Source organism: Chaetodon auriga, chromosome 6, assembly GCF_051107435.1.
Source record: "Chaetodon auriga isolate fChaAug3 chromosome 6, fChaAug3.hap1, whole genome shotgun sequence".
NCBI classification, from domain to species: Eukaryota; Metazoa; Chordata; class Actinopteri; order Chaetodontiformes; family Chaetodontidae; genus Chaetodon; species Chaetodon auriga.
Genome location: NC_135079.1, coordinates 7540556 through 7828489, shown reverse-complemented (window position 1 = coordinate 7828489; position 287934 = coordinate 7540556). Strand labels below are relative to the sequence as shown.

Sequence of the window (287934 nt, the reverse complement as noted above, 5' to 3'; positions counted from 1 at the left end):
GAGTTCAAGCCTCCAGAGTTCAAGCCTGACTTCTGAAATGGGAAGCTGTTCACATTCAGAACCTCATTATCTGCACAAGTTATTTATGTTTGATCCAGTGGTGGAATTGGATAAGCAAATATTCCCAGACGTTAGACTGGGACAGTACTACAAAAACCGAATCCACGACTTTTCTTCTTACAGTAGGGACAACCGCAAAGCAAACTATTATTGGATGGCCTCATTTTTTTTTTCCTTTTTAAGAATGTGTGACCCAAAAACCCGTATGAATAGATGAAGGGGGTCAGAGTGAAAGGTGTTCTATTTTCATCATTAACCCAAATACAATGAATTTAATTAACTGATGAGGGCAAAAGGTTGAGGACACAACGCAGCGCTAAAAGAGTACATTTCACTTTGACTCAGTTTGAAAGAATCTGTTCGAACCTCACGGCCTGCTGAAAGCAGGCAGCCGGCCTGACCAAAGCAGCACTACCAACGAGAAGGGGACAGTTCTGGGCACTGAAATTAGCCAATGTTTCCACACAGCCTCAGCCTTAAATTAACTTGATGGATGTTAAAGTGATACTCCACCCAAAATCTATTTTATACACATTTAAAAGTCATTCCCTCCAGGCTTGAAAGGTGGCTGTAAAAATCTTGCAGCATTGTCCCTCACAGAGCACAGCAGTTTTGGTCAGGGTGTCGGTTGCAATAAATTCCAATAGTGACCAGTTTTCTCAGTGGAAACGAGCATAAAAACATCCATGGAGAGTTTTTAAACCACCTCTGCAGAATAATCCGCTTTGCCACTGTCCATTCATATGCTCATGATGCTCCAAATATCACATTTCTTCCAAAATGTTGTTAAAAGCTCAACTTTTATTTAATTCCGTCAGGCTCATTAGCGCGCATACACACTGCTTTGTGCACATCGGAGCGCCCTCCTCCTGCTCGTCTTCAGGTCAGGAGAACTGGCTGTCTTAAGTCTACAAGTCTACAATGGGACCAACAAACGAGCCTGATTCAGGTTTATCAGGCCAGCTGGTGATTGATCCAGGGTGGCACAGTTCTTATGTAAGAGCAAGCTGCACGTGTTACAAAGTGTGCAAATGTGCACGCTTACTCATGAGCCATGTGTGAGGACTGAGATGAAACCTGCATATTTAGCCATATTTTATCAAAGACATAATGATTTACACATACTGAGCATACTGTAGACGTGCAGCAGAGTCAGCCAGCCGTACACTGACTGTTTTCATACTCAGAAGAAAAGGACCTGTGTTCGCACTGGGATCCTCTGGAGCGTACAGCAGGTAAACTCAGTTATTCTGGGAATGAGCTCTGAGTGGTTGATTGACAGCTGGTCCCAGTCTAGGAAACTGCAATACTGGCAAATCCCAATCAAGACTGGGGCAGCCAATTACGTGATAGACAGCTTTGCACCCTAATGAGATGACGCATGCCAACACTAGCAGGTAAGTCGTGGCTCACCTGTACATTGCTGGAAACAGAGCAAATATAAAAACAAATCCTCGGGGCAGTTATGTGACGAAAGTGTTGATATTACATCTTAAACGAATAGTATTGGTTTTTTGGACCGAGCACACCTGCTGGTAATTACTAAGAAAGTAGACTGTAACAACCTCTGGAGAAAAGCAATTTTTTTGTCATTAGGAAACTGACAGAGTCAAACAAACAGCAGCAGTAGACAACATGAAGCAGAGAACACAGTTCATGTCTGGCTCAGGGAAGAAACAAGAGTGTCTGTTTTTAGGACTTGGAAAGTCAATTGATTGTCGAGGGAGAACATTGCTTCTGCTGGGTTAATTTGATCCACATTTTGCAAAGAGGAGTGGGTGGTTGGCTGGAAGCGCTGCAGTCTTTCGGGGCTTTGGTACTGATGAGTAGGACAGCACCCCCAGCTCGTGCTGGCCAGACACACGCTGCAGGCCTTGGAAGAAGACAACATCAAATACTTCTACAGTATGGCGCAGAGCAGGATTTAGGTTTCCTCAATCACACATTGAAACTGTTATCCCAAGACTGAAATTGGCCTTTGTAAGCTTGTCTGGACTATAAAAGCAGCCTTTAAGCCTTCTATTTATAAATTCCTCCAACATCAATATTCATTTTTGTCATTCTGACAGTGAAGTACAGAAAATTACATCAATCATTGTCCAAAGTCACTGTTTATTTTGGGAAGTTTGCTCAAAAAAGCAAGATAATTATCCTTGGAACAAGGACAGGTCTCTTTTTGTTTTAATGCAAATTCCAGTTGCCTCAGTCAAAGGCAAGCAAGAACAAAGCTTCAGATGCAAACCACAAGCAGAGGACAACAGTAATAATGCAATTATGCAACAATTTACATGCTTGTGGTAATTAATTGTGAGTTGTATGCAAAGGCCGATACAGACAGTGTTGGAGAGAAAAAAACAAAGAAATCCCTCTGAAATTTCAGCGGCTGCAGCCCTGACACTGATACGATCTGAGTTTCAAAGAGATTTTTTTTATGTCTTCAGAACAATTTCTGGTTCACTTTTTGACCTTTAAATAAAGTCCAGCTGCTAGACCCTCTGAACTATTCCCTCTCTTACCCTCCTCCCTCCATCTGTAGAAGGTGAGCCTGTTTGCCCCTGGAGGTGGGGGTTTATTGATGGAGACAGCATACCCTGCTACACATTCAAAATGCCAAACAACCCCAGACCCCTCCCCAAATACCCCATCCGGTCCTTTTGCGTGACCCCGACTCTATGCCTTGCAGATATGGAAGTCTGCATAAAGTTGGAGGATATAAGCTATTCTCTACTTTCAGCATGCAGCACTGACTAGAAAAGAGGCCCCTCTCCTCGCAGCCCCCTCGAGCTGCAACAGATAAAAGCCATCACACACAGAGGGATTTGGGACATGAAAGCCGAAGAATTTACATGCGCTTCAAATCAGTTTACGACTCCCTTTGTCTCCCGAAAAATGGCTTCATATGAAGAAAGTAGGGGGATATTCTGCAAATTGAGCACAAACTGGCAGAGGATTTGGTGAGGGTAATGCTGCCTTGGCGCGTCTGGCTGCTGTTGCAGGCAGGATGTTCCACAGTGAAGGTTTAGGGTGGCTGTTGTAAACCGAGCTGCCCGTTCATTGCAGGAAAAATAAACAGAGGGCCGGGCCTGAAGAAAGTCCTGAGTACAGTGGAGCGTGTGTTCCCTCGGTTAGCTGACACATTGTTTTAGAAATAACAGTCTGAGAGGTTGCTTTCCATGCTTTTGCACATGCACACACAAATGCATGTGCACATTTTGATCAGTCCTCTTTCGTTCTTCCTCACTCTCGCTCAGAAAGCACTCTCACAGGTTCCTAACTCATATCCCTGCAGGACTCCTTTTCCTCTGCGCCGCTGTGATAACATTGTGACTGGATATGGAATGGAATAAACCACCCTCCTTTCCTGCTCAGCTTCCACTCCTCTATCATTCATCCTCCATCCAACGGGCCCCCTCCACACACCCAGCTCTCCATCCCTCTCCTGTCCAGATGACTATTTTTAGCGGCAGCACTGCTATTCTGGAATTTGTTGCTGACTGGCTGCTGCTGGGTGTCTGGGCGGCGATCTCTTCTGGAATGTCTGGCCCACTCTCAAACCACTCCAGAGTCCCAGTGCAGGGCGGACGGCTCGGGGCTCTGATTACAACTTTCAGGCCGCTGTAGCTGCAGCTCACTCTTCTTCCAGCAGAAACACAAAGCCGGAGAGGGAGAGAACGTTCCTCTGTTCTATTCCGCCGAGGCACTGCTGTTGGTCTGTGTTTATCTATACATGTCCGTTTGTATTCCTCTCCTTTGGTCCCCACAAGCTAAATTATAAATTTTAGGGTTAACACTTGGTTTTTGGTTAAAGCAATCATTCTACAAATTGGGAAAATACACTTGCTCGCTTTCTGTGAGTGACACGAGAAAGTCAATACCATTCTCACATCTAAGACTACTAGCAGTGAGTTAGCTTAGCTTACCATAAAGACTGGAAACAGGGGGAAACACCCAGCCTTGCTCAGTCCAAAGATGACAAGATCCACCTACAAGCACCTCCAAAGATCTCTAATTAACATATTATTTCTCATTTGTACAAAAACCAAGGTGTAAAAACTGTTGGCAGGGAACTCCAGGAAGTTATTACTCCCAGCCAAGAAAAGCCCAGCATGTTTCACCCTGTAAAATGCAAAATTGTCTTTTCTTTTTCTTTTTTTTTTTTTTTTGCTTACCTTTGGACTGAGACAGGCTAGCTGTTTACCCCCTTTAAGCTAACAGGCTGCTGATGTAAGGAAGGTAGTGCATATCCAAAAATGTTGGGCTGTTCCTGTAAGATAAGGGTGGGGGTGAGTCATGTCATGGTTATGGTTAAAGTTTGGTTAAGTCTCCAGGAAATGAATGAAAGTCAAAGCAATGCAGCCTTGGTTACATGTTTTGGTGCGTGTGTGTGTGTGTGTGTGTGTGTGTGTGTGTGTGTGTGTGTCTGCATGCGTGCGTGTGTGTGTGTGTGTGTGTGTGTGTGTGTGTGTACTTGTGTGTGTGGTCCATGAAAAGAAAATAAGCAGCACTAATGGGAAGTTTTTCCTGTCTTGGATCAGGCTTTAGGGGTTTCAAAGCAAAATTGTTTGCAGTGTAGGGAACGCCGTCCAAGCCCACCTGTTGCTCATGATTGCAGAGATCCGCTTGAGCTGGGCCTTGTCGAGAGACATACTGCAGTATGCCACTCAGTAACATCAATGGACCAAGCAGGCCCATTCATTCCACGAGATTATCCAAGCAGAGATGATGCACTACAATGCAATAAGTATGTTATAAGCATTCCTGAACTGCTAAGCGATGGGAGTGCTGCTCACATTTATTTATCTATCACCCAAACATTCAGACATGACAGAGCTATTTAACACAATACTGCTGCTTGTCATTCCAGTAAATTATGACTGTGGATGTTTTCCCCCAGGCCACAATCTGACTCCACAGGGTGTATTCTGCATATGTCTCCATCATATTTAATGGGATAAAACCTGCCTTTCCAAATGGCAATGGGAGTTCATCCGGTGAGGGAGTGGTCTCCCCCCAGGCCAAGTGATTAGGGCATGAGCGGGAGGGTGTAAAAAGAACACGATGGGACACAGCCAAGTCTTTTAAAACACATAATCATGCAACCGTTGCCTCTTCAGAAGCCAAGAGGAGGAAATGCTTCAATGTCATGTAACCCTTTCACTGTAAATCAGTGAACTCTGCATCCTGCTAATCCTTGAGCTACTGATAAGAATTCCCATCACAAAACATCTTGTTTTTGTTAGCATTAGGATGTACACAGGCGAGTATGAAAAGTGAACAGTCAGCAGTGTGAGCATGGATGCAGCTAATTGGCCTTGGCTCGCAATAAGGGGATGTGGGTTTAGCTACAGTATGGTGGGGCCGAGTCTGGGCCATGGAGAGGGAGGACTGGAGACTGGGAGGAAGCCCGTCAGACGCCGTGGCCGAGCCGTCCGGCTAACTGGCCGGTCAGGTAATTAAACAGCCTTCAGCGCTCTGTATGAGAGCTGTCCCTCTCCAGAGTGTGAAAGGGCTGGGAAGCAAAGTCGTTCTTGGCTAAAGCTCAGAGATGTGCGGCCTGGCTGCTCCGGGACCCGATCCCATGGCCGCAGGGTTTTAGCACTGCTGGTTTTAGCTCATCCTTCAATTTGGTTTTGTTTCGGAGGCTTTTTCTTTTACCCCTCACCCCCCCACACCCCACCCGCCAACCCCCACCCCAATCCAATTCACCCATAGCTTTAAGTAGAAATACAGCAGAAAGAGCTGGATGGATGGATGTATCCCACAGCTGGATAACATTCCTCTGGTTTCCACTTGTGTCTGCTTCTCCTTTTTTATGGGTCAGTGTTTCGGTGATTAAAGTTTCTTTTCCTTTTTCCCCTCCCTCTGCTTTTCCACTCTCTTTCCATTCATAGCTATTTTCCTCTGTGTCTTTTTTTGCCTCCTCCGTTATACATGTGAATTTAAATAGTCCCAAAAATTGACCAGGGAAACTCCAGACCAGTTTTGTCCTACAGCCACTTCACCGCCAGGGTTAAAAATAAAAAGAAACTTCCTTTGTTTCATCCTGTCCATGCATTAATTTCCACTGCATTTGTAGATTTGTAAACACTGTGTTGTCTCTGCTCAGCCTGCAGACAGGTTGCATCCACACAACATGCTGTAACATCACTACCACACTTTCTCACGTTCTGCCACCCTTTAACAATATCTCTTCACATTGCCTTATTATCAGTGCCAACTGACTGGCCATCGTCAAACTGACATCACAGTGATTGATATGAGCATGGGTGTGGACTCCCTGTCCTGCTTCCTCTTCCTCTGCTGCTCTCCAGAAGTGGCTGTTTCACACGGAGGGGGGTTGATGAGACTCCAAGTGTGAGATGAATGATTTTGCCATTTCAAAGCTGTGACAAAACAGAATATCCCACATCATATTCAAGTGCAGCACGAGCATTTGCATGTTAATAAATCTGGTTCCAGACAAGTAACCCAACCGCAGCATTGCATCCAGAAGCTGGATCTATGTATGACCAGAACAGCCAAACACACATTTATTCTAGATTCCAACCTAAAATGAGATTTCAGCTCATCATTACACAATTAGATTGTTCGTTTTTTCCACATCCAGTCAATTTATCCTGTTAGACGGTAATCAAATTCGCCCGGTCTCATGTTTCAGCAGCTTGTTTGGAAAAGTACGCTCAGTCCATTGCAGTAATCTGCTCAGTACAACAATAACGAAGAGCGCATATCACCAGGAATGATTTTTTTTTTTAATCTGACCTCTCTGAACCTTCGTCACATTCAGATAACGTGGTAGTGAAACTCCTGTCTACATTAATCCCTGTCAGGGTGGTCCATCCACCAGTGTCTTGCTTTGAAAGAAAGAGGAAAAAAAACTTCCCAGGAGTATGTGGGGCCTGACATTCGCTATCCCATTACAGCCCACCTAAGACACTGCCGTGCACATAAAACAACGTGAGGCACAAGGTAATGAAGTGCTAACCACTGAGGTAATCACTCTCGGAGCAGCGACCCTTTCCCCTTCCCCTCTCGTCCTTCCAACTTTGCTTCTTCTTTCCCATCCTTCCATCCTCATGTGCTTTTACAATAGTATGTCACTGACAAGAGATTCCACCAGATAAATGAAAATGTGTTTCTGTCCCAAGCATGCTTGTGGGAATGGAGACAACTATGAGGAGGTTTTGCGGTTGTTCTCATGATGAGGGGATTAAAAGCAGCCTCGGGGATGAATACACGCTTCTTGGATTGATTTAAGAAAAGAGGAACATCCTAGACAGATATCAAGGTCTGGTTTGCCTGCCAAGACGAAGGGTGGGGAAATTCTTTTGGGAACGGTTGAGTTTCAAATTAAAGCAAGCGCTCTGTGACTACAGGTGAGTCCCGTTTGATGCTCACTTAGGGTGACATGTGGATGGGAGTCTTGTGCTTTTCTTCCCAGGCATAGATACAAATCTCCCTTTGGCAGCTGCGGTTTGCTGGGGTGGGGGTTGGCTGTTGGGATGTCTTGTCTTAACATGGTAGATAGACTGGTGTGTCGTTCCTGAAAGATTTCCTTTATGAGTGATGGCCATCTGGTCCTTTTCTCAGTATGTATGTGTGAGCATGTGTATGGCTTTCCATTTTTCTTTGTTTCTCTTCTCTTTTTTCTTCCTCCTAAATAGCAGTGAGATGTTGAAGGAAAACAAATGAAAAGATAGCGCTTTGAAAATGGATCTGTCCCAGCAGCCCTCCACCACCACCTCCCTCCTCCTCCTCAATTCTGACCCCCTCCTCCCTCCACTTGTGCAGGCTTGACGAAAGAGTATACCTCTCCTCGTCGCACGCAAGGGTGGGGGGGCGGGGCGGGAGGGTTGGGGTAAAATTAAAAGAAAAAATATGCGAGGGAGGAGGATGGGACGGTGGAGACAAGAGAGGAGGAGAGAGTGATGGCTAGAGGAAGATCCATGTGAGGAGGCTGATGATAATAAATGGAGAGTAGCTGGAGAGCAGATATCAAGAATAAAGTGAGAGAATCAATGGAAGAGAAGCTGTACATAAAGGAGAGGAGAGGAGAAAGGAGAAGGTTCTTTGCTCTGAACAGCTGAAGAATATCTGGAGATTCAAAATGGCTGAAGAACTGCACAGGGGGTGGAGGAGCATTTGAAAGGCATTAATTGGTTTTTGGCAAAATGCAGGAAGAAGAAAATGCAAAAAAAATGACATCTGACATATTATCACCTTATACAGTAGTTATGGTGAACATAGCAGACAACTGTGGACACATCCTGCAGAAGCAGGGCAACATTATCTCCACCAAGCATAAGAATTTGGTTACGTATATGTGTGTCTGTCCGCAACTATTCTCATATATTACTGGACCATCAGGCAGGTTAATATTTTTTTGTGCACATTTATGACTCTATACTGAAGGACATCTTGTGGTTGCAGTGGTGCACGATTTTTGAAAAGCACTTGACACACAGCCTGCCCTGCATTCCCTGTCCCCCACTCCCCTGGTGGAGATCTGCCCTCTACTGAGTTCACTCTTCTACTTTGAAGTGTTTCCTAATGAAAGCTAAAGGAAATACGCTCATTTGCTTTCTTGCCGATGTCTGTACGGTTATGAATCCACAAGGTTCCTGCACCCAACTTAGAAATAGCCCAGCACATAAGTCATGTTAATCTTATCTTATGTTACTTATTTTCAAGCAGAGCTAGGTTAGTGGTTTCCAGTCTTCATGCTAAGCTAAGCTAACCAGCCGCCTGATGGATGAAACTATGAGCTGTCATCAGAGGGATGATTTGCATTATTTGAAAACAGAAAACAATGGCATCATTTTCATGCAAGATAATTTTCTCATGCTTTTTTGTTTTTACTCAGCACTTTGTTCAGAATCCAACTCTTACCATCGCTTACATTATGCTGTGATTAGCGGGGAGCTGCAATAACCACTGACACATTTCCGCCAAGACGTTCAGTACCTGACAACATCAAAGACAGTAACAGACACACACACCTCCCACACGTCTCCATCTCAAAACACAAATCTTTCATACACTAATGACATGCTGTAGTGGTGAGCTATGCACTGAGGAGGGTGGGAAAGATTAGCGAGCTGACAGACATTCCTAGCAGCTGATGTCAACGTTAAATCACAAAATATGCTCAATATGATGTTACAAACCAAAATATGAACCCTTTAGACAATGTGAGAGCTGATACATTTGGACGAGGGTGGTCCCCAACTGGCTGACCCGGAGGTCAAAATCATAACTCCTGAGGTAGAAATTCTTCAGGCCTGGTCCAAAGAGAACCCCACAAAGGTGAGAGGTGGACCAGGATGCCTTTGTTACCAGACTCTGGAAGCAATACAAGCCGAATGACTGGTCCACCGGCCCACTGACCACAAGGGCACATTCCAGACATTCTGCCCTCCGACAGTGACGTCCTGGTGAGTTTACAGAGGACAGATGTCCTCCTCACAACCTGTGTGGCAGATGGGGGGTGTCAGAGAGCGAACAGGGGATCTTTTGATATCATTGTTCTTTCCCACTTCCAGACTTGCTGTGGTTTGAACTCTGGTGAATCACTCTGTATGAGTCCCTGTGAAGCTCATCCATCTAAAAGCCGCCAGAAGTTTATTTAGACTCTGATGTTGGAACAGGAAAAATAACATTAGACCCTGCAGGCTTTGCAGCCTGTAGTTTCAATGTCAGGTCAGCAGAATTTGTGAGCTCAAGCCCACAATGTCAGACAAACAACGATCCTGTTGTAGTGTCCTTGAGCAACAAGAATCGCACCAAAGTATCTAATTACTGGTATGCAGCCATGCAGACAGTTTGGTTTTATCTGCCAAAGTTTTCAAAGATCATTCTGTGAGATTTTTGTCTCCACCCAAAACCAAGTGAATTGAAATTCATTTGTGATGGTTTCAACAGCCATTCCACAGAATTGTCTTTCCAGAAAAGTATTTAGGATGATCCAAAAACCTCACACTCAACAGTTTTCCATTGAAACTCCTTTTTTTTCTCTTCTTTTTACTAAAAATCCTCCCAGAGAAATCTGTTGCCAGTGTGTTCTGTAGAGTATTCAGAGAAATATGAACATTGTTCCTGGAAAGATAAGTTGTTGTTGAAGAAATTAAAGCTGCAATAATCAATATTTTCAGATGAACAATGGCTTAAATGACTATGCATAATCTTAAAGTAACAAACCCACAGAGAATAATCACCCCACTATGCTGTTCATTTCACTTGTAAAGAGCATTTCAGCATCTTTCAGGTCATTGTTTTGGTTTCACTGCCCACAACTTTGAACTGTTCTGGTTCACTCAGCACTCTCGTCAACCTCATTTCCAGCAGCTGTTTTTTTTTTTTTTTTTTTTTGTTAGAGAGAAAATGCTCTGACATTTGGTGTTGTTAGATAGGATACTGTAACAATGCCAAATGACAGACAAAGTTAGCATCAAGCTGGTGAACTCGCTGGAGCGTTTAGCAGGCAAAGAGTCAAAATTTCCACAGGAGATGGTGGAGACCAAAAGAAAGAGAGAACACAGGAATTACAAACATCAGGGAGAAACATGTCTCTAAATGAATGCCGTGTCTCCTAGTTGTGTAAATAGGAAACTTCTCCGCTTGTTCTGTTGACCCACTGTGACCAAAAAAAGCACTTGCTGCTTCAAGTGCCAATTTGTAATGCAATACCAATAATAAAGTCCTACTGAAACATGCCTGGTGTTGCCCAACATTGTTTTTGATATAAAAAACACATATAAGCCATTGTGGGTTAAAAGATAAACGTGCTCACAGATTAGCTTGTCAGCAGTAATGCTAACTGGCTACCACCATTGCTCATGTAACCTTACCTTGCAGGTCTGCAGTCAAAGAGACGCCCCGGTAAAATAAACTATCTGCATGGCTGAACACCACAGAAAGAAGAGTAAGAAAACATATTATTTTGTGATTCCAACCTTTTAATAGGGATGAAAATAAGCCTTATAAGTGATGATAGTAGTGGAGAAAATACAGTAGTAGCGGTGAAATTAGCAACAGTACTGGGTTGGTTGTAAAATCTCAGCTTTTATCTTCTCATTATGAAGCAATCAGCGTGCATCACTGCAAATCTGCCAAGTCAATTACCTGCCCATCTCTTCAATCTTAAATTTGTCCCAAAGGGTGAGCACTCACAGAGCTTTGATTGAGCTCCACCAGGTGCACTTACAGTATTTAGACATGGTATTTTCCTTCATCTAGTTCACATCCTGAAATGGTCTGTTTTATCTGGAATTTTCTCTGAATAAAGCAGCTGCATAAACAGGACAAGCAATTTGTGTGCATGCGATGCTAAGCACCAAGGCTTCCTCCACCACATTTGGCTCTCAGCGAAATGTCAGCGACAGTTTAGAGTTCCATTCCTGATCCAGTTTCCCTCCTGCAGAGAGAAGAGTTTCATTATGGGGCTTGCTATAGTAAGACGATCTCACTCCAATTAACCTCTGCCTTCTGTGGACGGAGATAGAAGCTTTGTGCAGCACGTGTGACGAAAAGCAAGCCTCGTATCCCCAGTGTAAACACGCCAATTATTGGAGAGCTTTTTGCACAGAGCCACGGGGACTACAAAGGGTTTTGTCTCCCCGGTGGTGTGTTTGACTTCCTTTCCCGCACACATGATTTGTCTTTCAGTCAGGCACAACCATGGGTGGAGCGGCTACTTCCTGTGCAAAGGCAGAAAAGGCTGAAGGGGTTAAAAGGGAGCCCACTGACCCACATAAACAAGCACTCTCATTCATGGCCTCTGTTACTCCCTCATTGCTAAAGTCTGACTCACAAACGTTCAAACACCACTGAAGTGCCCCCCACCCTTCCTCCCTCCCAACCCCATCACCACCATCAAACTCCGCTCCTTCTCCCACACAATTCACCCACTCTAGAGAAGCTCTCTCTTCTATCCTCCCCTCCATTTAAAAATCAGCATCCCCACCCTATCTACACCATACAAACAGAATCAAACTGCACACACAGCATAGACACATACTGTATACACACACACACAGGCGTACAGCCACACACTCAGTCTTTCCTTCGCATACACAAACACCCCGGGAGAGGGAGAGGAGGTCAACATAACTCTTCTCTCAAGAATGCAGAAGAAGTTTATGTTGCCATTGGAAAGGGAGAGAGGCATCTTGTGTGAGCTCAGATGAGCAATTATCCTTTTCAGCACACAGACAAAAAAAAGGGCCCTTTTTCTGGGAACGTGCCTCCCACCAATATTTCTCCCAGCAGCCGCAGGAGTACAGCAACATTTGCACTAAATGGGCAAACGTCGATCTGTCACTCGGTAGGAATGTGTTATTTTTACCGTGACTATTTTTACCTCCACTTATTTCCATGGCGCCAAGTAATAACATTTTGTTTGGACACATAAAAGTGCAACCAGAAATGGCTCTTGAGGTATTGGTTTTCATATGGTATTGTGCTTTGCATGCAAGTTATTTAGCCTTCTATAGATGGTGAATTATGAGCATTGGTGCTCATTTTGTTTACGATCCCAGCTTACTAAGATGTGGTGACATAACATAAAGTAATGACATTATAAACACAGTGTAAATGAGATGTTATAGGCCATCCAGATAGAAAAAAACACAACTAATAGAGGCATCTGTCTACGTTGATTAATGATAGTAACCTATCTCTGTTTGAAGAGCTTCACGCAGCTTTATGGCTGTTGGTTTTGGGGTTGTGTTAAACAACTTCAGCACTGTAACCAATTACGCTCATATAGAGTAGAGTAGAAATAAACATTCAGGGCTCTAATCTTAAATAGGACCAACCCTCCACACCCATATATACACACCCAAATACATGTATGTGCATGGATGCCACTCGCACAAGCTTGTAATCATATGTACACACACAGTCTGGCAGCACCAAGCAATCATTCCTCCTTCTCCTTCCGCTGATAGACAGTGTTTACAACTGGATTCCCACAGTTGATCAGTGATACGCCAACATTTTAGCAGCCATTCTGTTTATGTGGTCTTCGTCTGCGGCAGGGTGGCTACCATGGCACGTTTTCCATCACGATCCGTGTTTACTTCCCCTAATATATCTCTTCTCTCTCTCTTTCGCCCTGTGTCTACGTGTGTGTGTTTATCCTGTCCTCTGCACAGTCTTCCTGCCCTCTGCCAAAGATTAATTGAATTGTTTTCTGGCATTTCCACTCACAATGTAAATAAATGAGAGACATGCGAGTGTTTACGGTTCATTTCTCCAGCTGGCAACTGAAACGGATCCACAATCCCTAAGAAAGAAAATAGCAGGGATGGAGGTCTAGAAGCTACGGAGAGGCTTCTTTGTGAGGGTTAAGCTTCTTAGGGAAAGAAAGGCCTAACACTTCAGAGGAGATTCTGTCGGCTGGTTGCATTGGAAGCTGTTGCGTGAGTTGTCAGTGCCACAAGAAAAATGTGTGAAAATTTACAATGATTTCCCTCAAGAGTAGAAGCCAATATGAGGATACTGAAATGAAAATAAGCATGAAGAATGAAGAGGAACTTTGCATCAAGTCATTTTAGTGTGCTGAGATTTATCCATCAAAATTCTTTGCTCCGAATTTGGTGCCAAATGCAAACCGGTTCACTGTTTTGTTGTAATATCTTTTTCAAACTACAACCTGCTTTCATAAACGAGGCCCGTGATGACGAACACTGGTTTCGGTTTGTTGAAGATGCATCGCCTTTTTGTCTCCTGCCTTTTCTCAGCTTCCTTTTCCTTCCCTCTGGTCAACGTTGTAAGGATGGCTGGCAGACAGAGCTCAGCGTAGAAAGAGACAAAATCCTCTAGACAGGATGGGAGCCCTTATTTACTTTGCAGATAAGGATTGTGGGTAGTGGAGGGAGCGAGGTGTGTTGGCACGTTGGCTTGTTTTCGGGAAGCTTCTGGGTTGTCTATGATAAGAACACAATGTGGGAGGGGATGCTGTTTCCAAACAATTAAAGACATTTAAGTATTTTATAGCAGTGGTTGTTACACTTTGTGTCTGACATAAGCCCTCAGACTTGTCAGATGTATTTAAGGACGTTAGCCTTCCACTGACCCTTCATTTGCCAAGTATTATTTAACAATATAAAACAACAATGCTTAGGTCAGTTTGGCCAGATTTGCACTTGTACTATTGAGTTGCAGCTGCACATTTCAGAAACTTGCATTAGCTATACGTTACAATTCAAGCCCATTTCAATAATTGTTTCACTATTTCATCATTTGCCCATTCATCCCCTTTTAGCTTTGTACAGCTTCCAACCAGTTTTATACGTGTTTCAATCATTTATCCATTTTTTTAGCTATGTAAACTTTGTTCATTTAGCTCACTGTTTCAATCATTTGTCCATTGCTTTTAGCAAGTTATTTCAGCCATATTACTTTTAGCTTGAACTGTACAGACTTTTAGCAAACTATTTGAAGTACTTAAGCTAACTTTAAGCTAATTATTTCAACAGTTTCACATTTTGCCAACTATTTGAAGCGTTCAAGCTAACTAGCTATACTTTAGGCTAACCATTTCAACTGGTTCACTTTTAGCTGACTATTAACTGTTTATTATTTTTAACTATAAACTATTTTACCATTAATTAGGTACTTTTAGCTCAACAATTAATTTCACTAAATGTTTCATTCATTTTCCCATTTGGGCAAACTATAGCTATACATTCAACCATATTCAACTGTTTATACATATCTGTTTGCTTGTTCTGTGGATATGTGGGAACATTGTTATTTAGTTTTTTATTTTCAGCTACAAACTTTTCTTTCCCCCCTCGTAGGCTTAACTGCAAATGTACCTCCTGAGATGAAAGCATCCCTTGTAGGGGATCACTGTTCTATAGTATCAAAACTTTGTATTCTGTAGGTGAACTCTAAGTATGACTATGTACTGTACTGTACAAGCAAACTGTATGCTGATAAAAACAGACACGGACACGTCAGCTTCAGGGTAGTGGAGCCTCCACATAAATCGGCCCTTTAATCTGTTCAGCAAGGGGAGCAGGAATGCATATTTATTGGCGTGGCGTGTCTATGCCAGCCGAGCTAGACCGAGCTGAAGTGTTAAGTGTGTCGAGTGAGAATTACAGCCATGTATGATCATTGTAATTATAAAGTTCAGGGTAGCCTGCTCTCTATTCATCATCACTTGGGGGTATAGCTCATATCTTGCACTGACTGATTTGACTGATGAGTGAGTTAGGAGGGTGGGTGTGGATACAGTAGGTCTTAAGTGTGTTTCGTTTGTGAAAGTTATTCTCAGAGTTGAATACTCTACCTCACTGTCTCTTTTTTTATGTGTGCAATGAGTATGTGTGTTTACCCAAGAGTGTGTGTGATGTGAGGGGTGTGAGCAAAAGAACAGATCCAAATCACAGCCCTTGAACGCTGTCAAAGCAACTGAGCTGTGAATCACGAGTGTGAGTTAACCCCCCTTTTATTTCTAAAACTCATGCTCACATGTGGTGAGCACTGGAGCACGCAGGTGTTTGAGGTTCTCAAATGAGCCATCTCCCAATCCAATCTCCAAATATCCGATATCTGCTCCTCGCAGATCCATAACACCACTGACTTGTACGGTGTTTTTCCAGTTGCTGTCTCCACCCCTTCCCATCATTCCCACTATTCCCGCTTCAATTGCTGCTGGCATCCATTATTGGCATATCCATCATCAAAATGCATGCAAGGCCTAGATACCTTGCTGGAAGTGAGATGAAAACAAGGCCTTCCAGCATTTCCAAACATCCTGCTCAGGTCCAATGGATGCTCATTCCTGCAATCGGTGATTCATCTGCTTGTTGACAGACAAGATGAGCGAAGGAGATGAAGACACCTGCGAAGGAGGAGCTGTAGAAATTCATGGCGTGACTATCTTCGCCGCAAGCTGGTTATCACAACTGGAAACGTGGTGCATTTCCACTTTCTCTGAAATTCTGAAGACGCATTCCTGCTCTAGATTAAGTAAATATAGGTAGAGAGTGAGAGGTTTGTCTCTCCTTGTGCTCACTTTCATCCTGAAAAAAATTACTGTTTCCATTTCATAATAGGGCCGTTGTGCCCTTGTTCAGGGTAAAGAACCCGGTTGGCCAGCAGTATTTCATTAACATCAAAGAAAGGAGTCAGGTGCACTGCAGTTTCAACTTGTGTTGTACAACAAATCAGCAATTAGCTCATTCTTGTGCTTTGGCATCATCATCATCCTCTCTGGTTTAATTTAAGTTACGTAAGAGTGTCCCCTTACTGCAGCATGCCTGCTTTGTTTGGATGTTTTAGCAATGATTATGTGGGTGAAACTGACCTTGTGAATGTTTATACCCTGTAGTGTTTACATGTTTACGAGTGTGTGTTTACAAGATGGCAGCTGTGATCACTCACTGGATTAAAGATAGATGAAGGCGGTAGTTTTTTTTTTTTGTGTGTGTGTGTGGGGGGGGTCATTCGCATTGGTGATATGCAGGGTAACTTTCTGGGCAATGTTTAATTGGCAACTATCTTAATTGAGCTATTTTGGCATTTTATAGTGTAATCAGTAATATTTTACTGGCTCTTTGCACAGCATAACCACAAATATATCAGCAGGGGTTTGCAAATGTTGCTGATCAATACCAGTTGCTACTTCATTACTTCAGTGGTTTTCTGAACTGTATCTGCTGGAGAGTTTCTATCATCCAAGGCCTCTTAGACTAAAATGTGTTCAGTCTCTCCAAAATCTGATTAAATATTAAAGCGAGTTTTGGACGATGGGGCAAGGTTCGGGAACTAATAATCTTAATAATCATACTCCTTACTCACAGCAAACATTTTGACATTTTGACATCCTCGTTGCAGGTTAAGCACAGGTGTAACCAATAACATTAATGATTGCTGCATTCCATTTAGCTGTGTCAGCAAGCAATGCCAGTGAGGTGTAACATGCGCAGAATCAGGGCCCTGGCACTGGAATACCTGAATGGAATGTAGCCATGATTATTGTGATTAGTTACACCTGTGCCCACTGTAAGAAACACTTGTCAGCTTCATATTGCTGGACAGGTGAGCTAATCTAGTTAGCATTAGCAAATGTCAGTCAGAGCATCACAGCACAATCACATTTGGCAAGCATGCAGCAGTCCACTCACGGTACCCAGCTTGTTTTGCTAACTTTTAGCTAACTGTGCTCCTGTGGCCCCACATCAGTCACTTACATTGGGGAGAAGGTGTAAAGTTGAGTATATACACAAAATATTACAAGATGAAGCCTCAGCTTATTTCCAGTACTGTGTCAGTTACCTAATGGATGTTGAGCTTGTAAAATTTGGAGTTGTGGAGGAAAGCTTTTGCCAGCGATGCCGTCAGTAGAGTTGTGAAATGAGAAGAGCTATTTTGGGCGCCTCTGTTTCAGCAACTAAAAGTCCCATTCACTTTTCCCATAGACAATCGCACTGACTCACAGTTGGAGCCCTTCTATGGCTTTGATCAGCAGGAAACTCTTCTGGTTGAATCATCTGTCCAAATGATTAACAACTGCGATAAAAAATATCAGCTTCTTTGATAAAAATGTTGAAGATAAAATTTTGGGGGAGAGATTATCTGGCAAGAATCATCCAGTCAGTGAGCCTGAAATTGTGTCACATGAACTTCTAACGTTGGTGCAGGTTTTATGCTGTTGAGAAAACTGAGCTTACAATGTGCAGCTTAAATTGGTTTGCTTTTAATTTCTGGGTCACTCTGATAGAATTACTATGGCTCCACATTTAGTCAACGATTGCAATGACAAATGAATTCCATGCCGTTCCTATTCACACCTCTGATTGGCTTAATCTCCTTGATGTCCCAGGCTCATGGGTAAAAAACATGATTTCACAGAATCAGAGCTGAAATGATTGAAACTGGTGGTCGTTATATAAACCTACGCCTACATGATACCTAGATTACCTGGACTCAGGCTACTGTGTGGTAGGCATCCATCTTGTTGAGGTGTATCCCTGTTTGTGACTTTGTGCAGTCTAATAACTTCAGCTCCCCACTGGTGGACTGTTATTACAATATGTTCCCTTCAAGTCTCTCTTTCTATTTTCAATGTGAAAAAGTAACTGACCCTAACTGACCTAGACAGCCAACATCATGCCAATGATTAAGAGAAATAGAAAAGCTGAACCCTACATGAAGCAGGTAGGTGGGCCATGTGCAAAATGTTTCTCAATTACGTCTCACCATTACTGAACCACAGAATTCTAACAGTGCTGTGAGCTAGTTTCAAATGCTGCCTTTCTAACATGGGCAGGAAATTGGAAACAGCCAAAAAATAATATTTTTCCGGTATTAAGGGTGATGGATTAGAATATATCTCAAACAAAGGGGTCTCTTAATTTTTTATCCTATGAAAACTGGTTTAAATATACCCTTTAATCGATGTGATGAAAGATTAACAACCTTGCATGAGTTCATGCTGTTGAGTTTGGTCTCTACAATTATCATGTGTTCAAATGAAGTCAGTTCATTATCGAAGGCAGATGTTCATTTAGCTGACGCTGCTAATTGCCGGTCTCCTCCTGTGTATGTATTTGTGTGTGTGTGAGTAAATTAATGTGTGCACGTGTGTATGTGCACATACTCAAAACACACATCAGGCAAAAATCCCAAAGAAAGCCAGAAGTGATCCAATCTGACTCCAGGCCATCTGTCTCTGCCAGAAGAAATGATAGAGGGAGGAGTGATAAATTATTTCTCTGCTTGTGATCTTCAGGGCAGCATTCTTCCCTTTCCACAAGCATATGTGACCCCTGTCTTCCTTTTTTTAATATACTGCCTTCCTCTAGATGCGTTTCATCTTGTTCCAAATGTACCAGTTCCTCACCCTTGTTCCTCTGTGGTTGGGTCTGCGTGTTGTGTCGTGTGGCCATCTTTCAGATGTCTCCCCAAGCCTCCATAAGCAGCAGATGGGTATGTGGGGTCTGTGAGCATTTTGAGCTCCATAACCAAGATCATGTGATGATGTGACACCCAAGGGACAACATAAGGAGAGACTGATCTCATCCCTTTTCCATACAAGTCACCTCCCTTGTTTAGGCTGTGTAAGTCTGGAAAAAAACAGATGCTGAAGCAATTTGATGTGGAGTTTGTGAAGAATTAGGCATGGGAATTCTCTGTGGTGGCTGCACCCTTGAGCCAGACCCACACTATCTTCACATGGCCAGACCTGCCTCAACACTGCAGTTGCACTGTGCCAGTGAAGGAGAAATGGTTGGCAGAACCCGCTGGCAGTGGTATTGTAAGTGGCAATAAGATGGATGTTCTTACAGTTAATTTGCATAACCGGTTGTAACTCTTATACTAAGATTATTACAATTTTCTTACAGAGATGAGATTATTTTCCACTGAATCAAACAAGACCAGTGCTACAACAGACACAGTTCAGCGCCAATACCAGATGTCACCACCTTCACTACAACCCTGCAATTTTATTTGATACCAATTCTTTAGGTAGTGGAATATAATTTATGTTTCTGCACTTGCCACAGCAACTAGGTTTCCATAATTATAACACAGGCTCACAGCTAAACCTTGAACACTAACAATTGAAGCCAACTCCAGCCAGCAACCTCAGTCCAGTTCAGTCACTCTTGTAGTCTCAGATGGAGAAAGAGAGACAGATACCTTTGGGTGTTTGGACCTTGCATTGATGGCTTTACATAATTACTTCAATATTATGTGTTTGACAGAAGTCAAGAACAATGGAGATGACATTGGGTATGTTTACATGTACATTTCTTTATCCCAGTTTTGAGTCTTCTGCTGGTATTGATGATATCTGGAAACATGACACTTGACATGGAACACAGAGAAACCTTGTTATTCATATGTACACAATCAAAACAGTATCAGTTCTACTGGTCACCTGTGCAGGTGTGTGCTGACTTCTCAAAATCTTAGCTCCTCATTTCTGGACCACAACAGTGTTCACAAACCTGGTGTTTGCATGCCTCACTATCCCAGTTTCTATAGTACTCAAGCCAACATATCCAGGTTTCTGAAAACTGGAATACAGGCTTCATATTAAAACATTGCAAGTTATCAAAATCAGTTCAATGTTAAATCATAATTGTTAAGGAGTTCATTATGCAGCATCAGCAAATAAAGGTCATACATAACTGGCACATTGATGACGGCTCCCTCAGCATATGGTCGCTCTTTCATTTCCCACTTTGGACTCCTCCACTTCCACCCCTCTGTGTCCTTGACGCCTTGGCTGATGCTCTCCTCCTTGATTTGGCTACCACCCGTGTACCCACATGAGGTCATTCAATCTTTGATGTGAAGCTGTTTGACATTGCCACTCATGAATAGCAGCCATCTACACAGCCTTTGATCATGGTTTTGATGTAACTGATGGAGCAGGTTTTATGCGGTAGCTGTCTGCTACCATCCTCTTCTAACTCCCTCACAGCTGGTCCTCCGTTTCCCCCGTGGCTTCCTCCTTAACTCTGACACCTGTGTTTGGCTCCCCTGACAGGTAAATCACAGCAACAACCTTGCACAGCTTGCACTGCTCAGTCTACTATATGCCGCCTTCGCCCACATACCCTTGGTCTATGTCTTTCGCCACCATCCTATGGTGGCCAGACACAACGATCATACCAGTGATGAAATGGTCTGTCTCCGCATACAAGCAGCCTGACGGCAAAAATTAATTAGGTCGGAGACGATGGGGGTGCAAGAAGGGGAACGTTAGGCGTGACTTTCGTCTATACAGGCAGCCAGAAAAGCCATGTTTACACAGGGGCAACAGAAAAACATACATGAGCAATGACAAGTGGAACTTTCGTGTGCTGTAATGTTGTGTTAATGAGTAAAACAAGCCTCTCCACGTGTGAAAAAGCTGCTTGTCACTAAGTGAGGCGGCTTCGGCAGCTGTGAATTTAAACATAAATCCACACATATGCTACACTTGTACATAAACACAGAGACATACACAAACCACATGTCAGCTCAAGAAACAAGTGACAGAGCTCTACACGGTGCTGCAGGCGAGTAGGTGAGTCACACACACAGCTCACATGTTGACACATACTCTGGTTATAGGGTCAGGGCTTTACAGGCAGAAAAGGTCACCTGCACACCTGTGCACACCATGGCACCAGCTCTTTCTACTTTATCTTCTCCCCTGGTCAGCTCATGCCATTAGCATTTGACTGAATGGCTGTTAGACGCACACAAGGAGAATTTCTATGGCGACGAACACACTAAGGAGGTGAAGAAGTCTGTGTTCGCCGCTGAAGATGGGAAGTGAGAGGCTCTATGCGTGCAAAGCTCCCATTCATCATTGTCAGTAGCCTTGTGTTGTCTGGCCAACCCCCAAAAAGCTCGGGGATGAACCATTGACTCCTGTAAAAGGGGTTTCCACTTAGCCATGGCTCAATAAAAAGGGCCAGTGCACTTAGTGTGCTGTTAATTACCCCACTTCAAGTGAAGCAAAACCCCTGTTAACTTAACATAATGGACTCTGTCACCACTTGTTCTGGGTAAATGATGGGGTTGTTGTCAATGCAAGAGATACATATCTTAGGATTACTTGGTGATATACGTCTTAAAACAGTGCCAAGACAAATGCAGATTGGTTTTTAATTATCTTTTTTTCAACATCAAGTTTGTATTTGTTGCATTTTGCCATTGATGGTACTTTTGATGTCGATATCTTTCTGTTTGTTAACTATTTATTTCCATTTGGCAAAAAAGTGCTCTGCTGATATACTGCTGAGATATGGATGGCACACAGAAATATTATTTCTGCACTTATGGCACTGGAGAAACTGGAGAACCACTTTAAACACAGTGGACACCCTCACAGGTGTTTTTCCTTATTCTGTCTGATCCACTTCTTGCAACACATCCACAGACTGTAGCTACTTAGGCACAGTGGTACTTTGAGCTAAAATGCTAATATCAGCATGCTAACATGCTCATAATGACTATGTTAACATGCTGATATTTAGCAGGTAATGCAGCTATACCATGTTCACCCATTTATGCCGAGTGCTGCTTATTAACCGCACAGCAGGTATTTGGTCATAAACCAACCAGAAGTGGAAAAGCTAAAAGTTAAAGTTAACATTTGGACCTGATGACGGCCCAGAAAAAGTTACCACCAAAGTTCATATAATTCATCCTGTCATGGAGTCAGTGTTGTCAAGATATTTCCAAAGGATCCAAAAATGGTATGGCACTAGATGAAAAGTCAGGGGATCACCAACTTTGAGGATTCGTTGTCTAGGAAGATGAATGTCTGTACGGAGTTTGTGCCCATTAATCTTGTAGATCTAGGTCTTGTCAAGATATTTCAGTTGGGGCCAAAATGTTGGGCCAACCAACCGACATAGAGCCCCACCACTAGTGTGGCTAAAAAAAGCATTACCCCCTTTTGCATATTAAGGACTGACCCATCTCTGTCTTTTAGAGGTCATGTAAGAACACAAACAAAAACTAGTGGCCAGAGGAGTGGACGTGTGCGTGAGGCTGAGAATATCTGGCCTAGTTCTGAACTAGTCCTGTAAATGGGTACACTTCTCTCAAGGGCAGCTGGCCTCAATGTTTATTGGGCTTTTTAGAGACAAATGTGTTTGTGCGTGTGTGTGTTTGCACCCTTGTGGTTTTCCACATGGCTTTGGAAGAGACATTATGGGTCTAGCGAGGTAGCAAGCGGATGAAGACTTTGCTTCTTCTCAGTTTGAAGTGAGTGATGTAGCAGCTAGCGAGCCAGAGCTGGAGAAAAATGCTACAGTCAAATTCAATTACCTTAAGTGGACCGGACTCGAAATGAGTGGGTCTGTTTCAAATTGGGCCTGTTTTCAACTCACAAAACACCCATTTTACCTCACTAAATGTAATATGAGCTCAGAGGCAGAGCTACTGAGATTAAGACTTTTACAGACAAAAGGGGCTATCAGCAGTTAATGTCTATAACTCAACAAAGCAGTGTCACTGTAGATGGCAGATTATCAGCGACTGTCAATGCCCTACTTTCTGGGGGTCAGGATTTCTTGGGATCGCTCTCTTATTGGATCGTCGCTGGGGTAACATTTCACTTTGAACTCAAGAACAATTGTGGTGCAGTGACAGAAGCTTGTGGAAATTTTCCTTTTCAGCTTCAGCCAGATCTCCCAATAGCTATTACAGTAAAGGATTACCTGTAGGAGGCCAAAGAAGCCAAGAGAGCCATGTGTCCAACAGCCCAGCCCAAGGTTCATCCGGCTGCTTCAACAGAGAGGCTGATCTGACACAAGAAACCTCTCCCACATGCAAACACATACTGTCTCTCATGTGAGTCTAATTTCATTCGTCTAATCGTTCACTGAATCACTTGCACGTTTTGTCAGTGAAGATCTTACCTTCACGCAGAATGAGCGAGAGAGAGAGGTAAATTACATAATGAGATCAAGGGCCAGAGTGTTTGTGTGACCCAGTTTGACGAGCAGTAAGCAGACACGATCTGAGAACCATTATGCACTCTGACAGGTCCAAATGAATGGGCCGTTCCTCTAATGTGGAACAGGGATGGGGGGCCTCGGATACTTCAAATGTTTCAAATTCAGCAAAACAGTGACCTCCCTCCAGAGAGCTGCGAAAATAAATCCCCAGTCACACACACACGACCACAGGAAAAGAGAAAAATGGGCCCTGTCTACACGGCCTAGTCGCTCACTTTCTCACCAGCACGTGAGACAAAGTGGAAAAGTATGTGGTGCTCTGCTCGCATTATGTTGCATGTTTTCATGCTTGTTTCATGTTTTTTGTGTGGGTGTTTAAAATATACTGGGTGTCCCTATTTTCAGTGCATGTACTGTATGCAAGTCTTGTCAGTCTGGTATGTGTTTGCGTTAAAGAAATTATACATATGTGTGTTTTTGTGTGAGTGTTGATCCAGTGAAAGACCACTTGTAACACTCAGTGTGTGTATGTGCATGTGCATGTGTCAATTGTGCAGAATCTGTTTTCTCCATTTTCCATTCCCGTCTCTCCTCTTGTTCTCTGTATCGTCTCCCACTGTCAGTCTGCCCACTAGGCCAGCGTCTCTGGACCTCAGCCATGAAGAGGCCACTTTCTGGCTCCAGTGGTGTGTGCTGAAAAATCCCTACTTGAACTCAACGGACCCTCCAGCTTCATGAGAATCCAGCTCCTAAAGGGTCGCACGTTTAAATCCCAACGCTGGCTGCTAGAGGTGCAACAACATATATTGCAGAACATAAAAGGAGTCGTCATGGAACGCAGTAGATGACAATGTCAGTAAATCTGATCAGTTCTGACTCCAAAAGGTGCACGTTTTTGTTTGCAAACATTATCAATTGGCAGCCATTATAACAGCAACTGTCAGAAGTCTCAGCTGCTCCCCGAAAAATGTATAAAAATAAGTTTATTGTCCTAAAATACGTCCTCATCCTACTCCAGACATCTAAAATCAGTTTTGGCAAAGATGTTTAAATTGGGGTTTGTGGCAATTTGAGGCATTTTGAGAATTTGAATTTGTTACCAAGTTTGGACATTTGCTCTTGAGGAGAACATTCAAGCCATTTTTTACTCTCCAGTTTAGTTTTATGCAGACAAATGCTGGTAAGGTAAAAAAAATGCTGCTTTGTTGTTTGTTTTTTGGATTTGGCGTACATTATTTGGTCCCTGTGTGTGTATGTGTGTATATCTTTGTGTAAGTGTAACTAAAAGGAATGGGGAACTGAAAAACAGAGATTGCTGTGTTCACATTTTGCACCAAACCCATGAGAAAACCTATTGTAAGGAGACAGAAAGGTGAAACTCTGAACTGTTTTGCACACTTTACACTCAAGGAGAAAAGTCATTTTACAGTCAAACTTTTACTTAATGCCAACCTTAATATTCATGTGAACGACTGTATCCAGTCAAACCATGAATGAACATGGAGCTACAACCACAAAACGGTGGCTGTAGCTCCACATTTCTTACAGTACCTGCAGTAAGTGCACACAATACAACACAGTAAAGGTTACGAAAAGTTCACAGTACAATATAAAGTTCAATCCCATAACTCTCTTTGTCTTCCAAACTTCTGCTCGCAGGTCATGCTTCTTAGCCCATGTCACTCAGTCTGCGAGCGTGCCTGCAGAGACAAGGAAACCATAAAACCATGAAGTGCTTCTTTTCCTTCCCACCGACACATTTCTCTTTCGGCAGGGCGTTTTTAGCACACTGAGCAGGAGGCAGCAGCGGCAGCAGGAGGAGGCTGATGGAGAGGGCCACCTGAACAAACCCAGCGTGGAACCGAGCAGCCAGGACAGCCAGGCCCGGCCAGATTTATGACTCTCCACCCTTCTTTTCCCACACAGAGGCCCCTCTCTGGAGCTTCTGGATGTATTGGACCCTGTCTCTTACTTTTTGTCACCTCTGTCTACCTTTCCTTCCTCTCCCTTTTCCGGTCCCACTTTCCCATTCCTCTTTTTTTATGTCCATCTATCTTCCCCCTTCCTCCGTTTCTCTATCTTGGTATCTCTTTCTCTCTTTCTCCCCCTCCCCTTCTCCCAGACATCCTGGCCAGCTGTTCAGACAGGGTGTCTACAGCTGTCTGTGCGAAGCTGAGTTGCAGCTCCAGAGGTAGGTTTTGTAGCCTGCGGCGTGGAGCTCTTTCCCAACACCTCTGTCTCCTCTCAAAGCAGCATCCATGACCGGAGCATGACCTTGACACCGCAACTACATGTTTTCTGCGAAGCCACCCACACACATTGCACAGAGGTAGTCTAGAGGAGGTAACACTGCAGAAGACGTACTGGATGAACACCAACAAAATGTATTGAATCATACAGAAGCACAACGTACACTAAATCAAGTATTCTGCACACAAAAACTCTATAAAATTAAGCATAGCTTTGAGGGTGTAGCATTTACAGTACAGTAAACACACATGAAATGGAAAAAAAATGCTCCCAGTCTTTCTCCCTCTTTCTTTTTTTCTTCTGTTCTCCACCCAGCAACAGCGAAGCCTTGGCAGAGGCTTCACATTGCCCCGAGTAAAAATCAAACCACTGACTACAGACATTCAGTAAATGGGTAAAAAATTTCCCTAGACAAGGATAAACTCCGTTACAACACCCCACGAGACAAGCGGTAGTAAAACCAAATGAAGTGTGCAGCAAATTAGCCCTGCTTTGCTGCAGATATTGCAATAATTAATCCAGCCCTTGCACGCGTTTCTCCTGTGGCATTCTGCTCCGTTGGCCAAGTCAATCTCAGATGAGGGACTCGAGGAACTCTCAATGCACCTCTTTTTCCAGAGGAGGAAAATGTTAAACTATACCTGTATGCATTTTTGCCTTGAGAAGGTTATTTGTCATTATTTTTCAAGAAAAATGTCTCATGAAAAGTTTACATAGCTGCGTTCCTGTTATTTTTTCGAGTTCCAGAGTAATTGTAGAGATAGATCGAAAACAACATTCCTGTCTGCCTCCACAAATGAATAGTTCGATTAATTGGAGGCAGCAGCTTAAAACACTAAAACAGCAACATCATGCTAAACCGCAAGTGGACCCAAACTTACAATGTACTGTAGTTTCTGTCATGACACACAGTGCTGACCAAATGTTATGAATCTTGCAAGCCTATGTAAGCATGGCCTCTTACTTATCGGGGGCCTCCACTGTGTCTCGGCTGGTACGTGCCGTAAACTGTGCTGCCATCTGCGCTGTATGGCAGAGACCTGAGACCTCGGAGATGGACGTGTTTACTCTGCAGTTAATCACCATGTCTGATGCGGCCTCTCTGGACGTGTGAGGGGGGAAATGCCGGATAAATGCAGTCACCACGACCTAATGAGGTGGTTTAGCTGCAGCAGCGCGCCTTAAGACGTACTCTGTAATTCAGACACACCGACTCAACAGTTCCCTTGGCCAGTCTGCGTCACAAGTGCGTTCGTCCATATTCGCCATGTTGCCCACAACCCTGTGAAACATGTTCAACGGCTGCTGTAGGAGTCTGGGGTCCAATGGGCCGTCAATCACTGTGGAGTGTGTGGTTTGAAAATGGGGAGAACGAGGAGGGCAAGAATAGTTAGGGAGAAAAAGGAATTACGGTTTGACCAATTTTCGTGGGGCAAGCGTCAAACTTCCCATACGAAAGCAAAATGAGTGTAAACCCTGTTGCACGCACGTATACTGTATATCTCTGCCACATACAGAAGGCGCTACAACAGGCCTTCTTCCTCCTCTCTGTCCTCGTGGCACAGCAGTGCTGTTCTTGGCAGCGCCCGGTGCTGTAGCTCCACTCTTTGCTAATGGTTAAACAGCATGCCCATGCCATGCTCGCTAATGACAGGCTAGGCTTTCTCCACTGAAGTGACGCTTTTCAGAGTCAACGGTGCACAGAGAGCATATCGAGCGCCTCCCGAAGCAGCTGAGGTGCTGTGAGGACACTGTCTACACGCACAAGAATGCACGCATGTATTAACAAACACTCAGATGTGCTCAGAAGAAGCTGCGCAACAGAGAAAGTGTCTGCTTACACAGATTTTCATGGTGACTGATGGATGTGGACTGAAACACACACAAAAGCTCACACATTTGTTTACAGTATTTATCTTTCAACAATTCCTCAAAGATTGCTCTTTCTGATAATTTCTCAAGAAGTATCAACTTCCAGGTTTTTGATCATCATCATGTATCATCTCTAATCCTTGTGTTCATTTCTCATTATGAGAGCCTTGATCTACTTTGCTTGAGTTTAAACCATTAAAATTACCCAGAGCCGACCTCTACATCCCGATTGTCTTGTTGTTTATGGTAAGTCATAGTGTCCCAGAATGAACTCTCTCGCACATCCTGTATAATTTACTGAGAAATTGGCTACATGTTCTCAGAATCGAAAGTAAACCTATCCCAGATTCATAAGCTAGAACTCCTTGCACTGAGTTTCACACCTACTTCACTCTCCCTTCACGGAACAATCAACAGATGAGGGCAAGCGTATGTCATCTGTTTGTCTTTCACAACAGGAGGAGGGCCAGTGCACCTTCTTTGACATTTGTTTAGCCGTATTATTAGGACAGTAAACTTCCGAGCTGAGTCGGTATGTGCACCAGATGCTGGGCCTCCTTTCTTTTTTTTACGTTCCCCATGAGACAGCTAAAATGTAAGAGGACCTCCACATATTCCCGCAAGAGGTGATGTAGGGGAGGTAAAGGTCTGCAAAGTGTAGGAGAATTTCATGCACATCATCCATCATTTCCATCAAGCAAAGCATGAATATGTGTGCTTGTGTGCATGGGAAGAAATTAACATGTGTGTGTGTGTGTGTGTGTGTGTGTGTGTGTGTGTGTGTGTGTGTGTGTGTGTGCATGTGAATGTATGCATCTATCTGACTCTCAGATCCTAACACACTTTGCCAGCATCCACTGGCTGGATCTGTTTCTGCCCTTCGGCGGGCCCACATCCACACTTCCTCGGCAGAAAAGGTGGGAGTTACAGGAGAAGAATGTGTCTTTTCATCAAGACTGCCGCTGCACGAATATTTCAAACAGGCAACATGATTCCTTAGTGCCACCCGACACAAAGGAGAGGCCTCTGGGTGAGCTCGCGGACGGGGCGAGCAGGGGTGAAATCTCAGACTGGAACTTGACTTCCAGGCACCACCTGCTCGCAGTCACAGACAGGCAGACAAAGCTCTGGAGATGGTGCCCTGACATACTTTTGGTTAAGCCCAATCAGACCATGTCTGCATGTATCAGTGCCAGGCCTGCCACTGGATCTCACTTTGCTGTGGAAAACCATAAGTACAAGCCCAGGCATGTGCTTGCATTGTTGATTGTGTGTGTGGATGGAGAGGATGGGCGAGCCTGTGGACATACCAGGCATTCCAAGTCAGCAATAAAGCCAAATTGAAGGTGGGGGATAAAGCTGGGATGTGTTGAGTGATAGCTGGGCAGCTGGGACTGAGAGGTTTAGGATGGTTGGGAGGTGCTGACACTGCTGTAGGTGATAAGTGGGGAAAGATTAAGCTGGAGTGAGGACTTTGCCCCATTTTGTGGTCAGACCAACATTAACTAGGTTGTGCTCCAGTTTTGACTCAGAAATAGACAATTATGCCCTCAAAAGTTCAGGCTATTACACATTCTGCAAAGACATGAATTTGCCCCAGTTGTTCACCCTCCCACAAGCAGCCGAAGTGGTTTAATAAGACTTGAGTGGCTTTGCTCAATCTTTCACTGACTGAATGTGTATCAAACATTTCTGTCAAATGGTGCCGATTCCTGTACTGTATTACTGCCAACACACTGTCATATTGTTATTGTACATGTTCATGGTGGTGACCTTGGATGTCACGTTGGTATGATATCTCCACGATTGTTTGGGTTTAAGAACCTTTCCAGTGTGCTGGTTATGGCATTGGCCAAACACAGACTGTACAGATCCGGAGCAGATAGCAGATACACAGTTAAACATACTTTTGAAATGCAGGGATCAAAACATTCTTTCAAACATGCTGCAAAGAGCGAAATGTTCATATGTCGACAGCAACTGTCCACAACGCTGGTTCACCTTTTGGTCAAAGTCTGCTCGTGACTCCTGTCCCAGGCTGGATACGTCTTGAGCTTTGAGCAGTTCAAAGAAATAGTCTCCTCAGGTTGTTTATTTTGAATAATTTCTGAATTCTGAAGAGGAAAAGCTATTCAGTATTTTATGAGAAAGCAAGAATTATAGTGTTTTGTTGCACTTGGGCACAGGGTTGCTTTGAGTTAAACATTGACGTCAGCATGCCAACACGCTCACTATGATAATGCTGACATGCTGATGTTAAGCAGGTAATGTCTTCCTCTTTCCTATCCCGTTCATCATCTTCAGCCCTTCAGACTGGTCGTATGACCCCTTTATTTGATCCTGACACCCAGGTTGAAGACTTCTGCAGCATGTAACACAGTTTAATCCAAATTGACGAGATTTCTTAATGGACAAGCTGCTCTTTTTTCTTATTTGTAGCCATAAAATCAAGAGCTGGGTATTGTGCAAGAGCTGGGCAATAACTCCAATGGCTGTAATGAATGCTATCTTATTTGCTAATGTGCTTAATATATCAGGCAAATGCAGATAAAACTATTGCCAGTCAATGCTGAACATGACTTCATCTGTTAAGTAACAAACATTTAACACCTCTGGTGCATAAATCGCTGCACAGCTTGAGCTCTGGCATGTCCAGTTTTCTGGACAGCACATTTTGAAATGGGCATGTGTTTGATACAGTTCCAGATCTCTCTATTTGTGAGCGCAGAGCGCGCCTGAAATCACGGCTCATTAAGCCACAACACTGAAACAATTAAAGCCAATTAAAAGCCTGTTAGGAAACCCAATTGGCTCCCTGCTGAGACAGATCCTGTAACATGACACTGGAGAAGAATGTAGAAGACAGGAGGTCCGGGCCAAGGACACAATGTGGTCATCAGGGCTCACAGGGAGACAATGGTACATAGTGTCCAAAGGGAGTTCCACTGACATGAATGGAAACCTCTTACGGATTTGGCAGATTTCAGCCTCTCTGTCTACATCACTAAACTGTTTCACCTGTTGTTCACCTTTCATTTTCCTTCATTAGTGGTCTTTGAATTTGCACGGTTGAAAAAGCAGCCTACATTGTTCTTCTGATGTACTCTGCAGTCCCTCACTCACACGCACACTCTGCTCTGTTGTGGCAAAGACGCGGAGTTCTGTTGAAGCCCAGAATAAGCCTGCAGCTTTAATAACGGAGCAATTTCCAAAGCTGTGTAATAATAGCTCAATGCCCACAGTCGATGGCAGCTTCTCGGACTTGAGTCTTCTGACATCTGGATGCTCTTCCGTTAGTCTCCCTAACATGGTCAATTCAAAATGAGGCCGCATTTCAAAAGACAACAGAAGGGGTTTTGTCTTGTAGTCTGACAGACTTCCAGACAACATGTGGACAGGGCAGCCATTTTAAGGTATGTCCGTCTGCAATTCGGGGCTCTTTCTACCCCTGGACAGCCTAATGCAAGCCAGATTGTTGGTGCTTTGGGGAAAATATAGATCTCATGATTACCAACAATTGACCAATTCATTTGAGACCTCCTTTGACATGGCGTATGTGCAGCTGCATTCGGGATTGTGGTTATTGTGCGCTGTGAGTGTGTGTGTTTAGGCTCGATCACTCCCACAATAATAAATCAAAAGAGGCTGGTAGCCTTTATATCATGTTGGGCCCCACGTTTTGAAGAGTGGATTGGCACTCAGTGTGAGCACTGATTGAGCCACTGAGAGGGTGTTTGGATTAGAATGAGCCTATACATTACACAGATGGGGCTCAGCCTATGTGTGTGTATGTGTGTGTGACAGCCAGAATATTCTTATAAATGCAGTTTTGGAGATACTCACTGCACAGCGACATTAAATCCGGTCACACAGCGTGGAGCAGGCAGCATGTGTAAGCAGTGGCATTAAAAGCCACAAAGGTCATATGAGGAACAGTTTAAAGGCTCAACTGAGATCACCAGCCTGAAGCTGGAAGTTTTTAGCCCACGTACCTTCAGATGGGCTGCCATAAAATCTGTTTGGAAAGGCAAAAGGAGGCAATAGTGTAACTTTACTGGCTTGAGATGAAGTGCTTGTGTACAAAGGGATTCCAGAAATGCCAGGGGAGAGGGAGACTGCCCACGGGCCAGGTAGCTCTCTAAAACATCCTTCCCCCTTATCACGGAGAGGTTCACAGCTGGCAGACAGCTGATTCTTTGCTCCACTCTGTCTGAAACCACTGGCACCAGTACTTACACACAGTCTAATATGAAATGCATGAGCACCGCAGATAACAGCAGAAATAAATCTGCGACTTCTCTTTGCCTTTTATCTTAAATGCATTTTATCACCCACTGCTGCCGACTGCCATATCCTCAGACAGCCTAAAAGAGGCAACCACAATGTTTGCAGTAAATCAATGAAAAGACAGTTTTTCTAACAATACAGCCACTTTTACTTTTTATTGGTCTGTAAATGGGTGTATTTTTAGAAGCCATATGCTTGGAAGGTGAGCACTGTGTATGCCCACGCACATAAGAATGTTTTTCTTATGTGAGCATGACTCAGTTTGATGCTTATAATGATCAAATCAAGCACAAGTCTTCATTGCATCACCTTGTTCAGTGCACTATTCCAGTTTGGAAATCCTCTGGCCAAAGCATATCTGGGTAACTGTTTTAAAGTTATAGTGATTGCCAGCCTCATGTTGCACTTACACTTTGGCTTACTTTACAGTGTACACTGTATGTTAAAGGTATTCTATGCAGGAATTGTCAGTTACTGTTTGTAAACACAACATTGAAACTTGGCCCCTCCAGGCCCCTGCCCCTGACTGCAGATGCCAGAAAAACACACAGCACAGTGTACAAAATGCAGCCATCACCTGCAAGAGGTCTTCACAGGTCTAGCTGAACCCAAGGACCCGAGACCCAACCCGGGACCCATAGGGGTTCCAATCCATACTTTATACAGTCAGTTGGGTCCAGGTCGGATCTCATTCTATTACCACGGGTGCCGGGTCTGTTTAACATTATGTGTAATACCCGAGTGAATCCGAGCAGACCCGGCCTGTCGAGTTACAGTCAGCAGTCAACAAGCCAACAGCAACATTAGCTAACCGTCTTTCTGTCCAGACGGGAGAATTTAGTGGAGCTTCTTGAGTTTCACATACAGTTGACACAGATCACAGAGTCAGCCTTGTCACTAACTTTTTTAAAGTCCTGACCTCACCTGTGTGCTGTTATTGGCTGGGGGCTACACACCCACTGCCCAAAGGTTGCAGCCCAGAAACGTGCTGTAACAACCGTCAGTTTATCTGCTGCCCAGTATTTTTGTGCATCTCCGACTGTACAGCTGGCTCACTATGACAACAGGATTCCAGCTGTTGTTCCACAGTGTGTTGTTTACATTTCTGTTTGCGTACGGATTAAACAAACTCCATACAACATGTGAATTAGTGAGCAGTAGAGATGCAGGTAGGTGTAATTTTGCACTGAGAGAGTGAAATTTACGTTCTCATCCCACTCTTGGAGAGAAGGCGGATAAGCCTAAAATGTTTAACTATTACTTGAGCTATTCTGTTTCTCTGTTGGTTCATTGTTGCTTTGACTTTCCCATGCACAGGTATTCAATTTTGGGAGAATTTTGGATGAGCAGAAAACAGCAATGAGATGGAAAACTTTTTCTTTTCTTTTTTTAACTACAGAGTTAATTCTAATTGTTGTTTATTAGTTAAACCTTCATGTGAGGTTGCACAGAGGGTCAAAATTTACAGGATGAAGGAAATATTAAATTATAAGAAGCTTTTAAGTGACACAACACGACAAATCCTGACAGCAAATCGTATATTGCGTCCACTTTTTTGTTTTCATTTTCTTTTCCTAATAATTAACAAACATGAGTGAGCTGTGGTTCTTTGAGTCTTTGAGTTTGGACATTGATAACAGAAGGCTCTCATCATTGAAGGGACTCCACCTTGTCATAAGAAAACAACATTCCACAGGCATCAAAAATGCTTCCTACCATTTTAACTCTTACACGATCGCCCGGTGTTCCACTGCCTGTTAGCGTGCGATTCCTTGATCCTTCTGTAACATGAAGCCTGAGCGGCGAGCCGGACCACATGGGGAGTGCGATGTTGTGAGGTGAGGTATTTTTCGACTGGGAGACGGATATATAATGCATTCCAGACGCTCGGGCCGCACACGGCTTTCTCCCCTGCTACCTATAGGCATCAATCCTCTCCCCTTTCGCCAGAACAATAAACCCACTGCCACTAAGGAAGAACTCATTTCAGACCCAAAAACACAACTACCTCTTCTGTCGCTTCCTGGGGCCTGTGGAGAGGGATCCCTGCGTGGTCTCCTGACTGGGAATCGGCCTCTAAACACCTTCTCTGACCCATAAACATCCACCCTTGACCCAAAATTTAAGACCTTGTACCCACGTCCACACCTTCAAGAGCCATAACTTTTTGCTATTGACCTTCAGCTCACCCACAGTGCCGACCAGGACACTCAATCTCCCACCCATCCCTAACAAAAGTTGCCAGTGACTCTCTGATACATGGCCCCTTGGTTGATCACCTTGTATAAAGATATTTCGGGTGATTCTCCTACACGGAGGTCTAAGACAGTTAAACTGAATTGCATAACTGGGATGATACTCAGGTTTCTCTGTTCAATGAGGCCCAGATGGAAGATGATGTGTGTTTTTAAAAACAAAGCCCAATGGGACCTGCCTTCCTCCCCTCTTCCTTCCCTCCCTCGCTTCCCTCTCCCCTCCATCTTTTCCTCAGCTCCTCCACACCGCATTAAGGAACACCAATCAGGTTTAAGACTAAAACAGCAATGATGGTCTCTCTTTTCACCTTGTCAACGCTCAGGAGGGGATGCAAAGATATGTGAAACAAAGTGCTGAAATAATACTCATAATGAATGTCCAGGGGTTGCAAAAGAATCACCATTGTTAGTTTTATTGTCAACTCGCGTGCCCTCTCCTCCCACGTTTGAGTGAAATTTTCAGTGATGTTCATTTTCAAGCAGCCTTCCCCTGTGTCACTGCATTTTTCTCCCCCTCTTTCTCTCTTTATTAAATCAGTTTCATTGAATATTATTATGTAAGAGCTGACTCACCAAACAGAGCCAGTATATCATGTATTTTTCATTTTAGTAAAATAAAAAAATGTCTACTTGTGCACCTTTATACTGCTGTCAAAGATCAACGAATTGACAGCTCTCCCTCTGTGAGGCGAACACTCCTGTTTGGCCTTCATTTAGCAGGAATGCATGGATGGAAGCATATGTGTGTGTCAGCTTCCCCATGTCCTTCCAATGTTCTTCCCTCTTTCATCCCTCCACTTTCTTTTTTAATTCCTCTCTTCTGAGGCATCTGATCCTGTGGACCTTCAGACATGTGAGAGCTGATGGTGCATTCTTCCCGTCCAGGCTGGAGAGCTTTGAACTGAGCTGCATGAGACAGAGCCAGCAAAGCCAAACTGAGTTCCACTCGGCTGGAGTGTACCTGCATGATACTTGTGCATTGAAGTGTCTCTAACTGGTACTCTGCCGTAACAATATATCAAATGACAATGTGAAAGAATGTGACAATGTGAATTATCATCCAAAGTTGCAATGTCCCTCAGCTTTATGTGAAATTTTAGCTCATTTTCTCTTTTGGTTAACTCCCATTGCTGTCAGTGTTGTTTTTAGCCTCACAAGGCAGTGGAAGAGCTCTCAAAATCTACTGTACACTACCTGCTCAGCACCAAGGAACAGACAGACACAGTTAGCAATTAGCTGGTGAACACAGCGGAGAATTTAGTAGCTAAAGAGCAAGATATTTTTCTCAGAAACCAAAACAAACTGCCAAAAGAGAGTGAATGTCAGACGTACATTCATCAGGTGGCCAAAAAGATGGCTTCAAATGAATGATAATGCTCCTCCTTTACTGCTGAATGTGTAAATAACCAACTGTTTTCTAGCAAGTTTGTCAAATCATCTTTAGAGGTGATGATATGCCACTGCTGTCTTCACAAGTTGTTTCCTACCAAGTGTCCAGAAATCAGTTATTGCAGGTTAAAGGAATCTGTGTAAGCTCTGCAGAGGCTTTACCTGTTGGCTGTAGTAGATTCACTCACAGCTCTCACAGCCAAGGGCAGTTCCAAATATTGGACACAATATCACATTACTGTATCCCTGAAGCAATTGTTTGCATTGCACATTCACTTTATCATGCAGAACAGCAACAATGCACTGAATTGGCTTTGCTAAATAGGAAACAGCAGGGAGATTAGTAGCTTTTCTTTGACTTGCAAACCAACACTTCAAGCACCAGAAACAGGTGAAGTGTGTGTAAGCTGTGCTGTTAGTCATGCACATACCTTACAAAGCCATACATCTTTGAGTCTGACTGAAAGTAAACACAGAAGGTAGTCCCCTGGAAATCATGATAGCGGTTGTAGTGAAGTGCATAGCACAGTGGATCCACTTCCTTGTCACATCACTGGGTGACTTGCTTTATTTCTGTGCACGTCAGTTTCTGCATGTGAGTGTGAGGCTGTGACTTTGTGTGTGTGTGCATGCTAGAAAAGTGGCAGCAAATGTGAAAAGATGTCTCTGCAAGCGCCTGAATTGCAAAACAAACTGTCCGATAAACTGAAACTTCCTTTGTGGATTTCTCTACAGCTGTTATGCTGTTCCACTGGAGTTTCACAGAAAAAAAAAGCAAGTTTTGGAACCGAGGTCCAGCAGGAAAGTATGTTTCCTTCTTCCTTCATGCAGAGGATGGTCTGAAAATGTTTATGCCACACTCGGCTAGGACATGCTCACTGGCCCATTACACAACCAACTACCTCTGAGACTTTGTCCTCTTTTAGTATCTGAGAACTGCAGTCCAAACTCTCTTTTATTGACCTACTTTCGAGGTGGTGCACAGATGATATATGGAGCAGGCCTTTTCGGAGAACAGGGCTAGCCAAGTGGTGGGGGCTGTGGGGGGCTGTAGCATTGCATACCTCTGTGTATGTACACGGAGTAGCCTTTCACCTCTCAAGCTCTGTGTTGCCTTTGTATTTGCAGAGGAGGATATTAATCACCAGAAGTCCAGCTCAGGAATCAACAGTCACCAAAAAAAAAACCAACCCTTTAAATGAATAAAAAAAGAGGAGGGGTGGGGTGAGTAGAGTGGTAGAAGTTCTGCGGAAAGATTTTGTTCAGTTTGCTAAATCCAGAAATTCATTCTGAAAGTGAGTGCCAATTCACAATCTCCTCTTCCATCCCCATGTGTATGTGAGTGCAGAGGCAGGATTTATTTTGAATCTACAACATGTTCAACTCACAAGTCTGGCAGGCAGCTATAGGAGACAGGCAAGGATGAGACAAAGACAAAGCAAGAGAGAGAAGAAGAAAACGATCCAGTTTCTTTCTCAGGCTTAACCCTGATCAGCTCTGAAGAGGGAAAACACAGACTGGAGTCATCAGAAAAAGAATGTGTGAAAGTCCAGCCTTTCAAAGAAAAGCCTCCGGCATCATCTACTGTTTTGTCACACAAAGGTGCAGACTTAATGGGTTTTCTCTTATGGTCTTGACCTTTAACCCTTTTCGCCAGTATGTCAAAAACAACTGACATGCACTTCTTTAAATTGTCAACAGAAGACAGGAGCGTGCTTGTGCAGACTGACTTATGTTAGCTGATACTGTCTTCAGGCTTTAAAAGTTAGAAAAGAGATTTACTTAAGTCCCAGGATGAACATTCGCTAAAACAATTTGTTCCCATTCCTTTCTAAAGGATCTTTGGTATGCTCTCATAAATCGGTATACTTTCTACTTTTGTTTCAGTATCACGGTGCCTCCTAAAATGTTTTCATTGTCTTTTTTTCTATCAATCAATTAATTAATCAAAATTTATTTTTATAGCACCTTTCATTCAGTGCTTTGCAGGAGTAGTAAATATTAAAACAATGGGACACACTAAAATATATATATATATAGATTAATGAGAATGAAACGCACGTTCAAATGATACAAGTGAAAGTGAAAACAGTAAAATAAACATGAGACAATAATAGAGAAAAATACAAAAAAAAAAAAAAAAAAAAAAAGGTTCGTTGTTGCTCATAGGTGATTTCACCGGATGGCATAGGTAGGCGATTGCCTGGGGCGTCATGAATTTGTGTTTGTTTTCTTTATTTAATTAATAAAACATTTTTCCTTTGTTTTCACCTGAAACAAATTAGAATTTACAGTTAATACACGCAAATAAATCTGTCTCTATGTAAATGTGAACCGATACAATTAAAAATATATATTTGTCAATATTTAGTATCACCCACATTTCACATTTAATGGACTATTCCACCGTGACCTTCAACCTTTGCAAGCTGCGCCAAATTTAAAGATGGTCGTCACCAACACGGAACGCTACGTTTTTTCAGAGTGGATTTGAGAAAAGAAAGAGGACAGAAGATGTCCCGTAAAGGGAAGCCTTTGCCTTAAATGACATTTTAAAAAATAGATAAATAAAACTACCATAGACGCTGCAACGGAGTCTAACTGCTTTAGTTGAAGAAGCTAAGCTAGCTAGTTAGCAGCCCTGTTGCCTCAGCTTGTTGACCTCCTACGTACATAGCTAGGTGCTTGCTGCGTTTGGCTAAATGTTAAAATGCTCACGGTGGATCCTCCAGCGGTGACTTCGGCATTGGCTGCCCTGTTGAGGAACTTCTTACGTTACTTCAGTGGGGTGTCTGAGGCCTTTCTGCTGTTTTTTTTGACTATTTCTGTCATAGTTTGCACTGCGGAACGTCTTTCACCTGGAAATGTTTGAAATCTTCAAGGAGCGCAGAAGGACAGAGCACGGGGACAGAGATTTTATTATGAACTGACAATGAACGGTCAATTAAAGAAGCTGGACCAAGAGCAGACTGTTGAGGACTTCACGGTGCACACGGCTCACAGAATGACGTTCAGACAGGTGAGTACCAACAACTGCATTGCCTAGCAACGTATTATTGCGTGCGCGTGCCAGCTGGTGTGTAAAAATGGCGCAGCTCTTTGTTATGCGTGTTTGTGGCTGCTGCTGTGGAGTTTCTATTGTTTATACATCTCTGAGACTGCTGTTAAAGTGGCGGTTATTTCATTTCTATTGCCTAATATTGCTTGTTGTCGCTTCTGGTGCGGTGTCCATACCTCTTTTTATTTATTGTTGTTCATTTGTGTTTTGTCTGGGTTTTGCCTCTTCCGGTTAATTATAGTGAGGCACACACAGAAAAAACGGGCAACATCTGCTCGCTGGCTGTGGATGAATAAGCAGATTAGACATGAATGAATCACCGGCAGTCAGTCTGGTGCTGATTGATGTCCACCTGGAGCTGACCGTTCATGACTGAGGGTCATTTGAAGTTTTTCACTTTCAATAAAATTCTTGTTTGGGTCTGTCTCATAGTTTTGTGGTTTTGTTAACCGAAATGAGCTGCCTCAACATGTTTTTTCTTCCCTAGCTATGAGTGCGTTAAGCAAAATGGAGAAAGGCTCATATTGGTCTTTGCCTGGGGCCTCCAAATCACTAAAACCACTCTTGGCTATGCTGAGATCCTCAGGCTGCTTGTGCCAGCAGCAGTTAGTTTACTTAATGTTTCAACCCTCATTTGCCATGAAAATACTGCAAATTAACTTGCAGGGGTTTTACATGAAGTTGAGCCATTTCACTACTTTCAGTGTGATACCCTGCGCAGCTTTGCAATGAAACATTGAACACTAACATTCCCGGTACAGCAACCCTCTGACCTATTGGCTCTCTTAAAACAACAATTTTAACAATAACAATTACATTTAGAGTCTGACTTGTGTGAGACTGACTACATCAATACCACTACACACAGACATTTTATGTGATTATATCATATGTCAAATTATTCAGATGGAAATGGTTTTGTAAAAAAATGAGACAATCCCAGTAACAAGACTATATACCGGTCATGCTAGCAGTTCTGTGAGCATGCAAAATAGGCACAGATATACATTGGCATGCAAACATGCTTACAATAAAAATACTAGCATGTTGACGTTGGCAGTTATGATGTTCACCATCTAAATATAGCATGCTAACATCTGCCAATTAGCACAAACAAAGTACAGCTTAGGCTCATGGAAATGTCATTATTTTTCAGGTGTTTGGTCATGAAGCAAAATATTGGACAAACTAAAACTTTGACATGCCAGTGGTGCTGACTTCACAAGACAGGGGATAACCAAATTTAATAGAATTCATCCAGCTTTAAATAATACTTTTTGTGGATTTTGTTCTTAACTCATCTTTTTTACATATCACTGCACACTGATTTGTGCTCAGTTTTAAATGTGCGTCCTGTAGGTTATATGTGTATAGTGTATCATAGAAAGGTGGCCATGTCATGTACACCCTGTTATCATTAGAGCATGTAATCGCCCATCTTCAACCACAGCCATCACTTTCAGAGCTGTGGATTAGATGTGATGATGGTTATCAGCCATTACACATGCACACACACACACAAAGAGAAACACACACTGAAACCTACAGCAACATGTCCAGACAGGTGTAGATCCTGTACACCGGGAGGCATTACATGCTGTCACTGTGCCATTACATAAGAGTTTTCAGAAGAGGGTAAAGCATTCTTACAAGCTGATTCACAAGTGTAAAAACATTATAAAACATGGAAATAAGTAGTCTCCTGAGCACGACCTGGACAAGGGAGCAAATCTGGAGCCTGTAAATCAATTTAAGACCTGAGCAGGGCTGGGACAGGTGTGAGTAGCTTCCCAGGTGCACCTCCACAGGCCATGTAGCACCAGTAATCAGCAGTCAAGGGTGGTAATGACAGGGTGCTGTTGTCAGAGAGCTGTACACACTCACACGCACACTCACACAGAAGCACAAACAGTTATAACACAGAGGCACAATTGCACGCACAGTCAAACTTAGCCCGTTTTATCACAACAGGCATTTTGCTTTGTCACACATCCCTCTGCCTGTCTCTCCCCTTCAACCACTCAGACATTTTCACACCTCTTCCAGTTACTATCTCACAGGTCAGCACATACGCAATAAATTCAAACAGCAGCTGTGTGGTTATATAAGCAGCTCCCAACCTGTCTGCAAAACGGTTGACCTCTAGCCATAATGGGTCAGATCAAAGGTCAACCAACACTTGAAAACAAAGAAGGAATGCAAGCTATACTGTTTTTGTCAGTAAGCTTCAAGCCTGTGCGTGGGCATTGCCCAGGGCAGCAGTTATCTGACATCTGAGGGTTGGCGTTGCTAGGCGGCATGTTTTCAACTGCAGTGGTGCGTTAACGACTGCAGCACGTCATTGCCAACAAGCCCACATAACCTTGGTTATAGAGAGCCAAAGCGTAACCAGAACTTCTGGATTTTGTTCTATAAGTTAAAAATAAAAACATCATTCAAAATCACATTGAGATTTTTGTAATAATGCAAATAATAAAAATCCAGCCTTGGAACGTAGCCTGACTCAAGGTTAGTGTTATTCACCATGCTCATGTCAAAAGGCCACAGCTAGTTTAGATGTGAATAACATGAGGACAGAGGCATTACAGCTGAGTTTGAAAAAAGACTTTGGAAGTGAGTGTTAGTAAATTTTACGGACAAGGATGAAGCAGGATGCAGGAACATTTACCTTTACAAAATTCAACATGGTTGAACCATGGGAGTATAATTAGAGCTTAATAAAACAGGGTTACGTTTGTTTCTGTGGAAGGTGTGTATGTTTGCGTTCTATCTAAGAGGAGATTGATGTCACAGATTTGTGAAAGAATCAAAAGCAGCCTAAAATCAGCTTCAGGCCTATTGACAGATGAAATGAACATTTGCCACCTGTATGCTCTTATCTTGAGCTGCTGTTAATCTGAGAGGGGGAAGAACCCCTCTGTCACAGACTACAGGTATGTTGGGACATGCAGCTGTTGTCTTTCAACTGTTTTCCCTCAGCAGGGTGCGGTAACAGAGCTGGCACATTATGTCCTCAGATCAGAAAAAGAATGCAAATGGTGCGTTCAAAAACCACCTCTCGACGAGTGGTGCACTTTTTTTCCGCTTAAAATTTCCTTCATGGCGATGTCATAAGTGTAGTGAAGCGAACAGTGAGTGGCTCGGCCCCTCGTCTAGCCAGGATGTCATTATGAGATACCAGCGTCACCACATGCTATTTTTAACTCTGTCCTTTCCCAATTAGACCACAGTCACAGCCAGCAAGCCTGGTTTCATGCGTGTGTTTGTGTATGTCTGCGTGACCCTGAAGTCTAGTTGGTTACGTATCAGGGGGTAAACTGTCTAGCAGCTTGTCTCAAACACATCTCATATATGCCTGCTGATTACAGGCCCTGTCAGAGTTTATTCAATAGTGCTATGGTGGAAAGCTCTCATCCCTGAGATGCTGTAAGTGTATGGAGCTCTCATTGTGGAGGTACAACCACAGAGACCATCATCTGTGACCCTGCTGACTGTAAACACACACCAGGCCTAATCTTCTGGGCCTCTATAAGCTGCAGAGCAAACAGGACCCCTGACATAAGAGCTGTGCTGAGGACATACTGACTAAGTATGAATAGAAAATACCTGTGTTACATAAGTTTATCAGTGGTTTTGCCAATTTACTAGAAATCACATATACTTCACGCTACCATTAACCATTTGTTTTTTAGAAAGGGGTGTTTTTTCTGGGGTGTCCAGCACTGGTTTCCACTCATTTTCATGCAACAGGAAAATCTTTGCAAATTCTTAGTTCTTGACTTTTGTAATCCATCACAGTTTTCATTCACTTTTGGCAAAGTTACATCATGATAAAATGTCATCACCACCCGCTGCGGAGGACTATGAGATGTGCTTGAAAGCCATGCACCGTTAGTTAAGATTTCTATAAAGTCACTTTAAAGCAATGAACTGTTATTCAAATGAGGGAAAGTTCTATGAGTAACATAAAAGTAATTTGGCTAAGTTTTTATCAATTCCAATAAATATGATTCCACTCAAAGTTGACAGTAGACAATAATATAACCCAATATATGGTCCCAAAAGTAACAGAGATTAATATGAAGGTTAGTTGACCCATCAGGACATTAAGTCATGACATTTATACAGAAAATGTAATATTCAAGTCATGCTAAAAATGAATCAGAGCATGTATGTAGCAGAGATATCTGGGCCCGTGGCCTGCCCTCCATGCTGACAGGTCCTCAGCACCCCTCAGTACCACAGCTAACACTCAAGCCAGATTGGCACCTTTAATCTTACATAACCTCCTTAAATTCTCCAGCCACCGCCTCCGCTGCAGAGCTCAGTGCAGGGAAAAAAAAGCTTTTGTCTCTGAACAAAGCCAAAACACCACATCTGTCAGCAACGCTCATTTGTTTTGAATTCCTCTCTTTATCCTTTTACATCGATACCAAGCACGACCTGGCCAGGCTTAATGACCTACAGCACAGAGAAGAAAAGTCAGTTGCCAGGCAGTTGTGTTTGTATAGACTGCGGGTTCTGCTCAAGGAAAGCTATGGGTGGCAAGAGGAGGAGGAGAGAGGTGAGAGGATGTGGGGAGGACAGCAGTGGCTTGGCACAAGCCGCTGTGTGTGAGCGTCAGCCTTCTTCGGTTGGCTGATGGAGAACATCATGCTATATAGTCCTGCATTGTAGGGCTTTTATAGAGTGAGAGTGAAAGAGAGCAAGAGAGAGAGAGAGTGATCATTATGGCTCCTGGAATAGCATAATTAGAGAGAAAGGCCCTGCTGTCTCAGTGCATGTGTGTAGGAGTGTTGTTTTTCTCTTCCCCTGGGGATAAAACAGTATAACATCCCAGGTACATTTATGTAACACTGCTTTGCTGATACCTTTTCTGACTCTTCACAAAAAGTACATTTTCAATAGATGCATACCCATTTCAAAACTCATGTGAGACAGTTCTGTTAGTTCATCTACATGAATATGTCCATTAAAACTGAGGGACCTGCCACCTGATGAATATATGTCTGGTGATAACTGGCCTTTTCCAGAAGCTTGATTTTGGATTCCTGAGGAAAATTCCTGAGGAAATAGAAGCCTCTTTAGCTGCTAATTGCTCACCAGCTAGTTGCTATCTTAGCCTGTCTGTTGTGGGCGACTGTGGTCCACAACAGACAGGCTAATCAGTGGTTCGGGCCCCGGCTCCTTCAGTCTGCATGCTCCATCTTGGGCGAGATACTGAACCAAAAATTGCTCTTGATGGGTGTTTCATTGGTGTGTGTGAATGGTTGAATGTGGCATGTACTGTAAAGTGCTTTGAATAGTCAGTAGACTAAAGCACCATATAGATGCAGTCCATTTACCGTTTGCGATGGCCACTTGACATGCAGTTGATTTCTACAGCCTTTTTTCTCAAAAAGCTTCTGCAGCCTAATGAATATATGTATTTTTTTTTTTTATTTTTTTTTTTTTGGAACTATTTTCTATCCAAGAGGTATTTTCTGTTGAAGATACAGTCTGTCTGGAGTTAGGCTGTAGGATAACACATAATGCATATATACATAATAAGTCTAAAAAGTCTCAAATGTCATAATGATTAATCTTTAGGTTGCTCATATTAGTGTTTCTGTCTGAAAACACAGGAAACATTTTATCAACAACTCAACCCAAAAATTTGGTGGGCCTTGATTGAAATTAGACCATTAAGTAAACACCAGGCAGATGAAGTAACTTAATGATCACATCTCATCAAGAGAATGTGGATGTGATAGTGGTTAAACACACATCAAGGCCGCATTCAGGAAATAGGAAGTGAACACTTAGTGCAGCCGTGAATGGCAAATTGATTTTCTCCTCTTAACAAAAGCATAATCATACCGTTTCCAAATATAGTGCTCCACCATTTCCGTTAAACAAGAGCAGATTAAACACTTACAACTTCTCATACGCTCACTTGCTAGTGTGCAGGCACGCTTTAACACACATTTTGAGCTAATTGCATACATGCATGTGTGTGTTCAAACACCGCCGTTCTCTACCATCAGCTTGACTTGATTAGCTGTTGCGGTGTGTGCAACCACTCTGCTGATGAAAGACAAGAAGCTGGATCTGTCACTGCTGCACGGGCATTACAAGCACAGCAGTTTACACAACAGTGGAGCACTAACGTTGGCCTTCATTAGAGGGATTAGAAGCCTAATCTAAAACACTGTTCAAGTCTCTCATCCCAAACCCTAAACAGCCTCTCTAGGGGGGCCCTTCCCTCCTACACCAACCATAACATCTCAGACTTCAAACAGTCCATCTGTAACCCCAACCTCTGGGTGCTATCCCCTCTCTCATCGACCCCTATCTCAGAGCGAGAGGTTGCAGAGGGTGGTGGACCCCATGTGATGGTGCAGCTGTGGAATGATTTATTGCTGGGTTAATTGTTGGGTGAACGGGAATTGTACCCATAGGCTGCTGGCTCTGGTTTGATTACGGGTTCACCTGCTATCAGATTGTTGCATACAGTTCATTAGCTTCTTAATGGGACTCATACCCCCCTCTTTGGACCACTGAGGGGCCATGGGGGGAAAGATAGAGTCCAGGGAATAGAGTGTGTGCTGCTCTATTGCTGTAATTAAGGGTCATTTGTTTTGAACTTCCTGTGCTGACCAGCTGCATGGTGTCTGTCCAGCATAAAGCTGCAAGGATCAAGAAGCCTTGAACAGCCTTCTGCTGACTGTGACCCTCAAAGCTGTCCCTCTCTCTCTCATGTGGTTTAAAGAGTCGGTTCACCCACATTTACACAAAACATATTTTCTTATTTACTCCTGTTGTTATCTAGTCGTGCAAACAGTTTTGGTTTTATGTGCTTGAGGTTTTGAGGTATTCGTCATTACTGCTGCAATCCCAAAAGAATGAGGTGATTGGAATTTTGTTTGTGCATCTAAAAGCATTACAAAAATTACAGCTGAATCTCTCAACAACAATGTGTTTTCTCATTGGGATATCAATTGCACATTTTTATTATTATAGCACTCCAAAACAGAGTGCCAACAAACGACAAACTAAGCTGTAAAATAATTGGGTTATGAATAAATCAATCACTGAGAAGATGCTTATAAAATGTGGGTTTTTAAAGTGATTAAAAAGAAGAAACAGAGTTTGCAAGTCCAAATGGGTTAAATCATCCATTATAGGTGGGAACCATTTGCATACTCTCCTCCAGAGAAAGAGTCTGGGGATTTTTAAATTTGATGCAACAGTATTTCTTCAGACCTCAGACATTAACATTTATTTCAAGACAGAAAAATCTGTTTTTCATTTGAGTTAATAAGTTTAACTTTATTCCCTTGCGTTTCTGTCATTCTTTCATTTTCAGTTTTGATTAATTTCTTTCTGAATGACATGAATTATCTCCCACCTGTTGTTCCAATTATCCAATCAGCACACATCCTTAAATGAATACATAAAAAGGTCAGGCTTGGACATTATCTCCCTTGGATCCCTGATGAAGACTTATCAAGGTCAAAACCACACAATTGTTTCATTAGCAAGCCATGCTAATGAAAAAAGGCATATAATCAAAACTGTACTTGACAAATAAGTGCCTGAAATTTGCTCTTTTGCACGTTTGAGGAAACAGAGTTTAGTGCAATGTTCTCCATCAGCAAATTATTCCAAAGTCCAGGAGCCCAAACTGCGAAGGTTCTATTGCATCTGTGCTTAAAAATCCAGAGAGTTAAGCAACAATAAAAATTCACAGATTTCTCTATGCTAAGTTTTTCCGAGGAACTTCTTTCTGCAGAAGAAGTAGCTCCTGTGAAAACAGCGTGTTCTGTGGATTATCCAGTGTAACAGTGACACTGCCTGTAAAGAGATGTTACTGTTGGATTTTGAAACCTAGCACACACACCGCTCCTTACCAAATATCTTTAAACCTCAGCACATAAAACCAAAACTATCCACATGGTTAGATTCCACTTCAGGCAAGTGGAGAAAATATGTTTTTGTAATTTGCATCAAGTAACTGTTAAACAGAAAGTAAGTAGGACAGAATATGACAGAATCTGTGTACCCCCAATTTGAGACAGAGGGAAAGAGAGCAGTGACAGGCCAGCATAGACTGAGGGCTGCAGAATAACAGTTGGTATAATCACACCTGGGACATAAACCTAATGCACCAATATCTTCTGTTTCCTGATATTAACTATAATCAGTAATCAACCTGCGCTACAGTTCCCAACTGTGTACAAACACATTTCAGAATAGAAACGATATCACAGTCACTATTTTTTAACCTTTTACCAATCTTGAAATTGATTTAAGATAAACTGCCAGATTTTGGGGCACACAAAAAGCAAAGAATCTGCATTCCCTCCTGCTTGTTGGCCTAAAATGGACTGAAGAAGTAATTAATGTCCACTTTAATTTTTGTTTTTACTATGTGAAAATCTTAACCAGACCATGGAATCGAAGATTGTGAGGTGGAGGTGATTGTTCATATGGTGGAAAATCAGCTGCCACATTTTTAAGAGTGTGATTGGATTGTTTTTGGAATGGCTCTCCTCGCCCCACCCTGGAATCTATACCTTTTTATTATTTCCCATAATGTGGGTACTGGCGGAAACACACAGAAAAAGGTATCCGTCTCAAATAGTGTGAGCTGTGAAGTAATCACCCAAATACGTCCTTGTTAGCCCTCAGTCCAGTTGACACTCACTGGGCTTTTGCCCAAGCTAAAAATATGTCTCCCTTTCTTTCATCTCTCCTTCCTTTCATTCTGCATGTGAGAGCTTTACTGGGTGCTGCTGGTCCGTGGCCTAACTGAGGCCTAAAGCCCCCCTCCTGTAAAGTAGTGGGATGCCAAACATCCTCTGATTTACAGCTTGGAGCACACGCTATGCCTTTGCTCCTATGGGCTATAAAAGGCAAATGAGAGCGTGATGTCCAGATCCCGCTTGCTATATTAACCTACATTCTTTCCAATAGAGTAGAGTGGCTGCATGGACTGACTATAACCACATGGTGGAAAGAGGCAAACCTTCCAGGCCCCAACAGAGCGCTCACGTGAAGGGCAGATGGAGGGTTCGGATAGCGTACTGATAACATCAGCTGCTTACCTGATCTCGCATATAGAGCAGTCAATAACATTCCTTTTCTGCTACACAACACTGGCTCCACAGTCTTGTCTGGCCTCAGATCACACTAGATATTTCCTCAGGTGTTTAAGGCAGGAACCTGGGGACCTGAGTGACAAGAATTGCCAGTGGGATCCATGTTCAGGAGCAAATCTGAACAAGACTAAGAGCCATGCGCGCAGCTCTGTGAGGCTGTTCTTAGTCACAGTGGTGCTTTAAGTTAAATTCTAACATGCTCACAATGACAGTGCTAATGTACTGATGTTTAGAAGGTATGTTCACCATGTTTACTATCTTAGTATGTGTGTTAGCATGCTATTAGCGCTAAAGACGAAGTTAAGTTCGTGGGAATGTCATTAGTTTTGCAGGTAGATCTTATCTCTTCATGTGTGCCTGCACCAAATTTCACTGAAAACCACAAATTTCAACCTGCTTAGGAAAGCACATTGTCTGTGAACTACAAATGTCTCAACAAAATCCAGCTAGTAGATTTGAGATATGTCTCTACATAAGTGAAAACTTGGACCTGCTAGGTGAACAGTCAGGGAATCACCCAAGTCACTTGGATCCTATGGGCATCATGAATGTCTGTGCAAAGGTCATGGAAATCCATCTGATATTGACATATTTCGGTCTGGACCAAACTGATGGACTGACTGACAGACGTTGCCTTCCTTAGAAGCACATTATTAGCATGGCAAAGAAATCAGGGGACTGGGGGAACCTAGACTTTGTGTTTTTAATATTTTAGAAATCTAAAATAATGCATAAGGAGAAATGAAGAGGGATGTTTCTATCAGGTAATAATGCTTTGAAGCACAGCACATCTACGGATGTGAGCAGACCCCTGCTGAAGATGTGGCCAGCCTCAACTACTTTTCTACCCCACCCGTTCCTCTTAGGATTAGCTTTGCTATGATTTAGCGCTGTTTCTCACTGGCCTCTGGAATGCGACGGATGACGGATCTATTTTCCTACATTGTTTCACCTGCTCTAAATGGAACCACATGCTGCACAGGACCGCCTCTCCTTTGTCTGTAATTGGAAGCACATGCAGAGTGAAGCCAAGAGTAAAGCAGAGCCGCAGCACCCGACAAGGTCCTCCACCACACACCTCCCCTCCCCTTCCCCAGGGTCTGGGGTGCCACATTTTGGTCGGGGCCAAGTGGCAGGTCACATTGCAGAGCCTGAGAGCAGTTATTGAACTAAGTGACCTGGCATTACATGTCAAATTCAGTTCAATGGGACGACTGTATCGTGTGTCCTGCAAGTCTTTCAAGCCCCTCGGACTGAAATTTGAGTGGCAGTTGAGAGTCTGCTGAGGAAGGAGGCCTTGACATTGAGTCTGACATGCTTCGAGAACACAAGCAGTACTGTACTGTTCATTCGCCATGGTCTGCAATGTCTGGACGGGACCAGCCATGGATGCAGGGCAGAAGTATCATCAACTCTTACATCACCGCTTCTTGTACCAGAGCAGGATTGCATAAGAGCAGAATGTATGATAGTTATTAAGCTCATCAGTCACGTTAATCTAACATGTCTGTCTATGATGTATGGGAGGAATCAGTGATATCCGGGGGGGAGAGAAACCGAACTCTCCTTATTCAATGAAATCTATGAGGCTTGTTAGCCAAGATTTTAGAAATACAGAGGACCATGAGTTCGAGGGGTTTTTTTTGTTTGTTTGTTTGGTTTTTTTACATTTTGTCTGTTATGGTAACTGTCCAATCATAGTTTTCTTTTCAAAGTTTTATTTCCCCAACATGAAGGTCTACTGGCTTTCTGCGCATTTGTTGACCTAAAAATTGTCCAATTTTATTGATTGTTGTTCATTTCCTCTTATTGACAGTCATTGTGCAGAATGATTTATGTGCCCAGTCTGACACTAGGAAGATGCTCTAACATTCATCTGCGCAAGGGCGAAGGCATCCTCTGTGCTCACCTACAATCTTAAAAAAAAAGATGTGTACGTGCAAGCAAGGAAGTCAGTCATGGTCCAAATGCAACTTACATGAGTGTGTTGTAGAAACTACAAACTAGAGGTCAGCCGATTAATTGGTTTAGCCTTTTATTTGGCAAATTAAACTATTGTTATAGGTGGAATAATGGCTGATGACTGTGCAGCCTCCATCGTCATACATCACCATTTTTGCATGGAATTCACTATCGGTTGGCCTCTGCTAGAAACCATACTCAGCCAATTTGGAACATTACATGAGAACATAAGGCATGCAGATTTGAAATACCAATTAATGAAGTCAGGCCTTGCTATTTCTGTAAATATTTTTGTATATTCACTTGGCAGCAAAGCCCTTCCTTTCCCCCTTTTTCTCAGTAAGGTTTAAAGGCCAGATAAGTCATTACTGGGAGTATTGGGCAGGCAAAACGCCCATTTTCAGTTTTCAGCCTCATTATTGTGAAAACCATAAAGCCATGTCCTTGATTGAGCCTGACATCAGCTATAAACTCATCAGAGTAAGTTCACGGGTGCCTCAAAGTGGCCTGATTGCCACGGAAAAGCTGGCACGGTTTTTTTCCACCAAAACAGTGATTAGCACCCTGTTACAGTTATTGGGCTAGATTAGCAACTCTGGCGCCAAAGATTAGTGCAACCCTTTGGCTTCACAAGTCATTTGGAGGAGATTGTGAGAGCTGCTAGCTGACTTTAAACACTTTATCACAATGTATACCTTATAGCAGTTGCAGACGCCTCAAGGGCAGAACAAGGACATTCTTCTCACTTTTCATGGGTAACAGAGAGAGGACGTAGATATCAACCAAATGTGATGTTTGGCTGTCTTGGATCTCTCTAGCGGGCTTCAGGGTTGAACCTTGGGCTGTGTTGCAGCTACATCTACTGGTGATAAGTGGAGTTACCACTTGGTCTTCTGTACATGCTGCATAGGTCAAACGCTTTCTCTACTAAAATTTGGACACAGTGCACAAATAATGCAGGACTGTCTTCTATCACATTCTTCATGCCTCTTGTCCAGTGGTGGCAGGATTGCACATATTTAAATGAATGAAGAAACAAACTAGTAAATAAGTGTGTCCAATCACAGTTTATTTCCCAACATGAAGGTCTGAATGTTTCTGCAGATTTGTCCCCAACCAGTCAAAAATGTGTCTTGATTAATAGTAATTTCACTTTAATTGTCTGACACTAGAAAGATGTTTTAACATTCACCTGCTAAAGGGTGAAGGCTTTCTCTAGATTTCTTTCCTCTGCTCTTGGGTGTAGAATTTATTTGAAATTTTGGACATGAGCTACATGAAATTACATAAATGTATATGTAATATTATGGCTTATTTTTTGCCTTTGCGTATGTGTTATTGGAAGTAATCCTATGTGAGATGGGCCAGATGTTTGGTGCGACATGGAAACTGACCTGAACCACCACATGTCTGGTCTAGTGGAGCCGCTTGGTGGCCAAAAGTGCAAAAGAATTTTTAAGTATGCAGTGTGTTTACACTGGATAAGTGGCAAAAATAAGGTATACAAAGCCAGTATCCATACTAAAAAATACACTTTTTTCAGTGTGCAATTGATGCTGCTGTTCGTCATTACCCCCCACTATAGACAAATAAAGTAGAGGTGCTGTTTCAGCGCAAATAAATTTGAAATAAATGTGGACGTGCTTAAATAGGTCCATGAACAAATCAGATAACTATGAAATCTTTGGTAAGACATTCGACTGTCTTTAAAGTTTTGTTGTCACAGGTATATCAAAGTTGCAGTTTTATTGACAGGCGCCAGTCTTGGATTATTTCCTGTTAGAACAAAACTGTAAAGTACATTGATTTCTAGAAGCATGAACTAGAAGTAAAGCAGACAGCAAGAGTAGAGAGCAGATTTTGGGAAACGCCTATGTTGACTGAAAATTTCTGCTGGAGAAAGAGCAGCTGTGATGTTGCGGTGGGCCAGATGCACAGATGATCTGATTAAGGACGTGTTCTCCGTCACGTAGCACTCACAGTTCACACACACAGATTTTTATCTCACTCACATCACCTCACTGGAGAATGGAGTGCTATGTTATGGAAACTTTATTCTGTTTTTAGATGACAGACAGCAAGTCAGTGGCTTAGTTTGCATTGACTTGACATGCTGTTATGGGGGGATATCACACTCAATACTCTCTGCAATACCTGGTATAACATGTTGTGTTCTTTCAGTGACTTTACAAAGAGTTCCTGTGTGTCTCTGTATGTGTCTCACTGTAAAGAAGGCTCTGCCTCCACACAAATAAGATTTACAGAGCTGGATCACTGTTAGAGTAAAGATTTCAAACCCTGTTTATCAGGATGTGAGCCAGCGGTTCTTCCAAGTCCAGGAACTTGGATCAGAGCTCTGTTTTTTACTGTTTCTTAATGTCTGCATACATAAAATAAATGCCATCAATACAAGAACAGAGGCAACGCACTGACTTTAAGGGCCCCCACACGTCATGTCACTGCATTAAAATGTAGCCTACACTAACTCTACAACATATTATTCAGGCCTGAGGTCATTTTACTAAGGCTGGTCGGAAATAAAATACAAAAAGAAAACCTATGACTTCGTCTTCCATCCCAAAGTCCCACTGTGTACAGTCTGCACTGCCAACACCTGGTGGAGCAACGGCCATTCACCTCGCCACCCTGGGCATCCCTGTGATGCTGAAACTGGATTTCCATCCCAAATCACTGGAGTAGTGGCAGAATTTTGTTTTGTAGTTCAACAGCAAGATGTCTATTTCTTTATGTTAGTTATCTAAAATAACTGTACTGCAGTGGCAAACCTCACCAGACAAGTGCGTCACTTTGGACAATTCTGCAATTCTGTATTATATGCAATGACAACTTTTTATTGTAATACATCCAATGACAGTGTTATCAAAACCACATGCGGTATCTGCATATAGCAACTGTGATAAAGTTAAGATTAGGGAAAGGTCATTTTCATGACAAATAAATTATGGCTGAGGTGTGGAGTGGATTAGGCAGCTAAACACTTTGTTATGATTAGGAAAAAGGTCGTTTGCAGTCAATATAAAATGTGAAAGTTGGCCATCCAGTTTTGTTATGACACTGTATGTGCATATATGGTATGGTATGGTTGTGGTAATGTGAGTCCAGTCTCTCCAGCTCTTTGTCCCTTGGTGACTTATTAGTGAAGCTCTGTTTCATCCTGCTCAGTGTGACATGAGCAGCTTATACTTTTCAGTCCTTAGCTATTGCACCTACAGCACAATATGATGTGGGATCACTGGGGGGGCTCAAACTGCCACTGTGCAATGAGAGACGGGACAGAGTTACTGTCTTCTCACCACCTCCTGCTCCTCCTTCCCTCTCCTCTATGCACTCCCAATGCAGTCAATTACAGAGATGGAGCTGTGATTGATCATGTTGCAGGCGGAAGGCACAAAGGCCCTCAGTTCAATAATGACAAATGTTCTCTTCAGCAGTCCTCACTTGATTTTGTCAGGCAGTCTGTCACACACATGTAATCTTTGAAGTCTCAGGCTTATTGATTACAGAAGGAAGATACATTTCAACAAGGACCACAATCAATAACCACAGCTGTGCGCGACGATATAAAAGTCTTTAATCAGAAATAATTGAATCGGATGATCATGGATGAGTTTCACAGAGTTGTTTTTTTTTTTTCCTCATGTCAGCATCATTGATGAAGGTGATTTGACTGTGTCTGGGAAAGAGTGCATGGACGCTTAGGATGAGTGGGTAATTTGTGTGTGAAAGATGAAGAGTATGTGTGAATGAAAGACAGGCAGAACATGAGAGTGAGAAAATAGTCTTTAAAATATGATTTTCAGAGTGAGTCATCATTGAACAACCTGATCACTGTAGTCATTACGTCTTTAATCATACTAGGCGGTCAACAGCTTAAAGAGACACTGGTGTGTTTATTGACCACTCCAGGGCTTTACCAGTGTGTGAATGTAGCATGTAAGAAATTAAAACAATTCACAGCTGCTTTGAACTCAAGTGGTCAACAACCTGAAGGATCTTATATTTCCAAACAGTAAAGGAATAGTTTGACATTTTGGAGAAATGTGCCTATTTGCTTTTGTACCCCGAGTTAGATTTATACCAGTCTCATGTCTGTTTGCTAAATACAAACGTATAGCCAGCTGGTTATCTTAGCTCAGCATAAAGACCCCCTGAAACTATGTGTCATTTTCATACTTTGTTGCTGGTAAATGGGTTTTGTTACCTTTGGACAAAACCAGGCCACCTGTTTTTCCAGTCCTTGTGCTAAGCTAAGCAATTGATGGCTAGCTTCATATTTAGTGTACATGAAAGTGGTATCAGTCTTGTCATAATTCTGCATAAAGCAAATAAATGTATTCCCCCAAATGTCAAACACCTCCTTTACAACATACATTACTTCTCTAAGCACACCCCACCTCTGCTACATTCAAACTACATGCTGTATTGTACAGCTTTTTACAGCTATCCCACAATGTGCCACAGCGACATTTTAATGTAGAGGGCTTCACTTCAGACCGTGTTATTCACCCACATTCTGCCCTCTTGTTCCTGTTAGACTAAATGAATAGGGCAAAGGCAATGACATTCATCATATACAGGAGGAACAACCATAAAGGGCAAAGAGGGGCTGATAAAAGAGGGAGAGACAGGCGGCACAACACGCTGTCAAAGCCAAAGGCCTCCGGTAGGGACTCACGCAGAGAAGCTGAGGCAGCAGCAGGCAGGGAATGTAGACATCAAGGAAAAGGGACACCAAAAATATAATGTCTCAGGTGGGTTTCTGATCAAATCTGTCCTGTGGTGCCGTAGGCACACTGCATCTCTTTTTTTGTTTTGTTATTTATTTATTTTTTTTAGAATATGCTTTCAACTACACAGTACATAAAGCAGCTCTTTGTATATGCAGTATATTCTGCCTCTACCACAGGTGAACAGTGTAAACATGGCAACGTTGTGAACTGACAAATGGCTTGCAATTAAAAGACACTACATGAAATCCCTTGGTATCAATGTGACTGCTAACCAGCAACACAGCTTTGCGGCTAGTGGGCGTCACTCTGAAGAAAACTCACAAGCGGTAAACAGCAAGCTTGTGTTCAGGCGCGGTGAAATAAGTCCCTATTTTATGTGACTGGTCAGTCGAGGCTACACACTCAGGCATATACAGCATTTTGTGTAGTGCGGAAAGAACATCTCTTGAATCTCAAGTGTTTAAAGTTGGCCTATTTCCAGCCTCCTCTAGGGTCCTGGTGAGTGGAGGATGTTGTACATTCATTAGAAAAAGAACTGTCAAGAGCCTGGCTGACAAATGACGTTGGCCCCTAATGACTGCCCAGCTGTAATGTTTTTGTTTTTTTTTCTCCTGGGGACGCTGTGGTGATTTTTTTTTTATTTTTTTATTTTTATTTTTTTTTGTTAAAAGATAAGGCTGGTGGTGTTTCATTTTTTCTTTTTGTGAAACAAATCTCATGAAAAAACCAATGATTCATTGATGCTACAAAAAATATATGGACATAATATAACCAAAACCTGATGTGTCTTATTTCTCTGTACCATAGACCTCCATTGTTGTTTAAAACTTATTAAGAACATACCAGTGAGCCACACTGTTGTACTGGGTGATGGGTTCCTTCATTATGGTGAACATGGGCACTGTAGACCTAGCAAATGCGCTATTCAAACCTGTTTGTGTAACATTTGCTAAAAACCACGGTTCTCCACTGTTTTAGGAAATCAATGAACCTTTTTTTTTTAAATGAAATTATATGTTTGTGGCCTGTTTTCATATAGATTTACATCTTCAGTAGGAACAAATGGGCTTTGGGCTGAGCACCACAGATGCGGTAGAGAAGTCAGAAAGTATTGAGAGATGAGAGCAGTTTGATTAAAATATGTATGAGCCAAAAAAAAAAAAAAAAAATTAATTACATGGTATTATGTGTCCTTAATCTCCATGACAGCTGAAGCAATGCATCAGCTATGGAAGGCCACAAGATATGGCTGAAAGCTTGAGTAGTTCCAAATGAGTGACCTTGTGATGAGAAACTTGTTGGTTTTAGTCTTTTCATGGGATTTGTTGACAATAAGAAAAATCCACAATAGCACCAGCTATCCTTCGAAGATCACATACAGAAGAACGACATTCACAATAAAGTGTGATACATAATGGATAAATTAAATTGTAATAAAACCGGTGCAGGTGTTACACAGCAACGTGAATACACTGTCAGAAAAACAAGTGAGGAGAAAACAAAAATCACCACCTCGGTCTGTTAGTGTGTTTCCTTTGTTCACAATTTTTCGCAACTGAATATAATTTAATAACATGTTTTTATTTTTCGCGGTTACGCATTAGACTGCATTTATATTGCAAGATATTAACAAACTGTGCAACAATTCTGAGAAAGAGCTGTATGAATTACCCAGAATTACTAGAGTCAGAGCTCTTCAGGGGGGAAAAACATGCTGCAGAGAGAGCATGAGTGAGAGAGACAGAGATCCTCTATGTATCATGAGTCATATGCTGATGTTACATAATCAGTCTGGGGCACAAGTTGGGTGACAACACCAGGTACGACCTGGTTGACGCACCCAGGACATTTTGGGACATAGACTAAAACACTCGACTCATCTCACAGTTGTTATTAGCATTTAGACCCATGGTTTAAGTCGGTGTCATTTTCACACTCTTCTGTTGCTGCAGCAGCTCCCTGATTGAAAGCGATGCTATTTTTGATAACACTGAGATGTTCTGTGACGAATTAACAGGAATGTGTTTGCTGCCTTCTGTGAAACTCAGATTTCTCTGTCTCCCTAACTCTGCCACCCAATGAATCATTGATGGTGTCTCGGAGAAATAACTGAGCAGTGATTATTATTGCAGAGGGCTATTGGGAATGTGTGTGAGTCCCAGGCAGTCAGTGAGTGAGTTGGCTTGGTCCCCCGTCTCCTCCTGAGAAAGAAAGAGAACGCTCCAGTGCCGTGACCGAGGAGCCAAGATGGCTGTCACAATGCCCGCTGCTGCTGCCCACCGCTGCCATTCCCAGGGTGGGTGCATGTCTGCTTTGATGCCAATCTTTTTTCTTTTTTTTTCCTGCAAAGTGAAAGGTGATGATGGATGTCTTATGCAGACCTCCACTGTGCATCCCTGTATCACTGTGCCACCCATGGCTCCACAAGGTAGTGTCCTCTGAGCCCCGGCAAGCTGTCCACATCCCCGCTCAATGAGAGTGTTAAAGCCTGAGTCTTTATTCAGTGTGTGGTGAGCCAGAATTGGAGCACTTATATGCCGTCTGCTTGTAATGTGAGTGTCTCTAGGTGAATGAGTATGCAGGCCCCTGTTGAGACAAAGAACATTTACAGTTATTGGCGTTTTTGTACCAGCTTCTGTTCACTTTAAGAGAAAAAATACAGAAGAGCAAGTTAAGAGATGAAGAAACAGCCTTGTTTCGAGCACCTGTGTTGTGTTCCCTTCAGTAGCTGCTAGTCTGCAAAATGAGGGAAAACAGAATCAATAAAATTTATAAGATAATTTTTTAATAATTTATTAGTTCGTGTGTCTCTCAATGTCAGTGCTTCTCAAAAAAACACCCACACTCTCTACTTGACAGTTTGAACTGAGACACCTCCATGTTAAAAAGAGGCAATATTTGTTGAGACAGAGGACACAAAAATGAATCAGTTGATTATTACATTTAACTTCGATGAGCACAAGGACAAACATGACGAGAAGATAGCTTTCAGGACTGCAAAATACAACATAAAGGTAGAAGTTTGTTTACTGCAACTTAATCTTCATACTGGTCACAGTATGTGTCGCAGTTTATATCAGCAGTGCTCAGTTAAATCACTGCCATTATACACTGTATTAGAAGGAGAGAATGACCTGGAAATCATGAACATGCAACACAGAGGAATAACCTTTTATAGGATTAGTTATGTAGAATAGGGAAATACAAATTAATGTGAATATTGTCCAAATTTGCCAAAATTTGTCCAGATAAATGATTCGTATTTATCTTCATATCTATGAGTAGTCAAGCTGTGATAACAAAGGGAATGCTTCTTATTAAAATTCAGTCAAAATAAAGGTCAAATAAAACCTGAAATGCTGTAGGCAGGCATATGGTCTCATGGGGTGGTGGCTCAGCCACAAGGGATAATTTCCCTCCACGCCCTGAGCCGCTTCACCACGAGATGCTCATCAGTGTCAGAGGTACCACCTTAATATAACCTACAGCTGAACACATCAACAGTGTCCTTAATTTTCTATGGAGAGATGGTCGTTTTCCAGAAGACAGGACGGACAGTACAGTGTTGTAGATGTTTACCTTTACGTGTGGACTTGGACTGACTAGCAGCCACAGTGGTCAGGTCTGCAGGTAGACCTACATATACGCCACCATAGTTCCTGAGAGGAGAGGAGAACAATGTAGGAGGCAAAAAATGATGGTAATTTAGAATAATATCTCAAATATTTATGGGGAAATTTAGACTTTAGGTCACATACTACTGGTGTTACTAATAGCGTTAACAATGAGCCAGCTAAATGGAATTCAGCCATTGTTAATTTTATTATCTCCACCTGTGCTTTTCCTATTGTGACGTGTTAAAATGTCTTCAATGCAAAAGACTTATTTATATTGTCGCCCCGTAATGTATATGCCGCAAAGCAAAGACTGGTACTTTAAAATTCCACACTACAAATGTGTATTGATTAGATAACATCCAACAGCACCAGAAAAATAGAATTTAAATGATTTTGAGACAATTAGCGAAATACCTTCTTTTCTCATCTTCTGCCAAAGGATCTTCTGTCCTGATTGAGAGAAGAAGCACAGGTCAGGTCAGCTCTTATGAGCACAGAGGACATAAGAGCTTACACACTAGTGAGAAGCAGCCAACATTGGACTGTGGGGGAGCAACCATGTAGCTGCAGAGGGATTATTATTGATTCCCTTTTGGAAGTTCTGAGAAACTTTTTGTTTGTTTGGAATGATGCTTGTGAACAACCATCTTCCAGTGACCTCAGTTCTCTTTATCTTTGCCTCTTGGTATGACTTTGGCTGCTTTCAGGGACATTTTTCTGACTTAAGATCAGACCAGGAAAACAGCTGACTTTGGGTCAGTGGTTGTGGTTAGTGTTAGGTCATCAGGAAATTAATGTAAGTCCATGTTATTTCCCCAAACGTGGCCTAAGTAAGTGCGTGTGTGTAGGTTTGTGCGTGTGTGATATTTTGCTGTGTGGTGCAGTCCTTGGAAGCTGTGATTAGCTTTGGTGAGTCAGTAGTGTGCTGCTGTCAGCTCTCACGGGTCCTGTGCTGGAGGCTCAGATGGTTATCAAGGAGCACACATGCACACACACACACACACACACACACACACACACACACACACACACACACACACACAAAGACATATATGTGCAGAACATAAACACGTACACACACCCACTGCTTCCAGGAAATGCATTGGAAATGCTGCCCCTCACTAAGCTGTAGATGTCAAAGGACAACCTGTCCTCCCTGTAAACATGACAGTTTTTCTAAAGCCAATAGAAACACATTATTTGCAAAAGGAGAGGTCAAACAAAAGCCAATGGGTGCCTGGTTTCATGGTCAAAAACTATATCTATTCATTTCTTTTATTGTAAATCTCTTTTGTTGGTGTCTTTCAGTATTGATGGTGGATATTGTTGAGGGGGAACCAGACAGCCCAGTGTTTCCTCTACATTCATTTAGGAGTGGCGGGCCGCCATTCCTAAATCCTAGCTGCCGCTCCTTCAAATTTCTTTTTTTTAATTGTCGTAAATACACCACCGCCGCATGTCTCCACCTTCACAGCAGAGTCCGACGTTAATTACTCGTGAGAGCGCGGCCTTGAAAGTGACATCACGTCAAGCACTCAGGCACCAGGTCAGAGAGTCAGAGTAGGGCAGCGACTTACCAGAGAAAAGGTAGATTTATTAGCTTAAGATGACTCATAATAGATTTTACAAGTTAAATAGACATTCGCAAACTATTGCTGGCCAGCTAACGTTACATGACATATCAGTAGCTTAAGTTAATTGGGCCCAGTGCCAACTCATTGTCGCTAACATGAGTAAACTAATTGATAGCATTAAGCTAATATCTACACGCCATGATGTAACTGCTGACTGCATTTTCAGATGAGCTTCTTCAAATATTTCTCTAAGAAGAGAAAGACAGCTGATGAAGATGACGCTAGTCAGGTATCATTAGCCTTTTGCTGACTCATAAATGATGATGGTTAGGTAAAAAATTGTGTCCACACTTGTAATCAGATGCGATGTGAGTGTAAATTATCTAACGTTAATGTTTTATGTAATCGTTTAAGACAAGTAGCATTAGACAGGGAGGAGCAGTGGAACAAAGTGAAGGAGAGCAGAGTACAGCAGGGGGAGAGCCGAGTGAAGGAGCAGGACAGCGAAGTGATGGTGCATCCTCTGAGCCTTACAGCTCTTCTATAAAAAAACCCAGAAAAATTAATTGTTCTGAGCCTGGGTGCAAACTTTGCCACTGATTCTACAGCCCCATCAAGAAATTATTATTTATCGTTTGTATTTTTATTTATTTAATTTTATTGTTTTATTTATTTTTTTAAATTTTCGATTATTACATTCAGCCTTAAAAAGCAATTTTTAACTGGCCATTCAATAAATAGGTTGTGAAAGTAGAATCTGCAGTCAAGTGTCATTTGTTTGCGCCGCCACGGCCCCCCTGGAGAGCCTGTCCCCACTGCTGAAAAAAATCCTAGAGGAAACACTGCAGCCCTACACTAAATATAATTTTTGCTGCATTTGCCAAACTATGCACTACTGGAATACTTGTTAATCAGTGATGACAATTTTTTTTTCAACATCAGTGCAGTTTCCAGTGTGGAAATAATTGCCACAACACAGACAAATACTTGATGAATACTGCATGGGTAGATATAAAGCTCTTTTGTTACAGTGTACTGTGTAATCTGGATGTGAAGCCTGCAGGCCACAGATGATTAGCTTCATAAATGCTTTGAACGGTTAGAAAATGACTGGTGTACTTACACATCTTTGGACACTTCTGCTGGCCCTGAAAACAGATGAAAAGACAAATTTTAATTCATCTTCATTGTGAAAGGTATTTAAGGATTAATCCCCCTGTGTTTACTGTCCAGACAATAGTTTCTTTCAAAGGCCCATCATTCAACAGCCATGGGATTCAACCACCACTCATAACACATCGCACTTTAACACACCACTTATCTGACTTACCTAACAGCTCCCTGCTCACTATTTCAGAACATGTCTCATAAATCAATTAGTTTAATGCCTAACACTTCAGATGACACTGGTAACACTCCTTAAATTGGAATTTGAACTGGATTGACTTGAGATTCAGACAGCATGGGTAGACTTAAATGTGGGAAGAAAATACATTTACACAGGTATTCAAGTCTGCTTTATTTGTCCTCCACTGCATTTCAGAAGGAAATATTTTGTATGTTACTCTACAAAATTTCTATGATTTTTGTAGCTTTTAGTTATATTGATGAGATAAATTACAGCACATGATTCCAGTTTAAACTACCCATCAGTCAGATAATGACATTGTACCCAGCAATTTTCAACCACAAATGGTCTTCCTTGGGTAAAATATTTACCTGTTTTTACATGAGGAAGACCATTTGTGGTCCAAATATGTCAAGTTTGTAGAATAAAAGACAAATTGGAAATTAAATTTCCAATTCCAATGCATTTTTCACCTCTTTGTGCAGATTATGGTTACACACCACTTGCAAAACAAAAATTCCACGGATGTACGCATGCCTTCTGATGACTGCCCAAGGACAATAGTTCCATTTTTTGAATTTATTATTTGATGTTTATCTTTTATGGGCATAACATTAGCCAATTCCACATACCACAGCACGTCTAAGCAATGTTTGCAACGCTCGTCCCTAGACCAACCTTCAAAATGCACAAAACTCATCAAGGAAATACATACAAAGGACACCAAACACAAACAGTGACATAATAGAATTACCAGTAAGATTCTCATTTAAGTTTTTAACACATTTTATACTTCAGTGTAATATTTTATCTCTTACCAAGTCCATTTGAGTGCTTAATTTGCTGTGTATCCACAATAATGGTTTTCATTATATAGGCTACTCACCACCTCTTAACAGTTGGATTTTTACAGAGGTCATGTTGTAAACTGACATACAGTGTAAAGTGCCTCAATTCTAAATGACACCCGTGACGCTCATCCCAGTGCTGCTTGACTCTTTTATGGTCTGACAACAGCTCATTCTTTGCTGAACCACAGGCAGTCCACAGGACTTGATTTGAATTGAAATGAGATCATAATGCATTCAGGGGGAGGATAATCTAACTTCCTGCTTGAACGTACAGTATTATATTGACAACACCGGGGGAACAAAAACCTCGATTCAATCCTTCTTTCTTGCTACTACTTGCTTCTTCACTCCATTTTTTGGCTGTAAAAATGTGCCTTGAAAAGGTTGCTCCAGGAATAAGATTTAATAGTAGAAAACTGGAGAAATTACATTACACAGAAAACCACTGAATTGTATCCTTGTAAAAGGAATCAAGGGTTTTTCCACAGTAAATGTTTGAGTCTGCTGACATGACACAGGGGTCTATTCAGTAGCCTGACAAAAGCTCATTCATATCCAAGGGTGCACATGGGTGCATAAGACCAGGGATGAGCAATGTGATATACAGAGTGCACGGACGTGGTCAATCTGAGTTTGGTACGAACAGAGCTTGAAATTGGTGCCCACAGGAGGAGTTAAAAAGTTTGACAAATATCAGAAATGATAAGCAAGTGAGGTAAACATTATTGTTACCAAATCAACACTTCAAATAATTAAACTACAAATGTGTAGTGACACAGTTATACATCTCCAGTGAAAAGAATGATATGAAGTAGGAGGTGCTGTGATCTAAATTCTACAGAAGAGAACAGTGTGGGAACACTTAAACTGCATATTCAGCATTTATAAGCAATAGACAAGCATTTAATACATGGTTTATAACACCCTATAATGTAGTTGTGCATAGATACAAGGGCATAAGTGTTTATTAATATACAGTATTTGTAAGTATACCTTTTCATCTGAAGACATACAGTATTTTATGTTATTACAATTTGTTACTTCGAACACATTACACTTACATCTGATGTCATCTTGATGACAGCTTTGCACACTATTGATATTATTGCAACCAGCTTCATGAGGTCATCATCTGGAATGGTTTTCAGTCAACAGGCGGGCCCTGTTAAAAGTTAATAAGTGGAATTTCCTGTCGTCTCAATGCATTTGAGACAAGCAATTGTGCTGTGCAGAGAGATTGTTGGTATATAGTAAATACTAAGATTGTGGCAATTATGGCAAGAACCACTCAACTAAATCAAGAGAAATGACAGTCCATCATTAGACAGTCACAAAAATCAGATGCTTTGATGAAACGGACTCTCGTGAGGTTCGCCAAGGAAAGAAGACCAAGAGTTACCTCTGCTGAGTTCGTTACAGGTGTCAGTGCCAGAAATCACCAAAGAAGCACCTCAGATTAGAGCGCACATAAACGCTTCAGAGTTCAAGTAGCAGAAACATGTGAACATCAGCTGTTCGGATGAGACTGTGTGAATCAGGCTTTCATGGTTGAATTACTGTAAAATCAGGAATCAGTTGATATTTTATAAAAACCGTTAATGGACTCCTGTATCCTAGACCTCTGACTTCCTGTTTAACAGCATGCCCCTTCCTCTCAGATATGCTCCCTCCTCTGACCCTTTTAAATCCAGGCTCAAACTTACTTTTTTTATCGCGAATGTTTGAATCCTGATGTGCCTGATTTTTGTCTTGTTCCTATGCCTATGTGTTGTTTATGTGTGCCTATGAGCTGTGTGCTTTGATGTGTATGTCAGGGTTTCTCATATTTGTGATTGTAATTACCTGCTTTGGTCTGTCTTTCACTATGGTCAGTGTAGGTGGTTTTTAAGTGTGCTTTATAAGTAAATTTGACTTGACTTGAAGGACTGGACATTAGACCAAAGGAGATCTGTCCTTTGGTCTGATGTGTCCAAAGTTGACATTTTAGGTCTCAGCTGCTGCATCTTTGTGAGATGTAGAGAAGGTGTCTGCATGTGTGGTTCACGCCCTGAAGTATGCAGGAGGAGGTGTGATGGTGGGGGTGCGTTGCTTGTGACAATCCTGGCATTTTATTCTAAATTCAATGCACACTTGACCATCAGGCTGACCACAGCATTCTGCAGCGACATGTCATCCCATCTGGTCTGTGCTTCCTGGGACCATCATTGGTTTTTCAACAGGACAGTGACCCAAAACACACCTCCAGGCTGTGAAAGGGCTATTTTACAAAGAAGGCTAGTGATGGAGTGTAGTACCAGATGACCTGATCTCCACAATAACCTGACCTGAATCCAACCGGGATGGTTTGGGATGAGTGAGACTCCTGAGTGAAGGAAAAGCAGCCAACAAGTGCTCAGAATATATATATAATACAGAACTCCTTCAAGCCTGTTGGAAAAGCATTCTCGGTGTCTACCTCCTGAAGCTGGTAGAGACCAATAGTGTGTAAAGCTGTCATCAAAGCAAAAGGTGGTTTTTGCTTAATCTACAATTCAGTATCTGTTATCTGATAGTTTTGATGTCTTCGGTATTAATCTACAAAGTAGACAGTCATAAAAAAAAAAAGAAAAGACATTGAATGAGAAGGTATGTCCAGAGTTTTGACTGGTACTATACATTACTGTATAATGTTAAAAACACTTAATTTTATATACGGCTGTATATGTATGTTGTGACCAAGACAGCACTTAAACATTAAACACAAATGTGTAGTGGCACAATTATACATCCTAGATTAAAATGATATAAAATAGAAGCAGGAGGAGCTTCTGTCATAAGAAAATAACAGGAAACAGTGTCCTTTGACTCTGGCCCAGTGTCAGCTGGCACGGACAAATAAGCCATGAGTCCACATTTGTCAAAGTGACAGGATGTCACACGTCCTTGACATTGTGCTGAACGCTGACCTCTAAGAAGAAGAAAAATGAATAAGAGCTGCTGCACAGAAATGAACGCAGCTTTCCTTCATAGACAAGCGAGCGGCATTTACAACAAACTCAGACACTACGTAGATGTTGTTTGCCGGCAGTTTAGTTTAACCTTGAAGCAGATCATATTTAAAGCAAACCATAACACCAGGTCGCGTTTCCCAGTAGCTGTCTGTGGCTCTGTTAACATGCCTGGCCAGCACTGATTAGGCACCTGCAAGCACACACACACACGTACACAAGCACAAACCATACTGCTTTAATGGGCACTGGTGGTGAGGTAATCCTGCAGATACTTCAATCTAATTATTACCTCAATTTGACTGTGGTGCCCAGAGATTTGCTCAGTATAATTTAAAACCGGTACTGAATCAGCCTAAATCAACTGAAAGAGATGAGTTATTTGAGAACAAGCCACAATAAAGCAGGATTTCTGGACGACCATCAGTAAAACCATTCAAATGAGTCCTTCAGGCTTTATGAATGAAACCTGGCCATTGATGGAGTATTTCAAAGCTGCCTGTTTACAGGCACTACCAGCATCAGTCAAGTGGGGAGACAAAGACGTGTAAATGTCACTGAAACTGCTTGCCTTTCATCCATGAAATCCATGGAAACCAGCACAAACACACCAAGAGAAAGGAAACACGTTAAAAAAACACAGATGACCTATGAAGAATACGCTTTTATGTCAGTGTAGACAGTAACGCTGTAATTACAGTATCAGTGTCATCATTTTCAAAGCAGTACATCCCTGAGGCTAGTACCTCGCTGTCTTATACTAGAATATGGGAGACCCTTCATGATCGACCCACCACCCAGAGCTTTAGGAAACCACTGCACACATACACATGCATGTTCACACACATATACACACACTAGAAAGCGGGAGCCAGTACGCCGCAAAATGATGAACATAGTGGGGGGATTTTTACAGATATTTTAAGACAGAGACATATATTACAATATACAGCTGTTTATTTATGTGTGAATGAAATCAAGACACTGAGACCACCTACACCAGCACACGCAGATAATGCCCCCACACACATCTGAGGACAAACACTGAATGCAAGGGTAACCCTGCCACACTTCATTTACATTCAAAACACCCTCTCCCCTTGGTGCTGATACAGTGACAACTCTCTCCCTCACACACTCACCCATTATTTCTCACACACACACACACACACACACAGATGCACACACATTTTTCTTAAAAACACTCACCCCCTCCTGAGGTGCTGGTGGCTGAGGAATTGCCACAACCCATTTTGCATCGATGCAGCCACCGTCCAAGCAGAGCGGACACGCTTAAGGAGAAGGAGGAGGAGGAGGAAAGGAGGGAACCCCAAAACACATTGGCAGAGTGGGAGAAAGTGAGGAAGAGACGAAGAGTGAAGGTCAAAGAAATGTCTCCCACTGTAACACGGGGATCTCCTTCAGTCGTGCCCCTCGTCTGCCCTGCTCCTCTCTGCGATGCAATGGTGAGCTGAGAGTGAAGTGAAAGCATGGAGAGAGAGGCTTTTATACACACACACACACACACACACACACACACACACACACACACACACACACATACACACCAGGAGAGAGAAGGGAGAGAGATGCTATGCCCTCACATGATTTGCTCTTTTCCTCCACCCTAACATGGTTGCCCGGGAAACCAGGGGAAAGTAGGCGGAGGGTGGGGTGAGACTCAACCAATAGGGAGCTCCCTTTTCATATAAAGATGGAAAAAAAAATGAAATGCATTTAAGGGACATCAATATATCAGTCTGTGGATGTGACATCCTGTAAAATCATCAAATTGTCTTTGTGTGCTGAAACATAAAGGACCTTTATTCAGGCTCTTTCTGTCGGTGGGACACAAACACACATCCCACTTGTTTGAGCTGATGACGAGTAACGAGAGCAAGATGCTTAAAAAGCCTTGAACAGTCTTTTCATGAAACCCTGAGGGGCATTAGGTAATATGCTTATTTGCTTTCTCACAGAGAGTCAGATGGGGAGATCAATAACAGTCTCATATCCATCAGTTATATGACAGATACGTTAGCTTGTTCTAAGGTAAGCTAACTAGCAGCCAGTTAGCTTAGCTTAGCACAAAGACTGGAAACGGGAAACAGCTGTCCGAAGGTAACACAATCCACCTACCTGCTCCTCTGTGCCTCACTAATCAACACGTTCTGCCTCAGTTGTTTGGTTTAAAAATGACAATTCGCCATTTTATGGAGGTTATGTGCCGGACTTTTTATTGGCTGGGTGCAGTGACTTCCTGGAGTATCTGCTGGTTGGCTGGTAACTGCTGAGAGCCAAGAAACAGCGTGGCACGTAATCAACCATAAAACAGTGAACTGATGTTTTCACACTTTTGTACAGATTAACGAACTTTACGTGTATCATTCATTTTAAATGTTAATGTAGCTCATCACACAACAGAGCTGGTGTCATTAAACTGGATTTATGTTGATTTTGTACAGACAGCGTCACGATAATAAGGATTTTTATCACTGCAGTGCAGCAGCTTGGGAATGTCTGCTGGTTAACATTTAGAGTTTACAGGCTGCAATTAAAGAACTATTTCAAACTTGCTCTGTTGTATGACAGCGGGAACAGACAAAGATATCAATGAGAAGCTCTATACTGTGAATTTAGCTGCATTAAAACACAGCAGAAGTGACTGCAGAGAGCAGGAGACTGAATGGAGGTGTGACAGGCTGTCACTCAGCAGAGTAACCAGCTGTTTGTAGCCTAGTAACAGCAGAGGCTGTATGGCACCAAAGTTAAGAAGGCTGCTGCCCGTCATCTCCAACTTATTCTCTACTCACGCATTTTAAACGCCATTACGTCCAGGCGTTTCTCTGTAAACTCTCAAAAATGACTGAAATGTAGTCCCTTAATTTTTCATCTCGCGGTATCATCAGGTCAAAATTTGAATTAGTTTTTTCTTTGGTTAATGACTAAATCCCTGCAAAGCTAATGACACTGCCATCATCATGCTTGTGTGCAGTGCTACTTGACATGTGTTTGCATGTTAGCATGCTAAATTAAGATGGCGAACATTGTAACCATTATAACTGCTGAACACAAACATGCTTGCTTTATCTTTGTGGGCATTTTAGCATGCCTATATACAGTAATAGCATTTAGCTCAAAGCACAGCTGTGACTAATTAGAACCTCACAGAGCTGCTAGCTTTGAAGGTACTTTTTTCCCACATAGGGTACTTCTGCATTTTACAAAGGGTAATTGACTTGTAAGAAAGGGTACTTTCATGTGCTTGAATAACGTCCTGTTCCAGTCAAAGGCTCTGCCACTCAAACTCTTGTTCACTTTCTCCTGAGAGTTTGCTTCCTCGGTCAGCTGAATCACTGCTTTGTTAAATCCAGGTTAGTTCCACTGACATCAAGCATCTCCTTTTATAGCCCAGACTTAGCCGAGTCAGCAATCTTAATTAATTATCAAAGTCAATAGTGAAATGCCATGTCTAATTCAGACGCGCAACTTAGCCAATTAAACAACACAAGTCCACTGGGGAGGAAACAATGTGCTCCTGCTTGATGAGGACGTGCTGCTTGTCACGGCTTGCCTACATTATCAAGACACAACAAGACTTGACCTCTTCTTAGCAAGTCAATTAGACTATTATTGAGACCTAAAATGTCTTGGATCGAGTAAAATTACAGAGACAATTTCGATGCCACATCTTGCATTGAATCTGCTTTCGAGGGTTTCTTTATCATGAGTTTAGAAAGTTATCTCCCTAACAACAAGGTGTAATTCTGTTCTCAAAATAGATGTGGCAACAACATCCCGCTTCCCTCCGGTGTGTTGGCTAGTGCTTCACAATATGTTATCACTGTTAACACTTTTAATTCCTAGGACATGAGTTCCCTGTATTATTCTTGTTTTGCCTGACTTGTGCATTTATTTTTCAAATTACCAGATCAAAAGTCATGAATTTATACATCCATAAACACGAGTCAGCCCTCAAAAATGTCACTCTTTTCCAAGGAAAATACACCCTGAAGCATACTTATTCGAACACGCCATAAACTATTTTTAATCCATTCACGAAGGTAGCTAATTTCCAAATATTGAAGGTAACTTTACAGTAATCTGATATCAACAGACTATTTTGCTTTACAAGCTTTTACACCAAAGCCTATATATATATTTCAGTATATAAATGAAGTCACTAGAAATTGCCAGTCAGTGCTATAAAGGTCACCTATTTATAGTAAATTGGATCAGTCCAAATAAAACAGTCAAATTTGTGTTCTGTTGTAGATTGGAAGTACACTCAAATCAAGATTGAGCTTCCCATCTTTACACTGTAATTTAATTATTACACAGGAGGACATGCAGTGCTGGACTTTAATGGTACATATTTTGTTTTTTTTGTAAAAGCGGAGGCCTGACTGATGTAACCGTGTGTTTTCACAGGGCGCGCTGTCTCCTCTACATTAAAGTAAAACAGAAAGTGTAACATTAGAGAACGTAGCTGATTAGGGTATCTGACATTTGGAGAGCACAACAGCACAGTGACTCACTTTCCGGGATGGAATCAGTCAAGGAAGGGGTTTTTTTCCCCGGATGTGTGCAGCCTCTGCAGGAAGTGTGAAGTAATTAGAGAGCCAGTATCACCAACAGTATTCAGGACGTCACGTGCTCTGTCCGTAATTTGGCAATTATGACCGAGACAAAACAAGATGGTGATGATGGCTTGCTGATTACTTGTAGGACTTAGTGAGAAGATATGATTTTAAAAGTCATAAGGTGCTTCTCAGCTACTGTGCATCCATTTATTTTGCTGAAAACAATTTCCAGATGGTTGCCTTATGACAGACATGTTAATGATCATATCTACAGAGGAACCCAGAGCTCGACAGGCCCTGTTGGTAGCTCTATGCCTCTAAATGCCTCAAATATCTGTATGCCTCATGCTTGATGTCCCACACGTAGAGAAATTCAGAAAACCAACAAAAATGTATGTAGTGCTGAAACAATCAAGTCCATTAATTGATTTATTGTTAAATTAAAATGAATCGTGTATGTCATTTATTGAGAAAAAAAATCTCAGTTCTCAAATATGAGTATTTGCTGCTTTCCAGTTTTATATCATAAGAAATTGATTTTGGACTGAAACTACATAACAAATAATTTGATTTTTCGCATTTGGCTCTGGAAAATTTAGCATAAAACTCTGTTTAATCAATGTTTAAAGTGGCTGCAGTTACACTCCTATTAGTCTACATAAAATTACATGGCCGTAATTATAAATCTACTTTGTGTGTACTCCACTGCATTTCAGAGGGAAATATTTTTATATGTACTCAGATGTTTTACGTAAGTAAAAGTAGTGAAAACCACCATGCAGAAATACTCTCTTACAAGTAAAAGTCATGCATTTAAAATGTTGCTATAGTAAAAGTACAAATGTATTAGAATGAAAATAAAGTAGCAAAAGTAAAAGTACTCATTGTGCAGATTAGCCCATTTCATTTGGATAGCTTGTGAATTTCTTATTGATATGTCAATAATATGATAACGTAGTCTACTTTTCGATTCTGTTTTGTCACTATTAACTATAATGAAATTAGCAAATCGTTTTACTGAAGTACAGTATTTCCCCCTGACATGTACTTGACTACAGGCTATATAGTCACAGAAAATGAAAATACTCAAGTAAAGTACAGTAGCTCAAAATTGTACTGTTTTTAGCTCAGTTACTTTCCACCTGTGAGTATTGTTATTTGCTTCAGTGATAGATCGGAACGTTGGCTCCACTGCTATTCTTCGTGTGTCCACATGGGGTCACTGTTGGTGGTAAAATGGCAAAACGATAGACATAGTCATAGTCTGCTCCTTCTAGTCAACCGCTAACTGCCAATTGATACTGTGCTATATAACAAGTAAAACAGAAACAAATTCAAAACACAAGTAAATTCCTTAAAAAAAACACAAATAACTACTTTAGAGTTAAAGTGCAGCTGTTTTTCTTGGTCACTAGTTGCCGTCAACGGCTGTGGATGAGATCAGTCTTGGGCCCGCCTCCAACTCCTACGTGTTCCTCTCCCCCGCGCAAAGACCTCTGGGAAACAGAGTCTAATTCTAAATAATTCAAGCTCTCTTTCTCTCACCGCTAACAAGATGCCGGCCGTACATCACAAACTGCTCCTGGAGGAGGCTTTGCAGGACAGTCCTCAGGTAGGCCTGTGTGGCTTATGTCACGTTTAAAGACAGCTGTCATATAAAAGGGCGTTAGGAGCGATGAAGTTAGCTTACTAGCCGAGACATTATCTTGCTCCCGCTGTAGGCTGTTTGCACTGGTCGATGACAGCTCCCAGTTGCCACATTGTTATAGGAATGAAATACTCTGTCATTAGTGGCTATGCCCTCCTGCTGTAAGTTATGTCGTACTTCACACAGCTAGTCAATTATCGGCATTTGTGTGCTTCTGGTGTATATACAAAGCTAACGCTCGTAACAGGGCTCCTCTCTGTCAGAGGTGATATTGTGATATACATCCAGACTCATACCACTGTGGAAAATGTCACGACCAAACCTTAACCAGAATCACTGACCTGCAATCTCACTATTTTCCAATGTCGTGTGAAGTTGGATTTTGGGGCTCGACCCCATTCTAGAGCCGAACTGGGCCCGATTCACAGGATGTGGGAGGGGTTTCCATTATCGGACTCCCTTGGAATTAGTCAATAGTCTGCAACAGGGCAGCCGTGGTAGCTGTCACATGAGAATACCATTCGTTGTTTGGTGCTTATAGGTCTAAAATCAGTGTGAAAGTTTGTCATCAAGCCCTTAGTCTCATGTGAGGATATCAGTCATGATGGGCTGAAATATAGGACAGGTTATGTACTTCTAATGAAGCCTGTATTTTCTGTTGCATCACCCTTTCCCAGCACACAGCTGACCTCTTTAATGGTTCTGCTTAAGTGCAACCCATGCTGGAGGGTCATTTCTCTCTTTACCGCCTTCAAAATGCAGTTTCTCCTATCAAGAATTGGGGCTGGTCCTTTCTGGTCCTTTCTACAGTAAACTGTAAACACAGCCAAAGTTGACAGTATTCCAGATGATTTCTTTTTGGTGTGAAATGGCTCTCAGTCCATCTGTGGTGAAAGTCAACTGGAGTGAACTGTAAACAGACTTTAGTCCATGGGTGTGTTCCTTTCTGCCTTGCTGCACCTGTTTATGGGGAAAAAAAACTACACCCAGACAGGATTCTCTGAGTTTGCATAGTCACTGTAGTAAAATCATTATGTCTTTGCTTCCACTTCACAGCAGCTCTTCAGTCTGCCTCTGCTCACTGCAGCTATCCTCATTTCTTTCTCAGTGTCTCTCCACTTACAGCTATGTTCTTATATATGTCTTTTATGAGTTAGACGTTCCTACCAAACCTGATTCAAGTTATTTTCATTTGCTCTCAACTTAATTACTCTATAGGGACAGTGTTGTGTTGTAGTGCTGTCCAAAACACTGGATAAGGAACATTTTACACAGCAGTTGCAAAAAGCCCAACTCCTGATGTGAGAAACACATCCAGTTGATTTAGAAATGATGAAATAATTCACATTTTTTCTAGTCTTAAACCTTACAATAGTAAGGTGTAAACAATAGTTACACGCCCATATGAACACTGAATGGGATTTTGTTTGCTGCTGTTCATACATGTCATTAAAGATCCCCTCGTTTGTACACTTCCAACGTCAGTGATAATGAACAAAAAGATCCACAGTCGCCATGAACCTATCCTTTAATTGTTAACTGCCTGCTGATTGTTTAATAGAAAATGTGTCTCAGCTCTGTTTCCGATTATCTAGCAGTCATCTCGCCTGTTCATCCCTTTGTCATATTCATCAAAAGAGTGTCATTTTTTTGTTCCACAGACTCGCTCCCTGCTCAGCGTGTTTGAGGAAGATGCCGGGATGCTTACGAACTACACCAACCAGCTGCTACAGTCGTTGCAGCGGGTGTTTGGAGCCCAGGTACTAAACATACGTAGACTCTGTTCCGTTACGTGCTCTGTGAAACGACACGCCAGAAATGTTCAAACACAAGAAAATGAGGAATCAGCTGTGTTTTAATGTGATTTGCTGATTGTCTGATTGAAGATGGTTAGGGGTTAAACATTTGCATAATTAATCTACAATAAAGCATCGTCTGGATTCGCACTGAAGAGAGGATGCTGCAGGAGTGTTTTCGACAAATACCAAGCCAGAACATGAAACACGTATTTTCTGTGTGTGATTCGCAGTGAGTGGTGTGAAATCCTCTTCGTGCTGTCAGGCTGTAGCTGGTTTCGCTCTTTGCTTTGTTCTCTGTAGAGGACGACGGCGCCTCATTGAACGACATGCTCAGATGTTGCATTATAACAGCTTCATTTTTCTCCTGAAAACACACACGACTGTAACACGACGCCAGACGTTTTCTGAACCAGTAATATTTCATTGGTAGACGTGGCATTTACATGACCCCATCACCTCGTGCTTTTTCAAAGGAACTTTCATTTGAACTCTGATTCACCTGCTGTCCGTTCGCTTCCTTTTATCTTTCAACGGCTGATGACAAATGTAGACGCTACAGACAAATCCCTGCTAACAGTTTGCTTTTCGTTTCCATCTGTCCTCCACAGAGTGAGATGGGATTGGCCACAGAGCAGCTCTCGCAGCAGCTTCTGGAATATGAGAAGAAAGTGAGTATGGGCACAATCAAGGTCATAATTTCCTCTGGGGGTAGGGGCCACATGTCCCCTTCACTTTTATTGTTTCATGTTTATTTTCTTACTGCAGTCAGAGAGCAGTCTGAACACTGTTAGTCCAGATAAAATAAGAGAATAGTTGCCAAATGGTTGATATCCTTGTCAGACAATGAGCTAACAGCACATCAGCTAGTGGTGAATCAAATGTGCTGCAGCTGTTTTTCTTTCTTTTTTTTTTTGCTTGCCCGGACTTCAGGCTACATACAGGATGCCCTACCTTTATTGGTAAGGGTGTTGCAGCCTGAAAAGTATACCAGCAGACACTTCTCAGGGCTGAGAAAATACACTTCCAATGTTGTTTTTTGAGTAATGTTTTTATCTACAGTTGGAAAAAAAAGTAGTATCAGTACATTATCTACGTAACATCATACTACCATAAATATTGAAAGCACAATATTTTTACAATACTCCTGAAACCAAACCTAGAGCCTTGACTGAATCTTGTGACTCAGGCATGTATTCTCATAGCTAGTGTAGGTGAAATGATTTGAGTAACTCTGCCGATGAGCTACAGCGCTTATATGTATGGTTGCATCAGAAAAAAAGAAAGTAAGTCAAACATATATTCAGAGCACAGTCTGGATGGGTTGTCGAGACACACCCAGCAGCATTATCACTTTTATCTGACCTTTCTTTTTCTTTCCATGCACGAGTTTGCATGTGATTGCAAAGTGGGTGTTGGAGAGAAAAAAAGAGTCTTCAATGCACTTTTTAACTCCTTTAAACAAGGCTTAAAGCTCAACATCTTAACATGAGGTATTAGCATCTTTGGCCTACTTCCATGAAAGTGATGTGCCAGAAATCCTTCTTAGCCCTCAGTGTAGCCTCTGCTACATCTATACATTATGCAGTTCATGGTTTCAACTTGCCACCTCCCCCCTTCCTCTTCTTCTGTCTAGAATTTTGCCCTTGGAAAAGGTGATGAAGAGGTAATCACCACGCTGCAGAACTTCGCCAAAACTGTAGGAGAGGTGAGGCCTGTGCTTGCAGTTTTGTTGTTTCATGTGTGTATATTTATGTGTGTATGTGTGTGTGTGTGTGTGTACGTGCAGAGGAGAGGGCTGATGGACTGCTGCACGGTCACTCTGTGGTAGGTTCTGTATCATGTTACAAAGGATATTGCACCTGTGCTCCCCTAGTACGCTGGTGAAAATGACCTCAATGAAAAGACCTGAGGATTATCCTCCCAGTAAGACCGGAACTGCAGCTACAAGGGGAACGGTGAGGTGGATATGATGCATATTGTGCCGGTTGGGTGGGTGGTTGAATGGACGGATGAAGGATGGGCGTGTAGGCTCAGGTGTATAGACAAAACAGATGGGCCTTTCACTGTCAGCCACGGGGGTCCGCAAGCCTGCCCAGTCAGCACTCAGAAGGATTCACAACATACATCCACATGCACACGTATATGCTCAGAGGACGAAGGTCGATTGTTTGCTTGACCTTTACCTCATCCTTTGCAGAGGAGAACTTATTTCACAGCGAGAATTAGACCCACTACTGCACCTAATCCTGCGAACTTTAGCACCTGCTAAATCATTCAGCTTAAACTGGATGTCGGCTTGTTAGATGTTGGAGTGTAGCTTGCTGATAAGCATAGAGAATTATAGCAGGAGTTGCTTGTTTGTGCGATATATGGCTGTGTTTCCAATGTCGTGGAGTAAACAGCAGGTTTCATTATTCCCTTCACAGAATGTACTGTTCCACAACATGGGCTTTTTGTGATGTAGCAGAGGCATTGTCTGCAGTTTGCACCCATTTCATCGAAAATGTTACTTTCCAGATTGCTGCAGGAATAACTGGCAGCAAATGTCACCGCGCACAGTGAAATGAACTGAAATCCCTCAAGATGTTTGGCGAGGGTACATTTTCTGTTTGTGTTCTTGTGCAGTGCCTGATATTTTTGTATAATCTGTTTTGTGTGGTCCAGCTGAACTCACTCCACACTGAGCTAGCCAACCAGATGGCTGACAGCATGGTTTTCCCATTGATCCAGTTCCGAGAGAAAGACCTCACAGGTAGGACCACACACATATGCAAGTACATATCATAAAGTATTTTGATTTTGAAAGCATATTTGGGATGTTGTCTGCCTTTGTTACCAAGTTGACAGTAGAGGGATGACAGAAAATGACTGCAACAGCCAGCAGTTCATGATCAGACTCCTCGGTCACCAGTTGATACAGTGCATTTTATTTTCCACTGTAATAACATTTAGAATATTAAAGCTGAGATCTTCTTCTAAATATCAAAAAGCAAGAGCAAAATACGCATTTCAACACAAAGCATGTCATGTTCATTAATAACTCTGAAACATAAGGCCTTGAGATTGTACGACCAGCTATTTCAAGCCAAAATGCAGTTTTTAAAGACGTGGATTTTAGGTATTCTAACAAAACTAACTATAAATTGAATGTTTCAGAGATAAGCACACTGAAGGAAATATTTGGCATCGCCACTGATGGTACGTACAAATCCCCACCTATTTCAGAAAATCATTTCATCCTGCAGTTACTGTCTGATCCTCATGTCCTTTCCCTCCTCTCCCGCAGAGCATGAGGCAGCTATGGTCAAATACAGCCGACTGCCCAAGAAGAAGGAGAATGAGAAGGTAGAGTGATTCAGGAAGTGCTTTCTCAGCTTCACTGATGGAGCTTTTCCCCCCACTGATCACAAGCTGTAAAAGGCCTTTCAGTGCAGTAAAGCCCTGGTAATGCAGTGGGAGTGATTTATAATTACTTGAAATACAAATAGATGCAGTTAAATATTCCTCTCCTGCCAGGCCCTGCTGCTGTACTTAGACTGTAACGGCGCCATGCACTGTAATGGCTGCAGAGATAAGATTCCTCTGCTATTTGCTTCTGTTGAATGTTTCCTCTTGTCTTCTTGCAAGGTACAAGATAGTGCGCCTGTGTTGCTTATTTGTATGTGTATGAGGGAAAGACAAGTGTTTGCATATTCATGAGCGTGTGTGCAGACCTTGATAGCGAGTTTATGCTGGACACGTGTGTGTAAATATATTTACATGTTTAACCCTCTCTTGTCTGGGCAGCTGAAGTCGGACTTGGTGAAGGAGGTGGCCTACACCAGAAGGAAGCAGCACCAGGCATCACTGCAGTATTACTGCGCCCTCAACGCCCTGCAGTATCGGAAGAGAATAGCTATGCTCGAACCCATGCTAGGCTACACACAGGCACAGGTACTGAGCAGCTGTGGGCCCACAAGCTATCATATCAGTATTCAAAGTCAGTATTTAAAAATGACAAGCGATTTCATCGCTGGAAGTGATTATATGACAGTTGTTGGTGTGAAATTTGCCTGTGTGATAACAACTACTGGGGAAATAAGAACACTTTATAACCAAAGGCAGAAGCCTATAAGCATGTTGGGACGCTGTGTAAAGCATAAATCAAACAGAAAGTGATCATGTGCTAATCCTTTTTGACATGTGTTCAATTAAAAACAGCACAAACACAGTATTCTTAATGTTTTACTTCATCAGCTTCATTGATTTTTTTTCAGGATAAGCAGATATTTAACTTTAGCATCCCACCTTTTTTGGAGTTTGAGTTGTACTTTAATGCATCACTTTTGGGCTGTGGAGAATTAAAAGTATTTTTCACTCTTTTCTGATATTTTAAACACAAAAGGGTTAATTGAGAAAATAAAGGGCAAATTAATTGATGATGAAAATAATCATTAGTTGCAGCTACGTGACCACACGTGGCTAAATGATTATTATCTGAGGTAAAACTGTGACTGTAAGAAGAAACAACATCGAAACTTATTTGCTCGTCATTATTTCTAATCTCTCAGATCAGCTTCTTCAAGAAAGGCATCGAGCTGGTTTCAAAGAAGATGGACATGTTTCTCTCCTCTGTGTCCAACATGACGCAAAAGTAAAGACTCATCTCATCAGTATTCATTGTCACGTAAACAGTAGTTTATTTAAGTATATTTATGTGCACATTGTAAAGCTCTGTGACTTGTTGTCTATGATTTTACACAAATCATTTTGCTGTGACTCTGCAAATGCTACATATCTTTCTTCAGCCTTTTCAGGCAAAGTAACTCTGGCTATACACACGAGAATAATCTTAAGCATCCATGACATTTCTTTTTGTAGAAACACTTCTGAAAGTCAGTTCAGCTGCATCTTGCCTGTATTAAAACTTTGTCCCTGTCTAGTATCCAGGCCCAGCTGGATGCGGAGGCGGAGATCATGCGTGGGTCTCAGAGGGAGCTTCTGTCCGTGGAGGACGCCGTCTACATGCCAGATAAGGAAACTGAGCCCGTCAATCGCACGCTCATCCAGAAGGCTGGCTACCTCAACATTAGGAAGTAAGATTAATTACACTCATTATGGCCCTGTCTTAAACCCAAGGACGCTTCCTATTCATGTGGCGTCCCGTGCTACTCAAAAAAAAAGGGAACAGCTGAGGAACAAGCTTTTACTCTGTCCTCATTTTACATACAAATGTGACATTTCAATATTTAATGAGAGGATGAAGTCTGGTGCGATCCATATACAGCAGCTACATTAGGTGACTGTCTAAACAACAACAGAGAACAGATTTTGGCTTCTCTTGCTGAAGCTGCTCGAAATCCGCATGAACACAGTGAAATGAATAAGTCTGTCACAGCAGACGGCGGGTCAGGTAACATGTTGGCAGCGTGCACTGTCAGCTTATTGCAGAGTGAATGTATGAGAAGGGAAACTTCCTTAATGGCTTCGGGGGGTAGAACTGTAGCGTCGCCCGCAATGTGATTTAGTGAAATGTCAGAGCTGTCAAACTCTGTCTCTCCCTCATATACATCCAAAGTCTTTGACAAATGTCTGTGACACCAGAGAAAAGGTTTCCACAGAATGCCATTCTGTTTAATGACACACACCGCCAGCAGCCTCAAACGCTTGTCAAAGAGTCCAGAGAGCGTTCGCTTTTCGGTTTCTCGGTATCAGGGGTCTGAGTCACCCACGGCAGCACAGGCCACACACTTCCATATTAATCAAAGGAAATTTATTTGGGAATATTTTTTGAACAGAATGTGCAAGAGGAAGGCTCACAGATGAGCAGTCCGCATGAGTCACGCACACGTCGCTGTGAGTCAGAGCTGAATTACATTGTCGTTTATTTTTTTGTATTATTTCTATGCACAGAGAAAACAGCTGAGCACTGAAAATCCAGTGACTAATAAAAAAAAGGGATTGAGGACAACTCAAGCATTTACGTGGGAATCACTTAAGTTTATGTTTAAAATAATGTGGGAAATAAGAATTATTCCCATAAACCACTACAGTATAGTAAGCTGTTAAAAGACTTTTCTACAAACTGACTGAATGTGACATTTCCAGTTCACCTTTTCGTGAATGAGGAACGTTGTTTTGTGCACCAGATAAATTTCATAATGATCGGTTATTCCTGACAAGCTCTATTATCACTGATGAGTCATGACAGGATTGTGTGTAACAAAACTGATATAAATCACAAAGAACAGTCGTCGGAGAATCGCCCGTCTGGGTTTATCATTTATGAACAGAAGCATATTGATCAAGATCAGGAATGTGTCTGTAATCAGTGGTGTTTTAATGTTACAGCTAATAAGCTAATCTTGCTCAGGTTAGCACTGACTTGGACTGTGCTTTTGGTTCATGTTATTTCAACGCCCTCTGAGTCAAAGCAGCTGCTGGACAGTGAATGTTGTCTTCATCCAACATTTATACAGAAAAATAAAACTTGAATTTCTATTTTTGTAATCAAATAAATACACAAGTAAATACAGTGTTCAGTGTAGTTCAGTGTATCAATGACTCCTTAAAGACAGATGAGAGTATCATTTAAGTTCTGTGCTGAACATCAGCTTAATAACTTCACAAGAAACTTATTTTTTTTACTATTCTAATTAAATGTAAGTCTGTTTATATCTGTTTTAATATCCTTTACTAAATGTGTAAGAGGGGGAAGGACTTAACAGATACTTCTTGCATATCTGTATTTTTCCTGCCATGGTTTGTGAACCAGATGTGAGCTCGGAATTTCCGTCACATCCAGCCTTAAATCTTCGACCTTCTCACTCGTCACTCATTCAGCTTTCTGTTTGAACTCCGGTCAAACTCTCATCCTTTAGTGCTGACCTTTATCCGCTCTTTCTGCCCCTTCTTTTCTGCGCTCCAGTAAAACGGGCCTCGTGACCACGGCCTGGGACCGACTGTACTTCTTCACCCAGGGAGGGAACCTCATGTGTCAGCCGCGCGGGGCGGTGGCGGGGGGCATGGTGCTGGACCTGGACAACAGCTCCGTCATGGCCGTGGAGTGCGAGGACAGACGCTACTGTTTTCAGATAACCTCCCCGTCGGGCAAAACGTATGCACACTTTTCTACATGAGAATGACACAAACACATGTGAGAAATTGGACGTATTTTCATTAAACTGTCTCCTCTGTCGTTGACGCCTCCAGGTCAATGATTCTACAGGCTGAGAGCAAAAGGGAATATGAAGAAGTAAGTGTGAGAGAAGCCGTTCAAACAGCCGTGCTTGATCTTCCTTATTGAGTTACATCTTCATCCCAAAGATATCTGCAGGAACAAGTCTCAGTCATAGAACAATGGAGGAGCTGTCGAGACTCATTTGTGGGCTTCTCATATTTGCTTTTGTGCTTGGACACATCTGACTGGCCTGTCACAGCTGGTATCAGTCAAGCCGTTTCAGGCGGCTCGTGTCTGAGCCGGAGGAAGTCCTAATGTGGACCTCTGTGTTTCTTTCTCAGTGGATTTGCACTGTGAACAACATATCCAGACAGATCTACCTGACTGACAACCCAGAGGTAACGCACACTCCCACACACACATACTGCACATTAGAAAACACACCAACCATATCAAATATCTAAGAATCCTAACTAAATTGATTGTGGTCCATAGAACATCATCCATGTTATTTGATCAGGCAGTGATTTGTTGTTCCACCACTTTAATTAGTAACACATGATATGAGGGACTTACTCTGTTTAAGACACATAAAATGTAATGGAGCCGTTCCAGTGCTGTCGCACAGACCCCCTCTCTCCCTCCTCTGAAGCGTCTCACAGCTGTTGTTGTCTTTACTGCTTTTCAGTCCCAGGATCTTGCATGTTTGCAGGAGGGTTGGCTCCAGGAAAATGTTTATTTTTCAGATTCTTCAGAGGCAAACAGACAATATCTGTGTCTGAAATCACTCTTTCACTCCTGTGTTTTCCCCACATGATTATCACTTGGTACGAGCCGATTCCAAAGAAGTTTGGACGCTGTGCGCTTCACGACTTTCTCAGTCTTTAGTTGCTCCTGTTTGAAACATGTCGCTGCATCAAATTCAGAATAAGCATATTCACAGGCATAGAATTCAGACACATGAAACGCTGGGCAGTAAGTTCAGTCTGTCATGTGCACTTCTGAAATATTTTATATCTGTTTTCACACTGTTCTGGGTTTTATAATTGATTTACCTGCTGATACAGAAATGCTGCGTTTTCCTGTTTCGTGCTTTTAGGCTGTGGCTATAAAACTGAACCAAACCGCCATCCAGGCAGTCACCCCCATCACCAGCTTTGAGAAAAGACCAGAAGGCTCGCCCAACCCTGACAGGTCGGACATGCTGCTTGTGTAAACTTTATTCATAAGACGACATACTGCGTCCTCTCCTGAAGTTTGGTTCAGGAGGGAAGGAGAAACAAAATGTCAGCCTGTGATTACTGAGGATGTTTGGATCATTGAACTGATAGGACAGTCTGATTTTTTTCTTTTCAGCTAATCTGGCCTTTCGCTAAACCCCTCCCCCGAACAGTGATTGTCCAATTATATCCATATCTTTCTGAGTATGTTGAGGCATTGAAGCGCCTCTATTAACAGCAATACTCAGTATACACTTACAACCAGAGTTTAAGTGGTGGTCTCAGCTTTTCTAGTCAAGGAGGACAAAATATTCAGACTTGTTTATTTGAAGTTTATGTTATAGATTGTGATGTGAGCTAATTAAACTGTGAAATGTATTTTTTCTCCTTCAAAACTTGTGTATGTGCTACAGCACACATTAGCATGTGCGGCTAACTATTTTATTACCAACACAAAGCAGTAACTTAACCCAAGGTTTGTGAACATTTCATACCATATTATTAGCACATCAGCTGTGCAGTGTTTGCTGAGCGTGTGTTAGCTTTAGCCTCAGTCTGTCATTGCGATATCAAGTGTGTTGCTCAAGTGCATACGGAGCCAGCTAGCCGTGAAGACTCTGTGGATGGAAGCGTATCTGTGTTCCCTGGTTCAGTATTCTATCAACACACTTTGGAGTTTATTTAGTTTACTTCTTTGTAATTCATCTTCATTCTGTCTTTCTCGTTTCTGCAGAGCAAAGCCAGGAGGTGTACATACTGCCAGTGGCGGTTCCCAGAAGACGGGGGCTGCTTCAGAATCAGAGGACCTGATCGCCCCTGGCACACCCATTCAGTTTGACATCATGCTTCCGGCCTCTGAGTTTCAGGACCAGAACAGGGCTGGGGGGAGGTGAGTGGACAGCAGGGGCAGGAGGTGCATGTCTGAGAGACGCGACAGAGGTACTGGTGGATGACGACATTCATTTGCTGAAAGTTGGCCTTGTAGTGCTTATTATGATTTTCAGGAAGCTGAATGCTTCGTACTGACTCAGTACAGGGGTTTAATTATTTTCTTTTTGTGTGCTCACTTCCTGACAGACGCACGAATCCATTTGGAGAAACGGACGATGACTGTTCAACAGAAAGTGACGGTAACCATTTTCCTCTTCTAAATGCAACTTAATGGTCCATTTTCTCTCTGCCGAGCACTGCTGGAGTTCAGCCTAACCTCACTGTGTGCGTGTTTGTGTTGCTGTGTCTCTTGTTTACTGTCTGTGGATGTTTATGATGCCGTCGTGTTTCCACAGACTCCCTCCTGCAGCAAGTGTTCGCCGTGCGCTTCCTGGGCTCAATGGCGGTGCGCTGTGGCAACAGTCAGGAGGTCATCTATGAGGCCATGAGGCAGGTGCTGGCTGCCCGAGCCATCCACAACATCTTCAGGACCACCGAGTCCCACCTCATGGTCACCAGCAGTAACCTCAGGTAGGATTTATATCTGCAGTCTGCAGTACTAGTAGCTGCATGATTGTACGTGTCTCAGGTTGTGTGGTGTTAGGACCATAGACAGTAATAAGTGGACAGAGCCTCCTGGTCTGAGAAGCCAACGCCTCAAGTGTCTTAAACCTGCCTTCTTTCTAACAGCCAGCAGGGGGCAACTCCACTGGCTGCAAGAAGAAGTCTGATTGTATGTAAGCTTATGAGAAAATGACTCACCTCTAACTTGATTTAGTGCCTCGGTGAATATTTTCCTAATGAACTCATGGTCTCAATCACTACTCGAAGTCTTCTTCAGTACAGCACGGTGTTCATCTTGTAAATTATGGTCCCTTTTAGAGTAAAATAGACGATAAAGCAGCATAAGCTTTAGGGCGTGACTACCTCGTGATTGACAAGTGGCTACCACGGCGTGTCCTTGAATTCTCAGACAGATCCAGTCAGATCGCAGGCGTAGCTCCACCCTCTCGTTCAAATACACTCACTTCTGGCTCCCAAAAACCAAGCTGGCGACTGCCGTGAAGCCACACTCGAGGCTTCAAAACGGCTGGTGCAACATGAAAAATGAGAGTTTTATTTCAAATGCATTTCACACGGAAAGATTTTGGCTGGAATTGGAGAGGAGGGAGGCCTCAGGAGTTGAGGGAAGTCGGCCGTTTAGACTGCAGGCTTGAAGGTTAGAGCCAGTCAGGTCCTGGCAACAAACCTGCACACCCACACTTTGATTCAGTCAGTCAGTCAGTCAGCCAGCCAAGCTCACCTGCAGCCCTTTAAAGGGAATGAAAGATGTCACAGTGCTTCATTTAATTCACCCAAAACACACCTATGATTAATTAAGAGACCAAAAACAGCCCCTGTGCTCCTTCTTTCTTACTTTGTGCCCAGATTATGCACCGTTGAACAAGCACAAGCAGCGTCGGACTCGCTCTGAATGCACCGTAGACCATACACTATAGACTGTTTAAGCAGAGCAGTAAGAAGAAGAAGATGACAGAGAGAAAAGACCCTGAAGAAAGAACCTGAGGAGCATAAATATCTGCCTCAAACACCTCTTTTGTCCCAACACGTGATGTCGAGCAGTCGCACCAGCTGTGATTGAGTCTTCACATTTGTAAAAACTGTGATGTTGTGGAAGCATTATATAGAGACGAGACGAGGTGCCTCACAGAAACAGTCAGTGTTAAAGTCTCTGTTTTGTCTCCACAATAGGTTGATTGACCCTCAGACTCAAGTTACAAGAATAAGCGTAAGTTTTGACAAAAGATGGAGTCAGTTTTTACCGAAGAACGTCTTCTCTTTTGAAGTTACAGGTTAAGACGTTCAGTCGTTCATTGTAATGTAACTCCTTCACTTTTTTTTTTTCTTTTTTTGCTTTCTTCTCCCCGTCGCCTCTGTCAACGCTCCTCGTTTCTCAGTTCCAGCTCGGAGAGGTGTGCCAGTTTGCGGCTCACCAAGAGAACGGGAGGCTGATGGGATTCGTGGTTGAGGGCAGAGACTGGAGCGACGGCGATGAGGAGGGGGAGCCTTCGTTCAGCGCCTTCGTCTTTGAGAGCAACACGGAGGGCGAAAAGGTTGATGCCCCAAACTTTTTATCTTCAAGGAGGAGAAACGTCTTAACTGATGCACACATGCATGTTGATGTTCTTTCTGTCTCTGCTCACAGATATGTTACACCATAAGTTTGGCGAAGGACATCACAGAAGCTAAGAAGGTATCGTCATCGTGGTTATTTCATCTAAAGTCCAACCTCATGACTGGGTTCATTTTAAAGGAATTAACAGGAGGACAAAGTATAACACACTGACATAGTGTTAGTGACAAGGGAAGGTGACAGTCAGCCTGCATCTGACAGCACCTGGAAAGGCGCTTTAGAAATAAAGGTTTCTTACTCTCATGTTAATGTTAAGAGAGAAACTGATTGCATTTTCTGTTAGACATCACGTCACTGACGCCACTTTATTTCAGTCAAACCTTCATCTTTGTTAACATAAAGAGCTGTTGACGTAAAGCATTAGATATATTGTCTCTGTACTGTTTTCAGACTTTCTAGTTTCACGACACTGAATCACAGAAAAAGATTCCAAGTAAAAGTGAAAACAAAGATCTCTGCAAGTTGAAGAGAAATAGAAACATAACCACTAGAGGGAGGTGGTCAGCATTTTACCAACAGTTTTAAGGTGTCAGAGTCGTTAAATTCAAAATGTGTTGTCACACCATGAGGAGTTAAAACACACAAAAAAAAATCACTTTTTTACCTTTTTTTTTTTTTTTTAACCAAGGACCCGGAGGCCCTGGCCCAGCTGATGAAGAACATGCCTCTAACCAACGATGGAAAGTTCCTGCTGCTGGAGCATGAGACGGGCGACACGACCAACGGAGCAGGACAAGAAGACCTGGAGTCTGAGGCCTAGTCCCAGCTAGTCCCCCCCTCTGCCCCCCCCCCCCCCAAAAAGAAAGCAACCAAGACCAGGGCCAGGGTCCGTCTTCTGCCCAGGAGAGAAGCCTTTCCCTGGCTGAAGGTGTCATCTTGACCCCCCACCCTAACTCTGGTACTGTAACACCCATGTTAGAGACCGTAGTTGACGTCCATTTACTCTGTGTTACTAGACCTCCGGTTTTTTGTTCTAATGAAGGCAGAAGATGTTAGCAGGGGGTTGCCTGGACCAAAAAGCACATCTCATGGGCGCTCCATCAGATCTGCTTTTCTCCGGTCAGACTGTAGCATAGGTCTTTGGATTTAAATTGTTTTTTACACCACTGCTGGTGGTACTTACATGAAAAGGGACACTATATAGGTACTGATTGTGTTTCATTGTCTTCTAATATCCCCAGACATCTCGCTGAAGGTGCTGGACGATCTGCTTCAGTTTAGGTTTACATAGTTTGGAGAGTTTGCTCCTTCATGTTGTTTTACACATTAACTTGTACAGAAGGCTCTTATGCAACGACGCTGACGTTTATTTCTCGTTTATTCATGTACAAAAAAAGTGATTGCACTCCAGAGGTTGATATCTGTTTAATGACCTCGGTGGCTACAAAATGCACTAATTGGAAGGATGTTAGACTTTTAAAGGACTTTAAAAAGTAGGTTGAAATCATGTCACTTCCTTTTATCTGCAGAGTGGTGACTGCTGCTTTGCTTTTCATCATCATTACTGAGTGTGAGCCTTTGAGTCCTGAAGCAGTGGACTCAACTGGCGACGTCGTTTTTCTTTCCGCACTCTTGCCACAGACCTGGCAACCTGACTACTTTAAGCATTCCCGCTAAACTGAATGAATTTTAGATTATTCTCCGCTCCCTGTTCAAAGCAAGCCGTAAGATGATCTGTCCTGTACGTCCCTGAGCAGCCCAAATACTCTTTAAAAGTACGTTGTTGCACTCAGTTTCTTGGAAGTCTTTGTAAATATGAACTGTCTGATGTCTGTATGATGCATAATCAAAGTTGGCTGCATTAAAAGCTTTCAGATTCAATATGCTAGGACCGATGTGGTGCATGATTAAATAACGTTCTCTCGCAGTCCCTTCGCAGAAGATTAAAACCTCCACACTGAGTGAGCACTAAGCTGTAATACAAAAAACCAAAAATCACTGAGCTGTTGCAGTAACGCATGTCGGCAGACCACAGTGGGGTATTGTGTACTCACTGAAAAGCTGTTCGCTCTTTGCTCATACATATGAATTCTAATCAGATCAGAAAAACCGAAGGGAAGCGATTGATCCGTGAAATTCTGCCTTCCCTCTGGATCCCAGTGTTCCATGTCAGCCCATCTGAGCTGTAAAGCTAATCTCAGCGGACGTCGGGAGCCCACGGTGCGCCGTGCGAATGTGGCGTCTTGCTCTGTGCAACACAGACGAGGTCGGAACCGTTGACTTGGCGCTGATCGTGAAAGCTGCACTGTGTTGACGCGTGCGTTCGCTTGTCTGCTTGCTTTTTCTACCACACGTCAGAGTGAAACAAGGAAGAAGTGTGGATGTGTCATTCAGGACCGCCTGCTCTGCTGGTGAAATAATTAGTTCTGATCACGTTTGATGGCCCATGACACTGCTCATTGTAATCAAAGGAATAGTTTGACATTTGGGGAAATGAGCTTAAGCGCCGTCTGGAGGAGAGTTGCCTCAGATGACGCCTGTCCGTTAAATATGAAGCTACAGTCAGCAGCTCAGCGCAGAGCGTGCAAACAGGAGCTCTGCTGAGTCTTCCAGCTGCACCTCTAAATATCACTAATTAACATTTTATCTGCACAAAAACCCAAGTGTAAGAACAACAATTTAACATTTCACAGATCTCCTCTTGTTGCCTGGGAACTGCTCAGGGCTGAGAAACAGTCCGACACTTAACCCTCCGCCCGTAAACAGTCCTTTCAGTGTGTTTGTCGGTGGATTTTGTGAGGACAGGACCAGGCTTTTTGCTAAGCTAACAGTCCGCTGGCTGTGGACTTACATTTAATGAACAAATATCAGCGTGGAGTCGATCTTCTCGTCTAACTCTTGGCCGCAAAGCAAACAAGCGTATTTCCCTGATTGTCAAAGTTTTGCTTTAAAGGTGTAATATGTAACATTTCCACATTAAAATGTCTAGAAATGACGAGACCTATGTTATAAAGTTTGTCAAGTTTTGTACATACACTATCCCAAATGTTTCCAACGATGTTCAAACCCAGCCACATCTGTAACTTTATTCAAGGTAATGGTGCGTTTCATTTAGTCACCTCTTAATGGCGCTGTTTAGCCTTTACCTCCTCTAGCTGCTATAAGAAATACTAGATGATGCATCGAGTGTCGGCGAGCGTTACAGGAATAAAAACTTTAATATATTACCTCGTCTGTGAACATGATTTCTGAGTCGCGTCACATCGTTTAAACTATTAACACAACAACTCCCATGATCCCACGCTACTTCACACTGTCATCAAACTCCACCTTTTCTTATTCTTTTGATTGACAGCTCTCAGCAGCAGCCATGACTGCGTTTAAGTCGTGAGGATGAACCGTTTCTCTTCCTGTTGCCTGATGTAAATGCGTGAGCAGGTCCGTTCTGTCCATCTAAAAGTCTTGTAATCTGCTTCCTCGGGTGCTGGTTGAGACACTTCAGTCACACCATTAATAAAACTACAGCGGTGTACACAAACGTGCTTCGTACATCCGTTTTTCCTCTGATTGATGGCTCACTCTCCATCTTTACCATCCAGTCAAGAAACCAAATCCTCTTACTGTGCGTGGCCTGCTGGAGCTCATAACTCTTACAGTGCTGCTGCATAGTCTGGACAGATTTGTGCGTCTTTAGTAATGCGTCGTCAGGAAAAAATCTGGGTATTCATGGTGTAGTTTCAGTAATAAAGCAGCAGCTGCATTTTCTCCCCTCCCCCCTCTGTGTTTGTGTGAACAGCTGAAGTTGACAGAATCCACTGCCCATAAGGTTTTGCACTTAATTTGTCCTAGTTTTCTAAAACCAATGTTAACATGCATTCTTTAATAAATATGTGATTTCTTTCTTACTCAAGTAACTGTTTTTTTTTTTTTCTTGACATCGCAAAAAAAAAAGGGTCAACTCTAGAGAATACATCATTTATTAAACAAAGTATTATGCTTTTGTATTTACATAAAATTGACATTTAATTTATGGGCACTTAAAATCTACACAGCTGGAGGCACACCTGAGCATGGGAGGCCTTACAGCAGGCGCTGGCTTTATCTCAGTTACACACTGGCAGCATCACGATTTAGAGGTAAAGCCATTCATCAAGCACACAAACGTGGGGTTCTGCACACTGAATGTCAAATCCATGCCCTTATATGAAGGACAGGTGGGTTTTAAATGCATTTTGGAACTTAATTTATTACATACGTCTGATTATCTGTCTTCTTAGCACATAGAGGAGGATCTGTGATCACTGTGGCTCATCAGCTAAGTACCGAACAAACTGCTTGTATCACGTCAAGTACTCACACTTTGTTCGTGTACAGCACACACGGCGTGACTCAAGAGTCTTTGTAGTAGTTGTTGAAGTTGATGCGAAGGAGGAAATCCTCTAGATGAGGCTGGTAGCCTCTGTTCACCAGCTTGGTCACCACTGAGAGGAGACAAAAGAAACAAAGCACTCTGTAATTTTCCGCCTGCAGAGACTGCTAAAGGACCACTTAAAAGGACAGGTTCACATTTTTCCACGTCAGTCTTAAGACAGCACCCACATGTATATGAAAACATTTTTAACCTGCTCAAAGCACCATGAAGAGACCCCTTACTGACATGTTTCCAGTGTGAGTGACGGCGCACAAAACTCAGGGCTTTTAAGGGTCAGCTGAAGCTGATACGAGCAGCGTGAGTTAGAAGAATGTAAAGTCTTTAGTATGAAATTGTGTCTTTGTGTGACCGTCCCTCTGCTGTGGCTCAGTCAGAAAACTATCTGTCCAAACATAAAGAGGGGTTTTGTCTCATGTCGCCCACACCGAATCGCTTTAGGAGGGATCTCTTAATAACGAGGAGGAGGAACAATTAGAGCCAGAAAAAACTTTCAATGTGCGACATGAGCGTGTTGATGTAAGACAGGCCTGAAAAAACGGGAACTTTTAAATCTCAGTTAAATAAACAAGACAAATAAATAAAAACTGTACTGATTTAACCAAAACACTCGTTATCCAATAATCATCACATCGAGAGGGAAAGGCTTTAACACACACACGCAAGTTCAAACCAGATCAAAAACGTAATTCAGTCATCTTAATCAATGATGGACCTGACTGCAGCTCAGAAACGTCTTAATCACTGTGCAGCAAAAAGGGGAATACTCACATGTGGCAAGTGCACAGAAAACCATTAAAATGTCACTGGATGACTTAATTAATCCCCTTCATTCAGTGAAGATTTGATTCACTTTAAAAAACAAACTCAGTTTGATTGAATTTGGCGAACTTTAATTAAGAACCTTGCAGCAGCAGCAGCGTCACACAAACAACTGACGTGCTTTTACCCCATTTTTTCCTCCTCAGATTACTACTGTTCCTATTTTTCACTTCCTGAATATCAAGTGGATGTTACGGCACACCTTCTGGCTTTATAATTACTACGCTGAGCGACAACTGAGTGATTGTTTTGCAAACTACTCAATAAAACATGTTTGAGAATAACAAAAACAAGGCAGGATTAGAACGGCTTCACATTTTCACAATCCTGCTCCCAGAATTTAAATAAACACGGATCGAGTTTCATTAAATCAAACAATATTGCGTCCTTACCTTTGAAAAGGAAGTGAGAGTAATACTTGAAGGTGTTGTACGACTGCTGCATGGCGATGAAGCTGGGGTGCACTGCCTCCCCCTGCTGGCTGTCCCACGGCTGTGCGATCAGCTGGGCCCGAAACTTGAGGATCAGGCTGAAGATGCTGTGGATGATGTTCATGACCGGAGCCGCTTTCTCTGTCAGCAAACCCCTGGAGAGACGGGGGAGGCGAGGGAGGAGAGGGAGGCGAGGGTGCAAAGTTTAAGAAACACGACAAGGAACTCTGGAGTGACTTTTCAGACGGGCTGAAGTTCTACACAGAAAAGTGTGATACCGACAACCTCTCCTAATGAGATTAAATCATTCATCGGGTTCAGGAGTTAGCCACAGATCCAGCTGGAATTTTAATTAACTTGCAACGAGGAGGTTGAATGAATTTTCTATGAATTTATGGGTGCAGAGTCTTCTGCTTCAGCTTGCTGTGCCTGTGAGGAGCCTGAAGAATTCGCTTCACTGCCCTGAATTTATCCACATTTTCAGATGTTATGGCCTAAAATCCTGATGGTTTAAATTATGTTTTTTCCATCTCTATTAAAGTTTTTGAACTCTGCAGAACATGCGATGTTGAATCTTGTATGTGAAGGGTCAGGACTCCCGGGAAGCTCCCAGTAGAGCTGCACCCGATGATCGAGGAATCGACTGAACTGGATGATTGAGGGCTTTGACGGACGTAAACATGTGGGAGCCTCTGATTTTCACTTCATAGTTAATTTAATATCTTTGGGTTTTGGTCAAAATAAGAGGATGGAAGCACTCTGAACTCCAGGAAAGTGTGATGGACATTTTTCATTATTTTCTGCTGTTCTATAAACCAAATCATTCATCAACACAGTCAAAAACCCAAAGACATTCAATTATAGAAGACTGAGAACCAGCAAACATTCACCTTTGATGAGCTACACACAGATCATTTTTGGTGTTTAACTCTAAAACTTGATGGATTAAAACAATGAGTCAGTTATTTGTTGGCCATCAATTTACTGCTGATCAGCTGATTGATTAATCAGCTCTGTTTCAGCTCTAGCTCCATGACTCATTCAGGTTATTAAAAGTCTTGTTTTGTTGAACCAACAGTTCAAACCACAAAAATTCTCACATTTGAGAACCTAAAACCATTTGGTATCTTTGCTTGAAAAGTTACCTAAGCAAGCGATCAATTATTAAAATAGTTGCAGATTAATTTCATTTGAATCAAATACTTGATTAATTAACTAACCAATCTTTGCCGCTCTACCCTGGAATCATTTTAAATAAGGTAACATGAGGCCACCGTGATCAATACATGTAACCGATAGCAGTCCCAAGTCCCCACGTCCCAAAGTGAAGAAACTGCATTTAATGCGATTCGGTTATTTCATGGCCGACAGACCGCTTCATGAAGTTTTTGAGGGACTCTTTAGCGAGTGTTAGATCATTCATTCAAGAAGTTCTTACACATTTTAACATTATGTGTTACTGCAAAACATGTTAGCTCAAAACACTTGAATCGGTTTTTGGATACTGATATAAAAGCATTGTGGTGTAGAGAGCTGCCTTCTAACTGAGGCATGTGCACGTTAAAATCCTCTCTGCGGGCTCAGGTGAGGAATCTTGATGTTTTCGGGTGTGTTAGGTTAACTGCGCCTGCTCTCTCATGAGGTGAAAAGCTGATTAACAATGAATATTTGGAGCTGTAATCACAAACAGTCCTGAAAGGTTTAAAATTAACTGCATTCAAGGGGAGACAAGGTCACGTGGGCTTGCTCTGAAATGTCACAGAATGCAATAAGTTGGAGAAAAATATCACATATCTCATGCCTATAACAGGTAACACCAAGCATTACACTGCAACAGAAACTATAAAGTGCACATATGCAGTTCCAGCCCTCACCTGAAGATGGCTCTGTTGAGGTAGTCTGCGTGTGTGCGGTGGATGGCGTCCAGGTCGCTGGCGGTGGCCAGCTTGGCTGTGAACTCGCTCCAGGACACTTGCAGGATCTGGTTGGCGATGTATCCCTGTATCACCTTGACGAAATGCTGCATCTCATGTCTGTACAGCTGCAGCTGACGGAACTGCACCGAGCGGCCGGCGCCTTTCACCAGCGCTGAGGGAGACAGAGCGAGCCATGATCAGGGCTGCAGGGACTGGAACATCTGCTGGTTACAGACTTTCAGGTGTGAGGATCTGCTGCTTTTCTGTATCATCGCTGTTAAATCAACACCTTTGGGCTCTTCTTCACTGTTGGTCAGCAATCTGAGCTCACTGAGGGAACCTGACGGGGATTCATCTGGATCTGACTTCCACAGACAAACCTTCGCTAATTATAATTATTTTATTTTATTTTAGTCCTGCTTAAGGTCAAAAAATACATTCTGAGCCCCAGATTAAGTGATAAGTAATACTAATGTTATAATCACTGAAGTTTACATCCCTCTAATACCACAATACTTTGTTTTTTCCCCTACAGGATCCATTTATGTAGTCTGTACGCAGACTTTCACTGATCAATACCGTCTAACCCAGTGAAGCACACTTTTACAACAATCCCACTGGTACGAGATGTGCTTCCCATAAATAAAACATAAAGGAATCGCAGCATTCCCCTCGATGAATATTTTATAAACAGCTGAAGCACAACAGGAAGAATCTTAACTCTTCCGTCTCAGAGGTAACGTGGAGTCTGAGCTCGGCCCGGATCAAACGCTCCCACCCTCTCACCTGTCCTCTTGAGGTGGAACCAGACCTCGCGGAGGCTCCACACCATGTGTTTGAGCTGCAACAGGAACGAGAACAGACGGTTGTACTTGTTCATGCAGCTGTCCGTGATGATGATGTTCAACGGCCAGTCCACCTGGGAGATGACACAAAGGAAAAGAGAGAAAGACACACCGAGGGGGGGGGGGGCAAAGGTGTGAGAGCGAGTGAATGTGAAAGAAAGCAAAGGGGAACAGGAGTTGGGAAAAACAGGTAACGGGAGAGTGACAGGGGAGGGGAGGGGAGGAGAGGGGAGGAGAAAGGTGTGAGTGCAGACACATTGATAAAGGAGGTGAGAGGATGGTGAAGGGAAGACAGAGTGTGAGAGATGGGGGGTAGAAGCGGGAGAGGAATGGGAGAAAATGAACATGTAGGGAGAGAAAGAGTGAAGCCAGACAAAGATAGGGAGGGAGATTCAGCAGGAGGAACAAGCGTGAGAGCGATAGCAGGGTGAGGAACAAAGACCGAGAGCAGAGGACAAAGAGAGCGGCATTAGTCACCCTGCATGTCATCCAAAAGACCCGGCGCCAATCAATCTACGAGGTTCAGCCATTTAAGTGTGTGATAAGCTAATTTTCCACACCCAGAGCAGTTTGTCAAAACGTGACGGGTCGACACATTCAAGCTGCCACTCGCGCTGAGACGGACCAACCCGTGCACGCGTACGCCACTCGCTCGCGCTGCCTCACCTTGTAGCGCAGCTCCAGACAGTTGAGAGAGTCGGGGGCGTGTGGGTGGAAGGTCTCCGGGAGGAAGCGCAGGGCGAAGGTGAAGTTGCCCGCTAAGGGGGTGTCCCCGTGTAAGCTGTACTGCAGGGCCTTGCTGAGGATGGAGTTCAGCACCAGAGGGGTCAGCAGCTCGCCGGGAGTCTGGCCGCTGCCCAGCTGGGTGGGGGAGACATCAGGCAGATAAACCCACAAAAGGTCAAACAGGGATGATGACCCGTACCTGCACACCTGTTTGCTATTCATTCCAAACAAACACTCTGAGCATCTGATTACGATGATTAGCTCGCTTTCCGGTTGAAGGTGTGCTAATCAGTGGAATCAGCTGGCGGAGTGTTTGGCTGGGACAAAAACCTTCTGTCTCATGGGCCCCATGGGACAGATGTACATGAATGTTTCTGCAGAACAGCACCAAGGTGTTAGCACAGGCTGTGCTTGTTATTTCATGCCAGGAAGCTTGGGCTTGACATAAGTCATCGTGTGACGCAGAACAGGCCCAGAGAGACATCAGATAGGAAATACTTTTTTAAAGAGCCTAGAATCATTATTCTTATAAAACCAGTGCAGCAAATTAAATTGTGCACACAATGTGACGATGAACCAGCAGCTCCGCTCGGCTTTGCGGAGCTTCAGCGCGAGTTTCAGCTCATCGTTCAGCTGCCTGACTCTGACCTTCACTGATCTGGTTCACTCTCTGCCCTCAGAGCGCCGTCATCGCCGAAGCAGCGAGCTGTTCCTCCAGAAGCCAGCTGTGCACTGCCTGCTCAGCACCCTACAGCAGACAGACACTTAGCGACTAGCTGGTGAACACAGCGGAGCATTTAGCAGCTACAGAGCCAGATGTTTCCCTCAGGGGTTGGTGGAGACCAAAGACAGAGGTGAAAGTGAGTCAATGTTGGATTTACATTCACCAGATGGTCAAAGATACGACTCTAAATGAGTGATGACGTTGCTCTGAAACTGCTGAATGTGTAAATGAGCAACTGTTTGTGTCACATCAACTTCATTGATGATGATATATTGATGTTCACAACTTGTTTCTGTTGCCACCAAGCTGCCAAAAAATCAAGCAGTGTGTGTTTGTGTCCACATGACAAAAGTCCAATATTCACTCTCTAGCTCCATCTTCTCCACCAACTCCTGAGGGAAATATCAGGCTCCTGAGCTGCTAAATGCTCCACTCTGTTCACCAGTTAGTCATTAACTTTGTGTGTGTCTGGCAGGTCGACTAAAGCTGCTTTTTAGGACTTCTGCTGAAACAGCTGCCTGCCGCCGCTGCTGAAGATGATGCTGCTGAGAGCAGGGAGGGTGAGCCAGAGCAGTTCAGCTGGGGGTCCGTAAACCAAAACACTGAGATGGAGATGAAGAGAAGCTCCATCAGGTTGAGGGGAGCTGCAGCGCTGGGTGATAACCCTCTGTGGGACGAGCGACCCTTTGACATTACACATAGGCATTTAATCTATTATTAATATGAAACATATTGATTAGAGCAGCTCTCACTGTGCTCTGTTTTGCTAGTCCACAGCAGCAACAGACAGGCTGTAGGATACTGAATTACATTTTGCAGGAGAAAATATGAACCCTCACACAAGAGTCGCGTATCGTCCTTCAGACGACTGCTGTCTGACTGTAGTGCATACATTTCTAAAAAAATGACCAACTGTGTCCTCAGGTTTTGGTGTACATGTGGGTATTACTCAGCATGTACTTGATTATGGAAACACTGGCTGAGTATAAAAGCAGATAAAACTAAATGCATGCAGAGCTGATGAGTGTTTAAAATAAAAAATATTAAAATATATTGCAGTGAGACCAGGACATCTGGTCTTCTTCTAAGATGTCCTCTCATGTGTCCTGTCCTAGAATCCAGTAAGCTACAGAAATGCACCACATATGACAGTTTTGAATGGGCACAGAGATGGCGTCAACACTTCTTAAAGAGCCTCACCTTTTCAAAGAGCAGGTCGCTGAGGGACTGCGCGAACTCGCCGTCCTCCATCAGCAGGAAGTGGCGCAGCGCCTCAAAGTGTCTTTCCACCCCCAACTCCACAAAGAAGTAGTCCACCACTGCCTTGTTCACCAAAGACACACTGGGGATGGAGGGTGGAGGAGAGAATGACCAAGATAAGACGAGAAACGTCCTGACACCAGAATCAGGACAGGAAATGTTGCTGACTTGCAAATTTTGGTTCAGGTTTTGAAGACGATGAACGTCAGCTCTGGAGAAAGCTCAGGGAATACACTGGTGTTATTTTTCACTCTCTGGACGACTTCCTCAGTCCCATTACTTTAAATTACTCCTAAGGAACTCACATTAATATAACAGTGGGACTTAGGGAAGGCTCTCTTTAACTGACAAGTCAGCAGAGAAGAGATAAAAATAGAGTTGAAAATCTCAAACTCCATTGCGTCGTCTAAGCACGGGATAAAAAAGTGTTAATAAAAACTGAGTGCTGTGAATTCCAGCACTAAATATACTGCACTGCCCGTGTGTGTGTGTGTGTGTGTGTGTGTGTGTGTGTGTGTGCAGAAAGAGATGAGAAAGCCATTTCTTTACACACAAAGGCCAAAATGCACCGTATGCAGAAACATTGCAGGTGATGACTGACAAGCTTGTCTGGAGTTCTGATGGAATTTCAAATGGAAAAAAGGATCATACAAAATGAAATTTAATTTTTTCCTCCAGTGCAGTCAAAAAAAATGGCAGGAGATCAGTGAAAACCTCACACCTGCATCTCTCTTGAACACAGCATTTGGCTTTATGGGTAAAATAATCATGTCTTTTTCAGACTCTTGTATCCAATAACCAGCAACGTGCTCACAAACGTGATGTTTCGTAACACAAAGCGGACCCTTTCCTCCTGCAGCTTGCTTTCAGTCAGACACTCACTGTGTGATGAGCGGGGTGGTGACAGAGTGTTTTATCAGAACTGGCAGGGAAACCATCTCGCTGAGTTGGACAGCAGTGGTGTCTGTGGCTCTGCGGAGCGTGGGGTCCATAGGGAGGCCCCAGGGGCCCCGAGTTACCTGCTTCAGCAGCTGACACTCGGGGGACGAAGCTGTGTGAGAGGGAGATGAAAGCCATGTTGCTGAATAAATAACTTTCACAACAGCAGAAAAATGTGTTGTTTTTAGTGTTCAGAGTCCAGTGAAAAAGAAACTGAAGTCAAATAATTATCCAAAACATTTGTGCCGGAATGGATGGTGCAAAATAAATGTTTGAAACATTCATTTAATTAAAGCTGAAACAATTAGTGGATCCACATAAAATAAACTTTTTTTGTAAAGATTCATCATTTATCATCTGAATATGTGAACTTTAACATAATTCTAATGATTAATTGAGAAAATAACCAATTATTTGATAATGAAAGCAGTTTTAGCCCTAAAACTAAGCTCCTAAAGGTGTTTGGTTTGTCCATTCTGGGTTACTGTAGAAACATGGCGGACTTGATTCTTATTGTCATGTGGTCGTGCACAAATGAAAACATAATTAGGAATGTTATATTCCATTTCTGCCATATTCTGCCAATAGATCCCTCTAAATCTTACACACGGGTCCTTTGGAATGACCTCAGAGATGAATCAAAACCTCTCGGAGACAATCAACAAAAACAAAACTTAAAGGCTTCACAATGGGGAGCGTTCACTGCAGTGTGATTTCATGACATAGCACTATACTGTGAGTTGTTAGTTATTTTGGCCACTCTCTATGTTAATGGTAACGCTCCCTAAATAATTAGCGCTCCTGACTTTGATCAGCAGTGTGGAAAATGTATTCGGCTGACTAGATTCTGATTGATTTCATGCAGACCCTGGAAGCCTGCATGAATAATGGCAGCATGACTGCACAACACACGCAGAGGGAAAAAGACAAGATATTACTTCAACGAGCCATGATGCATCCCACCCGAACACAAACCAGACTTAATACCCTTATGAAATATCGCTGCTTTTTATGCACCTGCGCCTGCTGATGGAGTAAATATTTAACAGCCTCTGGAAATGAGTCACTCCTGAGCATGTATTAATTTACATGGAGTAAGCTCCACCGCTGTAAGGTGTGTAATTTTCATTTCTCTGCAATCTGACATGACGTTCTGGTGTATTTCAAAAGATGTTTCATTTTTCATTAAGTTACTTGAGAGATATAAGGGAGTAAACCGGCTGCAAAAAAAAAATTCAGACTGAAGTCAGATTTGTAGTGAAGGCTACAACACTTTTTGTTGATAAAGGACTGTGTTCAGCTTTGGGGTTTTCTGTCTCACGTGTCCTCTTAGCAGAATTATTGTCTTCGATCGCCTGCGTCTTTTGTCATTTGTTAAATACTGACGGATAAAGCAGAAGCGAAGGCATCAGTTTTAGAGACAAAATTATGTCATTTTATTCAATTGCATTTGCTTCAGTTGTGCTATGAAATAAACCCACCAGGACTGTTGAAATGAAGCTTTAAATAAAGTTTGGGCTTCTGCTACTAAGGTGGCGTTATTGAGGGTAACCAACAACATTATACCAAACATGTTTAGTTCATGATACTATTGACCATAAATGTCTAAAAGTGTCCTGTCCTACACTTTAAAGTGTTCCTCGAGACTCTGGTTTGGATCCCCTTTTTTGATGCAAATGCTCCGTTTTGGCAACTATATAACGTTCCATTGTCTCTATTCAGTGCTGTGCTAATGACAGCCAGATATAAATACTTGTAGATACCTGTGATCACAAAGGTGAACGTTCACACTTACAGATACAACTAATTAAAATTTGAATGTCAAGCACGAAGGTTCACTTCTATTTTTATCAGTTGAGAACTACACTACACTCAGTTGGCAGTTTATTATTGTCATTAAATCGTCATGGTCCAATAGAAACAGTCCTGTAATAAATCCTGCCGTCATGGCGGTTACAGTGTTCAGTTTTTGTGTCTTAGAGAGGTGTTAATTCAACTGTATGATTATTCTGGAGGCTGCAGTCTGGGCTGCTGCTGAATTCTGCTGAGAAATACAAAGAAGTGTTTCTAATATTTAGTTTATCCTCATTCAAAAGATGTGTGACCTCACAGATTCCCTGCAGTATGTACAATAATGCCATGACCACATTTCCCACATTAGCTATGGCCAAAGATTAATGGTTCCATTGGCACACTCATACGTTTTCAACTAACCCATTAGGTTGTAGCAGTCTTCATAGTGCTCCACTTGGTACTGAGCAGACAAAGCCAAGAGGTATTCCTGCTCAGACTTTTCTCCAGGGGACAAACCGAAGGCCGCTGCCCAGGACCCCATGCTCTCAACCAGCTGCTCACCAGGGCAGTCCGACTTAGAGCCTGCAGAGAAAGGTGAAACAATTACTTTAACATGCACAGGGCCCAATTTTCAGTGGCATCTTCATCTGTCTGACACACTTTTTAACAACAGTTTGGAAAAATACTCAACGGTACAACAAAACAGTTATTAGCGTATATGCAAATGTCACACTGAGCCTTGTATGAAAATACTATTGAAGACAGGGTAAAAAGGGTGTTATATTGATGCTCTAAGGCATGAAGCCCCTGACAATAGTTTGGATATCAAAGAAAAATTGCCATTTGATATGAATATTAGACTAGTAGTTGAAATTTTGGTGGAAACATTTGAAAACAAACTAGACATAAAAGCCCAGCATGGGCTGAATGGAACTGAAAATGAGGCATAAAACTCCTCATTTTAAGTCAAAATGTAAGATTCATCTTACGGTAGAGCAGTTGTGGCTTGAAGATTTTTATGGAGGTATTTTGGGACTGCCCAAAAACTGACAGCACTACACTATTTATTCTTTGCATCGTAACTGAGAACATACCAGGCAATAATCCAAGCTATCTGCCAAGGATTTTGTTTTTTAATGGAAAAAGAAGAAGGACAAAAGCCTCTCGGTCAAAGTCACAAGTGGAGAGAAATAATTAATTTGGTTTCTGTCAAGAAAAAGATTACACAAAAGCTGCAACTGAAAATAGAAATATTACACATAACTATGGACTTAGCAGATCTGTCTTGATTTTCAAGTGTTCTTCAATAGAATCATTTAATTTTATTCTTTATTTTCACTTGACAAGATCATCTCCTCTATAGTTGAGTTTTTGTGTTGTGTCTTGATTTCATGCAATAAAAACACAGCAAAAAATATATATATATGAGAGATTTTATATATATAAAGATTCTTGTCTTGGATTACATTTTCATCATAATATACTATCTTGAGTTTACTAAGTGCCTCTTGAGCGTGCCTGCAGAATGTGCATCACTTGTTATTCATTACCTTTACAATCTCCGTTGTCTTCCGTCTTCTGCTGATTTCCACCCTCTTTGCCCTTCACCACACACCCGACTCCAAGTGAAGAGTCTGATGAGTGGCCATAAGCGCTGCCTGGTAGAACAGAGGCTTGCGGCTCTGTCCCCAACACCACACAACCCACCGCCAGCGTCGAATCAGAGGAGTGTCCGTAGACGTTGCTTGGTAGTGGTGATGGAAGCGGTTCAGTTTTGGACACAACACACCCAATGCTTAAATTTGAGTCTGAAGAATGACCATAGGTACTGCCAGGAAGAGGAGAACGTTTGGGTTCGTCTCCTGAAACTACACATCCAACACCCAGCGTCGAGTCTGAGGAGTGACCGTAAGAGCTTCCAGGGAGGGCGGACAGGGCAGGTTCAAGTCCAGATACCACACAGCCTGTTTGAAGGATGCAGTCTGAGGCATGCCCATGTTTACTCCATCGCAGTCTCTCTTCAGGTATGTTAGACACAAACTCACCCACTTTTATATTAGCATCAGAGGAGTGACCGTGGATGCTGGGAGAAGGAAGTGCTGCAACAACATCTGAGACGTTCTCCCCAACTTTGATGTGGGCATCTGAACTGTGACCATGAACGTTTGGCAAGGGCAGAGGAGCTACTACATCTGAGACATGCCCACCGACTTTGATGTGGGCATCTGAGGCATGACCGTGGATATTTGGAGTAAGAAGAGGAGGTACAAATTCAGAAACGTTTTCCCCAACTTTAATGTGAGCATCGGAGGAGTGACCGTGAGCACCGGAGGAAGGTAGAGGAGCATCAACGTCCGAAACATGTGATCCAATCTTGATGTGTGAATCTGAAGTGTGACCGTGGACGTTGGGGGATGGAAGAGGAGCAGTTACCTCTGGTACAAAATGTCCGACCTTTATGTGAGCGTCAGAGGAATGAGCGTGGATGCTGGGTGAAGGCTGCGGGGCAACGGCATCTGAAAGCAGTTCTCCAGTGTTTAGGTTTTCACTGGAGACATGAATGTTTGGCAAAGAAATATTTTCACCAGCTTTATCTTGAGCATCTTTGGGGCTTGCAGGAGGTTCTTCAATCCCAGCACAGTCAGAAAGACCTGTCAGGACTTTGTGATGACCATTATCCTTGCCATCTTGCTTTACCACATCATTATCTTTGGTACTCTCAGCAGATTTACTACTGTCTTCATTTGCCTCTGCTTTACTTCCCAAATTCCCCATTTCAGTCCTCTGTTCCATCATGGATCCAGCTTCTACTTGCTTTTTGTCCGTCAGTGAGCTACTCCCATCTTCTAGCTGCACTGAGGCTTGAGAGGGATGTCCATAATGGCTTGCTTTAGATGTGATTTGGGGCTCCTCGGGGGTGTACTGGCCAAGTGGAAAGCTGGATTTAGAGGCTTGACCAAAGGGGCTGGCTTTAGGGAGACCCTCTTGGACTTGAGACATGTTCTCTCCTATGGCAATGTGAGAAAAAGAGGGGTGGTTCTGGATCAAGTCAGGCTGGACTGCAGGTCCCCAGCGAGGCCGGGGCTGGGCTGGCGCTTGGCCAGTGATACCCTCAAGTGGACTAAAGGGGGCACTGAAGTCATAGTCTACGAGTTGTGCTGTAGGACACACTTCAGGTAGGTCAGAGCCGATCTCCTGCAGGGCCGTGTCCACCTGCTGGCTGTCAGGATTTGGTGACTTGGGGAGAAAGTCATTGATGTCAATGTCCTCAGAGATGAGGGCCGGGTCCACTCTAAGGGGATTGAGGGTGGGTGAAGAAGGTGGTGGTGGTGATGCAGCATCAGGTTCTTGAGTCTCCACTTGCTGCTGTTCAGATGGATCTTGAGTGGGAGATTCCTGTTAAGAGAAGATACTATGGAGACATGTACAGCACACACTATGGAAGAGCATGATTCAGTCGAAAGGAATGGAATTAATGCAAGAAACCAGTGTGTTGTCATACCAGTGTTGGTTGTGGCACAGTCTGTTGTGTTGAGGGAACAGATGGCAGTTCTTCCATGGGAGGTCTCTGCTGGCCTAAAGGGTATTTCTCGAGTATTGCCTGAAAATGACATGAGAGCTTTGGATAAAATTACTTCCCTACCTGCCATGATAACAAGCTCTTGAGTCATATTTCCCTTGCCCTCTGTGTTTTCTATGGTAATTTACTACAAACCTGAATCTGCTGCCTGTCATGCATGAAGAACTGAGCCCGGGCTTCGTCAAGTCTCATTCGCTGCACCCGCCACATGGCCCGCCTCTCTCTGCGAGCTGCTTCCTCTGACAGACGGCTGTACTGAGCAATCAACTCCTTCCTGCAATTTGAGTGCAGCAACACGCGAGCAGCAAGTAAATCATTTAGCTGACAGATTTTTCTAGAGCAACTTGCAGTAAATGCTGGTCTCAAAGAGCTGCATCTGATTATTTTCATTATGGGTTGATCTTCCAATAATTGTCATGATTAATCAATGACAATAGTGAAAAATGCCAATCTCAATCTCCAAGAGTCACAAAGGGACATCTCCACATGCCTTTAAGATATCTGAATATTGTTGAAATATTCAGTTTACACTCGCAGAAGAATGTTAACATTTTGGGGGTTTTTTGCTTTAAAAATGACTCAAAACAATGAATTAATTATCACACAATAGTGGCTCGTCATTGCAGCCAGTCTCTAATTTATGGGATAGTCCTTTTTTCCACCAGGTCATTCAGTCACCAGGCAGCAATGAAATATTAATATTCACGGCCTGAACACACATTGGCTGGTAAACTCTGACCTCTAACACCTCACTGAGCTCAGCAACAACTTCGAGCCATCTTAGAGAAATCCACTCGTGCCGTGCTCACATTACAGGCTCTGATCACATCTGTTCACGCTGCGGTGTCACGCAGTTATCCCACTTGCATAGAAATTCGGCACAACTCCAGCCGCTGAAATATCCCACACAGATGGAATTCATGTCCCATCATGTTTGCACATAGTCAGTTAATATATCCTAGATCAAATAAAATCTGAGCTGAGATTAATCAATCATCAGTAAAACACTGACATCTCCAGCAGCAGCTGTAAAAACAGTCAGACCTGGCTCTCTGCTCCAGTTGCTCCTCCAGGGCTTGTAGTCTCTTCTCTCTGTCCCTAACCTCTCTGGCAAAGCTGAAGTCATCCTCCTCCAGCTTCTTCTTGGCTGCGCTTCGCCACTGGTGCCAAACACACACAAACACACACAAACACAAACACATATCTTTGCTTTCGGCTTCGAAAATGGACATGAAATCCGTGGGCGAAGTGTACGAATCAAAATTTCCGTTTACACTCATTTCTCCCTGTCGGTGATTTCCGATCTGACAGATTTTCTCAATTCAATTCAGTTTTATTTATACTCTAAATCACAACAGAAGTTCTCTCAGGACACACAGCAGGTCAGGACTATACTCTTTAATCTACAGAGACCCAACAAATTCCCCCATGAGGCAGCACTTGGCCACAGTGGTGAGAAAAACCTTCCTTTTAACAGGCAGAAACCTCGAGCAGCAGAACCAGGCTCTGGGTGGGCGGCCATCTGCCTCCACCGGTTGGTCATAGACGTACTGACACATTTTAAAGTGGCTACAATCAGTATATTCATAATCTATCAAATGACGATGTGAGAGGCGTCGCTTGTAATGATGAAAAGAATAATCTGCTAAACCTGCAACTCCTCTCCACTTTGCTGTGTTTAAACTCTCTTAAGCTTTCCAGCTACAACTTTGGTTGTGGTTCATTTTCACTGCTTTCACAGCTTCACGGTTACCCACAGCAGGCAGCTGTTCTCAGCAAAAAGCTCTAAAAACACACTGTACACTTCCTGCTCAGCACCAAATGCCAGACGGACACATTTAACGACTTGCTGGTGAACACAGTGGAGCCTTTAGCAGCTAAAGAGCCAGATATTCCCTCGGGAGTTGGTTGAGACACAACAACTCTTTTTATATCAACTTAAAAGTTGATTCTGTATTCACAACCGGTTTCTGCTGCCTCAAAGTGGCCAAAAAATCAGGTTTAACATTTGAGTACTATAAAAATGCAAGAAATAACTCTCGTTTTGCTCTCTTTAACACATCATATTTTCTTCCTTTTTGCAGACACATGCTTACTATTGTGCTTTCTCACATATTTCTGTGTCAACACATGCAAGCAAAAGCACAATTCTTAATCCCCATTCACACACACAATACATATTTTAGCCTCTCTCACACACATTCTACCTCTTGCTCCTGCTCCAGGTGCTGTTTCAGCTCCTCAAAACGCTCCCTCTTCTTTGCTTCCTCGGCCAGACGCTGTGACACCTGGCGCCCTACAGGAGTCATGAGAGATAACAGTGGGCTGCTTACCTCCCCCTCGCACAGAAAAGTACATAATATCTCCGTCTTTCTCACCTGTACACACACACACACACACACACACACACACACACACACACACAAAACATCACCATCTGCCTCGCACACACAAATAATCCTGATGCCAAGACTCCGTCCAGACTCTGCACTGCCCTCCTAAACTTTGCCACATCTTTTGAAGTAATAAATGATGCGAGGAGGTTTCTAAACTGTGGGAGCAATGATTGGATTTCACAGCCCATAATATTGCAAGCCGTACAAGGTATTCCTCACTGCTGAGTGTCTCTGCTGCTCTCCGGAGAGGAATGAATGGAGCTGAAAGAAACTCTCATAGTCAAGAGTCAGCAAGCGAGTGTGGGTTATACTCAGAGCCGAGCCATTTGTTAAAAGTATACTCAGCAGGTCGGGGGTGTGCATATACATCAAGAGCTATATAAAATTATACTCGCAGTGTGTGTGTGTGTGTGTGTGTGTGTGTGTGTGTGTGTGTGTAAATGTAACACTAACCGCGGATGCTCTCCAGGGTTTTGGCTGCCGACTCTCTGACCTGATTGATCAGCTCCTGACGTGCCTGCTCTGCTCGCTGGGCCTTACAATAGACAGACGAGAAATCATCATTAGCAAAGATCTATCTGGCTGCCCTGTGGCTCACCTCTGCCAGTCAGCACATCCAGCAGCACACATGTCACAGCCCATACGAAACAGGTTGTTACACTAAATCAAGCAGCGTGCCAGCCCCAGACTTCGGCTGCATCATTTTAATGACTCGCTGCTGAAATTCTCAGCACCTTAGTGGCAGTGTCACCATCATGGATCACGCTTTCTATCTGTCTGTAGCGATCTATCTTAATACATATAAATAAAAGAAACTCCCCTCTCTGCCTTTAGAGACAATACCAACGTAATGACTCGTCTTAGTATAGGTTTGCCTTCCCTCCCTGATGTTTTAAATTCCCTTGATGCTCAAAAGCTAGCAGACATAACTTGTCGATATTAAGGTAATACGCCATGCTGTCTGCCATGTCCACCGACATTCACTGCATATGAAACATTTTTCTTTATGCTCATTTGACTAAAGCTCCTGTCAGACATAACTGGGAAGAAGCAGTATCAACAAAAGCTCATAATACGCATCACAGGTAAGACAGTGGTGCATGGAGATGACATGCACGTGTCTCCGTACTTGCTCCTCCCTGCTGATGGCGCTGTTCTTAGCAATCCTCTCCAGTCGTCCGCGGTACACAGCACAGTCCCTCTCTATCTCCTCCACCTCCTGGAGGGAGAAAGTGACGGCAATGCGAGGCACCGGCAGCTCCGACCAGCAGATGTAGTGCTGTGGACACACAGTAAACAAGATGTCAGCACAATAAAGGAGGCTTGTTGCTTTAAGTGTGTTGACACGATGGGTTTTCATGCGCCAAAGTTCCTTTTCAGGCTGCAAATCACGATTGTTTTCATTAGTCTGCTGATTATCAATGGATTAATTGATTGGTCTAGTCAGGAAGGAGTGCAAAATCTCTGTACTATCACAAAGCAGCACATCCTTCCAGTTGAGCAGCTGGAATCAGCAAATGTTAGGCAAAATTATGATGATTAAAATAGTTGTTTCATTTTCTCTTAATTGACTAACTGATTAACAGACTAATTGTTGCAGCTCTGGTGCCTTTCATAACAAAACACGTACTATCAACTGCACAAGAAAGCAAAGTGTCTTGCAGTGAATTTGTGAGAAAACTAATTTATTCACCTAAAAACAAACAGACAGTAAACCAGTTTTATGTTGGATGTTTCATTCAAAACAGCCACAATGACCTTTTTTTCCCCCAAGAAACGCCACATCAAACCGACTGCATAGCCGTTAGCACATTAGGATCAATCCTCTCACTTTTGCATTTTTTAATTCATAATGTCACACGTGTTCGCAGCCACCCTGCAGTCTGTCCAGGAAGAACAGAAAGTGGAAATTAGCATACAGAGAAACACTGTAGTTACAGGATAGCAATTAGTCAGGAGCATGAGCCCTGCGGTTTAGGTCAGGTGGGTTGAGTCACAAAAAAACATTACGCGCTGGTGAATCAGCGGGGGAGTCACAGAGAGGTGAGGAAATTAAACACAGTTAGATTAAATAAAACTTCAACGCTTCACTGAAGCTCTCCATTTGTCTGGCATGCTAAGCTTACTGTCATGATGCCAACAGAGAAAAGTCCCTTCATGTACAAAGACAACTCCTCAACTTAGCGGTTTGTACGGCTGCTTTGCAGGCAGCAGTGCAGGAAATTACATGGCAACTCGTAATGATACATGGACAGTATTTAGTGCACAATACCAATGGCATCACCATACAGGCAGTTCAGAGATATGAAATGTACTACAGGAATATCATTTATATGTTAAACAATTAGTCCATTCATCAATTGACAGACAATTAATCGGTGATTTTTCTGATATTTTAAGCAAAAATGCCAAAAATGTGACTGTTCCTGCTTCTGAAAATGATAATGTGTTGCTTTTCTCTCTCACCCACCTGTACTACATTACAGTAAACTGAATAATTTAACATTCTGGACAATTTTTCACCATTTTCTGATCAGCAGATAATCAATAATAAAAATGATGCTAAGTGTAAGCTTGCACCTAATGAAAAACCCCAAAATTCAGCTTAATTTGATTGAAAAAAAAACTAGCAAATCCTCACATTTTATAAACTTGGCTGGCATTGCTATTTGAAGGATGAAAACTAAAGTGTTTTTCTGCTGAACGACTGATAAATTTGCAAATCGTACATCATGATGATTGTCACAAAAGAGGCAAATACAAATCCAAAAGGGCAATACTCGCTTTACAAAGGCTGCAGTGACAGAGAGCAGAACAGGTCAGAGTTCAAATGTCTGCAAACAAACAACTCGTGCTTTTCCATCAGTGGCACAAGAGAACGCATCACAATACTGATGAATGTGTATAGATGATGTTTTGCAAGAGCCTGTGTGCCTATATGTCACAGTATTGATTATTTGTCCCGTCCCCTTCGGGCGGTATGGATTTCCACATGGGTAGAATTGCTGTGACGGGTAGATAATTGTGGAGCGGATTTTGTGGATATCAGTGCCAATCTGTGCATCTCTGAGCCAAAAACGTACACTAGCTGTCCACTAACAGCAAGAAAAACAGATCAAATATGGTTGTGTAAACTTGGGGATTAACGTCTTCTATGCCTAAGTTATTCACTGCAAACAACATTCGCTTTGTACTGAATAAATTAAGGACATAAATTAGGCTACAAGCATTAGTATCTTTACACCATCTGTAATAATGAAGGCGTTAAATGCACAAACAGACCTGTGGGCAGCAGATCTTGAGGAGGTTGATGGTCTTTCCACAGACGTACACATCATTGGCGATGTGTCTCAGGAAGATGGGCACACAATCCTCCACATCCTTTGAGATCAGAGTGTAGCCCTGGACCCAGAAGTGTTTGTCTGCAGAAATACAAAGATCACACGTCGTTCTACAACTCGGACCGAGGAGTTTTACAGCTCCATCGTGCCTCTGTTAACAGTACGACACACTCACAACAGAAGTACAAAAGGCAACAGTGGGGGAGTAACACTCAGCCTGCAGTTGGCCTAAAACTTTTCCTTATTAGTATGACTTACGGGGCATGGCAAAACTCTGGCCGCTTGAATTAACACTTGGAAATTGTTAGCGCTTAGCTCAGTGATCCTAAGCAAAAAGCATAAGAGAACATGAATGCACTGAGCTTCCAGAGCTCTTTACAGAAAGCCTGCGGCTTGCCAAGAAAGCTTAGCTGCTGATTGCTTCCCTGGCTGACGGACTTCGAGGAGAACAATGACATTTGTGTGTCCTCCAAAAAGCAGGAGCGAGAAGTGCAGAGGTTCACTGCGGGAGTTGATGAGGTGTAGCCGATGAGCAAATGAACCTCTTAGCCAGACAAAGCGGAGGTGATAGTCTGACCTTGAATGGGGTGTTGCATGACATACAATATTTGGTCAGGCTGTAATGATTATTATACAACCATATTTATGGAGTACTGTCAAAATGAAGCAGTACAATGTGTACTTGTTTGGGGAACAGGATGTCATCAATCATTCTTTAGGGTTCCTTAATATAAACTAACGATTATTTTCATTATTGATTTATCTGATGATCAGTTTCTCAGTTAATCGGTTTGTAAGTAACGTTTCAGAAAATGGTGACAGATGTTCAAGGTCACATTATCAGATGTATTGTTTTCTCAGCGCACTCTCATATATAAGAAAGAAAAGCAGCAAATCCTCACGTATGAAAAACTGATGCCAATTTTTACATTATAAGTTACTTAAACGATTCATCAATTATCCAAATATTTGCAGATTAAGTGTCTGTGGACTGACTTACTGTTTCATCATTTCAGTTCATCCCTCATTATGTTCATAACGTAATTAAAATTGGACTGGAAACGGAAAATTAATTTCCAGGAGTGACTGTTAATCAACACGTTTCTTTTATTATAACTGCAGCTGTTATGATCAGCTGATCAAAAGAAAATCAATACACAATTATCAATTAACTGTTTAAGTCACATTTCAAGTGAAAATATCAAAACATTTCATGAAACCAGGATCATAAATGTGAGATTTCACTGTTTTCTTGGTCTTAAATGTAATTATTTTGGGGGCTTTGAGAGATTTGATGACACCACTTTTACTCTCGGATGCTGTGATGGCGTCTTTTTTCTTTTTTCTGATGTTTTGTTGAGCAAATAATTCATGTGTAAATTGGGAAAATACTCAGTTTTATTGATAATAGTTTGTTGTAACCGTATAAAACTTTGATTTGAGCTGTAACAAATGAATGCGTCTTTATGTGAAACAGTAAATATTAAAGTCTATTAAATCTCAAGCCTGCCAGCTCCTGTAGAGCACAGACGGGTCTGAATTTGTCTGCACCGCGAGGATCGTCTCCCACTGTCTCAACTCTACTCCACTGCTCTCCTTAAAGAGGCGAGTCTTTAATTAGACGAGAGAAAATGAATTCAGCTCGTCCAGATTTCTCAAGGACAATTACAGGAGAAGAAATTTAAGAAAAAAATAATAATTCAGAACATGTTTTGTTCCAGTCAGCGTGGCGTACCAAGTGAAAAGAATAAAGGAACATTATCTATTTATGTTTGTCCCTGTGGCTTACTGAGCAGAGATGGCTCTGGTCCCCACAGCTGTGGTAGCCGATTCCGTTTCCCACTGATTATCATCCAATAACTTCATGACATCCTTTATAGAAACAAGGACAAATCCAACTAGGCAATAAAGGCTGTAATGAAATCTATTTTTTCTGTCTGGCAGCCGTTTCATTTTCAGAACCTGCTGACTGAAGCCAAAGTGTTTATGCCACAGCATGCGCACATGCGCGTGTGTGTGTGTGTGTGTGTGTGTGTGTGTGTGTGGTTGTGGTTGTCATCTCACCTCTGAAGCTGAGATACTCCTCATTGACCTGGATCATGAATTCTCCATACACGTCTCGAAACACACCGCTATACACCCAGTCAGACACAAACCTAAGTGAAAAAAAAAAAAACAGTTCTGCACATCAATGAAGTAAACTCACGTCCTTGGGCTCTATCATTTTGTTTTGAAGACGCATATCTGCATGAGGAGCCGAGCGACTGACCGTGTATAAGGTTCACAGCTGCTCTTCAGCAGCGACAGCAGGACCGGATAGTTCTCGTTGCTGCAGTTATTCTGTGCTTCATTGTACAGGTAAGACAGCAGTTTAACACCCTGAGGAGAGCCACATGGCACTGAGCTGACTTCCCATCTGATAGGCTAAACACAGCCATGATGGATGACATATTGCAGTTTGCAGATAAAAGCGCACTCACCACAGGGAAGGTAGCCTGGCCTGCACCCAAAGGCCCATCTACACAGCACAGTTCTGACAGGTACCTTAGATTAAAAGAAAGCAGAGATTGTTTTGATCTCTCTGTCGGTACATGACTGTACTGTCGACTGGGTGAGGTTGAGGTTCAAAGGTGCGAAATGAACACAAGACTCCAGCATTAGAAAAAGAAAAAAAGGTTTGACATCACCTCAGCTGGCGGCCCACTTTGCGGAAGAGGAATGAAATAGTCAGCAGGCTGAGGGTGGGTGGCGTGCTAAGAACACAAGCCCTGTAGTAATGCAGATACTTCCGCAGACCACCGGTGAAAGCCTGCGAGAGACACACGCATCATTTGTTACATTTCATTATCTATGCTGATGTAAAACTACTGAAATGGTCCCTTTACCTTGTGAATAAACTGAAACATGCACTTGTACTTTTGGGCTTTTTTACATACTGTGCCGTTTTGACTAAATGTGTCTTTGTGGTGTTTCTATTACGGCAGATTTCCCATTGCCATTAACACTTGTGCATTAAAACTCTTTTCTTACATTATCATATTCGTATTTTTTCATTATTTATGTATGAATGTGTATTTGTGTAAACTCACTTGTCGCAAATTGCCCCTTGAGAGACAAAGTTTTTTAATTGAACTGAACTGATGACCAGAACAACTTATGTTCTGCATGGCAGAACATGAGTGGAGAAGGGGGGGGGGTGAAATGTACAGTCTCAACAGCATTAATGATGTATAGACAAACATACCTGAAACACTAGGCCTTTTTTGTCAGCACTCTGCAGGGAGAAGCGACTGAGCCTCAAGTAGTAGGTGCCATACTGAGCCAGCTCCCCCAAGAGACGAGACACGCTCTCCGGAGAGGCTCCTGACACGCACACACCAGGTCTGACGTCAAACTGAACACTCTGGCAAGGAGATTACATATTTACAGATGGTGGAGAAAATACAATGAATAACTGTACAGTCTAATAACATCCAATAAAACAGCCCTGCAGCAAAGACTGTCTTTGTAAAGCTTGTGATATTGAATTTTCGTTGAGGCTGTCAGAGTCACCTCCATGGTGATTTCTGAAGGTTTGTGGTGTTATTATTTTAGACTGCAATACATAATCAGGTGTTTGTTGTGTTGTCCTTCCGGTGGTTGTTTTATGAGAAGTGGATACAAAGTGCCTAGACAGGACTCTTCTGGGGGGACAAAAATAACACAGACAATATTTTGCAATCTAGCACAACACACCCTCAAACCACAGGCTCAAAGATTACCTCTGGGCTTAATACCTCTCTGACAGCTGCAACAAAACTTCTGCAGAAGTTGTATCTGATGCAGGTCATTATGTTAGATAACATTAGATTTTAGAGGTGTTCACAATATTGTGTCCAGCTCTTGTTCCAGCCTACATGTTAATGATAACAGGCTGCTAGACAGAGAGGACATGAGGGGCTGAGGGAGCAAACAGGAGAGGATTGAACTTCTGTTGTAAATAAGTATAATCTCCTGGAAACATAAAAACTTAATGGGAAACAATAAAGCAAGAGAAGAGCTATCCTGAGGTTTTGATTTCTGCATTAGGAATACTTTCATTTATTTCTTCATCATTTAATGCATCCTGTCAGGCGGCTGATTTGAGTTTGTGCTTGTTAACAGTTTTTATTTTGTCTTTTTTTAGTTCTTGTAGTTTTGAGGCAGTTAAGTTTTTATTAGTCAGCTGGGTTTGTTAATATCACACATGCACAGATTGTCCATTGATTCTGCTCTCTGACTCTCTTCACGGTTTCTTTTTTTGTGATTGTTGGTGTCACACATCACTTCTGTCAGACTCTTCAGTCTGACAGATCCCTAAAACAACAGATCGGATGCATTTCATTACTTTTAAGAGACTGGCATAGAAAAGGAAATGCACCTGGTTGAGAGGGAAGGTCGTGGATGCCACTCCGATCAAGACGTTGAGGAGGTCAGACACCAGTTGTGTCTGGGAGTCCAGGGGCAGTGGGAGGAGAGGAGAGGGTGTGCTAGTGCTGACTACCCTCATCTCCCCCTCCCATAGACGATAGAGTTGGTCAAAGGCCTCCCTGCCTCCCTCTGTCAGATAGAGTGACTCCCTTTTTCCTGGTGGGCTAGGAGGAAAAAATAATTAAAATTTGATGTTGTGTTCCAGAGAGAGAGAGAGAGAGCGAAACTGAAAACTACAAGCTGAGTTCTCCAATACACTTGATTTAGTAGGTTATATTCTCCAATACTTGCTAGACTACTTCTTTTGCTTTGCTGTATTTGCTTCAGTTTTGTCACGTGACACACCACGTTTGCCAGTTCACAGCTTTTTCTCTCTGACAACTTTTATAACTTATTAATCAGAAATCATTTATCATGCAAGTATGTCAAGTTAAAGAAATCACCTTCGACTCTTGGAACTTGTGATGGGTACTTTTCAATATTTTCTGACATCGTACAGACTAAATTATTAATCAGTTGTCCTGTGATTATTTTTAGACTGGCTACATGTAGTTAAAATTTTGTCTGGAAAGCAGTCTGACATGCTTATGATCAAACTTTCAACAGCATAACTGTTGTGTCACTTACCAGCCAACAGACTCCCAGCAGCGGCGCCTTCCAGGCTCGAACGTGCGGAGAGCCTCCCATATATCAATGTCTGGAATGGGGCTGGGCTCTGACTGAGAGTCTGGGGTCAGGTTGGAGGCTGACTGGAAGCCTTCATCCTCCGACTGATCTAAAGAGGAAGGGACCTGCACAGACAAAAATTAAGCCTGATGATGCCTGATGATCACGCATTTGCCCACAAGTAGGAACCCACTGGCATGTTATAATGAACTTGGACTGACCTGGCCATTTGACAGAGCAACTCAAACTAAACATGCATTATAGATAGTAGACTAAGACATAGTCTCATACCCTTATAGCCAGCCCAGTTACATCAATGTTACTGGGAACAGGAGGCAGGTCCAGTCTAATGTCCATGTCTGAGGTGCGAGTGTGCTGCAGTGCTCCAAACAGTGTCAGCCTGGTCTCCCTCTCAAATCGTTCTTCCGCTTCTGATGAAGTCCTCAGAGCCAGCAGTCCTGCCCCTGGAGGGGCATCCATCAACCTCTGAGTTCCCCACAAACTCTCCAAAGTACCCCATTCCTCGCCACACACTAGACCCCATGCCCGGGCCTCTAGCCTCTGCAACTCCTCGCTCTGGTAGCCCCAGGGTTGAGGCCTCCGCGACACAGGCCTCTCTCGTCTCATATAGTCCCTGCTGAAAGAGGTCGGGGGAGGAGGAGCCGAGCCAGCTAGGTGCACCAACAGCTCGAGGACTGCGTCTACTTCATTCAGGCCAGAGGATGCTCCCTCCGGCAGCCTCTCCAGCTGCTCCTCCAACCTCTCTGCTTCCTCTCGGCACCCTGCCACCCGCAAGTCAAAACATATCATCAGGACTTTGTTTCTGGCAGGTGTATTAGCTGTGGCACTCTGTCTCGGGGTGGACCCTTTGGTGCCATCTTGAAATATCTTGGACAGCAGGGCACCGTAGGCACACTTCTTGAGAGCTCTGCGGAAGCCTTCTCTTGAGACTCCTCCCAGGGCACGGCGCTTCCATGATACCCCTGACAGGCTGCAGTCACACAGGGCACCCAGCAGCTCAGTGATACTGCTGCTGTTGCAGATGGGCTTCGTGGGGTTGTTAAGGTTCGAGTACATGCTGGAACTGTTGCCTCAACCTGCATGAATGAAACAAAATTGGCTTAAACGACGTAGCTTTTTTTGTTTTAACAATAAACCGGGGTACACAGAGCACAGCTGCCACTATAACCATAGTAATCGTTTAGCTAGAGTTTATGCAGTAGTAAAAGCTATACATGTTCAGACCATCCAAAATTTCTTTCATCTCCTTCTCTTCTTTTTACCATTAATTTTAGTAAATGACACGTAAACTAGACAATCAATATATTTCACCTGAGCAAGCTAACGGTGATTAGCTAAGCCAACATTTAGCTGCTGTATGTTAGCGTGTACTACCATATCACACCGCATACTGAATTAACCAACCGAGTACTAACTACAACAAAACTTTTGAATAACTTACCCTCTCGAAATGGTGTCTTTTCCGTAGATTCGGACAGTCTCAATATTGCATACAACCGGAGTGACTCCTTCCTGTGCATGCTAACGTTTGTTATTAGCAAGCCCTCAATCAACTAGCTAGCTGTCTTGCTTAGCTTCTGTGCCAAGCACGCGGCACCACGTAGGTGGGTCCTCTGCACGGCTCCCAAATGTCTTTATTTGTGGTTTCTTGTTACAGCATATTAGTGGCAGTTAATATGCTGTAATAGTGTTGTCGCTAGCTATTTGCTAGTTAGTCTCTTCATTCATCGCCAGTGCTCTGCCGCGGGACTACAACAAAATTAGAATCTGCCCCTTTGAATGTGATTGGACGAGAGAATGTTCAGTCTCAAGTGAAGAATGGAGCAGTGGCAATGCTGATTGGTTAGTCATGTTAGTCAATCACAGATGGTAAACCTGTCATTCGCTACCGCACTTTGCTGCATTCAGGCGACACAGGGGAAAATGTAAATACTAAAGTCCTACTGTTTTTACGGACGCTATTGAGAATAAACGGAAAGTTTACGGGTGTATTACTCTCAAATTAAATTTAGAAACAATCATTTTAACATTTGATGAACATAACTCTTAAAATTCCATACTAGGGCGCGCAGCAGGAATTCTTGCAGGACTTTTCTAATCGACACTGCTCGTTTTGGGAAAATACAATTAAATGTTTCACTCTTTAAATGATTATGTGTTAGCTGTGAGTTGGCAAAACAATCAGCAAAAGCAACCAAAAATTACAGATATCGGTCACACATCTGAAATAAATGAATTACATTCAGTTGCTTCTGGCCAGCTGTTATCCCATGGATATGAATGCAGCAGAAGAGTATTGAAAAACATTTATTACACGGTATATAGAAACACATCACACACAAACCAGACACATCGCAAGATGTGGTATCACGTGACTGTAGAGCCTTATACATACCTGCACGTAAAATGTGATCTTTTCATTTCCCTTGATTAAATACTGTAATTGATCATCATGTCGCAGCAGGCAGAGGACCAGTACTCCATTCAGTCTCAAGATGTGCTTTGCATTACGACTGGTTTGACACACTACCTTAAGAATAGGTCCACAGTTTTGGAAGTCTACCTTAAAAAATGTTGCCCATGTGTACTTTACAAGCCTTATTGGTCCCAGTATATGTTCCTTCTGCTCACACAATCCAATGAATCCAATGTAAGTGATGAAGGACAAAATCCTCAGTCCTTGTTCTGTTCAAAAATGCCTTACAAAGTTCAGCCGAGGCTGAAATGAGGCATTAAATCAAGTCTGAGTGAAAATGTTTCAAAGCTAAGTGGATTTTGTCCCCCATCTCTTACACTGGAATTGTGTTAAGGGATCTCTTCAGGGCCAGTATGGACAAGAGCAATTATTACAGAAAACAGTGACAGCTCAATGAAGCTTTGCAAACATTATTTTAAGGCAGACTTTAAAAATTGTGAAACACTCCTTTAATTCTATCTTTGAACAGCAAAAGGATCGAACACAATATGAACAAAACCTGCTGTTCTTCAATTCAATGAAACTGTTTAGAGTATAGGGGCATTCTCTGGATATAGTTTAGCACTTCCAAGCATCATTTCCTTTGGGTTCGCTATGGTTATTAAGGGAAGAATGGTCACAGCAGTGGAAGTTTGCCTGTAAATACCTATATATTGTATAAGACTAGTTTATCACACAGGACATTTTACCTTAAGCTGTACTGCATGTTCAAAATGAGCTTGGAACTGGCCTTACATGAGTTACAAAAACATTCATTTCTATCCAAGATTTCAAATTGCTCGGTATACTTGAGCACTGAATGCAACTTGTAATTGTTGCCTTTAATGTGGAACTAATGCATATTGTGTGTGTAACTTGTCTGGTAAATTTATGTGTCTACGCTGTCACTGCACGTTTCTTTTTTTGTGCACAGATTTCTTAAAAGCAGTGGCCTCTATCTCAGTGATTCTACATATTTAAATAGATTACTATAAGTAAACAGACAGCAGATTAATCATGGACAATTTTTATTGTACTGCAAGTCACTTACTTACTTATGATAGCTATTGTCAAGGTGCACAGATATACTGTTTTCCAAAGCATTATAATAACAGTTCACAGACAGGATTTTCTATCATTTTAATATTTAGGGTTCTGTATTTGTGGGTTGTAGCTTTGCATCTCCCAGAGCACAGTTTTCTTCAGACAGCCATCTCTCTCTCCTCCCAGCACATTAAACTCAGCTGTAAAGAGAGAGACTGCAGCTGATTTAACTGTCTGATGATGTAGTTTGTGTCGCTCTGGTTTACAGAACTTTAAATTCAAACCACTCTACAATCATGTAGCTCTAAGTCTGTTAAAATGCAAGCTACCCTGGCAGGATGGTATTTTAATTTGCTCTCGGGTGATCGCTGAGCTTAGCGAGCCCTAGAATCAGTTGTTGTTAGGTTTTAAATTATTCATCGAAACAACTGTTTAAAATGACACCACACCATCATTGTTTTCATTTTCTCCAAGTTCTCCTCCTCCTCTTCCTCTAAGGCATAAGAAATCAAAGCCAAATCTCATTAGATGGTTTGAAACATGTGGAAGTGAAATGCAACCTGCTGGTAAACACAACCATCTCCTGCTGAAGGAGAGGCTGGCTGCTGTGTGTGAAGCATCCCAGCTAAGAGAACAGAAGCCAGCATCATGCAGATTATAACCCAATTTCTTGTAAGAAACCCTGCAAAGAGGCTGACTTAAAATAATTATTTAATGTGCAGTATCACTGATTTCTAGACATTGAAGGGCATGGTTATTTAGAAATCTTATCACAAGTGCAGTGCACAGCAAATAATGTTGACTCCCAAAATGATGTAAGATGCACATCTTAATAGAAACATAAAGTACAGTATTGCCTTTGATTTCCCAGCAGTGATTAAGGATAGTGTATGAGATACAGTGCTTGCAATAATCAAGTGTAATCACTCCTGCTTTGGCAGCAGCCCTTGAAGTTGCTCTATCTGTTGCTGCATCAATGATCTGCTCAGTTAGGAGATGGCCTGCGCAGGCCTCTGGTCTGTCTTTGATATCCCCACCCCTGCGTCTGGGTTTGTTAAGCAGTAAGATGAGGCAATTTTGCCTTTCATCTTTCTTTTTTCCAATTTCATTCTTAGCTGTCAGTACTTAATTAATGTTTTCGCAGCAATTTTTCAACCTTCGCTGCCGATGACAGATATGCCATGCGGCTATTTACATTATCAACTCGTTTCATGAAGCCAGACCTTGGCTTCTAGTCTGTATTCTGAGCTGTGTGACAGGAACCTGATGTGACATTTCGGGAAAAAGGCATCATAGGGTATGCTGCACATGAGGACCGATGCTATCAAAAACGTCGTTTGGGGTCGTAATGTGAACGAATATCTTAAGAAAGCTGTCACGTTCGAGCACTTGGCCTTCGTAAAGTGATTGGTTGGGCTGAGTAACAGATCATTTTCATAAATCCATCCATTACACCTTGCTGTGTGCAAGCTCTTCAGATAATCTACGGGCAATGCAATGAGCTGTATGAATATAAAGACTTGCAGCAAAGATTCAGTTCACTTCAACAAGATATTGGCTACCTGTGGCAAGTGCTACTCTGTCACCCAAGGTGATTGTAACTCATGCAATATGCATGGGAGGTGAGTGTTCAATTGAAGCAAATCAATATTCTAAAAGTGAAAGAAACACAGCAGATATGAAGGGCGTATATGTCTCTGAGTTTATTCACGGAGGAGTGTATGATGAAACCTGTGGGTAACTGCTCCGTCCACACACAACTTTGTAAAATTAAGTTCATCCAGTACAACCAGATCAGGTACAAGATCGAGAATCTTCTGAGCTGCCTTGGATGGGGAGGGAAACGTTGGCTTCCATTAATGGTCCTGTACTGAAAATGGAGTGTCCCAGTTTCTTTTATCATTACAGCACATTCACAAGTTTCAAAATGGAAAAAAGTCTCGACAACTGCACAAACTGTTTTTTTTTTCTCTTTTGTTTTTGTTTTTTTTTGTCCCAGGACTCAATGCATAGGATTATACAGTTAGAATACAGTATTTCAACATGTTTTACAAAGATTTATATGGTATAGGAAACAAGAAATAAAAATAATAACTGCACAGCAGTAAGAAAGGTAATTTGTCGAGTATAGATGGTCATTTATCGTACACACTGTAGAATAGCGTAGAAACACAGGGCAAAAAAAAAAAAAAAAAAATTTAACACCGTTGGAACAATTTTGCGCTATATTCAATCTACATAAAGATACCCTTTGATTTCAGACTAATTTAGGAATGCCGGACATTTTCAAGGGAAACCCAAATCACATTGGCCACTGGTTTACATTTATTCATTTTGGCCTTTTGCCTTAGCCACCAAAGTCCTACAAAGCACACGCCACAGACACCCAAAGGAAACGCACACGTCAAAACTGCAACCATAAAAGAAATCATACTGAAATGTCTTCAGCCTATTGGCACGCAAATGGCTGCAGCAGGGCATCTAGCATTTTAGACAGCACACATAATATCACGAGTCCAAGTACATTGCTGTGTCTATAGCACTATCATCATCATAATCACCTAGATTACCAATAGAATAATTTAGAAACAATATATATGTATCATCCTATTTAATAAGGCACATTTTTGGTTAAAGAAAGGCTCTGAAAGAAGCTTCTTGCATCAACTCTGTCAGTGAGAGAGGAGTCAGCAGTAAACAACAGCGGAGACAAGGATGGATTCTGCAGTCGGCATGCAATTAAGATCAAAAGCCTCCCCTGCTGATTCCATTATATAGAGTGCCACTCTGCACTGCGCTGAGTGGGCAGTGCCAAGTGCTGTTGGTCGGGGTGCCAGGGTGCCATGCTGAGACGGCAGGCAGGCAGGCAGGCTCGAGGTCTGTGCAAACCTCTCTCTGGCCAAGGCAGGAATTGTTAACATTCTGGGGTCTCTGGAGCTCGTTATGCTCTGTCAACTACACACATCCATGATCAGATACAGGGAGCACAATTAAATCATCTGTCAACAGCAAAAACCTATAATCTAGGGATGAAACGTGGTGGCGTTTAATGGCCCAAGAAACATCTAACCCTCATTCCTACCCTGTCGACACCTCGGCTCTGACACTGACATATCAACGTTTCAATTAGTGTAACAATTATGTACATGATTGATCCTGACCTCACCAACGTCATAAAAAAGGCTAAAACCACTGTAATTTGTTCAAAACATACCATTTAAGTATCAACTGCATATCTGGCAGGTAATGACCATCAACACTAGGCTATTTCATAGCGTTCGAGGCAGAATGCTTGATCATTATTTGGAACGTTTACAGGGACAATACTAAAAAAAAGCACTAAAAATCATGAAGACTAACGATGCATGAAACAGTTTGGACATTTCTCTAGCATATTGCTGAATTGCTACTGTATGTGAATACATTTAGTAAGCTAATGTGACTGTCGATTGTGGCTCATATGGTATTCTGACGTTATTGCGGTGCTAATATGAGTGACATGGCTCCATGGCAGAATAAGGTTGCTTCCTGCTGACAAAAAGAAAAAAAAAAAAAAAAAAGTTTTATAGCAAAGAAAAATATCTGGAAAGAGTCATTAACTGAAATGTCTTTAAAAAAAGTTTTGAAATGTCCTTCTGTGCTTTAGTTGAAGTGGAATGTATCATGGCACTGTACAATAAAGGGAGACAGACTGTGCTATTATCGACTTCCACGAGCACAAATGGCAATCCAGCTTGAACCAAATCTGAGTTAAAAGCGAATAATTCAACTCAAGCATTTCTGAATCTATTGGTGACCCGTCATTCATATGAGCCTGTACATTGCTAGATTAACCAGTGTCCTTGTGAGGACCCTTTGGTCTCTGTCAAAAAGCTCGGTGAGAGCGCAGGCTCCAGTGTGTCACTGGGTATGGGGGATTAAAATGACAGAAAGCAGGCGTCCCTTCGCCCTCGCGCCTGACAGTAGGCATCCTGTGTGTGCACACACATTCCCGCACACTCACTCACACACACACGCTCAAGTTTAGCAACGCACGCTCTTGTTCACAGGTTGTACTCCACACAGACATCTACGCACACACAGGCTAATAAAAACACTATCCGCACCACAAGGTGATCCATTTAAAAAGATAATTTTTTTTCCTTATAAAGCTTTCCGCATAAAGACTGCACAATAAAAAAAATATATAATACAATTCTTAAAACCTCTTCTACACAGAAAGAAATTGAACATCTGATTATCTCCTGTGCCAGTGCTCCACAGAGGGGCTTAATTCTCAGAGAGAGGTCTACCGCACTGCATTGTGGGAGCAATATTCAGTGACGCATGAGTGAGCGCGCAGACCTTTAAGGTTTGGCAAGTGAGCTTTAAGGCGTACCTATGACAGTGTAACCCATCATTTTCTTCCCCTTTTTGCTCTCTATCTGCATTTCATTAGTCCCCATTACTCCACAGCACAGACAGTCGTCCCAGGGCCAACTTGTACAACATACACACCCACACGAGTCCCTTCTCACCCTTATTTCCATGTTTTGTTCTCTAAAAGAAGAAATAAGCCCCTGTAGTCACTGGCAGTATCCTACCATTCCCCTCCTCCCTTCCTCCCTCCCTCCCTCCCTCCCTCCCTCCACTCGGTGGGTTAGAGATCAGTCACTTTGTTTTCCAGGGCGGCTGCTATCTGCTGGAGCCGCAGGGTCAGCTGTTTACTCTGGGCAGCTGGGTCCTCGTCCAGGGATGCGATGATCTGAAAGAGTGATGGAAGGTGAGGAGCACCATAAATGGAGGAGAACGGGGGAGAAGTTTGAAATAATAAGCAAAGAGAGAGAAGAGGAAGAATTGGGCAGCACAGGGCAAAAGAGGAATGGCGGAAAACCAGAGGAGCATGGACGAGGAGACGGAGGGAGAATGAACACAGGACAAAGAGGAAGAAAAAGGGCGGAGAGTGGGAGGAGAGGAAGGTGTTATTCGACATCAACAGTCACGTCATATACGCTGTTATTGTTTGTGAGGCCCACTTAGGGGAGACTGACAGCCCCATTTGTTTATCCAACTTGTTCATTAGGTTTTGTTTATCCCCTTTTCGTGACCTCAAGTGGCAATGCACAATGGACGCTTAAAAATCAATTCCCAGAGCAATTTTCCAATTCACATCCCACAGAAATGCTTTCAATTAAAATTTCATACAATCACTCTTCTGGCATATCAAGAGTGAAGGGAGAAAAAAGGAAAAGCAATAATATAGTGGGCAGTAGTGCATTCAGTGGAATAGCCTCCTTTGGGTGCGATAGGAAAGAGAAGGTCCTCTTACCCCATCATAGTATTTGCTGGCGTACTGGTAAAGCTGATGGAGAGCCACTTGTGTGTTCAGTTTGTCTGTGTGAGACTGGAGAACATAAAGAACAATTTAAAGGTTAAAGAGAAAATGTAACTAAACCATAAAAGTGCTGAGAGCTGAATGAGCAATCTACAAAAAAAGACAAAGCAAAGAGGAATGCTCATATTAGTAACCGACAGACATTTCATGAAATAAAACCCAGGTTTTTATACCATTTATGGTCCAGATTTTTCAGCAATAGCCATTCAATGCATTTACATTCAGAAATGACCTCTATGCATAGCAGTTTTTATTGTTTGTGGCAGAGTCCACCATTCCCACACTTAATGTTTTACTGTCTACCTGTGCACAAGCAGTTCACAGGAAACCACCCATGCATGTAATCCAGTGTTACTGTTCACTCTAACACATCTGCAAATGTTGACAATCAACAAAAAAAAATGCAAATGAATGTGTGTTTCTACGCACTATCGTTAACTAGTGCCAGATATGAAGAGGGGGCTATTTGAGATTAACAGTGGAGCTAATTCTCAGGTTGGGTGCCATTAAACCATTACAGAGGAAAGGCGGTGCAACAATATGATGTAATTCAAAGTGTACCAGTCAAACCTCAAATAACTGAAAACCATGTGGAGAAAACATGATGGAACAATTTACTGTAAGCATTTATTTTTGTTTTATGTTTTAATCTGAGGAAGGTTACAGTCTCCTTGTTCCTTCACACAGAACTGATGTTTCATCCGCCTCTATTTTTGGTCTCTTCGGTGGAACAGAAGCTTCAGTGGGTGTTTAAGTCACATGATTCATACTAACATTTGCACCTCAGTCAAGTGTAAAAACTTGGAAGTGTTTTCCAAATTTTGCACTTCTATGCACAAATTGAAAACGTGCATAATGACAGGTGGATGTAAACGATTTCTGAGCTGAGGCTGCACACCTCCTCTGTGAGGTAACCCTCTTGCTGCATGTAGGTGACTCTACTGATGGCACTGACAGAAGAGGGGCGACTACTGAGAAACTCCTTTATTAGAACAACACATGACAAAGTGTCTACTAGAGAGTGTTTGCTGAGGAGCTAAACTTTACAAAAATCCACAAGGATTGAGATCTTTAAGGATTATAACTTCAGCAGCCTAATTTAAGTGGCAAGGAAAATGAAAGCTGTGTTTCTCACCCGTGACACCTCCGCAAGATGTGTGTTCATGTCCTGGTCGCTGACAGGTACCATCTGCCTGATGCCCTTATAGTAGCTAAACACACACACACACACACACACACACACACACACACACACACACACACAACAGACAACAGGGTAATCATTGCATTATGTAACTAATATTGGCAAACCTTTCACAAGAAGTGTTTTAAACTGAGACTCAAAGAATATTACAAACTGCTGATAGACTTACTCGTCCACCATCTTCTTATAAGTGGAGATCTCCTTTGCATAGAGTAGTTTGTTACTTGGAGAGTCCTAGAGACAAAAAGTGGACACAACAGTGAAAACAATGGCACTTTAGACTGATTGACCTTTGACATTCCTCTTCTCACTCCTTTTTATTTCTCATGTAATCCACTTTGTTCTAATCTTCTTTGTCTTTTCTCCCATCTTCCGTCTCGCTCTTTCACCTCACACCTCCTCCCTCCCGCTCTTCCTCCTCCTCCTCCTCCTCCTCCCTGTTTCCACTCACCCGGCTGAGTTTGTGCTCGCTCTTGGTGCAGGCGTCCATGAAGGTCTGGGCGATGACAGAGAGCGATGCGTCCACCACTTCAGACACGTGGACGTCGAAGATGAAGTGGGGATTCTTGAGGATGTTCACCCAGAACCGCAGAGGAAGGCTGCACAGGGAAAAGGGCGAGAAAGCGGTCCATTGTTGAGGTTGTTTTCATTATTTTTGCTTCAGAACGGGGAAAAAATCTCATCTACCACATTACATCTATGAATTCATTTGAGTCAGGGAAGCATTTCATGTGTGAGAGCACTTGCCTGAGGTGCAACTGAGTGCAGTGCACGATAATGACAGGGATGGAGAGAAGCCTTTCTTGTAGGTGTCAGTTTATTCAGAACAGTAACCTTGACTGTCACTTAATATTACCATTTCTTATGATACTGACCTCTCAGAGAATCATTGCCATTCAAAGAAAATGAAATGGAAAAACATGAAGAAGACTTTTATTCTCAATAAGACACGGAGAAACCCTCAGTGTTGCTAGTCTATTCTAACAAATAGTGATTAGAAATGCTAAAGTAACACCAGAACTTTGACCTTTTAAGTTCTCATGCAGCCAAACAACCTAAAGCAGTGACTGCATAATGTAATGCACGAGTACTCTCGCTAATTTCCCCTCTGAATAGGGAAAACACAGTCTACATACACTTCTCTCCAACCTCATGTCAGCTTGCGAATTCAAAAGAAAAATACAGTAGTTTCCAAAAAGAAAAAAAAAAAGAAAAACCCTCTCGTCCCTGATCGGTGCGAATGTCCCGCCATCTGAGACACGAAACGCACACCGTGTAAAATTCATACTGGTTTGGCAATATCTCTGGGGAAGGCTGCCGTGAGAATACAATAGAAGCATAAAAATAGCAATGTTGCTATAATCACAGAATTAAATTAGCTTGGGACGTAATTACCATGTTTGTTTGTTGTTGTGCCTCATACACACATTCATATTTAATACATGGCCCTCAGTTGATTTGATAAACAGAACGGGTGGATGCAGAATGTGGTGTGGAGTGTAGTAAGTAATTAAATCGCTCATCTCCTGTCCTTGTGTGGGTGCTCTCTTGCCAGCCTTACGTCAATCACTGGCATCTACATGCAACACATCGTCTTGTATGCTTGAGCCTCAGCCGACGTGACACTAATTTATGCACTTAAATGTCACATGGGAGCAGGGGGATTGCGAATGCAAACTAAGCGAGCTGATATTGTGCATTTGTATTCAGCTCTTTCTTGGATAAGTAAGTTTTATTTCTTGGAGAGTTACTGTATCTCAGGCGGCAGGATTAGTGGTCAGAGCCAGAGAGTGCCGAGTATATTTACTCAAGTATTACACTTAAGTACAAATCTGAAGGATTTTGAGAGTGTTTTGAGTGTTTCAATTTCATGCTACTTTGTACTTGTGCTGCACTACATTTCAAAGGGTAATAATGTGCATTTTCCACCACTACGTACGATAGGTATACTTAGCAGTTTTTAATAAAAAAAACATTTGATAAGATTATAAAATAGAACACATTGCCAAAGATTAAACCAGCACTACCCAACTTTTTTTGGCTTGAGCAGATGTCTATGAGTCATCAGCAGTTTCACCGAAGAGAAATTTCCTCTCTAAACTTGATGGTTTCATTTAAATAACTTAGGTGCCCCAAAGAGGCAAAATTACCCAATATTTCAAATGAGAAAAGGGAAATAATGGGAAACATTGAGATTCCAGAAAATGTACATGGGTGATGCACCATACATCCACCAACTGACAGTCATAAAGGGAATTCTCCTTGAATAATCTGATTTTCTTTACTACACCAAAGGTGAGAAGTAAGCAGCTGCACAGACGGTGGATCTTTTGATTCAGTGTGTTTTTTGGAAAAGTCAGAAAATAATTGGCTTTTGGCAGATGGTATGTACAGTGTTACAAGTTCTAGGATATAAGATCTCTATGAGCTGTACGGTACTTTATCTCTGACACTTCTCTGAGAATCAGACGTGACAGATATTTTGTTAAAATACTGCTCATAGAAATGTGCAAAAAGCTATTACGAGGAACTGGGGGATGGAAGCTTTCCCCACAAAGAAGCAGTGGCTAATGCTTGTTGAAAAAACCCTCTTAATGGACAAACTAGAAGACATGGGGAAAACTGACAGTGTGCAAGACAAAAAATTGTGATATCGGAATGGAGCCGCAAGCAAATGATGGAAAAATGTGAATAAATTTCCCAAAACAAAAACAAAACTCTTTTTTGTCCTTTTTTTGACTGCCATTGTTTAATGTTGCAAATCTTTCACGAATAAATTTAAGTTGAAAAAAAAGCAAATATTAGAGAATATTCCAAAAAAATTATGGAAATTTGTGTGGCAGAATCATATTTTTTTCTTCGTTCGAATCACTGATGTACGTCGTACTTTTCACACTTCTTTCCCCACTAATTCCATGAAAATACCAATAAAACTTCAGTGTATGCAGGCGGGCAGTGCTTTACCTATTAGTCTTCCAGATATGGATGGTCTCTTCATCCACATTGTTGTGTTTCAGCGCTTGCTCGTCCAGAAAGTCAAAGAAATATTTGACAGCTGGTGGCACCACAGCCCCAGAGCACAGCACGCTGCGGAAGAAGTCATCCACAAACTGCTGCAGTGTTCCCTGAAAGGGGCCACAAATAATGTGAGACAGGGCAGAGACGGAGAGCAGAGCCAGAAATATCAAGGCCCTGAGACAGAGCTATTTGCACGTAATGTGTTTATAGATATTCAGGCTTTTCTGAGAGTCTTTTAGCATTTTCTAGCCCACCCAAACCTAGAAGCCATCAATTAAAGTTGGCTTTTCAACTGAAAACCCTTCCTGGAAAAGTTAAAATTGCTATTTGGCAGAGTCGGTAAAACTGAATAACTACTTAACAAACGTCTGAGCGAGTAAATGATTCCGTCTTTGCACCTTGACAGAGAGGAGTCGCGTTAGATAGATCTCTGTAATGGCTTTGGTCATCGACTTGTCCTTTATGCTTCCTCGTTTAGATTTGATCTCATCCAGTTCGTCTGCCGGCCTCACCAAGTGAAACACCTTGTCATCTTCCAACAGAGCATTCCCTATCAGGAGGAAAAACAACACTTTTAACTTTCCTCTAATAATCCGACTCCTTATTTATTCATGCACACTCTCACAGAACATATTCAGATGATAAAAAGAGAGGGTGTCAACTGAATTTGAATGCAGAAAGAATATCCAAATAGAAATGCTAAACACTCAACTATTCTGAAATGCACATAAAAAGGCAGCAGATAAAAGTGCATATTATTTCAGCATAATCTAAAAGTGTGCTTTACATAAAACAGCTTGCATGGTAAATTAGAGAGGGGATGTTGCCAAAAGCCCCAGGGAGAAGAAACAAAGGCATGTATTATATTCTGAAGCATTTGTACACCTGATCTCTGCTTGTCTGGGCTCAAGAGTGCATATGTGTGCATTTAGAGGCACGTACGCTCTTCATGGTTTTCCTGGTTCTGGTCATAGTTCTGCTGAGTGTGAAACACTCTGGACAAGACTAATGTGGCGTTGTCTCGCACCTGGAACACACATAAGAGCCTTTTGTTAGACAGAAAACACACACAAGACATACTGGCTTCACACATCTTCAATTTAATTGGTACTGCGACTGAGGTCAGCGGTGTCTCTTAGTGGCCCAGAACTAATTCATAATCAATGTGATTGAGTGGAGATCAACAGGGGGTCTTTATTGGGGTATTTACAGGCCATTTTCTTTGGCGTCAACCCTTTATTGACCCCACAAATACTATGATTAGCACTACCCTGGCACAGCCAATGAATCTATGGCTGTAAGGCTGTCCTCTAAGCACAACTGCAAAACACCGGCAGGTAGGATGAAAGGAGTACGTTTGAAAGAAGGGGATTTAAGTGGCCAAAAAGCAGGACAAATAGGGGGTATTTGTGAGTGACCTTTATTTTCCAAAGATCAATATAGTGCCAAGAAGATTTAGTGGCTTTCTGTCACCATTGAAAGGTGACAAGAGCAAACCCTGACCAGAAACTTGTACTGCCTGGTGATGAGAAACCAAAAAATGTTAATAAAGCGATGAAGGCAAACACTGAGGGAAAATGATTTATGGACACAGATATGTGGAAATATGTTTGCGCCTTTGCAGAAACATATTTTTTGTAAATGCTCCATCTTGTTCACATTCATTCAAGATGCAAGAGCTCACACATTTCTTAAAGCTTCATAAATCCGCAATTACTGAATGTTAGCGAAAATTTGCTTATTCATGCATCCAGTAGTTACAGAGCAACACCATCATTCATTTGGAGTCGTGTTTCTGGCCACCTGATGAATGGACATCCAAAATTCACTCTCTTTCAGCTCTGTTTTTGGTCTCCACCAAATGCTCCATTACGTTCACGTGCCTGCTGCTAACTTATCCGTCTGCTGTTTGGTCTCCGGTTTATATTCACATACGGATCACATCTTGACCAATATTATGCATTCTTACACTGTTATACATTCATGCACTGACTAGCAAACTTTTGTTGTCTAAAGGGAGGATTTTCAGTCTAAAGGGAGGATTTTCAGTCACAGATTCTCATGTCTTATTTTAGCTGGTTTCTGGTTCAAGCTGTGGGGTTGATGCCTTTGTCATGCTTTGACTGATTGTCTACAGTGATTTTAGACCACTGGGGATGTTTTAAATGTATTTTTCTAAGTTATGGAATAATTCAACTGTCACTTTTTAGTGTCAGATGAGAAGATTGATACCACTCTCATGCCTGGCTGTTAAATATAAGGCTACAGCCATCAGCTGGTTGGCTTCGCACAAAGACCTGAAACTGGATAACAGCTCGTCTGGCTCAGCAGTAGAAGAATAGGCCTTTCAGCACCCCTGAAGCTCACTAATAAAGAGCCAGACGAGCTGTTTCCCTGTTTCCAGTCTTCATGCTATGCTAACTAACTGGCTGCTGGCTGCAGCTTCACATCTGATGGACACATCCCAAAAACTTTTCTTTTATGAGCTGACAAGAAATTAGGAAAGAGAGGAGGGTGACATGCAACAAAGGTCCTCAGTTGGACTCAACTAGGGATGTTACGATTTTATAGTGAGCACTTTATTTATCTTTGCCAAAATCAAATTCACAGCACACTGCCAGACAATTTTAATGAATGCTGGCATGTTGTTATCACCACGCAAGTCAGAAAAAAACACATTTTTACACGTTTACACGTCTGCTCGTCGATTTGACAGGTGGTAGAAGGAATAGAAATTAACCATTTAACAATTTTGTGGTAATGAGCCCACAAAAGTATCAATCATAAAATTAAATGATGTGTGCTGGTCTGTAAATGTGCAGCAGACACAGATTTCATATGCACGACTGTGACTGAAATGGCGTGAAAATAGGCAACCCCATTCACATCCACACGCCCACATACAGCTATTTACTTCCCCTCCGCCTCCTCACGTCCCATGCTATTTTCAGGCTTTTTAATATGTTTCATCAATTTTGCCAGTACTCACGTTGTAGTGCGCCAGTGTGTTGATGCGTTTCCACCTGCCCTCTTTCTGGGAAGTCAGATCCAGATCTGACAAAATCTGCCCTGTTGAGCCCGGGCGCCACTCTGCGGTGAAGGCAGGAAGAGAAAGTCACTCAGAGTTTAAATTACCTCTGCTGGGTGGAGCTGCGATGCAATGTTTGCGAAATTGTTGCCATACTTCAGCAGTTTTGGGGCTTTTTTTTGTTATCTTTTTTGATACCGATTGCATTTATTTCATCATGGATCATTATTTCCCTGATGCTATCCTGTAATAATGTGGTCTTAAATAAATCCACTTCCCATCCTACTGTTTGCCCAGCTCTCTCCTGGGATTTAGTGACACACTTGAGTTAATTTTGGGTGAGGAAGTGACGGCTCAGTATTGTCTGAATAATTCAAATCTAATTCTAAACTGTGATTTACACTCCCAACATTTGCAATTTTGAAACATCCGACTTCACTGCAGACCTGAGCTCAACACCATCTGCGACGTATGATTCATTTACAAGTACCACCAAATAATAAGGGGGTTATCTTTCTGATTCACCATGAAAGAAGACGGATCTGTGCTTATCTAAAATGTATAAAGGAATGAGATCTACAGCATGCGTGGGAATAAAAAATGGCTTTGATGTTGGAAAATGTCTATAGAGCTTTAGCCTTTCAAGTAAGTCCCCAAGGTTTCTGACTACAGTAGCAAGTAAAACTTTGTTTAGGGATGAAGGCTTTCTTTATGCTGCTGACACTGAATAACTGAATAAGCTTTTATATTTCACAAATAGAGACAGGAAGAGAGAGAGATCGTCTGCAAAGTAATCTATTAAATAAAGTTAAAATGAAATAATCAATTGCTTATTTAGATAAATGCATTCTGATTTAATTAAAAGTGCATTTCAGTCAGGACAGAAATGCCTTCTGCAGTCTGACACCCTCACCACTCACCGTGACCTTTACATTATTCATCATTATGTTTTCTCTTTCACTTCATCCTCCTCTCAGATGGCCCTCATTTACTCACCTAATGTGACACTGTCGACCTTGGGCCGCTGGGAATACGGCAGGTTCCTGTACACCTGCTCTATGATCTTCTCCTTCACCTGCGAGATGGTGTCACAGTTCAGTACCTTGACGGGCGTCACATCCGGACCCTCGCCCTGCACCAGCACTTGCAGAGTCTGGCAAACACACGCATACAAAAACATCAGATTAAGCCCACGTGGTGATGCCATGTGTGCAGAACAAGGCACTTACGCACACAAACGAGAAATATGCAGAAATATTCAAACATGGCCAGAGCACCCAGCCACCCACCCACAAACGCACACACTCACACTCACACACACACACACACACACACACACACACTCTGTCAGGATGTTGTCGTCATGGCAACTGGGTTTCTGTAAGCACACGCATGCAACACGCGCGCTGCAGTGACACCTGAGAGGACTCCTGTCACCTTGGCCGGCTAATGACCACGGCGCAGCGGGAGCAAACTCTGACCCACCTCGCCTCCCACACTCAGTCACTCTGTCAGAAATAACTAACCGACCAGTCGACAGATTCAGGCGGGGGGGGTGGGGGGGGTGGCAGGCAATCCAGGCGAATTAGCAACCGTCACAAACCCGTCTGCATTTCAGGTGAATGGGAAGAGCATGCTGTGAAATGAAGCCAATAGGAAACACCGTGTCCGCCTGTGAAATCTAGCTCATTGGGTTTTTTCTCTCTCTCTGTAATTCAATCACAGAAGGCGATCCATCACGGCAGGAGACGTGTAATTCAGGCTAATTTGATAATTGTCCTCGACGACGCCATTACCCATGGGTCTTTTTATTTGTGCTGACTTTAACAGAAAACAGCTGTGTTCAAATTAGCTTCCATTATTGAAACACGATACCAAAGCGAGACGCGAAAGCTTTTCCTGACTCTTGAAAAGCTGCGTGACGGGCTAAAAGCAGGCGCAGGTTGGAGGGTCGAGGAGGGTTTGTGGAGGTGGCTTGTACTCTATACTTGTACCGACTTGTAGTACTTTCACCGAAGCCATGCATTTGTGCTGCTATATTGGAATGTGTCGCCCGTGTCGTTTCTGAGCCAAGAACAGTGACACTGAAAATGGATGTCACACAAAAGCGGGCAGTCGCCTGTGGGGTTTTTGTTGGTTGCCATGGCAACTGCACGGTGTGTGTGTGTGTGTGTGTGTGTGTGTGTGTGCATGTTTGTGTTGCTCACCAGGCACAAAACACCGTGCAATCTCAAAGCAGTGTGTGCATTTTCTCTGATACTGAGTTTCAGAGTTTATATGCATGAGTGTTTATGTCGGGCTATTTTGTGTGTGTGTGTGTGTGTGTGTGTGTGTGTGTGTGTGTCAATCCATCTCACCAGGACAGAGTACTCCACATCGTCGCCTAACAGGCCGGTATCATTGAGGGTGTACTTGGCTTTCTTCACTCTGGCATCTACAGGCCCTTTCTCGATCTGGTGCTTGATGGCTCGGAACAGTTTGTACAAGGGTTCGCCCGCAGAGTCCTGGTACACACACACACACACACACACACACACACACACACACACACACACACACACACACAGAGCCATTTAGAAGTCATCTCAGATGTTGTCAAGAAGCTAATTGTTGTGAAGTGCAGTTTAGAATACAAATAAATGCAAATCATCAATACTGAGCACTAATGAAAGAAATGGAGAAATCCATGAACCCACAGTTGAAAGCTGTGGCATGCCATTACACACATTTTCAATATTAGCAATTTAGTAAACCAAGCAGAAAAGACAAATCACTCCTGAATTAATTAGCCAATCTGAAAGAAATATTCGTATATGCTAAGACTCACTTGACTAGAGTTAAGAAAAATGCTAACTTATTACATTTAATACATTTTAAGTGAGCCAAAATGTTACCTTCAGAAACTGGTACAGACAGATTGACATCCAGTTACACAGCATCCTTTCCACCACTGTCTCTGACCTGAAAAAAACACATCAGATGAGCAGGTTTTAATATTATAAGAATGAAATGGAGTCATTTTGGTGTATTGATGCTGTTTGTTATGTCATATCATGCTGCTTTAACTCTGAATTGATATAATATATTTTATGTATTTATAATGTTTTATGTTGTAAGTTCATGTGTTTAAGTTTGTGTGCTGTAGCTGCATTGGGGACAATAAAGTTGAAGTTGAATGACAGGTAATGCTAACTATGCGCTATTTTCATTGCATCCTCTTGAAAAATGTGACACATTACTTTTTTAAAACAGTGTATCTACAAAATGTCAACATGGGAAAATGTTGCACACTTTGACAGTGACAGGGTATTTTAATTCAAAACCCATGTCACCGGTCACTTGACGGATCGCCCGTCCTCATGTCAGATTTCCACTGGTGGTGCCCGTTGCTTGCTGCTAGCATGCCTAATTAGATATCTTGTATATAAGGGGGCCTATGTTGGCACAATGGCCTAATCAGCATAATGAGGCTCTCCATTGGGGGATAATTAAGATGTGTACTTGCATAACAGCCAGTCACAGCGTGCCTAAGCACAGCAGACAGTTCAGATCATATAACCCCATCGTAGCAGTGATGAGCGACTGCATTGTCAGACAAGCGGGTCCTACTGAGGCAGCCGCCAGTGCATGTGCATTTGACCTTGACATGATCATTACAGTGAAGGGTAAAGAACAAAGAGCACCAAAATTGGAGATTCTTTTCTGACGGCTATTTATTTCAAATTAGTCAGATGAATGTTTACAGCTCTAATGCTACACACGAATTAAGAGATGTTGCCAAGGGAGAAACGATTGAGCAATTAATATTAGACAATATCAGAGAAAAACATCCGCAGTATTTGGCAGGTGCCTAAAAATACCAATTAATTTAACAATAAATAATAATCAGTTATAATTTCATGCCAATCACAACATTATTTTTTCTGTAAATTTTAAAGGACGCACAGCTCATTTTTATCATGTTACAGCTGATCTGTCCTCTTGGTGAAAAGGGGAATTATTAAAATACAATTTGGGGGAGATAAGATGTCGGCTCAAGTCGTGCAGGTGATTTACAGTTCAGCTGAAGAAGACTGCTCTGATCAAATTTGACAGCAGGAACTCATTTATACACTAAAAAGAGCCCAAACATTAGAACAAATGTCATTTCTCACCAGAAATGTCCTGATTGCAGGATTTCACCCAAAAGCAACTTACAGAAACCCAATACAATTTGTCTTATCTATAAACAACAATCAAAAACATTATGAACCCAAAGTCATTTTCCGCCCGCGCTCCACTGATCAACAGCTATAGGATAAGATGATGAAAAAGATGCTGAAAGGGAACAGCGAAAGAAGAATCACCCAACACTTTGTGCTTGGAATCAAGGGAGGAAAAAACAGAAGGAGAAACAGAAGGAAGAGGACTGGAATAGATCAAGCAGCAGTCTGGCTCTTGATAGTGGACTACAGTAGTCAGTGCAAAATTCAACACAAAACATGGCAACAGAATGAAACAGTCCACTGCATCTTGAAGTGAATCCCAGTCCTCCTACAATGTTAAAAAATACTGCTGCCACAGTTTGGATATGGAGTGACTCTGATTATAGAGCTGAGAAATACAGACACCTGACAATCGCAGGGCAAAACAAGCCATGCCAGCTGCTCTGTGAGGATGTACAGAGTGCTAACATCTCTCCGACACAAAAAATACCAACCTCATGATCACAAAAGTTATGAGGATTTATCCACTTGGAAACATGCATGTCTGCACAAAATTTGGTGTAAAAATCAGCCAGTGGATGTTGAGATATTAAACATCAACCTGCTGGTGGCACTAAATGAAAAGTCAGAGGATCATTAAAGTCAGTGGGGATCATGAACATTTGTCCAAAACATTTCATGGCAATCCATCCAGTAGTTGGTGAGATATTTCAGTTTGGATCAAAGTGGTTGACCAACCGACACTGGCATCCTCAGAACGACTCTGCTAGCACAGCTAAAAAGCATCCAAGTCATGCAGCTGCCATGAAATCTTAGCAGTACAGAACTTTGTCGATATCAAACTTGGCAGTGGTGTTTTGGCATCATATCTGACTGCCGCAGTATCTACTGAGCAGCAGCACTGAATTGCTCCTCACTCACCTGCGCAGCATGAGTTTAGGGTTCTTGCTGTGGACGTATTCCTCCATCAGCTCCAGCAGCAGCGTCCTCATAATGTCAGTGTAGTATTCCAGTTTCCCATGCAGAGCCACTGTCAGCAGGGAGGCAAAGTACACCTTGGCCCTGGCGTTGAAGTCATGACTGCGCTCCAGGGTACGGATAAACTGCAAGCACACCACCACACACATAAGGAAAGAGGCAAATGACGAGCTAAATTAATCATCCTGATGAAGCCCACATACACACGCGAGCAAATCCAGCATAATATGCCTTTAAATAATCAAAAGACTAATGCTTGTGAAAACAATAATCATCAAGGTAAATTCAATTCTGCGCAGTAAAATATCATGGCTTAGAAAAGATACCAATTAGTGGAAGAGGAATCACCCACACATTTACAGTTAACACCTCAGAGGCTGTTTCTGTGCCAGCAATATCGAATTGTTAGGAATTTTCACACGTCTCCCTCCACTATGTCTTCTGCTTCTCACTTCCAAACACTGTACTCCACTAAATTAAACATGACAAAGTCCTTAAATTAGGGGAAGAGAGCCTGAGTTTAGAATAGATATAAAGGAGCTCACAGTACACTGACTGTGGTTAAGGCACATTTTTAAAGCTAACAGAGAAGAAGGGGAGTGTGCAGCTTTACTGTAGCGGGAGGTAATTCCACACTTGTGATTTTGTTAAATATAAGTGAATTTAAATAACTTAATTTATCCCGCTATACTTGAGGAGGGTTGCCTATGTAACCGCAGCCTGACATAACTGTTAAAACACAAAAGAAAAGAGGCATATTGTTGCACACTTCTTCATTAGGATGAAAAAGGCCGGTTAGTTTATCCAGAAACAATGCTACAATTGTATTTTCTATTTCTGAGCAGCTCCAAATGAGAGAGATGTCCCTGCACACACTCAAGGACATGAACACACATTCATATGCATCAGTAATTTAATGAGCTGAGAGGAGTCTGTTAAACAACACCGGAAAATAAAATCATGCCTGGCCTACGTTTTATGTCTATTTTCTGTACACTGTATGCTATAATTTATAAACTGGACAAATGCAGTTTATTGTATGTAATTTAAACTGAATGAAAGCAGGGCTACAGCCATGTCAGCTGCTAGCAATCCATTCAAATAGTTGCTGAGGACTTTTAGTCTGGAACATGGCGGACATCCCTAGAGGCCAGCTCCTAGCATGGCTAAGACGCAATGCTAATGTTGCACAGCTTTACAACGCTGCTGTAAACTCTGTGTATGCAGGCATTATCAGCCTATAATGACACGTCATTGATACACCCATGTGCAGTGCAGTTACATTGATGAGGAAGGTCTTGGAGTTCAGGAGGTTGGAGAACTGGTTGAGCGCCTGAGACACTGTGGCCCGCCGAGCCTCTGGGATGTCTAGCTTTCCTGTGATCATCACATCATTGGCGCCGTCCTTAGAGGGCAGGAAGAAGACGCGGTCTGTGTAGGTTTTGTAGTCCAGGAAGGGGATCCGCCCCTCGCTCAGGTCGTTGGTGTGGTCCTCCATCTCGATCATCAAGTCTGCAAGAAGGAAACAAGAAAGTAGTACCTCGCTCCTTTTTAATAAGCAGGTTTTGTCATTTGTGTGCTGCTCATCAGTCTCAATCATTATGCTGCGAGAGGCAGAGAAGAGAGAGAAAATTATTTCAGCTGTGAAAGATTGTTTTCTATTACTGTTACTGCAAAACTGCCTCTCATAATGATGATAACGTGATGTTAAGCAGGAAAATTCATTTAATTCACTGCAGTACAATACATCAAACAAATGTAATAAGAGCTCTGAAGCACTTCATTACTTTATAACTTCTTAGAAACATGGATCCTTCGTGGTGCATTAGTAATATTGCTGAGCTTTCGCACAGCTGCTGCACTGTTGGTACCTGTGAATTCTTTCTTGCAGCGGTCCCGCACGCTTTCCTCCAGATTCTCAAGCTGATGCTTCACCTTCTCATACTCCCTCTCCGCCTGCTGACTCTTCCGCCTGAGCAGATAGCACAAACACACCACATGTGTCATGAAAGGAAAGAATTTAGGTCTAATTGCTGTTCAAAGACTACATGCAATTGGGCGATAACTTAGTCGCAGTGAGTTTCACAAAAACATCCTATTAGCGCTGGGATTGCTCCGCTGTGGGTCTGTTGCTCCTAATGTGGGTGTTTTATAAATTTTAAGCAGAACAAGTTTAAAGGGAAATTTCTCTGCTGGAAAGATGATGTTTTCATGGAACTTGGCTGTCTATGCTGTGGAAAGACACAAATATTTTTTGACATTGCTGCTACATGACCACAGAAAACAGAGAAAAGGGGCTGCGGTGTTCGATTGTGTGCAAATGGTCGAAACCCTACAACAACCAGAATGCACTTGGATGCACCAGACCACGACGCTTTAGCTAAACAGTGCACTAAAATATGTTTCGGAGAACATCTGAGGTGAGAAATGGACAATGCAGTATATCTGAGTTGGGCGTCTCTCTCTCTCAATATAACTTCTATAGTCTTTGCGTCTGCAGGCGGCATACAAACATGTGGAAGTACAATTTGTCCTTCAAACAACAGCCCAATAGCCCAGATGATGAGTTTTGCCTTATATTAAAGTGCAATTTGAGAAAAATACCACAAACACGGTGCTGTGCCTAGAATGTAGAATGAAGTATGTTATTACACAAGCTCACTTATCTATACACACATAAAATTTCCTCAGTATTGGAATATAAGAGAATGCTTTTAGTATGCCGACTTGAAATGAAGATCATTTGTTTGTGTACTGGAAAAAAGTGCTTCTTTTTCCAACAATACTGAAACCATTTTCCCTCTGAAGCATGAAGCTTGACACAGACAGAGAACTATAACCCTGCAGACTAAAATGTTTATTAATCAAGAGCAGCAGGCTATTAATCTATTAGACTATTAAGCAAGGCCTCAGGCAATTCAGATCAACAAGGCCTGGCTGAACCAAAACCCTCACTGAGCTGAAGTAACATTATGCAATACAGCATCATCAGTAGGTTACAGATACAAATACCAAAGTCACGATTCATGGATGTATAATAAAGCAAACGCCACAAAACAGTTTGAGAAACTGGCATCTAAAGCTACCAGTGCTTTACTGCAAGGTGAATAAGAGAGCTACATCGCACAAAAGAGCCGTTCTCAACACTGGGACCGTACACAGCGTCCCAAAATAAATCTGAGGGGTCGCCAGATTATTAAAGAACAGAAGGTCAAAATGTTTCTGTTGTACAGAATGTTGTTTTTTTTATTAAGTTTCTGTGGGACTTTGCTTTGTTTTAACCATAATCTTCTATGTGGTACTGGGTTCTCTTTATCCACTCAAAACACATACTTAAAATGGTTTTATCAGCTTTATACTCTCCTTTTTTTTCCAAACCGATATGGTTCAGAAGTCTGCTGCTCCATGAACATGCCTTAGGTCCCAAAATCAGCCTGTCTGAGTTTGAATTTTACAACAGTTTGTTCATTAGAAGGTCAAACAGGGAGTTACACCTCTCTGACATCAAACGGACCCCATACAACAGTCACGTCCCGTCATCAAATGTGGTCGCCCAGCATGTCAATACTTTTCTAAATTATTGGTTTTAATGAGGTCTCAAAAAAAGGAAGGAAAACATTGATGGATTTTGCAGTTGGTGTTATTTGTACGCATACAGCAGTGGGATCTGTGCAAACAAAGAGGAAATTGGAAAAAAAACCCAAAAACAATAGGTTAAGGGGTCAAGAGCCAAACAGGCTGAGGTTAAGAACCACTGGCATAAAGTACAGCAGGTTTCTCAGTTAACTGTTAACTGGGTGATGTACAGCCTCTCCTTTAAGAAAAAGATGAGTATCTAGAAAACTGTGAAAGACTAACAGCTAAAAAAAGGCCTTAACTGCATCCTGAGTATAGAGGATTATGCGAGATTTAATTGTAGGGTCAAAAGGTTCAGATAGTAAACATTTTAACAGCTTTTCTACTCTTAAAAATGCAATTAGAAGTAGTTGTATTACTTAACTTTTATTACAGCGTATGGGGATGTTAACCTTAAAGAGTTTAGCTTACCTGTAGCAGTAGACCGAGATAGCGATGATGAGCAGCATGGGCACAATGACAGCAGGGATGATGATGTAGAGGGACAAATCATTCTTCTTCTCGTACTGCACCGAGCCGACCACCCACTCCCCTTTCCCGAACTTGATCTGTGGATAAACACAGAGCGGGAATCTTATCATCTGCACAAGCTCTCGACATCTGAGAGGGAGATTTATTCAGGTTGGTGTCAAATGGTAAAGATTCAACAGTACTGGAGAGGAAATGGGGATGGAGGAAAATCTACATAATTGCCCACTGTTATGTTAAAGCAGCTGCGGGACCTTGCAGTATTTTCAAAGTGCTGGGGTTATGTGCAAGTTGGTGGGCCCACATTAACTGCACAAATGCATAAATGTATTGAGTTTAATACTTTATTATCAGGCTTCTACTATGTAGGTGTTCTGTACCACTGATAGTCTGGTGGTGTCATTTCTTCATGTATCACACAGCCGCAGAAATTAAACAATAGCTCACCAAGAGGAATTACCCAGAGGAGAGGTTACAGTATTAATTACAAGGCCCTTATAATTAAATGTAATTATTAGGGCCTCCGGGTACACGAAAGTTGTTCAACCAATGAAAAAAAATGGGATCTCAAGATGTACAAAGGACACGCATCGAGAAGTACAGGAAAGATTCATGATGCATGCATGCTCTCATCTGCAGGTCTATGTGTGTGTCTGCAGCGGTGAAATGAAATAACTTCGTTAGTCTGGAACGTGAAGTACATTCACGGTACTGAAGTACTGCAGTCGGGTGCAACTTTGAGGTACTTTCATGCCACTTATCTGACAGCTTTATATTCTAGTTACTTTACAAAGACTTTTTCATACAAAACATGAGAAGAGCTTATGAAATATGATGTTTTATTACAGATTAAACCACCCTAGAGGATATAGTAGATCTGAAACGATTAATCAACTGACAGAAAATTAATTTTCGACTACTTTGATAATCTTTAAGTTGTTTTTTTTTTTTTTTTTTTTTTTTTTGTAAAATCATTTCATGGTTCCACTTTCTCAAATGTGAGGATTTGCTGCTTTTCTTCTTAATAATTCTAATAATCTTTATTCATCGTTCATCACTTTCAGGTTCAGACTACTGGCTCTGAGGAATTGTGACAGCGACTCTTTCTATGACTTGTATTAGAGTATTTTTTCCAGTGTGGTACAGGATGTGAATAGTTCCTCCACCACTGAGTGTCAGCCTGTCTTTGTCTGATCTGACCGTTAAGTCCAGCAGCTCGGGCCGGGTGTCCCTGCGGTGCCGTCTGGAGCGGGCGCGAGGCGGCGTGGAAGGTGGGTCCAGAAACAGCTTGTCATCCTGAAGCGTGTTGACCAAACAGGGAACGTCGCCCACAAAGGCTTGAGCCTCCTTGGCTGTCATCGCTTTGGAGAATCCCCGACCCTGCAGGGGAAGATCGAGTGTACTGCTCAAAGCGTCGTGACTGAACACACGGGAGGGAAATTAATTACTGCATTTACACACCATCAAGTAGACGCATCTTATGACGGGTATTAAAAACATTATTTTCAGCATTTTCATTAGTAATGGGTTGAAAGTTTAGAACAGCTCTTCACTGTTCCACTATGTGTGAGTGCCAAAAGCAATTAGAAAGATTAAGATTATGTTCACTGTAAGCACAATTCTAAGTACTTCCTCACTTTAGACACTGTAGGCACAGCTCCAGTCAATCCTACAGTCCTGGCATTGCAATATACACTTTTATCTACTTCTACAGTGCACTCCTGTATCTGCAGACATGCTTTCAATCATTCTAATGCTGTCTGGAATAGAAGAAAGGTGAAATTAGCTTAAGTAAAGTCTGAGTAATTGAAAAGGCCCCGGACCTTTTCTTGCAGATGTCTTCCCAGACTAATTTTCCCAAAGTGTGCGTTGCCAAAAGAAACTTTAAAAAGGGAACACTGTGGAACCTCCAAACTGACAAAAGATGTAATAAGCTGGAAGACAAATCTACAAGTTTCAGTCGTCTTTAGTAAATTGTGATGGGCATTTTTCACTATTTTCTGAGATGTTACAAGACTGATTTAAAAAAAAAATCACAGATGATGAAATAACGGTTAGTTGCAACCGTAAAATAAAACAACTCAAAATATTTTGTCATAACATTAAAGGTTCAACATGGTGAATCTTGTTTAGAAACTGAATTGTCAGCAAGACAAGACTTCCCTCTGCACAACAACAATAATGTATATTTAAATTCATATTTGAGTGCATAGTTTGTTATTTCTCAGGTTACGATCATTTACACAAGGCTTTGTTTACCAAAATGAGACTCTTCATTCTCGGACTGCTCTATTTGAAGACTTTTTTGAGTCCTGAAGACACAGAATTATCCAGTAATTCACAGAAAAGAGCTAAATTGCAGGGAAAAAAAGTAAAAAGTCACAATTTTGCATCTCAGATAAATGTTTTTTTCTGTAAACCATCTCATGACCCCTTAGATTTACTTCACCTTTATGTGCTGCTATTTGCATAATTTTCATATGCAATGAAACCCAACCACTATATAAGCTGCTAAAGAGTGAAAATGAGGTACAGCAACTGCAATTCAGCATCTTTTCCATTTTTTGTCCAGCAATTTGTCTTAATTCCCTCACTCAAAGAGGCTGACTTGTCAGAAACGCAGTGCTGTCATACTGCAGCATTAAAGGGGACCTGAGCAGCCCGTACTCACAGTGACGATGATGATGCTGGCCTCGGTGATGACCTTCTTGAGCAGCTCGTTAAAGACGGGGTCAGGGTGGTAGTCGAAGGGCTTCAGTTCCTTCACCCAGTTGTCCAGCTGGATGTACGTTCTAAAGTGCTGGCTCAGGGAGTTGTTCACTGTTGGAGACCGAAACTGGATGACTGTGTCGTTTTTCTCGTGGGCGTTCTGAATGAATGGGAGGAAGAATAAAATGTCACCGCTGGACACAAATGATAGAAAGTTGTATGTTGTAACACATAGAAAGTAAGCAAAACAAGACGCGGAGGAGAATATGCAGAGAATATTCAGCAGGGAGAAGCAAACAGTGGGAGTTGATGGCTTATTTTTGAAAAAGGTGGTCAACTGCTGTTTGTGAGTGTTTTGGGGGTGGGGTGGTGGGAGAAAAAAGCCTGATTTGGTACAACGGGAGAGGTAAAATTATGTGTCTCTTTTCAGTGAGTCTATTAAAATCCCAATCTGCCATCGTAGAATAGCAGCCTCTGATGAATCACAACTCACACTGAGTCATTCCTCCTCTGGCTTTGTTTATTTGCTTTTGATTAACTGGACCCGATGGTGATATTTCTGTCACTCTCTGATTGTTTCGATACCGGGCTGACAATACTGTGTGTGACAGCTAAACCCAACAGTCCTACACGCAGTTTAAGTTTTTCAAAAGGACACGGCAACAGGCGTAGGCTACATCAGATAATGCTTTGAAAAAGTCACGCAGAGCTACTATAAATTTTGAGACCAGTTATATGAGTTGAATATCTTTTGTCATTCAGCTCAAAAGTAAATTTGTCCTATTAAATTACTTTAAACTGTGAACCTACAGGAGCTCTGTGAACTGCTGTCTCTTCTGACCTGTACTGTTTTCTGTGTTAAAAGGAATAGTTCAACATTTGGGGAGATGCTGGAGAGGATTCATACCACTCTGATATCTGTTAAATTTGAGCCAGTTAGCTTAGCATACGACTGGAAACAGGGCAACAGCTAGCCTGGCATCCGCCTTTTTGTTTAATCTGTATAAAAAACATAATGTGAAAATGACAACTTGCTATTTTATAGTGGATTATTTACAATTTACATTATTCAGGCAAGCTGGCTCCCCGTTTTTCTGTTTTTGTGCAAGCTAAGCTAACCTGCTGCTAGCTGTAGCCTTATTAGCAAGCAGGCACAAGATTGGTCTAAGTCTTCTCATTTAACTCACTAATTTGCCAATAGGACAAACACATTCCTTTAAGCGTGATGGTGCATATGCATAAAGGTTTCTTTGCACAGCTCTGTGGACTTCAGTTCTGTCTAACTTGGACTAGTATGAACACTAATGTTTATCCTCAAAGTAAATACAGATGATGTACAAGATTGGGCTGCTCCACCTATTCATGAATCCATCACTATCTTTGTGCGTTAGGTCGCTTTTATGCTCTCAGGATCTGTCAAACAAGTGATTTAGCTACTTAATTGGGTTGTGACATTAAAACTCAAAGGAATGGCTTAGCTATTAAAGAGCTTAGTAACTGGATGTCCTGATGTGCTAAGGGACCAAAAATGCAGTCGCATTGTCCCCAGTTCAACTGATGGCCATGGAGCTTTGTTGCATGTCATCCTCTCCCTCATCCCATTTCCTGTCAGCTTTCTACTGTCTACTGTACAGTGTCATGAAGGAAAATTTGCTCTAAAATATACAAACAAGACTAAAAGTCTTTAGCCAGGCTTGAGGTTGTGTGAGGCTGTAGGCCTACTTAGGTCAGAGGATGACAAATCTGAAGCTCATGGTGACACAAGAGGAAATGTCATGGGGTCAGAATTATTAGGATACATGATCTGGAAACCATACATTTTGTTACAGCTACCTGTAACCTGAGTGGAGGATCAACAGTGACAGTGCCATCCATAGAGCAACCATGCTAGTGTGGTTGTATAAATATATAGGTGCGTCTTAAAAAGCTATTTTGGTCAGTTGGTTGTTAGCTTCATAACGGTTACACCTTCGTAACAGAGCTAGTTTGTGTGGTGCAACCCATTTTAATTTAGTGATGTGTAAATCTACACTTAGCACATCATAACAAAGATTTTTCTTGTAGTAGTTACAAAAACATGCAACCACCTCGAGAAGTCTCTGTGTACAATTATAAACCTGAGCTGGAGGGATTATACAGCAAAAAAAAAACAAAAAAAACATGATCGCTTTGAGCTGCTAACCTGACCCAAAAATCTAATCAACATATTTTCACACTAAGCCAGCAACAATAATGACTCCAAATATTTGGGTCAAGTTCAGTAGATAGACTTAAACCAAGAGAAGCTTATGAAGTTGACCAGCCAAGGCCTTTGAGATAACACTTTATATCCGCTACTAGTTTGTGGCAGCCAGAGGTCTTCAAATCGCTCCTGTCCCTGGGTAGCAAGGACCAGAGACTTGGCTGGGAGTAAAGTGGTGAAGAGCAGCGTCGGCACATAATCTTCTGCAACCTTAATGCCGGTATTAAATTTAGCCCTTTAAATGAAATGAACAAAATTGCTACTGCTTAACACTGGCCAGTACACTGGAGGGCAGGCGCCGGCAAGCTGTGTGCAGCTCCTTCAAGTTCTCTGGCAGAGTCAATTCTACTTGATTAAGCTGGACACAGTTAGATTTTGGTGAGGGTGAAACAGTGGTGCTGCTATCTGTAATCCTACAGGTTTGAAGGATTTATGGCCAAAGAAGTGTGATGAAGTAATACTGGCTTATGGAATCTCGCTGATCGGTTGAAGCAGACTGGAGTGGAGATGTGAGTGTTTGCTGGTGCGTATGCTTCACAGAGTCTGAATGAATGTAGTCGTGGGCTCATGAGATGTTGGGAAATTGATGGAAGGTGCTGCTACTGCGAGGGGTAAACAGACAGAAGGGAGCAAAGAGGTGAGGTGGATCATCAACAGGGTGACTGACTGGAAGTTGCAGGGAAAGATGCTGATAAATAAAGGCGCACACACCTCAAAAGCTGTCGAGTTGTCTCCGTGGACCTTCATGACAGCAGTCTGGATTAGGTCAAAGCCGGAGCCAGTCACCACAATGTTCCTCCCTCCACTAAAAACACAACACAGTAAAACACAGATATGAGTGTAGATATCTCCAGCCAGACAAAGACAAGCTCATAGGGAGAGTTACGGGAAGACAGACACAGTTCTTACATTGCACCTGGGGTAATTTTCACTGGAGATGAAAACAAATTAGTTTAGCCTGCGAGAGGCCTCTGTTGTCTGTTGTTCCAGCCTGCGTGCCTAATCACACACACCCTAGTGCTTTCAATTGCACAGAAAAAGCAAGGCAACCGTCTAATGCATCCATTTTTCAGCCATCATCAAGCCGTTACAACAACGGTACAACATCAAAGCTTAGTATTTGTATCCCCTTGAGTCAATCAGAAGTAAGTATAGAAAACATTCTGCACACATATGCAGGCATGAAGGACAAATGATACTTTCAAAAAGCAAAAAGGTTCTTGGCATTAATAACCTCTACCAAGGCTTCAGACAGACAGTAGCCTGCAGGGCAGGGAATGAGGCAGATGCCTTTCTTGGTGTTCAATTTTCCACAACAGTAGTATTCTATTCAACCTTGCCATCAATGTCAACTTAGCAGCATTTTCGTTTTCATTTTTGCATCTCTACTTTAAGAAGCACAGTGTGAGCTAGCTAAAGGAACATTTCAGTCAACCTGGATCTTCCTATTGTTGTCTCTAATGATGACTGTTGCAATAAAAATTTTGCTCACCATATGTTTGGCAGCTTTCCAAACAAGGCAGCCATACCAGCAGTGCTTTGAGCTAAATGCTAATGTCAACATGCTAACATGCAGATGTTGAGCAGGTGTAATGCATACCATGTTCACAATCATACTGTCATTTAGCATGTTGACATGCTAAGTAACGATAAACACAAAGTATAGCTGGGGCCAATGGGAATGTCATCAGTTTGCAGGTATTTTGTCAGGTAGTGAAACACTGATCTGGTGATCCGCTAGATGAATATTCAGGTGATCATCAAAGTCATAAATTCAACCTAAGGGGAAAATGCATTTATGTACCAGTTTTCATGACAATCCATCCAATAGCTGTTGAGACATTTAACTCAAAACCACAAAAAGCCAAGGCATCCCCATAGTTATTTGTTTTCATCACTGTAGCATCAGGAAAATCTGTATCAAAATTCATGGCAAGCCATTAAATAGCTGACGAGATATTTCAGTCTGAATCAAACTGGTGGGCCGACAGATGTAGCTATCCTCAGCGGCACAAGGCTAAACTTGAATATGACAGAAATCATTTAAATTACCTCAATTCCATCTGGAAGTACAAAAACAAATGAGTCCCTTTAAAATAAATCTAGCTGTTCTGGCAAACTTTAGAAATCTCTGCAAAGATGATGATGGAAGAACTGCTGTCATGATATTGAATATTCAGAATGGCCTAAACCACCCATCAAATTCCACAAGTTGCCTTGAACTTTCATTCGATGCTCTATGTCAGCAAGTAAAATGAACAAACACTTTGTTTGCGCTGCTACTTTATACTGACCAGACAAAGCTTCCTTTGGGGTGGTGGTCCACCACGGTGGGATTATCCAAGAACTGGAAGGCACTTGGGATGGTTGTTGTGGTACTCTTTCCATACTTCACTGTGACAGTGAGAGGGTCAGAGGGCACCTTATCTGCTCGGTATTCTCCTGTCCTGCAGGTGATCTCTGCTCCGAAGTGCTCCCTGCAAAGACAAGGACATAACTCGACACTGGCTGACTGGAAGGAGTGGGGGTCACGCAAGGTCACCGTGCTGAGGAAGCCAACATGGCAGCAGGCTGACAGCTTGTTAAATCCTGGCTTTGCTGTTCCTGTGGCTCGTTATTTTTCCGTTACCTGTGCCTAAAATGTCACCATGGGCTGGTTTTGACAGAACGCTCGTGGTCACAACAGTGAAGGCAAATGGTAAGAAAAAAAAATCCTGCTTGTGACACCAAAGTTAAGGTCAATTCCATTTTCATTCAGGAATGTAAAAAAAAAAATCAATTTATGGGCTTCAAAGTGTGCATACTGTAGAATTAGCATAAAATACAATGTCTGAATAACAAGTAGTACTTATCAACGGAAGAGGCTGAATTGAAACAGAATTGGGCTTTGGCGTGAATGACAATTATTGGGAGAAGAAATTCTTACACAGTGCAGTCCACCCCTCCGATGGAAACCTGGACATCGTCCTTACTGCCAGTGTCCAGAAATCGTCCAGAAATTGTAATGAGGGTGCCCCCAGCTTTAGGACCTTTGGAAGGTTTCACCGCCTCGGGAATTGGGTTCTAGTGAGGGAAGGGGGTGGGGGTAGGGGTCGCAAGATACAGCAAGAATACATACTCATGTTTCCCCTGTAAGGATTTCCGTGCACACAGAAGCTCCAACCTAGAGGCAAACACTCGCTCACACACGCAAGAACAACACTGATACATTGCTATGTCGGAGACACACACATTTCCTCTCGCACTCCTTCATCCGCCCCCCCATCAGAAACATTCACACTCGCACAAGCACCACATCTGCCTCAATTTGCTGAGCAAACAGTTAGGCGGAGCACTCCCCTGTGGGGAAGCTTTAGCGGAGCCAGAGATATGAAAAGCCAGTTAAATAGCTACGCTGTAGCCTGTTAAAGCATTACAGAGAAAAGGGGGCAAACTGCACAGCATCTGGTTAAAGAGGAACGCATACACATTCTGGCTTATCGTGCAGTGCATTATCATTGTAATATGACAGCATCTAAGCACTTCATTTACCAAAACATTAGGATGTTGTACTTGTATTTGTTGTATTTGTACATTCCACTTAAAAGACTTGCCCTTGGTATGTTCCGATAAGGGACTGTCTGCAGTTAGGAAATGGAAACATAATAGAGCCCATAAAACAACAAAATCAGCTGAAAGCTTTTGAATGTGCTTGTGTTCTGGGTCAGAAGTTGTATGCCTCCACACTCAAAGTGCAGCTGACGAGCAAGAAAGAGAGCGAGAGTGCATGTCTGCGTGTGTGTGAGTAAGGATGAGTATTTACCCTATAGGTGAAGTACACGGAGGACGTTCCTCTTTTGCCCCCCTTCACCTCGACCTCCACCTGGCCCCAGTGCTGGGCTTTCGGGTCAATAGGGCCAATCTCACACACGACACTGCACAGAGAAAAAAGGTGAGAAATATGTAAGACTAAGGCGGCAACTAACAAGTCATTATATTTTAAACTACTTGTTTCATTTCTATAAAATGTCAAATCAAAGTGAGGTCTTCGCATTGCTCTTATTGCCAAATCAACAGACCAAAGATATTTAGCTAACTATCACATAAGACAAAGAAAAGCAGGAACAGGAGGATATTGGACATTTTTACTTGGAAAATGACTCAAACAGTTCATTTCTTATCAAAAACAGTATTAGTCAGTCAACTAAGCCATTAACTGACTCATTATTCCAACTCTATTTAAGACTTGTATTCCAGATTAATGATCAGCTTCATCAGGTTTGTGAAAGCGAAATTGGATCCGCGTTTCAGAGCTCAAACAACCTCCCGAAAATCAAAACTCGTGTCTGTGCAACTTTGACTTCAAGCCTGGAGCTGCAGCGCTGAAAACAAACAGCAAGCAAATGCATGCATTCAAATGAGCTAGATCTGATTATTACAGATATTGGCAGACAAATGAGTTCTGATTCTGGTAAGTTGGAAAAAGTTGTGAAAATGACTGAAGTAATTAAAAAAACTTCATAAAAGTAACTAAAATTCTCATTTCAAAATGGGCTCACATGCCACAAGGATTCATTCGATGTTTAAATAACGTTGCTGACTACGCAGCTAGAAACGTAGCATGATTTCTAATGCCAAGTTGGCGGCTTGCAGCATCTTAGAAATCGAACCCTCAGGGACTTTCCCCATATTGCAGTGTCTGGACTTTGCTGGGAATCATGTGATAAACCAAACACATCCAAGTCTGCTGCAGTCCTCAGGGAAAATGTGTTGCTGATGAAAGAGGTCAGCATAAAATGGCATGCCTCATCCGCGCTAACAGGTGGGCCATGAGCAGCCAATTAACGGCTGCAACAGCAAGGAATGGAATGGAAACCCTGTCAAAACTTAAAGCAAGTGGCCTACAGCATGCAGTAGAACCATGCAGGACAACTAACAGGGAGATGAAGACCACAGCAGGCGCGTTAGCACCAAAAAAAAGGATGATTTAAGGCTGAAACACGTTCCATCTGGTCTCATAAATCCAGTGTTATGCCTCATCGTGCAGATGGCGGGGCAAGAATTTGTCATAAACGTGGATCGATGCTGCCAGGTGTCAACAGTTCTGGCGTGTAGCTGCGAGGCAACAATATGGACGGTTTCTCTTTTAAAGGCCATTTGTATGAAGTGAGGATTTTTTTAAAAACAGCTGTGACTGAAGTGCATTTGCTAGGCTAAATTTATTCTGTTGTTTTTGGTGTATTTTTGTTTTTTTTGTTTGCAAAGCTCAGCTCATTAAAGCACCTTTGGAATGAGGAAGACCAGAGAGTCTGCAGCAGTAACAGACTATCAAAAATGTGAATGAAAGGTGTAATGGTGTCAGATGAGTGTGGTACATTTACAGTGCTTTGATGAATTCATATCTCAAAGAATTCAGTCTGTTCCAATCATGTGTGGCCACAGACAGTATTTAAAGACTGACATTCAGCAGCATAACACCCCCAGTGGTGGAAAGCAAGTAATTATATTGGAGTATTTCCAATTTCTGATATGTTATACTGCTACTGCAAAACAATTCAGAAGGAAATATTGTACTTTTTACACCAATGCATTTAGCTGACAGCTGTAGTTACTTTTCAGATTAAGATTTTACATTAAAACATGTATTAAACTTATAAAATAAAAAACATTGTTCAAATTTAAGCAGCTTTTGGCTTGTGAGTCTTCACTAAAGAGCAGCTGCTTCAGTGTTTGGGTCATCTTTGAGATTGAGTCATGTTTGTGAGTTCCACTAAAGAAACATTTCTCCTCTAAACTTCTCAGATAGTTTAGTTTAAATAACCATTTTAGGCCAAAAGAGGAAAAAGTGTCCAACATTTCCCAGAAAAGCAAAGATTAGAGAAAAGTCCAAAATAATCAATACGAATTTGTGCAGCAGAACTTTGCTACACCATTAATCATCTCACAACCCCAGACTGTATATAAAGTGGTTCAAACTAGCTCCACCTCAACCAGCCCCAACAGTAAAATACTACTCACACATTGATCACATTAATGTTTAACAATCTGATCATGTAATACATAATACTACATCACAGGGGCCACTAGTGCTTCTATTTTTGATGTTTTGTTTATGATCATATGATTTTAAATGATGTTTGTTTTTACATTGCTGTATTCATACTTTCACTCAGAAAAGGGTCAGAATGCTTCTTCCTCCACTGGCATCCACCTTTTAAAAGAGCGATTCTGTTTCTGAATCAACCTGCGTCTGGAGACTTTCAGATCAATACGGTGGCATAATGAGCCAAATAAATTATACACCCAGGTCACCTCGAGGAAAGGCAAAGCGCTCCTTAACTGATAACGTATCCAAAAGTTTACAAATACATACTTTCTTTTTTCTTTTTCTAGTAAACCTTCCCTAACACAGTTTGACCAACAGCAGAAAGAAGTGTGTGCGGCCGCTCATACATTTGCATAAATACATCAAGGTGTGTGAGTATTACCTCGTGGAGACAGAGTACTTCTCCTCCTGATGGATACAGGGCTCCCCCACCACAGTGATGCTTTTAATGTCTTCCTTGTGGATGCCGAGGTTGGAGCCCCGGATGGTGATGGAGATTTTTCCCAGCAGGGGACCGAAAAGAGGGATGATCTGGATGGGGAGATAGAGCGTTGGGGGGGAGGGGAAGGTGTTTATGGGAAGAAGGGATTTGAAGTGGATTTAAATAGATTAGTTGTGCAATAAGAACATATAAGAGATTTACACAGTCTGTTTAAGTCTGCGGAATAGTTGAGGTTTAAGTGTTCAATATTAAAAGTCACAGCCGAGAATTACATCCATACTGTAGGAGTCTTGTTTGCATGTATGTGGGTGTTACGACTCCAACCGGTGCAGGAGTTTTGATGTTGATACAAAGGGCACATTAGGATGATAAAAAATCAGATTACAATATACGGTCTGATGTTCTGTGACATGTTTGTCATAAAGATATGTTTGAGCAAAGATATAAATACAATTGAAGAATAATGTTCATTAACGGTAAATATAAGACAACAGTACATTCTGACCAGTAAATATAACAGAAATGTAAATAATTTTGAACAACTATAAATACAAACAGACATTATTAAAGTTGAAATCAAACACACAATAAGTTTAAAACTAGACAGAGCAGCTCTGTGAGGCTGTATTTATGCACAGCAGTCCTTTGAGCTAAATGCTAATGCATAGCATAGCAACATGCTCACAATTACCACATCAACACCAAAATGTGTACCAATTACATCCAGCAGTTATTACGACAATGTCAATAAAAACTAGAAATGCCAACCTCACGGTGGCACTAGAGGAAAGTTCAGGGGATCAGTTAAGTCAGGATGATTAATCTTCTGGGGACCTTGAATGTCCATACAAAATTTCATGGTATTTCACTGGATGGTGTTCAAATCTGGACCAAAGCAGTGGACAGACTGAAACATGTCGCCTACACACACACAGAAAGAACTGTTTGTCTTTATCGGCTGATCTATCGGTCAGGCCGTAACATGTGTGGTCATAACCTCTGTCGATTGACATCAGCACAGTCACTGATAGATTTTTGTCAGTGACAATGAGGCACTGACAATTAAGCGAGCAAAGAAAGAATTGATTCAGTCGAGATGTGCTGCAGATCAGTTCAACGTGCCCTCAAGGAGAAGCAGACTTTGAACTCCTCCGTCATCAGAAAGAGGAGAAGAAGAAGAAAAAAAACACGGCTTGTAAAGTGCTCCAATCAATAATCCAATCAGCAAAGTCATTGCCTTCTCAGTGCTAATCACAAGCCTTTAGTACACCTTTCTAGTTCAAAGTTCAGTGCAACCAAATGACAGCATTTGAACTACTCACATCAGTGATCTGCGGGTCGGGGCACTCGGTGTTGTAAGGATCCTCGGACCCCTGCTGGTTGCACAACTTCTCGTACACACACGCCTTCTGCTTGGCACACCACACACACCGGTACTTTGGGTCGGCGTTCTTGCAAAGACTGCAGTCCTCCCTCCCCATGGAGCAGTTGTACAGGGTGACTGCAGAGAGAGATCCGAAAATCCCATTGTGCAGAGTATTAATTTACTTTAAGTTCAAAAAGACCTCGTTTCTACAGCCTCAGTGCAGTGTCCTTGTTGAACAGCTCTCTGATCATAACCCTCTTATTGTTCAACCACCATGATTCTTCAGAGAGAGCAGAGTTTTAAAAAACTGTTGATTTGCTTGTCTGACTCATCCTCAATTATCAATGTGTGCCCTCAGAGCAGTACATTTGCTGTGCAACTCCACTGATTTCACACATCAGAGTCTGTTTACAGGTCTTGGGGAGTAATACAGCATATGTGAAAAACTTGTATAAAGCCTTTTATGGCTTCAGAGAGAGTGAAGTCTGATAAATGGCCTCAGGTGACGTCACTCGAGGCAACGTTGATGACGGCGTTGTCTGAAAATGTAAGAACTCTGGAGGTGTGGAGTTAGAAAGAAGTGAGTTGACCAGACCTCTGCAGCCTGCTCCTAATCTCTGCTTGAGGCTAGCGACTCGAGGCTACTTAGCTGCTACTAGCACAACACACCCAAATTTAACTGTTGTGGTGATAATGTGGGTATTGTGGGTAATGTAGGCACAAGGTATTGAAGAATGTGCGGATAATAAAGACAATACCTCTGGCTCTGCGGCATCGATTTTGATCCCCCTTTTTTTTTTTAACACTCCAGTGTGAGAAGGACACTCTTATAAAAGAACAATGCTAAATTGGTGCTACACTGTTTTAATGTGCAGCAGCAGCAAGAGCTTTGTGGACTCCTTCGCCCTGGGTTTGCCTCACAGGCTACATACAGTCTGCCCTACATTATTGGTAGAGGTAGTTAAATCTGTGAGCAGCCTGTGAGGAAGACTGCAGATATTACTCAGCTGAAAAAGGACTTTTACTTTCTCTGCATGTTACGATTTAATCAGTGGCCTGGTTTTATTTACAGGCATTATTTTTCTAAAAAGATGCTAGAATCAATAAAAGATAAGGCAGTGACACAGAATGCTCTTTGTAGCAAAGATGCAGAACTTTATCATAAAGTATCAGGTCTCAAGTAAACACATAACTGGGGTTAGTGCTGCATTTCTACTTTCTGCCTTAGTACCATTATTATGGAAAGCATTCGGAAAAGCAAGTGCATATTGTTTTCGTCTTTAGCTCAGTGTGCCTCCTCACTTCTGACAGCAAACCTACACCCTTGTATACAATGTCAGCGTATACAGTGTGTGTGTGTGAATAAATGGTGAGATGTCTATGTTCATGTCTGATAATTCTAATTTGCACAACAAAGAAAATGTAAAACAGGCCTAACAATCACTTGTTATGAATGCGTCTGAATACTTCATATTCTGTCAAAACCTGTGTGATGATACAGTCGCTGCCAATTAATTTTCTGTTCAACTTTCAATTGCAGATTAAAGGCGGCCACCTCAGATCTAACGGAGGGCCCACACCGGGACTAGAAGTAAACACACAGGGCATTATAAATAATCTGATCTCCACATTAAAATGTGAGAGTGCGTACCATTCAGCGTGCTGTCCATCTTCTTGCCTGACTCCTTGTCCTTCACGTAGAAGAGAACATTGGTCTCCGGTGACTTATCGTAAGAAAACTAAGAAATTGGAAGAAAATGAATTATTAATTCAGAATCCAGTGATTAATGGCACTTAAGCTCTTCTCGGCAAACAGTGTGGGCTGCCGCTCCCTCACGCCAAGAGAGGGGGGAGGGGGTAAGCAGGACCCAGTCTGGCAGATTTTCAGCTGAAGAAATCAATGTTAGAAAAGAACATAGCTGGGGGCCAGGTACTGCTTGAGTTTCCCAATTACCGAATTCACAATGTGGAGAAGGAGCTAAAATAACTCCAGTGAGGAGAGTCTGTCCATTAGAGGGAGCTAGAGAACATCAAAGGGGCTGTGCAAACCACAAGGGTGACTTGTTCTATAAGGAACCAGAAGTCTGCACATAGACAGGAAGTTAGCGTTCAGACTCAATCAGTGTTGAACATTTTGAATTCAAGTGGCACTCTACAATATATTTCACTTAGTTTCAGGGTTGTTCTACATTGCATCTTGATAATAATCAGCCACAAATCAGCCTCAGTTCAAGGATCCGTGTTGAGTGGAGGGAAAATTGTCAGAAGCCATCTGAACAAACGTAGTAAAGGAACAAAATCGGCAGATCGCTGTGAATGCAGAGACACAGTCGAGGCTGTACTCACATTGAAGCCGGTGAAGGTGTAAAACGGCCCGCCGTCATATTTCACCTCTTCTTCCACACTTCTCATCAGCTCGGTGCCGATGGTGAAAACACGACCCTGGAGAGACGGACAAATAAAAATAAGAAACAGTGTGTTCATTTATGTACTTGCTGAATACTCTTTTTTTTCCACCTCACAATAGAGTAAGAAATGTGAAAGACTATCTTGTTCTGCAGACTCCTCCAGCACCTCTGTTCTCAACCAGAGAAGTTTGGATGGGATGACTTGCTTCTTTTTTTTTGTTCTCGCAGCTGCTCGGCATGTAAGAAAACATTCGCGAGTCACAGTACAAGCAAAAGGTAAAGCATCAGGGAGTCCTTTAGCCGCACACCTGTGGGCATAATTTCCCTTATCTCACACCCATTAACATATACACCTGCTAAAAACCAGGAGACCCGTGAGAACACTTGTTTTACAAGACTAAAGTGTCATTTACAGAAATCATGTGAAGATGCGAGACATTTCAAAGTGTCGGTGCTTTCGTTGTGTGAAATCCAAGGAATTACAAAAGCACGCAGAGGTGGTGATCAGACGCGACTTAAATCGGAATGCAAATTGATTTTCTATTCAAGAACACGGCATCCAGAAGGTCTTAATGAGGAGCTGTCCTTAATGGCTTGCTGTTATCCATTTGGTGATTAATGTATGCCAGCCTGTCCTACTGTTGCTTTTAGTTTTCGCTGTATATACACACATCTGCATATACTTAAATACTCACATGCAGGGACGCGTGGGTGTACGCATAAATTTTCTGTGTATTCATTCTGGTATCCTTGTAGGTCATGTGGCCACAGCTTCTGCCTCTTATGTCCTATCTCCTGATTGGTCCTTGCTGTTTGTCTGATAGTCTATTTATGACCATTACATGGTTTGTATGATTACGGCCCCACGACCAAATCTTTTATATTTCGTCACCTTTCACACATGTGATAAAATGATTCTTTCTGCATCTGAAGAGTGACTTTTTGTCAGTGTGTGAGCAGCTCTTCTGAGATGGGAGAATCAATTTATGCACCCGTTAAAAACTGTGACCAATTAGGTTCACTGTGGTCCTAATAGTGTACTCAAGAAGTGTTTCAAAGTGCTGCCTGGTTTTACAGAAGTGCTTTAAATTCTGTGTCTGTGCCACTTTACCTGGTAGAGGTCCAAATTGATCCCCTCGAAGCTGATGTGAGTCTTGTAGCCCACAGGGATCAGCACAGGATCTGGATTCTCAAACTGAGGACACTTGGCTCCCTGAGAAGGCATCAAAACAAATCAGATACTCCCACTTTAAATCATTTACATTTTAAATATGCCAACCACTTAACGGACACCCTCATCTGCAGCGACAGATAAGTGTATCTCTGAACCATCTGCTGACTTGTAAATTGATATCCTCCACCCTACAATATTTGTCATGCAAGATGGTGCCAGCTGATACCGGGATTTGAGTTTTTTTTATTAATTTTCAGGAGAAATTTGGATTTCTCAGGCTTCGTGTCATGCGTAGTGATTTGATGCATCTCTTGAAACTTCTGCTACACTTTTTCCAGCATTTATCAAACACATACTGACAGAGACGAAACTCCTCAGTGTGCCACTGATGTGTGGACCCTTGACAATACAAACCTGACGTTGCCGGATGATGTTAGAGCCCGTCACGCTGTCGTCCATGTCGCTGCAGGTGTGGTCATGTGTATTCCACTGACAGCCCCACGGACTGGCCACACAGGACATGCACCTGAAAACGTGCCCAGAAATGCAGACAGATAAACGCCAAAGGCAAGAAACTACTTCACACACATAAATTAAGCAGGAGCGCACACACATAAAAGCACACACAAACAAAATCTAAAAACATGCAAACTCATCAAAGGGCGTCCGGCACAAAAATCCATGTTGCTGACAACGAAATGGATCTCTGCAACTTCACATAAGCAAAGCTCGTTCATCACACATTCCTTGGCATGAAAGAAATGAAGAAAAAAATAAGGAGGGGGGAAAAATGGCGAGATTGACTTTCATTTTTTGATTAATGAATAGGAAACTGAGGCAATTTCCTCGGCTCGGTAATAAACGGAGGAGAGAAAATGCAAGAAGTGCATTCAAAACTACCATGCATCACAATTTACAAACAGAGCCTTGATCTCTCATCTGTTCATGCACGGTGATACATTCACATCAAGGTTGTCAGTTGATGCTGTGTTCAGTGTCACTGTGTATTTTCAGTGAGTGACAGAGCAGAACTGATAGATTAAGAGTCTGACTCACGGTGTGTTTTCAGATTTCCTCACTGTGGCGGCACAGTTATAGAACTTGAACTCCCGTGTGGCCAGCTCCACGGTCTTGTTGACAAAAATCTTGACCGGCACGGCCACAAAGTCTGAGGACACAGCAAAAGGAGGGTTAAAACGCGCTGCACGAGCTGTTGGGGGGGGATACAAGTTTGACACATGTAAGAAGGAGAATGGTGTCTTTGGGAATTATCCTGAATATTCAAGACTTGCACAGTTCACAATGTCATTTATGCATTTGAAGACAAAACAAGACATGACCTTTAAATAATTTGTGACAGAGCATGACCTCAAATACCTTTATACAAATTATGTATTCATGTATTCATTTAACAAGACTAAATTCTTGTGGCTCTGTAAAGCTGTACTTGGGCAGCAGCACTTGGAGCTAAAATGCTAACATTGCCATGTTAACGTGCTCACACTGACAATGCTAACACGCTCATGTTTAGAAGTTAATGTCTGCCAAGTTCACCATTTACAAGTGTTCAGCATTTGCTCATTAGCACAAAATGCAAAGCACAGCCAAGCCTGATGGGAACGCCTGCAGATCTGCAGGTATTTGGTATAAATCCAAATATAAACAGTAAAGAGTTTTGGAAAAATTTATATTTTGACCTACAACAATTAATCCTGAGAGGGACATGGCTGCGTGCAGCGAGTGTTATAATTGTTGAAACATTTCAGTCAAAACCACATACGTCAACCTCATGGTGATGCTGGAGGAAGAGTCAGAGGATCACCAAAGTGAGTAGGATTCATCCTCTGGGCACCACGACTGTCTGCACAAAATCTCACTAAAATACTTTAGTCTGGTCCAAGGCAGTGGACAAAGTGACCAGCTGACATCCTTAGAGCCATGCTGCTAGCATGGCAAGAAAAAAGCTCTGATTATTGCAAGATTAACTTGTTGGGAACCCAGGGGCAAAAAGAAATGCTGTTGGTCCCCTACGACTACTAATTATTTGATTGCCTAAACAAAAGCCTAATGCGGTAAATATATGGCATTCAGTGTGGGAAACAGCACCTCTGCTTTCTTCCCCTGAAGCTTGATGTTTTATTTTGTAAAATGTATTAATTTTTATGATGTTAGCAAAGGTGGTCTTTGTTTTAGGCAAGGTGGCCCAGCTCTGCTATAAAACACAGACTCCTCTGCTGGAATAATACTGGAATAATAACACGTGTGTTTAAACAGTATAAATCCAGATAATAAAGCCTGTAAAACTACATTTAGACACAGGCTACCTCTACAGGACATGGCCACAAAATAAGCTAATAAAGGCCAGACCGGCGCCATTTCCCCAACAAATAACATGATTAATTAAGTGGCCAAAAACAAGAGGCATGCAGTGAACTGTGGCTGTTGGGGCCCCTGTGCTTTGCTGCTTTGCCCATTGGTGATTGCTTACAGACCTTCGCCTTGAAAGGATGTAATAAAAGATAGCAGGTTAATTACAAAGGCCGTACCTTGGTCCTCGGGTGTTTGTGGTATGAGCGAAGGGTTGGGCAGATCGCAGGAGACCTGACCAGAGTCAGACATGGTGCCCTCACTCTGGAAATCTTGGATGGTGCAGTGCAGACGGTCAGAGGGCCCGATTGTGGGAAGGGATGGGATGTTGATCTTCACCTGAAAATAAAAAAAATATTTACAAGAACTGGAAGTGAGTTTTTCATAGAAAGGGTTATTGCCTGTGACCTGCTTGGCTGAGTAATGTCAGTTCACATTGAGCTGTACACAGAGTAGAGGAATGAATTTAAACACGGTGTATGGGTGAAGTTACAATACAGAAACAGTTTCCTTTAAATGGCTGGAGATTGAAAACAAGAAAGAAGGACAGGTGCTGTTGATGGAAATACAAGAGTGGGTCAGAAAGAGAAGGAAGCAGTCAGGAAGGAATGGAAAAAAAAAAAAAGAACAACTTGAGAGAGAACGCGCACAAGGGAAGCTCTCCATCTTCAGGCTGTGGACACAATCAACCAGGTCGGTTATAATAAGCCAGTTTGGAGTTTTCTGGATGGATCGATACAGAGCAGGATGACCTAGAGCCCGGGGTCTCTGATTCACAATGGAAACAGTTTATTACTCAGGCTGTGAATGTTTGTGAGACGTGCATGTAAGTGGGGTTGTGTTCTGCGGAGCGAGAGAGAGGCAGAAAGAAGCGCGGAGAACAAAAGGAGGGAATGTGCGAGAAAGTGTGAGAAGAGAAGCAGCGCTGTACCTTCTGAGTCTTTTTACAGGAAAGGTTCGGCGGATAGAAGGAGACAATCTTGACACACTGCTGCCTGGGGCTCCACAGCCAGCCATTCTTCTCCTCTGCCCGTCGGCACTCAGACCTCCTGGTACACCTTCAGAGGAAGGATGAACAACTCCCATCAGCCTCTGCTCCACAAACCCCTAAACGCTTTCACAAGGCCTCAGAAAAAAAACCCCAAAAACAATGCCTGTGGACTCTAGCGGATTTTCAACGTGCTTTTGTGAATAACAACCACATGCCCGAGTGACTTCAAACAGAGGCGCTGCAGATTTTCATGATTCAGTTTAATATAGATATGAAAAAATAAATCCTCATAGGTGGCTGGTTTTGCAGTGTAAAAGAAGCAACAGCTTAGACATGAAAGGTAGTGCATTTATACTCATTATGCATTTCAGTAATCAGTTGTCTTATTTAGGTTTTGGACTGTTAGTTGAGTAAAACAAGCAATTAATAACTTGGGCTTCAAGAAACTGTGAAATACGTTTTTTAGTATTTTCTGACATTTCACAGATTTAGTGATAAATTAATTTGAGCTGCAAAGTAATTGATTAGTCCATTCAAAGAAAATTAACCAACTATTTTGGTAATCAATTAAATGCTTCTATGAAGTTTAATGGAAAAAAGCCAAATATCTGCTGGCTTCAGCGTCTCATACGCGACGATTTGCTGCTTGTCTTCATCATGTGTGGTAATAGTGAATGGAATATGTTCTGGCAGTTTAAGGATTTAAGCAGTTTAAGGATGTCGCTTTGGGCTCTGTGAAGTTATGATCATTGTATATGACCATAAATATGTAAATGAGTCATCAGGAAAATAAGTGTCAGATAGGGACAACATTGTTTTCAAGCAGTCGAAGTGAAGAGAGAAAAGCAAACAAGCTAATCTATTAATCATACAAGTATTTTCTTGATTAATAGATAAATCATCCTGTCAATGAAACATCAGAAAACAGAGAAAAATGGCCATCACAGTGTCAGAGCTTGAGGTGTTGTCATTAAATGTCTTGTTCTTCTTCAAAGATACTTAAATTACTATAACGTCAGATGAAGATAATCAGCAGAAATATCACATTTGAGAAGCTGGAACCATTAGATTTGTTATTTGAAAAATGACTGAGAAAATTAACTGATGATCAAAATAGTTGCTGATTAATTTCCTGTCAGTTGATGAATTGTTGAAGCACCAATGTGTGTGTGCAGCGTTTCTGAATAAAAGCATCAACAACTTTCAGAGGGAAACGGCTGTTTTTCTGCTTTTTTCTTGTTCCTGATCACATCCCTGTAAAATGCACGATACATTCTGCCCTTTCTACCCTCTAGACCCTGATAAATATAGGCTGATGAGAGTAAATTGCACAGACTGCCTTCGCTGCATGAGGCTGACAAACAGCTTTAATTCCTTACGGCTTCACGGACAACAGGAGATGGAATATAAACACCGAAGGGTGCTAAAAGTGTCTGCAATAAAACACTGAACAAATACCCTGCTGTGTTTTACAGATGGAAGTGCATGTGTGGGTGTTTGTGTTAGTCTGTTGCTGTGCGCATGCATTTATAAGTGCATCTATGAGTGTGTGTGTGTGTGTGTGTGTGTGTGTGTGTGTGTGTGTGTGTGTGTGTGTGTGTGAGATCCTCACCTGCCCTCCAGGACACACCATCCACAGTAAGGGTCCTTCAGGTCCACGCAAGAATGGCAGTCTTTCTTTTGGAGGCACGTCTGCACCGGCACCTTGGTGATCTGAAGCATTACAACATGAAATATGATCAGACAGCGCACCTTCGGGGAGATACTGCACAAAATATGAAGCATTTAAAGTATGGCTACATATGTTCCTGGGTTTGTTGCATTTGTGCAGACTGGAAGCAAAACGATTCCTGTCACAGCACATGGTTTCTCATGTCTGCTCCCCATGTTTGATCATTAAAACAATTCCCTCTGTCTACATGCTGAATGTTCGGTCTACTTAAAATGTATTGTTCAGTGATTCAATCAGGATGAATGAAGTGAAATTAAATTACAATTCAGTCTCATTAAGAGGCCACATATGGTACAATCATCTCATAAAATGTGACACAGCGACATTAAACTGCTGCTTACATGTGAATGCATTTGCAATAATAGCCCGATAATGTAACCTATGATAATACTAGAAGGGCACTGGAGAATGCAGACCTCCGCCATGCAAATCGGCAAGTGCAACCACTATATAAGTCTGCATATATTTCCAGAACTATTAGTCATATAGAATATGTCAAAGCGTCATTATCTGTGTATTTATTGTGGACAAGTGGAAATATTTCACATATTTAACATAAATTTGGGAAAACCAGAAAACACATTACTGTCATGCACATAGGTACAAACATCAAACGCTTAAAGTAACATCATGAATGTGGCAGCTTGCTATTAACAACAACTTCTGCTTATTTTCATGAGACGTAAAGTTCTAACCCTTCTCTATGTTCTCTGACAGAAGGAAATATATCAACTTAATTTGTGGTGAAAACTAGTCATACAGTTTGTGTCTAATACTGTCTTCCCGTGATGAAATTGCCAATAGTGGTTTCGGTCACATTATTCACTCATTTGTCTCACAAACATTTGACAGAACAGATACGCTTCAGTTTGAATCAATACAGTTTGGCTCTGAACTCAAAACACGGAAAAACCTTCTGTACTGTATTGCACCTGAACGCTTCCTGTATAGACACATCATATATAGATATATGTGCCATATAAATAGATGTTATGTGCGACCAAAGGGCTCCTGTCATACACACCTTTTTCTCAGTGGTAATGTAGAGGTGGCTCTGACTGAGGTCAAAGAAAAGGTTCTTATTGACCTTCTCTCCCATGGTGTCACCAGGAGCCTTGCTGTACACATATGGCTCAGCGGTCAGGTGTACCTGGACAGAACACAGAGTAAAGTAACCCTGTCAGACATGTGGTTTTATCTGTAGTTCCTTGCGATATCCTGCCTCCCACAGGTGAAAACTCTAAGGGAAAAAGAGGAGAGAAGCAACAGATCAGAAGACAACTCCACCTTGAAGACTTCCCCCTGGCTGTTCCCCAAGAAGGCGATGGTGTGGTCGTTCTCCACAGCGACGGCCACGGAGGTCAGAAGACCCGACTTGGTCAAAACTGCATCTGCCTTTAAGGCGAATCTCGGCTTGCTGGCCAGAGGGGAAGGCAGAAAGTCTGCACCACACTTGAAGTTCTCCAATGTATCCTTCTGTAAAAGGAAAAGAAGAATGAAAGGATGGTGACACACTGTGCGCCCTGAAATCCAAAGGAACGTGGGAATCAAACCCCCTCTAGACCGAACCAAGGCAAGCGTTTTTGCACATGCAGCGGTCTAAATGTTTTCATGCTTGGTCATTTTGTTTGGTCATAAACAGGATATGAAAACAGGAATTTTTATCTTTCACAAGTTTACAGCAACACCTTCTGCTAACCACTCATTTTGCAAAGAAATGACTCATACATGCAAATGTATGTTCTGTGTTGCACTAAAAGAGCTTTAATTGTTAGGATGTTCACACGTTACGAACAGTGGCCGGCTTCATTTATGTTTGAACGAACATACTGCTGATATTGTAGTTTTTTCTGTTGGAGTGACACCTATTTGTGTTTACACAAAAAATCTGTGAAATTGAAACTGCTTGAATTCAAGGGCTATGCTCTTTATTTAAATGACGCATGTTGAATTATTCCCATTAATATTATTTATCTCATTATGTTCTGTTCAAATAGCCTGGCACAGTTGCCACAGGAATATGCGTCTCTTTATATATTAGATGTTACAAAGTCCTATTTATCAGAATTTACACGAGCCTTGTATTTACATTGATATCTACAGTAGTTTTTTTGAGAAATGATGTCAAAGTTTTGATGTCAACTATGAAGAGGAAAACTATTCTTGCTACACAGTCTGATTTGGCCCATGAGACACTATTTGTCTAAGACTGCTTTATGGTTTTATTCTGGATGAGTTGAGGGAATTGGATAAAGAGACATGGAAGGAGGGAAAATGTGCGAGGCAGAACGGGAGCTTAAGACAGAACAATACAAAAGCATACGAGAACAAAGTAAACACTGAGACATTAAAGCCAAGAGTGACACATCTATGCATTATTGATTACTGCAAAAGGAGTTCTTCAAAACATGCGCCACTCATTTATTTCAAACAGACTTTTTAAAACTTCAATCGGCTGACACGACACAGGCACTTACTGCAATTTTCGATGTGCAGAATTCGTCAGTTTTCGACGAGTAGGGGATGTCCACAGCAGGAAACCCGGAAATCTTGCCAGAGTCGCTGTAGCAGGCGCTGATGATATCCCTCAGCCGCTCATTGATGGAGGTCAGTGGGTACATGCAGAGAGCTGAGTCGTTGTCGTCGTCGTCTGGACTCGCCAACATGAACAGGACTTTGTTCCAGGAGTCGACCTTCCCATACGTACCTGATTCGGTCATGAACCGTGCAAGCTCTTTCCCTGGAGAAGCCACGTACGCGGCTTGGACTTTGTTGTATCGGTTATTTAGGCCGCAGTTTAACTGGAGCTCCGTGTGGGAATAGTAATGATAGTCGTCTTCGCAAAGACGAGACACAAAGGTCAGGTTCTTATTATCCGTACCATCGAGTGTTCGTGAAAAGAGGAAATAAACAAAACCACCCTCTTTGAAGGCAAGGCGGAAGTCATGCAGGTACTTGGGAACAAATGGCGTCGTCTGTACTGTTGATGCCTCAATGATGCTCTCAAACACGACCCAATCACGGAAGTCCTGAAGGATTCGTGTGCTGATGAGTTTTGTGCTGTCCAGGCTTCCGTAGCCTTTCCCAACAAGAAACACACTGAAGGTGTGCCCATCTTTTAAGTAGGTGGACATGACGCCCACCACGTTCACGGTATCCTCTATGCTAGCAACGTAAGTCCTCTCTCCTTTACTGTCACTGTAATACAGCTGCTGTTCCACATTGGTCAGGTTGAGGAGGGAGCAGATGCCCCGGTAGCGGCTACCGCAGACTATGAGGGTACCGTTGGATGGATGGACCAACAGAAGCTTGTTGAGGTTGGGCATGGGCTTCGTGTCCTGGCATGCAGAAGCAGGAGGCGTACAGGTGCGGGCGTCCTCTTTTGGTCCCGTCTCAGCACGAGCCTGCAGGCGGAGCGACGGTCCCAGCTGGAAGATGGTGTTGACCGCCCCCAGGTAGATGCGTCCGGTCTGGGGGTCCTGGACCACATTGTTAATGGTGGTCTCAGAGGTGAACTCCAGGATGGGGATGTTGTTGCTCTCCTCCTGGGCTCGTGTGACTGACTTGCAGATGAGAAGGAGGAGGAGGGAGACCCAGCTCGCCATCTCTGGAGAGAACAGAAAGGGAGAGGCGTTTAATTATTAATGCAGTTAAATGCACACGTAAATGTACATTTACCATCTGCAACTCCAGACTGCAGTGTAGAGTGGGTGTGTGGTTAATGTGCAGCCCGAAACACACACTCACACATGAAACCTAATATTCATGTGGACCGAGTCTGCAGTGAGACGACCCAAAAACAAAGGTTGAAGGAACAGTTTGACAAAAGAACTTTATCAGCTTTCGTTTGAGGTTTACATGTGAAGCTCAATGCTACCTTATTGAAGCTGGGGTAAGGAGGCGGTTAGCTCAGCTTAGAGCCCTTTTCACTTTTTGTACAGATAAAACAAACAAGAAATCAATATTTGTGATGTTAATGCGTGAGCTTTGGAGACATGTTTTAACCTTTGGAAAGAGGCAGACTTCCTGTCTCTTTGCTAAGCTAAGCTAACCATCTCCTCCCTCCAGATTCATATTTACAGCACAAGTATGAGAGTGGTATTGATCTTATCATCTTACTCTCAACAACAAAATGAAAGTATATTTCCCAAAATGTGGCTAAATTTACAACATGTTCCCTCAGGTGCCTTTAACATTAGTTATGTAACCATGCAGATAATTTGGCTTTTTCTGGCCAGGATTTGAGATTACTTGTCTCTGCAATGAACTGCCATTTTTTAATTCTTTTAAGCGGCATAAATAAAATTCCATTCATCTCCATCTCTGATGCAGAAATCGGAGAGATGGATATCTCTAAACTTGGCCAAACTTACATGGCTACAAGCCAAAGGGGTAAAAGTGAGAAAACATATTTGTTTTCTGTAGTTTGGGTGTACTGATCCTTCAAGAGTGACACATAAAAAGCATATCAAGATAGAGATTTAGGTTATTGGGTAAAACTACTAAAAAAAAACTGCCTGAAGCTAAGGGCGTGTAATGTAGCTGTTTGCATATGACTCAACTTCCTGCTCCAGTTCTATAAAGGCCGTGTTATTTTAGATTTAATTGACTTGAATATCAGAAATGATCGGTGGTGAAAAAATAAAACTGCTCTGTGTGGGGGTAAAGAAAGATTAAGGCCGAGAGCTAGATCTCAAACCATAACACAATCAAATCCTATTTGAAAATCTTGGATCTGTTCCAAGTTCATTTGCACTTTGCATTTTTTTTCCCCCCTTCAACAACACCTCTAAGCGCAATGCTTTCAGGAACTACACCGTTTTGTGTCAGGAAACATGATCACACAATATCCCTGTAAAATACGACAGCATCGTGTACTGGCTAACAGCAGGTGCCTGCGGAGTCCTCGCTCGCTGCTGTTTGCCCAGGCTGTGGTAAATATGGAACTGCAGGTGGCTTTGAAGCAGCTATTGCCCACACAGCAAATGTGCGTCTATGTTTGCGTGTGGTTTCCAGCTCTCGATAGCATCCTCCCTCTCATTCCACTTTGTGAGTCAAGTCCACAGGCGCATTTGTCAAATTGAAAGACCCCTGATGAAACTTCCAGAAAGCTGTGTTTTATTATGTTAACTTGCCTTCCCTCACTGGACTAAGTGGGGAGACCACTGATTAGACATGTGCCCAGGGGGAACCTGTTAATTTCACTGGCAACTCCCATTTGCATTTAAGTGCCCACTACTCAATTTGATTTTATTTTTCTTCACATTTACTACCTCAGTCCTACCCCGCCAGACCCCCAACCAATTTCAGTGCGTAAATGTATCCTGCCCTTTTCAATTCATAGCCTTAAATATTTCAATTAAAATTGAAATGGTCCAATAAAATCTCTGTCTGTGCAGGACAGAAATGTGTGAGGTTGGTTTTTACAGCTTTAATTGAGAGGGAGGGGTAGTCAGCATTTTGTCAAGATTTAATGAAGAGGAGGAGACACAAAAAAAAAAAAAAAAAAAGAGTTTAGATGCACACTGCAGGGGTGGACAAAATAAAAGAAACAACAATTTCAGCTGCAAAGTGACAAAACTTCAATTACAAAGACAGATCCACCAGCAAAGGTTGAGTGACAATTACAAGCATGTGTCAGCTTTATGAAGCGCCACAATAGCTCACTTTTATGCTTGAGTTTTCAAAGCGGCATCACAAAAACTGCATGAACTGCAAAATGTTCCTGCAGCCTCAAAATGTTGACAGCATAAACAAAACCCAGTCCAGCTGCACTGACAAAGAGTCGTGGCGGATTGCAAAAAGTCCACAGAGCGACAGAAAAATGGCCTTTAAAATGATCACAGAAATAAATGAACATGTCTCTGTGGCAGTGTCGGTTTAAGGAAGTTTGCTCTGCAAAAGTGAGCTTCACACAGCCTGACGTGGGGCAGGGCTGCCTTTTGGCAACTACTTGTAAGACGTTGGAGCTAGAATGCAGTTGGGTTTCTGCTGAAGGCACGAACGATGAAAAAAAAAAACCCAGAAAAAATCAGTGTAAGCCACAATACAGTGAACGCTTGAATGTACTGCTTGTGATAAGTGACATGTAATTTTTGTGCTCATTGTTCGACACTTCCAAAGAGCAGTGAGGGTGTGAAATTTGAGATATCAGCAGCACTGACTTACATCTTTATTTTTTGCCATACCCCACCTTCCTCAATAAAGCCTTTTTTCTTCAATTATTCTCTTCTTTTAAATTTTCTCCCTGTCTGTTTTCCCATTTTCACCCATTTTGTTAATTTTTCTGTTCTGTCAAGTGCGACGGTATATTAATGCAGCGTTTATTAACATTACTTCTCATTTTGTAGTCATTTGATTACATTTCTAAGTGACTAGACCTTAGCAGCTAGAGACAGCATTCCTCACAACCAGCTGCTGCCTGACCGTCTGTTTATGGTTAAACAGCTTTGACTTGACAGGTTCAGGTAGTCTGGCGTGCCACGTGACCTTTAATGTGGAATTTTTCTGATTGAGGAAACACCTGGCAGGAAAATCCAGTGTTTTGTAACTTCATCAGCAGCTCCTGTACATACTAATTAAACCCATAGTGGGTCTGCGCATCAACAAAATGCCTGAAATTAAACAACAGATGTTTGCTGAAAAGTTTTTTTCTCCTGTTTTTGTGCACAGCAATGAAGACCATACTGTGTAAATATTGGGTGTAATTGTAAATATGGACAGTAATCGAAGCATGACTGCCTCGGTGAATCCACTAAAAACTGTAATATCCATATTTCTATCATTTCACTCGGCCATGGTACAGGCTGCACAGAGAGACTCTACAAAAGGTGGATTATGTCAATGGTTTCTGAGACAGAAAATTACTCGATTCATTTGACCTCCAATCAAACACGCTGTGACAAAGCAACTTTCTCACGCTGTAATGTACAATGCAAGGACAATGTCTCGAGGCGCTCATTTAGGTTTCAAAAAAACTCTAGTTCCACTTACATCCATGGCTTCAAAGAGTCCCTTTCCTATTCATGTAAATCCTATAGCCAGCCCCCGATCAGAAAAAACGCTTCCTTCAGATGCAGCATTGTGGGTCAGCGCAAACGAAATTCTTATTTCAAAGGAGCCTGTTCTCTCCTAGGATGTCTCCTTCTGTCGCTCTATCACTTTTCATCCTTTTTTCATGGGCTTAATCCTGAACGCTGGAATTAAAGAGGCTTCAAAGAGCTGAAGAGAGGCAGACGTCTGGTGGGGGTGACACAGGTGGAATGAGGCCCATTCCTCCGCAGACCGGCCCACCTCTCGTTTCTCAACACGTCTCTAAGCTGCTCTGAGAGAACATGGCAACTGGGCATACCATCCAACACGTGGCTATTGTGAATAAATAAAAAGCTGCTAAATTTAGAGGCTGCGTGCTGCATCAGCCTGCAGCTAATGAAGCCTCCAACGGCCTGGGATAAATAATAATGAAACGCGTCATGTGCTAATGAAGCTGGCACATCTGAAAAATGCGATCCCAAGAAATACACAATTGATGAACTAAAACTTCCTGATTGTCATCGCTGAACTGACCTCAAATTAGAAATCTAAACTAATGCCGTTGCACTCCTCGCTTAGTGTTTCAGTGTAGTCACAGTAAAAAGGAAAAGTTAAACATGGGATCATTAAACTGAGCGTTTATATTACGGCTTCATTAAAAGCTGATTAAAGGACTTATCAGGGGCTGGTTTCACAAAGACAGACTTTGATTATAGTTTACATCAAACTAACAGAGATCAGATAAACGCCTAAATTCATCCGTTGCACAAAGCTGTCTACTTCTTGACTATCTGGGTAAATGAAGACTTTTTTTTCAAGCTGAAAAAAAAAAAAAAAACATGGCTGACCAAGGAACCGTGTCAGACTGCTCAGATACCTTCACTCCAGCAGAAAATGTTTGCCTTCTGGAAAAATTCAACTTTTACAAGGACACTTTACTGGGATCATTGAAAGTTTAATGGTACAAAAAAAACTCCAGCAGCATAACATCTCAGTACAGTGCAGACATGTGGCACAGAGGAGATGCAGTACAGCTACATGTAAGAATTTTAGCAGAAAATATTCTATATCGACTGAAGTTAGCATGCTAACCAGCTGAAATTTTCCTCCAGCCTGGTGAGTCAGCGGCCATTAATGCTAACACTGGCTATGTAGCGATAGCTTTCAAAGGTAGTTGAAAGAAAGACAGACCTGTGAGAGGGACTGTGCATTTCCTTATTTCTTATGATAGGGGTGGACACTCCAACTTTGTGGTGATATGCTGTGCTCAGTTTGTTCGGAGTATGAATCAGACAGGTGGCCAGTTCTTGCATATAGCAGCTTTCATGCGGCAGGGCTGACAGTAGTTTTGCTAACTTGCCAGTCCGGATAGTTTCTTTGGACTTTGACTTTTTTTTGTGAGTCGGTGCCACTGTTATCTATATTCTGCAAAAATAAAAGGTGATGAACACTTAACAATCAGAGGCAGAGCTGAGCGGGTCTTCGTGAAATGTGGGTGTGGAAAAAAATCAGGCCACTGGTCAGCAGGAGTCATTGATTGTAACGGAGGAAGCGTGGTTTTTAGGTTGGAGGGAAAATAAAGAAAAACTGCTGAGGTACTACATGCACAGGCTTGAAAATAGCACACAAAGGTGTGCCTCCTTCTCAACTTGCTAGTCATCACACCCACACACACACACTCCTTTTTTTTTATTATTATTTTTGACTACTGTAGTGCCATCTCTTTCCCCTTCCCTCCACAAGTTAGGACATGTCTGGACAGGAAAAGAGGCTCCCAGCAGAGGAGAATGAAAGATAATTGAAAAATGGCAGGTGCGCACACAAACACACACAGACTCAAAGGCTTAGGGATACATGTGCACGCACCAATACGTGCACCGGCGCAGCTTGAAGTGCTGACAAGGTAATCCCACTCCGACCACACAGAGACACACTTCTCTTCAAACTGCCACGCTGTGTTTCTTTGACACAGGGGCACTAAAACCCAGCATGGCAGTCCGAACGTCTCTCGGCCAATCCTCTCACCGCATCCCCCTTTTCGAGGGCGACACGTCGAGAAGAAGTGAGCGAGGGTGCCTGCATGAGGGACCAACAGATCAGGAAGGAGAGAAGGGAAAACTATTGGAGGAGGGGAGGAAGATGTGTGTGTATGTACGATTAGATCACACACACAAACACTTCCGCAACTGCTGACCTGGCAAGTTTTGAACCAGCATGAGTGCTCCTCTCACTCATTAAAACAGATACGGAAAGGAAACTGATATAATAAATAAAAAACAAACAAACAAAAAAAAAAAAACAGACACCCTACCCCGAAAACATAATAGGATATCACCCCACACGGTGATCATTCATATTCAGCACTTTCCTTATAGGAGAGGCTTTGACAGATGCCAGGGTCTGACATTGATGTGTGTCTCGCACTGAAGCTGCTTTCAGTGCGATACACTGATAAAAGTGAAGTGCTATTAAATTACTCACATGTCCCCCGAGGCCTCGGGGCTGGGCGGAGACGAGGGGGGAGACGAGAGGTGAGCGAGGGGTTAACGCGCCCAAAGCAATCTTGCCATGTCTCTGGCAGTGTGTAGGGTGCCGAATAGGCCTGATAAAGTGCGTACAAGGCAACATGACAACGTGGGTTAGAAGCCATACAAGGAGCCGGAAAAGAGGGTGGATCCCTGTTCTTTATTTTCCCGCCACCATCAGGGGAAAGATAGGCAGAACAAGTGGCATTGTTGCAGATGAAACATGAAGTGGGAGAGTGTGGAGAACTCTTTCTTTCTCTACATGTCTCCCATCTCGCTTCTTTTTTTTTTTGACATGCAAACGCTCTTGTCCCATCCTTACAGTGAAATTGTCTCACGAGTTGCAATAGGAGGTTGGTGTGACGACGGCAATCCAATTTCCATATGAACAATTACCCTGCCGTCAGGGTTGGCAGTTCATTTATTTCAATTTGACTGACTGGGAGAACCACGCTCACCAAAGCAGCCAGCCCAGCCATTGTATTCAGGGCACCAGGCACAGGCGGGGGATTGATGGGCCTGGTCCATTTCAGCGAGATCCAGCTGCTCTGGCCTAAATATGCTAACACCTTTAAAGTTGGCCCGTGACCCAAGCAGTGAGTGAATCACACTTTGCTCTCCTATTAGACCGTGTGTGTGTGTGTGTGTGTGTGTGTGTGTGTCCCAGTTCTCACGCCTGTGTGCTTGTGTTTCTCTTGTGTGTCTACATGTGTCGCCCTCTTCTGTGTGTGTTTGTCTGTTTTGATGTATGACCACGAGTCAGGGGTGCGAGCGTAACCCGCCCCCACCATCCTTTTAGGCACAGCACTTTTCCTCATTAGGACTGATAGGCTGTTTGTGTGTCTGTTTACCGCTCCGTCACCATTTTCAAGGCTCCTGTTATCTCCTCTCTGCCAGCTGGACACTTGAGCAGCGAGAATGCAAAACTACAGGCACACACACACTCACACACAAATGACACATTTAAATGTGCATGTGTGCAGGGATACTCTCTCTCTCTCACACACACACACACACACACACACACACACACACACACACACACACACACACACACACACACACACTCCCTACTAGACTTTTCTGCCTCACACCTTTCTCAAAAACCGACCTCAGTGTCTCTTGTAATCTCTCAATCTCTGTTTGCCTCTCAAACAAACACACAAATGCAACCTCTCTGTGTCTGGGCAGGAGCAGCTTGGGCTGATCTCCCATTGCTAACTGGCCTCTCCCACCCCCAGCTGGATGTTGCAGCTCTCCAGCGAGACAGAGTGGCTGTTTGCTGTGTGGACACAGCTGGCGGATGTGGGGAACCTGATTAAACGGCCTGGCCTGGCGGAGAAGAGCTACTTTCAGGAGCCAATGGCTCCTCCGACATCGCCGCCACATCCAGACGGCTGCTAATACACACAAACAGTTGTAGGGGCAGGCATGCATACACAAGCTCACTAATCAACTCGACTCGCTCACAGATATGCATCTGAGATCTAGCACCGTAACGCTGCCCACATCCACAAGCACGGGCCGCAACCACAGATTATTTTCATCATCGATGAATATGACTTAATTTTCCTATGATTCATCATTTAGGCTAGAAAATATGTGAGAAATGTCCTTCATAATTGTCCAGAGCCTAAAGTGAGGTCTGAAAGTTGCTTGTTTTGTCTGTCTAAAAAAAAAGATTCAATGTACAACAATATAAAACTGCAAATCTTCACGTGAGAAACAGGAAGCAGCAGTTTGGAACTTTTTTCCTGATGGATGACGTGAACGATAAACTGATTATCACAATTGTTTCCGATTAATTTTCTGTCCATCAACTGATCGCTTAATCGACGAATCGTTTTGGAAACTAATGTCTTTTTCTCTCACTCCTGTCAGAGTTCATGCTCTTTTTTTTAAAGGAACAGGTAATGATTCATTGTCTTGCTCAAGGGCACTTCAGCAGGTTCCACTGCTTGCTCACGTACAGACTTAAATCCATGCTTCCTCTGGTTGGAGGGCAGTTTCTCTAATCTGTGCATCGCCCTGAGGCGATCCTCCGCTCCAGACGCGTACTCACCCTCCACTTACATACAGCACGCGCTCACGTTCCCACACACATGCAGCCACAATTAAGAAGTCAGGCAGGCAGACTGACTGCTGGGAAGGAATCCATTACACACCTTATTGGCTATAATGATTTCACTTCACCAGCATAAACGCCAATGAGCCATGAAGGTATCTTGTAATGTGGTTTAGTCTCAGTGCCCAGCTTTAGTTTGGTTTCAAGGGGAATACTGATCTTATGGTGACTGATTACTCGCCTGCCCTCTTATGGTAACTCGCATGGAAATTCTGTAACAGAGGACAAGGATAAGTAACCAATGTGTGCAGCTCTGCCATTAAAAGGAATAGTTAATGTTTGCTTATTTGCTTTCTTTCCAAGAGTGAGATGAAACGATTGATTTGTGAGTGAGGTGGAGCTGAGACGTGTTGCAGCCTAATATAAACACTGGAATCAGGGACAAAGAGCCAGCCTGGTTCTGTCCAATGTGGAAAAAGACAGGTAGCGACACCTCAAAAGCTCAGTAATTAACACTTTGTAACCTGTTTGTTTAATGAGCTCACAAACATAAAAACATGAAAAACCTACAATTTGCTAATCCGGTTCTTTAACTGTCATGTACTTCTATGCGAAATCTTGCCAGAGACAGATCAGTGAGCATGGGTTTGATCTCCTTCATGGCACAAAACCTCGTCAGTGTGCAAACCTATATGTGATTTGAGTGTAATTACACTGCTTCTCTTGTGAACCTCACTCAGTATGATTACATGCACCCAAGAGACCATGTTTACTCAGAGAAATCAGGTTATGCTGGTAATCAGGGAACATGCTTCCATGCACTGTATTAACCTGGTTAGCTTATACATGCAGCAGGTCAGTAATCAGATTTCTCTCCTCCAACCAACATTATTTTAAAAGCATTTCTTACTTAATTCAACAGCAGTGATGGAAGATGCTAACAGACAGAGATCAGCATGAAAGTGTTTGAATTTAAATGCTGAGCAGAGGAAAATTACCCATGTGGACTGTTATTACTCGCTGTTAGTTCAATTTAAGGAATGATTTTAAATACAAGGAGGCATCGCTTTGCGTAATGATCTGTCCGGCTCTGCTCTTACTTGTCCTGCACATGCGTACAAGAAATCGGGGCTCGCCTTGAGATATCCTGCTGCAGATATCGGGTTTCTTCAATCTCCTACCTCGATTACAGAGATCAGGTTTCTCGTTTACATGACCTTGAAGAATAAGCTTACTGGTGGAAGTGTAAACACAAGACACTGAGCAGCTGCACCCATCTATTGTTCACCAAGAAAAGGATGTTTTTTTTTTAACATTTCCCTTTGTGAACACCTTAAACAGACGAGCTACAGCATGTTAATTAGTGAGCTTTACAGGTGTTGGTGGCAGGTGTATCTTCCAGTTCCAGCCCTGACAGACAGAAATGCCACTGGCATCAAGCTTCTCATCTCACTCCTGGAGCATAAGCATGAGGCGCGCTCCCATAAAATGTTGAACTATTCCTTTAAACAGACAGCGAACGCGCATGAAAAGCGCACAAGCTGCGAGAGACAAAATCTCTCCCGTTCTGTCCGGACTTTTGAGAGCTGCGTGAGTGACAGAGGCAAGGGATGAGAGATGATCGAGAGACAGCAACAGAGGGAGGGCAATCACACACGTTACTGACTGAGTCTCAATAGGTCCTTTGTGCAAGCTGGCAGGTGCCGTTCACTTGTCAAGATGAGTCAGAGTGTGGATGGTGACTGAGCATTGTCATGGCGTGGATATAAGCGTCGTCTGAGGCGCAGAAAGATACCAGCTTTTGGTAATGACTAACAGCTATCAGGTAATGGCCTAAAGATTAGCCAGCTCTCCTCAGCATATGGAGAAAAGGTCACGTTTGGGGCTTAAAAGGTAATGGCTAAATTAGCTGCAAAAAATACCTCATAAAATTAAATAGCTTCCAGCGAGAAGCAGTGCTTTCCGCTGGCCGTGCAGAAGGAAATAGACTGGGCTACTTTTTAATTAGTCGGACGACGAGAACTAATCACAGGAAGGGTGGACTGATAAAACGTGTGTATGCCTCCACACAAAACCTCGACTCAAAGCACAAGAGCACCTTCGAACTTCCTCCCTCTCTCACAAATATTAATTAAAAAAAAGAAAAAAAAAACATTTGCTTGGATTACCTCCGCCACTTCTCCTTAGTGTCACACACTTCCACCAAATGTTCTTGATGTTATTGAAACCACTCCACAACACTCATCCCTCAATCCACCAGCCCTTACAATCTTCATCCATCATCTATCAGTGTTTCTGCAGCCAGAGGGGAGAGAGCTGCTAAGCAGGGCCTGACTAATGGCTAAACAAACACCATTATCAGGCCTCGGTGGCCGAACGCTGAGCTACAGGAGCCCCAGAGCAGCTGAGGCTCTTTAATACTTAATCCCTGCTGCCCTGCTCTGCAAGCGGCTGCTCTAAACTAAGCTAGAATCGGCAGCGCTGAGGGTTCACTAATGAGGGAGTAAGAACAGAAACATGAGAGAGGACAAGGTCTGAGGTAAAGAGGAACGTCATGCATACATGCACACACGTGCGCAATCACTTACTGCAAAAAATGAGAGCAGAATAGACTGTATTAAGAGGGGGTACAGAGAAGTGTGGCCCACTCGTCTTGGCCAATTCTCTCGTTCTAAAAAAGGCTCAGGGAGAAGTTAATGAGCCTGTTACAGCCCCACAGTTCCCCTGATAAGGCCGCTGATTACACCACATGTTCGGGCAAGAGGATTGTGTGCGTGTGTGTGCGTGTTTGCATGCGTTTGTGTATCACCTGACCCAAAGCGGTCATCTGCTAATCGTACGTTCACAAGTCAGGAACGGACATTTTCTGATAGACGCACTCTCGCACACCAATCGCCGCTCTCGAGGCGCAATCTATCCTTCTCACGCTCGCTCGCCTACATACATCAACTAAGACACACCCCTGATTTCTCTCTCTCTCTCACACACACACACACACACACACACACACACACACACACACACACACACACACACACACACACACTCAATCAAGTGTGACCGAGTGAGCGAGCCACTCAATGAGAGTGGGTGATTAGGCCCTCAGAGAGTAGGCCTGACCTTTCCCGCCACATCAAGTCCTCCATGCGCATGTGTGTTTTTATGAGTCAGTGGCTGTAAGCTCTCGGGCCTGCGCCACTTCACATCAAATGTCACTGACTTAAATGAGATGGCCAGACGGACAGGACGACGGAAGACGAGGGGAAGGAGAGAAAGGAGGAAACGTGAGAAAGAGAGAGGATTTCTTTGCACACAGTAGGCTGCAAGAAAAAGCCAAAGAAGGAAATAAGTCAAAGAAAAGGATAGAGAAAGATTAAAAGAAAGCGAGAGCGCTGTCAACGATCAATCTTCTGTCTTGCCTCTCTCCCTCTTTGCATGAGAAACAGCAAAGCCGAGGTATTTTTAAATTCCTTGTTGGTTGTGGGAATACAGCGCAGGCCCTTGTGGGTACACCAGCCTCCCCCTCCTGCCGTCGAGATGGTTGAGTCTGCACTTCCGCGTTCTCAGAGCTCAGACGGACGGCGAGGCAGACAGTCTGAGTCAGGCCTCGGGGGAGCGAGCGAGCGAGCAGGGGGGCAACTGAGGTTTTGCTCGAGGTTTTGTTGCGCGACAAACTGTTGAGGGTTAGCTCGCAGCCACGTTAGATTCATGGGCTCTTTTTTGAATTACACTCAAAGAGCTTGTGTGGAAGCCAGAAAGATGCAAACAGACGGTTTGGGTTCCAGCTTTAACTCAAAGGATAATCAGAGTTCATTAGAACTTGGATCTTGTTCCTGTCAGCAGTAATAGTTCTCATCGGGCTAATCATTGAGGCATGGGAATGTGACAGCATGACTACAGCTGAAACAATTAATTTGATGAACAGAAAGTTAATCTGCAACTGTTCTGATAATTATTTGTTCATCTTAAGCAAAAATGCCTAAATTAATTACTTCCAGCTAGTTTTTTTTTTTTTATTATTACTTTATGACAGAAAACTGGATTTTTTGGACTGTTTGTTGGACAAAACAAGCGACTGGGCTCTGGGAAGTTGCCATGAAGATTTTTCACTGTTTTCAGACATTTTACAAACCAAACAATTAATAATTAGCAGATCAGTTTATGAGGAAAACAATTCTAAGCTGCAGCTCTAAACGTGACTAAAGTCAGGCGGGTTTAAACGAGCAGCAGGTTCGCCTGTCGATGTTGCTCTTTAGCAGAGAAAGAAAGCGTGCACGGTAAAATCATTACCTGAAGTCTCTGTTGTAAAAACCATCACAGTTTATAGACCGATTTCCTGGTTCAACTCTGACCCTCGCTGTTCAGCACAGTTTTCTGTGCAATGAGGGATTATTACGAACACTTCAAGGGTGCCCACTTTCAGTTTTACCTCCACACAAAGCGATGCTGGTAACTGTTTATAACCTGTCTGAACTTCTGATTGCTCTGACCTCTGTGCTATTCGTGACATCACCATCTTCCCAGATCTCAGCAGTTACTTTGACAAGTACAACGCTGTAATAACCGATAGAAATCATGGCCAAAACTATGAAAATAAGACCCAAGTTGTGACAAACTGGAATTATCCTTTAATAGCGGGTTAAGTTATGCGATGCTGGTGGTACAAGTTCCCATCTGTCTCGTCTCGCCCCTTTTCCTCATCTTTCTCCTGCTGTCATTGCGAAGATCTCAAAGGAGATAGTGAACCGGCACTCACCGCTGACGGGCCGGTGGACGTGTGGCGCGACGCCCAGGTTAATTAAGTCTGAAATCATAGAGATGATCAGCGGCGCTGCCACTCAGGCTGCCAGCCTCGCTCGACTCCCTGGTGGTGTCCCTGCTACGACCAAAGTGTTCAGACTGTCTGACAGGTAGAGAGGTGTTTGTGTGCGCAAGTGTGAGAGACAGAATGTGTTATTTTGGATGTGACTCTGAAAGAGAAGAGAAGCAAGAAAGGGATGTTGAGCGTGTGTGGGTTAGTGCTCAAACTATTAGAAGATCGATTAGACATTTTTTCCTCTGCTGGAGGGTTTTTTTGTTTTTTTTTTTGGAGGTTGGGACTTTTTTGTGTACTGAATCATGGTCTAAAGATAGAGGATGCTGCATGTTGTATAAACTTTAAAGCCTTTCATGAAAATTTGGGATTTTGGGATATAGAAATAAAATGGACTACACTTGGCAAACATTTACTTGTTCCAGCTCTTCAAATGTGAGAATTTGCTATTTTCTGTTTTATATCATTGCAAATGTTTTAGACAATTGGTCAAAGAAAACTATGACAATGTGTATGCACACATACTGTACACTGTATGTAGCTCTTCATACACCTATACACCAGATAATAGAGCTGCAACGACTGACTATTTTCATAATCGCTCTATTTGCAGATTAAGATTGCAACTAATCAATTCATTGTTTACACTAATAGGAAAAATAGGGAAACAATGGTCATCACAATCTCCCATGATGACGTCCTCAAATTGCCTCTTTTACTCAGGCAGCAGTCCAAAAACGAAAAAAAAAAAAAAAACCATTAGAAAATAAAATACAGAACAGAAGCAAATTCACATGTCTGAGAAACTGGACCCAGATAACATTTGGCGTGCTTGCTTGAAAAATGAACGATTAATCAATTAACTAAACTAGTTGCTGAATTAATTTAATGCCTATGGACTAGCTGTTCTAGCTTTACTAGATAGACACATGCCTTCATACACTTCATTGCCTGAATCTTACACAAACACATGCGTACGCACACACGCAGGCACACACACACTGACCACAACGAAGTGTTGGAAAAAAATAAAAATCACAAAGAGTCCCAAAATCCCGTCCAGCCTACAGCCATTTCTCGGCCATGATTGCTCTGTTCCCCAGGGGGCTGCTATAAGGAGCTGGAGCTGCAGTGATTGTTGATGGATGCCTATTGGCATGAGCGGCACGTAGAGCAGCCTCCCACCACCACCACCACCACCACCTGTAATCCTGGAAAAATGGACTCTGCGTATTAGTGAGATGCTTAAAAGGCTGGAGCCATTTCACACAATCACACACACAAACACATACACACATTAAAGCCACCTGTGCGACGCTTTGAGGCTGAGGGATATTATTCCCCCGGCTCGGTATCAAACCCTTTAGTGCTGAGGGGTGGCGAATGTGACGAACAATGGTGGAATGTAACTAAGTACATTTACTCAAGTAAAGTACAAGCACCTCAAAGCATTTATCTGACAGCTGTAGCTACTAGTTGACAAACGAAGATTTTACTTAGATAAAAAACATACGATGATCTTACAAAATATGATGTATTATTATAAACTTAAGTACCAAACAGTACAAGTTCAGTTGACAAGTACTTTTATAATCATTCAACTTATATTCAGGTAAAGATGCCAAATATTTCATGGTTCCAGCTTCTTAGATGTGAAGATTTGCTGCATTTACTCTCAACAGTGTTGATTTTTTTTTTTTTTTTTTTAATTATTTTCAGGTTTGGACTGTTGGTTGGACGAAATAAGCATTTTGATGATGCCATCACTACCCAGAGTTCTGGGTAATTTTTATATGCATTTCTCACAGTTTCTTATTTCTTTACAAACCAAACAATCATGAAATAATCAAGAACATAATCAACAGATTCATCCATAATGAAAACTGGCCTTGCAGTTGTTTGCCTCCACCAACCAGTCAAGCTGCGCTTCCATCCATGTCTGTCCGGACGCATGTACATACAAAGTCAAGACTACAAGGAATTTAATAAAAGGTATTAAGTGTATGTTTCGGCTAATGGAAGCTATCACTATGTTGACATGAATGAAATTCCAGTGAGAAACATGCTGTCTTCACTTACAGACTATTTCCACAGAGGAGTACAGAGGACTGACAGAGAGCTTCATCACATGGTGCAACAACAATCACCCGAAGCTCAATGTCTGCAGAACCCATGAGCCTGTGGCAGACCACAATGCCTCAAATATGGATGCTGCTGCAAAGAAGCTACAGATTGTAAAATGCTTCACACACATCCTCAACTCTGCGGCACAGAAGATCTAAACAGTCAGCACAGTTTCAAGGTGGACACCTAAGATTAGTGTCACCGCTTCAATATCTGACCAAATGTGAAACATGGTCACAATCTGCCCTTCTGCTCCTGAGTGATGGTGCTGAATAATGGCCGGAAAAGTGTTTCTGCACAACATTATGACGTCACAGTGAAGTGTACGTTTGACCCTTTGGATATAAAATCTCATCACTTCAGCATTTTATCCTATGAGATATTTCTGTGAACTTTCGTCATAATTAGTGTATGAATTCTTGAATTATGTTTCAAAAGCGAGTTTTCTGATGTCACAGTGAACTTCGACCTTTGACCACAAACTTCTAATCAGTTTGTGCCAAATTTGAAGAATTTCCCTCAAGATCCTGAAGTCCTCAGATGTTTTGGGGGTTGGGACAGACCCGAAAACAAAATCATCATCAGTTGCGTTCTTATACAAAATAGTTTATATAACCGTAAAATCCTGCTTTTAAATGAATGCATGAGTGATAATAATTGATTATATAGATATAATGTAGTATAACAGTCACAGGAGCCAGTTTTCTGCATAACGTACTTTTGCTTCTAATCCTTAAAGTACATTTTTCTAATTATACTTGCATGCTTTCACTCAAGTAACATTTTTAATGTAAGACTGAATTGTAAGGCAGTATATGTACAGTTTTACATACATAAAAGATCTGAATACTTCCTCCACCACCACATCATTTTCAATTATGCTACAGTTGTTCCCTGCAGAAATCTCCTTCTTATCATGTAATTTTAGTCTATAATTGAGCCCTAACCTCCTATGTTCTCACCAGTGTGGAAAGGATAGTCTGGACTGTATTCAGTGGATAATACTCAAATATTTTCTAAAATCAAGTCAGAATTTCAGGGCAGTAATGTGCCTTTTGCTAAAGTTGGCTGTTTTGACAGAGGCCAGGTTAAACATACTGAGGATCCAATTATAGACAGAAATGTCTTTACAGTCATCATCATATCACTGTTAGAGAGTAAACTTCCTAACAGGACATGAAGTATTTAAACCATAATGTATACTTTCATGTGTTTTGCAGTCAAAATCTAAAGATACCCACAAGCCATAACTCAGTTTCCTTGGTAACACCTGAGGATTTGATTAACACCTGGAGCAATAATTATCAGTCCCATACAGTTCCTGTGCAGTCTTGTGACATTTCTTTTTCAATTTCTCTTTCTTCGGCTACATCCCACTCATCAGAGCTGTCAGGGTCTCCAAATACGGTAAAAGAAAGGTGAAAGTCACTCATTGTTGCAACTAGATGTTAGCTAGTTAATGTGTTGCAATAAATTGCAAACGGGGGCTGCATCCCCAACGCTATGGTCACTCATTTTAAATATACCCAGCACATGCATTTAGCTTGGTGAACAGTTTTACTGGAAATACTATCCATTATCAGGAGTAAATGGACATCATGCAGCCAATCAGAACCAAGTATTCGTCCAGAACATTGCATAACTGATATATAATACTATGAAAAGTCTTAATTTCTGCATTAGAAGGATCTGTGTCCTCATCCTCCTCCACCGCCGGTGAGGTACAAGTATAGCATACCTCCACATCCTGATGGCTAAGATTACATTCTATTTTTGATTTAATTTTTTATTAATTGCTCAGTCCTCGTGTGATCACCATTTCTAATCAAAATGCAGACACACAAAGGTCAGAGGGAATTAGCCCCCCATCGCCTAGAAATAAGCTGCTTTAATCAGGTTGCAGATGGCCTGATAAGCAGCAGGGTGGCATTAGGGGGCCGGTTGTGTGGCGTAGCTGAGGCGTGTCAGCGATAGCATCTGCACCTCGTCTCTAAAGGTGCCACTGTGTCTTTCATGTCAGGTGAGTGCGCTGACATTCTGTCACATCCAGACTTCAGCTGTGGTGGGGTGGAGGGGGCCAAACATCAAAGTCTGGGTTTATGTAGGCAGCGGGGTAACACGGACGCACACAGCACGCTCCTGCAAAAGACGTGGTCACCCTCGTGCACACGCTCACACGCACCGGCCTATGACAAGCGTTAAGTCCGAGTGTGAGATAGTGCTGATGTCTGGCAGTGAAGCCTACATTTCAGTCTCTTTATCTCCTGAGCCTTCTGCTGATAATTACAGCCGTCCCTTCTCTCGGACTCGGTCACACCAAAGCTGCCAGTCTGTGCAGCTCCAGCCGGAGGAATTATCGGCCGGGCCATCGCAAAACGGAGCACGCCAAGGTCAGGCCCTGTGTTCAATTTCACTTTTGATTCCAGTCCACCTTTCTTTCCCCTCTACCACTTATCCACTCCTCCCTCCCGGCCCACCCACACTGTCGCTGTTGAATTTCACTCCAGGGCTAACCTCTATTTCCAGGACAACCAGCGCCTTGACACTCATTCATTTCCAATCCTGCAGAGTGGTCGGCTGAATGGAAATTGACGATTCAATTTTTGGAATGAAACTCAAGAGTCCTTTTGGAATTGACTCTCCCCTCCTGCCCTCCCCTCTCCTCCTGCTTGGGTGCCCGTTCTGCCACCCCCTCTGCCCCCCGCCACTCGCTATCTCCGTCCTGGTCTGCTGAGTACAGCCAATTTCTCCGCTTGTATGGAGACGTGGGCGAGATGGCTACCGCAAAGCGCAGCTTAAAAACGCCCTGCAGCTCCCACAGACTTCTCTCAGACACCTTTTCTCCATGCCCGCTCTCTCTCATCACTAAACTGTCAACCGTCAAACAAGCAAACACTTAAAACCAAAGGGTTTATTCTCAGCATTGCTCCCAGCTGGATGTTGGGTGGCAATTTAAAAATGATCTATGCAAATGTAATTTCGCTGTGTGTCATCCAACACAGCCAATTAATGAGTGAGCTTCTTCAACCCAACTATAAATTAACAAGGCTAGATATAATAGCTAGATTAATGTGTTTTTCTGGCACTTGCCTAATTGCTAGAAGACTCCGGTGGGGCTAGTGTGAGCTGCCTCATTTCTACATGTGATGGAGTGAGTTAAGACAGAGGAGGGATAAACGCCTGCATCAACTCTATTTATCATTTATATGAACTTTGTTGTCGCTCCTATTGGTTTTTACTGAGGGGAATGCATGAGGAAAGTGATGGGGGAAGATATTTTGCCCTCGGGGAACTTGTATCTACTTCAGCAGAAATTGCTAGTATCAGTTGTTAAGATTGAGTTCAGTCTGAAGGACGGCATTAACTTCAGTCAGACTTAGGAATTTATTAATGGAAAACAAATCCATAAGTGGTCAGAGGGGCATATGTGCATGGATGGCGTATCTGGTAATGAGAAATGAGAGCTCAAGGCAGAGAGAAAACGTGGAAGATGGAGAGAAAAGAGCCCTGGAAGAGGTAAGGGAGACAGAAAGGATGAGTGGCCGTCTCTCTCAGGCAGAGGAGAGAAGAAAAAGAGGGTGATAGCGAGAAAGACAGAAAACAAGCTCCAGGATCCAAAACAGCACATCACCAACAAGGAGGCCTTTTGTTTTGCCCCTCTCAGCCGATTGTTCTCTTCGCCGAGGGTGAGAACGTTAATCCGCTGTGGAAAGAGGAGTTGGGAGGATTTACTCTAAGTATCCTTATTAGTGGGAATTCACTGATATGGGGGGGGTGGGGTGGGTAACGGGTGAGGGGAGAAGGTAGAGGGCAGAATGAACAAGGAGGAAGAGGAGAGCAGCAGGAGGGGGCCTAGTGTATTCTGAATACACTGTAGGTGCCATATGAATCTTTAATACGGGGCTTAATGGTGAGGGAGGGGAGAAGGGAGGAGTGGAGAATATAAAGAGAGTCAGGGAATAGGAAGAGGAATCTCCGAGGAGGATACTGAGCCCTCCGTATCACAACACTCCTGATAAGTGCCAGCCTCCCTGGATCAAACCTAATTCTCCACAGCTCCAAAGCCACCAACGAGTCCGTTTCAGTCGCAGAGGATGGTGGCAAAGGACAGGCTTCCCTTTGTCTTCAAAAACAAACAGAGACGGGCCCGATGTTCAGATAAGAACGGATAAAGGATCTTTTCAGGTGATAAATTTCTTAATTGCTTTTGTTAAACACATACCCTGCTGGAAACTTGGCCATGGTACATCGTTTTAATTACACGCACAAGAGCCTAATTAGTTGTATCTGTTGTACCAGAGGCTAACGTGCACCCAATTAGACCCAAATCAAAAGGATGGCACAGTCAGATGGGGGAAATGGGTGGTTCTTTGTTCTTCCACAGTATTCATCAAATAACAGAGGAAAGTAAAGTCGGCACTCAACTTCCCAAGTTGCTGATGTCATGATCACCCCTGCTGTCTTTAAACTAATTAAATACATTTTCTCGTTTGAGTGCTTGAGCGGGAGGCTGCCTCACTTGTCAGTGTCTCCATCTCTTTGTCTCGCTTGCTGATGGTAATCGCTAAAGTGGGAAAAAAGTATTTGTGCGATGATAAAGGCTAAACAACGCGGCTCATTATTGTGGCATTCGTGCAACAGTTTGTGGATTAACACAGTACAGGCTTCAGAGTCAGATCCACCAGCTGGCTGCCATAATGAACAATAAAAAGAAGAGACCTAGTGTCTGAAGTGCTGTAATGATACCACAAATACGGCTTTTCCTGTAAAGAATGGGTGCTATTGAATAATATTTTAATGCAGGAGCGTTTTGCATGCTGCTCTTGCTCTATAGCAACTAATTGTTAAACAGGCCCTCAGGGGAGATAAGATATAGCCTAGCAAGAAACATCTGACATGGGAGCTTAGAGCTAAAATTATTCGAGAACATCTACAAATGATTTCCCTAATGACATGACGAACAACAAGGGTAAAACAGAAACAGCAGATCCACCTCTTTGGAAATACAACCACATCAAAGCCTCCTCCACATTCCCAAAAGAACAGCTCTGCAGCGGGGCAAACGATCCCGGAAACCTCCGCATCTATCGCAGGTTCTCACAAAAACTTTAACATTCGGCACGGCACGCTTTTTCCCTCCTCCCTTGTGCGAAATTTACCGCATTTCAGAGAGCACATAATAGTCTCCTGGGGCTGCACTACAGCAAAATTGCAGGGAAACCGCATTTCAGAGCATGTAGCGTTTCATCTCTGTATGTTCCCCCGTCAGCTGTTCACAACCGTGTGGGTCTAACTGTACTCCACAATCACTCGCATCAGTCAATGGAAGGCAACTAGAGTGCATTGCAGAATTAGCTGTGGCCAAATGGATTCCTGTTGTGTTTTTCTCCGGCCGTCGTTGGAGCCTGAAAGCACACGTAGCTAACACGGTTTCCTCTTGGTTTCAACATACAGAGACTACTTGGCTGAACCCTTGTGCCTCGTTTGTTCCAGCACGTTGAAGTGTGCACTCTTATCAAGAGGTACAAATAAATAGGTAGTTCCACAGATGCATATGGGAGTGCCAAGGAGGTAATGCTAATAATAAGTGGCGTCTGGTGGAGCCGGTCTATTTCACTGATTGGCTCTATTGTACCCCTGCAGGAGAAATGCTGGGCTCCTGGCCTGCTAAACCACATGTGAGTGCACCCAAACAGTCCTTGACAAGTCACATCTGAGTGGTGGGAGTGAAGGGAGGGATGAGGTGGTGGTGGTGGAGGGGGTGGGGGTTGTAACGACTGATTGTCACCATGGCAACGGCGGACCAAGGATCAGGAGGTTAGGGCGCATAGCGTGCAGCTCTTGATAGCTGCGTGAGGCCACACGTGGGAGATATTCCCAAGGTTTATAATCACTGTCAGCCGGCAGCTCAAGTGGTCTGCGCGCACACACGCGTGTATCTATGTGTGAGCATTTGTGTGTGTGTGTGTGTGTGTGTGTGTGTGTGTGTGTGTGCGCGCAAGTGTGCTCCAATCTTCCTGGGAAACTCATCTGGCCTAAGCTTCCAACTGGCAGCGAAATCCTAAAATCCTACCTACCAGCTTTCTCATGAGTGACAATCTTCTCTCACTGGTCCCTTGTGGGCTCTTACTTTTAGAAGAAAGAAAAAAATATATATAAGAAAGAAAGATGAGTGATTCTAACATGAGATCATCTCTGCTGAAAGAATAAAAACAGGTCGCTGCTATGCTGCAGCACAATAACCCAACACCACCTTGCATTTCCAGATCAATAACTAGCATGTACATCAGTTATGAAACCGTGCATCCTCGATCAAATCCGTGGCAGCCTGCTTTAAAAAACCTCCACATCACTCTCGCTGTAGTATGCCCATGGAGTCGCTCCACTCATCAACTTACTCACTGAATTTTCATTAGGAGGCACTTAATAGAGACAGGCACGTTTAGCGTTTCTCTCTGGGTGGGCGGTCTGTGTCGATTAGGCCAAGTTAATCTCGATCACAATAAATAACATTGATTACAAATGCTGAATGCAGGGGGGAAGGGTGTCGAAATTAAAGTGCAAAGGAGAATGGCGTTGATGTGATGACAAGAGCGGTGGAATAAAGGGAGCTCGGTGGGTAATATGTAAGAGAGACGAGTATGACAGACTGAGAGCATGTGTGTTTGTGTGAATGTGTGTGTGCGCGGCAGGAAACTAGACGGGGTAACCGCAGTCATTCCTTTAGGAGTATCCGATTCTCAGTGAGTCAGAGTGTCAGACCACTAACAGACACGCAGGGCTTCTCTGATGGGACACATGCACTCCCAGTCTGCAACATACAGGGAGAAACAAGCTCTGGCTCATGTTTCCTCGGCCGAGGTGAGCATTAACAAAACAAATCAAACCGAACCCGTAATGACACCGCCGCCGCTGAAAATAATCTGCGCCGCACACTTCGAGTGAAGGAGCGTCTTCTCGACAGACACAGTTCACCCAAGGGTCACGGTGGCAGAGATGAATTGTTTTGAGCTCAAATCCAATTCTGAGCTGCTACAATAACTTCTTGACGGCGGGGAAAGTACCAGAACTCTGCTCTTGTTCTGCACAAATGGGACTTTCAGTTTTACATCTCTAAAAATCACCTACGTTCGTACGCTCATCTCCATCTCTTCACAATGAACAAAAAAACTCCTCGGCTATTTATTTCGTTTGGTTTTAAAAGGATAGTTGTTCCATACAAGTCAGGGGAAAACCGCTATGTTCTCAAGGGCAATGACCTTGCACAGCTTAATAGATCTTTTCGGTGTTTGCTGCCTTGGTATGCTGCCTGGATTTGTTTACAATGCAGCATGCTCAACATCACAAATCGGGGATTGCGTGGCTGTTGTCAGGGATTACCGGTCTGGTCTTTGAGTTTTTCATTAAATTGCTGTATCGGAAAACAAACAAAAAACCCTCCCATCAGCCTCTTGGCAGAAAATACATCTCACTCATACATTTGCAGGACACACATTTATTCTTACGAAGGTTTTTTTTTTTTTTTTTTTTTAAATTCTATCTATAATGCCGCGCTTCCTCATGAATAAATAAATGATCTGCCAGACTCTGTGGTGACAGAGACACATGAGCTTTTGTATTTTCTAGATGAGAGTCACATTGACGCTGTGGAGGCAAGCATAAATCAAGAAAAAGCTTACGACCACAGGGTGGACATCGCATGAAGTATATGTGTTTCTTGAAGCCGTAATATGTTTAATATCTAAGCTCTTTATCCTATATAGGGCTGCAGTGTGATTTTGTTTGACACCGTAGAGAGTGGAATCCTCTTACTTTCGTCTTTATGAGGTCAGCAGTGGAAATGGACAGAGTTCAGACAGATGGGGCCCGAGGGAATGAGGCAGGGGAAAAGAGATAAAAAAAAAAATGGGGAAGAGCATCAAAGCAAGCGGGGATGAAGACAGGACAGGAATTGGGGGTGTTGGGGGGGGGGGGTGAGACAGAAATATGTAAAATTAAGGGGGAAAGATGAGTGACAATCAGAAAAAAGCTAAGGGAGATTAAAAGTGTCATACTTCAATGGAAGCGCTCGCTGGATGGTCGAACAGTGTCTGAAAGCCCCCTCCCCTTCTTACCTCTCTGATGTTGGAATTGGGAGGGCTGTGTCTGACTATTTTTACAACTTCCCAAAACAGAAAACCCGACATTCACGCCCACTTCTGCAGCGGCTGCCCAGGTGAGTGGAAGTGAGAAAGTAAGGCAGGATTTGAACTTTTTACTTCTGTCTGCATGATGGCAGGTTTTCCACGCCACCGTCGAATGTGGCCGCTCAGAGCAGCTATGGCAGTCGGACAACATGTCATATGAACTGATGTGTTAATCTGACATCAAAGACATCAAACCACCTGGTTCCTAATCTAACAAATTGCTCTGTCACATTAAATATTCATCACCAAATAAGCAACAGTCAAAGCTGAATTTTGCATTTTTGATTAATAGTTTAAACTCATCTGATCTGCTTCAGGATGGGAGCACTTTGATCAGATCTGACTGACAGTCACCAAACAAGCCACCAATTTGAATGTTGTTAAACTCTGATTGGTGCATGTGACCACATCAAATCAATAGGAAGATTAAAAACACAAAATCCAAATCTCTCCTGTAATTACTTCTATATTTGGAAGATGACAGCGTGTGTTCACTGATTCCAAAAAAGTTGGAAAGTTGATGTAGCAGCACGTTTCAGACGAGTTGGGAAAGGAGCAACAAAAGACTGGGAAAGAGGTGAAACGGTCCAAAAACACCTGTTTGGAACATTCCACAGGTAAACAGGCAAACAATTACTCTTCAGGAGCAAGAGAAAGAGCAAGGAGGCAATCTGACAGTGTTCTGCTCTACAAGGTGTTAATGTTGTTGATTTCCTTTTTGCATGAGGCGATTAAGAGACAGATTTCCCATCAGTCACAGTGGAACGGGAGTCCCACTTAGTTGCACCTGCCAACCAAGACATCTCCTCGAGCGCTGATGGACTGCATTCCCTCCCCTTTTCCCGTCTGGCCCGTTAACTCTGCTGCCCCTTGCACATTGATGTGGCCACGTTTCCCTGCCCAGGCCACGGGGTCCTCTGTAAAAATGACTAGTCGCCAAGTGCTGTCTGAAGTGAAGCTTTGATAAAAAGTGCTTTTTTCCACTCCGCCGCTCAGATCTGCAGGAACCAGTCTGCTCCAAAAGCAGCACTACACCCCCCATCATCCTCAACCTTCCCTGCATCTTTTAGAAATGAAGCAGGCAAGCAGAAGGGCTCCTGCTAGTCTCCATCCTCAGGGCAAGAACACGGCCTTGACAACTATCTCCTCCCTGCGACAAGCCATCCTTCTCCGCAGGGCAGCCCAAAGAAAAGTGTTGATGCTAACAAAATGCATGACAGCCACTCACTTATGTTAACAGCCCTGGCGCACAGAAGAGCAGGATCCCTCTGTTTGAGTTTGGTTTTATTTTCAATCACCCCTTCTAACATCTGAACTCTGCAGTCTCGTGGGGGAGGAGGACAGCTGACAGTGAGCCAGACAGCTCCCCTCCGCCGGGGGTTTGAACTCTTTGTCCTGCAGAGAGGGATGGGTGTGCAGGCTGGGACAGGGTAGAGGGGGTGTGTGCTGGGTTTGCGGGGGGAATGATGGTTTAGCGAAAGGGGGACTGGAGGGAAGGGGCCCATCAATATCCTGTCATGCCTGTCTGGGAGAGCTACTGCTATAGAAATGCTGAGATAACACAAGGCAGACAAGTTTACTTCCTTGCTTTTAATTCATGCTGGAGAACAACTGGGGAAAAGTTTACTTGAGTTCCATTTCGAGACAGGAGCAAAAGGCTGTGGAGCAATCAATGTCAGCGGACCTTTGTGAATAGAATAATCAGAGAGTGGAGTGCTTATTGTATGTTGTGTTTCTGGGGAGCTCCACAGGGCTTAGTACCGGGCCTCCTCATGTTATTCAAAGACCGAGAGCAATGGCAGCAAAATGGTCCTCAGAGGGGCAAAGCCTAAACAAATTTGAGGCCAGAAATTGGAGCGTTCCAGGCAAGACTGAAGTGGAATTAATCACCTCAGGTCTGGTAAACACAGCTCAAGAGGGAGTAAAGTTGTTCAAAGTCTGCAGGGTTTTACAGGCGAGCGGATACTCATCGCCCTGATTTCTCTTTCAAACTAATCACTCCAGACAGCCGATGCTTAAGGAAGCATCGCGTTTATTCAGCAGCGGTCTACCTCTGTCATTTATTATGGTGCACAGAGGCTCCAGATGACCTGCAGGTGCAGATGCCGTAGAGGAAATTCTCTTACAGGGCAAATAAATTGTCCAGCGGACCTCAACGCGCTGTCATCGCTGTGAAAAGGGCAATGACAGCTTCCATAGACCATTCCACTTCAGCACTTTTAATGCATGTAAAGAGGATTGAACTGGCAAATTAAAATCCACATCAATTATATCTTGTCTCCTGTGACTCGTAAAGGCGAGCAGTGTTTCAAGGTAAAATATCAATCTTTAGGTCGACATCATCAAAAATGCATTAAGAGTTGTTTTAGGGCAACTCAAGATAGTTTTGATGGAAGAACTGACACTGAACTGGCACCGACACAAACCCGACCATTTCTTTCAAAAGAAACTCTTATTACCTTGCAGGTATCAACACTTGATTCACCACACGCTCACATGCTTTCAAAATCCCCTCTGGCACCATTATTCAAAATGAAACCAAACAAACATCTTCATTTGTAAGGGATCCCATTTTTCCCCCCCTTTTCTCGTCTTTTCAATCCCTCTAACCAAATATTACATCGACTCGTGTGTCTTGCTTTTCTGGAGAGCTTCCACCCAGACTCAATAAAGCTGCGTGTGCGTCTCTCGTATCGCATCTAAGATAGCGTATCACAATGAGTGGGCTGCAGGGCCTCCCTCATCCACAACAGATACTACTGGTGTTGTTGTTGTTTTTCTTTCTTACTGGCAGTGACAGAGTGCAGCGCTCCAAGTTTGCATCAAGCAAGTCTGAGCTTTTTGAGAATGTTGATTGCAACGCAGCGCCTTCTGCTTACGCAATCCGCTGAGACTGAGGCCTCTAACTAAAACATCACAGTAAAAAATTCACATGTCAATTGTTTTTTGATCAGCTCAAGCAGATGGTAGTCCAGCTAGCAACATACCACTCTTAAAAAAAAAAGGCTTTTTCTTTTTCTTGGACTCTGTTGTTTGGCTTCGTTTATAGTTTCAGAAAATGAAATCAAACATGGACTTTCCTCATGCAGACTCCTAATTAATCTTTGTCCTCAGCGGTCGAGGAAGCACTTTTCTTAAGTAAAAGTTCCAATACCTCAATGTAAAAATAATTAATCTAAAACGTTACATAAGTAAAAGCACATTAGTGTTATCTACAAAAGGCTGAAAAGCTACCATAATGTCGGAGCTTTACAGTGAGTTTCAGCTCATTGTTTAGCTGTCAGGTCCGTAGATTTACTACCTTGAGCCACTCTCACTGCTCTCATCTGCTAAAGATATTTCTAATCTTTGCTTTTTCATGTAATATTGGTTAATTTTACCTCTTTGGGTATCAAATTGTTGTCTAAATGAAATCTCTCCTTGGTGAAACTGCTAACAACTCATAGACACTGCTTTTTTTTGTAAAGGCTCTCGACAAAAAGGTGTCTAATCTTTAATAATGCATTGCATTTTATGAGTTTGTCAATGTTTTCCAAATGTAACATTTAATCTTAAACATAACCGGTAGCTATGGTGGTCAAATAAATGTAGATGAGTAACAGCACAAAGACAATAGAGACAATATATCACAAGCGAGGATGGAGCGAGGTTCACCACTTTGTGAACACATGACTGGACAAAGGATACTACTACAAGGGCTCAGGAACACTTTGTAAAACTGTTGTGTTGTGACTGCATTCTGCTTTTATTTACACCTTTTTTTGGAATCGGGGTTGTACAGTGATTGAGCAAATGTACTTTCCACCACTGCTTGCCACATACCTTCTTAATTAAATCTGGATCACCTAAAGAGCGGCCACTTGATCTTCTGACCAAAAGCTAAGTTTCTAATACACACACGTGAACAAGCACAGACTACCACAAACGACCGGCCACGAGGGGAAAATTATCTTGAATATCTTTGTAATTCTTGCAAATTATCACAAAGTGGGTGTCTGAGTTTAATGAGAAGAGGAAAACAATAGTTCTGGGCAATTTGAGAGATGTCATCACAGTGAGGGAGCAGATATAGAAAGTCTTGAAGTCAATTGACCTTGCACATTTCCAAACCCCACACATGACCGACCATGGGTCCTTTCAATTCACCATTCCAACCAATTACACTTACATGGAAAGCGCCTACCATGCCAAAGATATTCCCAGTCCAATTTCTCTCGCCCTATCTTACTTTCTCAGAACGATAGAGTCAAGCCATCAGACAGGGCCGGGGCAAAGTGCATATTTGAAAGAATATACAGTTTGGCTGTGATGGAAAGAAGAAACAGCGGGAAGAAAAGTAAGTTCGACTCAGAGCTATCTCGCTCCCTTTGATCAGGAGGAACGGTGGATTAGAAAGGATTCTCCAGAAGTTTCCTCTTTAATCCGCATCACATTTTATAAACCTACCAGTAAACGTTACAGCAAATTTACAGCAAACTCAAGCCTACTCCCAAGGTCAGATTAGACCACATGCCCTCCACTACAGCAGACAGCAGCTTTTTTGTCTTGGACTAAATTACTCCACAGTATTAGGTCCAGAACAGTGGTCCGGCGCAGCTTTCACTTCACATAGAAAAAAGAAACCATTTATCTTTGGCTTTGGTCTCATTCCTTTTCCTGTGATGGATGCTACTGCGCTGCAAGCAGGTCAACTTTTCCACTGTGTGTTAGGTGAGGATTTCTGAGAGAGAATCAGACAAAGAGTGACAACAGAAACATTTCTCCAGGGGTGTTAACTATTGAGAAGTGTGATGTTTTCTGCCTACAACAGCCCTCCAGCCCCTTTTGAACTTTAAGTGTCACATCTCGAGAAACAATTTGAGATTGTGTTGGGAATGTGGTTGTGTGTGTGTGTGCGTTTGTCCTCTGAGGGAGAGTATTATGTCTGTGGGGGTGGACTGATGAGACAGGCATGCAGACTCAGTTTTTGTGTCGTCAATCACCTTCGCGTACAGTAAATGATTTTTCAACAAGCTCCGGGGTGATGGATAATCAGAACGAAACGGTGGGCTGAGTACTCCTCTCCTAGTTTTTCAACGGACGGCGGAGAGAAGAGAAGGTCCCTACATCACGCCATTCTTATTGTGCTGTGCACGTTTTTCCATTTGGGCGCTAACGTTAAATGTAGCGCCCTGGGCCAAAGTGATGATGGATTCCCCCTCCTGGCAGCTTCCCTTGTTTCAAAGGAGCACTCAGGATGAGAGAGAGGGTGGGAGTGTGGGGGGGGCGGGATGTCTGGGGACAGAAGCCCCATGTCGAATGAGAAGCTGCCAAATGGAGCCTCTACAGCTCTTCATCAGGGCCGGTGGTCCTGGAGGGGTGGCTGCTCCAGGCAAATGCTAAAAACTGCAAGCCAGGCAACACATCTGTGCAGCTGGGTTCCCTGTATGGCATGAAGCACACAAACCCTGCAGCAAGTAGAGGCATGCGAGTCAGACAAAGAGAGAAATACAGAGGGAAAACAGAGAAGGAGCAAGTCAGAGACAGACAGAAACAGAGGAAAGCGGGGGCCGTGAGGCTTCAGACTCCAGATACCGAAGCCAAAACTTTCTCTCCCCCTCAGCGTCGACCGTGTTGAGCTAAAACCAAAAGCAGCCCTCCAATGGCGAAGGCGCTGAAGGAATGCAAGGCAAATCTCCATGGTAATTCTCCCTCTGCAATCACTCTTCTTGTCTCTCTCCAGCTGTATCATTCACACGGTTTGTCTCTATTTTCATTCAGGTATAATTAAGGCCCACTGTTTATATTGTTGATCGTCAATTAAGATGATTCACCGTCTGGCGGGAAGACTTTTTCACTTGATGGTATTGTTGTCGCAGCATCTCTGTCTCACTGTTGATCCATCGGAGGAATTTATTCTGAACTGATGCAGCATTTTGTGCTGACATTTACTTTCCTCGTGACGTTGTTTGCCTCCCCTCTCCAACCATGTTCATCTTTGCTTTGGAAGCGACACTTTCATTCTGTTGTCATCAAACCTCTTCAAAAATTTAGCACAATGTAGCGAAGCTGCACTCCCAAACAATGCATTAAACATAAAAGCTAAATTGAAAAAAGGTTTCCCACACACGCTTTTGATGTTGGCAGAATTTCATGGAGGAATTACTGGCAGCCAAAGATTTTGGGAAAGAAAAAATATTAACTTAATCTTTCCCTTTTTTTTTTTTTTTTTTTTTTTTTTTTGTTGGGAGTGGAAAATTTCACATGGTGCCAAAGCTAGCAAAGGCCCAGTCCAAAAGTCCAAGACTTGCTTATGGCAATAAGGCTTTTAATCTTCAGGCAGCTGCAGCAAACTCCCAAGTCTGGTGAGACTCTCCATAAGGTTGTCTCTGCACGTCCGTGCTATGCACACTGCACAAACACAGCTTGCTTTTTATGTCTATGTGATGTCTGAATTACTTGAAGCCCATATTTCACGAGCTAACACCGAGACAGTGCCAGATATTATGCTGACCTCATTTGTATAACCAATTTCAATAAATTGGTCTCATGTTAAGGCAGCCTCATGCACCACTTTCTGCTCTACTCTGCTTGTTTGCACTGATCTGTGTCCCTCTGTCTCCCACACGTTCTTAAGGCACTGATGTATTGGTAATTACTTAGTGATGGTTTTTGTCATAGCACCACAAGACTAGCAATTTCAGCTTGTTTGATAAGTAAAGAAATATGATGAGACATTTGATTACAGCATGTTTTCCATCGCAATCAGAACCTTTCCTATTATGCATGTGTGCGCGCCAGCCTTGAACGTATAATGTGAAGTGTGACCTTAAGTTTTATCATGGCAATCATGACCCTGTCCGGGATTTCCATTAAAGAATATCTGTCTCATTAGATTATGGAATGCAATCTGTGCAGGACGAGATAAAGTGGTAGCAGGTCACACACTCAATATCTCATTATTACGTAACAACGGGGAGTGCAGCCATCGGTCTCCACACACATGCTTACACATGCACACACGCTCCCTCTCCTTCCAGATAACAGTCGAACTGGCAGCCCTCTTGTCAATTTACAACACAAACGCACACAAAACACAAACTGCAGCCGCGGCAGATAGGAAGCGGGATTTGGAGAGAGATGCTGAAAATGAAAAGGTCCAAATCTAAGGGAGAGTTTTCACACTGCCTTCAATTTCTACTTTTTCCATCTCATTACAGTGCACTTTGAATACTAATGGACAGGGTTCACACAGCCATGCAGCACTAATGATTTACAGCTATGGAAAGTAAATACACGAAGATACAAGCGGGACGGAAAGGCCTTGGGGGTATTATTCAGGGACATTCACATGTACACTCTAACTGTGGTTTCATTTGAAAACATTACCTATGTGAACAATTTCAACCACAGTGTGACTAGAGAAAAACGGTAGCGGTACTTAACATCTCTCTACCTCCCTCCCGAGAAAGAAAATGCCATGCAAATGCATGATTTCTCATGAACAATCCTACTGAAATGCTGCCCTGCAAATCACTTAATGCAGCGGGGAAATGGGCATTTCTGCCTCGTCTTACAGCGCCTCAGAGATGGAGTAGGAGATTGTCACTGTGTAATTCCACTTCTTGCTCAGTGCCAGCCCTCAAACATTTCCGCCATGATTTAGGGCTCAAAAAAAAAAAAAAAAAAAGCCAAGCCCCCTCCCTCTCAGCTTTTTACCCATTTGTGGTGAAATTATTTTTAGCTTTAGAAATCCATGAGAATGAGAAACAGAGAGACAGCAAGAGGGAGGGAGAGAGATGCTCCTCACAATGCCAGTGGATTATTGGCAGCTTGCAAAATCCCATCAGAAAGGATGGGGTAGAAGCAGATCACTCCGTGTTACATGGAAGAATAAGAGCTGCAGCACATTGTACAGCCGTGGCCCTGCTGTGTCGCCCTCCGCACCGCACTTCTTCTCATCTCTTCCCCCTGAGCACCGGGCCACTCCCGGGGAATTAACCCTGCAGTCATTATGCTGGTGAGGGTCACTGGATCTGTGGCATGTGTGGAAACACCAGTAGAGCTCTGGCTTCAGTGTGCCGCCTCAGGCGTCCTGCCTGCCTGCCTCCACTCACAGACACACATGCACATCCCAAACTGAGCAGTGTCACATACATAGAGAATACCCACACACCCAGGCTTGTTGCCCAGTCACCAGTCAGCCTGTTTAATAAGGACAGCAAATAGTCCCTGCAGCACTAAAGGCACAATAGCAGAAGCCATGATATTCTCTCTGTAGCTGGAGTTTAACCGTCTCCGTGTCCAAGCGTGAGGGCTGGAGGTTCAGGAGGCTAAATGCACTCGCTCCATTTGAATTAGAGCTGGATTCACTGAGGTGACAGGGCTCGTTTTCAGCTGCAGCCTTCAGGGAGAAGCCAGCCAGGCTATCTCCTAAACCAGCACCACACTGACGTGCCACAGGTAAAACGCCGGTCCAAATAATGAGCGCAATGAGAGTAGGCAGGGCAAACAATGGCTCGAGGCACCTGCTTTAAACGCTGGCATCACTTTTTAATTGCCACTGTTCATCGTTACGCTTGGCTGAAAGGGGGAGGAGTGCTTTTTTCCTGTCTAGCTCAATCTGCGATGTGCCATCCTTTACGCACAAACTACATCGAGCTCTCCCCACCTTTACCTTGAAAACCAAACAGATGGAAGAATAACCCATTTTAGCACCCGCCATGAAATGCCTTTCCATATACCGCCTGCCCATAGCAATTTTCCCTCCTCCTACTTCGACTAAGGTGGCAAGATGAGCAAACAGACATTCAGGCACACACTCACCCCCCGGGGCATCATTATCCCAGACACAAGAGTTGCCGCCAAAAGTAATGGAGCTCTGGGTGTACCTGGCTCAGGGCAGCCCCTGCTTTCTTATATTGAAATGGAAGGAATAGGAGAGGTCTGAACAGTGTTTATAAAAAAAAGGAAGAAAAAAAAAAGAAACGCTGCCAGGGGCTTTGCTGTGGGATTATGAGAATTGGCCAAGAGTCAGGATAAGTAGGGAGGGGTGAAGGAGAGCAGTCCTGCTTTTTTTTTTTTTTCCTGCGTTGGCTGGTTCTGTACTGTACTGGGCTGGGTTATACTGGGTTGGGTCTGGCTTTTGCTGCCAGTTCCCAGAACACAAGGACCCTTTTTTCTCCTGCCAATCACAACCAGATGTGCCCAGACTTGTTCTAAGGATTCTGATCCCTCACTGAGTTTTGCTTTCAGCCCTGAGCGAGTCATACGAGTAACAGCACGCACTCACCAAACTTGGTGGAGCACATATTCTGACACAGAAACACACATACACACACACACACACACACAGGGTGACAGGCATGCACACAAACACAGCCTGGCTGAGGCACTGTAATCACAGGGGCCCAAAAGGAATCCCAGAGCAGGAACGGGCTCCAATAACATGCTTTTCAACACTGGGCCGCTTGTCTCATTCACCCATTCCCTCAGGACATGTGGTTTGAGGAGATTCATCCTGACGTGACTGAGAGATTTACGAGGAGTAGATAGAGGCCTATTTTCACATAGATACCCGGTGCTATCAATGCAATGCCAAGACCTATCAATTACAGACCGGACAGGTTTGTGCACCCAGAAGTTCCTCAACAGGTATCCTTTCAGCCCTAGAAAGCAGAAATACAATGCAGCACACTTGGCTGCTCAGACATTAGTGTGCCTGTGGGTGTATTTTAATATTTGAGTGCCCCTAGAATGTTTTTCCTTCAAACTCAGTGTGAACACAAATTTATGCCCTCCAGCTACATAAAGCATTGATGGTAATGACAACAGCACAAGAGCACAAAGATCATTCTACGTGGCAAATGTGCAGCTGCTGTTTGTGTTTCAATGAATCTAGAGCTTGGAGGGGGTTCATGTGTTGTGTACGTAGGCAGTCGGAGCTGATGCGCAATTAACTATTCATTACATAAATGTGATTAGGGAATTGTTCATCCATGCAGGTTGTGTGAATAAGTATTACACAGCGCCTCAACCTCTTTTCTCCTTTCTCCTGTGCTCCAGAGGATCTGGTCTCCCCTCTCTGTATCTTCTCCGGCATGGATCCACCTCCAGCAACATTATCAGCGAGTACCATCTGTTCCCTGCAGCAAGTGTAAAATTGAGCTGCTTGAGAGTCGTCCGATATTGATCGCTGCCACATTAATTTCATGACGCCACATACAGTGTGTCACCATTCGCAATCACATCATGGGATCTGTGTGCCCGGTCATGCCCACAGATGCCACTGCTCACCAATCTGCATCGAGTGTGACCGCACTGCAGGATGAGATGCATGTACTACTAATGTCAGAGCTGCACGACTGATGGTGGATGAAATATATTGTGGTTTTAGGCTGTACAGTTAATAACTGGAGGGTATTGGCATATTTGTATTATTTAAACATCTCAGAAAATCCATTAAGCCAATTAATACTGCTCACAAATTACAGTGAAATGACCTGAAGTTTAATTTCAGCTGTAATTAACATGGCCAGAAGCCAAGGTGCAAATACCTTAATTTAACTTTTAATGGCTACAAGGAACAGGTTTAGGTCATATTAATGAACATGAGGAGCAAATGTTTGCGATAAAACAAGAAGAATCTAAAGCCCTGCTACCAAACCACTGCTGCACCGTTAATTAAAGATCAAAATAGGAGCAAAACAAGCCGAACAAAAACACTGACTGCTTTTACTGATGATTTTAGTCGCTTTAATCATACATGAGCTACCTTATGCTTTAACACATTTCAAAGTCCACTTTAATAGATTTTCCCACCTGAGAGAATGGGACCTCACTTTAAAGCACTGTTATTCCACTGATGGCTCATCCTGAGAGAGCTGCTCAGAGCACAGGCAGGTTTTAGGAGTAGGATTTTTGGCAATTTGTGCCCATGAATTAGCACACAAATTAATAAATTGTGCTTATCAATAATTCATGCACACAAATTAACAGAACAGATAGAGTGCTGAACCCAAGTAGTTAGATTGCCCTTGACTGGACAACTTTCACTGTTTGTTTTGTACCTAGCAACAAAGCTGGACACGAGAGAGTAAACAAGAAGTGATTAAACAACATTAAATCTAACAACCTTTCACCAAGCGCCACCATTAGTTCAAAAAAAAAGTTTAACTGGGCCACAACAGCAGACTCGTTAACAAGATCAAACAAATATAAAATATAATAAAAGAGCAAATCTGCCGCACTTTCAAAGCACATCCAGCTTTTTGAAATACCTTGTCATTACCGCAAGTGTTGTTTAAGCGAGAACTTTTTACCAGATGGTGGCACGAGATAAAAGGTTGGCAAAAATGATTATAAATCCTTCTCTTGGGACCGTGAAAATCCATACCGAATTCAATGGAAATCTGTCCAGAAGCTGTCACAGACAGGCAGGCAGACTGACCAACCACCCTTGCTGTCTCTAAGCTGCGCTGCGAGCATGACAAAAACAATCAGAAAAGCACGAGCAAAACCTTACAGATGAATCAAACACAGCAGAGTCATTTACTGGTGTCTTGCAAATCCTTGAGGATCTCACCCATGACAAGCTCAACGTGTGAACAACAACTCCTGTCACGTCTGAAGGTGCCACAGTGCAAACCAGTCACAGGGCGAGATCCAATCAGATGTGTCGGTAGTGTTTAAGTAGTTTTCTTCACATTTGATAGACTCTATATATATATATATATATATATATATATATATATATATATATATATATATATATATATATATATATATACACCCACACACACACACACCAGTACAGACACCAGGCTGTCTATCTGTTCCCCTTATGCCTACTGTCGTCAAAACTAGAAGCTAATGTCAAACACTGGGAAACTAAGCTGGACAAGATCCCATATATCACACTGCTCCATTCAAGTTTGACTCATTCCGGTGCCTTGTTTCTCATTCAATCAAGGAGTGAGCCTGATGCAGGGAGCATAAAAAGTTGCAGTTCAAATGAGGCAATCTCTCTTCAAACAAGCCAGACGTGAGCGGCTAAACAAATCATTGTCAGAAACTCACATGCACGCAGACATCAAGTGGAACGAAAACACGGTGAGAGGGCTCAGCTGAGCCGAGTCATCTGAGGAACAGCGCTGTTAGATGGCAAAAATATACAAAGACCACTTTACAGCCAGATGCTTAAAGCACATTAAGACCTAATCTCTCTGGAGATACATAGGGAGTCAAAGAGCATGGAGGTTGGTTGCAGAGGAGGTGGGAGTGCACGGGTTGAGTGGGAGCAGGCGAGAGAGGAGTGTGTGCCCTACAGGCTGCTCTTTAGTAGATGGTCCATTGTGGTTGACTGTACAGATCGGTAGATCAGGTCAATAGATCATTAAGCAATCCCTATGCTCCCGAAATAACACAGGGATCAGAGTGGAGATAAGAGCCTGGATCAATGCTGGGCGGACGAGAGGATGCAGCGGTGTGCGGAGGCTGGAACAGGGATGGAGGGCGTGGGACCAATCATGGTAGTGAGCTGGCTGGGTCTGCCATGTATCTTAATGCAACAGTGTTAAAGGGTCGATTCACCCAAATCATTAAAATACATTTTCTCATTTGGCTGTGGTGGTGTCAAGCTACGCAGACAGCTTTGGTTTTATCACTGATTTCGGCCTCCATCCCAGTAGAACGGAGGAGAAGGGGATTTAATTTGTGGTGTTAATAGTATAAATATTACAGGAGGAGGTGAGTGATAAAACGCTTCTCCTCCCTCGTGATAAAAGTTGTTGTTTTGGACGCCGTTTGTGTGTAAGCAACAATGACGAGCTGCAGGAAAATCACGTGCCCTTCATCACTAATGGGCTTAGTACGATGTCTAATATTAGAATTTGTCTCCAGTAAACATTTTGTTGTAATTTAATTAACACAAACGGCTGCACACTGCTAAAACCTCTCATTCTGAATGTTAAACGTGGTTTGTTTTTATTGTAAGAAAGGGACTTGCAGATGCAGCAGTATTAAATACATGCAGCTCACCACATGTGCAATCAGGTTGAATATGCAAAAGGTAGACCAGCAAAGACAGGATCACCTGTAGCATTACAACAGCCCATTTAATTGCTAAAAGCTTGTGAAGCATAAAGTTTATCTTTATGACACAAAGACGTTATTGTACGAGCTGGCAGATGTTAATGAGTGATCTGTCAGGTTAGCAGAATCGTTTTCTCCTTCTTTAGCTGTCACACTGTGTGCTGAGGCGATGTAACTCTGAAAAAGAGAAGGCAGCTCTGTGTATTAAGATTCAGAGATGCAAATTGCAAAGTGTTTCTCCAAACAAGATTTAAATTATGGGAGGACCAGCTAGTTTGCCAGAAAACTGTATAATTGGGGCTGGAATTATGAGAGCGCCAGGAGTGAAAAATCACAGACATATGCGCTCCAGACTATCTTAAAATAATTGACCAGCACAGGTACAGCAATACTGAAATCATCCCACCTCGCTCCCATAGAGATATGAACCCCATCTGGAAGGGGCTATAGGGACTATTTTTTGGTGAAAAAAGTAGTTTGGTAAAAGTGGTAAAGCTGCTCGCAGTCAGGTCTGTAGATTATCCAGAGAAATGGAGTTTCTGGAAAGTCACACTACTGCTGAATTCTTTAAATGCAATTTTTCACCGCTGCGAGCACCACAATCTAAATTCCCTTCACCTCCACTGTGCTTGGGTGGCATCTGAAATCTCAGAGTTGGATATCTCAAAACCCGGACACACAAAATAAAAACTATCTGCATGGCTAGAAAGCATGAAATGTAAGAGAGAGAGTATGTTTTTTTTTTTTTTTGTAATCTGAGAGAACTGAGTCTTTAAATGCATTGGCTCATGTGAGCACGGGGGGGGGGGGGGGGGCTCTGCCTGGTTTCTGGCCACCTCTGTGTCTCTGTAGTTGGAGTACTCAGGTACCTTCATGAAACTAAGCAGCCGGAGGGATTTGGCAGTATGAAATGGATGACGTTTTAGACTGGCGAATGGGAGAGCACAGCTGGATAGAAATCACATAATCCTTTTCTACTAAGGCCAGTGATGCGTTTATTGCCTTTTTAAAATTCACTAATACAGATCATTCTGTCTGGTTAACTCATTAACATCAGTAGTTATTTAGCGAGCCGACTTAACGGCGTACATTATTCCAAAGGCCTCTAGGCTAAAGTACAGCTATATGTGGCACTGGCTTTAAAAGATGCCTTCTACTAGATAAGGATGTAATTATACAAAGCACAACATTGTGTTAGCTAATGCCATCGTAAAGCACTTAATCATATAGAGGAATTAGTGTGCCTGTACTAATGCCTTTCTATATGGAAAATATCAGTGTAAGCCCATTCTTATGATTGAGATCCATTCTGTGGTTCATTTTAAAGGTCAGCACCTGGTGTTTATCAAATTCTCTCATACAGAGGGCTAAAAAATTGATTTAGGTTCAGAGCAGCTTCAAATTCCTTTAGAATTGATTTTTGTTCTTCATAATATATCAACATGTCTGGTCTGTCGGAGGGGAGAGGAGCTCTGTCTTTGATCACACTTTCTCATTATCATCTGCAAGCAGGACTAATATTAAAATAAACAGAGCAGGGGGTAAAGCCTGAGGACCAGCGCTTCCTGCCCCCCCGCCTCATACCACCGTGGGCTCTTCCTGTGTGGGTGTCGGGGCCAAGCCTGCCTGCTGGGGACCTGAGAAACAGTATAGAGGATGGGGAGGGAAGCGGAGGAATGGCGGAAAGCCATACGCAGACGCTCCACCCTAAAGAGGAACAGCATGCCAGCCCCAGTGGACATCTGTTTTCACAGGTGTGCTCACCCAATGTGATTAAGATTGGCGCCGCACACCCCCTCGAGCAGTGCTGCACTGGTACACCAGCGCCGTGGGTGCCGGGGCATGGGTGTGAGACGCCTGGAACAGTTGTGTTGTTTTCGGGGCAGATGGAACTGATGATGAGAATTTGACTGAGGCAGGAAGGAGCAAGTGGAGGAGAAAAGGAACGGATGGAGGCTCATGTGAGGAAAGTTCATGCGGCTTTTTAAGTACAAACAACTGTTTAGAGAAACATAATTCAAGAAGAGTGGGATTATTCAGAGCACATGCAGATTATCCTCTGCTGTTTGAATCTCAAAGTGTGCGGGAGAGATCACATGAAAGGATTGGAGTAAGCCACTCATGGGAACAGTGCTTTATAAATACCAGTGCAATTCCAAAATGGGCAAAATGTTCTCACAGAGAGCGACTAGATGGTCTGAAAGGGAAACCATTCACCCCCAGTAAAGCCTACAGGATATAGGTGGGCAGCGGTTTTGGCAGAACCATCACAGCTGGTACCCGATGCTACAACGCACCTGCTGCCATGGCAACCGGAGGAGGGATTGCTTTCCCATTACACCAGCAGGCCACTTCATGCTTTAATGTAAAGCGACAACTTGCCCGAATTAATTTGTGTGTTGTCAAAAAAAAAAAAGAAAAAAAGAAAGTCCCCCAAACACATGTAATTCAGAAAAATAGAAAAAAAGCAATTTTCTTTATTTATGTTGGCTCCCTCATCCGCCCCCACACCGCCGCTTCCACACCATAATTCTCCAGTGGTTTTTGAGAACTTTCAGCCATTTCGAGTGATCTCACTCCTGGAGTAGTACGAGGCAGCGACAAGAAAATCTTTAACGAACGAGAAAGCAATTCCATTTCACAGCAGCGAGGAACCGAGGAGGAGGGGCGGGAGAGTCAGTCACCAGCTTCTAAAGAGAAATGGAAGCCTTGGATAAAAGCTGCTCACCCCAAGATATCTCCAGAAAAAAAAAAGAAGAAGAAGAAGGAGAAGAAGAGTGAAAGAGAAGCAGACAGACTTAACACCAAATCATCCTGCTTTACGACGCAGTAGCTTACCTAGTACTGACAACTGACAGGAAGGGTGCTACGCTACCTGTAGCTTATTAGCATCTGTGAATATCACGTTGCTTGTGCTCCAAAACTTCTGAAACCTCTACCTGTGACTAACAGAGCAACAGCATCTTTTACACCAGAAATGATTTGGCAAACACAGAATAAATAAAAATCAAATGCATACTTTTCGATGTTGAGTGTGGGTTTCAGAGGCTTTGAGCTCGGTTTTTATCACATAGGCTAGTGATTTTACAATGTTGCGGCGTGAAACCTGTTGCTAATGCATGCTGAAGGGAACTATTATGCTGTATCAGTGTAAGAGTAGGAATGATAGATGTGCACGTATAGCAGGCAGTATTCAGAGTTAATGTTGCTTGCTGTGATATCAAGCTGCTGGAAACAAACATATTCCATTAGCCAGTCTGGTATAAATTACAAACCCTGATCACACAGCCAATCCTCAGTCCTTGTTCCATTATCCATCCAATCGTGCGCACCCCGACTCCCTCCCTTTCACCCCTCCCATCAATGAAGCAATGGCAGGCATCACTCCCACAACTCTACCCGGCTTCAATCTGCTCTCGCTTCCCATCTCCTGGCGAGCATAACTCAGCGAGGGGTACGACTTCTCTGAAAAGCTACATGTGAGAAATGTATATATTTGTAAGTGCTAATACTAAGCGGCACAGAATGTTGGGCCAGCACCAGACAGATGGTTCTGAGAGAGGCAGAAGATCAGAGAGAGAGAGAGGGAGAGAGAGCTTCCCTCCCACCCTCTCTGTCCCCGTTCCTCTATTTCTCTGAGAGGCACTATCACAGCTCTGCATGGCACCAAGGAGCTTCAGTGTACAAAAGAGGCCTTAATTCCCCCGATGGTGGAATCAGCTCACTCTAACAAGGGTATCAAAGTAGTTCATCAATGGAGGATACTTAAAACTCCAGCTCTCAAAAGCCTATATCACCATAGGTGGAATACTATTGGGGTGCTTCTTGGGGTGTAGAAGGACAAATAGAGGCACGTAACAGAACAAACAACACAAAAATAAGAGTTTTGAAGAAACAGCAGGAAAGCCCTTCTCAGATTTGTAGCAGAGTGACTAATGACATGGAAATTCTTGTATGTTAACTGGTTTGAAGGCACAATTAGCCTTGCCCCGCATGTCCTTCATAAAGCAGTGCCAGTGCAGATTAATTGATATAATCAAAGGCCAAGTGAGCTTAATTTATGAAGCCAGAATTCTCTGGAGCAAAAGTTAAACAGTCTGAACAAAAGGAATGACTGACTCATTGTACGCTCCGTGTGTGTGTGTGTTTGTCGGTGTAGGAGGGATTGTTTCATTTTCACAAGAGGAGGGATTTCATGTCTTTATTTGGCATACATCTGTTTTACACTTGGCTTGCTATGACACCTCATAGGAGGCCAGGGTCAAATGAAGTGCAGGACAGCTTAACAGCACTCACACACCAGGGGAGGCAGGGCTACTCAGCGACTGAAACACAGACCGACACACAAATGGATTCACTTTCATGCACGCAGACGGGCAAGAAACCACACAGACAAATTCGGAGCCTCTAGACACACACAAAAATCCTCCCCTTTTGCTTGAATGAGGCAGGCAGCATGTGTGGGCTACGTCAGCCAGGCTTTCAACGGCTTTCTACATTAAATAGCTCAGACACATGTACAATAATCGACTCTGCCTAGCGTTCTGCTTCTGTCTTTCACTATCTCTTTCTATCTAAAACTCATAAATGGAATGTGCTACAGTTCACCCACAGTGCAAGGAACTCAATCAGGGGTGAAGGCGCCGTGGCAGCGCTGCTTCCCCACAGAAAATATGTTGCTTGGTTTGATGGAAAGAGAGGAAGGTGGAGCACAAGCTGCCAATCGATTGGGATTCTCATTGTTCAGATGGGATATAAAGCTCTCTTTGTCTGCACATGCTCTTCTGACCTTTATCAGGCCCCTGAAGAAGGCAAACGCCGCCAGGCCGAGAGGGAAACGGAGCTTCTGTTTTGCACTTAACACACTGCTCACAGATTGCAGAGCTGGCATGGTGCGGTGGACACAGACTGTCTGCCGACCTGGGCGCACTCCGCCCTGCCCGACCTTGGTACCACTGTGCCAATGTGCCGAAGAGCGCTCCATAACACCCTGTCCTCGCCTAAAAAAAAAAACATACTCTCCCTGAGACAAAGCTAAACAGAACGGGCTCAAGACACAGAGTTCATTAACAGATAAACGGGGGGAGGTGGGGGAAAAGGAGCGAGAGATGGGAATAAACGAGGAAATGACAACGGACGGAAGATATGGGGAGAGGTTGGCAGTCGTCCATGAAAAAGACAGCTGGCAGCGACATCCTTCACAAACCTGGCGACGCAAGCGGCATGATGGAAGCAACCTCCAGAGACATAAAGTGAGAGAGAGAGGAAGAAGGAGAGAGATGGGGGGCTTGGAGGAGGGGGGTTGTGGTGGTAGATAACGTGGCTTTCGTCTCCAGATTCCGGTGCTAATTAACACAGTTCCACATACAAGGCCCCCTGCCTGCCCTGCAGCCTGGCCCCCGGTCTTCAGCGCAGACACAGGGGGATGGAGCGAGGGGAATATGTGTCTGTGTGAGTGTGTGTGTGTGAGGAAAGGCCGGGGGAGCATGAGGGATGAAAAGGGATGAAAGGTTAGGCAAGGTCTGGTGGCCTTGTCTGAAGGTGAGCCGGCTCTCTCGCCAGCCTGCGGCCTGGGTCCTCTGGCGGAAAGAAGCGGGGGGATGAAGACGAATGAGTCGGAGCGCGGGGGCGCTGATCGACGGCAGAGTCGCTCGCCGGCCATCTCACTCTGTCGCTCACCTCATCCAGAGGGAGAAAGTGAGAGAGAGGGGCAGAGAGAGGAGTGAGGAGGCCAATGAGCCGGCACCGATCCAGTCACAACACCACAGACACAAATCCTGGTTCTGTACCATTAGCTCCAGACTGTCATAAATCAGACAAAGCCAGCCAGCAGGATGGAGGGAGAAGGCCAAACAGAGAAGTCAAAAAGCCACAGCCACACAGCTCTGATCAGACAGCAAGGGGGGAACAAATAGCAACCTTTGTACAGAAGAAGCATTCACAACAACACGAGACAGGCTCCACATATATAATGGAAGAGTGTTGGGCCGGGTATCGAACCTCAACGCTTTTCAAGTTCTGACTGAAATGTGCCCGTAGCATTGATTCCTTTGTTTTGAATCCTTGATCAGATTTTAAGTCTTGTTCATTCATTCTTTTATCACATATTTTCTTATCTGACTGTTCTGCCTTGAGTACAGACATGACAGAAAATAAGAGCAGACAGAAAGGGGACAACACGCAGCGAAGGTCTTCTGATGGACCAGATGCGAGGACGCTGCAGCTCATGGTCACTGCCTTAAACCTGTTGGCCACCAGAGCAGCCTGAAACGTTGCCAGTTTCATTCTTTTATTGCTGCTTGTGTTAACAGAACATAAAACACTGATGCAACGAGTGCATGTATGCAAGTTTGGCATAATTTGTTAAATGAAAAAGGGATTCTGTGAAACAGGACACTCAAATGTTGTACTGGCACGGGTCTGAAAAAAAAATGTAGGATAGAGTAAAGCATGCTTTTAAAAAGCTACTTCACACAAAAGCGATTGTACCCTTCAGTCTGCTTTTCTATCTCACAAAAGCCTACATTACCATACCCATGATCCAGATTGTCCTGGTCTGAGTACACTAGACATTCAGTCATTAGGATTTTGTCATTGTAAATTGTGATGCTCGATTTAGAACATGTGGGTTAGCTTTTCCATTTGGTAATGCCATTACTGGAGCAAAAGCTTCATTAGCATTACTGCATGTAATAACTTCAACAAGGGATTTCCTAACCCAGATTTCAACCACACCCAGCGCAGGCATGCTGCTTTGGCATGCACCCTACTGGCAGACAAACAACACATCTGCCTCCCTGCTCTCAAAGTTGTACATATATATTGTATGAACCACCGGAGAAAAGACAGTTGTGTGTGTTTATGTGTGTGTGTGTGAAAAGATGTGATTCCATGTAAGGCTGTGTATAGGAAGTGAGGCTCCAGATTGGCACAAACTGGCAGCAGAGCAATTCTCGGTCTTGCAGCGAGTTCTGGTGAGCGTGTGCCAATAGCACCTTACACAGCAGCACGCCATGGGGGCTGAACACTTCTACACTGCGATCCAATTAATTTCATCTCCGCACACCACACATTTCGACATGCTAGGAGCATGAGGAGAGGAAGTGGAGGTATGAAGGGGGTGGAGGTGAGCAGCGAGGCAAGTGGGAATAACTGAGAAAGAGGAAGTGGAAGGATGGGCCAGGGCTGGGGAATCTTCGAATTTCCCGTATCTTGCAGTCGAGTTTCTGCGCAGGGAGAAGAAAATGCAATTACACGTGCCCTCTCAGCCTTTTCAGGCAAGTGCGGTGTGTAGAAGTGAGGGGGTAGTGGTGGGGTTTGTGCCCTGTGGCGGCCAGCACTCCCATACTCTATGCTAATAGACGCTTGTTCTGCATTCTAACAGGCATTTTGGTGGCAAGGCTCAGAGTGGGGAGCAACGGAGGGTGAGCGCAGAGCATCAGCAGTGTAAGAGGGGGGGCGGGTCTGTCGCCTTGTGTCTCCAGAGATAGTAAGAATAATGAAAAACTCTGCTGGGACTTCAAAGCAAACGGCTGGTCATTTCCTGTGGTGATGGCTGATACGGGGTCTGCATGTTCAGGCAACAAGCACGCACACACTTAATCACACATTCCTGCCAGCAAAGCCCCGGCCAATGAACGCCACTTCCTTTGATGGTATAGTGGAGCCCAGAAGAAGGAGAAACAAGTCTTTGGGCGTGGAATAGATTTGAAAAGCCTTTGTGTGTTACTGACGGAACCATCTAAGTGCTTCAGCCATGGCCTCGGGGTCAACACTTACGCAATGTGGGTGTAATGCCAGAAATCAGCTGGTGATGTTAATTTTTTTAACTTGAAGTTTTGAAATTTGAAGCCAAAACCAACATAACATAGAACAAAGTTATCATAGCACCATCAGATTTGTAAATCATTCTTGATTTCTGTTATTCCACGTTCCAAACAAAAGGCCTTTTCTTGGCAGGCATATTGACATATTACAGCAGGATATAATTAATAATAATGATGGTGAAATTTCATTAGATGTTCCAGTTCCAGAAATGTTTTGTGCATGGTGGATCACTGGGACACTTGAGCCATCAGTGATATTGTTAGTCACAATTTTGTGTTTCTGCTATGACCAATCAAAACTTCTATCGTGAAAAAAGACTATTAATTTACTTGTTCGACTTCTCAATTCATATAATTGGTTGACTTATTTCAAATTTCTGTCTAAACAGCTTCTATGCCTTCGAAAACATAGGTTAATTGTTCCATTCAGGAGACTTCCTGAAAAATTGTTTGTTTCTACACTTTACATTTCCCCGGTTCAATTTCAGAAAACACAAATGAATGTAATAATAGAGCCTCCAACAGGGTTGCTGAGTAGCTTTTGATTTATAGTGTGGCTCCTGTTTTCCTCCGACAGAACTGTTTCCATACTTGTTAGTTTGTGCTGCCCACGTTCTGTACTGTCCATCCTCTGAGGTTTCAGTTAACCATTTTTCACTGTTTTCATTTTTGCTAATGGGAAATGTGTGTGTCGCTCATCTCCGGGTCAATGCAGCCTTACATGTACAAGCATATACAAGCACAGTCTGTGAGTGGTAGGGAGGGAAGGCAGCTAGGCCAGCATGCTATGCAAACACAAACAAGCCTGCATTGGCCATTTCAGGCCAGTCCCATTTGTTATCATATCATCTGCTCTGTTCTGTTCTGGCCTGAGGGCATATTGTAATTTGTATGTATGTGTGAGTGCGTGCCTAAAAACACATTCATGCAAGTCTCTGTGCCTCTCTGTTGTGTGCAAGAGAAAATCACCAAGAAGAGCATGCGTGAGACAGAGTGAACAAAAACGCACATCTGGTTCTATTCAGGATGCCTGGAATTCTTTGCCTGCTTGGTTCAGATTACGTCCTGAGCCCCATGCTGGCTGCGCGGGAGAGCAGATAAACTATGCTGCTCAACACAATGTCTCGCCTATTCGACAACTGGAAGGGTGTAGGTCGACAGGGAGTAGAGGTGAAGCTGAGTTTACAGGCAGGGTCTGAGTGTAGTTTCAAGAGGGAGACTCCTGAGTAGCCAGGTATGCTAATTTATTGCTTCTCAACCATCGCAGACCTCTCCTTACAGTATGCCGAGCAGGAGTGGGTCCTCAGGGAAGGGCACGTTAAAGGTTCTGCCAGATGGAACTGCACCTTAATACGATCCTAACCCCTCCCATTGGTATCCACTGAGGAAAGCCCAGGCAGTAGAGGGTCAGCTCTGCAGAGATCCACACCGGAGAGACAGAGATGCAAGGGCAAGAGACCAAGAACCTTGAGAATATTGGTTAAAGCTGTACTGCAGCATAAGCAGGCCTAAACCGCGTGACCGGAGAGCTGGAGAACAGATATATTTTGGTCTCCTCACAGTCAGAAATCCAACTGAGGTAAACCATCTTTATTATTGTTTTGTTGCAAGAGCCCCTATGCGCGGCTATAAAGAACAAGATGATTTCTATTCCAAAATGAAACATCTCTGCGCCTTGGGACCAGTTCGTTCTACACACCAATCTAACTTTAATTCCTGAACGTCACCTTTCCTTTGCGTTTCAGAACGCTCTCATTCCAATCCCCCCACCCTGCTATCTCCCAGGTTTGACAGAGTGATGTCTTCAGCCAAAATCACCTCGTCTACTCTGGTTCCCCAGGAGATGGAGTGCCACTGATGTAGACGATTCAATCAGTGAGAAGTGAAAGAGCAGATCACAGACAATACGCCACGGCCCCATTACCCCGAGTCCTCGGTTACCGTTAGCGACGCTTAGCTCGGGCCCCCACCTAATGGGCCATAATATCATTTTACGCCATGTTCCAGCTCTTTATACTAGCTCTAAACATAACTCTGTCGCCAAGGCACAATAAAAACAGATATATTTCTTTATTACTCCTCACAAAGCATATCACCAGATCTGAGCACCCCTACAAAGGAAACTAATATCTACAGGAACCTGTTCTTTTCCTTGGCTCATTTAGAGCCGACGCACAGTTGTTATTACATTGAGCTGCACTCTGCCGGCCTCACCTCCCCATGCCATTCACTCAGAGTGTAATGGATGTTTTATTATAATCAAATGAATACAATATCTTCACCATAAATAACCCACTGAAAAAGCCATTTTCTCTGCCTTGCAATAAGTTTAAATGTCCATCACGCCTCAGGCAACGAGGTGCCACATGTTTAATTCAGAGCTGATGCAATTTGCGTGTTGTGTGCTACTGTATAGGTGAAAACAGCAACTCGTCTACCTTTCACTCACCCTCACGTCCCCAAGCTGCCCCCTTCCACTCACCCAATAATCACACTCCACCCTTTCTTACATAAAGTCATGCAAGTCTCCGGCAGGTTCATTACTTTGCATGATAGCAGGAAGAGGAAATGTCCCCTGGGTGCTCTGCTTTTGAGGCCATTCACTTTCTTCATCTCGCAGGGCAAATGCTGTGCTTGTAAATCTTGAGCCAGATGAGCAGAATTCAGCGAGGGCAAGTTATTATCCACAACTAGGAATCATCACCTACACAGTGTATAAGGTGCCATTGTCCCCTACCCTATATATCATCGGGTCTGACCAGCCCATTTACACTTTGGGAATCTGACAAGAGATGAGCGAACACTCGGGCATGAACATGTGTGTGCTTGTGCTTGTGTGTGTGTGGCAAGATGGAGCAGGAGGAGAGTTGGGGAATCCAATCTCTCACACAGAGGAGCAGAGACAGGCGGGCAGATATGCTCCAGGCCTAGAATAACCCCGGCAGTATCCATGAATGAAATGACAGGATTACAGGGGTATTAGAAAACCTGCTGAGATGGTTGATAATGCTGTTTATGGTTGGGTGTCACGCCGCTTGCAGGGAAAAAGTCAAACTGTTTGGCTAATGAAAATATGGACAAGCTCTTCACATAGTCACCCAGCAGAGATTTCAAGGCCAGGGGTCTCCCTCTCCGTTTACAGTAATGGTTTGGTGTTGGCTTCTTGACAGACATTAACACAAATGCTTAAAGATTTATGCTTGTTGCATTATTGTGTTTGGACCACTTAAAAATGGGGAGAGTAAACATAAGCGCCGCTATCCTGGTTAAGAATGGGATTGTTGTTGTGTCAGCAACCCCCATAGATAATAGTAATTACTGCCCTTGTTGCAGCGCCATCAGACTGCAACTTCGCTAGCTGACAGCTTGGTCCTAATTACCAAGAACCACCAATTACTGGCTCCATTTCATTATTTATATTGCTCAGCACACCCAAATAAAAGAGACTTCAGTGACTCTGAGCAGTCACAACTCTGGCAGCTGCAGAGGAACATCCAGAGGACCTGCTGAATCATTGTCTCATCAGTTTTTCCTGACAATACACTAGTCAGCATGCAAACACAACACTGAACTCAGAAAACTGAGTAAAAACTGGGAAATGAAGCCTAGGGCTGCCTCTACTTCCTCTTTGCTAGCCACAGGAAGCAATTTAGCTGCAAAGGAAGTGCATTATCATTTCTTCTTTTCCCACTTGCTCCTGCTCGTTTAACTGCCAACAGAGCTGCAGAATCAATTCTAAAACATCAGCCCTGGAGCTTTTAACTACTAAACTGTTTGCATGTTGTATCTACATTCATATTTCATTCATTTCACTCTCAGATCTATGTTAGAATAACTGACTGGTCTGTTGCCATGAAAAAGATGCATCCAAAATAAAAAAAAATAAAAAAAAAAAACACAAAAACACAATTCTTTATCTGGTGAGTGTATTCAACCAATCCACTAACACACACGGTGACTTTTGCAGATGTTTCCTATCACCCTCTGCTGCCAAGCATCGTCCGGTGATGGCTGAGAGGAGGCGAGCAGGGGCTCGGGGCGGGGGTGTGAAAGTCTGCTATTCCTGCTCCAGTGAATTTTGCAGAAACTTGGCAGATCATTGTGGAGATTTGTATGTCTGTGGATTTGATATGAAACTGTTTGAGAGGCTCGTCTGGAGTCTGTCTCTCAACGTGTCTCCCCTTAAAGTGGGCCTGGCTGTTTAGCTTATGTTCCCATAAAGCCTGACGGCCACATTTCTCAGCCCGCAAGGGTGCAGATGGGCGATTAACTCAGCAGACAGGTCTCATACCATCATCTGAAAGATAACCATTACAACAGTTTGTTGCTTCAACAAAAAGTGTGCCTCTGAGTAAAGAAAAGCCCATAATCCTCAAATAGGGGAGACAAACAAAAAGCACCTGTATCATCTATACAGATCTCTGCCATCGTACACCTTGTTGATTAACAAAGACTCTTTCTCTATTGGTGATTCAGTGCAAATTCAATGAATCACAAAACCTCCTCAAACAGCAGCTCATGCTCAGCAAGCTGTAAAGCATGTAAAGCTATCACGTTCCAAAAGGACAAGCAGTCTCAAAATAAAAAAAAATAAAAAAAGCGATTAAATCCGTACAAAAGGAATCTACCGTCGCAATGCAAAGCGCTTAGCATTTAGATGACAGTTGTGCAGGGCAGGCCTTGTTTGCAGGGGCTGGAGTGGAGCAGTATATGTGGCCCGGAGGCCGGATCTGTTCCAACTGTGCCCTGGCAAGAAAACGTTCAGCCCAGTCAGCCTCGACAGCTTGGATATTCACAGGGGGCAATGGAAAACTGGAGGGCTGCAGCACAGCGTTGGAGTTGGGGGAGCTCGGAGGAGGAGGGGAAGGGGTGGTGAGCCGGGAACAAGGTGTTTTATATTATTTTGGTACCGCAAGGACATGGCATTTGCTGTGTTCGATGAGCAAAACCAAACCCGGGCTGGTGACGAGGGCTTCTCGTGTCTGTGTTGGTCGACAGTGATTCAGTTTATCATCTGGCAGGTATGTCTGGGGGAGGGGGCTCGCAGAATTCTGAACCACTTTTACACATTCTGAAGGTGCTAGTTTATGCCAGCACTGCAATACCTTGCTTCAGTGACGATGAATTTTTTAAAGGCAGGAATTGAATTATACATTTATCACTGAAGAGAAATCTAAACAGAAATGATGTTCTATGGCTCATGGGACAATATGAGCACAGCGGGACCATGATGTTTTTAACATGTACATTTTTTTCCACTGCACCACAGCAACACGCTTTAGATTGCGCGGCACATTTGCATTGACAAACCATCGTGACAATTTCAGAGTTTCCATAGATCACTGGCATTAAAGTCAGGATCGTCACTTTGATTTAGTGTGACAAATGAATTATTCACTCTCATCTCTGGGGATTCTTACTTTAATTCTGACTCATTTTGAATATCATAGAAAGGACTTTTGATGTTGCTCCTCACGTCGTTAACCTGAACCAACAGAGGTGCCAAAGTTAGGCCATCGCCGTCAGCAAAATTCCAAACAAACACGAAGCCCTGTACCTGTCGGTATAGGCTTCTTCTAATGTGTCAAAGGTATTACTATGCATTCAATTTTCTTGTTTACCTACTTTTGCTATATCTTTCAAAGAAACACATTAAAGAAAGTTAACTCAATTTCACCCAAAAATAAGTTGACTGGTGCACGTCAAAGCACGTAAAAGTAACGCTGTAGATAAGGTCAGTGTCACACATGGGAAAAGAAAACAGCAAAAAAAAAAACAAACAAGAGATTTGTTTGCTCTTGTGCATCCTAATTCATTCATCCCCATGTACCTATTTGCTGCAGGGTTATGCCAAGGCAAATCCTCATGGGAGAGATGACTGACACCTCCTAATCCTCAAGGATACCAAAAAGCATGTCATTACCATGACATTTCCACCATCTTCTGGGGTGTTAGATGAAGCGTGAGGACAACAAAGGGATGACAACAGTGAGTAAAACTCTAAAAATAAGAAGTTTGAATTTTTAATGTCCCGCGTTTTGGGTCACAAGTGTAGCTGAAGTATTCTATTCATTCTGCACAGCCAGAACAACCACCTGGGGTAGCCTACATTTCAAAAGAGCCATATTTTGTTTATCGTTAACACCAGCGGGCAGGCTGGCAGGCACGCAGCACCGGAGGAAATGTGGTGGAAAGTGGAGCACAAGAGTTATGACCTAAGCAAACAGCTGATTATGGAGAAGATGAGTGAGGAAAGGAGATGTCTGTCAAACTAAGCCCTCCACAGATGGACGAGTGTCGCACACTAAGAAACCAGCAAGTCCTCAGGCTTTGTGGCAGCTTTGGGTTTTAAAGTGCACCACAGAAACCGTGCAGGAGGAAATGATGAACAGTTGGCGAACATAAAAACAGTATATCACGTCCAAACACATTAATATTCCTCATCTTTCATTCATCTTATGGACTGAGTGAATCATTGTAAGTCGAGCTTTTCCACTCTTGAGTGAAGTATGGACAGAAGAAGCTTTTACAGCCATCTATACAAAATTATTATAGCAGCAGTTAATTACTGGGGATCTTCATTTGATGAGGGCTAAATTAATCACTTGCAGCCCTTAATAAACAAGTGCAGAAACATACTCGTGTGCAAATAAAGTTTTGACAGAGTAAAACTCATCCTAACTTGTAGGCCAAGACTTGACTTATAATTGGACCATTGTTTCCTGACACACAAACACACAGTGTTGACCATTTACTGGGCAACAACGTTCCACTTCTATGAGCACAATAACAAAAAGTGTTTTCATTGGTGTACCATGGCACTTGGGGGCTGAACCTTGCCTGTGAAACTCCCAGGTGAGACGGTCAACTATCTGCTCGGTAGCAAAGCTACAGCCTGACTCCCTTCCCTTCTGCTCTGTACACCCTATCTGCTCAGTCCTTTCCCCAGAGCTCACTATCACCCCGCTACCTCCACTCTTGTACTGACAGCCAAACAATGGGAGCCAGGACTGCCTTAACGAGTAGAAAGTGGAGGCTCGACTAATTAGAGGCACCCTCACCCACCCCCACGCCATCGCCTCCAACCCCTCCTGTTAACTCAGAACAGTGTGATACAGCTTGGCCAGGGCTGGGACTGTCGGGCCCAATGTGAAAGAAAAAGGGGCTGGAAGTTTTTTTTTTTTCCTTCTGGCTGCTGGCCGATGGGGGACCACAGTAATTGCCCGAATCCCACTGTGGCAAGTGAGGAGAAAGAGTGTGAGGGTGGCACAAGCCAAAGAAAGTGAGAAAATGCTGGGACTGAGTGAGGGAATGAGAATCTAGTAATGAAAAAGTGCAGATAGAGAGAGAGAAAAACGTGGTGCAAAAGATAAATGTTTATAAGAAGAAACATGGAATGGCATGTAGGACAAGTAATTCAGAAAAAAGCCAGAGCCTGTGGAGCCTTCGTTGCGTGAAAATGATACAAGAAGGAAAAAACTGGAGAGTGTTGGGAGTGTAGTTGAAAATAAAATGACCTCGGGTGCTACTCACTAGGGAGAGGCAGACAGGGGTGCAGTGAGCGTCTTGGCTGTTGGAGTGGAACAGAGCAGGGTGCAGCGGCGGCTGCACAGCAGGCCCTCGCTGGACACTTCAATCACAGGCAGCCGGAGCCCCGGGCAAACTTGGCCAATTAGCCGCACACTGCCGCTGACCCCCGGCTTCATTAAGGGCTCGGGCTCTGGATAAGGGGAAAGAGGGGAGAGGGTGCAAAGGAGAGGATTAGGGAGGCAGAGAGAGAGAGTGAACCATCAGCGCTCGCCAGGTTTGAGAAGACACACACATGCATTTGCACGGACACATACGCTAAAGGTGATGCTCAAGGTTACAGATAAACACAATTAACTGTGAGCACCACAAAGGTACACACTCCCTGTGGGTTTACACCCACAGCAAAGGTGGCGGTGAGGGGGTCAGAGCCATAGAGGCCAGAGGGCGTAGCTCTCCCCTCTCTCCCACGCCGCTGCACTGACAGCAACAGGTGTGGTGGCCAGTAGACATGCAATTACCAGGCTGAGAATCTGCTCTTTGTGACAGAGACAACGACGGATCAGAGGGAAAATCAGAGCTCGAGGGGGAGAGGAGAGGAGCGAAGTGGGAGGAGAGGTGAGAGACGAGGAGGACGGGAGGAAGATACAGACTACTGAAAGTCCCTGGAGGGGAGAAACAGAGACGGGGAAGAGAGATTTCCAGTCGTCTCTTTTCATCGCAAACCCCTCGTCGGCAGAGCGCAGGCGTGCAGAGAGAAAAAAAACAGATCAAAAACCAACACATACAGTAGCTAAGGCACACCTGTTGTTCTGAGGTAGAAATACAAATTCACACGCTTTGGTGGTGTGGAGAGACCTCACATAGATGTGCACAACAATGAGACGAGGGAGAGAGTAAACTGACAGCATCCCCTCTCAGTTCAGTGTGGGTGGGGCTGTTGGAGGTGCTTTGGGACAGGTTGCGCTCAATGAGCCCTGACAGCGAGACTGTGTATGCGTGTGTTTGTCTGCATTACAAGTGTGTATATCCACATGGGACCTCTGCTTGCATCAGCCTAGTGATGGAAGCCTCAGTGGCGCTCCAGGGTGGTGGGAAGCAGCTTCATACACGCTCTCCCTCATTTTCTCTGCTCTCCGATTACGGCCGTTCGATCAGGCTAAAGTAATGTTTGTGCGCTTTGCCGCCAGTGTAGCAATAACTGCTGTCAGAACCTTGCATGCTCGGGTGGAGAGGAGATACTGGCCCTTTATTTAAAACAAGCCAAGGATAAAAGATCAATGGCCCAATTCAGGCCATGAATTGGAGGGAAAAGTTCACAAACACAGTGGGAGATTATGAGAGGGAGATATATGTGTGTATAGGGGGAACGGAGAGCGAGGGGGCATCTAGCTCATCTGGGTGCTAGTGGCTTATTGATCGGTGGAGACACACAGCTCCGAGCCATTCATCACAGGCCACTCAGGCCCTTAGATAACTCCTATGATAGTGCCCTGCTGCCGAGCAGCTGCAACTGGCCACATCCATTATCCTTCAAAGTAAGCCCCCTAGCCTGGGAACAGGCATGGTGGGGCTGCTGGGTGTCATGCTGGAGGGAGGGCCAGAATGGCAATGGAAAAGACCAAGCCTGTGGTAAGAAGCCTGTGGCTGAGGCTAAACAAAAGGCAGGAGCAGGGGTTGAAGGGCCAGGGTTTTATGAAAAAGTGTGCTCTGACAGCCAGAACAGAGATGAGAAACTGTCTGTTTGCACCAGTTGGAGGGGAAAAAATGTGACGGCACTATTGTTTCCATTTCTCGGCCAAACAGTATTAGCAAAGCTGTTTTATAGCAGATAGCACACAAACCATCCAAGCGACAGGCAGCTCTGAAAACTGCTGAGTGGCTCTGTATGTGTGTGTGTGTGTGTGTGTGTGTGTAAAGAGAATTCCCAGATTGGGCAGGTGGGGATGAGCCATAATGAGCCATGCAGGGAGAGGAAAGTGGGGGAGGGGGGTTGAAGAGAGGGCAAAAAAAGAAGGGAGGAGGCCAAAGAGCAAGGGAGAAAGACAGAATGAGAGTGATGGAGACGGGCTCGGAGCCAGAGACAAGGCCCCAAAAGAGCAATTACAGGAGCTCCAGAGAAGGTGTGGGCCTAGCCCCCAGGCATAGTTTCACACAGCACAAAGCCCTGCCAGACACACATGCACATGCACACGCACACACGCACACACACACGCACACACACACACCAGCCTTAATGTAAAAAACTTCTAATGAGCAAAAGGCAGAGATGAGCAAAACAAGACTAAGAGTGAAAGTAAAACAGGCAGGAAGCAGGCATGAGGTAGGAGTGTTTTTTAAACCGGGATCATCTCAACACCAAACTTTGCCATGCTGTGCTTCCCCATGTTTTCACTGCAACATTCTGTTCTGGTTGAATCCTGCTCCCCTAACAGCGTGGCCCGAAACAAAAGCCGAAACTCCAGGGCCGAGGTCAGTGTGAGCAAAACTTTCAAGTCGATTGTAGTCCGTGTGGTGAGTGCTAAACAACACTGAGAAGTCTGGACAGCCCCGCACCATGGTGCCTGTCACTAATGCGAGTCCGAAATGGTTTCTGAAGGCAGCTGTTTTGCCCCCACCCATCACCGCCACCACAACCTCCACCACTTAAAGGAGAACGATAGGCTGCAAAGACCAATAGGAGAAAAAGAGAGAGATGTGCAAACAGATAAGGGGGAGGGGAAATTAAATTAAGAGAAAAGTTCTCGTGCACTGGTATGCACCATTGATTTCCTATTCTCTTGGAAACATTTAATGAGCTTAAATAGGAGCCTCGTTTGACACTGCCACAGTGACTCGGAGGAGCCTCCCAGTGAGAGGAAATCGTTCAGAGGCTGTGACGGCTACCAGAGGGGGGTGGAAGAAAGAGAGAAGGTGGAGGTGGAGGAGGAGGAGGAGGAGGAGAGATGGGGAAAAGTGAAGGTTTTAATGCCAAAGCAAGAGATGTGTGCAAGACAGATGTTGGATTGTGCTCGGGAAATGGTCCATGGGTAGCATTACTTGCATAGTTCTCAGTGAGGGGGAAAAAAGAATGAAGGATGAAGGAGATTACTAGAAGAGAGGCAGACGGTGGAGGAGGCTAAAGGTGGTGCACACTCAACCATGCTGCCTAGTTATGTAGGTGCTTACCACTCACAACAGGCACTCATTATAACCCAACAATGTCCAGACTGACTGACAGCTACTGCTCCACTGCAGCGTTTCACCTCATTACTTCCTGGATGACCTCCCTATGAGGCATTCAACAGATGCCTATTGCTTGGCAGCCATCTTGTTTTCCTCCCCTCCCCTCTCTCTTTTCTCCTTCTACCAGCAGGAAAACTATTGTCACTTCACAGAGCAAAGTCCAGAGGCGCTTCGCTGCTCTCTGCTGCTGATGAGGGCCCCACAGGGAACCATCGGCAGCCACTTTATGAAGCCGTCTGTCAATCTGAATGGACTCAGCGTCCCGCCACCTTTTGCAGGCAATCATGATAATAAGAGAGTGGAGTGAGGCATGGATGTACACTGGCACCACGGGTGGGCCTCCCCTCGCCGACTGCTGGGTGCAGTGGTGTATGTGTGTGGGAGGCGTATATGTGAGTGTGTTTGGCTGGAAAATAAACCGATTTCACTGAATTTGCCCATTTTGCAATTTTTAGCAACAACAAAAAACTATTTGTACTGAGAACAGCTACGACTGATGTCCTGTGCAGAAGTCCAGAGTCATACTGTAAATAATCAGCACAGTCAATATCAGAAGTAAACCAACACAAAAAAGGAAAATATATTAAAAAAACATAGTTAAACATATCATTAGTGAGTTAAATGTGGCGAATTATCATTATATAGATTAGCGTTGAAATGAAGAGTTGTGTGATGGGTTTAAAACTTGATGGACAATTAGTCAATTATTCAATCTACCAAAGAACAAATCCCATTATTGATTTATCATTTCCTGACACAGAGTGTTTGCAGCATTTCTGCCTTTCTTACCCTTTAACTGTTCATACAAACTCAAGCTGAATATTTAAGTTTGGTCTTTGGGCATTTGCAATGGATATATAGATAATATGCATGTATAAAATATAGATTCCAGGAGACAGAGTCCAGCCCCACAGCTCAGCTCTGCCTATATGCAAGAGAGCATATATCTGATGTACTACCTCTGCGTACAAACAGATCTAAAACACATCACACATGATTCAGCCGCCATGCTCCTGAAAATAACAAGGGACGTCTTCTGCTGTCTACATGTACATCCATCCTTGGCTCATCTTCTTCTTGTTCTTCTGTTAGGTTTTATGGCAGTTGGCGTGCAGAAGTGTTGCATTACCACCATCTGCTGGACTGTCCCTTGCCCCCATCTATGGCGGCACTGCCATGGCACGTGTGAAAATGTGCAAGATGGAAATGTTCCTGAGTGTAGCTGCATGTGTGAATGGCAAAAATCACCAGCGGTGCCTGAAACACTATCCCAGCAATCTTCCGGGACCTGTGTGTGAAAGAGGCTTAAACCATGATGACCTGTGATGACTCGGAGTGGAAGATGCATGTGTTTGTATACACGCTTATACAAACCGTATATGCATGCGTACTTGCTGCTGGTAAGTGGTTAAGCATCAATATTTCAGGTCCCTGGTTGTGCTTTTAAGTCATTCAAACATGTTTTCTGCTTTAGAGCTGCTTTGACATTCCACCAGTGTCTGTTTCTTATATTAGCAGGTCAGACAGGAGTGCTTCAGTTCCTGACCCCAGTCACCCCCTACCCCCGCCTCCCAGCTTTGGCTCAGCTGCCAGGAGAGAGGCAGGCTTGTACCACCTCTCAGTATCTATCCAGACAGATGCATAGTAAGCAGTGCTGCAGCCAGTGTGGGTGTTTGGCACAACTGGCAGCAGTGCTGAGGCCATGTTTCGCTGGGCTTTCATGTGTGACTTGCAGCAAAACTTGTGCTGAAGGAGATTTTTTTATGAAAATGAGTCTTGGGCTGGAACAATCATGTGATCCTCTGGTGATTAATTACGGTGAAAGAAAAACAGCCCTTTTTCCTTCTGTGTAGAGTTCCAGCAGATACACATGGGCACACACTCCCACACATACATACCAAGTATAGGAACCGGAAGTGACTAACAGCAGCATAAGGACAACAACTTGGGAAAGGCACAGTGTTGAAGAGCCCTACGCTGCTTTCTCCAGCGTCCCCACCTGTCATTTTCACAATTCTTCCTCAACATAGTGCCAGCACGAGTCAATTTTTCACCGGAAACCATATTTGCTCTCTGTAGAAATCCATAGGCTATCATCTATATGACACTATGGACCATTCTCTAAATCATTTACACTGGACTATGTATAGCCTGTGGAGAAAAGGTCATTATTGAAACAGAAAGCTATATTTCATAATTGCACTACCACGCTTCCATCCCCTCAGTGAAATTGGCTCTCCAGAATATATTCTCTCTCTCACTCTTTTCCATCTCTCTTTATCTCCCTCTCTTGTCTGTTAGAGAGGGCGATTTTGACAGGCTGACTGTCTCTCCTGGCGCAATAACCACCCTCCATTTGTATCTGAGGAGGGTGCATTAACTAGACAGCGTAATCAGCCTACAGAGAAAAAGGCAGCAAGCCTCACCAACTGACTGCTTTTTACCACTCTTTGCTATAACAGCTCGCCATTAGGCTACAATTAGCACGGCTCACTCTGGGAAAAATAACCCCTCAAAGACCTTTAGACAGCAGAGTGGATGCGACAAACATGGAGACTTTGGCCAAAGTCCATTGTTGCACTGCACACTCAGGAGAAGTAATCTTATTTGATCACACTTGATGATGAAGGCAACGGGACTTCAAAGCACAGGATTTATAAAAAAAAAAAACCCTTAAGATGCCATGGGACAGTGCCAGAATCCAACCTGATAACACTGACATGTTAGAGTAGATGGTTTCAGAGTAAGGACGCTGTCAGAAAAGGCTTATCGGCAAACACTTCAGACAGTGCATAATTCATCTGAAAAGGCAGCGGGCAAAAAGGAAAAAAAAACTCTGAAAGCACTACCTTATCATAAGTGTATGCACTTTCCGAAACAGGGAGGTGAGTTTTGTTGAAGTACCCCTGTGGTAAAGGTGCACTTCAGGTAAATGTGCGCATCTAGCGGAGGATGCAGCCACACAAGCCTCTGAAAGTTAAGTTCAGCATGCACAAACACAGTCCCACCCTCGGGGCTTTGGAACAATAAAGAGAAATGCGTGTCCCTGTGGTCATCTGTGGCATGCTGGCAGTGGGCAGACACAGATAAGAGTTTGGATCGGTGGAGGCTGACACACTGTGATTATCTCCCGCTGCTGGAATTGACCGTCCATCAATCCAGACGGCCAGGAGGAGCGGGGCCGGCAGACTCAATTGTTGCCTGAGACGAGAATTTTTATGATTCAATGACCTCGAAAAAAATGAGAAAAATGTGTCAAGTGTTTCAAACGTGTTGTCGTACTAACGCGCTCATGCATTGTGATTCAGATTCACAAATACTCATGAAGAGACAGAAAAGCGCTGCAGTCTCAGAGGTACAATCACTAGCACATATGTTCTCACACCATGTCTTAACACACACGGCTACACTCAGACTACCACCTGACTTTCCAGGACTCCCTCTCAAGTCCCAGTCTGCCTTCCTGGCTCTCTCACCACCTTCCCCCTCATCTCCTGCTGCGTGTTCTGGACCTGAAACACGGTCCATACACAGGAGTGAGCCACAGGAGAGATGATAGAAGGGAAGGAGTGAGGAAAGAGAGGAGAGAGTGTATCAAGAAGCACATTCTTTCTGCTGAGCGCCATCTGGAAGTGGAAAGGTAGATAAACAATGACGTGAGCTGCATCCCATCTCCTTCCTAAAGCCTGAACAGACACACGCAGTCGGCACAATGCATGAGCGCCATCGCCACCGATCCTGCACAGCGCGCCAAGCATTGTCAGGGATTGGGTCTTATCAATCGTTGGCCAGATACTGAGCAGAAGCGTGAGGCAAACAAAGGGAAGGGGAGAGAACAAAAATGGAGGGGAGCTGCAAGCGACAATGAGAAACACAAATGAGATGATGGCTGGGAGCCACCCGTCCACACGGCCCAGACCGACTCTATTTAATCTGGTCAAGTCTCCCCCAAAATCAAAGCAATCTCCTCTAGTGAGCTGACACAGGAAGGAATGAGACAGCCAATCCCACCCAAAAAGGAAGTTGCTGTGGAATTGAATGAGGGGATGTGGGGCTATGCAGCATTGTGCTAGGCATGCAGACTATTACGGCTGAGGAACTCTGCTTTATTTAAAAAAGTCCATTTGCATTCACTCAGCTTGCAAGAGGAGCTTGGGGGCAACGTTAGCTGCTGCTCCCGCTGCTTTTGAATTCCTCACTATCTTTTTTTTTAGGCCCTTCTGGCATGCAATATATCACAGTAGTAGTAGAAATCTTTATTATCCCTTATGGGGAAATTGTCCTTGTAGTAAGTCAGAGATAATAACAAAAACAATATCCATACAGTACAAAAGCACAGAAGTTAAACTGATGAAGAGCAACAGCTGGAGCAACAGCCGGAGGGATGCTCCCTGAGGGTACTATGCCTCTTGGGGCCACCCTGTCCTGTGCTGTGCTTAGCTAGACCTGAGTAAGACTCGAGTGAGACATGCAAAGGCCACAGTGGGGGTGACACAAAGGAAGAGGGACAAAGCGAAGAGACTTTGACAGCTTTCCCTCGGGCTGCAGGAGGAGCTGCACCTGTATGCACCTCGGCCCTGCTCAGTTTAGTTTCCGTCTCTTCAGACTCCCCGCCCACTCAAACACACACACAGCAGACTCCTCGGCTCTGTTGGCACTGGCGGAACAACAGGAGGGAGGGATCAGGTGGCCGGGGCAAGCAGACGGAAAGAGAAGGGCTGGGGAGGGGGTTGACAAATGAGTCTCGTCAGGTAACATTCACAGATGTGAAAGGATGGAGGCGAACAAGAGGGAGAAGATAGGTTAAGGGAGGGGAGGGTGTCTGTCAGCTCATATTGGTTCATCAGCGAAAATCCCCTGCCCTGATTGCAAACCACTGCAGTCAGGAGAAGGGAGGAAAGAGACACTTTGAAAGGGGGAGGCATTTAGAGTGGGTCTGTTTGCTCCCGAGGACCGCTTGCTGATTCTGGTTGAGGACACAAGGAAATATAACCCCCGTCTCTCTGCCCGGGACACTTCTCACTACGATGGCTCTGATCAAAAAGAGCAGAAGGGAGGGCAAGGCAGAGGAAGAGCCCTGGAAGCATTCAAGGGCCTGGAAATTTGGGTCAGACACATGACATATTAATACAATGACGGACGAAAAAAGAAAAGTGAGAAGAGAGGAAAGGGGAAGAAAATGAAAGGAGAGGACTGTCAGGGTGCCAAGATATGCACAGCAGAGAGGATTTGTGTTTCAACATGTCCCAGCATGCAAGGGGAAAAACAGGAGCTTCTTTGCAACCAGCTTCACAAAATAAAAAGAGCATAATCACTTTAAAGTGATTTTGGCCAAATGAATGCACGATACTTCAGTTGCATTCAGACCTTGATAAATGTCCACTGTCTAGGCTGTTATTAAACACCAGAGAGACTGGTTGGTCCCCGTGCCAGGCAAAACTAATTAAAGCCAGGCAGATGTGTCTGGACAGTGGTGTGCCACACACATAATGTTACACACTTGTTCATTCGTACACACGCTCACACACACACACACAACCTCTAAATGGGCTGTTAACCATGTCCACGGTGCAATCAGTGCCAGCAGATGAGCCGTCACCATGCTAACTAGACCAGGTGAACACAAAACAACAGCATCTCGGCTTCAGTTTCTAACTTCCGCACGCTTGACTTTGGAAACTTTCTGTCAGCCAGCGGCCAGAGAGAGAAAAACGCCTTTCCCCTCGGCTCCTTATTATCCTCGCCAAAACCAGGCAACACGTTTCTTTTCTGTATTCCCTACCTTCTCTGCTGCAGGTGATGATGAGAGTTAGAGCTAACAGCAACCAATTAATCTTTCATGGTGCACGTGTTCTTGCTTTTGTTAGGTCTGCTACGTGAAATTGTATGAGACTGCAGCTGTACAATAGAGGGCTGGTGACACTTTCATCCTCCTCTTCTTCTTCCTCCTCCTCCTCCTCTCCACTTTTCATTCTCATACTTTGTGAGCAAACAGCTGGGTTTTCTTTTTTTTTTCTTTTTTTTTTGTGCAAAAGCTATCATTACAGCAGCCTACAGGCATGAGAGCTGCACTCCAAATCGCTGATGGAAGCCCGGCTAGCAGAGTCAGAGCTAGAGATAAGATTGGATTGGGGATATGAGTACAGGGGGAGGATGAAGGCTATTAGATGATAAACACACAGAACCACACAACCGTGCACACATATGAGTGTGGAAGCGCATGACATGAAACAATACAAGCGACCGTGTTTTATCTTCATTTAGGCTGTCAGACTCATCCTCTTCTAATCACAGCGATCTTAGGTCACATGCACACACCAGCAGCTCTCTCGCCGTCTCTCAAAGACCCATACACACAGTAGTGACTAATCACCCATCTGGAGCAGCCATTCCCAGGTCTGGATGACAAAGCGCCCATGCCCGCAAATATAGGCTAATGCCCTTCTCAACCAAAGGCTTAGGCTGCATTACAGTGAAACAGACAGGTCTAGAGAGAGGGTGGGGGAGGTGAGGGGGGTGGCTTATGACCTGGCTCAGACAAGCATGGACAGGGGAGGAAGCGACATCACAGATAAGGGCGATGCACTTAGGCTAGCTGCTAGTGGTTACGTGGAGCTGACAAGTCTGTACGTGCGCTTGATTTCAATAGCAGTTCCCCGAGTCAAGGGCATGGAGAGGGCAGAGCCAAAACAGTAGGAAAAGCCATTTCAATGTGACTAGGCTAGTTTGTCAAGTGAAAAATCCGGTGTGGCTTACCCACAGGGCTCTGCTGAAACCCTCTTGTCACTAAATACTAGCGTGTTAGCAGTGGCAGGTGCTAGCCATCCCCCTCTCAGAGCAGTCCATGGGGTAGGGTTTATCCTCAAAATGCCTAAACCACTGTAGAAAACCGTTCCCTATCAGAAGCCGGCTGCTTGCTGGCATGATCCAGGTAAGTCTCCGACTTGTGAGAGGGGCCTGATGCAACCAAAGTCAGGTTCAGAATGTGGGATAAGGTTGGATCAGAGCCAGGAGCCATTAGCAAGCAGTGTGTCTGACACAACGGGCAGAACACAACATTTTCAAAGGCGTAGAAGGACTTGAGCGGAGCCATGGTGAAGAGTGCTAGGCAGCTGTTTCATTCAGGCCCTCTGATAACAACCCCTTGTCCAGATTGGCTACTGCAAACAGGGCAGGGGACCGGAAGGCAGCACGAATACAAATCACTTCTTCGATAGTCTACACTGAGCTAAGCAAAAACTAGTGCACTGGCATTCTCTCATTCATTTCTTGGCTGATCAAGCCTATTGCGGTTCATTGCGAGCGGCTGCAAAGATTTTTAATGTACCAGCGTGCATTTAGATTAATGTGCATCCTTACAAAAGAGCATATGACAGTATGGTTAATAAGCAGAAAACACTTTAGCTATCAGAAGGAGCCAGCAGTATGAACAGACAAAGATCTAGCTAATGGCCCTCACCGTATCATTTACCGTACAGCCTGACGCAGGATCACACACTGGCTCCAAAGACAGGGAAGAAGGGACACTTTCATTATTCAAGAGATAACATCCTAAGAATACTTTCTAGGGGATGAGGCTTTGCTTTCTACCCCCACTATGAAAAAGCAAACAACTAGCGCATCAATTATGAGTGTGGGAAATGAAATCTCAGGGTTATTTAATTCTCTTTTTCCACGTAGTATTTGGACTTAACTACCAAACAAAACTTGTGAGCAGTGTCACTTAATGATGGGGGCACGTGCCCTTAACCCCAACAGCACAAGCCTTTTATTGCATTTTGAGCTTTGCAAAAACATCTTAGCAATGCGACTCATTTCAATTAGAATCTATGGAGAAAAAAAAAAGTGATTTAAAATTGTGGTGGGAAACCATCTGCCTGTGAGCGGTGCTTGATCTTAACAATCAGTCACAGATTCAAGTGGACTGTGCTCTGCTGGCCCACCTATCAAACACTGACCACTCCAATCACCAAAAACAACAAGCCTTTACATCTGTGACTGTGTCTCAGTCCCATTAAAAACCCATCACACCCACTGCCGCCACGCTACGCTTAGTGCGCACAAAACCCATTGCTATAATTGGCTCCACTGCACCCTTTGCCCACTCTGGACGGGCCAACCGGCAAATGCAAACAACTCTGCAGTAACTGGAAGAGAACCAAAGCCCTGGTCATGTCTCTGTGACAATCAAGCGTGACAAATTATTTCCAAACATGGGGAAGAAGGGAAAACAAGAGGACTGTTTCAATCAGACACGAAAGAAAGAAGGGGCGAAATAGAAAAGAGATGAGGTGAAACAAAACATTGTTCACCATCCGCTACGGGAGGCTAAGGGTGATGACAGTGTGACTGTGGGCTGATGGCGCACCTCCAAATGACAACGCACACTCCATCACCCCACACAAACAGACAGAAAGGTGTGGTTATGAAGCGGATCTGTTGTTTCACGGCGACCACAGCGAGGGCCGCAACCATGTCATTACCTCAGCCGGCAGAGAAGAGGAACCCCAGAGCTTGGTATTCTGAGACTTGCAGGAGAGTCAGGAGGGTGTTTATGTGAGGGCATTTGACAATGAGAGAAAGATAAACGGAAAGCACGGAAAAGACTGTGAAAGTGTATTAAAATGTGACTGAATGAACGTGCGTGTGTGTGTGGAGGCGACCGTGTGCCATTAAAGCTCAGCTGCAGTTTGAGCGAGCGCCGGTGAGATGTTTGTCATACCAGAGCGAGGAGCGTGTCTGGACTGGGATGAGACTGAGAGAAAATGCTAGCGGTACCCTAAGGCTCTCTGAAAGAAAACACACTGCACTCTCTCTTCAACAGAACACACTCCACGAGTGACTCCCAAACTCATGATTTGAGCTTAAGGCCACTCATTAATATAAAAAGAAATCGCAAATGAGAGCGGAGGGCAGGAGGAGAAGTTATGTATGCGGAAAAAAGTGTCATTTATAAGCAAAAAGTAACTAATTATCACCAACAAAAGACAATAGAAACTCACAATCAGTCATAATTGTTTCTTGGTGTGACATGAATGCCGATAAAGGAAAACTATAATTGATATTCTGAACTGACTTTTGTTAATTAAAGCACTGATTATTCCGCTAAACAGACTTCGACAACCAGAGGCGCAGCGCTGCCCTTTAGAAAAGGCACTTGCACAGCGTTAAACTGAATTCCTTTGAGGCCTATGTTTTTGGCAGCGTGCTGTTGTCCGGGGATCAGGACGTTCAATGATATGTAAACAAACACAAAAAATGGGTGAGAGGTTTGCATACGACACAATCCCCAAACCAAGCACTTTTATTTGTTTTCGGCAATAAATGTCAAGCTTTATTAATTGATTGAGCCTGAGAGGGACAGAGACTGGGAACGGAGAGGGAGGCAGTGGCAGCTAGGAAGCAGTGTGTGGACTATTGTGAATTCAACCCTCTCTGCTCCCAGGGGAAATTGATGCCAAAACCTTTCACCAACATATAAAAACAACCATGAACTCTGACAAATTCTGAAAAGCGGCAAACAATAAGCCTCAGAAATGATCTAAATCCTCATGTAGGAAAAGTTTGGAGAAAAAAAAGTGCCCTGTAATTACTACAGAATATCTGTGGACTGAAGGGTTTGTGGATTAGAAAGGTTGGACACTGAACAAAAGGGGACCTTGGCTTACTGAGATCCCGGTCTGGGCATATAGGGGAAGCAGTTGAGGACAGCACACTAAATGGAAGTGACAGTCAGCAGATACGCGCCAGTCCCCTCCACCCACAATCGCTCCCGCCGCCGCCTCCTCCTTTGGCGGGCCCAGAAAAAAGAAAAGCACACCCTTTCTCCCCATCTACAGATTACATACAATGCACCCTAACATACTGGGAGAGAGGAAGGGGTGGTGAGGGGTGGAGTGGGGGGAGAGAATAGACAGGGAGTGCTGCCAGGGCCTACTTTTAGATAGTGTGGTTATCAGTGAGGAGAGGAGAGAGACAGAGAAACAAAGAGGAAGTTTACTGCCGTTGTTTTATCTGGAAGGGCACTAAACTGAGAGGCACACAGGGGACGAGACGGCGGGAGTAAAGAGAAAGACCGTTCAGAGGAAAGGGAGAAACCGTCCAAAGTCACTCAACCTTCAGCAGCGCCCTGTCTCTCTAACTCACAGTCACACATATACACTTTGCCCTTGGCTGAAAGTCATCCCTGGTTCATGGTCGCTGGCTTTGATAGGAGTCCGGGCCCTGGAACGAGTTACTAACGACCCAGAAAGCTGCTTGTCGGGCTATTGGTGCAGCTTGATGTGCAGTGAGAGAGGCTGTCACTGGGATGGAAACTGAATGTGGCCTTTGATAAAACACTCAAAGAGGGATAAAAACAGAACTGGAAGTAGGCAGCCCATTAGGCTGTGATAGAAAGTAGGGGGAATAGAGAGGGCCAGACGATGGGGACGAGGGGTAAACCCGTGCTCCTGTGTGATGTCCTTGACCCTGTCAGATGGGGATGGGGCCTGCGGTGAGAGAGAGTGTTGGGCACACAGCCTACCAGGTGTGGGCTGGAGAGGGATGAGAAGCACGTCTATGAGGCGACTCCCCCCGCCCGCCACCGCCAAACAGCACCCAGGCAGCCCGCTGGAGCCTACTAATCAGAGAACTTAGCCGCTGACCTCTCCACAGGCTCTATACCTTTTAATGAGATCCATGCCTTTGATTCGTCGAGCCGCCTGGAGGGAGAGACAGATCATGCATAAGCTCTCTCACACACACACACACACACACACACTGCCAGCTGTAGATGGACACTTTCACAGCCACACACACTGCTGTGGACACAAAGACATGAGACATGTACACAGTTGAAATAATGAACATGCTGTAATCCACAATGGCCACGGGCCCTCATGCGTGTACGCACATGCACAGGGGAGGTGGACGCACGACAATAGACTAGACCAAGCGCTGCCTGAGAACTAACTAAGGCAAACTAATCAGCACACACAAGGACAAGCAGAACGACACAGACAAAATCTGAGCCCAGCTCAAGGACACAACACCCACCTTGTTAAGAGAAGGCCGTGGGAGGTGCAGGTGAGATTGGATCCAGACATGCTTGCTCACAGATAGAATTGAATTATTGATCAGCCAACAGATTGTGTTATGAGGAATTCATGGATCCATGCAGGGGCTGTCCACTCCCCTTAGGCTGAAAGACAGACTGTTTGTGGACTCACTGTATACATTTGCGCATCTGTGTGCATGTGTGCCGAGGAAGCCGAGGGGAGGCAGGTTGCACTGGTCAAGTCCGAATTATTTCCTGTGGGCGGAGTGGGCAGTGTGCGCTCACACTTAGACAAGAGCGAGCAAACAGTGAATCGATCAAGCTGGCTGGGGCGATGCATACAGAAGGAAGGCTTCACCCTCGCTGCGCTGAGAGAGCTTTAACTGCTCACACACTGAGTGGCTTTTTCATTGGCACTCAGGCAACAGCGCAATCCTCAGCCCTTAATACCACCAATGGAAAGAGAGGAAATGGGATTTTTATTTGTCTGAGCTCCTCGGGTGGTCTGCTGCTACTAATAATGCATTGAAATACAGAGCCTCATTTAGCTAGTGTTCCGTTTCTAACGTCAACATCAGCCAACATGACGTGCATGCCATTAGACAAAGGTAGGACTATATTCTGTCGTGAGGCTGCGGCACTGAAAAGCACACCTTAACCCAGAAACCTTTTAACACTTGCTTGATGGTGAGTCATAACGTAAGGAAATGGACAGCGTGACAGAATACTTTTATTGCACCGCATCAGTTTTTCCAAGGTTTAACCTAGTTCTTCAAAAAAATCAATCTGCAGCCATGTCATGCTGCTCTATGCCTGAACTTTACACAAGAAGGACACATCATCATCACTAGCTTCTCAAATGCTACCCTACTGATAAGATAGAGCAGTCACAGCATTAATTAAGGTCAGGCCTAGCAAAGATCCCATGGATCACAACACTGCATATGTAGAAGAAACGCAGAGTCACAATCCAGTCTAATCAGATTTCCCATCCAGACACTTTATCGCTTGGAATGAGACCATATTTAATAATCTCTCTGTCTTTTAGTAATCAGGATTTCTTGTGTTTACATCTTACATGCAGAACAGATGTGTGGTTTTAGCACGCTGCTCAAGGGGGACAATGTTTTGTTTTCACGTCAGAAGGTGGAGAGACACATAAGAACACAGTGGGAGCAAGATGTGAGTTCATTTTTTCCATTACCCAAAGAGGAGACCAACTCCATATGACTAATTAAGCGACAGACACAGAGGAATGCGTGAGGACATGCTAATGGGGACAGACAAAAACAGGGACTAGAAGTGAAACAGAACAGAACCTGGTTAAAAATAAAAACATGGGCTCTGGGAGGAGTAACATGTCAAGGGAAGTGTATTGTAGATCTCAACAGGGAGGACTACACAGAGGTCTTAATGGAGGTCCGGAGTGACGGATAAATGGCCTGGTCACTCCACCAGTCGGCACCCAGTCCACCAATAAACCAACAGCAGCACACCGACATGGCCTCTTACTCCCAACTTTGCTTCAATCTGTCATTGGAATGCTGCGCACTTCTCTTCCATATCCAATTGAAAGAGGATGAAAGTAGAAAGGGAAAATGTCTCCTGGTGAGACTTGTGTGATTTGGGGATCCAATTTGGCAGCGTGTTTTCTGTAAACATTGTAACTGCAGCTTGTTTTCAGAGAACACACAAGCAAGCAGGATTAGGCTGTTCGCTGTGCGGGGAGGAAAGAGACATGGTCTTGGTAATAAGGTTCTCTAACCCCAGCAGCAGATCTACTCCGGCTAATGACTGTAATTAAAGAGCCCAGCTTCACAGAGGGATCAATGACGTGGGATCGGCCCAGACAGGACGTAGAATAGACACAGCTACAGCAGAAGGAAGCGACCACAGGGCTGAGTTTAAAAACTTACAGGCTGAACAAATGGGAGGCTGAGTGGTAGGCTAGCATGTGTTATGAGGGCCTGTAAATATTTAGGCATTCTTACAGGGGCATGTGGCTGCGACTCTGATGTCATTTCTCCTAGGCCTATCATTTGGTTTAGTTAAAGACTGAAAAGCCAGTGTGGAGCAACTGTAAACACAGATCTGTGAAAAGGGGAATACGGAGAAACAGAGTGTCACAGGACAAAAATAACGCGTGCAAGTAGCTCAAGCTATCTGCATGACCGTCACATGTCTGACCAACTGTATACAGATTAGGAAAGAGAAGGGAGAGGGCAGAAAAAATGCAGATACTATGTCTACAAGATTTGCAGATACCAGCATAAAATATCTAACAACTTCCTTTTTTGCTGAAGAAGTTAAGAGGGGGAAACCAAAACTGGGAAGCTTTGAGGCTGCCCAGATGAGTCAGTGAGGAATAATGCATGTCATCACGGCTGCGTGAATAGGAGAGTGAGGCTGGGGGGCAAGCGCAGACACCCAAGACATAGAGCTATGATGACACCTCCACAGATCTGCATTTCAGAAGACAGCTCTGAGCCCCAGGCATATTTCAGGAAGCAGGATTAATATCCACGTAGACTACAGACACACTGAGTAAGAAAGACAAAGAATAAAAGTTGAAAAAAAAAAAAAAGATTCAACAGAGGGGAAAAAAAAAAAAGTTATTGAGCACATGAGACTGTATAAAGAGAGGCTGATAAAGGGAACGAGAGAGCATGTTCAGGGATGGACATGTTAGCATAAACAGGAAGTTATAAACACAACAGCGGTGGGTACTGCTCCAGCACAAAGGTCACGGTTGGCTGATCAGGCATAGCTCACATTCCTGTAGATCATGACCAAGCCGGAGAGGTGCACACATCCACCTCTGCCTTTAGTCCACCACACTGTCCCAACTCTACAAGGTTAATGCCAAGGTAAAGGCCTGACTCATACTAATGCCCTACATGAGCCCGCTATCCAAAAAAACATGCAACAAAATGTGACAAGGCCCACCTCCAGTCTGCATCACCTTCACTGTTTTACATCATTTTGTTGTTTATGTCTATTTTTGCTGTTTTAGTTTGCAGATTTTTGTGCTTATGTTCTACACATCCTTTTCCCCGCTGAATCCTTTTGCCGCTGCATTGAGTGACTAATTCCCCCATGGGGATCAATAAAAAAAAAAAAAAACCTCCTGATCTTAAAAAACATCACTGTCACCTTAGAAAATCCCACCTCAGATATTAGCAACTACAAGTTTTAGCGACTGGTGGTCACTGCAAAATGTCAGTCTCTAAGGTTAGGGCAGTATCCTTGGCAGTGTTATTACTGATGCCTAGACTACTGCCACAGTAAAACGGTCTGTCAGTTTACAGATGAGAAGCAACAGAGCCAGTGGCATTTAACTAGATTCTCAGTAACTTTAACAATTGCTGTATGAAGAGATTTTAATAGGTCCCTCTTGGATCATAGGCTACTGAAAGGCCACGAAACCCACCTCATTTACCAGACATGGACATGATCCTGACAAAGAAATGATCTCATTTTCATGAAATCATTTCAATACGAACAGTAATAAAGGCGGACAGCCTTGCCTGTACATTGTATTATCATAGCGTGATAATAACGATCATGAATTGAGATCTGGACACTGCAGAAGAGGAACAGACACACACAAAGTGCCTGTGTTTGTGTAATATGCAGCTGAATGAGAAATATTTTTAATTCAGTTATTCATACTCTAAATGCCTCTGGAACATTCCACAGGTAAACAGGTTCGTTGGTAACAGGTGATAGTATCATGACTGGGTATGAAAGGGACATCCTTGAAAGGCTCAGTCATTCACAAGCGAGGATGGAACGAGGTTCACTACTTGTTGGACACATGATTGGATAAAGGATATTATTAGAAGGGCTCAGGAACATTTCATAAAACTGATCTCAGTAAACACAGTTGGTTTGCAATTCTGTTTTTATTCACTTTTTGCACAGTGCCCCAACTTTTTAGGAATCAGGTTTTACATATAGGTACCTGGGCATCCACATGGATAACAAACTGGTGTGGAAGGTCCATGTGGAGGATGTCTGCTCCAGGGTAGAGCAGAGGCAGAGGTTAAGCCTCTGGCATCGGTGTGTGCAGCTTCTGTTCTCTCATGCAGTAGTGAAGAGCCTCCTGTGCTGTGATATCTCTGCACGGATTCGATAACCTGACGGTTCAGTCAAAGGCCCACATCACCTGACTTATATAAAGACAGCCATGCAATTCATAGGAGACCATCAACATCACGATCCTCAGGCTACTTTTCAACAAACCATAATCAGACTTGCCCAAAAAATCATCTCAGACCAATCTCATGTTCTCCACCCCGAGTGTCAGCCACCCCACTCAGGCAAACGGTACAGGGTTCCCTCAAAGCAGGCACCAGCGTTTCAAACATTTCTTTGTCCCCTTGTCTCTTAAAGCCATTAACACCACAAGGCAGCTGAAATATGTGGATGCCATAGCTGTCCTTCCTGTTGTTGATCACTATTACATATTGTACTTTGTGCCCAGCAAATGAGTAACAAAAGAAGCGAGCAAAGTCAAGCTGACAAGCACAGTCATCTCTCCATCACACAAAACTTCTAATATTGATTGAACCCGACAACTAAGAGACCGACACCCAACCTCCAGCAGTGCTGCCATCCCCATGTCCACTTCCAGCTGCCAACAGATTTCAGCAGATGCCAGAGATAATAAGGACAGCATATGTTTCCTCAAGATCTAATGTTGCCATTTTCTAATTTAGAGCACATTCTGCCAAAAGATTTTATGGTACTGCTTTTAAATGTTAATAATCTTAATCATGAGGGTTTTTTAATAACCATTTCATTGGTCAAATTCAAATGCAACATAAACATCTAAATTGATGTTTTCCAAAAATCTTTAGAAATCAAGCTAAAAGAGGTGCAAATGCAACACAGCTGGTGTGTTTTCATGAGATTTGAGATTTAATACCACTTAAACTTTTAAATAAGAGCCTCTTGCACTCAAAAAGACTGGCTCATCATCTATAATTTCCCTGTTTTAAATAAGAAAAATGTATAGATACAGAACACAAGTAGCAATGGCTTGCAATATGGAAATTCCAGCGGTTAACATTTCGATTTTAATATTTTTCCGATTCGTTATCCGTGCCAACAAAGGGAGCATGTCTGGTCGAGACACAATGAAGCATATGTGTTTTTTTTTTTAAGCACCATCTATTTATAATAAGGCTGCTCAGAGTCATACTCTGCAAGTGAGTTACTTCCTAGATCCACAGAGATCATTCATCTCTCTTATAAAGTAACACTTGCATAGATCATCCTCTGTCTTCCTCAGTTTGCCACATTATCTTCCCCCTTCGCTCGCTCAGGTTGGTGTGACCTTCATCTCCAGCTGCCGCCAGCGCACTGACCCTTCATGCATCTGTCACCCACCAGTCCTGGCTGAGGCTCACATTTAGTGCTTCATAATTAATCGCCCAGTGTGCATGCAAAAAATAAAAAAGAAGGGAGCCAATAACTTGACGGTAACTATCATATTAACATAAACCAGCTGGACGTCATATTAGCTGTAAAGCAGAGGTGATAATTAAAAATGATCTTGGCGGGAGTAAATTGGTCAGTTTGAGGATTAACTGTGAAATGACTCACATGGATAAAAATGAATTGCACCCTCTGGTTGCTTAGTTAGGATTAAATGGCACTCAATGAGGAGCAAGTCTGAGTGAGGAACAAAAAGTACAGTGAAAATGCATTACAGGTGGAATAAGTGGCTCTACACAGTTTCCATTATTCTCGTAAGCCTAAGTCCATTTCAAATTCAAATCTCTCTGAGAAAGATATATCAGCAAGCTGCCAAATCCTGCACAGGCACCCTCAATTTGCACAGAAATGAAGCGCCGACTCATCTTCGATATGTCAAAGTCTGAAAGATCTGTGAGTCGTCTTTTCATCATAAAGCAAGGGAGCTGGACTAAACATCACCCGTCACGTTTCACTGTTTGAAGCAACTTCCCTCTGAAGTGTTTAAATGGATAGCATTTTGATAGCAATGCGCGCCAGACTCAATTACCAAAGCAAAAAATAAATTAGCTTCCCGCTCTCTTTTCTCCTGCCAATACAAATCCTGAGAAGAAAGCATCTGATTAAGATTTCCCATGATAGGAATCAAGGTGACCCGTCACTCTCATCCTTGCTGAGAAGTTCTCAGATACCTGCCTCTGATGTGTCAGGCTAAACTGCCTGGCAGGGTGTGAAGTTTTGCCAGTGGCCTGAGAGGGTGAGCTAGTCGACTTGCCTCCAGTGAGCAGGTAACATCAGAAGCCTTCACGATACTTCGTGTCTGTGTCAGGCTGACAGTTCAGCTGCCACGGGGAAGTGGGTGAAGGAAGGGAGAATGAGGCAGATGTCTGTATTGTGTATCCATCACTGGTGTTCAGTCCTCAGATATGCAACCTCAAGGCTGCTGACAGCCAACACCACCCAAAATGCCTTTTCAAGAGCAATAAAAATCATGTTTTCCTCCGGGCTAACTTCTCAAGTGGCCGCCTACCTCTCTGAACTTCTTTTTTTAATATATATATTAGGATATCTCAGTTCTCAAGCAGAACATTCTGCCCACAGCCTCTCAACTGAGCAATTAAAGCAGCTCCCTCCCAACGTGAATCATTTATCTCTTTCAGGAGTGTGAGCATGTTTACAATATTCATCATGTTCCGCTTACTCACGCTCGAAGCATTGAGAGTGCAGGGAAGAGTCACAATGGTTAAAGGTAGAGGTGAGGACAGAAGAGAAGCAGTGTGGGCAGCAGTGGGAAAAACCAACACGAGTTGGCAGCAGCATGGAGAAGAAAGTCGGCCACGACGGTTTGAGTGCATGGTGTGGTCAGCCATGGACACGGGATTAAAGACAGTGTGGGTTGAGAAAGTGTGAAGGTTGTTTTAGAGGTAAAAGTACACGCTGCTGAGCTGAACTTGGCCACGCTATCTGGGGCTGAGGTGCTTGGCTTGGAAGCCTGCAGACAGACCAGGTTAAACTCTGGATTGCAGTGAACTTAAAGCTGCTTGATGGTGGTAGGGGGATTCAAAGAGGTGCCAGCCTGCTATCTCCTGCCACACAGCCCATCCTCGTAGCCTGCTGCTGGGGGACCAAGAATGAGAATTAGCATGATCACACCTCATAGGTCCATCATACATCAGCTTTGTCATCTCTGATAGAGCACAGAGGGGGAGAAGTGTTGGATGGCGAGGGTGGCGAAGGTTTGGCGTGTGGAGTACAAACAACGCCACGCTGGAGCAAGAGGGCGGGGCGGAGAAAGGAAAGCCGGTGAGGGGACAGTTTAGGACAAGGCCGTGAAGTCCAAGGGCAAGGGTGGCAGCTGTAAAACCCGACGGAGATACGATCAAAAATCCACCTCAGCATGACGTCCCTTCATCATAGGATAATCCTCAGACATGAAAAGACGAGCCTATCTCCAATCTGAAGGAAATCTCTATTCCCCAGATTTTTCAGCAGTCTAATGCCAAGCTGACACGCCCTTCACGCGTCTGCCCACACTCCCCTGAAATCTATGTGTACTTTAGATAAGCTCGGGGAATAAGGTAATGCATATGGGTCTTTCTCATGTGCGCCACACCTAAGTTTACAAAGTCCATTCTGCAGAAGGGAAATGTTAGTCAAACAGTACATAACAGTCAGCCTTTTAAAGAGAAAGTAGGTCTAACAGATACTGCAATGTGATAATGATTTAAATGGCGTCCTGTTTTCAGTGGGGAGAAGAAAAAAGGAGATTAACAAGTAATTTAAAATGACTCACTTGCAATGAACCAATGGCACACACCACTGTTTTGTGCTGTTTTTCTGTTTGTAGGCTGCAGACAGGAGGCAAGGGATTGCTTGTTGCGTACGAGGATTATGGTTTTATTTTCAAAAATGGAAATGACAGAAGTCAGTAATCCAATGCAAAGGAAACAAAAGAGACCGGGGGTGAGTTCAAATTCGTTTGACCTCAAAAACGCGGCACCGCTCTCCAAAATGCAGCGCGCGCTTCCAGGAGACGCCATGGTTTAAACTATCTGAGAAAAATGTGTAACACTAAAAAGGACAGGGTGAACTTTAGCTCACCCAAAACATGTAGGAGCTTAACAGCTGAGTGCTCGCTACCTCCGTTTCTCAGCTGGTCAGAGGCTATTTTACTGGATCCAAAAATACTCAGAGTGGATTCACCACAAAGTTTCATTTCCAGAGCCAGCGGCTTATTACCAAAAAAAAGAGGGACTCATGGAAATGTCTGCTTTGTTTGTTATTTTCTCTGTTGCCCTTGTTTTACAGGGTATGAGCTTGCATCCGACTTTTGGGATTGTTCTGCAGAATCCTGAAACACTTGCATGACCTGAATGAGAAATGTCTTCTATTCACTTGCCCTGAAAAGAGCATCTATGATGAAGAAGTGTGGCACGCTTGTCTTTTTCACCCTTGCGGGCAGCAGGAGAAAGCATTTATCACCACTCTCCTCTGCGCAGATAAGGTGTCTCTATTTATTCAGAGTGGAAGAGATAAACCCTGAATGAAGCACTGTGGGACAGAGGCACAGACAGAGGAAAGAGAGAGAGATGGTGGAAATAGGGAGAAGACAAGGAAGCAGCTTGGTTTTCAATTGCTTATGTGTGTCCATGAGAGCAGATGGCATCTACTGGAAAACCATGCCTGCTCAGTCAGGAGACTGGAGTGCTGACCCCCTGCTCTAACCCCCTTCCAGCCACCACCAGCAGCCGCCTTTCCTGCCTCCACGTGCTCCCAGCCTGCACTAATCCATTCCCACTATGAGAGTGCATGTATAATGTTATCTAATAGGAATAATCCCCAGGAGATGGAGCATCCTATGTACAGTAAGTCTGCGCTCAAGGGGCGGAAGATGGCAGGGGCTGCGAATAAAAGGACGATTTAGAAAGAAAACAAGGAAGTACAGTGGTCTGGCGGAGGGCCGCGCCAGGGACGGAGAGACACAGACTGCACAGGAGATTCAACAGGGACATGAATAGTGCTTCTGTCTCCTTGTTCTCCACAAGAGACAAGAAAGAGAGGAGGAGGGGGGGGAAGGAAAGCGAAAAAACAAACAAGAGGCGATGCTCACTACTACTTCTGTCCTCTCAGCTGTTGATGTACAGCCTACTGTCCAGAGGTGAGGAACACAGATCCCGTGCCCATTTCTCACTGAAATTGCTTGTGTATGGGGGACAGACGGCTCCTTGTGAGGTGACCGGGCAGATGCTGTGATCCTGAGATGAAATGCATGGTTTACGGAAGAGCATGTCTACAGGGGCTTTTTTCTCCCTCTCTCTCCAAACACACAGCTGTTGAGTTTAACAGCAGAACAACTTTGCACCCAGGCATGACTGCAGCTAACAAGCCTTTCAATGACACATTTCATGATTCCTGCACAGTAACGCTACTGTGCATATCATTTCAATTTTTAAGAAAGCTACAGCCTTTTCAGGATTAGTATGATGGCTAGGCTGCCCTTAAAGCTTCTTTGTTTGCGGTATATTTTCTGACAATAGATTACTTCGGGATATCCGGATAAAAAAAACGATAAATGAAACAGTAACGTGTAAAGAACAGCGATGTTTTTAGAGGCTGGGGACGATTTGCGCTCCCATGCCGTTTCGACAGGGCGTATGATCAAAACTTGCTGCTCATGTGTACCGCTGGTTTGAAATTGATAAATGTGGTTTAACACTGACGCAAATAGTCCAAACCCCACTTTGTCGGGATACACCAGCTTCCCCGGAACTCACCTTGGAGGAAAAAGAGCGATGAGAGTCAGTCCAGATACTGAAGAACTCCCCCTGCTGAAATAATAATAATAAGAATAAAAAAAGAAAAGTCCGTAAGCAAGTTCACATTTTACTCTTCTCACACGTCCTGTGAGGCGCTTCAGAAAGGCACTATTCCGTAGAAAACACGGGCTACTTGGCTGAGCGATTTCTCAATTCCTGTTCAAACGCGACCCGGACAACTCCTCAACAAAAGAGTCTCTGGTTTCAATACCGGGGACTTTCTCCACGCCCAGGTGCCGAGTCACATGGTAATTTCCAGGTGTGTGAGTCTCCAGAAGCCGCGGCGCAGTTGGCAGCAACACACCTGTGGGTTCCGCTCACGCGTTCGCCTCGACTGTCATCGCGTTTGAAACGCGGGATGTTGGACTGAGGGAGGAGAGGAGAGGGAGGGAGAAGCGCGCACTGGAGGAGAGCGGACGCGACCGGGTGCGGAAGGAATTGTTCTCCTCCCTCTCCACACTCACCGCCGGCAAAGCCACTGTGCGTGTGTTTGGAGACAATACGCGGCAAGCAGCAGAAGAGGCGGACAGCGAAACAAGTTGTGTCGTCTGTGCGCCGACGCAGCAAAATACTTCCGCGGGCGGTGGGAGCGGTGTGGCAGCAGCCCCGCGCTGTGGTTCCCAACGTGTGGTCCGGATCCAACGGGGGTCTGCGGGGGTGGTTCCAGGTCATTCCAGGCAAAATGAGGAATATTCACAAGGGATGTTCAAAAGTAATGATTTTAATTTCACTAACGCCCCGCCCCCGTCAGACTAAACATAGCTGTGTAATTCTGCCAAGTCATGGCCAACCATAACAAAAAACTTTAAAAATAAAAATTCCTATAAGTAGGTCCATGAAATGAAACGTTTGTTGATCTGTGAGAAGCTAAACTTTGGGAAAAGTCATTCTCCAGTGTCATGGATAGTTCAGGTTTCATCAAAATAAGCTGCTTGACTTGTCATATCCAAGTTAACTTACTGACATTTTACAGCACAATGAAATGTCAGTTGTAGACCCTTCATGCTCCCTTTATACAAATATTTAAATTAGAATCAAATAAAATAATCACAGGAGGGAAAGCAATTACATAACATGAACAATTGCTCTGTTGTGACCTACATTGGCTGAAGCAGCTAAATGGAATGCAGCCATCCTAAAATTTGTTATTTACGACTCTGTTTTTCCTACTGTGACATGTCAAAATGAAAAAGACCTATAGAGGTTTAGAAATACTGAGGTCATTGTTCCAAATTCTCCCCACTGCCACCCATACCGCAACCCAGTCAATGTTTGATACCATAATAGCTTTATTTAATTGCCATTTTTGTCTGAAAATACACCCATTTCAAGACACAAACTGTAAAGAATATGAGAATTTGTATTTAAAAGTCCTCCTCAGGTCTGTACGCCACTCTCCTCTCCCACAAACGATACTGAGGACGTGACCTCGGAGTCTAGCTTTCACTGAAACTACTCACAACATTGGAAAAATGGCAGTCGAAAATAGCCTACAGCATGTGTCTATTCAGAAACAATTGCATGTTTACTCAGGATAATCAGCAGACATCACTGTGGACAGCTTTGCCAAGCGTTGCTTTTGGAAGGAAACAGTTCTCAGTGACTGTTGACAGCGAGGTCTGTCAGTTCTCCAGAGAAAGACACATCACTGTTGAGTTTTTCAAATGTCATTTCTTGATCCTTTGAGCATCAGCGACGAGTTTCCAGTCACATTCATTGTATTGGGGTGACAGCAGAAGTGTTGGCAGCAGCTGTTTTAAGACCAAATAAAACTCAGCTGCATCACGGCGCTTTTTGTCTTTGGTGATCTGGCCCTTTAAGGTTGATTAATTGTGATGTAAACTAACAGTAGTTTCACTACGATCATTGTCAATTTGCTTTTATGTCCCAGTGTTTGTGCTACATTATTCTACATCATCTACATTATAATGTAAATCATATTGTTGTTTTCCCCTACTTTTGAAATCAGCTTTCACTTTAACTTGTGTAATTATCTAAAAGCCCACCTAGGGACAATAATTGTAAATTAGCCGTCAGTACAAATTCGACATGCAATGCATCTGATGTTCGCTGTAATACCGCCGTCAAATAAACAGCTAAATGAAACATAAATAAACCATTGGTATTTCATGCAAATGAGCACAGATTAGTGTGGAGAGGGAATGTGGGGACATTGCTTGGTTTAAAAATATGTCAAGAGCAACCACTCCTCAGTTATTTATGTTTCACTGAGCCCTATTTGACTATGTCCTTACAAGAGCTGTATCACTAGTCATTATAACATATTATTGGTGTGCCCGCTGTACCTTGGCTGCTGAATTGTTAATCACAAGAACTGTAATTTTGAAACACTTTAGTCAAACTAAGTTTTAGAAAGTGCTGCAATCTTTCATTGCCCTGTGAATATGTAATAGTCTTTGAATCAGCCATATGTTGAGGTCTTTTTTTAGGGATAAATTCACTGATTTCTGACACATTCATGCAGAGAAGGGGCTAGAAGTTGCTTTGATTTCAGATATGGGCCATATGTGTGTAAGTAGTACTCAAGCTTGATTGGCTCTATCATCACCTGAGAGGTTGTATGAATAGCTTATTTTTTGCCTTAGAGCCTAATATCACATAACACTGCAATTTGGCACGTTGAGTTTTGTGACTCTTTGTCATGTCTTGTTGTGTGGCTGGGTGTCAGCTTTGTGAGTGATTTATGGACATGCAAATGAGGCTGTCTGTTTGGGGAGATGTGCTGCCTTTGCCCAATGGGCCCCAGAGTGAAGACTGGAGACTGCGTGGGTGTGAGTCAGTCCTTAACTGCTGACACAGGCACAGAGCTGGCAGAGATTCACAGGGTAAGATGGGGAGATGGCCTTCACAGGTCCTCACATTGACTGATGAGATCAAGGAGAAACTAGGCCAAGCCAGACAAGTGTCAGGCAAACAGACACCCAGAGATAGAGTGAGAGAGACAAACACTTCGCAATCGCAAACAGAGCTGGGGCAGTGGAAAGTGGCGGGCTAGAGCCGGGTTGTTTTGGGTCCAAGTTCAATATGTCCAAACCTGTTTGTCTAAAAAGTAATGAGCCTACTGAGTCTTGGAATAGCCCAGGGGATGTCGGTAGCCAGAAAAGGCAAAGTCAAAGCTCTCTAAATTCACTAAAGTGGAATAGAAGTTCACTTTGTTCTACTGGATAGCCTGCTGTGATGACATTTTGATCAATGCGCCTATACCTTCCTGCAGCTTGCCTTTATGTTGCTTGAATAGTGATGATCTGTTATCTTGCTGGTGTCAAACAGTACCATTTGTCATACAGTGTCCCTTAGCTGGTCCAGGCTGTAAAATGTTTGACTATCAACACATTATACAACCTAATTTATGACACAGCATTTCAGTTGTCCACAATGATGTAGTGGTCATATCAGACTCAAGGTTCATAGTTCAGAGTCTGCTTGCAATGTGGATAGACTGCCCTCTGTTGGTGGCAGCTTGTACTGTTACATCAACTAACAACCTCATTAACAAGCACAAGCAACTATTATCCCTATTCAGCATTAAAAAGCACTCTATAAACACTCAACTGATTGTTTATAACTCACTTTAACATAGTTGTACTCAGCTGTTTGGACATTTTAAGTCCTAAGAATATTTGTCAGCAATTATAACTTTGCCTGTGAAGACATATTATACATATAACTACAACTGTGTTTTACCGTACTGTCATTAATTATCAGTTTAAACACCAGCCTCCACCAGTGGGTGCCTGCAGGAGGAGTTGTAGTTGTTGACAAATGCTCTAATAAACATTTCCTTACATCTACATTATAGTGTGTTAAATGCCATTTACTCAATACCTAAATGCCAAACAGGGGTACTTAACAGAAAGTGCTGCAACAGGATTAACTGTTAGTTAGACTTTTCTATATCCATCTTTACTATGTGTACACATTAAAGACAGTCCAATGCAATACAAGAAAACTACAATTAACAGACAACATAACATCTCACTGATTTACCAATATTAAGACTGGTATTTATTGCAGTGATGCATATATATTATATTGTACTAAAGCTGCATCCACTTTGTGCAGCTCTTGCTGTTTGACCTTGTTCCAGTATGTGTACATTGGATTTAGTTGATATATTTTTTCATGGTAGCATAGTGACAGGTACTGTACAATACTTGTTTTATATGGTGTACAATAGGAATTGAGGCAAAACATTTTTCTGGATTGTGTTTTTGTGATTAAGGAGTTTGCATTTTCACACATGCAGTTTTTGGTTTATATATAAAAAGGAATTGTGTGCAAAATAGGTAAAAAGTTATCAAGCAAATGCATCATGAGCAAGTTAATTAGGACATATCTGAGCATCAGTAAGTCATCCCTAATGCTATTGCAAAATATCAGATATTTATACATGTTCAAATACCTTGGGAATTATTTTTTTTGGTAAATAATGTACAGCAGTTGGAACAGTACCACCAGTGCATCCACTTTTTAGTACATGGGAGCAAAGTCAACACTGGAAGCGTTAATGTCATGTAAGTCCCATGTTCAATGCATCTAACCATTTTTTCCAATAAAAAAAGGAAGGAAATTGTTATATTATCCTACGTATTCTCACAACTGTGCCCTAGGTTGTGCCCTTGTCATTACAACTGTATTGTTAGTATCAATCAGTCTTGTTATTTTCTGTAACACCAGATGAACGTTGCCAGATACACTGTAGTGGCAAATCTAAAGAAGCAGAGATAACAGATGGAGCAGTTCACAGACACAGGAAGCTGTCATGGTGGTGAATGATAAAGGTGTGAAGAAAGACTCAACAGGGAGGCAGAGGATTATTTAAAGTGTAAGTTAGACTTTGATTTGAATGGCTCCCTGACCTAGCAAAGTGCGCCTGCAGCTGTCAATATGACTTATAAGTAATTACAGAGGGAGGAAGGGACGTGTGAGCGACTGAGCTATGGCTATTGCACGCAGGGCTCAGATTCTTCGTAAAGGCATGTGCAACAAGGAGACATCAGGTTTGGCATGAAACGGACAGACAGGCTTATGGTGCCATTATGACTCAGTCTGGGAATAACCACAAGCTGGGAATAGCAGGGTGGCAGCAGTGCGTGGGTTGGTGTGAACAGTCTGCAAGCATGTGTATGTGTCTGCATGTGTGTGTCAGAGAACGAAAGAAACAATATTTGAATTAGAGGACTGATATTAAAGATGCTGGTCGAGCATATATTACAGATATCTACAGTATCTATACTGTATATTTTAAATACATATTGCTGTGTGGCACTGAGGAGTGAAGCTAAAATACTAATGTAACACTGTGTCTTTGACCTTGAAGTTAAGGAAGAAACTAAAAGGCACCATGAGCGACATTTGTCTTCTCTTATCAGATGTCCCCTTGCACTGGCTGAGCTGTCACTTTACCCAAGAAAAATGTCATTGTTTTCCTCTCTCTGCTCATAACACAATCTAATCACAGTTTGCCCAGCTCATCCTCTATTGTCCAGGTGGCCCCACTCTAAGAGGGAACAGAGGGACTCTCAGCATCAATAAATGTCCTTAACCAGGCTGATGTGATGTTGCCCAGATTACACAATGGCCTGTGTGCACCCAACTACACACACACACCTGCATGCATCCACGCACTTTTACACAAAGTGTGGACCATATCCATTCCCCATTGAGTCAATAACATCACTAATTCAAAGAGGTTGTGTGTCCTTGACAAGGTCTGTAAAAGTGTGATTATACGGAAAAAGCTGCACTGTGTGGTGTAAGCTGGATCAGCCTGCCTGGCACATACACAGTCTGAGACTTTACTGACAAGCTTACATTTCCCCAAACCAAAACAGTCTTACTAAACCTTCTATGAGCTGCTCCACATGGAGTTATATAGGTTAGATTGTGACCCAAGTATGACATTGATTTTTTCTTACTTTTTTGAGCCCTGTGATTGATGTTTGAGGGGGAAAAAAGCTCTCAGCATGTTGAAGACTATGGGCTGCCCACTGAGCCCCTTTTGGATGGCATGGTATTATGTGGGCTGCCCAGCAGCCTGTACTGAATGGCGGAAACAGCTAAGCCATCTGTTACACTCTATTTTCATCTCTCTGCCCACCAGCGGGGAGAGCCACGGCCCAAAGGGACTTCAACTGCTCCCACAGAGCCCTATTTGTTCAACAGGTCAAGTCAAAGCCTTGTAGTCGGGGACCACCAAACCAGATCTCATTTATGGCATGGTCCAGGTGATTATAAAAAATAAAAAATAAAAAAAGCCCACACATTGCTTCACAGAGCAGAGCTGGTGATAAAGGAGGAAATACTAATACAAAAAGTAATCAGGTGCCTCAGAGAATTAAAGGAGATTATTGCTGTCACAGCTGTTAAATGACCATAACCCAACGTGTCCTCAAATGCTTCTTAAGCCTGGTTAAAAGGATCATCTTGGGAATTGAACTCTGTTCATGTAATGTGTTTCTTGGGTTGAGAAAAGAGAAATTTGGGCTTTCCAGGTGAGGATGAAACAGGGGCTGGCAGGATTCATTTGAGATTACTTGGTGCAAACATGGTGTAATCCCCTTATCTGCGTACTTACCTGTCCCTGACAGTGATCCAAGCCTACCTCTATGAACCTCATTGGCCTGACATTCTGGCAGGAGAAAATCCCTGTCTAATGTGTCAGCCCAGGCAGCTTTAACACCTGGCACGCCAGTGCTTATCTGCTGAGCACCCAAAAGCACCTGCATTATCCCACTGAAGCCTCACAACAAGTGAAAGGGCGTCTAATATCCAAACAGTGAAATTACAGTTTGTGTCAAACATGCAGTGCGCAAAGTGCATACCATTACTAAGGGCTTATGACCTGATCAAAATACTGTATGAGACATCCCCAGCTTTGGCATCCTTTCTTCTAGTGGCTGGCTAGTAGAGGATTTTAAAACGGATAAATCTGCCTTATTATTTTTTAATTAATGAACAGTCCTAGTAGCAGCATCACTATTCACTCTTCCTCCTATAATAGGACTTCCATTAAAACCTGAGAGTTAATCCCTAGATCCAAACCACTGATCAAATATGACCAAGAATTTACTGTTGGACACCATCAAGGAGTTTGGTGAGAGGAGGGTGTGAGCCAAGCTGACATCGATCATGGACGACCCATCCCAGCCCCTGCACTGTATGCACTATTAGAATCTGTGCATAATGTACAGACACATAGTTGTTTTTCTATTCTGTATCCTGTACACTTTTTTTTTATCTTAACTCTCCAGAGTGAAAATTCAGCATCACTTTTGTGCACTCCATTGCATTTCTTCTGAAACCGATTAAATGCTGAGCAGGACTCCAGGTGTTTAATTTGTGTTATAGTCTCTTTTTTCTCTTGCAGCCTTGAAACATATGGCTCTGCAACCTTGGGGAAAGTGTCATATGTATGTGTATATATACAGATGTAGATACAGAGAAAGGATGAAGGGGAAAAAAGAAGAAATATGACAAATTTTAACAGATGAATGGCTAAATAACTCCCAAAAGAGTCACCACTGCTAACAACAGTGCAGCTTACCTCTTCAAAGCTTCCTCAGGAATATTAAATATTCAAGGGCATTTGCTCCCATAGTTGACAGTCTTAAATCGTCTCCGTCGCTGCTTTAAATTAATGGGCCTCTGCAAACACAGAATTTGTTTAAGGCAATATTATGAAAGGTAATCCATTACATAGGCTACATACATACATACATAACGCCAGTAAATTTACGAAGACGAAGAGTTGTTTAATCAATTTCCGGTCCGGCCATTTTTCATTCGGGTCAGCATCACCGCGGAGCATCTTTTTTAACATGCACTGACCAGGTGGAATTTACTCATCAACCTGAACGCCCTGTGTGGATTAATTTATCACTTTCTACGGACATAACACTTCGACGTTTTTCTCCTAAAAGTTTTACTTCTTCGACAGACTTTTCAAGGAGGCCGCAGCATCAAAACAGCAGGTGAGGAAAGTTCAATCTTGTGCTCGGTCAGTGAGAGGGGGCAGCTAGCATGGCACGGTGAAGCATTAGTGACGTTACACACTTGACTGCTTTCAAATCGGGCGACTTAACGTATAATTGCCCCTTATGATAATTTAAAACTTATCTGGGCGGTAATTAATCGTGTCATTTAAGGTTAAAGACCCTAACGGTTTAAGTTACGTAAGTTACTGAACGTGCAAATTATTCAATTGTTCAGTAACGTTAGCGTTGGTTCTTCATGTATAGGCGGTGTTCATCTTTAAAACGATATGGTTTTTTTTGTCAGGAAGTAAGTTAATATTACTTATTTGATCACATTTCAAACCAAGAGCCTTTCATATTGAAAGTAGGGCAGGTTTATCCTCGCCTCTAGTGACATCTGGTGGTGTCTCAGTAATATAGCCTTGTCGAGGGATCGGGAAGCAGTCGTTTTCCAGGTCGTTTGGAACGCTGTTCATCGAAGAAAATGTCTGAATTTATGGCGTACTTAATGTATATCCAGAAGACAAGTCGCTGTGTTATGTTTCAGGACCGAAACGCGTTTTATTCGAGTGTGTACGTGTGCCGGCCCTCCCAAACTGAAATCTGCAATTAGAAATTGGGTCAAAGGGGCCACCGTAGACCCTACATCTCTTCCGAATTTATAAAACTTACACTTGGTTAATGTGTTGTTGTACTTAAATTATTAATCTGTGCAACATGAAAGATTTTTATTCCTCCAAACTAAGATACGCTGTACACTGGGGCGGGACTAACATTACATAGCAATAAGAATATAGCACAACGTATCCCGTGATGCATTGCGTCATGGCGACAGTTTGAAGTATATGTAATGTTTAAACGTAATTTACGAGTACAACTTAAATAAGCAGCGGCTTGTGCGAGTAAATTGTTTTGATTGTGGTCTGAAGGCCGTCTGATTGTCTGGATGTTACACCGTAACTAAAGAACATATGTAGCGGAGTGACTCCCTTGTCCATAACATATACTCTTTAGCTTTGCGCAGTGGCAGTATCGTAGCCTATGAGGTTTATCCGAGGCGCGATTATTGCTAGTTGAAAACTTTACCCAATACCCCGCCTTGACGACTTGAAATATAGTCGGCAATGGCAATTTTTGACGGTCTCTAAGGAGACTGATTTCCTTGTCAAGATTAATTTAGAGCAGAAGAGGAGACCATTTGTATTAGCTAGCATTTGAATGCATCGTGGCATCCTCAGTTGCGTTTGTCAAAAAAACACACAAATGAAAGCGTAATAGTTAAACAGTAGAGTTTATTTGACTTTTTTGAGCAACCGTGATTAAAGTAAAATCTCTCTTAACTGCTTTCGTTTGCGGTCATCTTACTGTAATCGTATTGTAATGTACCTTGCATAAAATAATCGGTAGTAGCAATTCGCCATAGTGCTAGTGGATGGATTAACAACACCTAATATGGACATGATTAACGCAGATGTGAGGACACGTGTAATGTCTATATTCCTCCACTAGATGGTGTCAACAGATGTCTATTCAGAAAGGACAGTGCATCTCTATTATAATGTTTCTTATCCCTCTAATCACATTCATCCACATGGGCAGACTCTAATTCGTCTTCACTTCCTGATTGAGAAATTATCACTCATGCATTTTATGTGCTTATTAAATACTAATTGACTAAAAACGTGTATATGTTTTATATATGAGGTCCATGAAGTGATACTGTATTTTTATTAAACAGACTCAGGCAATAACAGGTGAAAGAAAAAAACAAACAAAAAAAAACTAACCCTAACCCTACCCAAGTACAATTACAAGGCATGTTGACCTAAACATGTAATCAACAGCTAACTTAGCGGTTAAATCACATTTCTGAAGCCACAAAAACAATGGATTATGGTAACAGTTTAACCGTATGTAAAAAGAATTCGTCTTTTCAACTTTTCTTAACCAATCAAAAATCTATTAACATCTGTACGTAACTGTTTTCCATTACAGCCATTTTACAGTATGCACCCCAACAGAGGGGTGTGTAGCTCTTAGAGGCCCCCCCCTCTGTATCTTGTACAGCTTATCCTTGTGCAGTGGCAGTATCATAGCCTATGAGGTTTATCCGAGGCGTGATTATTGCTGGTTGAAAACTTAACCCAATACCCCGCCTGGACGACTTGAAATATAGTCGGCTGTGGCAATTTTTGACAGTCTCTGAGGAGACTGATTAATCTGTTGAAGAAAATATAGAAAAGTATAAACTGAGAAAGACACACATGGCTATGAGGTGACCTGTGATGTTGAGGATGCTCGATCAGATATTTATATTATTGATATTGTCTTATCAGACATGGTTTTTCTCAGTCTCAGTTAGAGTATGTTCTGTTGTTGTCTTTTTGTTTAAACACAGTTACAGACTCTTATCCTTAGTTTTCACTTGTTGTTCCAGAAGTTCTCACTCATATATTTTGTACTGATATGAAATATTTGTATTAAATCATGTGTATATGTACAGAGTTTTGGGTAGGAGGTCTATGATGTGATGGTGTGCTTTTAAAGAGTGGTATTCTGGCCACCTCACTTGTTAGTCTAATAGCAACGTAGCATTTGAACCCTCTCTTCAAAATATCTTTAGTCTCATCCAGCCCAAACCATTGTCTATCAGCCAAATGTGGAAATAATTAGTCCCACCTTCCCAACTACAGTCACAAAGCATGTTGACCTAAACATGGAAGTCACACGTGTAATGAACAGCTGACCTACCAGTTAAATCACATTTCTTCCCCAGCATCAACAAAAGCGTGATGGCAACATTTAAATGATCTGTCAGTAGAATTTATCTGACTTGTCTAAACCAGTCATCATCAAACAACAGCTGTATTTCACTGGATTTCTTTGCGGTTATTCAACAGTATGCATGTTAAAACCCCAACAGAGGGGTGTGTAGATCTTAGAGGCCCCCCCTGTGTAACTTGTGCTCATCATCCTTTTGCAGTGGCAGTATCGTAGCCTATGAGGTCTATCCGAGGCGTGATTATTGCTGGTTGAAAACTTAACCCAATACCCCGCCTTGACGACGTGAAATATAGTCGGCTATGGCAATTTTTGACGGTCTCTGAGGAGACTGATTAATATGTGAAAGAAAACACCATGATAAAACCAAAATATCGCTATACATATAATCTTGTTGAGTGCTTGAATCTGTTTTATGTCTAGTTTTTGAAACCATACCAAACCATAGTCTATCTGCCAAATACGGAAATAATTAGTCCACCTTCCCAACTACAGTCATGGATCATGTTGACCTACACATGCACGTCTCACCCGTCATCAACAGCTAACCTGGCAGTTAGATCACATTTCTTAACCCACATAAACAAAAGAATGACGGTAAACATTAAACCCAAAGTAAGCAGAATGTACCAGACTTTTCTTGAGCAATCAACATTAAAGTAACATGGATATATAACGGGTGGCCTTTCCAGTCATTCTACCATATGCACATCAAAACCCCAGCAGAGGGGTGTGTAGATCTTAGAGCCCCCCCGTGTAACTTGTGCTCCTCATCCTTTTGCAGTGGCAGTATCGTAGCCTATGAGGTTTATCCGAGGCGTGATTATTGCTGGTTGAAAACTTAACCCAATACCCCGCCTTGACGACTTGAAATATAGTCAGCTGTGGCAATTTTTTCACAGTCTCTGAGGAGACTGATTGATCTGTTGAAGAAAATATGGAAAAGTATGAATTAAGAGAGATAAACAAGACTTTGAGGCTGCCTGTAATGTTATGGATGCTCCACCAGATGTTGTCTGATGTGATCAGATACAGATTTTCTCCTTCTCAGGTAGTGTATTTTCTGTTCTTGTCTGTTCATTTTAAACACAGCTGCAGACTCTCATCCTTTGTCTCTACTTGTTCAAGTAACTGTCACTCATAAATTTGATGTGTATGTATTAAAATATCGGCAGTTAACCTGGGAGTTAAGTCACATTTCTTAACCCACAAAAAACAACAAAACAATGGAAACAGTTAAACCCTATGTGAGAAGAATTTATCTAACTTTTCTAAACCAATCACAATCAATTAACACCTGTACATAACTGGATTCTTTGAAGTCATTCAGCAGTATGCATGTTAAAACCCCAACAGAGGGGTGTGTAGATCTCAGAGGCCCCCCCTCTGCACCTTGGACAGCTTATCCTTGTGCAGTGGCAGTATCATAGCCTATGAGGTTTATCCGAGGCGTGATTATTGCTGGTTGAAAACTTAACCCAATACCCCGCTTTGACGACTTGAAATATAGTCGGCTATGGCAATTTTTGACGGTCTCTAAGGAGACTGATGAATATGTGAAAGAAAATAACAATGGACAACACCGTGAATGACAACACCTTTTTCAGTTGAAGTCGTATGACTATCCAGCATTGTATCTGTTTGTCTTAAACAAAGCTACGGACTCATCCTTTGTCTCCAGCTCTTGTTCCAGGAATCATAACTCATATGTTTTGTATACTGATGAAATATTCACATTAAATCATGTCAATATGGACAGAAAGTCGATAATGTGATTTTGTATTTTTTAGCTGTGGTACTCTGGCCTCCTCAGTAGTTCATCTGATAACAACCTAGTTTTTGAAACCATACCAAACCACAGTCTATCTGCCAAATACAGAAATAATTAGTCCACCTCCCCAACTACATGTTGACCTAAACCTGGAAGTCACACGTGTAATGAACAGCTAACCTACCAGTTCAATCACATTTCTTCCCAGGCATCAACAAAAGCGTGATGGTAACATTTAAATATGTCAGTAGAATTTATCTGACTTTTCTAAACCAGTCATCATCAAATAACATCTGTATATCACTGGATTTCTTTGCGGTTATTCTACAGTATGCATATTAAAACCCTAACAGAGGGGTGTGTAGATCTTAGAGGCCCCCCCTCTGCACCTTGTACAGCTTATCCTTGTGCAGTGGCAGTATCATAGCCTATGAGGTTTATCCGAGGCGTGATTATTGCTGGTTGAAAACTTAACCCAATACCCCGCCTTGACGACTTGAAATATAGTCGGCTATGGCAATTTTTGACGGTCTCTGAGGAGACTGATGAATATGTAAAAGAAAACACCATGATAAAAACCAAAATGCCACTATACATATAATGTTGTTGAGTGCCCATCAAACTTGACTTGTCATATGACTATCCAGCATTGTATCTGTTTGTCTTAAACAAAGCTACGGACTCATCCTTTGTCTCCAGCTCTTGTTCCAGAAATCAAAACTCATATGTTTTGTATACTGATGAAATATTGCATTAAATCATGTCAATATGGACAGAAAGTCAATAATGTGATTTTGTATTTTTGAGCTGTGGTACTCTGGCCTCAGCAGTAGTTCATCTGATAACAGCCTAGTTTTTGAAACCATACCAAACCATAGTCTATCTGCCAAATACGGAAATAATTAGTCCACCTTCCCAACTACAGTCATGAATCATGTTGACCTACACATGCACGTCTCACCCGTCATCAACAGCTAACCTGGCAGTTAGATCACATTTCTTAACCCACATAAACAAAAGCATGACGGTAAACATAAAACCCAAAGTAAGCAGAATGTACCAGACTTTTCTTGAGCAATCAACATTAACATGGATATTTAACGGGTGGCCTTTCCAGTCATTCTACCATATGCATGTTAAAACCCCGGCAGAGGGATGTGTAGATCTTAGAGCCCCCCCCTGTGTAACTTGTGCTCATCATCCTTTTGCAGTGGCAGTATCGTAGCCTATGAGGTTTATCCGAGGCGTGATTATTGCTGGTTGAAAACTTAACCCAATACCCCGCCTGGACGACTTGAAATATAGTCGGCTGTGGCAATTTTTGACAGTCTCTGAGGAGACTGATTGATCTGTTGAAGAAAATATAGAAAAGTATAAACTGAGAAAGACACACATGGCTATGAGGTGGCCTGTAATGTTGAGGATGCTCCATCAGATATTTTTGTCTTCTCAGACATGGTTTTTCTCAGTCTCAGTTAGAGTATGTTCTGTTGTTGTCTTTTTGTTTAAACACAGTTACAGACTCTTATCCTTAGTTTTCACTTGTTGTTCCAGAAGTTCTCACTCATATATTTTGTACTGATATGAAATATTTGTATTAAATCATGTGTATATGTACAGAGTTTTGGGTAGGAGGTCTGTGATGTGATGGTGTGCTTTTAAAGAGTGGTATTCTGGCCACCTCACTTGTTAGTCTGATAGCAACGTAGCATTTGAACCCTCTCTTCAAAATATCTTTAGTCTCATCCAGCCCAAACCATTGTCTATCAGCCAAATGTGGAAATAATTAGTCCCACCTTCCCAACTACAGTCACAAAGCATGTTGACCTAAACATGGAAATCACACGTGTAATGAACAGCTAACCTACCAGTTAAATCACATTTCTTCCCCAGCATCAACAAAAGCGTGATGGCAACATTTAAATGATATGTCAGTAGAATTTATCTGACTTTTCTAAACCAGTCATCATCAAACAACATCTGTATTTCACTGGATTTCTTTGCGGTTATTCAACAGTATGCATGTTAAAACCCCAACAGAGGGGTGTGTAGATCTTAGAGGCCCCTCCTGTGTAACTTGTACTCATCATCCTTTTGCAGTGGCAGTATCGTAGCCTATGAGGTTTATCCGAGGCGTGATTATTGCTGGTTGAAAACTTAACCCAATACCCCGCCTTGACGACTTGAAACATAGTCAGCTATGGCAATTTTTGACGGTCTCTGAGGAGACTGATTTATTTGTTGAAAAAAATGCAGAAAAGTATAAATCCAGAGAGATAAACAAGACTGTGAGACTGTCTGTAATGTTGAGGATGCTCCACCAGATGTTGTCTGATGTGATCAGATACAGATTTTCTCAGTCTCAGGTAGTGTATTTTCTGTTCTTGTCTGTTCATTTTAAACACAGCTGCAGACTCTCATCCTTTGTCTCTACTTGTTCAAGTAACTGTCACTCATAAATTTGATTTGTATGTATTAAAATAAGCATATACACTGAAAAAAAATGACTTTTTGTGCAATAAACTTTTTTCTCCAGAGTTTTGTTATCGGCAGTTAACCTGGGAGTTAAGTCACATTTCTTAACCCACAAAAAACAACAAAACAATGGAAACAGTTAAACCCTATGTGAGAAGAATTTATTTAACTTTTCTAAACCAATCACAATCAATTAACACCTGTACATAACTGGATTCTTTGAAGTCATTCAGCAGTATGCATGTTAAAACCCCAACAGAGGGGTGTGTAGATGTTAGAGGCCCCCCCTCTGCACCTTGTACAGCTTATCCTTGTGCAGTGGCAGTATCATAGCCTATGAGGTTTATCCGAGGCGTGATTATTGCTGGTTGAAAACTTAACCCAATACCCTGCCTTGACGACTTGAAATATAGTCGGCTATGGCAATTTTTGACGGTCTCTAAGGAGACTGATGAATATGTGAAAGAAAATAACAATGGACAACACCGTGAATGACAACACCTTTTTCAGTTCAAGTCGTATGACTATCCAGCATTGTATTTGTTTGTCTTAAACAAAGCTACGGACCCATCCTTTGTCTCCAGCTCTTGTTCCAGGAATCATAACTCATATGTTTTGTATACTGATGAAATATTCACATTAAATCATGTCAATATGGACAGAAAGTCGATAATGTGATTTTGTATTTTTTGAGCTGTGGTACTCTGGCCTCCTCAGTAGTTCATCTGATAACAACGTAGTTTTTGAAACCATACCAAACCACAGTCTATCTGCCAAATACGGAAATAATTAGTCCACCTGCCCAACTACATGTTGACCTAAACCTGGAAGTCACATGTGTAATGAACAGCTAACCTACCAGTTCAATCACATTTCTTCCCAGGCATCAACAAAAGCATGATGGTAACATTTAAATGATCTGTCAGTAGAATTTATCTGACTTTTCTAAACCAGCCATCATCAAACAACATCTGTATAACACTGGATTTCTTTGAAGTCATTCAACAGTATGCATGTTAAAACCCCAACAGAGGGGTGTGTAGATTGTAGAGGCCCCCTCTCTGCACCTTGGACAGCTTATCCTTGTGCAGTGGCAGTATCATAGCTTATGAGGTTTATCCGAGGCGTGATTATTGCTGGTTGAAAACTTAACCCAATACCCCGCCTTGACGACTTGAAATATAGTCGGCTATGGCAATTTTTGATGGTCTCTGAGGAGACTGATTGATATGTGAAAGAAAACACCATGATAAAACCAAAATATCACTATCCATACAGTCTTGTTGAGTGCTTGAATCTGTTTTATGTCTAGTTTTTGAAACCATACCGAACCATAGTCTATCTGCCAAATACGGAAATAATTAGTCCACCTTGCCAACTACAGTCACGAGTCATGTCGACCTACACATGCACGTCTCACCCGTCATCAACAGCTAACCTGGCAGTTAGATCACATTTCTGAACCCACATAAACAAAAGCATGACGGTAAACATAAAACCCAAAGTAAGCAGAATGTACCAGACTTTTCTTGAGCAATCAACATTAAAGTAACATGGATATATAACGGGTGGCCTTTCCAGTCATTCTACCATATGCACATCAAAACCCCAGCAGAGGGGTGTGTAGATCTTTGAGCCCCCCCCTGTGTAACTTGTGCTCCTCATCCTTTTGCAGTGGCAGTATCATAGCCTATGAGGTTTATCCGAGGCGTGATTATTGCTGGTTGAAAACTTAACCCAATACCCCGCCTTGACGACTTGAAATATAGTCAGCTGTGGCAATTTTTTCATAGTCTCTGAGGAGACTGATTGATCTGTTGAAGAAAATATGGAAAAGTATGAATTAAGAGAGATAAACAAGACTTTGAGACTGCCTGTAATGTTATGGATGCTCCACCAGATGTTGTCTGATGTGATCAGATACAGATTTTTTCATTCTCAGGTAGTGTATTTTCTCTTCTTGTCTGTTCATTTTAAACACAGCTGCAGACTCTCATCCTTTGTCTCTACTTGTTCAAGTAACTGTCACTCATAAATTTGATTTGTATGTATTAAAATATGCATATACACTGAAAAAAAAAGACTTTTTGTGCAATAAACTTTTTTCTCCAGAGTTTTGTTATCGGCAGTTAACCTGGGAGTTAAGTCACATTTCTTAACCCACAAAAAACAACAAAACAATGGAAACAGTTAAATCCTATGTGAGAAGAATTGATCTAACTTTTCTAAACCAATCAAAATCAATTAACACCTGTACATAACTGGATTCTTTGAAGTCATTCAGCAGTATGCATGTTAAAACCCCAACAGAGGGGTGTGTAGATCTCAGAGGCCCCCCCTCTGCACCTTGGACAGCTTATCCTTGTGCAGTGGCAGTATCATAGCCTATGAGGTTTATCCGAGGCGTGATTATTGCTGGTTGAAAACTTAACCCAATACCCCGCCTTGACGATTTGAAATATAGTCGGCTATGGCAATTTTTGATAGTCTCTGAGAAGACTGATGAATATGTGAAAGAAAACACCATGATAAAAACCAAAATACCACTATACATATAATGTTGTTGAGTGCCCATCAAACTTGACTTGTCATATGACTATCCAGCATTGTATCTGTTTGTCTTAAACAAAGCTACGGACTCATCCTTTGTCTCCAGCTCTTGTTCCAGAAATCAAAACTCATATGTTTTGTATACTGATGAAATATTGCATTAAATCATGTCAATATGGACAGAAAGTCAATTATGTGATTTTGTTTTTTTGAGCTGTGGTACTCTGGCCTCAGCAGTAGTTCATCTGATAACAGCCTAGTTTTTGAAACCATACCAAACCACAGTCTATCTGCCAAATACGGAAATAATTAGTCCAACTTCCCAACTACAGTCGTGAATCATGTTGACCGACACATGCACGTCTCACCCGTCATCAACAGCTAACCTGGCAGTTAGATCACATTTCTTAACCCACATAAACAAAAGCATGATGGTAACATTTAAATGATATGTCAGTAGAATTTATCTGACTTTTCTAAACCAGTCATCATCAAACAACATCTGTATATCACTGGATTTCTTTGCAGTTATTCAACAGTATGCATATTAAAACCCCAACAGAGGGGTGTGTAGATCTTAGAGGCCCCCCCTCTGTACCTTGCACAGCTTATCCTTTTGCAGTGGCAGTATCGTAGCCTATGAGGTTTATCCGAGGCGTGATTATTGCTGGTTGAAAACTTAACCCAATACCCCGCCTTGACGACTTGAAATATAGTCGGCAATGGCAATTTTTGACGGTCTCTAAGGAGACTGATTGATCTGTTGAAGAAAATATAGAAAAGTATAAACTGAGAAAGACACACACGGCTATGAGGTGGCCTGTAATGTTGAAGATGCTCCATCAGATATTTTTGTCTAATCAGACATGGTTTTTCTCAGTCTCAGTTAGAGTATGTTCTGTTGTTGTCTTTTTGTTTAAACACAGTTACAGACTCTTATCCTTAGTTTTCACTTGTTGTTCCAGAAGTTCTCACTCATATATTTTGTACTGATATGAAATATTTGTATTAAATCATGTGTATATGTACAGAGTTTTGGGTAGGAGGTCTATGATGTGATGGTGTGCTTTTAAAGAGTGGTATTCTGGCCACCTCACTTGTTAGTCTGATAGCAACGTAGCATTTGAACCCTCTCTTCAAAATATCTTTAGTCTCATCCAGCCCAAACCATTGTCTATCAGCCAAATGTGGAAATAATTAGTCCCACCTTCCCAACTACAGTCACAAAGCATGTTGACCTAAACATGGAAGTCACACGTGTAATGAACAGCTAACCTACCAGTTAAATCACATTTCTTCCCCAGCATCAACAAAAGCGTGATGGCAACATTTAAATGATCTGTCAGTAGAATTTATCTGACTTTTCTAAACCAGTCATCATCAAATAACATCTGTATATCACTGGATTTCTTTGCGGTTATTCAACAGTATGCATGTTAAAACCCCAACAGAGGGGTGTGTAGATCTTAGAGGCCCCCCCTGTGTAACTTGTGCTCATCATCCTTGTGCAGTGGCAGTATCATAGCCTATGAGGTTTATCCGAGGCGTGATTATTGCTGGTTGAAAACTTAACCCAATACCCCGCCTTGACGACTTGAAACATAGTCGGCTATGGCAATTTTTGACGGTCTCTGAGGAGACTGATTGATCTGTTGAAGAAAATGCAGAAAAGTATAAATCCAGAGAGATAAACAAGACTGTGAGACTGCCTGTAATGTTATGGATGCTCCACCAGATGTTGTCTGATGTGATCAGATACAGATTTTCTCAGTCTCAGGTAGTGTATTTTCTGTTCTTGTCTGTTCATTTTAAACACAGCTGCAGACTCTCATCCTTTGTCTCTACTTGTTCAAGTAACTGTCACTCATAAATTTGATGTGTATGTATTAAAATAAGCATATACACTGAAAAAAAAAGACTTTTTGTACAATAAACTTTTTTTCTTGAGAGTTGTAAGTCACACGTGTTATCAGCAGCTAACCTGGCAGTTAAATTACATTTCGTAACCCACAAAAAACAACAACAAACAACAGAACAATGGAAACAGTTAAACCCTATGTGAGAAGAATTGATCTAACTTTTCTAAACCAATCACAATCAATTAACACCTGTACATAACTGGATTCTTTGAAGTCATTCAACAGTATGCATGTTAAAACCCCAACAGAGGGGTGTGTAGATGTTAGAGGCCCCCCCTCTGCACCTTGTACAGCTTATCCTTGTGCAGTGGCAGTATCATAGCCTATGAGGTTTATCCGAGGCGTGATTATTGCTGGTTGAAAACTTAACCCAATACCCCGCCTTGACGACTTGAAACATAGTCGGCTATGGCAATTTTTGACGGTCTCTAAGGAGACAGATGAATATGTGAAAGAAAAGAACAATGGACAACACCGTGAATGAAAACACCTTTTTCAGTTCAAGTCGTATGACTATCCAGCTTTGTATCTGTTTGTCTTAAACAAAGCTACGGACTCATCCTTTGTCTCCAGCTCTTGTTCCAGGAATCATAACTCATATGTTTTGCATACTGATGAAATATTCACATTAAATCATGTCAATATGGACAGAAAGTCGATAATGTGATTTTGTATTTTTGAGCTGTGGTACTCTGGCCTCCTCAGTAGTTCATCTGATAACAACCTAGTTTTTGAAACCATACCAAACCACAGTCTATCTGCCAAATACGGAAATAATTAGTCCACCTCCCCAACTACATGTTGACCTAAACCTGGAAGTCACATGTGTAATGAACAGCTAACCTACCAGTTCAATCACATTTCTTCCCCAGCATCAACAAAAGCGTGATGGCAACATTTAAATGATATGTCAGTAGAATTTATCTGACTTTTCTAAACCAGTCATCATCAAATAACATCTGTATATCACTGGATTTCTTTGCGGTTATTCAACAGTATGCATGTTAAAACCCCAACAGAGGGGTGTGTAGATCTTAGAGGCCCCCCCTGTGTAACTTGTGCTCCTCATCCTTTTGCAGTGGCAGTATCGTAGCCTATGAGGTTTATCCGAGGCGTGATTATTGCTGGTTGAAAACTTAACCCAATACCCCGCCTTGACGACTTGAAACATAGTCGGCTATGGCAATTTTTGACGGTCTCTGAGGAGACTGATTGATCTGTTGAAGAAAATATGGAAAAGTATGAATTAAGAAAGATAAACAAGACTTTGAGACTGCCTTTAATGTTATGGATGCTCCACCAGATGTTGTCTGATGTGATCAGATACAGATTTTCTCAGTCTCAGGTAGTGTATTTTCTGTTTTTGTCTGTTCATTTTAAACCCAGCTGCAGACTCTCATCCTTTGTCTCTACTTGTTCAAGTAACTGTCACTCATAAATTTGATGTGTATGTATTAAAATAAGCATATACACTGAAAAAAAGACTTTTTGTACAATAAACTTTTTTTCTTGAGAGTTGTAAGTCACACGTGTTATCAGCAGCTAACCTGGCAGTTAAATTACATTTCTTAACCCACAAAAAACAACAACAAACAACAGAACAATGTAATCAGTTAAACCCTATGTGAGAAGAATTGATCTAACTTTTCAATCAACAATCAATTAACACCTGTACATAATTGGATTCTTTAAAGTCATTCAACAGTATGCATGTTAAAACCCCAACAGAGGGGTGTGTAGATCTCAGAGGCCCCCCCTCTGTACCTTATACAGCTTATCCTTGTGCAGTGGCAGTATCATAGCCTATGAGGTTTATCCGAGGCGTGATTATTGCTGGTTGAAAACTTAACCCAATACCCCGCCTTGACGACTTGAAATATAGTCGACTATGGCAATTTTTGATGGTCTCTGAGGAGACTGATTAAGGTGCAAAAAATAATAATGCTCTAAGATGTTTTGAGAGGGAATTAACTTCACATATGAACTTCTAGAAGCTTACCCAGGAAGTGACACATGGAAACTTCCAGTCACAATACAAATTAGCATCTAGTATTACATAAATTTGTTGTACACACTCTTTGTTTCCAGTTCTTGTTTGAGACGTTCTCACTCATACATTTTGCATCATTAAGAAATATTTGTATTAAATTGTGTATATAGTTAGGGTTTGGGTAGGAATGCAAGTCACACCTGTAATGACCAAAAAACAAAGCAATGATGGCAACAGTTGCAATAATCCATTATTTTTATGTAGCGCTTCTCAGGACACTGAAAAAAGCTTCACAAAATTAATAAAAATAAGGAAACAATAAGGAAAAAAGAATAAATAAGGTATGAGTGGAAGAGACTTTCAGAGATGGAAAGCAGTGTTGAACAGGTGAGTCTTAAGTGAATTAAACCCTCTGTGAGAAGAATTTATCTGACCATTAACATCTGTATATCACTGGATTATTTTCCAGTCATTCTACCGTATGCACCTTAAAACCCCAGCAGAGGGGTGTGTAGCTCCCAGAGGCCCCTCCTGTGTAACTTGTGCTCCTCATCCTTTTGCAGTGGCAGTATCGTAGCCTATGAGGTTTATCCGAGGCGTGATTATTGCTGGTTGAAAACTTAACCCAATACCCCGCCTTGACGACTTGAAATATAGTCAGCTGAGGCAATTTTTGAGTCCCATCAGGGACGACTAAATTGTTGAAGATTACTTGTACAGCTTTTAGTCTCAGATTAGATTGTCTTTAAGGAGACTGATCAATCTGCTAAATGAAATGTGGTAACAGATGTCAATATAGAGAGAAATTAACATGAGTGTGATGTTATTATTGCTAGTTTAAAATTTTATCCACTATTCTATATATATTAAAGGTGGAACAGTTAATTACATATACTGCTGGGTTGCTTGTGGGGGATTGTCTAATCCATAATTTTACAGTTGAATATTTTTATTATTCATCTGAATCTGCAGAGTAACTTGTAAGTAGTGGAGTGGAGTAAAAAGTACTATATTTGCACTAAAATGTTGTGGAGTAGAAGCAGCAGAAAAATATATTATAAAAAATATATATATTGGAAATACTCAAGTAAAGTCTAAGTACGTCGAAATTGCTGAGCATTGCAATTACGTGAGCAGTCCCCCTTCCCCCCAAAATGAACACAGAAAGACTGATCAATGCACGTGATGCGTTCATATTGAGGGAAACCAGCTCGTTGCTGCTGTCTGTCCGCTTGAAACCATTCAAGCAGCTGAACGACACAGATCTGTGTGAGAGCTGCATGAACCACGTGACCGCCTGATCAGACTGTCGCAACTGTGTTTTTTATGGCTCTGGTTACCACCTTCCCAACTACAGTCACGAGTCATGTTGACCTACACATGCACGTCTCACCCGTCTTCAACAGCTAACCTGGCAGTTAGATCACATTTCTTAACCCACATAAACAAATGCATGACAGTAAACATTAAACCCAAAGTAAGCAGAATGTACCAGACTTTTCTTGAGCAATCAACATTAAAATACCATGGATATATAACAGACAGCCTTTCCAGTCATTCTACCGTATGCACGTTAAAACCCCAGCAGAGGGGTGTGTAGCTCCCAGAGGCCCCCCCTGTGTAACTTGTGCTCATCATCCTTTTGCAGTGGCAGTATCGTAGCCTATGAGGTTTATCCGAGGCGTGATTATTGCTGGTTGAAAACTTAACCCAATACCCCGCCTTGACGACTTGAAATATAGTCGGCTATGGCAATTTTTGATAGTCCCGACAGGGACGGTTATATTGTCGAATAACAAACGAATCACTTTTATTCTGGTTGTTATTTCAGTACTTTAGTCAACGCAATGATCGTTTTTTCGTCGAGTGTTTCAGGCGTGTAAGCAATGAATGTGTTTAACTTTTACACGTTTTCCCCACTTTTAAAAATACGAGTGCTTAAGTCACTAATTCACCGTGAGAACGTGGAACGTCATCGTGTTTGTCGTTGTCCGAGAACGGGGAGTCTGAAACAAAGACGTACAAGAGGCGACGTCACTTCCGTTTACGACTTCTCTCAATTCTTGTGTACTTATTTAAGGTTGTGGGCGACTTTTGATGGAGTATTATTTCTATGTGACGGTATTCGTGGCGATGACCTACTATGATAACCTACTGTCCGATTCAGAACATGTGACATGACGTAACGGCCGTTAAGTTACACGGTTGCGCTTCAACACACTTTTGCGTATTTTATTCTGCCCGGTATTCTCCGTATATTACGTACTGTTTCCATTTATGGAGACGCATCAACAAAGTCCCAGTGATTCCTCATTGGAGATGTCATGATTTCAACATTATAACGATGTATACATAAAGTCGTACACTTGAAACCACACCCACGGCTCAAACCGTGACACAGAGGTGTCCGCACCGGAGACTTAGCTGTGACGCGTCCCGTTGTACGGTAGCTTTGCGCAGTGGCAGTATCGTAGCCTATGAGGTTTATCCGAGGCGCGATTATTGCTAGTTGAAAACTTTACCCAATACCCCGCCGAGACGACTTGAAATATAGTCGGCGAAGGCAATTTTTGACGGTCTCTAAGGAGACTAGTGAGTGTGTGAAAGAAAAAAATAGTAACCGTTGTGTGTCTCGTAATGGACGGAGATCAATTTACATCACTCATTATAGCCTGCAAGTTGAAGTGCCTGGTCACTAAAAATATATGTAGTCAATACATTGTAATACAGAATTATCAGTGAGGTGCTTTCTCTGTATGTTGTACTAAGCATCAGTGAAAGATGTTTCATTGTTAGTTCAGAGTCTTGTGTAAACATGCTTTTTTAAAAAAAAAAAAAAAAAAAAAATTTTATTTGAATATACAGTAGACTTAAATCATGTCTATTTTGGGACATTCAGTCTTGTGATGTCTTTGTGATGATCAGTTACCATGCTTTTGTCTCATTCTGAATAGTTTGACTTAACATTACTATAATACATAAATGTAATATATTACATTACTGCGCACTTAACATTATTTCCCCCTTGTCAATAACAGTAGTATGTGGGATCGCCTGACTGCTAATAATATCAGAAGGTCTAATGCAATAAAAATTTAACATTGTGAAAGGAACCATTCCTTTGAAAAGGAGCACATTTCTGTTGCATGTATGTGCTTTTAGTCACTTCCGTGTACAGTATCCTGGTCACATTGCAGTGTACTTGCCAGAACAGCAGAGGGCACTGTGAAACTGGGTATGCAAGGGTAAACATGAGGAGAGACTAGACTGCGTTAAAGGAACATGAAGTTAGGAAGTTTCTGTTTAAAATCTTTGAACATAAGTCTGTTTTTTTTCCCCAAGCCAAGTGAAAAACACTTTATGGGCTTACTTAAAAGATATGAACCAATTTGGTGTTAGAAGTTGTAAGTACGACTTTGTTTTCCTTCTTGCCAATGATGAGAAAGTTTGTGCTTAATCGTTGCCTGCCATTGAGATTTCTCCTTTTAAAGTGAAAGCAACATTTGCGCAATCACGTTCTACCACCCTCTAGAGAACCGTAATTGCAGTGATCTCTGATTAGAAGTTGGGTGGGTTTTAAGCAGTGACAAGGGTGGAGGGGTAATTAAGTCAGCCTTCTCATTAGGCAGATGAGCTCGAAGCCTCTTGTCACCATGTAAACACTCTCACACTGTTGCTGTCATGTAAGTGGACTTCATTTTCTCACACTCTCCATACTTGTAACGATCACATGGCTGATTTTTATTCAAACTTGCCTTCAAAATTGTAGCTCTCATTCCCAAAATAGTAAATATTTAGCTTTCAGAAAATTGGAAAATGTTGTTTTAAGTTGTCTGCATGAATGTTTTCATCAGCAGCCTCGCAGTCGAAATGTGTTTCATCATTAAGGCACATGTCCGAGCAGTCATTACTCTGGATTTAGTTCAGTAATGTGATTACTGTAATCCAGCTGCTTGTCATGTATCTTTCCCAGCCCTGGTAATCGAATTGTGGGAAATGGATCTCGCTTTGAGACAAATGGAGCATTTGGTTGTCTTTGTCAAAGGTGGAACTAAGGCTTTGAAGAGTGATTCATATTTACATAAATTACTCGAGACGGCTTTTGCGTTCAGTCTTCATTCATTTTGACCCGCCACGCTCTTGCTTTTACATCCACGGAGCATTGATCAGTCTGCACCAAATGGAGTTTCAGGGTTGATGTTTCCTGTGTGTGGTCCTCTTGACCTGCATGCGACCCAGCGCTTTCTACATGTGAAGATGTAATTACGGTACTCGGACAAATTATGCGAGATAAGCAGGAGTGTTTTATGTCTCATAGCACATTTGGCACCTCGCACTCAGACGTTTCAGATTTGACTGACAGTTCTTTACCTGTCAAAAAATGAAATGGCAAGATATGGCTTTGTTCTGTGTAAGCAGCAGTGAGAGACTTGGCAAACATAAACAAATAAATTGCACAGCATCACAGGACTAGTTCCTAGGTAACCATGTGACAGTGCCGACAATTGCTATGGAAACCAGTGTATCCTCTCCCTCTCCCTCTCCCTCTTCCTCCCTGTCTGTCTCTCAGTTCTTTTAGGAAATGTGTGAGAATATTCTCTTTCCTGTGAATTGGTTTTACTTTCCAGGTTTGACAGTTGTGGAGGAAGACACTGTCACGTCATAGAAGGTAATTTCCCCTCATATTCTTTACAAGCTGTAGAGTAAATCCAGGTAGGCTGATGTACCAAATGCTGCACACCAGGGCAGAAATCATGGTTGGTATTAAAATGTCACTGGTAGAGCTGACAGTGCTTTGTGAAATAGGAACATTTATTCATTACCATGCAGTTAACTGCCCTGCTTTGACGTGTTTCCTCCAACTTCTATAATATAAATACTGTAATTAGCCTGAACTCCATTACAAATGAAGGCATTTTTCAAGATCAGAGTAAACACAAACTATTTTTAATCATTTTCCTCAGATCTTTTGTTCAGCGAGCTAATTTACAGTCTGCTTTGCAGCAGGTCTTTTGTTTTGATTCTGTTTGTCACAAATCCAGTTACAACTCCATGCTCCAAATGGAAAACCAGGCTTCTCTTCAAAGACTGAGACATCACAGCCTATTCTATTAAAAAAGCAGGTGCAAATCTAAAAGAGATGCTTTGATTTGCGGCCAATTATGGACATCCTTGTTGCGTCACCTTTATGTGAGTACTCTTCCTCTTTCCTTAGAGCTGATCACAAGAATTAGCCTATTATTCTTGGTAGATAACCAGAAATGTAGAGATCACATGAATGAACAGAAACCTCAGAAGTTATCAAGTTATTCAACACACCCAATTAAACTCGTTCCAATCCTCTAATGCCATCTCCCTCTTAATCACTGCGCGGTGTACATGGGGTTGCCCCCAATTAGCTGCCTCCGGTGACACCCTGACACCCTGCCGCATCGTAATTGTATTTCAGCTTCAATTACTTTGAAAACCCTTCAGACAGAGGTGATTGGTCTCCTCCACTCTTCATTTGATCTTTCCTTTGCTCTAGTTCCCTTTCGTATGATTGGTCGGGGGTCTCAAAGGACAGCCCATCATGCTTAGGAATAATAGATCCATAAACTGTAACATCATAGTTCAATATTTATCCTAATTCTCTACCATGACAACTTGAAACATTGTGAGAATTAGCAATATCTGACAGTCACAAAGGAGAATAAAGAACTTTGTAGTATTTCTACTGTCGCCACACTGAAGAAACATCTCAGCTAAATCCCTCAAAATCTTCATTTTTGGCCATTACTGATGATCTGCCTTAAAAAGTACATGCAGTTTCCTTCTGCTGCTGCTGTCACTGAGGGTGTGAGCTGCCAACAGCACCACAGCCAGATCTGGTACAGCAGTGTCTCCTTTCTGTCGTCCTGGTTGTCTCTTGTCCTTATCGCTTGTGGTGATGTGCCTAGAACCTAATGGTTTTCCTGAAAATTGTCCAACACTAGACTGTCTTATTTCACCATCATAAAGATTAATGTTGCACTAAAATGGTAAAATGTCTGGAACACAAACTGCTAACTGCTGGTATCCATCTACTGAGATATTAGGTTCTCATAAGCAACAGAGCCAGAAAAGGTTTATTACATTTTTTTTTTCTGTTGGCAGTTTCGGGCTGGGATAATATATTTACCTCCCATTTCAGTACTATCACGATACTTGGGCGCCGACTCGATATGTATTCAATTCTTAATTGTTGTGATTTTTTTTTTTAAATTTTGAGTTAGAATTTTGACCCTTGGAGGTTGCTGTAGCTGGTCAGCGTGTAGTGTTTCAGCTGCTGAGTAGCAGATTGAGTTAGCAATGTGAAGTCAGTAGTTATTAGATTGTTTATAATTAGCTCAGCAGGTTGACAATGGATATTCACACCGGATAACTGCGATGCTACTGGGATGTCAGTAACAGAACAGTATGTTGTGATAAGGCCTGTGCTGTGTGATGAAGATGAAGGACAGTCAGAATATCAGTATCGGAGTGATTGACAGGTTTGAAATAGGGATGTCCTGAGCTGATCCTGAAGATCAGTATTGGGCAGATCCGGGCATATTTTAATGGATCATGGATCTTGTCATCCACCTCAGTCTGCTTGTGTTGAAGCACTGCTCTCTGTGATGTCAGCCGGGCTCTACACTGAGTATTTTGCTCTGTATGTGAGTGAAAATGAGTGTGAATGTGGAAAATGATTTGGTTGCACCGTTGACTAACTCTGTCGACACCCGGGGTTGACAAAATACAGCAATTTGCTCAGCTCCGTCAGTCACGACTCTGTTATCTCTGCTCTCTTATCAGGAATGAGTAGTGTACAAAACAGTCAGCTAACAACTCCTCATTTTTACCCAGTCCTGACTGTTACTTTTACCAGTTTAAATGACAATCAGCGCTAATTCTTTGAGTAACTTGATGGCAGGCCAAAAACTTGTCTGTTGTCAGACTTGTGTGTGTCTCATAACTGAGGGTGGACTTAGTGTTTTTGCTGTTCCAACAGTTGCACTTGACTGATTCGTCTTCTCTTGAGTTTCAGGAGTCACATTCTCTCAGTTAAGCCTTTATTCATGACGCATCAATAATTTAATTTGATCAACTTTAACATTTTGACCTTCAGTATTTGGATCAATAAACTTGGGAAATATTGGATAAGAAGGCTCCAGCTGTTATTTAGAAGTGCCAGGCACACATTTAATCAACATTTAGGTCAATATAAGTATCAGATCAGACTTGGCAGCTCCTCAGTATTAAAGGACTCAGATTGGGATTGGCGCCAAAAACATTCCTAGTTTGAGATCTAAAGTCAGTGTATATTGGTTAGCTTGCATGTTCATTTAACACATGTCAGTGTATCATTTGTCAAAAGGGAACCCTGGCTCCTTCAGACTATTAGAAGCAGAGTCCTGGTAGCCCCCGGTAGCCTGCGGCTCTTAGAAATAGCTTTTTAAATGGTACCAGCCTCCCCTGTTTCCTCAGGATCCAGGTGCTTTTAATTGGATTTCTTTGACAAGATTATTGCCTGCTCTCAGGCCAAACGTGGATGGTGCGCAGATTTAAGAGTGCCTACATAGTCACTTTTATCAGAAGAAAACTTCACAAAGAACTTTGATTTAATTGGAAATTACAATGTGGCCAAACGTTGATGCCCTTACTCTCACCAATGGTGCAGTTTCTTGTAATCTTCCTCCATAGAACTGGTGAGACTTGTGAATCATCAAGTCGGACATACATATTGTACATCGTCATGTAATACCACACTTTTGGAGAAATTAGAGACCCAGAACTTCTGAATATTTCCAGAGCTGCTGAATGAATTCAAATCCACAATGTATAGACAGCATAAAAGCATTTATTCCCTGGAACCCAGCCCCTACTAAGTATTGTGACCTTCTTAAATCAAGCTGACTTAAGGAAGCGCTTGAACTGAAGGCAGTGAGTTATACAGTACCAACCAGCCATATAATCCCTTAGAAAATGGCTCTTTTAAAATCCTATTATAATGGCATAGCAGGTCCAGGCCTGGTCAAAGCAATTAGTTTGAGAAAATGAGCAGCATAAATTGATTAAGACAAAGAATAAGATTGTATCATGCCAGCGTGAATGTTTTATTGTTTAGGATAATTGTTCTAGGCTACTTGGTGCCCATCAAAGACAAGAGGCTTCCACAAGGACAGCTGATACGGACGTTATTGTCTATAAATGCATGATAATATCACATTTCATTTCCAAATGTGTGTATGATGGCTGCTAAAAAATTGTTCTAAAATGAATTCATCATAGTTTAAAAAAATTAGGGTATTTACTGAATTTGAATCAGAGGACTAACAAGGCAAATGTGCTGAGAGGTGGTGTTCCACTTTAAATGCTTCAGAGCGGCTCAGTTAGAAAGGTTAGACAGTGAATCAAAAGTAAGTTGTGATGTTCTGAAATGGGCCGAGAATGGAAAATATTTAGAAAGTGCAGTAAGTTTACTGTGTGTGTTCAGGCAAAAGTTCACGGAAGTCCGCTACAAAATAGTCTCCCTGTGAGATATGAATTATGCCCAGGATATGAGGGCTTACTGTAAGTACTCAGCCCTAAGTGGTATTCTGTCAGTCCTGCTGAGGGGCTCTGCAATAATTTTGTGATAGCAAAGTATGAAGTGAGACAAAGGCTACCTTTCTCTGGGCCCAGCCGGGAAATTTTAACAAGGTACAGGATTTTGAGGCTGGGACATCAGGTGGGAGTTTATTAAGGCGCTACTTCTGACTCCACTGTGTCATGCCCCTCACGCTGTGTCTCATCTGTTCTCATCTCACCACTTGTTAAAGCCAGCTAAAAATGGGCTCTGGTGTTGCTCGCACTAATCTAACACCATACGTTTTTTGAGGAACATTGGGGTGTTGGACAAATTGGAGGGTGAGGTTCCTGCCCAAGTAGACTGGGTGAAAAAGTTTTTGCTCAGGTCGGAGTGCCAGTAATCATTGATCATTGACAGCTTCTCTTGACTTTTCTTTTGAGCTAAAAAATAGGCAATACACAGTTTTCATGACTCAGTTTAGCAAAGCAAAAACAAATGACCTTAAACATCCTGACCTGAAGAGAGTGTGTTTAAATGGGTTTGACTGGGGGTGTTAATGGTGCTGATGTCCAGGAATGTTTGAGAACCCCCACTGTGCTACAGAGGCAGAGAAAGTTTACTTAAATATAATCATTGTTCCCAATGAAAATGCACTTAATTAGCGACAAAGAAAGCAAATCTGTTGAAAGAGACTGGATGTCCTTGCCAAAGAGTGCGTCGCTATTCCTGCCACCGCCGTGCCTGCAGAGATGGTTTTACACTGCGGGGTAAGTAGTTAACAGACTGTTGATTTCTTGGCCAAGGATGTGCTTGTTTTCTTGTTTTTCACGAGAAATAGGTTTGAACATTGCAAGCAAGGGTCCTACATTAGATCTAGATGTTTTCAGTTTTTTAATGTATTTTAGAGAGACCCAACAGAACATTATGTGTGTACTTTGCATTAAAGTGCAAGGAAAGTTTGAATGACACATTTAAATGCTTTCATTTTCCAGTTGAGGTTTTGATGTGTTTTAGCTTTTGGTTTCCTCTGTATTCAAATGGGTCATTATCAAGTTAACATAACTCTTACACAGGTCAGGAATTAAGTCATTTTCAGGGCAAGGTCACTGTGGTCTCTGAAAAATACAAATTTATTGTTGCATCACAGCCAATGTCGAGCACTGAGTCCAAAGGTGCAGTAACAATGAGTGATAATTACATTCAACAATTAGGAGTCAGTGTATTGAAAAACAGTAATGAGTTTATTAACTGGAACCTGAATGCTTGACATTTCCACAAAATTATGTCTGATTTTTTAAAATGTCAACAACTCATTACATTAGCTGTTATTGTTATATTTTAATGCTGAAGTTAAGTCTCTGAATGGGCTAAGAGTGGTCAAGACCAATCAGAACGAGTTTCAACGCCTGAGCTGCTGTCAGTGTTTGAGTCTTAGATCATTCGCAGCAATGACTTAAAACACTTTTTTACACTTTAAACATTAAACAAACTGATTAGAAACGTCTTAAGGTGAGACTATTGTCCTACTTTAGCAGTTACCTGGTGCTTCTGTGGTGGTGACATAATGTTAAAAAATAGACATGCAGCATTAAAATGGGAAAATATTCCACCAAACCCCCTTTAAGAAATATGACATATTAACAAATAACCTGTCTGCAAAAGCACATTACTCCAGAAACACAAGATAAAAGGTGTCATAAGTCGACAGTCTTCCTGTCAGTTCGGCATCAATATAATCCATCAAGATAAAGTGTAGCTCTGTGCAACTTTACAGTTTTTGGATTTTGTCGTCTCAACTCCAAACCAGCCTCCGAACGGTAGCTGTGTTATTTTAGTGGGAGCCAACCATGGGAATAAGAGGCGAGCCATTTCAAACATTAAGATTTCTCACTAAAATACAGGCTTGTTGGTGTATCAAACACACGCCAAATGAAACACGGACTCATAACACTTGTTCATTTACGGTGTAGCATCAGGGAAAAAAAACGTGCGTCTCCTGAATGTGTCGACAGTGAGTGTACTGCGTCCTTTTGGATCTCTGTCAGCATCACAGGAAGTTGAACATTACTGAATCCCAAATGCAAAGTCAGATCTCACAGGAACGTCTAAACTCTGTGGACATTATGTTCCATTCACATTGGCGACGAGTAGCTTTTGTTTTATGCATCGTACTCATAGTTTATTTAGCGTAGTTGGCAGTACACTAGTTTCTATTTATACTACGCACATCTAATTATCTTCTTTACAGTTACACTTTAGTTTGTCTTTAGTTAGTTTGCATTAGTTTCAGAAAGGGCCTGATCAGCCATTGAGTATGCTTCCATTTGCTTCACAAGTTTGTAACAGCCGAACTCGTAAGAAGGCAAAGCATTGAATCATTTTCACAGCAAATGCAGACGTTTGTGTCATTATTGTACAATAAAAACTTACTCTGAAGTTGTTAGTCATCATTTTTGACATTTACAGCTGTTAATTTTTCAGTAAAATAAAATCTCAACCTAAACCTCTGGAAAACAAGTAAACAAGCAACAGAATACATGTATCACTGATAAAGGCAGTATTTGGTTGTCGGTTTGTAATCCTTGAGATTAGGATGACAAGTGTTCCACCATACTCAGGATATTTTTCGCTTAATTTAATTTGTGTTAATCTTGGCACTTAATCCACTTTAACATTTATATGGTATACATAATTCATACTGAAGCAGAATGTTTAACATAGTGATGAGAGTACATTCCCCCTGATGTTGTGGTGGTTCCCCCCTTGAAGCATAATTAGAGCCATTGGAAGTGCAAGTCATCTCTCCTGCTGCACAAATCAAATTTAGAGGACATAATCATATGTCCTCCTTTGTTGGCAGCTAAATGAGTCTCCTCAGGGCCCAGCAGGTCCTGAGACGGCCGCAGTATTTATTCTGAGACACGTGATCACGTTGTCCACAGACAAAAACAGGAAGAGGAAGAGGCGACACAGAAGAGCGGTTCTGTCACGTATCAGAAAAACTTTGGTCATTTTTATTTTTCTTCAATACTTAAATGTTGATGTAGGCTTTCTGCAAGCCACTTGAGCTGGATTTATACTTAACTCCAGGGGTTAACAGCTGTCCTGAGTTACATATCGATAGCATGTCGTAGGTTTTGATTTATAGTTCAGATTTCACCAAATTAAAGCGGCACCTTAACACCAGATGGATGAACTGTACATCATCAGGCCGTATCATGCTTTAATCAGATTCCACTGTGTTTCCGCTCTACCACTCACTATGTGACAGAGAGCAACGATGGGAGGGTTTGCTTTGTCTTATTATTGAATTGAGACCACTGCCATGCGTTTCTGTGTTTACGTTCTTTTTGTTCACAAGCAGCAATCACAGCAAGCAGAGGCTTTGCAGAAGAGATGGCTTTGCTATTTATGTGTTACTGAAAAGGCGAAGATGACTGAGTTTTACTTCAGTATCAATAATCTTCTCCCACTTGAGAAAACATAAACAGCCAAAGGTGACCAATCACAGTTCTCGCAGTCTCCACATGCTATCTTCTTAGCCAGCGTAGGCTCACCGAGTAGGTGCTGTGACGTAGCTGCAGGGGCTACACGCGCTAGCTTCGAAGCTGTGCATTAACCACTGAACACGCAACTATAAATCAAGGCTTTCGGAGCTCTGTAGGATGGAAGATCAAATGCTTGCACAGTTTGTGTGTGGATACATTTTGGTTTTTCAGCTGTGATGTCTCTAATAGATACAGAGAGACTGCAGGCTCGGAAAAATGATGTGATCCTCATATCACTGCAGTTAAATAAAAACAGCAGCACATTAAAACCTCAGCAACACTAGTATGCATTAGTGGCCGTGCTGATGTCACACACTGCACAAATTTAATTGTCCATGATGATACAATCTACAAGACAGCCGTCTGCAAACATCAAGTGTGTCTGACTGGCAATTTAGCTTGAACCCACTTTGAACATGTCCTGTCTGTAAATTGGAGCTCGCTTTTTCTTGCATAAAATGAGCTGAAAATAGAAATTCAAAAGTCTCCAACAGGTTTGCCATTTAACTCCTCTGACTGACTCAGCATGTCGTGATCTTTTGTTCCAGAAAGAATCATTGTTGTTGGTGTCAGCCTGAACTGTGGGGGCCGAAGGCCGGTCAATGAAACCAGCTGGTTTTGGCATTTGCTGTACAAAGCTCTTCAGTGTCAACACCGCTAAGTCTGCTCCATCAGAAAGTGGATTGACATATGGGAATGTCAGTGCAGGACCAAGCATGCAAGAACAAGGACTTAGCCTGGGTTATTATTGGATTTCTGTCCTAACCTTCAACCTGTTCCTGTGTGAGTGGTTATTATTTCCCAAAGAGCGGGCCGATCTGGGTCTGCGTCCGGTCCGATAGGTCACAAACACCCACGCGGGGACCTGGGAGCGATGAAGCATCAGTACATGGTCAACATCCATGACAAATCTCCTGTCAGACAGGTTCTCATTCCACCTGCTAAACATGGAGAGCAAAATGTTATCTTGGAGGAAAGACTCGAGTAGTTAAAGACACAAACAGGAACTGAAACCAGAGTGAATGACAGGGAGAGCCTGGACAGTTTCCTTTTGACAAATACAAATAGGATTAAGAAGAAATGAAAAAAAAAACAAAAAAAACTACAAATGACAAATGTCTTTTGCAATAATAAAAACAACAATAATGTAAAACACACAAAAGAAATCAAACTGCTTGATAAAATATCCCAAACTATTCAAGTGAAACAGTCAGGCACAATGTATGGGAGCTGAATATTGAAATAACTCTGCTGTCTTGTAGAAACACAGAGATTTAAATGCCGACTGAACAGTGTGGAGAATAACAAACCCTTCTGAAAGCTTCTCTAACAAAAACAGGAGATGAGTAAAGCCTATGGATGAAATGAGATATGCAGTTGGTGATAGTATGAACAGTCAGAGATGCAACAACACCATCTGGCCACTCTTCTGTCATACTGTATATTAGTGAGGATGCGTTTCTTTTTTGCAATCTAAAGCTGTAGAAATTCAGCCATTTATTAAAAGATAACATGTAAATAATCAAAAGGACACTGACACATCCATGTACATTGTCCCATGCTGCAGGACTTCCATCTTACTGTACTGTTACGCAGTTGGATAAATGTAGGTTTAGCATAGCATGATGCAATTTGTTGTGAGGCATTTCAGTACTGCATTTGAATACACAAGAGTTTACTGGTTTGGCAACAGCAATTGTAAATGACAGCAAATGAAATGGAAATTTGAATGTCAAATTCAGAATCCGATATATGCCGGTAAAACAATAAAGATTTCAGTTTGAGCAGCATTTATACTGGCCTGATCCGCTCAGAATTGATTCCTTTGTGTAAATAGGACGGGCAGTGAAGAGCTGAACAGGAAATCAGTCAGCATCCCATACAGCGTTGCATCAGATTGTGACAAAACAATTTAACTGCAAGGAGATGAACTGTTTGGTATCGCACTAATATCAGAGTGAGGGAAAGCTTCAAATGTCAATATAAGTGCGAGCACAGAGAAAGCCTACTTCCCGTGGCATGCCGATAAGAAAAGAGAGCACCGTGCAGACCTTCAGCTTTAATATCCGACGCCAAAGAGAAACACAAACAGGAGATTGGCTGTTGTGTCGATTGAGTCGTCAGCTCCCATTTGAACACTTCCTCCAAACAGCAGCTAGACACTTGATTACCAATAGACTGAGGAAGTGAAGGAAGTTGCCTCCTCTCAGTCTGGATTTCAGTCAAACGCAGGTCCACGCTACAACAACCGTGTTAAAGTCATTGGGTGCGATAAATGGCCTCCTCCAGAGACAGATTGCTAACTGTTAAATTTAGAGTCCATCACTCCCCTCATTCACCGCCCCCCTGCAGGGCAGCCAGAATGATCACCCAAGTGTAACATGGGATCACCTCAACTCTGGAGGAACCATGGGAGCAGTTCTCCTTTTTGATTGCAATGAAGTGACTCACCTGTGTCTGTCCCTGCATTCTGACCCCATACAGTACTTAGCTTACTCAACCATTTTTTGTTATTTATCAGTTGGCATTCAGAGATGCTAACATATCTGCTCTAAGCTATCAGCAGATTTATCAGTCGAGCTCTAAATGTTTCAATACATAATAATCCAAAAAATAAACACAGATAACACTCGGCAGATGAGGGTCTTGGCTTTCTGGTATTTTCAATCTCACGTTCCGAAGCTCTCCAGCACTGAATAAATGTCACAGTCACACAACAGTTTGTTGGCTCAGTGCGTGCAAAAATGACTTACCTAACAAAGTTATTGTTTTAAGTCTGCTAGTGGTCTAATTTGCCTAATCTTCACATTTCTTGAGATCTGGTGGAAATTCAGAGATGGAAAAGTAAGTGAGCACTTCCTGTTCTGGGTCCCGAGTTGAATTCCCTCAGCCCGCCTGCTCAAAAAGGCCCACAGGCTGACTTCTCCAAGTGGCAATTCTCTGATCTTAAAACCTTCCCAAACAAGACCTCAACAGTCTCCCCGCTCCGTACTCTGACCCTCCCTCCTGTTTGTTTTGGCCGCTGTCCATGAAGACATCTGAGCCACAAGCTCACTGACGAAGACCGAGGCTGACTCCCTCCGCCTGTGGCCTGGGGTGCTTGTCTGCCATCCGTGCTGACATACACGGCTCAGGCCGGCTCTAAAGGGTGGATGAATAATGAACGAGCGCAGTCCAGAGGTTTTTCATCTCCCCAGCCAGTGTGCACGGAGCTGTTGTCTCTCTTTTTCCCTGTCTAAAGCTCCCACATCAGCGTTTCCAAGGACGTGTTCTGTTCAGATCAACAGAGACAGAGCAGAAATGTTTGTCATGACATTAGATGAGTAGCTACTGTTAAAACAGTAAAATAGCTTTGATTAGGAGGCAGTGTGTGTTTGAATTTAGGACAATCCTTATGGCATTATTTCAGAAATTCCACAAGCAATGAGTCTGGTTTGCACTGGTGGAAAGTACTGCTGTTGTGGAAGCAGAAAATGTGCCGATAGCAGTTGCTAAGAAACTGCTGAGGTGTTGGTGTCGGACAGTGATAATTATACTACTGGAATGTGATCACTTGTGAATAATTTATTCAGCATGAGATGGAGAGACGAGCACGGGGAATGTTGCATTCCCCATATGTGTCAGGACCAAAGTAAACAGGGTGATGAGGAGTCTGTTAATGGAGCCACTTGGAAGACCTCCGGCATAGCCAAATGAAAGACAACCATGCCAGCGAGCGCGATATAAATATGTGCTATAATGATTTTGGCTGGAGGAATCCTCAGATGGAGAAAATGACAGAGTCTACATCAGGATGAAGTGGGAAATGCAGCAGACATAACAGCTTGTTACCACAATGAATATAACAGCTGTCACAACTTGCCAAGTGAGAAGTGGGTGACTGCTACATTTTGTTAAGCCAAATCTGAATTGCCCGTCTCCTTCAATATACATTCATATTCTTAACACTCACCCCCTTTGTTTGGCAGTTTCTACAGATTTACATACATTACTTGGCAATGATCCTGGAGAATGAATCACAGTCCTGTATCAATGTTCACCATGGAGCGTGTTTGCTGCGGTAGTCAAATGTGACTCAGTGGGTTCATCTGTGCATACAAAGTGTGCAGCTCAGTGATTGGGTGTCATTGGCCATCAGCAGCCAGGTTCACTGAGTTGTAATAAGGGCTTTCATCTTCAGTCAAAGGTCAAAATCTGGTTTTAAAGGCCCTGAAAACTTGGCTTCAAATGTTAAGTAATTCACTATAACTACAAATATGTCTGACTAAATAAAAAACATCAAGGTTAAAAACCTTCTTAGGTCTTATTAATTAAGAGTTTATCACTCTGAAACTCAGTTATCCTGGTCATCAGGGGCCCGTTTCACAAAGCAGGTTTAGTGAAAACTCCGAGTTTGTTAAGCCTGAAATGAAGGAAACTCTGAGTTTTCCGTTTCACAAAGGGAGGTAACTCAAACCAGAGAAAGAGGGGTAACTCTAGCCTGTTTCACAGAGAGGGGTAACTTAAGCTCTCGTTCAGTTACCATAGTAACAGACTCTATGAACCTAACCTGGTCGGGACCAGGTTTTTCTCAATGAACCTCGAGTTTCTCTCTGTCTCCGCCCTCTCCGCACACGGTATTTGATTTCCTCATTCATTCGTCAGCAGGCGAGTTTTGGGATAACATAGTTCTGCCGTCTGTTATTTAAAAAAATCAGTCAGTAGGCACTTTTTTTCACTAACATGGCATGTCCTTTTGACAACGATCCCGTGGATGAAGGTGCAGCATTACTGCGCAGGGAATTAAATATTCGTCGGGAGATGGTTATCAGACCGCGCATAGATGTTCTGGCATTTCCAGACAATTATGTTTTTGAACGGTACCGTTTCACATCACAGTCCATCATCTACATACATAACCTAATCCGTCCTTACATTTGCAACATTACCAGCCGGAGTCATGCTCTCACATCCCAGCAGATATTGTGTGTTGCGCTGCGTTTCTTTGCGCAGCATTATGTTGGTGATAAAACAACTGCACAGTCAAACAGCCACTTAATATTTACTTTATAATGTAACACATGATCAAAATGAGGTACCCCCCATTAAATTATGCCGTGTCTTACCTGTTTGAACAATGTTTTTATGTTTCATCTTGAGCTGCTACCAAGTGCACTTCTCCCCCGCGGGATTGCACCTACATGAAATAAATTAATGAGCTACCATTCAAGCAGTTTTCCCCTGTAATATTATTGTGATTGCAAAGGACTACATTTAAACTTACGCATTGACCCGAGCAGCAATGTTCTCCCACGCCGCCTCCCTCTCTTTTGCAGCTGCAGCGGTGTTACACTTTTTTCTAAAAACATGCTCAAATTCGTCGTATGAGCGCATTAAGAGTTCGAGTTCCAGTGGGGTAAAAAACGCAGCCCTCCTCTTCCCCGTCGCCATGGTGACTCGTCGAATCGGGGCTCCATTGATGTTGGCTTTTTATAGTCGTGGTGCACGCGCTTAACCCTGAGTTAACCTACTCTGAGTTGACTGAACTAACTCAAATCACCTGTTCTGAAACCGGAAACTCGGAGTTTCCTATCTCAGGCTAGATCAACTCAAGGTTCAGGATTAGACTCGGAGTTTGTTGAACCTCCTTTGTGAAACGGGCCCCAGGACTGTGTATGTGTGGTTTGATTGACAGCTACCTTGAATGTTGCTGAATCCTGATTGGTGCACATGCCATCATCGTTTTCAAACTAAGACCCGCCCACTTAAAACCAATGAAGAAGAAGAAGAAGAATCAGGGGGAGACATTCCCCTTTATTATCACACACACATGCACACAGCACACGGAGGTGAAATTTGTCTTCCGCCTTTGACCCATCCTGGTCGTCCTTCCTCCGCGGCAGACCAGGAGCGGTGGGCAGCCAGACCGGCGCCCAGGGACCCATTTCTTCTGTGTCACCATTGGTCAGGTGGTATATTTTTACGGAGGATACCCCAGGTGAACACGGGGAGAACATGCAAACTCCACACAGAAAGGCCCTCCTCGAGCAGCAGGCACCGAAGCATGGTGGAGGACACACCCAGTGCCCGCAGCGAGATTCGAACCCAGGACCGTCTTGCTGTGAGGTGACAGTGTTGCCACTGTGCCACCGTGCCACCCATGAGAAGAGCACAGCGAAAAAAAAGAAACACAGAAATATCTAATATCTGCAAATTATGTAAAACTGTTGTCACTGGCAGAAAATGTGTTTTCAGGGCCTTTATTTGAGTTGATGCTGCACTTATTTAGTGTGTATTGTTAAATCAGTGACTTTACAGCAAACCCGGGGCCAGTTACTCTTCTAGTCCATGAATACTTTACACCGTGCACAAAGAGTGGGAGGACCAGAAGGGTTAACAGGGACCCAGCAATTAATTTTTACCCTGGGGCCCCCAAGCAGGTTAATTTGGCCATGCAGCCAGTTACTACCTTTGTCACTTATTAATGCAGCATCACTGGTAGCACAGCTGGCAGCACTTCAAGGCTGTACGTTGTTGTTGCTGGCAGTGTAAAAGTGGTGAAAGCTGCATATATTATCTACTAACTACCATCCTGCATGGCAGGTGAGCACATTTGTTTTTCTACAGGGTATATTTGAGAAAAATATCATATGACAAGGAGTATCCTTTCAGACCGTTTTCTATACTGACTGTCTACACCAGGCTGTCAAATGTCAGCATCGTAATGATAGCAATTGTACTCAGGGTCAGCTTGGTGCTGCTGTACGTTACCAAGTAGCCACAAGTTTAGCAATTTTCTGAAACCTCCCACACATGCCTTTTCAGCATGAATAAAACTGGAGAAAAGTGGAACACATAGGATCTCTTTTTGTGTCTGAAGAGGCAAAATTTACACAGAAACACCTGCAATGTCGCTGTTTGAACTCCTACAGTACACAGCCGATGGATCGTGGGCACCCCTGGTGTGTGTTTCAGCTGCGAACACACTCCCCTCAGTCGGAGCAGACAGGCCTTAGCGCAGCTAAGATGTGACACAACATGCGCTCGCTCATTGGCCTCTCCGCTGCCAATCATTTTATTTTCGCTCATCATCTCCTCTGAAATCTGCCTAGAGCCTCAAGCCAATCAAAGCGGGGAAAATAGGATTTACTTGCACAGTGATTACTTCAAAGGACAATCCTTTCAGAGATGCATGAAAAGCAAACCAACGGTATGTTACGATGAAAAGGGAGACGCACTGCTCTCCACATCACTTTCTCATCAGAGCCTCGTTCTTCCTGCTTGGGTATTGATTTTAAAATGAGAACACCTGTGGCTGCTTCTTTATTTTGTTGGCCCACAAAAATCCTTTTTTCATTGGGTTTCATTGTTCACTTACCTCGTGATGAGATCGAGGTGCTGGGTGACCCTGCTGATTTCATCTCCTGGAAGATGGTAAAATGACAGCATCTGATGTTATGCGGTATATTTTCTTGGCTCAGACCTTTTACTGTTTGTAAATGCCACAGATAACACATTGGGAAGACTTTTTCTGAACAGTGCTGCGAGAAAAGTAGGTATTAAAAATCAGAATTTATACACTCCAGAGGGAGTTCACACATGGATTTGATATCTAATGCCCGCCACACTCACCTTTTTTCTTTTGTCAAGTTTATTTATTGGCAACCGTGGAACTTATAGAAGGAGCAGTTCAAATGTTCTCTATGATTTTTGTTCTGTTTGCCAATGAAATATTTCAATAAATGATAAAATTGTAAGAAAGTGAAGAGGAATAAATCAAAGATTGTATAGACTGTATTTAATGAACTGTCTCTCATCAGTTATGTTGCTTCTGTGTTAAGAGTTTATCATTGTGGTTGAGAAGACGTCATCTAGAGTTTGGAGTATGTTGTTCTGTATACAGCGATGGTTTGATTTGATTTGATCCAAAGTGTGATCATCAGGTGAAAATGTGAATGTTGGTTTAACACTGAGAAAACGAGGACATTCCCATCAGCCTCAGCTGTATTTTGTGTTCAGTGGTAATCAGCAAAGGTTAGCATGCTAACACATTAAACTAAGAGGGTGAACATGGTGAAATAATATTGAAATATTCTAAGTACTAAACATCAGCGTGGAATATTGTTCATTTGACCCAATCAGCATGATGACATTAGCGATTAGCTCAAAGTACAGCTGGGCGTAAGGACAGCCTCACAGGGCCACTAGCATGAGCCTGCTTAAGGAAAATAGAAATAACCAGTGAGTTTAGTTGTTCCAGCTCAGTAAAAAGTCAGAAATATTTCAACCCCTCAATCACAGACTTTGCCTAATGAAAGAAACCTCCTCTTCGTCTCAGCTACACTTTATGACCTGCCTGAAAATGAGGTCTTGACACTGAGATGTCTTCTGGGGGCAGCATTTGTTGTGGTTGGTCTGACCAGTTATCCAGTAAAAACCAGATCTTGGCATTGCTTCAGAACAACATTAACGCCACTGTTTCCTCTATGAGCGATGCTTTCATCTCTGATAGATAACAACAGAAAGACCGGCCTCTCTTTGACAGGAAGCTTCTCCCTTTAAATTCACGCACAGCAACACACGTGCACGCTCACACGTCCATGTCCACGCCTGTGGGCAGGACTCTTCAGTCTGCAGTAATGATGTCGCGTATGCAGAGGCTAAAGGTCAGCCTCCGTCCTCTGTCTCTCTGCTGCAGGACATGTCCATGTTTACCACCGCACGTGAAGCAGACAGTCGCCGGCTCTGCGCAGCCGAACTTCACTTTAGCCATCGTCTGTATTCACTGTTGTGTCTGTTTTACCATAGTAAACCAAATTTGTTTTGTTCTGACATTACAGATAGTGCTATTCTGAGAAAAGCAACACAAATGTATGTGGACTCGCCTGAGACAAAAACTGAACGCAGGGTCAGCGAGGTTGGCTTTCTGGAGGGGCTCTAAATTTCCCCTCGGGCCATTTTATTCTAAGGATGAAATCAGAACAACTTTCTAAAGCTATCAGCAACACTCAGCTTATAGAAGTGTCTATTTTTATATAAGAAAAACTCCCAAAGCAGCTTAATAGGAACAGCCTCCCGGTGCCCTGTGGTAATAGATGTTCTCTCAAATGCTCTTGGAATTTCATGGCCACACGCTGTGCAGGTTGAAGAACTTTTAGCAGGTGTGACGGTGGAGAGATTGTTGCATTGTGAAGCCGATTTGCTGCTTATAGATGGGATGAGGATTAGAATATTATCTGAAGTTGATCATCTGTACCTAAAGCTTTAGCTACTAGGTTAATTGAAGTGATTTCTAAATGGTCAGATACTGAGCAGTAAAGCGTCTGTTACAACAAAACGATGAGAGTTTTACTCTTTACCCTCCTAAATAAAAATAGTTAAAGGTTCTGTCTTGTCCTGATATTATAAAAAGTGACTTATTTTAGACCAAAATGTCAGCTGGTACCTTCTTATTCGAAGGTCGGTGTTTACAACCAAGCACAATGCAGTGACTCAGCGCTGTGACCTTATAATGGTATGTTATCTGTGACAGCGAATGATAAGAACGTAGTAGAGAGCTGGCTGCTTTGGCACCGAGTTTGTAATTGTCCTGGTAGTTCACTTGAGATAATTAGCTGTGGGAAAGTGGAGTGTCTCGTCCCTTTCAGACCTGTTTGTTGATCAAAGGCGTTTGTCAAGCTCACTAATCCTCTGACTGGCCTGAGAGGAACAGCGGCATCAGAGTGCAGAGTGGCAACTGACACACACAAGGACTTTAAACGACAGCGAGCTCTGAGGCGTCGCTTGAGCTCGTGTCTTCAGATTTCTAATTGTGAATCAGACAACTTATCAAGCTGTGCTTTTTTTGCTTTCTGACTTCCGTGCCCCGTCTGTAGCTCTCAGTACCAAACCAACTGATTCCTATTTAAGGTGCAAATTTCTAAAAAGGGTCACTAAGTACAACAATGATTCTAAAAAACTTGGGACAGAATAAGCATATAGAGACAGTACTGAAACACTCACATGGGATACTGCCATCCTTTTCATTTTCAGTGCTCTGGGGAAGCAGCAGCAACCTGTAAACACAACATTGACATGTTATGACACTACACAGTCTATATGGTGAATGTTTTAGCAGACAGAGTCCTGTCTACACATCACAGAGCAACATGAGCATTCATTTGGACCAGCTGACAAATCCAAGTCCAGAATTTCCTTTTTAGCTCTGAACACACTCAACCCGCAAAAATGTAATCAGCGATCTTTTATTAACACTGACAAGAGCAACGTGTTTCCCTCAATGCTTCATCAAGCTCATGAAAATGCAACGGGCCAAAGGCTTAAGCACACACACAGTTTGTGCACTGATAAGCATGCAGGCGTGCTAAATAAGCCTCACCGTCTCTGAGAATCAATATCGGTGCAGACGTCACCACAGACAACACAGCGAACACACACTGGATCTATTTTTTAGAAACAGTTAATATATAAATATACTGTTCATCTTATAGTTACCAGAACCTCCAGCCTGTTAATACATACTGTGTGCAAAGCTCGTTTTTGCAGTCATCACCAACTCTGGTTGAAATAAATTCTTAATTTGCCGAATCAGGAGGGCGGACATCAGAGAAGCAGTGGGGGAAGCAGCGTGTATAGAAAGACTTAAATATGTTGGACTTGAACAGATTTTCCAGTAAAGAAATGACAATAATTATCAGCAGACACTCAGTGCAGCCAGTGCTGCTTTTTTCCACAGTTGAATATTAATCCTCACAATCGAATGTCTGGATTTTAGTTACAGTTCAAATATTTGATTATATTTGTTGACTGTTGACAGTGTAGAGATGAGAGCAGCTGCAGGGTTGGATGATAATTCTGTCAGTTTCAGTGATAATAACCTCATGACTGGCGCAGCATTTCATGAGACAGCCATGATGGTTAAAAATGACCTTTTATCTAAATGGAGGAGGTGGTGGGCACTGTTCCCCCTTTTCTTCTCACCTGCAATTCAGATTCAAATTCTGAAGACATAAATCCTCGACACAGTACAATAGCCAGCGTCTACACTGAAGCTTTTTGCACTGCTTTGGTCTCTGTCTTAATTCATCACCTTCCTCCTTTTGTGCTTTCAGCAGAGGCTCTTGAGCCGACAACTTAAATGGGTCTTGCGGAGGACAACAAATACCATTTAAAATGGCAGCCTCTGTCACTGGGGAGTTTCGTTCCATCTCTGCCCTTAAAGCCATTTGGGAAATTAACTGAGCAGCCAGACTTTCCTAAGAACACCCCGCGGACAACAGGGAGGAAGTTAAAGGCTTCTGTGTTTCCAGTGACACCCATCTCTGACAAATATGCGTTATTATTGTTATTATAACTGTGGATGTTTTGGATCAGTTTTGAAAGGCTGTCTTAGAGTGATTGGCATGATTAAAAGCGGGGGTGGGAAAAAGGGCTGAGACTGTTTGATCTGGCCCATGAGGCAATTTCTAAATACAAAAAAGCAACTCAGGAGTACAGAAAAATCCTCTAAACAGTAATTTCTTTTTTCTTTTAAGAGTAAAAAAAAACAGGTCATTCCAAGTGGTTCCTGAACGCAGCTCGCTCATAGCAGTTAATGATGTCATGTCAATGTATCAGGCCGGCTGTCAAGACAGCAAATGTATCATAGATGTGGAGAGAAAAAAGCAACTCAGAACCAATTACTTTTTATTCTGCAGTAAAAGAAAATAACAGAAAATAGTAGATTAACCTGTCCTTCCGGGTGGTCCCTGAACCTAACATGCACTTACAGGTTGTGCATCATTGATCACATGCATCATAGTGACTGTGAAGAAAAGTAGATGAGGAGTCTATTTTTTTTTTTTGCTGAAAGACAAGCCAGTATGTTTATGTTAGACTGCAGGGATGCAGTGATGAAATGTTGAATCTTACGGCTCAAAAGATGCTAAACTGGATGAGCAACAGGGACAGATGCACTTGGATAAAGGCAACACGTCAGCGGAGTTTGGGTGCCCAGTAAGCAGACAGACGGACAGACAGACAGAGACAGTTTTATATACAGGCGGTTTTTGTGGTGAGTGAGCTAATAGTTAAGGAGCTGAAACCTGAGTCAGAAGGAGAATCTGTGAAGGATGGCCTTGTTGCCGCTGTGGAGCTGCCAGCAGCAGACAAAGTAAAATCGAGTGTCTCTTTGGAATAATTCTTAGAGATGAAGGTAAAACATGATGTGTGCCAAGTGTCTGTGTGCTTTGGCCTTCATGGTGGACATTACCAAGTACCTCTCAGTGCTGAACCTCAAGCTCCAGCAGCTTCTCAGCTCAGCTCAGCTTTCAAATGTGAAATCATCTGAAGCTAAATTAAATCTGCTCAGAACTGACTGGCCCGAACCTGGAAAACCAGCTGCGAGTAGCATCATCATCATCATCACTACCATCTGACATCAGACAACTCACCGAAGAGAAGCAGTTCCAACCATCGCATTAGAGGTTAGTGTGATTATGTGCTCAATAATTTAGTATGTCCCTCAAAGGATGTTCTAAAAATTGAAATGGCTCTTGATAGGAAAAAGGTTCCTCACTCCTGATTTAAAGTGTCAAGTTCCCTTGAGGCTAAAGCTTTGCTCTGTGAAGCAAAAGATTAATTTTTGTGACTGGATTTTAAAATGTAAATTAGTGCCCACGCAATTAGACCCGACAAAGAGCCCATTTGCACTTAACCACTTCACGCACCCTGGACAGATCTTAAAAAAGTTAAGTGTTAATTCATCCGAGAAGCATCTGAGACTGATGCCAACCCAGAGCTGTTTGATTGGAGCCAGGTGTTGAAAAGGTGTGAGTGCATCCCTAAAGTTAGACTCGCAGTTGTGTCTCAGCAAGGTCCAGCCATTTCTTCTAAATTTCTTTGTAAAAAACGTTTCACTTTGTGACCATAGTTTCTGTATTTATATGCATACAGGCCAATAAAACAAACAACGCTTTGTTGTGCACAACTATAAGATCCACCGTAGACCAGAACAGGTGACTGTGAAGGGTCTGTACCAATATTCATTAGTTGATTGTTGGACATGTTTATCATCCTGCGTCACACTCAGGCTTTATGTGTGAAATGGTTGGAACTTTTGCTTTGTTTCAGGCAAACACTGCAATTTACCAGTTCCCCCTCAGGATGTTGATTTATTACTAAAAGTTGATGGTAATGATTTATCGCTGCTTTATGGCTTCATAAATCATGACGTCTTCTTAGACAACTGAAGAGACAATGTGTGGAGATAATAATGCTTCTGTGCTTCTTCTCTGACTCAGAATTGGACTTAAGTTTCAGCGAATGGGATCTAAAGCCCGGAGAAATCACAGATACACAGACACAGTGTCGGCTAGCTAATGAGGCCTGTTTGTGAATGACAGAGCTAAACCTGTGGACTGGCAGTGTGTCCTTCCATGCTGCATCAGCGTCATGTCAGGGCCAGCGTCTGGCAGCAGAAACGCCGCACAGCTCTGTGGCACAGCTGCACTAATTGTTTTGTCAGCCAGGATTCCCAGCAAAGTAAATTGAATCTGGGTGTCAGAAATGTTCCTGTTGCGCTTCTAGCAAGGCAGTTAAACATGAGCACCAAGACATGGTAATTTAGAAGTCCACTTTTCTGTGACTGGATGCTTTTTGAAATCCACGCTCTGGATTTCAGCAACAAGCTGCCGCTACATTATTTTATCTTATTGAATTTCTGTAAAAACAAGATAAGTATGGGATAAACATATGGTACCAGTATATCTTCTTTAAATCTATATAGACCACAAATACCCTTAAATACACTTAATGGTCAGCTCGATTTTAGAACAAACGCTTTCATTTCAGTACGCTGCTATTTACAAGAAGCTACCCTACCCCCAGCCATGGAGGCTAAAATACCCCAGTCCTATAACACAGACAGCTCAAAACAGTGAAATTTCGCTCTTTCATCACAATAAATCAGACCTAAATGTTTCTGTGAAGAGCCTTACTCGTCTCTGTTGTGAAAATCTGACTGTTTTATGTTAATTACAGGCTACCTACACAGAGACGGGAGGGAGGATCTGCTGGAGACTTGTGTGGGAGGAAATCCGTTCTGATGATGTTGATGTAGAGGTCAAAAAAGACCATACGTTACATAATGCCCCTCCAGGTCAAAGTATATTAAATTAAAAAGGCTGGGAACTTGTTTCACGCCTGGGTATGTGTGGTCTAAACTTCACACCAGCGTGCACATTAAACATTGTGGTGTAATGAAATTGTCTCAGCCGTTGGAGCGGTGTTCAAACTCCATATCTGCCAAAGCACACAAGGGAGATCATTAAAAGTGAGAGGAGATGGAGTCCCATTGGCCAGCCATCTCACCAAACTCTGAGAGCGTTTATTAGTTCGCCACAGCAGCCCTATCTCTGTTTATTGCTCCGTCTAAACATGAATGTCAGTAACAGAACTCTCAGTGGCCTGAGCTGCCATGTTTTTCATGCCATGGCTGATGAGAAAGGCGCCTCAGTGCAGGATTACACAGACTAATGAATTTGCTCATAAACTAGTATTTCAACAACTTTTCTGTTCCCAGAAATGTGAGTACATTTAAGATCATAGTAGGCTCACAGAGGAGAATAAAAAAACAAAGACAGCGCATGGATGTGGCATCGTTAAAAATGTCTGATTCACACGCTGCTCGGCCATTATCAAGTGAAGGTAACATTCAATGAAACTTTCCTCACCCTTGATTACTGCAGCCACCTGAGTTCGGGCCACTGATTTGAGCCCCCTGAGCGTGAGTCACAGCTCGCCTTCTGGAGTGAATGTACTGAGAGTGTGGAAGTTGACCTTTGAGTCATTCAAATCATTCACAGACGTCGACTCTTTGCAGGACGAGCAGCCGTCTGTGCTGCCAATGTCTAAATCACAAAGCTCAAACTGGAGCTTCAGACCAAATCGTCCCGTATTTCCTCTATTCAGCCGTGCAGCCATTGCAGTCGGCTGACCCGAGCGGCCCTTCACAGATAGGAATGGAGGCCCAGTGGTGCTGTTCAAAGTCAGAACTCACTTAATATCGCTGTGAATTTCTTCACAAAAAAGGTCATTTTAACCCTGCATGGAAATAAAAACATCCCACTCTGTATTATGATCGAGCCTACACTGCCTGTCTGCTTGTTTCAGGAATCCATTGAAGCATTCTCATGCTTTTTTATACTGTAATACTCAAGATGCAGGGTTTTTGTTTGTGATCGCATAATTGTACAGTATGATATGAAAAATTCTCTGCCTCAGACATAATTCTTGGCCAGTTTCAGACCTCTAAATTGCTGCTCAAATCTCAGATTGTTCAGCGTTTGAAAGAGGTCTAGTGCAGCCAGATGGAGAAACGGTCAACAAATAAGATCTTAACAGGCAGGAGTAAAAGAAGGGACATCGTCTGCCTCTGTAGCTAGCTAAAATAGTGACAGAAAAATGCCATCAAGTGTGGATGAGATCAGTGTGATCGACTCATAAGAACAGCAATTAAATGGACATATTTCGTATTTCATATTTGGATTAGCCTTAGTTGTCTCCCTTAGGAGACAT

The 287934-nt window shown here is 42.8% G+C and overlaps 4 protein-coding genes and 20 non-coding genes across 25 annotated transcripts; 21 read left to right on the top strand and 3 right to left on the bottom strand.

Annotated features, from left to right (window-relative positions):
• Window positions 1-53272: 53272 nt before the first annotated feature.
• c25h12orf75 (chromosome 25 C12orf75 homolog) lies at window positions 53273-66449 on the bottom strand. 2 transcript variants are annotated; one of them, XR_013077301.1, is made up of 7 exons: window positions 66040-66401; window positions 60768-60792; window positions 58485-58520; window positions 58033-58112; window positions 57805-57941; window positions 57159-57189; window positions 53273-57039 (listed from the first exon to the last, which is right to left on the bottom strand). XR_013077301.1 is itself a non-coding variant. In XM_076733766.1 (6 exons), exons 1-5 carry the CDS (start codon window positions 66320-66322, stop codon window positions 57185-57187), a joined length of 429 nt encoding a protein of 142 aa, XP_076589881.1. In that variant the 5' UTR covers window positions 66323-66449; the 3' UTR covers window positions 53273-57039; window positions 57159-57184. The 2 variants fall into 2 exon arrangements, 1 of the variants encoding a protein (XP_076589881.1); XM_076733766.1 differs by lacking the exon at window positions 57805-57941 and having other exon boundaries at window positions 66040-66449.
• Window positions 66450-70920: 4471 nt separating this feature from the next.
• On the top strand, window positions 70921-85155 carry appl2 (adaptor protein, phosphotyrosine interaction, PH domain and leucine zipper containing 2). The gene is made up of 21 exons (XM_076732341.1): window positions 70921-71025; window positions 72723-72821; window positions 73469-73528; window positions 74494-74565; window positions 75525-75612; window positions 76017-76058; window positions 76147-76205; window positions 76647-76793; window positions 77411-77493; window positions 77783-77935; window positions 79768-79956; window positions 80052-80094; window positions 80361-80417; window positions 81119-81213; window positions 81973-82128; window positions 82317-82369; window positions 82526-82700; window positions 83922-83958; window positions 84128-84283; window positions 84376-84423; window positions 84992-85155. Exons 1-21 carry the CDS (start codon window positions 70969-70971, stop codon window positions 85121-85123), a joined length of 2001 nt encoding a protein of 666 aa, XP_076588456.1. The 5' UTR covers window positions 70921-70968; the 3' UTR covers window positions 85124-85155.
• A 3109-nt stretch (window positions 85156-88264) lies between these two features.
• On the bottom strand, window positions 88265-114419 carry tubgcp6 (tubulin gamma complex component 6). The gene is made up of 25 exons (XM_076732340.1): window positions 114084-114419; window positions 112913-113718; window positions 112583-112746; window positions 111906-112119; window positions 110751-110909; window positions 110194-110315; window positions 109987-110050; window positions 109776-109885; window positions 109571-109662; window positions 107448-107587; window positions 105295-105444; window positions 104619-104700; window positions 103977-104065; window positions 102814-102929; window positions 101905-102043; window positions 101692-101790; window positions 99740-101585; window positions 98610-98771; window positions 96339-96507; window positions 95397-95538; window positions 93413-93607; window positions 92688-92820; window positions 91860-92073; window positions 89947-90140; window positions 88265-88784 (listed from the first exon to the last, which is right to left on the bottom strand). The coding sequence occupies exons 2-25, from the start codon at window positions 113696-113698 to the stop codon at window positions 88693-88695; spliced, it is 5673 nt and encodes a 1890-aa protein (XP_076588455.1). The 5' UTR covers window positions 113699-113718; window positions 114084-114419; the 3' UTR covers window positions 88265-88692.
• A 3401-nt stretch (window positions 114420-117820) lies between these two features.
• plxnb2b (plexin b2b) lies at window positions 117821-239338 on the bottom strand. Its single transcript, XM_076733620.1, has 37 exons — window positions 238756-239338; window positions 214744-214930; window positions 162046-163175; window positions 160856-161044; window positions 160593-160718; window positions 159449-159549; window positions 157777-157903; window positions 157025-157184; window positions 155535-155646; window positions 154893-155004; window positions 154416-154517; window positions 153243-153338; window positions 152548-152635; window positions 150853-151031; window positions 149471-149619; window positions 146806-146917; window positions 145930-146066; window positions 145298-145480; window positions 143715-143808; window positions 140724-140921; window positions 139253-139432; window positions 137996-138132; window positions 135820-135920; window positions 135231-135460; window positions 133892-134073; window positions 131660-131726; window positions 131123-131269; window positions 129762-129918; window positions 128727-128827; window positions 126680-126764; window positions 126136-126287; window positions 125684-125844; window positions 123171-123318; window positions 122889-122953; window positions 122651-122726; window positions 121450-121524; window positions 117821-120885 (listed from the first exon to the last, which is right to left on the bottom strand). Exons 3-37 carry the CDS (start codon window positions 163171-163173, stop codon window positions 120781-120783), a joined length of 5562 nt encoding a protein of 1853 aa, XP_076589735.1. The 5' UTR covers window positions 163174-163175; window positions 214744-214930; window positions 238756-239338; the 3' UTR covers window positions 117821-120780.
• An 8468-nt stretch (window positions 239339-247806) lies between these two features.
• LOC143322803 (U4 spliceosomal RNA) lies at window positions 247807-247947 on the top strand. Its single transcript, XR_013077350.1, has one exon. It is a non-coding gene; the product is annotated as a U4 spliceosomal RNA (small nuclear RNA).
• Window positions 247948-248864: 917 nt separating this feature from the next.
• Window positions 248865-249005, top strand: LOC143322771 (U4 spliceosomal RNA). The gene has a single exon (XR_013077320.1). It is a non-coding gene; the product is annotated as a U4 spliceosomal RNA (small nuclear RNA).
• A 760-nt stretch (window positions 249006-249765) lies between these two features.
• LOC143322784 (U4 spliceosomal RNA) lies at window positions 249766-249906 on the top strand. The gene has a single exon (XR_013077332.1). It is a non-coding gene; the product is annotated as a U4 spliceosomal RNA (small nuclear RNA).
• Window positions 249907-250347: 441 nt separating this feature from the next.
• LOC143322788 (U4 spliceosomal RNA) lies at window positions 250348-250489 on the top strand. The gene has a single exon (XR_013077336.1). It is a non-coding gene; the product is annotated as a U4 spliceosomal RNA (small nuclear RNA).
• Window positions 250490-250979: 490 nt separating this feature from the next.
• On the top strand, window positions 250980-251120 carry LOC143322774 (U4 spliceosomal RNA). The gene has a single exon (XR_013077323.1). It is a non-coding gene; the product is annotated as a U4 spliceosomal RNA (small nuclear RNA).
• A 627-nt stretch (window positions 251121-251747) lies between these two features.
• Window positions 251748-251888, top strand: LOC143322770 (U4 spliceosomal RNA). The gene has a single exon (XR_013077319.1). It is a non-coding gene; the product is annotated as a U4 spliceosomal RNA (small nuclear RNA).
• Window positions 251889-252545: 657 nt separating this feature from the next.
• LOC143322781 (U4 spliceosomal RNA) lies at window positions 252546-252686 on the top strand. The gene has a single exon (XR_013077329.1). It is a non-coding gene; the product is annotated as a U4 spliceosomal RNA (small nuclear RNA).
• Window positions 252687-253434: 748 nt separating this feature from the next.
• Window positions 253435-253575, top strand: LOC143322785 (U4 spliceosomal RNA). Its single transcript, XR_013077333.1, has one exon. It is a non-coding gene; the product is annotated as a U4 spliceosomal RNA (small nuclear RNA).
• Window positions 253576-254128: 553 nt separating this feature from the next.
• LOC143322776 (U4 spliceosomal RNA) lies at window positions 254129-254269 on the top strand. The gene has a single exon (XR_013077325.1). It is a non-coding gene; the product is annotated as a U4 spliceosomal RNA (small nuclear RNA).
• Window positions 254270-254900: 631 nt separating this feature from the next.
• Window positions 254901-255041, top strand: LOC143322778 (U4 spliceosomal RNA). The gene has a single exon (XR_013077327.1). It is a non-coding gene; the product is annotated as a U4 spliceosomal RNA (small nuclear RNA).
• A 443-nt stretch (window positions 255042-255484) lies between these two features.
• On the top strand, window positions 255485-255626 carry LOC143322787 (U4 spliceosomal RNA). The gene has a single exon (XR_013077335.1). It is a non-coding gene; the product is annotated as a U4 spliceosomal RNA (small nuclear RNA).
• A 553-nt stretch (window positions 255627-256179) lies between these two features.
• LOC143322783 (U4 spliceosomal RNA) lies at window positions 256180-256320 on the top strand. Its single transcript, XR_013077331.1, has one exon. It is a non-coding gene; the product is annotated as a U4 spliceosomal RNA (small nuclear RNA).
• Window positions 256321-256981: 661 nt separating this feature from the next.
• Window positions 256982-257122, top strand: LOC143322775 (U4 spliceosomal RNA). Its single transcript, XR_013077324.1, has one exon. It is a non-coding gene; the product is annotated as a U4 spliceosomal RNA (small nuclear RNA).
• A 748-nt stretch (window positions 257123-257870) lies between these two features.
• LOC143322772 (U4 spliceosomal RNA) lies at window positions 257871-258011 on the top strand. The gene has a single exon (XR_013077321.1). It is a non-coding gene; the product is annotated as a U4 spliceosomal RNA (small nuclear RNA).
• Window positions 258012-258586: 575 nt separating this feature from the next.
• On the top strand, window positions 258587-258727 carry LOC143322806 (U4 spliceosomal RNA). The gene has a single exon (XR_013077353.1). It is a non-coding gene; the product is annotated as a U4 spliceosomal RNA (small nuclear RNA).
• Window positions 258728-259357: 630 nt separating this feature from the next.
• On the top strand, window positions 259358-259498 carry LOC143322782 (U4 spliceosomal RNA). The gene has a single exon (XR_013077330.1). It is a non-coding gene; the product is annotated as a U4 spliceosomal RNA (small nuclear RNA).
• Window positions 259499-260066: 568 nt separating this feature from the next.
• Window positions 260067-260207, top strand: LOC143322773 (U4 spliceosomal RNA). The gene has a single exon (XR_013077322.1). It is a non-coding gene; the product is annotated as a U4 spliceosomal RNA (small nuclear RNA).
• Window positions 260208-260831: 624 nt separating this feature from the next.
• On the top strand, window positions 260832-260970 carry LOC143322786 (U4 spliceosomal RNA). Its single transcript, XR_013077334.1, has one exon. It is a non-coding gene; the product is annotated as a U4 spliceosomal RNA (small nuclear RNA).
• Window positions 260971-261916: 946 nt separating this feature from the next.
• On the top strand, window positions 261917-262057 carry LOC143322779 (U4 spliceosomal RNA). Its single transcript, XR_013077328.1, has one exon. It is a non-coding gene; the product is annotated as a U4 spliceosomal RNA (small nuclear RNA).
• Window positions 262058-262728: 671 nt separating this feature from the next.
• On the top strand, window positions 262729-262869 carry LOC143322777 (U4 spliceosomal RNA). The gene has a single exon (XR_013077326.1). It is a non-coding gene; the product is annotated as a U4 spliceosomal RNA (small nuclear RNA).
• The last annotated feature ends 25065 nt before the right edge of the window (window positions 262870-287934 follow it).

Excerpts from the sequence above, each read along its gene's own strand:
- tubgcp6 (XM_076732340.1), bottom strand. The coding sequence starts at position 113,698 with ATGTACTCGAACCTTAACAACCCCACGAAGCCCATCTGCAACAGCAGC. Across the intron at positions 110,316-110,750 it reads AAAAAGGCCTAGTGTTTCAG|GCTTTCACCGGTGGTCTGCG; the intron begins GTATGTTTGTCT and ends TGTCTCTCGCAG. Across the intron at positions 109,886-109,986 it reads GCCAGGCTACCTTCCCTGTG|GGTGTTAAACTGCTGTCTTA; the intron begins GTGAGTGCGCTT and ends GGCTCTCCTCAG.
- c25h12orf75 (XM_076733766.1), bottom strand. The coding sequence starts at position 66,322 with ATGCTTTCACTTCACTCTCAGCTCACCATTGCATCGCAGAGAGGAGCA. Across the intron at positions 60,793-66,039 it reads CACCAGCACCTCAGGAGGGG|GGCCAGCAGAAGTGTCCAAA; the intron begins GTGAGTGTTTTT and ends ATCTGTTTTCAG. Across the intron at positions 58,521-60,767 it reads GCAGAAGTGTCCAAAGATGT|GACAGAAGATCCTTTGGCAG; the intron begins GTAAGTACACCA and ends TCTCTCAATCAG.
- plxnb2b (XM_076733620.1), bottom strand. The coding sequence starts at position 163,173 with ATGGCGAGCTGGGTCTCCCTCCTCCTCCTTCTCATCTGCAAGTCAGTC. Across the intron at positions 159,550-160,592 it reads ACATTACCACTGAGAAAAAG|ATCACCAAGGTGCCGGTGCA; the intron begins GTGTGTATGACA and ends GTAATGCTTCAG. Across the intron at positions 129,919-131,122 it reads ATGTGGAGTACTCTGTCCTG|ACTCTGCAAGTGCTGGTGCA; the intron begins GTGAGATGGATT and ends TGTGTTTGCCAG.
- appl2 (XM_076732341.1), top strand. The coding sequence starts at position 70,969 with ATGCCGGCCGTACATCACAAACTGCTCCTGGAGGAGGCTTTGCAGGAC. Across the intron at positions 75,613-76,016 it reads CCGAGAGAAAGACCTCACAG|AGATAAGCACACTGAAGGAA; the intron begins GTAGGACCACAC and ends TGAATGTTTCAG. Across the intron at positions 84,424-84,991 it reads ACATCACAGAAGCTAAGAAG|GACCCGGAGGCCCTGGCCCA; the intron begins GTATCGTCATCG and ends TTTTTAACCAAG.